We start from the raw sequence: 288,358 nt of genomic DNA, 5'->3' as shown, positions 1-288,358 counted from the left end.
GCTCAAGATTCTTGTCCTTTCAAACTGTTCTGGTATTCTAGTGGATTGAGTTGTTATGGCCTTGTCCACAGCTGAACAGTTGAATGAAATGAACGTTTTTTTCCAAATAATTTTAGTTAGAGGTTATTTTCTGACTTCTTCGGTTGTTATGACTGGAAGCTAATTTCAGAAGTGGAAGGAGAAGGAGCTGCTTGCACTAAAAGGAACAAAGTTTGTTTCATCCTGGCAAATAGTTTCTAAAAATTAAACACAATGGTAAATTAAGCACAATGGTTTAAAAACAATGGTTTCTAAAAATTAAGCACAATGGTCCAGTCACTGGGGTTTATTTTGGGGTCCAGTCACTGGGACTGATCTCCTGTAAAAAGATACAATATTTATATCTTTGTAACAAATCTGGGACTACACAGGATTGCCTATTGGTCACTATCCTGTGCAGCATGGCTGCCCAAAATCTTATGGGTAACAGGAGTAGAACTCTCATCTTCATCTGCTCCTAAAGCACAGCCCCCTACCACTAGAGTTAAAGAAGAATCTCCATTAACGGTTAGCAGCATAGGGTTTATGACAGGCAGCTGAGCAGTCATGACTTCATCCCATAGAGACAGTTAAAAAGGAGCCGGCGGGAGACCTAGCTGTTAAGTACAGTGCCACGCATAACAATATTAAAAGAAGATTGAGAGCCAGTTAGACCTTGAATTGGTCTTCAGTCATGCAGTGCAAAAGCTATTATTGTAAATTTCTGGTACTCTGGTTAAAGTCAGGTAACACTGTATAATATAGTATTAGTGCTGGTCAAAATTTTTCCCTTGAAACTGAAGCTGTTTTTGACGCAGAATTTGAGTTTTCAATTAAACAACTTTTTGCAAAATACCAGCTTTCTGTCTCAAACTTTGATTTGATTGATTTTTGGAAAAACCAAAACATTTTGGCTGACAACTGAAATATTTAGAATTTGGATATGCTGCTGCAATGCCTCATGGGAATGGTAGTTTAGCTGCCTAAGGTCCCCATTCTCGTGTATGGACCGGGCTCCCAAGAATGAGGAATATAGCTTCATTGGTGTGTAATCCAACCAGGGACCCTGGTCTATAGAGGAGAATTGGAGCATAAGGCAGCGTGGCATCATTTTCTAAATTAAACTTTTCAGGTTTTGGCCCAAATTATTACATGTCTGAGTTTTTGTGAAAGACTGAAGTTTTTCCATGGAGGGGAAACTCAATTTCTGACCAGCGCTGTTTAGTATCCAATATAATGCAAAATAGTGGGCTTAACTCTCCACTGCTTTTACTCCTTGTGAAATCATGTCCAGCGGCACAAAGTGAGTATAACATGGTCCCAACTGAGATCTGGTAGCATTTTTATACTCTTTTTGCATAGGCATAAAGGCTGATACAAGGAGCAAAGCATGGAGAATAGGGCCCAGTGGGTCAGAGCCATCAAATGAAAAAGCTTCTGCTGATTTAAGTACTTGCTGCCATTTCCAGGACCTATTGCCCAGCTGAAAATTTATTATGACAGAAATGAGCTGAGCTAGTTCTGGAGTGCACTGCTTGAGAACTGACAAGTACTTGTACCCTATTTGCCATTCACCTGAATTATGCTTTTTCTCAGGAGAGCAATGCTAAGGAAGGCAGGCCTGCTTCCAGTTAGCTGCCTATTTGGACAGACCTGTGAAACATATTTCTTGTTTCCCATCCTAATATAGCACCATAAGGTCCTGACCTTGTAGACAGTGATTTGTTTTAGATTTTTCAAAACCACAAATGTCCACCTATCTTTGGAGCTGCTGTTTTACTCACTGAATTAAGCAGCTGTCCCACAATTAGAAGAGAAAGTATCTCTGGAATTGGGACACTGGGATTAATGATATTCCAGGCCACATTTAGATGAGCTTTGATCTGAACTGTATTACTGGGAACAAAAAAAATCTCTAGTGATGTGCATGCTGTACAAGCAAACTTGAAGAGAATGTGTCTTTTCTGCCTGGCTAAATAAGTCTCCAGTGATCCATGTGGGAAGTAAATGCCATTTTCAGCTGCCTATGGGAGATTTGCTTTATTTTTTCCCATTTTAATATGAGCTAGTGGCTTTTCTTTCCTTCTTGGTTTGCTGTAAAGTGAGGGGGTCTACACAGTGCAATTGTGATCAGCAGCTGGAAGACCTAGCTTAGCTTTACGGTCATTATTTTTATATTAAATTAGTAATCATAGCAGTCAAGCGGAACTATATAATCTGATGGCTTTGTTTCAGAAAGATAGTCTCCCCTTTCGGGGAAGAAATGCTTTTGGTCCTTTTTACATTAGCCAGAGGGCAAAAGGTGCTGAAATCCATTCTTCAGTTAAAAAAGATGGATGCAGCAGGGAATCCAAAACTGAGAGAGAAGAAATGGAAAATATTGGTTGCAAATGCTCCCGGTTAGGTCTATCTATCAGCATTTTGGGATCTAAAGGCATGTCTATTCAGGGTGGCGGTGGGGGTGGGGGTAGGTGTGGGGGGAGAGAGGCCCAGAATAGCTAGTGCAGAGTAGATATTGCTAAATAGCTATTCTTCACTAACTCCTCACATGGACACTCTCATTTCACAGTAAGAGTGCTTTTATTTGATTTAGCTAACTCCCTAAAGCAGTGGTTCTTAACCTTTACTGCAGCCTGCACCTCTTTGGTTCTCAAAATATGTTCTCGCTCCCCTTATCAAAAATCGTTGAAGTAGGTCAGTTCTTTAAACCTAGATATTTGTTTGTATATTACAGTAATCATTAAAAATGTATAATGTTAATAAATACATAGATTTGATTAAACAAAGGAGTTGTACGTACGTGCCTGTGCTTAATTTGTGTTTTTGATGATTTACCTGCTAAAAAAATCTGGCATGTCTTGCACCCCCAGAAAGGGCATCTCGCATCCCAAGTTAAGAACCACTGCCCTAAAGACACCCTTGGTTTGACATAAGAGTGTCCACTTGGGGAATTAGTGAGAAAGAGCTATTGTGCTTTAAATTCACACCCTAGCTAGTTTGCATTAGTTTCCCATGGAGACAAGCCTGAAAGTTTCCTTGCTCCTTCATAAACAGTTGAAGGGTCCAGAAGGTGCTTGCTGCTCAACTATGGTTCTACAAAGCGCAGCCAACTTTCCACGAAATATATATAAAGTGGGGAAATAACCAACAGGTGCTAGAGGAAACTGGCTGTGGCTAAGAAAATTCACCAGGAGTGTGATCCTGCAGACTTTACTCACATGAGCATTTCCATTGTCTGGTGAGAAGCAATATGGCCTAGTGGATACAGGCTTGGAATTCAGAAGACATGGGTTCTTCTCCCAGTTTGGCCACTGGCATGCTCTGTGACCTGGGGACAGTCATTTTAATGTCTTTTTGCTTCAGTTTCCCCATCTGTAAAATGGGGAGAAGGATACTGATCTCCTTTTTCAAGTGCTTTGAGATCTACTGATGAAAAGTGCTATATAAGATCTGGGTATTGTTTGTGTTATCTTTATATATGTAATAGTCCGTGTCTGGCCTTTTAATCCAGGGCACCTAATAACTCCTGACTGGACCCCTTATGAAGAAAATAAATAAATATCCCTCCATTCTTTAAGTCAGGTATATTCAGATGACCAAAACTATAGATTCATTGAAAATAGATTAGTGAGCCCAGAGGGATTCTGATGTTAGTCATCTTTAAAAAGGATCTAACTAGCTATGTGAAGGTTGTGCCACGTAGGAGGGCACTCCAGTGGAGAAAGTACTATCCACCCTCTGCCAGTAGAGCAAAATATAATTGAGGAACCACATGAAAAATGAGCACTCTATTTCAATGTGGCATTTTCAGAAAAATGCCTCCTACTCTGGTGTGTGGGTGAGTGAATATCTCCCAACTAAAACGCCCCATTCCACGTTTCCAATTCAGTATTACCTAATGAGTGTAAATTACTTTGGGCCAGAATAACAACTTGGGATGGGTAAGAGGGTTTCACTTTAATGAGCAAAGGGCTCTTCCAGATCCTGTATTGTTAGAGTTCTGCTTTTGTAACATTCAAGACTGACCTTTCCTATCCTGATAAATAATTGGTAAGCAAAAATAGTTCACTAATACAAGATTGTCAAAGGACAACTTTATGCAGTGTTACACCAGGGTGTCAGGTGGAAGATATAAAATTGTTAAACCCACAGAGCACTTGACTTCGTGCTCTATGCAAGTCAAAAGTCACCAACAAAGTCACACCAGTGGTGCCTGGCTTATGAGCCTTTCCCAGTCTCTTAAGCATCTATGGGTTTTTGAAAAGGCAAAAGATATTGTATAATTAAAAATGTCCTGTTCCTTTTTGTGTGTACCCAAGGGTCAGTAGCTCCTCTTGATGAAACCTCAAGCTACCCTATCTCGACTCATCCTCCGAACACCTTGATTGCATCTTGCAAGCTTATAACCTGGCATTCTCTATTTTGTCTCCAGGAGTTTGGGCCCATCGGGTGGTGGGAAGAGTGATTGTAATGGACGGTCGCTCTCCCACTTTGAGGGAGGCCACTCGTTCCGGTTGACTTCGGCTTGTCTAGACAAGGCACGATGCTGCAGAACAGGCTAGGGCTCTTGTCTCCACCCGAGGTGGAGCAAGACCCCCCAGGTCCTCTAGTTCCCAGCCCCACAATAGTGCTGGGCACCAGATAGTCATGGCCAGGCTTTAGCCTGGGCTTGGAGGAGGCTCAAGCTGCCAGCAATTAAACACAGGCTATAGGGGGCTGCCGGCCAGGCAATCACAGTCTATGGAGCTGGTTCGGGCCTGGGCTTGAGGAGGCTCAGGCTGCCAGCAAACAAACAGTCTTAAAGCTGGCTTTAGCCTGGGTGGGGCTCAGGCAGCCAGCAAAACAACAGTCTATAAGGGAGCTGGTAAGGGAGGCACCCTCTTCAAAGCAGGCGCTTCCTTGCACAGTGTAGGGAGTCGGCCACCCCGGGGTTGGGTGGCAGGGGGACGCGGGCCCACCCTACTCCACTGTGTCCAAGCTGAGGGCCCTGGCAAGGGCAGGATTGGCTGCACCTGCATCAGCGGGGATCCAGCCGCAACACGCCGACTGAGCCACACCTGGCTTTGCAGCCGGCTACTCCGTGGCTGCCCCTGGGCCACTTCCGGCCTCCCCGGGGTTTGGTACCTCTCACTTCCAGGGCTCCTCGGGGTACACTGTGGCTGGTAGTCCGGGGCCACTCCTCATCGGGGAGGGTCTCTCACTTCTCCGACTGTCGGACAGCCAGGGGTAGGTTCTCCTCCTAGGCACGGCAGTATGCCTGGAGCTTCCTTCTCCTCTGGGGATTCCACCACAACTGGGCTGCAGGGCCTTCCTCTTATACTTCTGGCACCACTCTGGCAATTCCAGCAAGGGGGGCAGGGCAGGCTAGGCTCCGCCCACCAAGGGGAGTGTAGTGGACCCTCTCTCTCCCTCTTGGAGGGAGGCCATTCAGCCTCACTACAGTGATAGTCCCAAATTCCTAGTCCCTCTTTCTAGATTCTTGGCATATGATATATATTGATGCCAATAAGCAGTTCAGGGCCTTATAGGTCATTGAACCATGTAATACCAACATTGCTAGTAACTTGGGTCAAACCCTTTTTAGAAAGCTTGCAAGGGCGTAAATCACATTTTGCTGTCTGGCTACCTGTGGTCCTTGAAGATGCTAAGCCACTCCTAGGCAGTGATAGACTTCTCACTGAAGTCTAGTTGGTGGGGCTGAACATGCCAGAGTATGCAGGAAGGTGTCATAGCTTTGCACACCATCTGCTCTATCCATTAGTACCGGGAGTTGTGAGGCACCTCACTACTCCCCTTCTTTAGTGTGAATGCGTCTTTTCTGTGCCTGCTGTGGATCAGCTGCTGAAACCAACACTACCTTCCAGGCCTCTGCAAGCCTTGCTCTTTCTGTACAGGCAGCAATAGACTGCACACAGACTAACCTCCGACTCCTCAGCACATTCCCCACAGTGTCCAGACCCTTATCCACTGGACACTCACAGAATGACCAGGCCTGCTATTCCTAAAGGAACAGTACACACCAGCTTGTAAAATGCAGTTCAGGACTGCCACCCTGCTTAGTACCGCAGGACTTAGATACATTTATAGTGAAAACAAGAATTAATTTACTATCAAGTAGCAGTGAGTAAGAATATTGGAAACAAATGGTTACATATAAAACAAAATCATAACACGCTTTCTAGGGACTAAACTAACAGGTTAACCTCCTGTCTAAAGAAAATTCTCTCACCCAAGTCCTTGGCAGCATTTTCAATAGCGGGATCTCAGCCAACCTTTTTTATGAATGCAACTGCACTGTCCTAGATGCAGGATACCAGGGGGTCTCCATTTTCTTCTAGAAATACCCCCCAGTGTTCATTGTCTTTACTCACAGACAAGATAACTCCCCCCACCCACCATCCACACACCGCCCCGGACTTGTTTTTTCCTGTGTGATGCTTTCCTGTTGACTTCACTTCTCTTTGTTAATGTATGACTTTGTATGTAAATGGGCATCCATTGCATTATCTGCTTAATTTACATCACAGCAGAGAGATACATGTTTCTTACCTCCTGCCTGGAGGAACTGGTCTAAGGTATGTCACCTTTTGGTGATCTGCTTTTACCTTACATGCTTAAGAACATAACTTTCTGGTACACATACATCACTCGCATAGTACATGTTGTATACGTTTCACAATGATATTGATGACCAGTGTGACACTGTACTTTTATCTGAGCCATCACATGACATTCTTTGGAGAACCAGAATGTACGTACCAGAACTAGAAGACTCCCATGACTCCATTGCATGCCCTCATTAGTTGGCATTATGAAGTTCTTCAGTCACAGAGATGGCCCCTCTTGCAATGAGGGACGGGAAGAATACAAGTTGCATCCTCTTTGAACAGCCTTGTCTGCAGCCTGTTGCAATATTTTTTATCAATAGAGAAGGCCTTAGGGGAACCAGGGTCAGGGGGAGAGGGGCACACCATCTGGATCTGCGGGAAAGGACTATTGGAGATTCCCTCCACAGAGTCTTCTCTCATGAGTATCATTTTGAGAGGGATTGATCTTGGCCAATAATGATATAATGATAGCTGGCCCTATAGTGGGTTGGCTGCTTAAGCCAGAAGAATGAAAAACCCCGTTTTTGGAACTCCTGCTCCATCTCCTGGTGGCCATGACTGAAAAGGTCATTGCAAACAATGGCACAGGTCTCACTTCTTCGTGTGCTTCCCTTCATGTTCACTGCTACTGTTTCTATCTTGTTCCACTTCTATTATATAGACGGCTGTCGCTTTGGAGTACAGCTGGCCTCCTCCATGCACATGGATGATTTAGAATGAATGTTTCAGAACAATTACACCTGCTCACCCCCAGAGCAATCATTACAATGAATAAACCTAGAGATAGCAGCCGGCATTTCACTTCACTCCAATTATGTAAAGAGTCAAATTACCGGTGATGAGTCTAGAGCTTATGTTTGCTAAAAAGGAGTTAATGAGGTGTTTGGATGGCCCAGGAAATGGGTAATAGAGTCTTTCATTTCTAAAGTGCTAGTTCAAATGTTGCCAAGGTTCAGGGCAAGAGACAGTGGCCAGGGTCCTGCTGCATCTGAGGTTTGTTTGGTGCAATGTTGCGTGGGAAGTCCCTCCTGAAGTAGAGCTACTGCTGGCTGCATATGGCCTAGTCATACCCCTTAGGCCAGGCACTGGAAAGAGTGTAGTATAGGAGCCACTGTGGTGGTCTTAAGCTGTGGGACTCCTCCACTGGCCAGTTGAACTGGGTTTGAGGATGCTTTGTGATGCTGAAGCAGTGCAAAGCAGCCATCAGGACCAAGGCTCTGGCCCTAAAAGTTCTTGGGTCACAGCATAGCTGTTAGATGTTGTGTGAATTGAGTTGTTGGTTTCAATCCAGTTCCTAGTGAGCCAGTGACCTCACCACATAATAACCACTGAAGCTGGTGTTAATTGCCCCCATTGTTGGCAATCTTAACAGAGAGCCAGGTTTGATGGACATGGAAAATGAACTATCTTCTTGATCCCACAGTTGACCTTTCCAGATCTTCAGAACTAAGGCATATTTGCATGGTGAACATGTGAATCTTGTTGTGCTGATGCCAGGGCTTTACCTGCTCTGTGGATAAATGGAAGCCTTCATTGCCCAAGGCTGCCAGCCAACATCTTTCATTGCCACTGAATTCCATTTAAAATAATTAGGGGGCAGGGGTAGCCACATCCTTCAGAATTAACCATCTCCCTTTCTTTTACTGCACAGGATGGTGCAACTTGGCTGCCAGAGTTCACGGGCTAAACTAAATCTAATTGATTATGAACACTTTGCAGATTCCCTCCCTGGATTGGCTAAGGCAGACTGTACAGGCTTTGTTAGGGTGTGTGTATCTCCACTGCCAAATATTAAAAATAGACTTGAGCGCAGAGAGGAATGGGAAGGTTGAAAGTCTATTTTTCTCATTCCATTTTTACTTCTATTATGTGTTATTCTGCTAGAGAAGATAGAATGAGTTGTTATTTTGAACTTGGTGGGTGATTTGAATGAAAAATCATGTTTTCTTTCTATACATCACTCTTCATGTCTCTAATTCAGAGCAGAGTTTTTTCATTATATTTTCAACCAGAAAGGATAGAAGTAGTTCTGTAGGGTTGCTTTGCAGTTCTAAGTGCAGACTATCCTGCTTAAGGAAGACTCACGTTTCCTGGTAACAAAGTGTGTGTGGTTCATTAGCAACTCAAGGTCAGTGTGCTGAAAATCAGTCTTGCTCCTTTTTATTAAGCTCCCACACTGCTGATCTTTAATGAGCTTAATTAATTTGTACATAATTCTTCCCCATACATTTTAAAGCCACTCAGCACACGCACTTGTAGGACCTGCCATTGGTGCGCACCCTGGTTGTATGTGCACCTGTAGATGCTGCTGTTATGTGTAATGCTTGCGAGAAACCTTTGAGTCTCTAGAGAGAAAGGCCATTGCAAACAGATGCCCTCCCATGCAAGTCCGACTTTTCTATCCAGTGGTGCACAAACATCTCATCTAGTACAGTAACGTGTCACTGCATCGTGTGTGAGACTGAGAATGTGAGTGAGAGACTGACGTTATATTACCCAGGTGGCAGGCCACCTCCAGTGAGAAAGTTTGAGTTTCAGGGCTGCACTCTTGGGAGTCCAGCAGCAGAGCACAGGGCTTGTGTTCACTGCATTGTTAGCTTAAGCTATAACTAAGTTTTGCCCTAACTCAACTCCTGTCTGCACACAAAAATATCTAGCGTGAGCAAGCTGGCCTGTTGTTGGAGGGTGGGGGAAGGGGGATTGAAGCTTGAAGGCTTCTGACATGACTGGACCTAGTCATGAAGTGAGGCGGCAGCAGCTTGAGTTACAACAGCTCATCCACGGTGAAACGAATCACTCTGCTTGTTGCACAGTCTGGTTGTGCTCACTCTGCTCCCCTATCAGCTAACCGGGCTACTTGGAGGGGAGTAACCAGGGGTGAAAGTGGGCCACTATGGGCTGGTACGGTGTACCGGTAAGAAACCGCACCGGGCTGTATGAAGCCCACATTAATGCACTGCCGTGGCAGCACATTAACGACCCTGCCCCTTTTGCCTCTCCCGTTGGCAGACCTGCTGGTAGGGTCCGTACCAGCAGGACCGCTGACAGGGGAGGCAAAGGGGGCAGGGACGTTAACGTGGTGCCACGGCAAAGGACCCTGGAACGCTTTAACGCCCCTGCCCTTTTTGCTCCCCCTCGGCCGCTGACGAGTTGTGGGGCAAAGGGAGCAGCTGTCCCAGGGCTGGCCATTTAAAAGGGCCTGGTGCTCCGGACACTGCTGCCATGTCCGGAGCCCTGGGCACTTTAAATCTCTGCTGGAGCCCCGGGCGGTGTGGGCCAGGTGGCCTGGAAGGGCTGGCGGGCGGATGCTGACCACCAGCCCCACCCCGTCTGGGGGCTGGAGCCGGCCCCAGTCCTGTATCGGTAAGTGTCTGGAGTTACTTTCACCCCTGGGAGTAACTCAGTCGTACTAGCATGAGCTAGCTGTTGCAATGAAGAGAAGCCCTCAGTGCACTAAACTCTTCCTCCCGTATGACCTTCCTTACTACCATGTCAACCCTGCTCTCAGCTACCTACATTCTTGTTGGTGGAATTTGGTCCTGCTTTTTTCAGTTTCCTACTGTGGAACCAATTGTTCTGAAAAACAATTTGAAAAGACAAGAAAAACAAATTTTCCATAGTAGGAGTTTCAGCCCTGTCCCTGCACTGCAATTTAGCACACAAGAATTGGTTGACCTTATTTTTTTTTTGACAATTTTTTTGCACCTCTCCCCAAGAACAAACTCTTCTATATTTATCTTACTAAATAAATAAATTGCAGTTTTTTGAGCAGGTGTATTCAGCCCATAAGACACATCCCATGACTTGAGGTTAACTTTGGGAAACTTGTGACAACAGTCTGGCTTACATGTTCCTCTCCAGTTCAGCAAAGCACTTAAGCAGATGCTTAATTTGTGAGCACAAGATTATTCTCTGGGTATACTTGCCTACTTAAAGCTAAGCATCTGCTTAAGTGCTTTGCTGAACTGGGGCCTTACTTTCTACCGGGTTTCCTGTTCAGACCTCTATCAGGTTCTTATATGACTTCTGGGTTTCTTCTCAGTCACTGCTCGTAGGTCTCTAAATGGATGCGACCAGATCCCATTGCAAGGAGGGTAAAGCCCTTCCCTGGACACTTTGGGTATGGCTACACTTACGGTTTGCAGCGCTGGTAGTTTGCAGCGCTGGTCATCCAGCTGTGCAGGGCCAGCGCTGGTGTGTGGCCACACTCACAGCTACCAGCGCTGGTGTTTGGCCACATGTGCAGCATTTGCAGCGCTTTTGGGAGTGATGCATTATGGGCAGCTATCCCAGCGTTCAAGTGGCCGCAACGTGCTTTTCAAAAGAGGGGGGTGGGGTGGGGTCTAGTGTGACAGGGAGCAGGGGGAAAGAGAGAGGGGATTTTTGGAGCCAACACTGTGTGTTTAGCTTCCTGCATTGAAAAATCAGAACATGTTTCCGACCCCTTAGTCTTAACTCTTAATTGCAAACAGCCTGCAGCCAACACGACTCCCCGCTGTTTCACTCCCTCCCTGCCTGCCTCTCATTTGATTGTTTACAGCCAGGTACAGATGATCACAGCAAACAGGAGCTCTGTTTGTTTTTTAGATAAGCAACGGAGCTCGGAGCTTGTTCATAACAAAACAAAGAGAGGCTGCATAACAAAACAAAGAGAGTAATTTATAAAAGCATTCTGGGATACATCCTTATACCCTGGAGGCCAATCACAGCGCTGGTGTGTGGCCACACTTGATGATCAGCGCTGCAGCACCAGCGCTGGAATCCTTATTCCCCATGCTGAGTGAGGTGTACGGCCAGCACTGCAGCCAGGGAGTTGCAGCGCTGGAAGTGCCCTGCAGGTGTGGCCACTTACTAATTGCTGCGCTGGTGGAGGCTTTCCAGCGCTGCAACTCGCCAGTGTAGCCATACCCTTTCACTGATAGTGCCCTGATATTGCTAGGTTAAAGGGGGAGCTTCCCGGGGCATGCATTGGAGATGCTGTTTGTTCAAGTAATGTTTCACTTCCTTTTTTTGTCAATTTTTTATTCCTGTTAAGCAAATTTATATAGAGATCCATGTATTTTAGGCTTGCTTGCTCCCTAATGATTGAGTCTCTTTTTTGTACAGCCTCTAGTACAAATGGAGCCCTAGTCCTGATTGGAAGTAGGGGGGACTCTCGATATCATTACAGTAGAAAAAATAAACAACATTAATTCTTCATTCAGTTTTCAGTCATTTGCTGCAGATGGAGAAACCAGTGTCACTACTAACTTCTCTCTTTGTCAAATACCTTAGCACCTCATAGGGGAACAGTTCTCCAACACGATCAGGAGTAGGTAGGCACAGCCCTTTAACAGGTTAAAATACGTTATTTTAACTATTGGTTTTTCACACTTGATGTGAAGGGAGCGGTGTTCATTGGTTCAGGCACTGGACTGTTTTATGTTTTAGTTCAATGGATAATCCATCAAAGGAAAAAAAAATAAATAGAAGCAACTGACTGTTGAGAGGAATAATCACAGGTTACAATCTGAGTTTTTTGAGTAAAACCATTTATATTTTCTTGCATGCAATTACAGAACTGAAAGATTTGCTCAGTCAGTTTCTGGTCTCTACAACAGTGAGGGGTTCTTCTTTAACAAAAGCAGCATTATTTATAGCAGTGAATGAAATTCTCTTCAGACTCCAGCATGCTACTAAATTATGGTGTGTGTGTGTGTGTGTATTTTTCTTTCTCCTAAGCCCATTGAAATCTCTGGTTCCATAGGCAGCTCCCTGATTGGCATTGCTATTCTGCTGGAGAAAACACACATTCTTTCTGTAGTGCCTGAAACAGAATGATTATTGCAGCATACTTGAGTTATTGCTGTATTAGAGTGCAGCAGCCCTTCTAGTAGAGCTAGAGTTAAGGATCAAGGTTTGTCAACATCTCTATTCTAATGCCTGTTCTTAGACATCTAAATTATCATCAAAATGTGATGTAAATTAACTCCGGGTATGTTTTATATGTGTGTGTGTCTCTGATTATAGTTGCAGCAACACCAATGGCACCTGGTACAGGTTAGTTGTGATGAGTGCTGTATTTGATGTAGGTATTTGTGTGCTATGTCCAAATGATGCCCTCGTATACCTGTGTAAGGTAGAGTTTGGCCCTGTATTTTTAAAATTCTCCATTTTTGTGCACAAATTCCCTGCATTATCCATCAGTTTTTAGAAAGCTGGTCTCAAACGTGTTACTTAATCTTTGAAGCAGATGAATGGGAAATCTCAGCATTGTTTGTTTTAGATCTGAAATATGTTTCATTCCTTTCTTTCCAAGACGGCTCTGGACTTGTCATGGTTTCTAGAGAAATTTTCCCTGAATCTTCCATTGCTTTGTTGCTGTGTGTGCTGTTGCTAGACCTTGCCCTTCTGTCACATCAGCATATCACCTCTTGCAGGTTTCATGGCATCTGGTGGCTGAGATATTTCTAAAATGTCACATGAATCATTTTGTCTGCTTCCTTATTGTTTTGCATGTGCCATTTTGTTAGACATGTTGGCATTTAAACTCTCTCAATTTATACAATTAAGCAATAAAGAAAACAATCAAATGTAGCGGCGAAGAGCAAAGTGGGTTGCATATCTCTTTAGCGTTCATATTTTTCCTGCTATTCTAATTTACATGCTATTGAATGCTAACCTGACCTTTCCTTTCTCTATTTATGATTCTATATCAGAAAAGAGGAAAAGGGATTCTGATTTTTTTAATACATACTATATAATAAAAGATTTATAAAATGCAGACAAATCATAAAAGATCCTGCCCTATGTGTAAGACAAAAATTCCACTGTCAGTGAAGTAACTTTTGTTTCAGAACGAACAGTGTTGTTCTAAGTGGCACTCTGATAGCCAGGATTACATTCTGCATACAGCAATGCATTGAAATCATTATAACTCCAGGGGGAATTCTGCATCACTGCACATGCGCAGAATTCATGTCCCCCGCAGATTTCTTTGCTTCCCTGCAGAAAAATGACTTCTTCTGGGGAAGAAGAGGGAAGCCACAAGGGTGGTCATGTTCCTGTCCCTGTCAGCGCAGACAGGTTGGTTTGGGTGCTTGGAGCAGCTGGTAGAAATGTAAATCACTGCTGAGGCCAGAGGGATAGGCAGTTGTACATGTGAGAGAGAGTGATACTCAATCCCTCTTGCTCGCTATTGCAGCATGCTTGGCATGGAGGGGCAGGGCTTTGGGGTGTTTCTGAGGAATGGGGCAGGCTCTGTCCTCTCAGGCAGAACAGAATGTACACTCCTGGGGGCAGGGCTGGCTCCAGGCACCAGCCCAGCAAGCAGCTGCTTGGGGCGGCCATCTCTGAGGGGCGGCATGTCCAGGTCTTCGGCAGCAATTCGGTGGCCGGTCCTTCGCTCCGAGAGGGAGTGAGGGACCCGCTGCCGAATTGCCACTGAAGACTGAAGCGGCGGCGGTAGAGCTGCAGATCACGATCGCGGCTCTTTTCTTTTTTTCTTTTTGCTGCTTGGGGCAGCAAAAACCCTGGAGCCAGCCCTGCCTGGGGGGATTCTGCACCACTGAGGAATGCAGAATTTTCCAGAAATTAATGTGCATGCAGAATTTCCTTTCCCCCACAGAAATGGGCTGCAGTGCTGCTGGCCACCACTAGGAGCCACCGGACCCAGCAGAGCTCAGCTTGCACATAAGAGACATTGCTGGCGGGAGGGAAAGGGAGCTAGAGGGTTCCTGGCAGCTGTAGTTCCCAGCATGCCCTGAGGGAAGGAGAGGGTAGGTGCAGTGCAAGCCTGGGACTGAGCATCAGGCTATTTCTCCCTTTGGGTCTCTGGGCTCTGGGTGGGAGGGAGCGGGTATCTGGGCTGGTATGGCTCAGTGGCTGGGCTCTGGGTGTGAAGGGGGTTCAGGTGTATTGGCTGGGGGGGGCATGGCTGGGCTCTGGTGGGGGCGGGGTTATGGGTGTCTGGCCCGCTGGCTTGGCTCAGTGGGGGAGAGGCAGAGAAACAGGAACTGGGTTGTCATAGAAGTTTTTTTAACTCCCTACTCCTGGGGGAAATTTTGTGTGTTTGTATTGTTACAGACATACTTGCTGACAGGTATTTTGAAATAAATTGCCAAAATAATTGAAATTGGTGTGATTATGTAGTGTTGTTCTGACAAATGAATTTTGCAGAGTTTTAAAACGTGTGCAGAATTTTTAATTTTTTGGTGCAGAATGCCCCCAGGAGTAAACCATTGCAGACATTTGGTCCAGGAGACAGCAGAACTTGTGCAAGGCTATTGTTTTGGAAAATTTAACAGGGCTTGTAAGCAGAGTTTTGATATAAACCAAAGTATTAGTAGCAGTGTTGTTCTAGAGGGTGTGTACTGGAGAGTGCCATTAATTTGGATTCCAGTAATCGGAGCATCATAGTCTAATGAAAGTAACTATGTAAAATAAGATAGCGGTTAATGCAACTGTCCAGTTGGATATTCAATTATCTGCAGTGCATGTTCAAACTAGGTCCTTTGAGTCAGTTGCTTTCAGTGTTTTCCAGTGACAGCTCTATTTATCTTAGGTGTTTCTGTATCATCTATCACCACACTCTTTTAATGCTAATGTTAGTCCGTTTTAATGGAGATGACATTTCTAAATTCACTTTTTGTATCCTTTTGAGATGCTTGTTTCCCAAATACAAGTATTAAGAGTTAATCTGAACACAAATACTGTACTAACAGGGATTCTGGGCTTTTCTTTTGGAAAGGTTTAATGTTCAGTTCGGTTTGCTCTTATGTTGCGTTTCTAAATAATATTATGAGGCACATTGGACATAGTTGGCAACTCAAGCTTTTATTTATGTTTCCCAAATAATCCACAAACCTTTTCTGATTTATTGGTGGAAGTAAACTGGATGAGTGGATTTCCTGCTCTTTGTTTCTAACCAAGTATCTCCCATGTTACTCATTGAGCACAGACTCCCAGAAGTGTCATAGTACACTGCAGAATTTGTAACTGCAAGGGTATGCCAGGGTATTGTAATTCACCAGGAGTCACATTTTGGGATGAAAATACCAGTTAAATATCATTAGAAGAAATTGTCAACATTCAATACCTGGCTTTATTTGGAAAATAGACTCTTTAAGCATCTGCTGGTTCTCTATGCAGCTCTTCATATTTATCCATGATTTCCTTTGGATTTTAGCAGTCAAATTTATTAATGTATCCTCAATAAACTCTGTTGCCACAAGGAAAATGTCTGGTAAAATTGAGAAGAGCTGCTTCTTGTTTCCAGTTCTGTCTCTCTTCATCCCCTTCTCCCACCCTCATCTCTGAATTTCAAGACTTTGCATCTAGTCCAGTGTTAAATGGTTTAAAAAAATCCCTTCATATTGAAGAAACCACAAATCTTTTAGTCTGCCATAGCTGCTAGTTAAATGACAGCTGACTGTTGCTGGTGTAAGGAAATATTGCTGTTTAATTGTACTCTGTCCTTCCAAACCCAGCTTCACATCAGTTCTTGCAGGAGGGCATCATAACTACAAAATAATGTTGAGGAATTTTATACCAAAAATGAATCCCTTTAAGGGGAAAATACCTCTTGAATTTTAGATGTGATATGCTAGATCTTGAAGTGTGAGAATCTCTGCTGTATGGCTTCATTCTTCTAACTGACTCATTTTAATATTCCCTTAGTTTCAGTAAGTGTTAAAATTTTGTCTTTGAAGAGTTTCTTCTCCTTTATTGCTCTGTGTGCTCAGCTTTCTTCTACCAATACTACTGTTCCCAATGGGATGTGGCTAGAGATGGGTCACAACTGGAACTATTTATCCAAACTTTGGGGCTTTGGATAAAAGGGGACCCTTAATCTGAGCCACCAACGGTTTTGCAAATACAGTAGACTATTGATGAAGGTTTGCAAAACAAAAATCCTTCCTTTTGGTTTTCCTCACTGCTCATATTGGTCTCTGGAAAGTTTTGCTCTCTTTGAGCTGTGGTGTGTATTTTGCCATCTGTTTGGCTCATGGTATTTACACAAATTTTGCTGTCTATCCCCTTTCCCAGTTCACATATCCATTGTCTTTCTAGGAGAGTTTGTCTAGTTGTGAGAAAAAGCCCTGACAATAACCCTTCTTCATTCTTCATCTCCCTCCGTCCTCCCCCAAGAATTCTCCAAGATTTAGGTCGATGTGCATAAGATATGCTCCCTCGCTTACTGGACACTTTGAACCTTGCCTTTCATCTTTATCTAGTGAACTGAAGTGAGATCTAAGCCCTTCAAGTGAGCCTGGAGGCATTTGAAGGCAAAATCCCTGGTAAACATTGCTGTAGTGGTAGGGAGGATTCATTTCTAACTTGGGAAAGATACTACTGAAGTGAGTTGAAGGCACAAACAAATAGTTTGCTTCAGGACCATGGCTGTAGGGTGCAGGCTTGTGCTCTTGTATCTGGAGGAAGCCACTTACCTGACCTGCTTATCGTTTTGTTGATCCTTTAGTTGGTTCAATTAACATAGTTATCAGACAGTAGCTTTTAATTCTGCCATTCATCTACTCATGAGTGAACTTAAATTTGTTTTAGCTTTCATATTTAAACCGCTATTTGCTGGAATATATAAATAAATCATAAAAATAAAAATTACTACCATGTGAAACTGAACAAAGCTTCTGCCTACCTCAGTCCCACAGACTTGGTGCCCAGCTAAGTTTTCTCCCCTTTCTCATTAGTTAACTAAGATTACTGGAGATGTATTAATTAGAAGCGAAGAAGAGTCAGGTCAGGTCAGGTCAAGGCCATTGTTGGAGACCTACCTAGGCAGCCCAGATGATTGCTGTTGAATAAGTCGTTGGCACTCTGCCTTCTCAGTCAACACTGAACCAATACTGCTATGTGTTGCTGTGCCACATGCTCTTGGATGAGGTTTAGAACTGAGGTCCTGATCGCTTCAGGACATTAAAGGTCTTATGGTACTCTTCATAAAAGCTATAGAATTAATCTGACATCCTGACCAAATACCCCAGGCAATTTCAATGGATAAAATATTCTTCTGGCCCCCTTCTATAATCTCTGGCATAATGTTGTTGTTGTGTTAAGCATTTACCAAGTTTCACCCCAGAGGTGGCTTCATTTCAGATCTGGATGAAGTGATCCCATGCTGTGTATGAGGCCTTGTCCATACTTGGAAGGGTTGTCAATGCAGATATACTGGTATAGCTATACAGTATAGATATTACCTCATCCCACCCCCACCAGTGGAGATGACATTTATACTTGCAAGAGTTCTTTTGTTGGTATAGCTAAAACCAGTTCCCCAAAGGGAGTAAGTTATATGAGCAAAAGGAATCTTTTGCTGGTAAACTGCACCTACCCTAGGGCTTTTGCTGGCATAACTATGTGTTAAGGGTGTGATTTTTTTTGTCCACACTCCTCAGTGACATAGTTATGCTGGCAAAACTTTCTAGTTTAGACCAGGCCTTAGTTTGTAAAAGCACTTCAGGATCTCTTGGGATGAAAATCATCATGATGATCATTTGAGTATGTAAGAAACAAATTCTGCTATTCAACCCATTGACTTCACCTGGGTTTGTACAGGTGTAAATGAGGGCAAAATTTCACCATAAACCTCAATAAGACTTAAGCTAGCCAGAATGATGTGTGTTGTCTGGGTTCAGATTTTCTAGGAACATATTAGTGTTTGCTCACCAGATATAGAGGGTCTGATTTTTAAATGGATTATGAATGCAGTTATATAAACAAAATGTATGCTCAGTTGCATGTCCATTTGTCAAGGACTATTAATACATGCACATATAAGGTATCTGTGTATGGAAATTAGCCATTTACACATACCCCCAGGAACTGCACACACAAATTAGGCACATAATGATATGCCTGTTTTGCACATGCACTTGTATTCCTTATGGGTTCTGAAATCAGGCCCAGAATGTCTGGTAAACAGCTTATTGCAGTTGAACTCCTACTGTTGAACAGTCATAGGATATTGGTTACAAACATTTATTTAGATTTATAACACAGAAGCAAGTTCCTGTCTATGGCTGTATGTGCTGATGACATAATTAAAATCAATGTGATTTTAAAAAAACTTCACTGTTGTCAAATTTCCGAACAAGTGGAAGCAGAAATGACTTAACTAACACCGAGAGTAAGAGCACAGTTTGAAAAGAAATAACTATGGATTTCAGAGGCTAAAAGGATTACTGAGAATGAAAAATATAATCAAAGATGCCAAGTAAATAGAGTATTTTGGAAAGATAAAGGAAAAATTCATATAGTTACAGAACCTCTGCTGGGAGGTTTTATCTTTGATTAAGTAAATGTAATTAGAGGATCCAGTTAATAGCAGTGGAGAATACATCGTGTTGTACATCTTGAAGTTTACTCAACATACAGCAGGATCAAAACACAGCTGTGAGAGCCTGAGAAAAAGTAGGTCTATATTTTTGTGAAGTTTGCTCTCTAAATATCTTGATGTGAATGTGTATCTCCACTGAGGCCAGAGTCCAGAGATGACTGTTTTTAATGATTGTATTCTGATAGGGCCCCAAGGCCCCAGTTATTATCAGGGCTTTATTGGCAGTCTTTGGCTTAGTGGATAGAGCCCAGTATGGGGACCCAGGTGACTCGGCTTCTATTCTGAACTCTGCCACTGGTCTGCCAGGTGACTTTGGGCAAGCCACTTCCCCTCTTTGTGCCTCAGTTTCCCCACCTGTAACATGAGGATAATGATACTGACCTCCTCTGTAAAGTGCTTTGAGAGCTACTGATGAAAAGTGCTGTATGTGAGCAAGGTGGTGGCATTTGTACTGGGCTGGGCACTGCACGAATACATTAATAAAAGAAAGACACTGCCATCAAGAGCTTACAGTGCAACAAGTAGGTGTGACAGGCAATTGGGAAGGGGAGGAGGTTAATGGCCATAAGCCTACCTATGTTCACAGGTAAGTGGCTTTGAGTTCATTACATATTTTTCTGATTAATTTTTAAAGTAATGTTCATAAAGAAGCAGACAATAAAAATACAAAAGGTAAATGACACCCAGCTTGTATATCTATCCAAATACTGCACATTTCATAGGATAGCCAATAAAATTATGCCATTACCCAACTTTACAACTTGCCAACCTGCAATACAAAATTAGACAATATGTTTGGGTGGGGTAACAAGAATAATAAAAAGACACACACAAATAGGCAATAAAGGGAAGGAAGAGATTGAGGGAGAGAAGAGGGAGGGGAAAAAGCAGAGAGGTCAGGTGGAATGGAAGTCTGGCATTACTGGGCTGTCGGAGCATTCTGTATCCAAAGAGATCAGTAAACGTGGTCCACATTTCTTCAAATTCATATGATTGCTCTGCTTGTCAATAAGCTATTTTTTCTTTCACTGCTAACTCAGACAGGTCCAAATACCACAGCTCTCTTATAGGCATAAGCCTACTCCTCCATTTTTGTAAAGTTGTATGCTCAGTAATAATTGCTGCCCTCTTCCTTCAGAAGCAGGGAGGGAGTCAGAGATGCAAGTTAAGGGAATACAGTCAAGTTGAAGCAGTGTAAGTTATGGTAAGTATGCATGCTGTTATCTATAGGTGTACATTGTAGTGTTTGCAAGGATCCCAGACCAACCTTTATATTGGAAAGTATTTAAAAGTGCAATAGCCTCACATTCAGTATTTGCCTCCTTCAGGGGATCCTCATGCTAATGACTGGATGCAGCTGTTATGCTTGTGATTACTGTAAGAGGTGTGGTGTAATGGTGTCTTGCTTCTGTGACAACCAAATTAATAATAATGATTAATGTCTAGAAAGCAAAGCTGTCAGAAAAAAAAGTTGAATATCCTAATCTTCACTGAGACCTTCCTTTCACTCCATTCTTACAAAGAACAGTTCTTCCTTCCTGGAAGCTGGATGTACCATAAGGAAAGCTTTGACTCTTGAGAATCTCTTGCTGCTTTCTCATCTGAGTGATTGCCCTTTTTTAAATCTGAGTGGCTTGGGTTGGTTTACAAAGAAATGGGACTCTTCTCCTGCTACATCCCCCTGTGCAGTAGGAAACAAAGGGGAAATGCATTTTTGGGTAAGAAGCGTGTCCATGCCTGCTCTCTATTGGATGGAGTTCGAATGGCTCATATATGGCTCGTAGGCCGTATACTAAGAACTGTTTCTTTTTTTAGTTGAAATATTAGGGCCAAGTGGTCTAGGGGAAGGAGGATTGGAGTACTCTCCCTACTGTTGCCACAAAGTTCAGAGTAGCCATAATTTGCAGCGTAATGACAGTAGCGCAGTCATTGATGGCTGTGGCAATGTTACACTTGTGTTAGGCTGAATATGAATATCTTTTTTTAAGGAGAATGCACCTTAAGACAAGCTGGCTCTTAAACCTTCTCTGCCGACATGATTTCCTGCTGGTTGAAGATGTTCTATTTATGGGCCTTTTTTATGGTTGTTATGGCAACCAGATGCCAATTACTGGAACCTTTTATGGGCCTGTGTAATGAACAGCGGGTTTAAGTGCTGCACCTGCTGACTCTTAGCATCTCTGATAGCTTCAAGAGCTCAAAAATCCATGAGAATGTCAGAGCCAAATACATGACCGTGGTGGTTCAATGCAGCATCGAACCTTTGGGTAAGGCTCCATCTGAACACTTGGCATTTAATATACTGAAGCGGGATTCATTCATTGTTAGCTTTGAGAAATGTGAAGTTAATTTTAGACACATGCACTCCTGCGGCCTTTCTGTCTTTTTATGTCTGGGCTATGATTGCTCCCTACTTCTCTCCTGGCCCCTTTGCTCTTCCTGTTCATTTCCCTTTGTTTCTGTACCTGCTAGTGTGCCTCTCCCTTGTAACTGGAACAGCCTTTTTGACTCCGTACTCCATACATCTTCACTCTCCTTTTGCTAATCCCATTCTCAGGACTTTTCTTCCATCACCCATCTCCACCCCAGACACTACTCAGAAATTATAGCTGTAACTAAACCTGCTTGAGGTTGAACCTGAGTGCTCTGGATCCAAAAACATGACTCCCCACACAGCCTAAACCAAAGGACCATCTCCCTGAGCAAGATGGCATTAGAAGACACTTAAATCCTTTGTGGCCCAACCACTAGAGGGTTACAAAGACCAATAATCCCAACAACCCCATGGGAGTCAAGGGAACTCCAAGCAGAATTGGGCCCCAAAGGTGGCACATGGCAGAGAGAGGCAATAGCTTTGGCACTCAGTTTACGGTAAGAGCATTGCAATTCCTGTTCCAGTGCTCTGAGGTATCTCAGTGGCATCCGTGAGGGCTCAAGATAGGGGGTGGGAGTTGGGTGTCAGGGATGGCAGAGCTGGATTTGGGGATATTGATCCAAACGATGAACTTTTTGAGGGTTTTTTTTTTACCACTGCCAGTCATGCAAGAAAACCATATAAAGGAATTGCAGCGGCTCCCACTATGCTTAAGGAACAGAAATACTGTGCTACGGCTGCCCTTCCTTTTGGAGGGAATCTCCTCTTTATATTTTATTTTTGGTCATGTGCTTATTATAGCTATTTCCCAATTCATTTCTCTTCCATATTACATCCAGTCTCATAGACTCATAGACTCATAGACTTTAAGGTCAGAAGGGACCATTATGATCATCTAGTCTGACCTCCTGCACAATGCAGGCCACAGAATCTTACCCATCCACTTCAATAACAAACCCCTAACCTATGTCTGAGTTACTGAAGTCCTCAAATTGTGGTTTGAAGACCTCAAGGTGCAGAGCATCCTCCAGCAAGTGACCCATGCCCCATGCTGCAGAGGAAGGCGAAAAACCTCCAGGGCCTCTGCCAATCTGCCCTGGAGGAAAATTCCTTCCCGGCCCCAAATATGGCGATCAGTTAAACCCTGAGCATGTGGGCAAGACTCACCAGCCAGACACCCAGGAAAGAATTCTCTGCAGTAACTCAGATCCCATCCCATATAACATCCCATCATAGACCACTGGGCATACTTACCTGCTGATAATCAAAGATCAGTTGCCAAATTAATTGCCAAAATTAGGCTATCCCATCAGACCATCCCCTCCATAAACTTATCAAGCTTAGTCTTAAAGCCAGATATGTCTTTTGCCCCCACTACTCCCCTTGGAAGGCTGTTCCAGAACTTCACTCCTCTAATGGTTAGAAACCTTCATCTAATTTCAGTCAGAGATAGTTGTAGCAGTTCTAGATTTTAACACTGAGTGACTACAGAGTGGGGCACTGCCATTTTTCTTGCACAAATGACTATGAGAGAGGACGGTTTTAGTGCTGTAATAATGAGCTTGGAGGGAGAAAGAAGAGAGCCAATCCCTCAGAGGGCTGCAGCAGGTCATGTTATGGTCTCCTAATGTTCCCTTTTTGTCTACTGTGTGAGTCTAATGCACTTTCTAAGGGCATATATTCCGCCCTGTGAGTCATCTTTATTTTATTCTATATCTGTTCTTTTACCGCCTGGTTTTGGATCACCCTCCCCATGGTATCTCAAAGTTTAGCACAATGCTTGTAAATCATTAAAAAGCCTTGTCAGTCATTTTTCCTGTTGCATGTTAAGGTGCGTTATTCAGTTTAGGGCCTAGGTATTTAATTTTTTCCCCAACACTAGACATACTCCAAAATGGTCTGAACTGCATGCAACAAGAAGCAGCTGCTAACTCATTCAGTGTCCACCTCTCTCCCCATGCCATGTTTTCACACACGCATGCTGAATGTTTACTTTGATAGCTTCCTCTCATCCATGGGCGCCAACTTATATGGGCTCCTGGGGCTAAAGCCCCAGGAATATTCAAAGTCAGGGGCTCTGCTCCACCAATATTTGGAGCCACGGGGAGCCCAGAGCCCTTTAAATCCCAGCTGCGGCCGGGAATTAAAAGGCTCTGGGCTGCCTGCAGCGGCGGGGAGCGTAGAGCCCTTTAAATCTCAGCTGCAGCCGGGAGTCAGAGGGCTCTGGGTTGCCCGCAGACCCCTTTAAATCTCAGCCGCGGCCAGGAGTCAGAGGGCTCTGGGCTGTCCGCAGCCGCGGGGGCTCTGGGTTGCCCGCAGCGGCGGGGAGCCCAGAGCCCTTTAAATCCCAGCCGTGGCTAGGAATTAAAAGGCTCTAGGCTGCCTGCAGCGGCGGGGAGACCAGAGTCCTTTAAATCCCAACCCCGGCAGGGAATCAAAAGGTTCTGGGTTGCCCGCAGCGGCGGGGAGCCCAGCGCCCTTTAAATCTCAGCTGCGGGAATCAGCTCTCATCTGTTTATTTTAAAAAGACATTTAAATGTTAAGCGCTGATTAACATCACTTGTCAAATGGAAGAATAGTCTGAACCTCTTTCCATGCCTTTTTTATCCAACACTTTAATAAAATGCAGTCAGACCACCAAGCTTTACATAAGATTTAAGATTGGTGTCTGAAATAGTTTTGGTGATACCCTGATTTGGTGTGACAGGCAGTGATGGGAGCAAGAAACAACATGGTAGAACTGAACTGGGATCATATGCAAATATATAGATTTTATTAGTGCAATTTGGTGATATCTTTATTCAAAACACTTAGCTGTTTATCACTGCAGTTATACAATGCCATTATTCATTGAACATTTCCTGCTATTTTTGTTTTTTTTCCCCCTTTCATCTGCAAATTATCATTATTTTGTTACCATACACTGATCTTGTTATCAGCTAATGCAGTCAAAATTGGGTTGATTCGGCTGCCATCCTTCGTTTTACTACAGTGTCACAGATGACTTAAACTTATTAAATGATCCCTTATGGAAAAGCCTCATAGAACTGAATTGAACTTACAGGACAGGATACTTTTTCCTGGGGGACTTTGAATCCGAAAAGGACTTGGGGGTCATGATGGATAGTCAGCTGAACATGAGCTCCCAGTGAGATGGGGTTAACACAATCCTTAGATGTGTAAACAAGGACATATCAAATAGAAATAGGGAGGTTATTCTACCTCTGTATTTGGCACTGGTGCGACCGTTGCTGTTATACTGTGTCTAGTGCTTGTGTCAACAATTCAAGAAGGATGTTAATAAATTGGAGAGGGTTCAGAGAGTGAGCTCCTTGAGTCAATTGATGTGCTTAGCTTAATAGAGAAAAGATTATAGACGATGATCAAATCACCCCATAACTGCCTATGTGTTTGATAATAAGTGGCTTTTTAGCCTAGCAGACAAAGATTTAACAAGAGGCAATGGTTGAAGCTAGAAAAATTCAGACTCGACATTTTTAACCATGAGGATAATTGACCATTGGAACACCCTACCAAGGGTTGTGGTGGACTCTCCATCACTGGAAATTTTTAAATTAAAATTGCATGTTTTTCTAAAAGATAGGCTGTAGTTCAAACTGGAATTAATTTGTGGGGGTCCTGTGGCCTGTGTTATGCAAATCAGATGAGATCACAATGGTTCCTTCTAGCCTTATCTATGAATTGGTGATATGAAAACAATAATTACATTAAAATTATTAAATTCTATAGGTTTTACAGTAAAGAGGTAACTTTATGTTTAAACCACCCTAAAGAATGTAATAAAGAATTCTATGCCTGCTATGGAGGTTTGTAGGATGTTTTTTTAAAAATACCCCATTTTGCATAGGAGAGCATTCTCCTTTTCATAAGGGTCAAGAGGTCTTAAATGTTGAAATGCATGAATCCTCCAACCTTTTCCAGACACTGCTGTGAACATTCACCCCTTAATTGATGCATTATTAAAGCAGTAGGTGAAATGAGGAGTCAAATATCTCAAAACACTCAAAATGTTGCCTTCAAGGTCTGATCAGCTGAAAGGTCTGACAGTTGTTCATGCATTCGTCACCTCACGCATTGATAACTTCAGTGAACTCTGTGAAGGGCAACCCTTGAACATCATCCAGAATGCTACTGCCTATCTCTACAATGAGTGAGCCGATATGAGCATGAATCGCCAGTGCTTCATGCTCTGACCTGGCTGTCTATTCAATTTTCAGTGCAATTGAAGATGGTGGTGACCATCTCTAAAGCCTTTGGTAGCTTGGGACCTGGCTGTTGGAGAAACTGCCTCTTTCCCAGGTTGACTTGGGATGGGACACTGTTGCTGTTGGTTCATAGAGATGAACATGGCAAAAAGGCAGTGTCAGAACTTTCTTCATGGAAAGACCTCCTCTGCAGAATTAATTCCAGGCGACTTTATGAATCCCAGCTGGCAGCATGCAGGCGACAAGATAACTACATCTGTTGTGTTTATTTATTTATTTATCTTAATTACAGTGTTTTCAGCTGGCAGGATAACTTTAAGTTCTAACAAAGCAACATTATTTCTATTCAGTTTGTTTCCACTGTGGAATTTTAAAGCATAGCTCTAGTTGTAATTACTGAGTCTCTATATGTTCATAAAAAAGAATCACTTCATAAATATTGAATTGTGCTATTATGTATGGTCCATTTTGTGTGTGATGGTTACCTAGAAATAAATTGATAGAAATTAGGTAATTATCACTGGAGGTATTCATGAGGATTTGAAAGCAGATAAATAATAAATAGGAATGTTGTTTACTCATTCAGCTTCAAAACCAAAGAACATTCTTGTCATTATCTCATTGATGCATCCGGTCCAGTAAGCAGGAAGGACTATGTGAAGGAAGAAAAGAAAAAAGCTAAAGGCAGTTTAGGTGTTTTACAGGCAACAATTGTCACCCCAAATCAGGCCAACATTGGGGATGGGGAAGTCCTGAAGAGGAACAAAACTGCTTAGTACATTGTTTCAGTAGACATGAGTCCATGCGTGCTTAAAACGTCTCCGAATTAGGCCCTATAAAAGAAGACAACCACTTGTACCTTGTATCCATTGAAGTTGGGCCCTGTCCCAATTTAACAAAACACTTAACTGAGTTTAAGTGCTTGTTCAATCTGGGTCTATGCAAGCTAAGTGTTTATCAGTTTAAACTGCCTGTATGTGTTAAAAATTAGAGAAATTAATTAGAAATTCAGAAACTTACTTTTCCAATATAATAAAGTTGCATTTGGTGTATAACTTTTTTTCATACAGATGCCCAAAATGCTTATCTGAGAGAAATAAATAGGGGGAGGGGAAAATAGTTAAGAAGAGGAGAAAGATCTCGTTACCTCTTTTTGACCCAAATGGCTAGTCAAAGTTGGGGCCCTGCAGGTTGTTCCAGTTGGGAGTGGAAAGTGATGAAATCTGTTGGGTTTTTTTTGTTTTTTTCTTTTTTTATGCCATCTTGTTCATTTACAAGGAACGTACAAAGTTCTGCTTCTTTAAATGCAGGAGGAATCAAGAACAAAAGAAGCAATTTCTTAGCGTACAGCCCCAAGCCTCCTAAGCCAGAAGCAGTCTCCTGTGCTTACAGGCTCTTGCTTAGCTTTCTTGCTCTGCCTCAGTTCTCTCTCTGTTTCTAGTCACCCCACCAGCTAGACTTTTTCCACACCCAGTGACGCAGCCACCTACCTGATCAAAATAATGCCCCGGGGGACCCTCCACCCACATGGTCCTGGTTTCTGGGAAGATTCTATTATGCCTTGTTTTAGGTGAGGCCCCTTAGCTGTGTCTTACAACTATATTAGGTGAAGGGCATGCTCACATATCAGTTTCAATGAGGTTTTAACTCAACCCATAACAAGGTTTAAGCCAGCTCATAACAATATGTGTATTTGAGAGCTCTCCCATTGGTATAATAAAACCATCTCAGCGAGAGGAGGTAGCTGTGTCAGCAGGAGAAGCTCTCCTGCTGACATAGAGCTGTCCACACCAGCGCTTAGGTCAGTGTAACATTCATCGCTCAGGGGTGGCTTATTCACACCCCTGAGTGACATAAGTGGTATTGTGAACAAGCCCTAGAAATAGAGAATGGGAAGCTGTTTCAGATAGTGGCAGCTTTGCACAAGACTAATCTCACTTTTGCACATTATCCAGCCTGTGCTGGAACAGACTGTGAGCAGAAGAATAGGCAATGGTAGGATAGAGTAAGTCCCTTGGGGGTTGTAAAAACAAATTGACTTTATTTGGAATTCTTAATTAAAATCCCAACTTTAAAATTTTAAGACCTTGCTTTTCATTTGCAAGATTCATTCTGTGCATCACTCCTTTCTGCTTCACTCTCATCTCTGCCAACGAGACCCAGCATACTGAAGACTGTGAAATACTAGGATGTTATTACTTCCATGATTGCCAGCAACAAGATGCCATATAAAAACCACCAAGCTTCTTGATTTTCCTAAACCTTATCGGTACCTAGAGGTGAGATTAAAACCAGGATGCGTTGTGTGACTCAGAGCACAATACAGTGGTTTCTATTCATTTGTAATAGATGATTTGGTGAAGCACAAGTGTAAAAACAAAGTGTACATTGATTTAGACATTTTGCAGGGGCCTGTGAGCTCAGAGTGGTGTCTGAACTACTGCTGTGTAATCATCTTCAGTGAAGGTTCTTTTTGTCATCTGCATTGGTGGTTAGCCTTCCCCTGCTTCTCCTTCTATTTTTGCCCTATTTCAAAGTTCCATTAGTCAAACTCTGATACAAATGCCTAGGTCTCTCGTTGCCTTCCGCCATGTAATGGCTTTCCTATATATGCCTTTCTTTGCATTGTTGATTTCTGACTTCATTTGTCTGGCTGTTTACAGTTGTTTTCTGAGTCCCAGCACCAGAGAAGAAATTTATAGACAAAAAGTGGAGAGAACTTGTGTGTTTATCTTGGATACTTAAAAAATAATTTTCAAACATTTAAAAAAAAACAACCCTAGGCATGTTAGCTTAAAATATATTCAGATGTTGAGAGTTCCAAAAGCAAGTATTATTTCCAATCAGCTGTGCATGAATCAAAGTTAGGATACAAATAATGTTCAGAAGCTTTACTCAAGCTGCTTATGTTCTGCTAGCATGTGAGAGGGACAGGATTGGATTTATTGATGTTTTAAGTTCTGCTAAAGAATATTTGACTGGCTATATGTGATCTTTCTGAGTCAATTGATATTTATACCTTTTTCCTACTTATTATTTTCAGACCATCTTTTTTTTCTTATGAAAAACTCCATTCTTTTTATATGTTCAATGATTTTTCTCTTTGAGTCAGTACTGAATCATTGCCCCAGCATGGCATTACGGCATACTGCATGGCTGGCTGTGTCATCCATTGGATAAAATGTAATATTGCAATGTTGATCACTGGTGACTGTTTAAAAATCAAACAAACAAAAAACTCACTGTCACTTTTGGAACTGTTTATAATGAGTGCCAAACTACTTGAAATTCAAGAAGTGAGGGTTGTGTTTTTTTTTTATTATTTCATCATGAATTTAAAAATGATCCTATTTTGCTTGTTAAATTGTCTAAATATAGTTCAAAAAATTGGTGGACCAGTTTGAGTGAAAGTAACATGGGTAATACAAGAATGTGAGGTTTGAGCATTGGCCTGCTAAACCCTGGGTTGTGAGTTCAGTCCTTGAGGGGGCCGTTTTGAGATTTAATTGGGGATTGGTCCTGCTTTGAGCAGGGGGTTGGGCTAGATGTCCCTTCCAACCTTGATATTCTAATGAATGTAAAGTAACCATTTTGTCAAAGTGAGGAAACTCCAAATTTGGCTAAAAATGAAATGGTTAAAAAAAGGAGAGGTGGAGGGGAAGGAATCACTCATCTCACAGCCTCAATGTTAACCTGATAAAATTCCAGTGTGTGATCTATCCTGCCTACTTAACATTCTCCTTGTAGTCTCATGAGGAATAAGAGAGAGAATATCTTCTGTTCTCAAGTTTTTGATAGTTTTGCTGTTGTATAGGAATTGGAAGCCCTGATAGTTTGGGAGCCCTCTAGTGGACCTCCCAGTCTTCTGTTGTAGAAATCACCAGGTCCTAACAGATAGTGTATAGAAAGAGAGACATGGACCTTGTATGTAGTCAGTGAGCTTGGTTATTTGGAACCCAACCATGCCCGTGTCGTTTCCTACTATTACCAGTGCTGCAAGGAGAGCAAAGACATAACAGCTGGGCACTGTTAATAGCTGCTGTGCTTTGCTGTAGAGGTAGTTGCACTTCACTAGTGATTCTTACAATACTTGCAAATATCTTGGTAAAGTTTGCAAAGCATTCTGGAATGCTTCTAAATGAAAGCCACTATATATAATTAGGATCATGATTAGCCATAAGTAACCATAGTGCAAAGAAAACAGTTACTACATCATTCCATTTTGTGGCCTCTCGTTACAGTTTAGGAAAAGCCTATAACTCATTCCCTTGTCTAACACAGATTTGATACATTCAGTTCTTCAAGGTTTGACCCACGTTACCTTCCTGTTTGACATGAAACTGATTATATCACAAGGCAGGAAGAAAAATAAAACCACATCTAGATCCATCAGTACAGTACTGGCATTATTTGAGCTGATTTCACCACCCCTCACACTTCTCTTCTCCCCAGATTGATGGCAATATAATAGTTAATAAAATGTGTTCTCAGGTTAGCCTCATGCCTCGGATAAGGGATCACTTATCTCTAATGGGTATGTTATTGCATAAAGGCCAATGAAAAACTATTTAAAGCATATGAAGCTGCCCTTTTCCCTTCCCAATAGCTGCTAGCTCTTATGTTCCAAGTTTTTTCAATTGCTGGCGCAGAGAAATGATTAAAAAAACAAACAAACTTGACGTTTGTTTCTCAGTTAAACTCTGAACAAATAGGTGGCCTGCGTGGGAGCGCCATGGGCTGAAGTTACAAACTGTGCTCTCAGACATGCTTGTAACGAAAAGTTCAGTTTAGCAGAACCTTCTGTTCCAGGGTGTCTGTTTGGGGAAAGCATCAGTGAGGCAAATAGGGCTGTGCCAGCTGCACCGTATGGAGACTAATCCTGTTCCCATTGACGGCAAAGGGCCCAGGACTGGGTCCATGGTACCTGCCTTTTTTTTCTTTTTTTCTTTTAAGTTCTGATCCGGCAATTTCTGTGGATGAAATGAAAGATCTTGCCTCCAAAGAGCTAGTAGCAGTGGGTGAAGTACCTGAAATGAGAAGATAAAAGAGAGACCTCCAAATAAAGACATTTTCCCCTCCTCCAGCTCCTTTATGATGCTTTGTTGGCATAAAGGGGGGCAGAAATGACCCCTCACCATGTCCACTTCCTCCCAATCCCTCCTTAGGGTGAAGTTGGGAAGGGAAAGAAGTGGGACAGGGTGGAGAGAGGGCATTGCCAGATCACTGCCGCAATCTAGGTATGAACTGCCTTTCATATTCTCCTTCTCTTAGCTCCTTATGAGACTTCAGTTAGGAGTTAAACTAGGCAGGACCTTAAACTAGGAGTTAAACTAGGGTCCAGAATATGGTGTTGCAAAGTGGCTTACATCTCCTGCCACCTTCATTTCTGCACTGAGTGCAGGACTGGTATATCAGAATTGGGCCATGAGGGGAGTTTTTTCCCCTGCCCTGCCCTGCATGCAGTCATTTGCACCTGTGCAAAGCTGGGTGTCAAATGCTGATGGTTCTGATATGGATGGCTGTATGTGACAGCATAAGATACAATACACGAGTGAAACAGGTTCATAATGATCTATATAGGAGCTGCTCCTAAAATGGCATTGGGTTCAGTTTTCCTCTTTTGAAGGGGGCCTTTTTGTTTGGCCTTTTCTGGTTGTCTGGATAGAATATTACAGAAAATATCACTGCACAACCATGATTAGACAGACTGCTGTTTGCATTCCCTCTGTGCACTGGACAGGAGTGTTTCATTTCAAACATAATTGACAACTTGCTTCAGTGATTCTACGGCATCCAGAGCGTAATCCCTATCATGGGGGAAAGATGAAAGGGAAATATTTATATATTTTATTTTGGAAGATAGGCACATTGGACACAAATATCCTTGTTCTCCCACAACAACAGCTGTATTGACAGCAAAGAAATCTCACTATCTCAGCCCATCAAAGATCAAAGCAAATATAATTTTTACTGTTGTCTGAAAGCTCCATTTTAAGATTAGCTGGCACAATTTTCATTCCACTTATCATGATTGAGCTCGGCTGATAGTGAAGTCACAAATCCGTAATGCCAGTCAAAAGGATATAGACCAAGATATTTGTAATGGGTTCTTTATACCTATTAACCTATGGTAACCTTGTTGATAAATACTGATTTTTAAGTTACATGAGGCCTGTGATGGAATGTTAGATGGGGTGGGATCTGAGTTACTGCAGAGAATTCTTTCTTGGGTGCTGGCTGGTGAGTCTTGCCCTCATGCTCAGGGTTTAGCTGATCGCCATATTTGGGGTTGGGAAGGAATTTTCCTCCAGGGCAGATTGGCAGAGACCCTGGTTTTTTTTTGCCTTCCTCTGTAGTGTGGGGCACGGGTTACTTGCTGTAAGATTCTCTGTACCCTGAAGTCTTTAAACTGTGATTTGAGGATTTCAGTGGCTCAGACACAGGTTTGATACAGGAGTGGGTGGGTGAGATTCTGTGGCCTGCGTTGTGCAGGAGGTCAGACTAGATGATCATAATGGTCCCTTCTGACCTTAAAGTCTATGATTCTATATTGCTTGACTTGGCTGTGTACTTTGCATGAAATCTGAGCTGACTTGAAGCAGAAGGAGTTATGAGTTAGTATCCTGGTAAGGGATCTGTTGCAACCCTTATGGATAGTCCTGTTTTTTTACTGCTCCTAATGTGAACACAATGTCCTTTATTTAAAAATTGAATTAATAACATCTTTCTAGGGCTAGCCTGAGTTCATCACTTAAGCCTGGTCTACACTAGGCGTTTAAATCGCCACAACCGTCCACACTAGGAGGCACCTTATATCGATTTTAATGGCTCTTTAAACCGGTTTCTGTACTCCTCCCTAACGAGAGGAGTAACGCTAGTATCGGTATTACCATATCGGATTAGGGTTAGTGTGGCCGCTGATCGACGGTATTGGCCTCCGGGCGGTATCCCACAGTGCACCAGTGACCGCTCTGGACAGCATTCTGAACTCGGATGCACTGGCCAGGTAGACAGGAAAAGCCCCGCGAACTTTTGAAATTCATTTCCTGCTTCCCCAGCGTGGAGATCTCATCAGCACAGGTGACCACGCACAGCTCATCAGCACAGTTAACAATGCAGTCTCCTGAGAATCGTAAAAGAGCCCCAGCATGGACTGCACGGGAGGTACTGGATCTGATCGCTATCTGGGGAGAGGATTCAGTGCTAACAGAACTGCGTTCCAAAAGACAAAATTAAAAAGTATTTGAAAGAATTTCTAAGGCTATGACGGATAAAGGCCACAGCAGGGACTCAGTGCAGTGCAGAGTGAAAGTTAAGGAGCTCAGACAAGCCTACCAGAAAACCAAAGGAGAAAACGGAAGGTCCGGGGCAGGTCGAAAAACATGCCGCTTCTATGCTGAGCTGCATGCAATTTTAGGGGGCTGCGCCACAAGTACCCCACCCCTGATCGTGGATTCCGAGGTGGGGGTTGTAATCTCTGCCATGGCTGAGGATTATGCAGATGGGGAAGATGAAGATGAAGAAGAGGAGGAAGACCTAGCAGAGAGCACACAGCACTCCGTGAGCCCCAGCAGCCAGGAGCTTTTTATCACCCTGACGGAATTACTGTCCTCCCAGCCCTCACAAGCCACTATCCCAGACAATGACGCCATGGAAGGGAGCTCTGGTGAGTGTACCTTTGCAAATAGCAAACATTGTTTTTTAAGCAAGCCTTTTTTAATGATTGATTTGCCCTGAGGACTTGGGATGCATTCACAGACAGTATAGTTACTTAGAAAAGTTTGTTAACATGTCCGGGGATTGAGAGGAAATCCTCCAGGGACATCTCGATGAAGCGCTCCTGTAGGTACTCCAGAAGCCTTTGCAGAAGGTTTCTGGGCAAGGCAGCCTTGTTCCGCCCACCGTGGTAGGACACTTTACCACGCCATGCATGTAGCAAGTAATCAGGTATCATTGCGTGGCAAAGCATAGCAGCGTATGGTCCCGGTGACTGCTGGCATTCAAGAAGCATCCGTTCTTTATCTTGTTCTGTTATCCTCAGCAAAGTGATATCGTTCAGGATAACCTGGTTAAAAATCAGGAATTTAAGTAAGGGGGGTGGCCATTTTTCTACTGGGTTCGTGGACTGCATCAGCTTAAAAAAAAAACTTTCCTGCACGTAGCGAAGCGGGGGGAGGGGAGGAGTGAAATGCCGATGATCTTTTCTGTGTTTGGTCACCGGCGATCTTCCCCAAGGTACCAGACACGCAGTGGGGGGGGGGAAGGTTGTTGATTAGCAGGGAGCTAGCGTGGTATTAGCCATGCGTTGGTGGGGAGGGGTAAATCGCTACAGAAGCCGAAAGACAGTGGCTTACCGTGGCCGCATGCAAGCTGAATTCTGATGCCTGGACCTGTGTCTGTGAGATCTGTAACTCCAGATCTGCAGGCACTCACTATTAAGATGAAAAATGCGACCTTGTAGGGAAATCACATGTGCTAGGTGAATACTGCTGTTCACTGTGAAAGAGTATAACCATTGTTCTGTAAAATGTATCTTTCTAAATATTTATCTCCCTCATGCAGCTGCAAATTTTTCAACCATCCCTCCTCCATCCCAAAGGCTAGCACAGATAAGGCGGAGGAAAAAGAAGACACGAGATGAGATGTTCTCGGATATTATGGAAGTTACACGCAATGAAAGAGCTCATCTGAATGAGTGGAAGGACGTGGTTTCAAATTACAGGAAAGAGGCCAGTGAACGTGAGGACAGGAGGGATGAACGTGAGGACAGGAGGGACAACCGAGATGAGAGGTGGCGGCAGGAAGACCGGCAGGAAAATCAGCGGTGGCGGCAGGAAGATCAGCGGTGGCGGGATGCAACTCTGGGGCTGCTGCGTGATCAAACTGACATGCTCCGGCGTCTTGTGGAGCTTCAGGAACGGCAGCAGGATCACAGAGTGCCGCTGCAGCCCCTGTATAACCACCCTCATCCCTCACCATGTTCCACATCCTCCTCACCCAGACGTATAAGAACGCGTGGGGGGAGGCTCCGTGCACCCGCCCACTCCACCCCCGTGGACAGCCCAACCAGAAGGATGTCGTTACTGTGAATTTTTTTTTTAATGGCCTTCTCCATCCCTCCTATCCTCCTCCCAAACCACACCCTTACTTCTCTCCCTCTTTTTATAATGAATCAATAAAGAATTCATGCTTTTTAAATGAGAGTGACTTTATTTGCATAAGTAAGCTGTACTCGAAGGGGGTGGGGGAGTTGCTTACAGGGACTGAGTCAATCAAGGGGGTTGGGTGTTCATCAACAAACACAGCAGTCACACTGTACCCTGGCCATTGATGAAGCTCGTTTTCAAAGCTTCTCTGATGCGCACCGCTTCCTGGTGTGCTCTTCTAATCTCCCTGGTGTCTGGCTGCGTGTAATCAGCGGCCAGGTGATTTGCCTCAGCCTCCCACCCCGCCATAAAGGTCTCCCCCTTACTCTCACAGAGATTGTGGAGAATACAGCAAGCAGTAATAACATAGGGGACATTGGTTTGGCTGAGGTCTGAGCGAGTCAGTAATGTCCGCCAGCGCGCCTTTAAATGGCCAAATGCACATTCCACCACCATTCTGCACTTGCTCAGCCTGTAATTGAACAGATCCTGACCACTGTCCAGGCTGCCTGTGTATGGCTTCATGAGCCATGGCATCAAGGGGTAGGCTGGGTCCCCCAGGATAACGACAGGCATTTCAACATCCCCAACTGTTATTTTCTGGTCTGGGAAGTAATTCCCTTGCTGCAGCCGTTTAAACAGAGTAGTGCTTCTGAAGACGCGAGCGTCATGAACCCTCCCTGGCCATCCCACGTGGTTGTTTGTGAAACGTCCCTTGTGATCTACCAGTGCTTGCAGCACCATTGAAAAGTACCCCTTCCGGTTTACGTACTGGGTGCCCTGGCGCTGCGGTGCCAAGATAGGGATATGGGTTCCATCTATCGCCCCCCCACAGTTAGGGAATCCCAGTGCAGCAAAGCCATCCACTATGGCCTGCACATTTCCCAGAGTCACAACCTTTCGTAGCAGCAGCTTAGTGATTGCTTTGGCTACTTGCATCACAGCAGCCCCCACAGTAGATTTTCCAACTCCAAATTGATTCCCGACTGACCGGTAGCTGTCTGGCGTTGCAAGCTTCCACAGGGCTATCGCCACTCGCTTCTCTACTGTGAGGGCTGCTCTCATCTTGGTATTATGGCGTTTCAGGGCAGGGGCAAGCAAGTCACAAAGTTCCATGAAAGTGCCCTTACGCATGCGAAAGTTTCGCAGCCACTGGGAATCGTCCCACACCTGCAACACAATGCGGTCCCACCAGTCAGTGCTTGTTTCCCGGGCCCAAAATCGGCGTTCAATGGATAGAATCTGCCCCATTACCATCAGGATCTCCAAAGCGCAGGGGCCTGCGGTTTGAGAGAATTCTGTGTCCATGTCCTCATCACTGTCATCGCCGCGCTGCCGTATCCGCCTCCTCCTCGCCTCGGATTGAAGGTCCTGGTTCACCATAGACTGCACGAGAGTGCGCGAGGTGTTTAAAACATTCACGATTGCGGTATGGAGCTGAGCAGGGTCCATGCTTGCTGTGCTATGGCGTCTGCACAGTTCACCAAGCAAAAAAAGGCGCGAAACGGTTGTCTGCTGCTCAGGGAGGGAGGGGTGAGGCTGTACCCAGAACCACACGCGACAATGATTTTTGCCCCATCAGGCACTGGGATCTCAACCCGGAAATGCCAAGGGGCGGGGGAGGCGGGGGAGGCTGCGGGAACTATGGGATAGCTACGGGATAGCTACCCACAGTGCAACGCTCCAGAAATCGACGCTAGCCTCAGACCATGGACGCACACCACCGATTTAATGTGTTTAGTGTGGCCGCGCGCACTCGATTTTATAAAATCTGTTTTACAAAACCGGTTTATGCAAATTCGGAATAGTCCTGTAGTGTAGACGTACCCATAGAGCAACTCTCTTGAGCTAAGCAAAGGAAAGTCTGTTCCTGTTGTTCAGAATGGTGGGGCCAGTGCTGAAAAACTAAGTATCTTTGAAAGTTCCAATTAAAGTAATTGGAGTGGGGGGTATTGTGGTGCCTGGAATGGGTCACAGCTGTGAGTGCCAGTCACAGGTCAGACTGTCAGAAAACTGGCAGACACACCCAAAGTGGTGGTGGTATATTCTATAATTAGATTTTACCAAACCAGAAACAAATGTGCACTCCTGGAGCACTACATTAATTTTACCATGGAGCCACAGACAGTACAACTTAAACTCTCAGGCCTTCACTTTACCACCCAGACAGATTGGACTTTATGATGAAAGGTTATTAAAACCCAAAACACTACACCAGGGGTTGGCAACCTTTCAGAAGTGTTGTGCCGAGTCTTCATTTATTCACTCTAATTTAAGGTTTCACGTGCCAGTCATACATTTTAACGTTTTTAGAAGATCTCTTTCTATAAGTCTATAATATATAACTAAATTATTGTTGTATGTAAAGTAAATAAGGTTTTAAAAATGTTTAAGAAGCTTCATTTAAAATTAAATTAAAATGCAGAACCCCCCTGGACCGGTGGCCAGGACCTGGGCAGTGTGAGTGCCACTGAAAATCAGCTCGCATGCCGCCTTCGGCACCCGTGCCATAGGTTGCCTACCCCTGCACTACACATTAGGTTCTGCCAGCCCCAAAGAGCCAGTTGCTCACCCCAGGTCAACAGGGGCGACTGTAGACATTTCGCCACCCCAAGCACGGTGGCATGCTGCGGGGGGCGCTCTGCCGGTCGCTGGTCCCGCGGCTCCGGTGGACCTACCGCAGGCGTGCCTGCAGAGGGTCCGCTGGTCCCGCGGCTCCTCCGCAGGCATGCCACCAAAGGCTGCCTGCCTGCCACCCTCCTGGCAACTGGCAGAGTGCCTCCTGTGGCATGCTGCCCCAAGCACGCGCTTGGCGTGCTGGGGCCTGGAGCCGCCCCTGCAGGTCACGGTACACGACGGATCTCACCAAAGACAACACTGAAGCCAGTTTTTCTTTAGTAAACTAAATTAAAGATTTATTAGCTATGAAAAGAAAGAAGAGTTGTTGAGAAATTAAAGCAGGTAAAATACATTACAGACAAATCAAAGTTTGTAAATCCAATCTGATGGCAGAGATGGTGTATCTGTTTACTTCTCCATAAGTCTCTCAGGGCTGCCGCAAAATGGTTTTGGTTTGGGGATCTCTGTCTTGAATCTGGAACGCTCCCTGACAGCATCCAAATAGATCACTCCCAAGGATTTTCTTCTTATAGACATTTTCTCTGGAAAGCAATCTGGCAGGTGTTTTTATAACAGCATGCATTTTCTTCTGATGAAGAACAGGCAATGTAGACAGTTTGTGAATCTCCATTGTTAAACCAAGGAATCTTGCTTTGAAGACAGGATGCTTCCTCAGTTACAGTTCTAAGGCAGTTTTCATGAAGCTTTCATATCAAATACATTCTTATCTTAAAACTAACACACTTTAAGGTTATTTAATTACCGGAGAGTACATAATGGGATAGCCAGAAACAATTCTTCATTAGCTTTCATATCATCTACATATTAAGTACATTCACATCTAAACACTAAATACAGGCCTTTTGACCTAATGTTAACTAAGTAGAGTTGTATTCTTAATGTGCAGCTAATCCGAGTTACAGGACATAAAAAAGGAAGATAACAACAACAGGTTAATTTAGTTACACTAGTATACATCAAACAGGATGTAGGTAAATGAAGACAAATACAATTAACATCTATTTTGACAAATGAATTGTCTAGATGCACAACAGTACCTTTTAACACTCCTTTGTAGTTCACCCACCAGTGAATTGCCCAAGGGCTCTTACCCGATCTGTCAACATCACAGGGGGAAATTGTACAGATTGATATGTCACCAGAAATGGTGGTTGTTTGAAGGTTTGGTTGTGTAGACCTTGTGACAGATATGGGGCTGTCTCTAATAATTTATGAAAACCATATGTTGGACTGGTTATTGAAGTGTTTTCTGTATGACTATAGTGGTTTAAATCAACAGAGGACATCTGGAAGAACAGTCAGGAAGGAAAAGAATGGAAGGAAAATAAGCTCGCTGTCTGTAAACACTTGAATTGTTAAACCAGAACAGGAAAGGGCCTGCAGACACAGGAGATCAAAAGAACCATGGCAGGTTTTTTTTTTAAAAAAAAAGCTCTCTTGAGACGGGGGATAGTAGTTCCGGGATCCAAATGGCAACGTGTCACCATGCAGCTGGTGTCTGAAGAAGAAATTAGGCCTACGTGGGTCACCATCGAAGGGTGGAAGGGTGTTAGGTAGAATCATAGAACTGGAAGGGACCTCGAGAGGCCATCTAGTCCAGTCCCCTGCACTCAAGGCAGGACTAAGGTAAGATAGATATATCCGAAGGTTATTTTCTTTTTTTTCCCTCTGAAAACTTTTGTTCCTACTTCTAAAATAAGCAATACTTTGGTTTTAAGAAGGCTGCCTGATCACTGTGTACCACTGGTTAAAGACTCCAGTAGGGAAGAACAACATGTGCCCAAACTCAGTTAGACTTGTGGGATCAGAACAGTGGATACATCAGACACTGTAGCCCAGGGACTGGTCTGTGAGTGGGAGAACTATATAATTCCACCTCAGGCTAGGTAAAGGCACAAGGCTTGACACTTGAGGAGGTGCACTCAGGAGACCAGACAGGAGTCAGCTAGCCCCCTAACCATCACAGGCCTTAATAAGCATAAATATGAATTTGTTATTGTGCTTCCAAATCCAGGTATAATTCAGCCAGATAGGTATGGCTAGTTTTGAAATGTGTCAAGCAGAAGTTGGTCCCGTGAAAGATATTACCTCACCTACCTCGTCTGTCTCCGATCCTAGGACCAACATGGCTGCAACAATGTTGCAAACAGCAAACCAAGTAAAGCAGTAAGTGATGGTTTGGGGTTGTGGAATGCACAATAAAAAAATCACTTCCAAGTTGAGCTAAACTATGGGAAATAATTTGCATAATGAACAGAGCTTTGTTGTGTTTTAATGACATCTTGTCTGAAGTACTGATTTTTAGAATCAAATGCTTGGCATCTGGACCGGTTTCAGAGCGACTTGCCAAGAAGCCTGACAAGTAAGTAGAGAAGCTTGAATATTTTTCCTAGGCTTTCAGAGAAGTGCTTACTTCACAAGCAGGGACAACTCATAGATAGCAAATTAGAGTGGGATTTTCAAAGGGACCTAATTTAGCCACTCAGTTCCCATTGAGAGTTAGTGGAATTGGGGTGTCCAGTTCCTTTAGGCTCTTTGTAGGCAGACCCAGCCACCATTCATATACTGTTATCATTGCTTTAATGTGGTAACATCTATCAGCCCCAATTAGGATCTGGGCTGCTGTGTGTTAGCCTGAATTTGTACAGCACATGTGTCTACACTACCCTGCAGTTTGGACTACAGGAGTGTGAATTGTAGTTTGCACCAAAATTCTGCACTGTAACTACACTGCATCGCGAATTAAAAGGTTCCTAGTTCATTTTAACTTAGTCCTCTTCATTAATGCAAACAATAAACCTTTTAGTTTCCAAACAGGGGAATTAAGGTGCAGCACTCTGGTGTACGCTGCTATTTGCAGTGCCTGTAGTTGGAACTGTGCAGCAATGTAGACAAGCCCTCAGGATAAAAGACAATCCATGCCCCAAAGGATGTAGTCTAACAACTGACTCAATAACTCACCATGCTTATGACTTTTGAAGCTGGAAAAATTAGAAATCTAGATATTAGAGATTAAACCTGTTTAAGTTTCCCGCCTCCGCCCCCCCATGGAAAACAAAATTTTCATTGAAAATATTGAACACTCAATATTAGCTGAAACCCAGAAAATGTTAATTTGGCAATGCTGCCATGGTGCCTCATGGGAATTATAGTTTGAGCGCCTCATGCCCCCATTCTCCTCTGGGTGTATTACATTTTCTATGATGCCCTCTGTTCTCCTCTCTTGCAAAGCCACCGTAAAGCAGCATGGGTGATCTAGGCCAGCCATCAGGCTCATCCCATAGAGGAGAATGAGAGCATGAGGCACCCATAGCTACAACTCCAATAAGGCACCACGGCAGCTATTGTGAATCTAAATTCAATTTTCAAAAGTTTCATTTCTCAACAAAAGCTGCATTATTTTTTGGAAAGAAGATCCTTTTCACAAAAAACATAGCTGAAAACCTACTAGTTTTGACAGAAAACTTATGACAAGCCCTACTAGAGATGGGTCTGAGCTGCAAACTTTGGGCTCAGATCCAAGTTATGAAGGACATTTGAGCTGCCGGTAATATTTTATGAATATTATATGCTCCATCAGTTTGTCTGATTGTTATTGTGGTGTTTACACTATTAGTATAAAGGGTTAATTCAATCAGGAGCTGACAGCATGTAGATAAAGGGAGACAATGACCTGGTAACATCTCCTACAACATCTGGGCAGTGCTGGAGTAATTTGATGTGATGCTCTGGCTAGACCCTGTTGTAATAACCTTCATTGTGAGCAAGTTTATAACGTACCACAATAACCTATAACCATACATGTTAATGGGGAAAGATGCAAATGAGAGATGGAGAAACAAACCAAAAGATCTACTGATATCAATCAAGGACTGTGTTCAGATGATGCCTGGCAAGCACGAGAAATGTGGGACTGGAAATTAAGGGACCAAAACTGACGTGTCAGAAATTAGGCCTAATTGGTGGAGAAAATAATGAGAGGTCAGGCTGTTCTTCCCATGACTCCCTTTTGGGATTCTCAAAAAGAGACTTTTTTGCGGGGAGAGGGAAGCTGGCCTCCATGAATGATAGCAGACTGAAAGAAAGGGATGGAACGAGCTCCACCATTATGGCTGCCAGCCCCACCATCTCCTGGGACCCAGTGGGACAACATTGTGCCTTCATCATCATCCTAATCCCGAGAGAAGTCCTGACTAGACTGGGCCAGAGAGATGACACCGCCACCTCCAATGCTCTGGCTAATCCCGATTTCCACCTGGGATGTGAGACCTAGTTAGACTGCTCCTCTTCCTCCCTCTTGTCCTTCCACACCCTTCTCTTCTTTCCTTATCTCTTTCCTTTCCCCACCCCTTCTGCGTATTTTGAAACATTGTTGTAAATATGTGACCAGAGAGACAGCCAAACGTCCCGACACTGATACGCATTTGCCAGGTCTCAGAGTGGTTGATAACAGGGGCGGCTCTAGAAATCAGGCTGCCCCAAGCAGCGCGGTGCGCTGCGCCGCCCTTCCCCGGTCCTGCGGCGGGTCCCCTCTTCCCGCGGCTCCGGTTAAGCTCCCGCAGGCATGACTGCGGCAGGTCAACCGGAGCCCGGGACGAGCGGACCTGCCGCAGGCATGACTGCGGCGGGTGCCGTAGTCCCGCGACTCAGGTTGACCTGCCGCAGGCATGCCTGCGGGAGGTCCAGCCGAGCCGCGGGACGAGCGCCCCCTCCGCAGTCATGCCTGCGGCAGGTCCACTCGTCCCGGGGCTCCGGTGGACCTCCCACAGGCATGACTGCGGCAGGTCCGCCGGCCCAGCCTCCCGCCCTCCCCGGCGGCAGGGGACGCCCCCTACATTTTGCCGCCCTAGGCACCACCTTGTTTTGCTGGTGCCTAGAGCCGCCCCTGGTTGATAAGGCCGTGTGCGGTACCTGTGTTTTTCCACCAGCCAGGCTGCAAGTGAGAGTCAACCCCAGAGACAGAAGCTGCATTTTCGCTTTGCTGTTCTTTTCTTTCCCCTTTTGTGTGTTTGTCTTGTTTCGTCTTCTAGAAACTGGGATCAAACTTTAATAGCTCCAGTCTATCTCAGCTAATGTCTTCTCTTTCCCCCTCAAAATGACAGTTATTACCATCTGAGACTGGCAAATAAGGGTTGGGTTTTTTTCCTTCTAAAAGCTCTCTGCAGTTAAAGGGAAAGGGAACGAGGGATGTTGTTGAAATGAAAGCCGTACTTAATACTTTCAGTTCAAATGCTTTAACTTTTTTCTCTCTCTCTCTTTAATCAAAGGTTTTGTTTTTTCACAAAAGGATTTTTAATGAGGTATTTAGCGTGGTACTAAGCAGGCTGTATATCTCTGTATATCCAACCCTGAACTTTAACACCCTTTAATATTGGAGCCTGATAGGGTTAAGTTAACATCTGTGACTCTTTGGGCCCATATATTCCGTCTAATACAACAACCTCCTCCTACGGGGCTTGCTAAACAGGTTTCTTCAGAAATGTCTGAACTTCAGCGGTTAGGGTGGGGGAAGATCAAAGCCTTGGGAGTGGGGAAGGGTTTTTTTTTTTAAAGACACAGAGGCCAGATAGTTATGGGCGAGACTGGAGCAGAGATTATTGGGGAGCCGTTTGATATTCATACCCTGAGGTCAGGAGGGTAAGATAGGCCTTTAGGTAGGATAGACAAGCATATTGCCTGTGGTTTTAAAATCCTTTTCTCTTGTTAGGTTATGTTACTCTTAGGATAAAACAATGATTTGTTTTAAGAAGGCTGCTTTGGACTCACTCTATTCTTCACTGGTCACAGTCCCAAAGGTAGGATTTGCAGGTGATGACCCTAGTTGGCCCTGCTGAGAAATCATGGGTGACACAGAGGGCTGTAGCCTGGGGACCTGGTCTGAGAGTGGGAGAATTGCAGGATTTCACCCGGAGAGAGATGATGGCACAGCCCCTATTACCTGCTGAGAGACCTGAGAGGGGTCAAAGGTGCAGCTCTCTCTAACTGTGACTCATGTCTAAAGTCCTGGGAGTTTGGTTTAGGGGCATCTCTACTGCAGTCTGAACTTCTGCCTGGAGAGTATTTTAACATTCAAATATCACGTGAAGAAAAGTTAGAAGGTGACACTGTCTTCTCTAGGGAATTTGGAAATCAAAATTTAACACAATATTAAATGGAAATAGAAATATAGCTTACGTTCAAATTCTGTCCTATAAGATGAACAGTAAGTGTAACGTATTGCACAGGGTAATGAAGAGGTAACACAAGAAAAGGAGAAGAGAACAGTAGCCATTGCATTAAAATATATAGCACTTCCCTCCATGTCTAATATTGTATGCTAAAGAGCCACATATTGTAATAACTTACCTGCAGCATAATCCTTACAATAGGTTGTGATGAGAGTGAGAATCAGGAAAACTGGCTTCTGTGTTCAGCCCTGCCACTGACTTACTTTGGAAACTTTGGCAAGTCACTTATAGCTTGATTCTGTACCCATTGAAGTTAGTGACAATATTGACTTCAGTGGGTGCAGGGTCAGACTCCCATAGCTTTCTGTGCTTTAGTTTCTCCGTGTGCAAAATGGGCATAATCACACCTACCACTTTTGTAAACTCATTGTGATATACCACAAATTAGAAGTGCTAATTATTGATATTGTTATGAAAAATAGTCTTGGAACTGTATTTTCTGCAAAAGTAGAGATCCTTTTATTAGTGCTCTCACTGACTTTAATTCATATTTCACATTAATATTTTGCTCAGCAACCACAACCAAAAGAGAGAGAGAAAGCAGTGTGGGGAGGGGAGAAAAATCAAACTGAAATCTTAAGGCTTTAAGTGGATAATGTACTGATAGACAGAAGCATGGCACAGGGTTACCAAAGTAACTTATCATTGGCCTGACATAAAGTACTGTACTGTCTGAATTATATCACTGTGATCAATGGAGGCCAACACATCCATCTCTACAATCTGAGCGGAGGAATTATACATCCCTCCCTCCCCCCGATGATGGAACAAAGTGTGTAATCAAGTTAGGTCCAATGTAAATGCAAATCATCAGCATTAATTAACAGGAACTGCACAGCAGTTATTATGTACTGCAAGTGCATGTACAAGATTCATAGATCCCCTGCAGCTTTGTCTTTTGATAATTAGATTTCTTAGAGAGGAGAAGGAATTTCAGGAGGCAGCAATTGCTTTGGACAGGGAACAGCCCTGACACGCTTGTCTCACTTTGTAATATCCTGAGTATAATCACTATGCAGAGCGAGCCATCCCTTCCCACAGCAGTCACCAACCCCTCACCATTATTGAGCTATGGCCCTGCAGGAACAGAGCCGTTAAAATAACACATGATGCATAAAGCAGTCAGAAGGCAGAGGTGTTATTAAAGCATATGTGTAATTTTTTAAAAGGCCTTTTATGTTGCCTGCAGCTGTGTAATTGCCAGCTTTCACATAAGGGGAAGGGGCTGTGCCCCCACTATACAGCATTTTAAATACTTGTTCAACAGGAAACCTCAAAAGGCCCAAAGATACAATTGTGACAGTAGCTAGTCCCCAGTAAAAGCCACTGCAAATTATCCATCAATGTGGCTAGTCTAGTCCTGTAATTAGCAGAGCCGTCTTCCCATCTTTGTTTCAATAAAGGTTAGGAATCTTACAAATGTGCTCCATCTATAACAATGCTGTAAGATCAGCCCTCTAGTTTTTAATTAAACGATGTATAATTGGAGACTAAATGTCACTGAGGATTGATGGGCTGAGCTCTTTTACCTCCAGAGAGAGATGGCTTTCTGTACCAATGAGTTAGCAGGGATGAATTATGAGGGAAGCAGTGGATCTCACTTCCCATCATACAGTATCCGTCCCATGCAATCAGGCTTCAGTGATATTTGCTTTTGAAAGGCCAACAATTAAGTGTTTGTAGAAACCAGATTCTTTCTGAACTTAGGAGAAATGAGGACATTGTGGGTTGTGATTTTCCCCCCCCCCCAAGTCTTCAACTTTTTAGGTTCTATTAACTCATCTCCTACTTCCCTCAGATCAGCTATGGAACAAAGCTGTCCCATATTTTAAAAGCACATCATTTTACTCTCAAGAACATTTGGATTTTGCAATGCGTATCTTTGGTATAGAATATGCTTTTACCAGGCTGTCAAGAGCAGGCATCGTGCTGGAATCACAATGCGCTTTTAAAATATCAACTAATTAAGCCTCAGAATATCCCTCTGAGTCAGTGACGCATTAATCCTATTTTACAGAGGGAGAAACTGAGGCAAAGTGACTTATCTAAGATCCCTGGGGGTCAGTCAGTCAACAGGACCATTACGTGTCTCTATTTTCAGACCCTATTTCTGGCCACAAGACTGAGCTTTTATTGTGCTCTGCCTGCCGTAGTGCTGTACATGCTTTACAACAGCCTTGACTTCTCAAGTTTAGGCAGTTATGAGCTTCCTGAGGTTTTAACTAGATGATTTAAGAAATACCTTTTCCTTCTGACGGGATGTTGGGTTGGGGCACAAGCCATGACATTTACATTTCTAGATGTCATGGAACGGTACAGTTAAACTTTTCAAAGTGCAGGAGGCTGTTGTGGTATAGAATTCTGGTTCGGTCCACTCCAGAGAAATGGACCATTTGTGAAGCTTGGCTCATTCTGAAGGCTTTTGATTGTTTTCTATCTAAGGTAAATAGCATCATTTCCCCAAACAATCATATATATAGTTTCCTATCAATCGTGAAACTGCAGCTAAAATAAAAATAACTGTGTGTGTACGTGTGTGTGCCCATCTCTGTATGTGTGTTCTGAAAGCTTTGCTATGCTGCTGCAATGCAGGTATTATTAGACAGGCACCCCTTCACTTCCCCCACAGCCCCCATACAATCTATCTTCTCCTCTAAAAAACCAAGCCTGTATTGCATCCTTAGCTGGTGATTACATTTGTCTATTGGTATGCAGTGGGGTCAACCAGTGGCAGTAATCAGAGTTAAGTGCATACAAAGCACTGACACCTGGTGCTTTAGATAAAACAAGTTAATTCTTTGGCACCTTAGGCGATGGAAAATATTTTGTATTTTAGTCTGTATTTTAAATAGTTCATTCACTGAAACATCTTGATTTCAAGGCTGGTTGCGCTATGGCAAGAGTGTGTGCGTGTGGCAGAGGTGAGAAGAACTGTGTGGACGAAAATTTTCTAAAATGAGATGCTTCTGTACTCCAGTTATTACGTTCCCATGTGATTATTTCTATTAATATACCGGTGAGGTGCCTATCATTTTAGGAGTTGATTTCTCACCTACATTTCCTCTTCCTTTAAAACAAACAAACAAAATATCTACCTGGGACATTTCTGGGGGTTGAGTGAAATTCTAATTAGACCTGTCTCTCTCTCATTCATATACATTGTTTTCTTCCTTCATTCACTTTGAAGATGAAACCCAAAATTTGCTTTTAAGGGCTATCATTTTGAGAACTCATAAAGCAGCTAAAAAGCAGATTTTTTTTTATAGCTTTGGAAGGCTTCTATGCATTTATTCCATTTAAAGAGCCTCTCACTAATTCTCTTCAAGGGTATCCTGTTTCCTCTATGTGTTTCTCTTTTTCTTCATGATTTCCAGGTTCGTACTGGAGCTCCTTCTGATTAGTGCTTGTCCTGGTTCAGCACTGTGTCTGTGTAACCTGCTAGTCAGTGTTTTATGTCCTCTGTCTGAACCTGATTCATCAGGTTTGAGTATGTTACAGCTCCAAGATACTGAGATATTCGTCTAGCTCTAAAAGCCACTGGTTCAAGCCCTGCCATGACTAAGATGGATTCTGTTAACATCTGCATAAGTAGTATGTGACTGATGTGGAGGATTAATCAGAATAAATGTGAACATTGCTGCACAGCAATGTGTAACTCCAGCTCCTAAGTCACTGTCCTATGGAATCTCTCTGAAATCTTTATGCACGACTTCCTGGCTCTTCAGCAGAGCACTTTAATACAAATACACACAGGTTCTGTATTATATAGTGTGATGCGGGAAAATGGTTCCTATTCATAGGAGCCAGCTACAACCATGTCTTTATGCCTTCACCACACAAGGACCAAGTAAGTCTAGCACCATTCTTGGCACTTGCAACATCAAAGGAGAAGGTGGTCTACACGTAAAAATTAGATCTCAAGGTGGTGAAAAATTTCCCACCCTCAGTGCTGTGGTTAGGTTGACCTAACCCCTGCAGTAGATGCAGCTAGAATTCTTCCCTCAAACTAGCTATCGCTTCTTGGAGGGAGGGATTAACTACCTGGAAAAACCCTTCTTTTGATGTAGGAAATGTCTACACTACACCACTGCAGCTATACCTGAAATGCTTAATGCATTTTTAGTTCTAATAATACCTGGCTCTTAAATTGGCAAGCTGCTTTACAGACACTAATTCTCATAGTCTAGTATTATCACCTTCCTTTTACTGAACTGAAAAGAAACTGTTTAAGTGACTCACCCAAGGCCAGAAAAGAAGCTGCACTCAGAGCTGGGATTTGAATTTAGGAGTTCCTAGCTCCCTATCATATGTTCAGGCCACTGGGCCATGCCAGTTCCAGCTGATTTCATATTAACACATACAGCACAACATGTCACTTAACAGATATGATGTCAAGTTGCATTACTCATCCTGTTTTTACATAAACTTAAAGGGACAGATACTAGGATCCTTAGTCAGGCAAAACTTCCATTGAAATTAACTGGAGCTTTGCCTGAATAAGGCCTGAGTAAGGATGGCAAGATTTGGCTTAAGGTGTGGTTATCATTAGGAAAGTAAAAATGATGGGGGTGGAGGGGTTGAGTTGAATCCTTCAGCAGCACACAAATGCCATTAATCATAGGGCTTGGCTACACTTGCAGCTGTAGAGCGCTTTGGATTAAACCAGCCTTTGAAGAGCGCAGTAGGGAAAGTGCTCCAGTCTGTCCACGCTGACAGCTGCAAGCGCACTGGCATGGCCACATTTGCGGCATTTGCAGTGGCATTGGGAGCGGTGGATTATGGGCAGCTATCCCAGCATTCAAGTGGCTGCAACGTGCTTTTGAAATGAGGGGGGTGGGGTGCAGGGCTGGCTCCAGGCCCCAGCACGCCAAGCGCGTGCTTGGGGCGGCATGCCGCGGGAGGCGCTCTGCTGGTCACCGGGAGGGCGGCAGGCGGCTCCGGTGGACCTCTCGCAGACATGCCTGCGGAGGGTCCGCTGGTCCCGCGGCTCCGGTGGAGCATCCGCAGGCACGCCTGCAGGAGATCCACTGGAGCCGCGGGACCGGCGACCGGCAGAGTGTGCCGCCGTGCTTGGGGCGGCGAAATGGCTAGAGTCGCCCCTGGTGGGGTGGAGTGTGTTATTTGTATGTGGGGGGAGAGAGAGTGTGGGTTTTTGGAGTGCTGAGAGTGTGTCAGCGTGCTGTCTTGTAAGTTCAGATCCCCCTAGTCCCCCTCCCTCTCTCACTCACTCAGTAAATGTTTGCTTTGCCCCGTTGCAGATAAGCAGCGGCTGTCTGAAACGGAGCTCTGAAAAGGCACTTCCGCATTCCTCAGCCGATTTCACAACAAAGAGAAGAGAGGCCACTTGACTTAAGGGGATTATGGGATGTTTCTGGAGGTCAATCAGAGCGCTGTAACACAACTCCTCATTCACACTGGCCCTGGGGCGTCTCAGCCAATACGTAATAGCCGTTATCCCTCTTGGGGAGGTGGAGTACCGGGAGCGCTCTAGCCAGGGAGTCAGAGCGCTCTACTTGCCTTGCCAGTGTGGACGGGGAGTAAGGTAGAGCGCTCTGGGAGGCTTTATTGCAGTATAAAGTGCCAGTGTAGCCAAGCCCATAGTAACAAAGCCATCACATTGATTATTTTGAAATATCTGCCTGCTAGCCCTGTGGAATACTCTGTAAGGGTTCAATCCTATGTTTTAATAATCGGAGCTGTGTATATATAAATGCTAGTGTGACAAAGCTCTGTCCTTGTCTCAGTGGGTCCCAGGCTTCCTGGCAGATTTCGCTAGCCTCAGGGGCTCACTGTGACCCTCCAAGTAGCCCTTCTCTCTCTAGAGGGAAGGGTCACAGCCTAGTAAGCCATTTTCATCATAAGCCAGCAAGGGGGGTGAGGAGAAGCAACCCTCCCTTGCACAGTCTCTGTTGTCTCCCAGTCTCAGTGATTAATTGGGGAGGGGAAAGGGGAGCCTAGGCCCGCCCTCTACTCCAGCCTAGGGACCCTAATTGTAGCAGCTACGGTAGCTGACTTTTTGGAACTAGGACATGTACAATTCCCTGGGACATTTCCCTACAGCAGCCCTCCACTCAATATCTCCTTCACCATTATCTCAGGGCCTCCTTCCTTGCACCTGACATGGCTTTGTACTGCTTAGTTCCTCCAACAGCTCCTCCCTCTCTCTCTCTCTCTCTCTCTCACACACACACACACACTCTTACTCACTCTCTCTCTGACTAACTAGGAGGCTTTTAACTAGTTCCAGCCAGCCCTTGATTGGCTTCAGGTGTCCCAATCAACCTAGCTATCTCCAGGGCAGGGTCCAGCTTTTTTGACACCCCAAGCGGGGAAGCGAGGGGGGCGGTGAAAAGATAAAGCCGTGATCTGTGGCACTTCAGTGGCAGCTCTACCGTGCTGCTTCGTTCTTCGGTGGCAATTCGGCAGTGGTTCCTTCGCTCCAAGAGGGACTGAGGGACCTGCCGCCGAAGACCCAGACGTGCTGCCCCTTTCCATTGGCCGCCCCAAACACCTGCTTCCTTCACTAGTGCCTGGAGCTGACCCTGGCTATCTCCACTGCTTTCTAGAAGGATCTTAACTGGCCCTAGGTGTCTTGATTAACCTGGAGCAACTGCCATTTGGTTACCAAGGTACCAGGGATTTGTTTAGCCTGGGGCTAACATACCTGTTCCTCACCACTTTACTATAGCCATCTGGCCTTGCCCCATCACACTAGGTATTACTATTGTTGCTGTTAATGAAGTTCACAAAATGACTGCAGATACCTAATGCAGGTGGCTAAATTGCAACATCGGATGAGACCATTTTGTTTCTCTCCAGAGGCTTCTTTAGCTCACCTGTTCCTCAGGATCAAGATTGCTTTCAATTCATAATTGTTTTTCAAGACAGTAAAATCTTCCATAACACAGGAAAAAAGTCTATTGGTCTCAGGAAATTTTGAAAGTCAGTTCTTCCCTCTCTCTTACCCATATACTCAGAGAGCCTCATTTTCAAAAGTTTAGATGCCAAAAATGTGTGAAAACTATAATTCTTTTTTCTTAAAATACATGTGCATTTGTGTCTAATTCACACAAGCGATCACTATGATTGCACGCAAATGGATTTTTTGTGCAGCCAATTAATCTAGCGGCACAATTGGTTGTGCCTGTAAATACCTGATTGCATGTGGTTGCTGTAATTACACGTGCAAATTAGATGCATGTATTTTTACATGCATGCCTGGTCACTTGACCTTTTTGAAAGCCAGGCCCTCAGTTTCTTCAGGCACTCGTATCTCTCACCTCAAGTGGAAGAAGGAATTGAAAAGAGAGAGGAACACCTGTAAGTGTGGATTAGCTGAGGCTTCTGCTCCCAGTAAACATGTCTAGCAATATCCAAAAAGAAAGAATAGCCTGTCCTATAGCTGGCAGTTAACTGACAATTTAGGGATATCAAATGTTGTAGAGCCTTATAAAAGTGGCAATAATAAAATGCTTCCTGCTCTTGGCAGCCCTGTTTTTGCTGGTAAAATTGATGATCAGCTGCTTGCTTGAATATGCCAGGTATAGATTACAGTGTGTGTGTGTGTGTGTGTGTGTGTGTGTGCGCGCACTCTGGCATTTCTAATTGGTGGAAAAGATTCAGTTCAATCTCTTTTAATTTCCATGGCTACCATCTTTTGGGGAGAGACTTCTAATGGCTGAGATCAGGAATTTGTAATAAAGTAAGAGCAGGATGTTTGCATAATTTCCCAGACACTTTCTTTAGTAGTGGTTACAAAATGGCACTCACCAAATTTGGCAAGGAAGGGTTGCGACTGAAATACTGACCTAGACCATCTTAAACCTCAGTGGAGTATAGCCACTGAGGTTGCCCATAGGATGATAAGTGTCCTAGGGTCAGACAGACATAATCACTCTCTACTGATTAAAAGCAACAAGGAGTCCTTGTGGCACCTTAGAGACTAACACATTTATCTGGGCATAAGCTTTCGTGGGCTAAAACCCACTTTATCAGATGCATGGAGTGGAAAGTACAGTAGAAAGGTATAAATACACAGCATATGGTAAGGCAACCCCCATTTTTTCATATGCTGTGTATTTATGTCTCTCTACTGTATTTTCTACTCCTTGCATCTGATGAAGTGGGTTTTAGCCCACGAAAACTTATGCCCAAATACATGTGTTGGTCTCTAAGGTGCCACAAGGACTCCTTGTTGTTTTTGCTGATACAGACTAACACGGCGACCACTCTGAAACCTCTCTACTGCTAGTTTCTCCTGTCAAAACAGCCTCAGGGAAGCTTGTAAAGTGTACTATATATTGAGAGGAGTAATAATGCAAGACACTGTACTAATCAAAATGTACGAAGGTGTTCAGGGACCTTAACTGTAGTACTTGCCTACTTCGTGCTGGATTGTGTCTGTCTGTATGTGGTTGCAAAAGGGACACTGTGGTTTGGCGGGCATAAGGGTGGGAGGATGTAGTGCTATTGTTTTACAAGGACTAGAGAGGAGGCATGGATTCCATACTTATGCTTCTGGCACACATGGATTAGGGACTTTGGTACAATCACTGTTACTAGAAAGCCCACAGAGGGCAGGGACACAGCCCCTGTAGCCATTTTGCACTGGCTGTTGAATGCTGGTGCAATGTGGCACATCACACTCTTGAAGAATAAAACTGATGTCATTGTAATGTGGACCCACAGTGGCCCTTGAGAAGCATAATACATGCAAGGGCTACCACCAGCACTTTTCACCTGCACCGGGGCAACAAGTTAAAACCACAATTTAGCTCTTAGTAAATTAGAGCGATGACCTTAACTTGAGTGTACAGAGCAATACAAGCTTGGGGGGGGGGTGGGAAAGAGCCTTTGAGGGAGTAATATAAATGAAATAATTTTGTGATCTGCAAGAAATAAGTTTATCTTCGTCTTAAAACAAACAAACAAAAACAACAAACCATCAACATTAGGAATACAAGAATTGTTGTTCACAGGAATATAAACCTCATCATTAGCAGACGAATCTTCTTACCTGTTACATGTATGGATGAGATAATCCAAAAGCAAAAAAGTCAGACACAGGCAATTGGAGATACATATCTGTCATGTGTGTCATGTGTTACATTTATTGAAACCACATCTCCATGGGTACATCAAGCAGCTGTGTGTGTCTTTCAGGGAAATACACTCCGGTGGTTATGCGACTGATCTGTATTCATCACAACTGAATGAAGGGAGCTGCAATCAGCACATGGAGAAGGTGCACTCTGGATTCTAAAGGTGATAGCTGTGGGGGGTCTTTTAACTCAATCCCCTTTCACACTGGAGTTTCCTTTAGCTCTTAATGTTGCTTGATGTCATCATTATTGGTGCAGTTGAATATCTAGCGATGGAATCAAAATGTTGATTTCCCATTCATCCTGGGTAGAGGAATTAGGGTGTGAACCATATGGCATACAATGTCATGTGACAGGAGATCTGTGTGATCCACTTGCTGGCCTGGTCCAGTAGGATTATAATATTAATTGACACTGGTACTGGGCTTTCATGAATTTGTGAAAATAACGTCCTCCATATGAATTCCACAAATCATAAGCTCATATCTTCTGGGTTTTGGTTTTATTGCTTACAGATTGATTATGGCATACAGTCCCTGTTTAAATGGACTTTTTTAAAAAAACAAGCCTACTTCTACGTTTTGGAATAAAATTTTAAAACAGGACATGAAATGGATAAAAGAGAGACTGACTACATGGAGATTTCTCCACTGAAGCTTTTTATGCTGATTCTGAATTACAATGAGGAAATATTTTTGTCTGTGAAGTAATTAGTGAGGTTCAGCAGAGAGAAGAGACAATGTCTTCCTGGAAGCATTAAAGGGATCCTTTTATACAAAAACAATTAAACATTAATAAACTCATTCTCATTTGCAAGTGCCAATATCAGAAATGGTGTAGTGTAGGAATAGTTTTAATTCCAGAACTTTAACAGTTGCTCTTAATCCTTAAATGTAAATGACATTGCAACACCTCTTGCAAAATTTCAGGGAATAGATCAACACAGCAGCATGTGAAGATTACTGATACATCAAATGATCATTATACCTTTTTACTTCTAGAGTTCTTAGGAATCAAACACTTATAGTAAATTACATGCATTGAAATCTTCATAGCAGGTAATCCTATATTGCCTTGCAGGAATGGCCCCACAATTTGCAACGGAATGACATTCTGATTACAGATAATTTTCTAAACATACCCTTCATGCCATGTCACTTTGGTGACTCTGAGGCCATTCCATTCAACCCTTGTCATGTGTGAATAGCACAGACCCTGATTTTGGAGAGTAGAATTTAAGTTAACTATCAGCTATGATTTATCAAAGTGGTGGCAGTCAATGAACAAATCTTGTTAGTTGCCATAATACAATATGTAATTTCTTGCAAGCTGATATGTTTAGGGGCTGGGTGAAAGGGTTTGGATAAAATAAGAACTGATGACTCAAACTTCCATCCAATACTCTGAGTAAACTTATTTGTGGCCTGAAATTAAAATATATGTAACTTCCTCCCCTAGAAGTTTAGTTTAGTTTTATTATTTTCATATTTCTCTGCACATCCTTCTCAGGGCTAGAAGTAGAGATCTGTAATACAGCAAGACAGGGTATTTCTGGCCCAGCTGAAAGCAAGAAATTCACAGAACTTCCTAAGAGAATCTGCGCTCTCGAGACTTCATCCCATGTTTGCAGATGGGAGTTACTTGTGTAACTCCATTGACATAAAAGTTTATCTCCAAAACTCTGATTTTAAAGATTTGGCGTTTAGTTGCCCCCGCTCGCCTCCACCTGCTCCCCTGCGCGTGCCGCCGCTGCTCCGCTTCTCCCCACTCCCTCCCAGGCTTGCTGCGTGCGAAACAGCTGTTTTGCACAGCAAGTCTGGGAGGGAGGCGAAGCCGAGCGGCGGGGCGCTTGGGGGAGGCGGTGGTGGTGGAGCGGAGGTGAGCTGGAGCAGGGAAGTGGTTCCTCTACCCCCTGTTACTTCCTGCACACACACCCCTAGCTCACCTCTGCTCCACCTGCTCCCCTGAATGCGCCTGAGAGGGAGGGGGGAGAAGCGGAGTGGCGGGGCACCCGGGGGAGCAGGCGGAGCGGAGGTGAGCTAGGGTGGGAGGTCGCGGGGGGGCCCCAGGAAGCAATGGGGGGGAATGCGGCACACCTGAGGGAGGAGGCGGGGCTGGGGATTTGGGGAAGGGGTGGAGTTGGGGCGGGGCCGGAGGCAGGGGGGCATGAAAAAAAGAGGGGGTGGCCAACTTTTTATTTTTATTTTTATTTTTATTTTTTTTTGCTTGGGGTGGCAAAAATCCTAGAGACGGCCCTGTTTGGAATCCAAACCTTTCAAACATCCCTGGGCTTTGGTGTGTTCTAAATCAATATCAAAACTTTTTGTGGTGGGTTGATCTCTAGGTTTAGCCTATCAGGAGTTAAAATGGGAACGAACACGATCTTTGACCACTGCAAATTATTGTTGCTTTGAAAAACGGGCAACACGTTGGGCCAGGGATTTTGCTTTTTGTCAATATTTCTTGTGCACTGTGGTAAACGCATTATACATGAATGTAATTCCATCTAACAAAATAGATTTTTCATTGTAGATTACAAAAAATATAATGCCATTGTGAATTTGATTTATGAAACCAATAAAATGTTGCACTGGGATACTTTATCACTCCAAATCATGGATATAATGCATCAATGCCAACATAGAATGGATGTGTCATAATATTGCATGCTGTATGGTATTGGAAAGAATATGATTTGATTCTAGACACCCCATAAAGTGATTCAGACAGCAGAGGGTATGATGGATTTTATATCATTTCTCATCTATTTAACTACATTAGATCTAAGATCACATATATTCACTAGAAGCCTGGCATCTGTCTCATCAAGAGTGTAGGTTGCTTAGCAGGGTCAAGTTACACCTCTAGTATTTGGATTTGCATGCCATTTGTTGTGCTTTGTACAAGCATGAGTACAAAAATATTTCCCCATCTTTTTCCTTTCACACTTTACTGGCCTAATTTCATATGTTTCAAAAACATATTTCAGTCTGACAGCATGTGGATATCAGTGATTTTGCAGTCAAACTGTATAAAGTCATTAACCAAAAATGTGACATGATTAACCTTACTTGGTATTATTAGCAACTAATCAGGATTTGCCCATTGTTAATATATCACTGCAAAATCCCTAGAAGTCCTTTCTCTTGCAAAATTCCTGGGAGTTTTGCATGATGACCCTTTGATTAAGGAACTTGGGAATTGGCCTCAGTGATTAGCACCACAAGTGTTTTACTTCTCTATTTGCATAGTATTTTCTATCTGTTTTTATTGGACTCTTGGAATCCATTCTGTCACCCTTTGTGTGAGCGTGTTCACATGTGAGTAAATTCCTACAGTGTATAGCACATACGAGAGCTGGTTGGAAAATGGGAGGTATTTTCTGCAAAATACTTGAAAGGAAATGAAACTTTTTGTGGAATGGAAAATATTACCTTTCGCTGATCAATATGGTAGTTTCCTTCACAGGGCAATTATGATTAAAAACAAGGGTTTATATGGGGTGGATTGTTCCACAGATGGCAGCAGAACAATACTGAAACTGCCAGCAGCACCCAGTTTGGTTGGTTGGTATTTGATTTGTTGTTAGATATAAACATGAGGTGGGAGGAGCCCATCTGTCTTCATCATTGTCATCAACATGGGTGGCACAAACATGCTCCATTTTGCCTTAAAACGATGATATGGTTTTTCTGAGTTCCTATATACTGATGCCTTTTATATCCAGGAAGGAGTGATATATAAAGGCACACTGGACTTGTTTTTGCCACATCCAGGCAATACTGATGAGCAAACTGCATCAATTTGCATGTTGCTAATTAATTTAGCTGATTGTTGTCATAAAATGTAAGATCAGCTTTCATCACTGGCTGATTAGCTGTGTATCAGGGACTCTGAAATTGTTCTTGCATGTTCCGAGGATTATTGTTTCAGTTCTAAGTATTTTTTTAGCTTTATCTGTGGATATGGAGCTTGAGCCTCTCTGTCATCAAGAAGTCATTGTCTTGGTCTTGAAGAAAAGTGCTGTCTCTGAATGACTAAAGGTTACAAAGAAGGTGTAACCACACAGTTCGCTAAAGCAGTTCCAACAGTCACACATGCAGCTTGGGAGCTACAATCTCATTGCACAGGTTGAATCTTGGCCTTTCTACTCTTGACTCCCCCTCACAAAAATTGTACTGTTTATACCGTACAACCTCACTGAATTGATACCTCTGTTCTCAGAAAGTTATGTCTTAGTTGTACCGCAGTCGTGTCTCGAGGCCCCAGGTGAGACTGGAGTCCAGTAGTTTTAGGCACTGTATGAACACATAGTAAGAGCAAGAATCTCTGACTCAAAGATCTCAATCTCAGAGAAGAAGGCAAACTAAGGCCGGGGGTGGAGAGTAGGGAAACAGAGGCACAGACACTTCCTCATGGTTGCACACTGTGAATGGCAAAGCCTAGTGCGGAAGCCAGGTGTCACATTCTGAGTGCAATCCAGACCAGTGAGGAGTTGTGTAACTGCCTGCCCTGTTACCCTGGGTGCCTTAAATCCTCTGCTGCTGTGTCTCATAGCCTGGACACCAACAACCAGCAGACAAGCATCCACTGAGTGTGTCCAGGTGTTAAGTAGCTCTGGCTCAGCACTTCTCTCCAGCAGCCTGCTTTTTACATCCCAACCCCACTCTGGTATCTACCAGCAATCGTTACTGCTAGCCAAGTGACTCCAACACACTCCCCATCCCAATTTTCCTCAAACCTATGTGCTCTGCAATGCCCTTTCCTGGACCTTCCAGGGAATAATACGGTCTGTGTGCTCCTTTAAAGAGACAGTACCTAACAGTTTGCCGCATTAAGTGCTATTAACAATCACTTCAATTCAAATATAGCACTGGGTTGGTTTAGATTAAAATAAAACAAGTTTATTAAGAGGACATAGGTTAAGTGATGCGAAGTAAAGGAAATAAAGGTAGAGATGTTTACAAGCAAATAAAAGTGAAACATACACGTCTAAAACTTAATCTAGCACAGACAGCCTTTGATTTCTCTCACCAGTCACACCCTGTCCAGCTTGGCTGACTCTCTCTGTCAGGACCTTCCACAGAAGAACAGGGTGCTGATTCTCCATGTCTTCCTAGATGAAAGAAAACTTGGGGTTCTTTGCCCCTCTCATTTATAGTACAGTGAACCTTTGAAATGGATTCTTGCAACAGTTCCCCCCCCTAAAATTCATTCCAGCTGTAAGGAAGGAAACATGGAGTCCGGTGGTGAAGGAAGTTCCATGCTGGTTTCTTCCCTGATGGTGTTTGCTAAAATGCAAATTGATCTGTTCCTTCCTCCTTCAATGCAAATGAATGGCACTTGACATGTGATAGCTAATTGACTCTGTCACCTGGCTGGAGGCATTGGCTTGTTCTTTGTCTGGGAGAAACTGTTTACTCACTCCCCAAACTTGTCTGATAAACATATTTTAGTTCCACATTTCCTTCATATTTGTATGGTCCCATGGATATTTACTGTACACACGCCATGCAAGAAAATTAATGATCAACATGGTATTAGTTTTCCAATGATACCTTACATGACTCATATCAGATACAGTTTGACATTAGTGAATTGGGATACAATGAACTGCTCAGGCCAGCTGAAACTCACTACCAGATACCCATGAGCCTCTTGCACTGTGATGCTGTTAGGGTCACACCAGATCTGCTGATTCCAAGTCTAGTGCCTTAGTCACTAGACTATGCTGACGCTCATCTCCTGTGTCTAGTTTGTGTCTTTTAGAATGTAAGTTCTCTGGGGCAGGGATTGTGTCTTACCTATATTTTTAAAATGCCCAGCTGTGATCTTGACTGAGGCCTTTGTTGTACATTATGATATAAATACTTACTACTAGTAAAATTATAAATGACACAGAAATATGCCTGGATGATCCCAAAGCTTACTCAGTGAGCTCTGTGCATCATGTAAATAATTAAGGTTGTACTGAATGGCTATATTTGTTGTTTTTTGTATTACAGTAGTTTTTATGAACTCCTATCAAGGATCATGCTCATTGTACTAGGCAGTGTACCAAGAAGAAAGTCCCTGCTCCAGAGAGCTCACAGTCGACATGATGGATGGGATGTAACAGGTGGATAAAAGACAAGTGGGATGAGGATGGATTGTGAGGAGGAGTCAATGATAAAACAAACAGAGGGCAGCAGAAAAGCAGAAGTGGCAGCTCATCATTTGCCTACTCGATGCCACATGGGAGTGATCTGGGGGCATCCCAGCAGAGGTAGGCTTTAAAGAGGGATGTAAACTTAAAATAATAAATGATAAAGCCGGCATCTTTCTGAAATCATCAGATATGTTAGGCTGCTCCTTGGCAATTGAGAGGAATATTACCCAGCCATCTGGTAGGTTGAAGTTTGGGACAGGCTGGAACTGGCTGAGCTTCTCATTAGCACATAAATAACACTGTGATTGTTAATGCACAATGTAAAGGTGTTTTTTCTTTGTTTGTTTATGCCTACAGCTGAATTGTTAGTAATATGTTGTTATATAGTAAGAGCAGTAGTAACTACTTTGTCTGGAAACCTATGTAGATGTGCATAGAGAGCTGTGTACGTGGGGAGAGGAAAGAGACTTCTGATGAATCTACCAAGGACCAGCCACAGTGTAGCTGGGGAGAATGGGCACTGCATTTAAAGTAGTGCCACAGCTAGCCGTCCTAAAGGAAGCCGGGAGAGAATGGCTCATGGCACCCCACTTGCTTCCTGGACTGAGCAAATAGAGGAGAACATTTGCTGAACCCTTGAGTAGGGTGGTTTTGCTGCTATTGTAGAATGCACTCTGAGCCCCATGAAGAATTTAAGCTAAGTCCTCCAGAATTCCTCTTGGGGAAATGTGGGGGTCTGATTTGCAGTATAGCCTCCTCTACACCCCCTCCTCCAGTATTGCTGGGCTGTGTCTTGAAGGTGTAACCTATCCCAGAGTTCACATGACAAATTTGCATCTCCATAGTTAAGGTTTAAGCTAACTTTCCACTATAAACCTGACTGTCAACCTTCTGTAGTCCCCCTCCCCCACCGCCCAAAAGAAGCTAATCCCACTGAAATTTCATGTTACTTGAGCTACTGGGGTAGAATTTTTCTGGGAAATCTGGAAAAATCACAAATAGAATTTGAAAGTTATGGCGTTTGCAAACCTCTCATTGTGGTTGACTCCCCCGGCCCCCCAAAATACCTTTTTATTTTGTTCATATACAAAAGAACTTGGTCTAAAAACTCCATGTCTGTGTCATTTCATTGACCTTGCTAAGGAGAGGAGACGTTTAGTGGGATTTTATGGGGTGGGGCAGGAGGTAGGGGGAGACAGCCTGGAAATTACAAAGATACATGATTAAACGAGGTTTCAGAGGGGTAGCCGTGTTAGTCTGTATCAGCAAAAACAACGAGGAGTCCTTGTGGCACCTTAGAGACTAACACATTTATTTGGACATTAGCTTTTGTGGGTTAAAACCCACTTAATTAGATGCATGGAGTGAAAAATACAGTAAGCAGGTATATATATTACAGCACATGAAAAGATGGGAGTTACCTTGCCAAGTGGGGGATCAGTGCGAACGAGGCCAATTCAAACAGGGTGGATGTAGCCTATTGCCAACAGTTGACAAAAAGGGGTGAATATCAACAGAGGATATCAAAACCGATATCAAAACCACTTTGTGATAATGGTGCAAATCAGCTGTCATAGGGTCAATGCGGTGTGGCCCTCCATCTCTTCTGTTGTTCTCGACTCATCCCTCTCCTTATAACATCACTTTCACAGCCTTTACATCATCCTTCACTCTGAACCTCCATTCTCCTCCCACTGTCCTATGTCTTGCATATAAATGGTTGCCATTACCAGTACATGTCAATGCCTTAAACCCATCTCTGCTGAAATGCTATTCCATGTCTTCTCCACCTCCAATCAACTTGACTACTGCTGCTGCTTCTTTGTAGCTTTCCCATACTTCAGCTCTCCATACCCCAGCCTGGTCAGAATGGCTCGCTTGAGTTTTCGCACTTACAAAGACTTGCAGCCCCATCACTCTACAGATTATTCATTCATGTTCATGTCAGCCCTAACTTGACCACCTTAATTTGTGTTCTTTCTGTTCCTTCACCGTGATTTGTGCAAAAGCCTTTGCTGCTTCTGCCATCTGGGACAGTTTCTTTGTATCTTAAATATCTTCCTGACATGACTCCAGATTCCAAATCTTGTCTGAAAACCTCTGTTTTTGTTGCCTATTTATTTCTCTCTCCTTTTTGGTTTTTGTAACACTTATTTAACTATGAAAGGCATTTTAGGTAAAGTTTGTATGCAAGACTTTGTTTGATAGGTCTATAAAAATGTAACTCCCTCTATTAAGATTTCTATTCTTTGTGCAACTGTATCATATTGGATCTAGATTGAAATGAAGAATGTGAACATCAAAATGAGTGGTAGCCAGACAGTGCCTGAGGGGAAGAATAGAGAAGCTAGTATAAAGGAGAAAATGTGGAAGTTTTTAATGACAGTAAAACTTTATCCTCATGAATATACTTGTTATTCCTCCTCCAGTTTTGCCCAATTTAATAAAAGCTTGGAGAATTTTAAACCCTGTACACCTCCTGATTTTTAATTAAAAGCCATTGAAGAGATTAGATATTTACTTGTAATCTCTTTGGTAAAATGAATAGATGTCTTCATATTACAAACCACGCCTGCATAAAAACACCTATGAAATGCATTTTTCATTATCCCTACTTTTTCTTCCTGTTTTAACAGACAAAATCTGCTCAGTCTGATATTCACTGGGGACATTTGCTTACACTGGGGAATGGAATGCTGTCTGGTGGTAAGAAAAAAAGTTGGTAGGTTAGGACTCCAGACTTTTCCTTCTGACTCTTCCACTGATTTTCTGGGTGACCATGGGAAAAGTCACCTGTCTGTTCCTCAGTTTAATCCTCTGTAATGTAGAGATGAGATTTAGCTACTGCAAGAGGAATTGTGAGGCTAAGTTCACTATAGTTTATGAAGCACTTTGAGATCCATAGATGCAAAGTGCGATGGTACAAATTTACTAGCAGTTCCTTTTGGAACAATTACTGCACAAAGAACACAGGGGAATCAGATTCAGAGATATTTCAGATAGTTATACAGACACTAGAAATGTATCAATTCTATTTTACTCTGGGTATGTCTATGCTACCTGCCGGATCGGCGGGCAGTGATTGATCCAGCGGGGGGTTGATTTATCGTGTCTAGTCTAGACGTGATAAATTGATCCCTGAGTGCTCTCCCGTCAACTCCTACACTCCACCGCCGCGAGAGGCGCAGGCGGAGTTGACGGGGGAGCGGCAGCAGTCAACTCACCGCGGTGAAGACACATGGTAAGTCCATCTAAGTACGTCGACTTCAGCTACGTTATCCAGTGTAGACCAGACCTCTGAGAAAAGACCTTAATGTTTTCATCACTAAATAAGTGTTCAAGGACATCCCTCTTCTGGAGTGATCCAAAGAGCCGATAAGCAGATTCATTTTGCTGACAGATGTCTTCCAATAAGACATGGAATCAGTGATTCTGAATGGGAGCTTGAGGCTTGAAGGCCCTGGCTGTCACCATAATAATACGAATTTAACATTTACAGGCCCAGATTTTTCCACATGTGCCCTTTTGTACACTTGGGTTGGGTTTTGCACATGCAGAACCCAACGTGTACAAGTGAATTGGGGTTGCATGTGTGAGGTATGCAGTAAAGTGCACTTCTGAAAATCTCTCTCATGTAGTTTCATCTGGAGATCTCCAAGTGCTTTACAAAGATGGGAAAAGTACTAGAGAGTTTAAACAACTTGCCCAGTGTCACTCAGCAATTCAATTTTAGAGTTGGGTGATAAAATGGGTGTCCTAATTCCTGCTGCCCTATTCTATTAGATCAGAGATCTCTAGGGGGGGCACAGAGTAGAATTTGTTTTGGGGGGGGGGGAACTGGGGCTGGGGCCCAGACCAGCCCCCACAGGAGGTGGGGAGGGAGCACCACCCAGCTCCGCTCCTGACAGCCTCCGCCTCCTTACCCCTGTCTACGTCCCTCCTCCTGGAGCTGCGGCCCCACTTCTGGCTCCATGAGGGAGAGGGGACGTGGATGTGGGGGGAGGTAAGAATTTTGGGGATAACTGTACTAGATCATGCAGCTCTAACATATCTAAGGCATCTAGAGTGTGGAACTGGCTGTTTCTTGCCAATGTTCCCACAGCTAGAGCAATTTATAGACATTTCTTTATCCTGAACTTGTTTGTAAGTATTTAAAATAGCTTTATATGTAGTGCAAATATGCAACAGAGATACCAGTGTAGTATGAACTAGGGTGACCAGATGTCCCGATTTTATAGGGACAGTCCTGATTTTTGGGTCTTTTTCTTATATAGGTTCCTATTACCCCCCACTCCCTGTCCCGATTTTTAACATTTCCTGTCTGGTCACCCTAGTATGAACTCCCATAATCTTACTGTGAGGTACTGTTTTGTGAGGCATTCAAACTCTGTAGAGGAGCTGAATTTGGAACCATCTTCTGTTGGAGAGATGGGAAACTACTGATGTTATGGAAAGGTTAATTTGGCAGAGGCAGCTTCTGGGAGCTGCTAGGAACAATACTATGTCTTCGGGAGAGGAGCACCCAGCAAGAGCTTGTTCTCCTGATGTAATGGGCCTTAGCTTCACAGTTGAGCTCCAGCTCTGAAGTTCAGAAGTGAACTCCTAACCCCATTAAGGCCAAGCTCCATTAAGACCAGTGGGAGTTTTGCCATTGATCTTAACAGGATTTCACCCCTAGAGCACTTGAGTCTACATTTTTGATTCAGTTATTTACAGAAATGAGGGCAGGCTGTGAAATTTGGCATTGGCTCAGGACTTGTATAGAGTCTGCTGAAGTGAGGGAGTTTTGGCCCCTGGTTTTGATTTAGGCCCTTCTCTTAATACTTCTAACTTGGTGTTTTGTTGATGGAGTTAGTTTGCTTTAAAACAGTGTTTCTCAAACTGGGGTCGCAATAGGGAAAGCCCCTGGCGGGCCAGGCCAGTTTGTTTACCTGCCCTGTCCACAGGTCCGGCCGATTGAGGCTCCCACTGGCCGTGGTTCACTGCTCTGGGACAATGGGGCCTGCTGGAAGCGGTGCGGGCCGAGGGACATACTGGCCACTGCTTCCAGCAGCTCCCATTGGCCTGCAGTGGCGAACCGCAGTCAGTGGGAGTCACAGTCGGCCGGACCTGTGGACGGGGCAGGTAAACAAACCGGCCCGGCCCGCCAGGGGCTTTCCCTATACAAGCGGCGACCTCAGTTTGAGAAACACTGCTTTAACAGGCATTCCTGCACTGGATATGAGGGTAGAGTTCTGCAGAAGAGATTAGAACTTTTTGTCATGTACTTCTAAGTTAAACTCTTGCTGCAGTTTTTTTTACTTGTCACTTAACTGTTAATTACTTGTGCTCCAGATTCTGTGGTGATCAAAACTTGGCTGTTACACTAATTCTAATGATAGAGCACGTACCCAGAAATACAGATAGCCTCTATGTCACCTCCCCTAATTAGGCAGGTGGTGACTCTCAATCCGTGGCATAGGTGCCAACTTCTACTGGTGCCGGTGGGTGCTCGACTCCCTCCTTTGCGCCCGGACCAGCCCCAACTCCACCCCTGCCCCACCCCCTCCCACCTCCATTCTAACCCCTTCCCCAAAGCCCCCACCCCAACTCCGCCCCTCCCTGCCCCTATTCCTACTCCCTCCCCAAATCCCCGCCCTGGCCCCACCTCTTCCCCCGCCACATTCCCACTCCTCCCCCCTCCCTCCCGGAGCTTGCTACAGCTGTTTGACGGCGGCAAGTGCTGGGAGGTAGGCAGAGGAGGAGGTGAGGTGGGGCGAGGCCTGGAGCTTGGCTGCCAGTGGGACTAATTTTTCCCCATGGATGCTCCAGCCCCAGAGCATCCATGGAGTCGGCACCTATGATCCATGGGACTATTCTGAGAATACGGTACTACTGACCATGAGTAAGGGTAGCCGGATTGAGCCCCTTCACGTTCTTTGCACTGCACAGTATCCTTGAAAGAATAGCTGCTCAGATTCAGCTGTCTAGAATAGATTTTATTAGAAATGCTATGTGTGTCTCTAAGTGAAATATCATTCATGCACCAGGCTGAGAGGCAGATCCATATTTCGCTGGCTGAAAATGCTGATGACCAGTTTCCATGTTCCAGGTGTAATTCATGGGGCTGCTGCCTGAGAAGTTTTTATATCCAACCCTAACAGAGATAAACAGAGTGACACAGTTTATTAAGCCGGAGGCAAATGTAAATGATAAAAAGCTGCTGTGTAAAACCACATTAAACACATCCTATTACATGATATAAACCAAATTTTGTAGCTGCTTAAACTTAACATGTTTTTTATTTCTCTAATTTCCCAGTAATTTAAAATCTCTATCACGCAAGTTTTTTTTAATGAGATAGGAAAATTTATGAATTGTGCCTCTTGTATATTTTAATACAAATATTATCAGTGTCAAAATATTACATGGAATAATGTTGTTAGGATAGATATTGATCTCTAAATATCCTGTGGTTCAGAAAGGGAGCCTCCTTTTATATCCACAGAATTTTTCGCCCATAGCTGAATTGTGTGTGAGTATTTGCCCCTCTGCTTGCTTGTAGGCACTAATCAAGTAGCTAGATATGCAGCTACTTAGACTTACAGACCCGCAGGTTGATTTGCAAACACAAAATTGGAAGGCATAAATTGCATCTACAAAAAGGAGGCTGGGCTTCAGGGTGATTGCAAATATACCCTTCAAATATGACTTCAGGTATTAAGACAAAATCTACCTACAATAGTAGTTTTTCACATCCATTGCCTTCAATAGGAAACGAATGAATTTGGTCTTTAGTCTATTATCAATTCAACTGACAGGGACAACCAGGGAGAGCATGTTTTCTAACAGGTGCATTAAGAGAGATCTGTCAAACTGTACAGACAAGCGAGGTCTTGGCAACGACACTAGCTACTAATCTGCTGTCATGGCCTTGGTTATAACAAGAACCTTTTATTATTCCTTTGGGGTAGACTGGACAGCTGGGTACAGTTTGCTGTGTGAGAACCATGTTAGGGACTTCTTTTTAAATGTACCTGCTGCAGACAGGCTTTCCGCAAGTTGTAATGTGTTCCATTTCCCTGATTTTTTTGGTGGATAAATGCAGCACCACAGCATGTGATCTCATTCAGACAGGCCCTTCCACACCAAATCTGGGACTGAAAGTCCATCCCACCTATGTTAAAAACAGCTGCAATAAATATTCTGAGTGGATTGCAGCTGAGCGACTATGGCCCTTTGGCATTCGTTAAGGGTTACCAAAGACTTTTCTCTGTCAGGAATCGTCTTGCCTGGTGCAAGAGAATGTGAATATAAATAACAACTTGTGGAGCTTCCACTGATTCCGAGTGAAAGGAAGGATGTGCTTTAGCTAGGTGCATCTAGCTTTCTTAAAGAGGCCAGAAGGGGTGTGTGTGTGGTTATTTTTTTTTAACACTTGATGAAATGCTACCAATTGGGAGCCAGGCTTTTACAAATGTTCTGTGCAGACCTGAATTTAAAAAGCACGCACAATACCCATGGATGCACATAAACATTGCGTGTGCCAGTGGATATAATTAGGGCCAGATTGTGGCTTGGCTTGTGAAGCATTGCAAAGGGAGTAAGGGGGTGTAACTTGCCCCCTTACTTCCTTGTGCCAGCCAGCTACCTGGATTATGGGGAAGCAGCGTGGGGAGGAGATTAAACTCTTTGAACTTTGAACCATTTCTACTCCCAGAGCATTGCACTTCATTATTTGTAATTTTTAAGCACATCTGAATTGTAGCTACTGCTAGATGTGGAGGCAGAAGTCTCCCAATAGTATGAAGGAAGCTGTTTTTAGGTAGTTTTATCATGACCAGGAGTTGAAAAGTACTGGAAATCTAGCTCAGAAGCCTCTTTTTCTGAATTTCCAGATAGATTTTGCAGGCTCCCTAGGTTCAGATAATCTGAAGAAACATCTGAACTACATTCATCTTACCTGCACCACCTTACCTGATGCTTTGGACACTTGCCCTAACTATCTTGTGAGATTTGCACCAAGACCATATAGGCAGGGAGATCATCCATGGTTCCAAGCCTTGCTAAATGCCACAGAGTAGAGAAACCCGTGCTTTGGGGTGGTTTATTTCTGCCAAGATGAGAAGTGTTTCCATGTATTATCCAGTATTTATTACACCTCCATATTGCAATTCTCATTAGCTTGCATTTGGTGTGACTCATGAGACAGTTTCAGTGCAAAACTATTGATCTTAAGACATATGCAATGCACAGCACAAGCAGGATAAAACAAACATAATTTATAGCATTCATTAAAAATATTTACAGCACTACATTCCCCAATCAAAATTTTAAACACAGCTTTATCATCTTCTTTTAGAATTTTGTTTGGCATAAATTTAGATGTAATTTGTTGTTCATAAATGTGAGAAATGGAAATACGGCCTTGAATTAGATATAAAGGATTCAGATGCACTGCAGGTCTCCACTCACTTGCCCAAAGTCTACTGTTACCCCAGTCTATTATTGTTTCAGTGTTTGGCCTCCTTTTCGGGGGGTGGGTGGGGGGGAGGGGAATGCTGTCAGGTTGCATGTGATATGTGGATAAATATCCATTCATTACTAGGTTAATACTTGCTTTCTTCATGCATGAGTGTGAATTTAGTTGATGAGAACAACAAAACAAGAAAGAACAAAAGTAAAGTGTCCAGGTGGCAAGCACAGTGTGTGTATATCTCTTCCTTGTGTAACAGGCTGCAGCAGCTTTGAGAACAAAGTGACTCCGCTCTCTACATATAGGCAGGACTTTCAGAAATGTGAAGATGCAATGTACCATGAGCAAAGGCATAACAGTTTCAGAGCTCGTGTGCCCCAGTAAAGATAATCAAATTCATTTTACTTGTGTCTGACATTTGAAACCAAAGGTGTTAGTAAGTGGTGAAAAAGAGGGTAAATTCCCCTCTCTTTGAACCCTCTCCTAAGGCTGAAAAGGAAGTGTTGAGATCAGTTCTGAATCCAGACATGGAGAGGAGGGTTCAGGTTCAACTCAGACAGACTTCAGGTTCACATAGGGTTGCCAGCATTGTATTTCAAAAAATGAGGGACTGTTTTCTTAGCACTTCCACTCCACCCCTCCTCCCAATATTATTAATTATTATTATTATTATTATTTATTAATAAGTGGTACTCCCCTACATTCATCAGGGGTATTTCTTGCTGCTTTCTGTAGTACTCAGCAGCTTCCGATCTTGTTGTACAGAGATGAAAAAATAATGCCAAAATCTCATGAGAGCAATAATTTTCACAAAATTTTGGCTATTTCTGAATCAAGCCTGGAAAATAAGGTCTTTGCTCTTGGCCCATGGAATTTTGTGTGTGCAAATACTTATATTAGACTGTTTAGCAGTTGTGTGCATTTCCCATCAGAAAAGTAACTAGATTTTATCATTGTGTAAAGGACGAGCATAGACCTATGTTATCTCTCTTATGAGTGAGGCGCCCTCTCTATGCATGTCATGTGATCCAATTTTGCTTTTTGAATTTTTCATTTACACACTTGTGCAGTTTCTCTCCTGATAACCTGCTGCTCCTGGCCATAAATGATCAGAAGTTGTAGCCCTGAATAGTTCCACAAAATAAGCAATCAGTGCTACTTACTATACTCTACCTCTGTAGCCCCTGTGGTTTCTTTGCTGTCCTTACATTTGCTCAGGTACAGGCTGTACTCAAGTTGTTCAGTGCTAGGGCCAGTAGATGTTACACTTAAAAAATGTTTCAAAAGAATATTCTTTAGGGAGTATTTTTTGTGCTTGTACCATTAGAGTCATTAGCTTTGGGTGCCTATTACACCCCATACTTGCTCCACAATTTGTGTTTCTCCTCCTACCTTTTTAAAAATAGCCCTCTCAGCGCTCTGCAGCATCACAGTGTGTTGCTGTGGAGATGACTGTGTTGTTGCCCATGTGACTTCACTGACAGACTCCGAAGCAGAACGGAAACACAGAGAGTGGTTATTGTTTTTGTTTCAGCGTCCAGTCCCTAATGACTTCATTCGCAGAGTTGGCTGCCTTCCCCTTGCTTTTTCACACTGAACTGGAATTAGTCCATCAGTCCCCTTTCTTTCCCCATGCAGTCTATGTTTTGGCCTATTTAAATATGTTTACGGTAAGCCCAAATGTAGTCTGCATAAAAACGCAGAACTCGGGCATCTAGATACCGATTTTTACCTGCAACTGTTGTTGCCCAACACAAATTTGTACAATATGGGGGCTGAGAAGTTTTCTTATATGTCTTCCTTGTAAAGGTCAGCATTGTTTACCTTGGGCTAAGAGCGGGCTTTTCCTGCTAATTCCCTCCACTGCCTAACAACAAACAAAGTAACTTTTTGTCCGCAGACTCACTGGATTGCCATGCAAAGCTATCCTGCCCTGGCCCCCACAGCTACTCCTCTCCTCTTCCACATTTCTCCTTGCTACCCTCAGGGTCAAGTGTGATAGCACAAATGAGCCTTGTAGCATGACCTGAAGGGATCTGGCATTTGATGAACAGCTGAGAACCCTCACCAGGAATGCTCCATCTCCAGCTTCCTCACTTCTTAAACAAGAGGAGTGTCTGTTCTAGTGCTTCAGGTTAGCTGCCTTGGTTCCCTTTTAAAAATGTTATTACCAGAAGTCCAGGGTAACTGTTGCAGAGTGAATTATTTATTTTGATTAGACCCATGTGTGGAAGGTGCAGGGAGTGGGATTCCAGGAGAAAAGTGAGGGGGCTGGGATGGGGCTAGTGCATCAGGCATCATTGTCCATCTGCCTTTGAGCTCCTGGTGGAAATGTAATGCAATTCAAAGTTGTGTTAATGAGCCCCATCTGCACTCTGGGTGTCTTCATGAGACATGGGTTGCATGGGAGTTGTTGGGAGGCGATAAGGACACAGAGCTGGCTTGGACAGTCTGTGGTTGGGCCCTGTGGCCTGTTCTGCTGGGGGAAATGAGAACAAACCCTATCCCCTGATGGAATTACTGGAGAGCAATCCCGGTGAAGAAACCTTTTAGTCTCCTCCTGTGGGTTTTTTCGTGGCATGGGGTAATCAAGCCCTTAGATTTATAGCTAGATGGTACTATCTTGAAGCTGCCATGGTCAACTAATGTTCTTTGCCAGGCTAAAAGAAAATCTAGCTCCATTGACTAGTGAAATTTGTAGTTATACAAAGTTTTGTACGAAACTCCCAAACTGTATAAAATGACAAAGTTCGCACTCTAGAAATATAACGTATTTCTTTCTGGCAATCTGGGAGCTCACATTGGAAACTTCTTGCACTCTGATGGTAATTGGGTGTCACTTGATTGCAGCTGAACTATGAATCAACTACAGCCCATGTTTAATAATGAAGAACTAAACCATAATCAGAAAGGTACTTTCCAATGCTCTGCTACAGATGACAACGATTATGTGGAGGAGATGGTGCCTCTGGCCTCTTCTTCAGAAAAAATTCAATCTTCAGATCAGATGATTTGACATGAAATGGAACAGAATGCAAGAACTGATATTGCTCTTTTGTGTGCCCCGGTGCAGTCCTATTTGTGATATCCTGTTTGAGAGGAACTTCCTTTCATAGCCACTATGCAATGCCAAAATAATCAGCAGGCATTATTGTTAGTAGGAGTGAAATGTGTGCTTTAAATCAGTTGTGAAAATGGTGCATTAACTTCAAGTGTGGATAACTGAAAACTGTATTTTAGCTCTCCTCAGTAAATGACAATGCCTGATAATATTAATACATGGACAAGATACCGGGGTGATGGAGGCCATGTAAATAATTAGATAGAAATGAATATATGTGTAATACCTTTCAGATGAGATCTAACACTACACCCCTGACCACTAGTAGCCATTAATGATACCTTGGCACTTTGTGATAGGAAGGGCGTGTTAGTACTCAAGCCAAATTCCTTTCTTCTTGGCTAAAGGCTTGAGACTGAGCATATCATTGAAATTAATGAATGCTGCACATTCTCAGCACACTTCAGGTCTAGAATTCCTCCAGCAGTTCCAAATGGTCCTGGTAGTCCTCACTTCCTATCCTAAGCTGTTGTACGGTGATACTGTGTTAAACAGTTTCCTTATTCCACTCCATTATTTTATCATTCTCCTGCTCTAGATACTGAATTTTGCCCAGGTCATCTCAGCTGAATAGAATTCTCTTCCCAGGAGATTCATTCCACCTGAGTAATTGCAAATTCCAGACAAAGCTCCAAAGCTGATACTTTTCTAGTTCTCGCCATCTCAGTTCCTATTGTCCTTTGTTTGGTTTCCAAGATGCAGTGCTCTGCTATTTGGGAAGATAGCTCCATTGGAGGATTGTAGATCTGGACTCAGTTCCCTTATGACTTATGGGCCCCTTTGTTTCTTGTGGCCATTATGGCATAAAGGCAGTAGATCTGCTTCTGCAGAATAATCTTAGAACAGGGGCGTCTCCATCTGGCACAGTATTGATGTAGCTGGCTGTACACAATACAGGGCAATGAAACAGGTGTTCTGGGCCATGACTGGGTTAAGGGGACATGGCTGGTGCACCACTGCTATTCTCTGCTGACACAATAGCCCTGAGGGGCCATGGTCTACCGAGGCCTGGTCTACACTAGAAAATTAGGTTGGTTTAATTATGTCTATCAGGGGTGTGAAAAATCCACACCCCTGAGCAGAGGAGTTAAGCTGACCTAAGTCTCCATAGATGGCGCTAAGTTGACGGAAGAATTCTTCCTTTGACTGAGTTAGCGCCTCTTGGGGAGGTGGATTACCTACGCTGATGAGAGATCCCCAGCTGTCTGCATATGTCGTATGTAAACTGAAGTGCTACAGTGGTGCAGCTGCAGCGTTGCCGCTGTGCCGCTGTAGCGTTTTAAGTGTAGATATACCTTGCGTGTGTGTTTAGAGCAGCACAGAGGCTGGCTGAACAGATCCTGGACAGCCACAGGTGCAGTGGAGAGGTGCAGTGCAATGGTCAGAAAATGCCTCATTCCCCACCCTGGAAAATGTCAATGGAGATGGAAAAAAGGGATATTTCATGAAAAAAGCACACTGAATTTTTCAGGTTTTGGTCAATTTTTTTTTCTAGTTTTGGGCGTTCAATTTTCAACTGAAAAATCAATTTTTTTCAAGGAAGCCGGATGCTTTCAGAAAACATTTGTTTAGTTGAAACCCAAAGTTTCCATCAAAAATGTTTTGGTGGAAAATTTTCAACCAGCCCTAATGTCACTTTGCCTCTCTCTGAGCGCAGGCTGGCCAGAATAGACAACTGGGTCCTTTAACTGCCTCCATCTTTGTTTGTAAAGTGCCTGCTGCACTTTGGGTGTTGGATATGTAAGTAATAGTAAAGATACAGAACCATTTAATTAAAAAGAGGCCTTGTTAGTTATTAATGCTTTGCCCACAACTTGTGTCAATCTACAGGACCTAATACAGTGATTAAAAATGTTAAGAGTACTAGATCATGTTTGACCTCTGCAGGTCTTGATTTTGTCAGAAGAAGTGGTTTAATTGGCTAGGCCATTTGGCACTGATTAACTGAAGATTGCAGCTCTGACAATCAGCAGGAAGGGACTCCAGTCTGGGGAATTCCATGAAATGCTGTTCAGTGGATGATAATAGAATGACACAGATGACACAAACTAGGCAAGGAGAACAGCAAGGTTAATTTACTAAAACTGGCACTTTATGAGCCATTGATTTATTGATGAGCTCCGCTCTGCTTGCTGAAGAGATTAGCTGGATTAGCTACTTTTAATTAGTCTTTCTGAACTTTACTGCCTTTTTTTCCAGAACCAACTCATGCTTTGCTAAATTGCAGCAGATCTGATTAAATCAGAAGAAAGGAAGGGAGCAGTCTTTTGACTTTAAATGCTTAGGGACAACACCATGGTGGAGGAGAGTTGGCTACAGATATGTGTAGGTTGACTTGAATGTGGATTATATGGTTTAAATTTCTTTCAGTTTCTTTGCATTCTACATGTTGAAACAGGGCAGAGAAGTATTACTCTGCTGAAGAGGGCACATCAGTGGTAAAGGATTTGGAGCTCCTGACTGAACAGGCCGGTTTGGCTCTTGTGCAGAATTCTAGTGTTGGGGTAGAAATGAAAGCTGACGTGGTATAAAAATCATGACTGTTGCTCTTAGCAGTCCCTCTGGAATAGTGATCTGATTTCCTTTTCAGGTAGTCACTCTGAAAATGAAATTGGACCAAATCTGGAGATCCTTTATAAGTTTTCACTCAGTTCTTACTCAGTCAAACTCCCATTCAGGAAGTGAGGATTAATTTAAATAAAGTTTTGAGGGCCTTTGGGTTTGGCCCATTGTGAAATTCCATATTTATTCCCTCTCAATGACATCCAGGTCCTGATCTTTTAACTTTTCTTACTTAGTAGTATGTAGTAAAAGTAAAAGTCTTGCTTGCCTTACTTAGGCAAGTAGACAAATTGATTTCAATGGGACCACTTGCATGAGGAAGGACTATGGAATCAAGCCCCAAATATGTGATGTCAGGATCTGAATTTTCTAACATCTGGCATTTGTTCTTCTGCCTCCTGTATTAACCCCAGTAATAAAGACTCCAGACCAGCACTGAACTTAGATGAGTGCTCTGGTGGTGACGCATGACGAGGAAAGAAATCCAGCTCCCCCTTCCATTAGTCCTTTGGCTCTGGAGTGTTGAGAAAAGTGAAAACTGGTTTTGTCAATAAAATAGATGTGGATGAAAGAGCCTAGGGGATGCTGAGTAAGAATGTGCTACTTTAACAATGTCCATTTTCTGACCACAAGCACAGTTTATAGTGGGTCTTGATGGCAGCTATGAGTGACTGACTGTGATGCATTTGCAAGGGACATCACACGGCTAATTTGCAACACTCTGTACTTGCTCTTTTGGTTTTTCACTGTTTCACATAATGACCGTGAAAGGAAGGTATCAGTCCTCCAAAAAATGTTTGTGATCTTAACTGGCTTGAAGACAAACTGCATCCCAACAGAAGTCCCTTGTTCTCTCATATGATGTCAGATGTGACAGTGATGGATACTTTAGAAATGAGGATAATAAATGAGAGTGTTTCATGAATGATGAAAAGGGATGTGTGTCACTTATAAACTGAGTGAACTCCAATGCTATGGATGTAAGTTTGAGCCATCTAAGGGAAGGTATTTGTGTTTGCACGTAATGCTACAGTTTCCCCCTCATTAGTAGCTTTCCTTCCTCTCTGAAGAAAGTTTCCAGCAATGCCTTTGGAGTGCTTCGGCATCACTATCACTGAATATACCCTCAGTTTTTAGCTAGGTGTGATGCTTTCTTGGGGTGTTCAGAACTGCAAGTCACTCTGTCACCCTTCTGCTTTAGCAAAAGAGGAGCTTGTTGGTGCAACACTGTGTGACAGCTCCCTGTCACCCTAGTTTGTAAGCCTGACAAAGTTCTTAGTCTGCATGGCAAGGACTGGCAGAACCCTAAAGCTTTGTGTGCTTCAGTTCCTGAACTCTTCAGAAGCATCTCTCTGCAGCATCCAGCCCGTCCCTGGATGCCTTCAGAAACACCAAGTCTGCTGTCTGTGAAGAGACAGAATATGATTAGCTCAGCTGAGGATGCACACCTCACTTTAATATAGCAGCACGGAGATGAATTGATAATAAAACAAGAATAAGAGGTACTAAGCAGAGATAGGAGAAACAGAAAATGCTTGTAAATAAAACATCAAATCTAATCATGCTTTTAGTGATGAAAAGTTAAAGCAACAGGCTATACTCCTTGTCTTTTCTCACCTACCCAGCTAGTTCTTAGTGTCCCCAGCCCCCTACAGTTGGGGATCCACCATTCATCGAATACAAAGAGCACTGACCTCTCTGTTCCCTCCATGATGGGGTAACAAGATGCCCTTTTGCTTCTCCTTATATTCCCCAAAGTTCACTGTCTTTGTCTTAAGAGTCAGGATTACCCCTGGGTGTCCTTTGGTGTGCTGACACCATGCTGGTTCCTCATCCTCCTTATAACTGGTGTTTACCTCAGAAACAAATGAACCCCCCATTATCTCTGGCATCCCCATGTTCAGTTTACATCAGAGACCCTGGCAAATCAACATTCCTTTGTCTAGGACAAACTTATTTATCATCTGTGCCCCCAAAAGATGTTTTAGGAACATGTTTCCAGCACACATACATAACTCTTTACACACCATCAGTAGATACTTTACCCAATGATATTAATACCCAGTGTGTCACCAGCTTTCATTTGATACTTCACACATCACTCTTTATAGAGAAATACTATGACAGCAATAGGCTAGATATAGTGAGTGTGTCAGGCCATATAGGAGTTACAGAAGAGTGGGGCCTCTGCCAGTTGCATTGAGGGACTCATAGGGTGACACTGGTTAACTATAGACATTAACTATTTCATTCTGTAACATCCAGCTATTCTGGGATTCTGAGCACAGCTTGATTCTCCTCTTTTTGCCCCCATTATCTGATCCTGATGGACCCACCAAGTTGCACCTGCTTTCACACACACATGCTGAATTCCATATGGGTTCATAGCTGCCCTGTGCTGAACCTTAGCAAATAGTTCAGTGAACCTGAATTAAGAGTTGAATTTGAAACCGAAAATGACACCACACATTCAGCTTTCTTTTCTGCTACACATGCAACTGTGCACGCAGTCACTTGTTCAGCTTATGTATACAATCACAACTACCTGTGCATTTGGCTAACTCTTTGACATTCTGACCTGTGGGATATGGAGGTACCGGACTGGTCTGTGTCATCACAGTAACTGTGCATTCAGATCAGATATGTATTTGCATGTGCAGTTTAATACATGCAACTGAGCACACAGTTTAGCAAATCAAGCTTGGATCATTTTGATTTCAGAAGGACCTCTAGTGGACCATTTAGTCCATGGTTAATTTTTGTTATCCTTTAAGTTTAAACTATCCTGATAGAGGGATATCCAGTGAGTTTGTGGGAAACTTTTAGGGAAAGTTTTAGAAGTGATACCAGTATGGTTAAGCTGCTATAGTTATACTTGTATAACTCTCTTATTCTGATACTTTTATTCTGGAATAAGAGTGTCATTTTCATTTCAGCTTAAACCAAAGTGATGACAACTACTCTGAAAAAAGCCGTTCTCTTATAGTGGAATAGGAGTATCCATGTTGGGAAGGGGGATGAGTCGCTCTATTGGTTGCTTTAAATGCACACCTTTGCTTACCCTGGCATAGCTTTTCTGTGACAAACCCTTTCAATTTCCAGTTACAGAGTTCCATAACTGACACTAGTAGTTTCTTTCTTTGCCCTAACTCTTAAAACATCCTTTCCTAATAATTAAACCACTCTTTCTTGGCTGCATTTTAAATCCATTTACTCTTCTGTTTTCATTAACATGAACTTATTGGTACCTGTAATGGGGCAAAGACTCACCCTGTGGCACCTCCTGCTGGTGGCCCAGGGAATTAGCTCTTTCCACTCAGGAGCGCCCTCTGCAGGCCAGTGTCTCACCTTGCTGCTGGCCCCTATATCCCTTCTGGACCCCAGTGCCCCTTCTCTTGGGGTTCTGCCCCCTGCAGTACCCCACAGTCTCGCTGAGTCTCCCCTTCCCAGGGAATCCCCAACCTCCTACCCCACCTCGCCTCAGTCTTTGGCTACTACCAGTCACCATCTAGCCCCCGCTTACTGGGGCGGACTGCAGTATAATTGCCACTCATCATCGGCAAGGAGGGTTTGGACCTGCTGCCTTTGCCTGCCTTTGGGCTGCCCCCTGCAACCCCAATACCCTTCTTGGCCTTTAACAAGGCCTGCAGCCTGGGGGTTTTCCAGGTCGGAGCTCCTCTGGCCTTTCCTCAGCCCTGCTCAGTACCCAGGCCCATCCCTCTCAACCTCTAGAGAGAGACTGTCTATCTCCAGCCTCGCAGCCCCTTTATAGGGCCAGCTGCGGCCTGATTGGGGTGTGGCCCAAGCTGAGGTTGCTTCCCCAATCAGCCTTTCCCCAGCCACAGCCCTCTCCAGGGCTGTTTTTAACCCCTCCAGGCAGGAGCGAGGCAGTCACCCTGCTACATTACCCATTTTCTTTGAAATGACTCTTTGGGAGTTATCATGCCTCCATTCTATATTCTTCTCTCAATCAGATTAGTTTTTTGTACGTAAATTTGTACTATTCAGTACTTTCCAAATCCCCAAGAAGTCTTCAGCTCATGATTTTTATTTGTGAATTTGAAAGTGCATATATTTTCACTGCATTCACATACAGTGTCATTATTTCTAACAAAACCTATTTAGTATGCAGGTTGCAGTGTAAAAGATATTAACTCACCCACATTGTCTCTTTAGTATGCAGTGTTACTTTACTGATTAGTACCACAACTAGCCTTATAGACTTCAAAGTTTGTTTGCTTTATCTACATTTGTTTGTACTCAGATTTTTTGTTATAATGCCAGAAAACAAAAAGTAGCTGCATGTCTCTTCAAAGCATCATAAGACACTAAACAGAGTCAAGAAAACTAGCAGCCCTGATTGTTGCACAAAAGCCAGGAGCCCTGGATATAAAAGTAAACTCTAGCTAACCCATTTGTTTGTTTCTCATCAAAATAATGGGCTATATATCACTGCTCTGTAATCAGAGCAGTACTAAAGGATTAGTGTATGGCACAACGGATCTGAACTGTATGGAAAGAATATTTTTAAAGCAATTGTGCCAAATTGTGCTCTTACACCAGGATAAACCTGGAGGGACATATTACTCCAGATGTACACAAGCGCAGTGTATCTCCTCCTCCTTACTCCAAGTGAATTGTTTACATTTCCCAACCCTTCGCATTTACTATAAAGTAAGAGTGCAAAATGTACTGACAATAATTATAAGCCAGTATAATTTGCGTGTGCATTTCAACAGGGTGACAGACAATTACTTCACCTTGAAGGGCAAAGGTGTGTTGGAATGAGGGAGCAAGATTATCTTTGCTTTAGATTGTAAAATCAGGGTCGGCTCCAGGGTTTTTGCCGCACCAAGCGGCGGGGAAAAAAAAAAGCCGCGATCACGATCGGCAGCAGCTCCACCACGCCGCTTTCTTCTTCTGTGGCACTTCGGCGGCAGATCCTTCCCTCCGAGAGGGACTGAGGGACCCGCTGCTGAAGAGCCTGACGTGCTGCCCCTTCCCCTTGGCCGCCCCAAGCACCTGCTTGCTGAGCTGGTGCCTGGAGCCGGCCCTGATTGTAATTAGTTTTTTCAACTCCTTAGTGACACCCCCGATTGCCTTTCATGATTTTCCCGCCCCAGGGGTCGTGACTCACTGGTTGAGAAACACTGCATTAGCATAAAGGAGGCCAGAATCTGGTCCTTGTCTTATGTCTTGGTAGTGCATATAGCAGTGAATGCCCATGAGGACACATTCCAAAACATGGGGTTGGAATGTGTCCAAGTTTGGAACCTGAAGTTCTGACACAAATTTTACTGACTGTTCACTCGCTCTTTACTCAGAACCTGCATTTGAGTCTCACCCCTGAAAGTAAAACAGGGCTCTCAAGTTTTTTATACTGACTATGGGAGTTCTGCTTGAGTAAGGACTGAATAAAGTCCTCATAGTTTGCTTCAGTGAGGTTTGCCTGAGTAAAAGTGAAGTGAAGCTTTCAGGATTTGCCCCTAAAGCCAACATACATTACCACACAGAAGTTTGAAAGCTCACACAGCATCCATCTCTCATCTATTAACTGGCCCTAAGGAGATAACAAATGGACCCAGGTGCTTAGCGAACATTGTTATGTGGTTGGAGAAACATCATTCTGTTCTACTATTGAAAAATTAGACTTTAAAGAAAATGCTAATGAAGCCTGAAATCACATTTGCATTGCAAACAATGCAATTAGTTCTGCTTTTGTACCTGATTAATTTGAGCTCCGTTTGTTGTTTGTTCCAATTGTGAAATAGAATAATGAATCTCCTGTGGGAGCCCATCATTGTGAAGAACTTTTCCATAAACAAGGCAGGGTAAATAAAACTTTGCTGGACAGACAGTTTACCTAGTCTACTTTCTCACATTCATTTTATCAGCCAAATTCAGAACCCTAATTCTGGCAGGGAATCCCATTCTCCTCAGAAACAAACAAGAAATATTGTTGCTGTTTCGTTCAGTTAAAACAAGGATTTGAGTTACAGCTAAACTGGGTGACTAGCTCGGGGTTAAGCTGCAGCACAAAGTGTTCTTGTTAGCTCTTTAACTTACAGTAAGCAGAATACAGAAAACTGTATGCATTATTTGTTAACTGGTTAAACATCTAATACTGTAGCAAGCCATAGAGGATGTCAATGCAGTGTAGGTGTTGGTCCCTTCCTTTACTGTATGATTGGTTAGTCTATCTGGGCAGGGATGTAGGATGACTCTGGATATGGTGGTACTAGGTAGCCTAGGTTGTGTTTAGTTAGAGCAGTGGTTACCAAACTTGTTCTGCTGCTTGTGCAGGGAAAGTCCCTGGCGGGCCGGGCTGGATTGTTTACCTGCCGCGTCCGTAGGTTCAGCAGGCCAATGGGAGCTGCTGGAAGCGGTGTGGGCTGAGGGACGTACTGGCCGCCGCTTCCAGCAGCTCCCATTGTCCTGGAGCAGAAAACCGTGGCCACTGGGAGCCGCGATCAGCCGAACCTGCAGACGTGACAGGTAAACAAACAGGCCCGGCCCGCCAGAGGCTTTCCCTGCACAAGCGGTGGAACAAGTTTGGAACCATAGAATCTTTGTCCAAAAGCTTCATTACAAGACAATTTGGCTGGAGCTATGCTCCATCTAGATTCTTATAACACCACAGTATCTTAGGGTTTAGACAGGAATTTCACTACATAATGGCTGGTGTGATGTCATCAGCTGTGGTCACTCTGGCTGATGCAATGGTCCTTGATAGACTCTGGGCATCTCATGATGATGTATACTTCAGGCCTATTTTCTACGCCATCCCACATGACACCAGGCCATTGTTTAACCACAATATTGTTGAAGAGACATTGGCCAGTACAATAACCTCGAAATTTCACTCCTGGCTTGGATGCAGTATTTGAGCAGCACTGATGAAAGCCATATGAGAGTATCTGTATGGATAGTTGCAGTTGAAATCTTGTGAGAACAGATCTGTGGCTCTCAACCCTCGGCCCACAGTACACCTGCAGGCCAATCAGCACAGAGCTGTGGCCCATGTGATATTCTCAGGGCCATACAGGTAGTATACATGTGTGGATGCAGCTCTGATAACCCACAGAGAGCTGCATATGTGGCCCACAATAGTAAATAGGTTGAGAACCACTGGAAGAGATTGAGATTTCAACACTGTCTAATCAGAATCTGAGCCCTGTCACTTTGATTTGGTCATGAATCCCTGAACAATCAGCTAATTCAAACCTGAATCTGAATGCTGCCTTCTCCTCTGCCCATTTCTAGTGGAGACAAGTATCCCAGCAAACTGATCTGTGGTCACACAAAACAAAAACAAACAAACAAAACAAAAAACCCACACCAAAACCACAAAAACTCGCATTATTATAAAGAAGTCACCAACTGCTAACAGTAAACTGCACACACATACCAGCCCATTCACAACTATCGGCTTATTCACAGAACTCAGAAACGTGCTCTGTTATGAATTTGTCATAAGCTAGAATGACATGCAAGTCAGAGCATCCTGCTTGGCTTCAGAATTCCACTATTCTGTATGGATGTAGCAAGCAGCCTTGAAATTGGAATGGGGTTTCCACAGGCCAGTTTTACATTCGGACACGTTTCATCCTGTTTGGTAACTGATGCAGCAAAATAGTAGGGTTTATCCTGGATACTTACAGTGAAGGGCAATAAAAACCCTGGATTTACTATTCCAGAAAACAAGTGACTGTCAAGGACAGGCAAACTGGTTCAGATAAATAAGAACCACTACCAAGACTCATGCAGAACTCAAACCAAATCTTTTTGAAGCTTAAGGAAAAGGTTTTTCATACCATTAGGTGCTGTACAAGCACAGAACAAAAAGACAAAAATCTCTTCCTCAAAGAGTCTTAGAGTTCACAGGGTTCTTGGTTCACAGGTGCTGACTTTCCAAAGTGCCTGGGCGGGTGCTTGATCCCTGGCTCTGCCCCAGGCCTCGCCCCGCTCTACCCCTTCCCCCAAGACCCCTGCCCTGCCTCTTCCCATCCAGTTCTGCCCCCTCCCCCGAGCATGCCGCGTCCCCACTCCTCCCCTGCCCACCCAGCCTCCTGCACACCGCGAAACAGCTGTTCGCAGCAGGTGGGAGGCGCAGGGAGGGAGGGAGAGGTGCCGATCCATGGGGCCCTCCAACAGGTTGGGGCGCTGGGGGGGGGGATGCGGGGAGCTGATAAGGGGGCTGCCGGTGGAGTCGGCACCTATGCCTGTAGCTGTTTTCAGAAAGCAGGTCTAGGCAGAGATTAAACACTATTCTTCCTCATACCAGACTCTGCAGGTACATTTCAGGATTATTTGCCATGACTTTATATTTGATATGGATTAGACATGTCAGTCTCTTCCAAAGTCAAACGACCTCTGAAAGGACAGGGCACAAACAGACCATCACCCTGGGTAGGGTGACCAGATGTCCTGGTTTTAAAGGGACAGTCCTGTTTTTTGGTACTTTTTCTTATATAGGCGCCTATTACTCCCCACCCCCATCCCGTTTTTGCGCAGCTGCTATCTGGTCACCCTAACTCTGGGCCCAGTCCTGCAAGGTGGCGAGCAATTGCTGGAGGTGCTGAACACTGTCACATTGAGCCAATGGGAACAGAAGGTGCTCAGCACCTTGCAGAGTCAAACCCATTAAGCACATGCTAACTTATTGGCCTACAGCTAAGTGCTACTAGGCAGGGGTTCTCGACCTTTTTCTTTCTCAGCAACCTCCCCCCCCCCAACATGCTATAAAAACTCCATGGCCCACCTGTGTCACAATAGCAGGTGGTCTGCATATAGAAGCGAGGGATGGCATTAGGGGGTAGCAAGCCAGGCAATTGCCTGGGGCCTCATGCCACAGGAGCCCCTGCAAAACTACGTTGCTCAGGCTTCGGCTTCAGTCTTAGGTAGCAGGGCTCAGGGCCTGGGTTTCAACCCCATCCAGCAAGGCTTGGGCTTTCTGCCCTGGGCCACAGTGAGTCTAATGCTGCCCTGCTTGGCGGCCCCCCTGAAACCTGCTGGCGGCCCCCCAGGGGGCCTCGGACCCCTGGTTGAGAACCACTGCTAATAGGTATGAAGAATTTCATTGGCTCAGAACTGTTTTTAAAATTAGCTCAATTTCTTGAGCTGTGCTCCAAAGCAAATCTTCCTCAGTAAAAGGAACAATAGTGAATGTACTAATCTGGTTTTAGTCCTGGTGTAGTTGGGTATTAAAAAGACTTTTCAGGCATCTGAATATTATGATTTAGCAGTTTCCATTAAAGAATGAAACGAGGGAAGCTGGTTCCCATTTTTACTGCTGATGACTCAAACTTTCTAGAGCACCTCCTGTAATCTTTTGAAATCAACTGTTGGGTTCAGATCATAAAATATTCGCAGCTCTGATTGTCATTCTGCATCTCATTTCTTATGAAAACCAAGAGATGCCTTCTGACATAAAAGGGAAGAGGGTCTGCTTCGAAATCTATTCCCCAATGACAACTGCCAGGAATTAATTACTCTCAAGTCTGCCAAAAGAATGAACCTTAGTCCATCCAGAAGAGAACAAAGCATCCCAACTGCATCTGTCTCATTAAGCAGGCTGACGACGTGTTTCATGAAATTCTGTCCAGAACAAGGTCACTGACACCACGCTTTACAGACATTTACTTTTAATTCAGCCACTCAGATGTCCGGGTGGGGGATATAGTGTGCCTATATACCTCCCCTCCACCCCAACAAGAGATGTCCAGAAGTGATTTTCACACTTATAATATGTTAGCTGAATGTTTGAAAAGTAATTTTAAGTGGTTGAAAGAATACTCTTCATTTCTTTTTGCTTGCACAAGAACACTTAAACATGCAAATAGCATACATAGATTCAAATATAGCACGCCTTATATTTTGAGTCCCAGTGCTATTCAGAAATCATTTTGGAGAAATCGTTTTGGTGTGAACGGATTATACAATGAGATGAAAAATTTCAAAGACTTATTTATGCATGTTGCTAATTTAGGTGTATGTAATCCCTGATGTATGCACATAAGCAGGGCGTTTCAGATGTAAACATTGACTTTTGCACACACCAAGGTATGGTGCATGTACAGCTCAGGCACACACACTTTATCTTTGAAGAGGAGTGCCTTGATTTCTAGTGGAAGGTATTGCATAGGGAAACATGGGATGTAACTAGAAGATTGCGTTACTGTATCTTTGAAAGATTCTTCTGGTTTATTTTCTCACAAAGATGTAATTTTCTGCCCTGGAGTATCATATTGCTGCTGAAAATACATATGGAATCATCTGATTTATTTCTGATTTGTCTCCAATTCTTTAATATTGTTAATAACTTTTGGTCCACCTTTTGAAGGAGACCCATCAGAATTAGCAAATCCATCCATCCATTTGTATATGAAATAATACATGAATATACAACACCACCAGGTCTTCAGAGAGTAGACCTGAATTTCTCAGCTGCGGCCCATCTCTGTCTGAATCTGTATTTCCCCAAACTTTGCGATGAGGTTTGTGGTTCTGGTCCATCTGCATACAGGGAAGTATCTGGTTTGATTCAATGCAAAGCTGAGATTCAGAATGTATGAACAGATGTCTGCAAATATTTTGGTTTCATTTGCAGAGGCTTATCGACACTTTAGCACTTTCCGCAGATTCTTCAAGTGGCACAGGCATAACTATGGGGCAGATCCTCTGGAGCTGAGTTGGAGGGGAAAGAGGGCAAAAAATTGCTTACCCTTCCCACCATGCTGCACTTGAGACATATGTAAATCTGAGTGTACTGCTGCTTGCAGAAGGTATCTTAAGCAATGAGCAAAGAGCATTCTGGCAAGTGATGGTGCCACACAATTAAGTGCATAAGTAAACTGTGACTAGCAGAAAAGGTTATGCAATGCTAACGAGCAATTGCCATGCAATTTCATAACTTTTGCTTGTATCAGAGCAATTTGAAAGAAGGTTGATATCTTAATAGGGTTCATATGCCTCATATGGCAAATGCTATGAGACTGAGTGCAGTGTCTGATTTAAACAGCAATTTTTCACCATCTACTTCTTTTTTTATTCCTGTTACATGGTTCCAGCGCTAAAAGTGAGTGAGTGAAAAATTGCTGTCATAAAAGACTCATCTGCTTTCCATTACAGTGACATTTAAAGATTGTACACATTAAAATTCTCCTACCTGCTGCAGCAACTGACACAGAAAAAACAGAAGGTACAGTATGTGAAATTTACAACAGGTGGGAGATTTTATAATTAGACAATACATTAAAAAGAATCCAATGATTTAGATACTATAATGCTCTCCCCACACCTAATCTCACTCCCACATATATGTGGCTGTCAAGAGGATGAACTGCCAGTAGAGGGGAACCTGGGCTCTCCTAAAGGGGTCTTTCACCTATCTAATTCTTCACAAGGATCATAGTACTGTAGTACAGGAACAAAGTCAGTTGGCCAGGTTCCCTGCTGGCATAATTCCTTTGAAGTCAATGGCTTAATATAAATAGCGGGTGTAGTCTATTTCCTTGGTTACAGAGATAAGAGAGCATTTTTGTTTAAATAGAAAGAAAATCGGTTCCCAGCCACTCACCTCTCCTTTGGGCAGCATACATCCCTGGTACAGTACATGGGATTTATGGCAAAGTAAGAAGAAACGTTTTTGTAAGAGCCTCATTAAAATTCTAGCAGCACATCTCTGCCCATGGCAGATAAATGACTCTGTATCCTTAGCATGTGAAAACGAAGGGGAGAGCGTCTCCAGGCCACCCAGGTACTGGCAGTAGAATGGAATCCACGTCCCCCCCACAAATCTTGCATCCACCTTTTACTGAGTTCCAAAGGCAGCGCAAGGGGGCGGTGTTTGGACAATGATTGATTTGTTCATTGCTGGGATTTTATGATGAAATCAACCATATCTGTAGGCTTGGCAGAATTTGATCTTTATTTTTTTATCATTTTGATGAATAATATTGATGTTTATTTTTAAGCATTTTTTTCTATTTTTATCCATTTAAATTTTCACAATGGTAGGAAATTGTGGAGCCAGATAATGGGGAGGGGAAGGTGTCCCAGGGGTCATACAATACTTATTTAGTAACAGTAGATGTTCCAATTAAAAAATTACAGCTTTATAACCATTAAAACACAAATTGTCAACAACTTGTCAAATATAAAAGGTAAATATTTTTAAATCAATCTAAGATCTTAACCAGCATTTTTTCTTACTTTGCCTATCTGTAAACTTCGATTATCATTGATGAAATATTTTTTCAGCTGTGTGTGTGTGTGTATGGTTAAATTGACATTTACCAGTAAAAATCTACTCCTTCCAAGCCTACATATTTGATATATGCTATCAAAAATATGACAAAGCTAATCAGTTGCAACTGAATTTTGCCTTGAATGGAAATGGGCATGAAACAAAATAAGGAGCAAACTTTTAACCACGAGGGTAATTAACCAATGGGACATAGCATAGTCTCTCATCTTTTGAAGTCTTGTTTTTAAAATTAAGGTTAGGTATCTTTTTAAAAAGACATACAGTAGCTTTGACAGATGTTATGGACTTATGCAGAAATTACTGGGTAAGGTTCTCACACTAGTAGATCATAACGGTCCTTTTTGGCATTAAAAATCTGTGAAACACCTGGGAAGTTTAGGGAAATCACATTTGTGGATCCCCATTTTGTGGCTTCACCCTATCTCCAGTCTCAAGATTTTGAGTTTAAATGAACCCTTAACTCAGATCACATTTCTTCTCATGAAGCTGTCTGAACCAAATCTACAGGAAAGGTTTGAGTCTTATTTGAACAAAAGGTGCAGGATTTTCTTCTCAAGTGTTCAGCAGTAGAGCATCTGATTGTCTGCACCTGTTTTTTTAAGTCTGCTGGACAAACAAGTCTGGTCCTGAAGTTTTTTCGCTGCAGGATGGCCACCTTAAGATCTGCTGTTGTGTGGCCAGATCTTAGCAGATCTTAAGGTGGCCATCCTGCAGCAAAAAAACTTCAGGACCAGACTTCAAAGGGAAACTGCTGAGCTTCAGTTCATCTGCAAATTTGACACCATCAGCTCAGGATTAAACAAAGACTGTGAATGGCTTGCCAACTACAGAACCAGTTTCTCCTCCCTTGGTTTTCACACCTCAACTGCTAGAACAGGGCCTCATCCTCCCTGATTGGTCTAACCTCATTATCTCTAGCTTGCTTCTTGCTTGCATATATAAACCTGCCCCTGGAAATTTCCACTACTTGCATCCGACGAAGTGGGTATTCACCCACGAAAGCTCATGCTCCAAAACGTCTGTTAGTCTATAAGGTGCCACAGGATTCTTTGCTGCTTTTACAGATCCAGACTAACACGGCGACCCCTCTGATGTTTATAAACAAACTCCCAGCCCAAAGGCTGTGCTGCTCCCAGCTTCCGAACTCATCACATATTACACTCAAGTTGTTGCAGTTAAGAGCTCCAGTCTGGGGCTAGGGTGAGTAGATCTCCCCTCCGAAACTCAGGAACCCCTCCCCTTTCTTCCCCCATAAATGGCGCCCCTGTGCATATCATTCTCTGTTCATTCTACTTCATACAATGTCCCTGCTGACAATTAAGCTGGCAGTGGTGTTTCTGCTGTGTGACACAGAAAAGAATAGTTTGCACTTTTGCTATTATATGAACGCTGCATCTTGAAAGGAGAAAAAACTTCATTTTGTCAGTAAACGAAGCTGCTTTGTCTCAGAACATGAATCCTAAGGGGAGTAAGTATGGAGAGTATCAAGGTATTCAGTGTGCACAGTTTTTCTGACCCTTAAAGCCCATTACAGTGGTCCTAGTCTTATATAAAATGCATCTTTCTGCTCAGTAGAAATCCTCTGTCTGCAGAAATAAGATATTTGCTATTTTAGAGCACAGTACAAAATGGAGTTAACTTATGAAATGGGTAAAATTCCATAAGTCTCGTAAAGCAGAACTCTGTGTGGAAGCCTGGAGTCCTGACTCTTGCTCCCTTTCTCACAGCTAAACAAATTATATCCCTATGTTAGTTAATATGGTAATAAAGAAATGGAATTGTCTTGGCTAATCAGAATACACGGATACTATACAGTTACTGGTCCATAAATACTCTGGTCTAATTGGATGAGGGGGGTCCTGATTTGCACAATAATTTTAAGATGTGTACAATATGACAATATAAAATAGCAATTAGAGACAATTAAACACACCAGGGGCCAGATAATAAACTCTGGCCTACATATCTGTGGATGCCCTTTTGCAAATGTTGATGCTCATGTTTCTCACCTCCAAAGGAACTGCGGGTTCAGTTATTCAGCCCTGAATTTATGGCTTTGCAAAGATTAACTGTGCACAGAGATAACAATTTTCTTGGCGAGAGGGCAAGATTCATTCTATGAAGAAAAGACCGACAAAGGGATAGAATGAATGTCAATACTGCACCATGCATTGCAACATTTAGCTGCGGTGTCAGGGATCAATAACAGGCACTTTCTTTTGAGCAATATTCTGTTGCCTGTTGCTTTACTTGATCTGTTTTCTGTAAATACTGAGGATATGAAACAAATGCTCCTGACAAGATCAATGGGGAATTGTAATCAAAATGGAGACCAAAGACTATCTGGCAACCCATCTGTAGGGCTTGGAGGAGGGCCAGCAAATTGTAACGGTCCTTTTTGTTATAAAAAGGCCACAGGTACTTCTAAACACCTTTTATTATAGCTGGGTGATGTTTGGGCAAGTCATTTAATGTCTCTCTCAGTATCTCAGTATCCCCATTTGTAAAGTGGGGATAGCAATAGAAACTGTTCTGTATGAACAGTATCTGAATCCAATGTTCATATTTTAAATTCATGAATAACACTTATTAAATTCACTAATGGTTGTAAAACACTTTGTGTTTCTTTTCCCACGGTTCTCATAGTCTTATAACAAAACCTGAAATAGAGGGGAAGGCTGATCTGAACACACAGGACTGGAACACAGGAGAACAGTGTTCAAATTCCCAGCTCTGCCACAGACTGCCTCTGCAACCTTGGGCAAATCACTTAAACCCCAGTTCAGCAAGGGACTTAAAAATGTGTCTAACATCAAGCACACAAACAGTTCTATTGATTTCAGTGGAGCTATGAGCTTAAAATTAGGCACATGCTTAGGTAACTTGCTGAATTGGGGCCTTAAACTTTGTGCCTGAATTCTCGATCTGTAAAATGGAGATGATACTCCATTTCTTCCACCTTATTTTTCTTGTCTATTTTGGACTGAAAAATCTTTGAAGCAAGGGTGGTCTTTCACTATGTGGGTGTACAGCACTCAAAACAATGGGGACTCTAAATGCGGTCGTAATAATAATAATAAACAACATAACTTAGGTTCACAAACCTCTCAGGCACCTGGTGTTGTTCATGTAAATGCCTTAAATGCAACAAGCTCTATGGAAGGATTTATTATTGTACTTTGTTTAGGTTCTTTTACCAGGCCCACCACAAACCTATCTGAGCCATAACTTTGCACATGGTTTGGAATCAATTTGGTGTTTTTAAGCTTATTTTTTAATTTTTTTGTTTTGTTTAATAAAAGTTAAACAGACTAAACCGAAAGAACACACTGTGCTCAGTTAAATCACCGTGGCCCATTGGAAAGAAGTACCTCTTTTCTGTGCCTGGTTTCTAACTGATCCATTGCAGAGTTTTGCTTGGATTAATGTGACTTGGGTGCTTCCAGAAATTGTAGCATCAGCAAATGCTGCCTTCATATGTTCTACTTGGCAGAAAATACAAAATGAGCTACGTGGACATAATATGGAAGCAAGTATGGTCAGATTTAATCGAGGAGAAATACAGATGGGTTATTTGCAAATGAGGAAAATATCTAAAGGTGTCTTTTTAATTATTTTACCCCTGATATTTGCAGAAAATAGTGCCTCAGTCTCCTCTCACTTACACCAGTTTTTTTTAACTTGGTTTAACTCCATTGGCTTCAATTTGGTTATGCCTGATTCTACCTTAGTGACCATCAGATGAGAATCAGGCCCTTTATATTTACATTGTATGTGACGTTAAACACATTCTTTTTGTTTTAATTTAGAACTGGGTCTCAAGCCAAAAGCCGGCAGGTAATCTATCTGTAGTTTGCACCAGATCTGGATGTGGTGGCTTTGCGCCATCTCTGAAACAGGGAGAACCAAAATGCTGGACCCTCAGTATCCCCAAGCTTCGGGGAAGATTGACTCTGGATCTAGATCCAGGCTTTGTGGTGGTATTAGTGTTGCCAACTCTCATGGTATTTGGTGTTTTTGTCTTTAAAGCCCTAGCTGCTGGAAACAGGAGATTGCATGAGAATCTCAGCTTTCCTCTTAAAAAAAAGGTTTTAGCCTTTGTAGTTGTAGAGAAAAGCTTGAAAATGTGAAGCGGGTGCAACTTAAAGGCTCAGAAACCACAGACAATTAAGAAGCACCCAAGATGACTTATTATTTTAAAATAATGATCTCATGATTTTAAACCAATCTCATGAAACTTTGAGGCTTGACTCCAGATTTTTAAATTCTTGTGGCTGGCAATGTGGGTGGTGCCACGTGTGTTTCTAAATTACATGCATTAGTGGCTCTTACATGGTGGAATGAGGTCATTTGGGGAGTGGTCCAACGTCCCTCAAACAGACATGGGCAAGGGAAGACAGTGGTGAGCAATAAGGAGCACAGACAATTTGACACAACTGACAGGAAAGACTCAAGGAGCGAAATCTATTTAGCATAACAAAGAGAAGGTTAAGGGGTGACTTGATCACAGTTTATAAGTACCTACATGGGGAAACAAAAATTTGGTGCTTCCATCTAGCAGAGAAATGTATAACAACATCCAATGGCTGGAAGCTGAAGCTAGACCAATTCAGACTGGAAATAAGGTGTAAATTTTTAACCATGAGGGTAATTAACCATTGGAATAATTTACCAAGAATGGTGGTGGCTTCCCCATCACTGGCAATTTTAAAATAAAGATTAGATGTTTTTCTAAAAGATATGCTCTACTTCCAACAGGAATTAATTCAGGGATGTCCTATGGCCTGTGTTATGCAGTAGGTCAGAGTAGATGATCACAGTGGTCCCTTCTGGCCTGGAATCTATGAATCTATGAACCATGGACGACATGATTAAGTTTGGAATTTATCCATTAGAACTCAGACACTGTGATAAATGCACTCGAAATATGCTGGATAGATGAGCTAGGTTAGATAGAAACAGCTTGTCAGTGAAATCATTTTACCCCAGGACAGGTGGTAAATTCAGGGTCACCTTGCTTTTAAAACCTAACCCTCCCCTCCACCTTACTCCTGAAAAAAATATTATTTTGGTTCTTTTTAATTCTTTAACTTAAGCTCCATATAATAAAATCATGTTTATTTATCAAGTTTTTTATTGGCTTGTCACATTTCACTTTAATTTCAGGTGACCTTCAGCACTGATCATGTCATAATTCGAAGAGCACATCAATAGTAGTTGACCTCAATTTAAAAGAAAATCAAGGGTGATTTTTGAACCAGCTCTGTTGCTATTTGTATTGATGAATGAGAGAGATCATGTTTTTGTGATTTCAGTCGCTTTCTGGAGAAAAGTAGCTATCCCAATTAAAAATCCAAAACATAAAAATTCATAAGTCTCAGAATCCTGAGAAATTATTAGGAATTCAGTAGGATGAATAAATTGGTTTTTAGGTTTTGAGTAGCAGTATTGACAACCCCAGCTTACAAAAATCAGGAGTCATGCCCAAACAAGTCATGAGATTGGCTTACAAATCATGACATTTAGAAATTTTTTTATAAATGTTGGTTGCTTTTTATTTGTCTTCTGGCTGTTGAGTCTTTAGTGAGCTCTACAGGTCACTTTTCAAGTGTTTCCCCGTATTCATGAGGGCTAGAAACTTATTTTTTCAAAAATGAAAGCTGAGGTTCTCTTGTGATCATTTGATTGCAATACCTGAGGTTTTGAGAAAAACATCAACTATCACGAGACTCACAATATAATGGCAAGAGTTGGCAACACTATTTCAGGCATATTTTCAAGTTTTATACAGTATATTAAGTTATATTTACATAAAGCTAGTCTTAGGAAGAGGACTATTAAATTAAGCTAATTGGAGAATAGATAAAAATATCATCTGAGCGCCTTTATTTTCATAATCTTTACAAATTGCATAAAAAAGCTGCATGTATGTGACAGAACAAGGGGCATGCAGACATTTGTAACTCATCGTGGAAAATAAGGCAGACAAAAGGAAACATTATTGTCTCTGTTACAGGACAGTTCACATTATTATATTTTTGTTAGCGTACAGGTAAAGTAATTGTATACGAGTCAACATTTAAGCAGCAAAAGAGATCACAGGTCCTAATTCTGAACTAACACTAATGTAGATCAGGAGTAATTCCTAAAAGTCAGTGCAGTTACACTGATGAGAGGAGAGTTGCAGATGAGAGGAGAGTGTCTGTCTATAATCGACCGGAGTTATTTCATGCCTTAAGAGGTATTCAGCGAAGACAGTGCTACTTTAAGCACCGAGGCACAATCATGCAAAGATGGGTTTTTGCAGGTTTAATGGGTCCACCCCTGCACCTTCCTTTTAAAATCTAATTTTGCCTTTCTATAGTGCCTGATATCTAAAGATCGCAGAGGGAGATATACTTAATTAATTAAATGCCCCAATATTCCTGTGAGTTAGGTCAACAGAATTTATCCCAAATTGAGGTCCCCAAGAATTTAATCGAAGGAACTGAATATTTCCTATAAGCTACTGACCATCCTTGCTCTGATTAAAGACAATAAAAACATAAGAACGGCCATATCGGGTCAGTCCAATGGTACATCTAGCCCAGTATCCTGTCTTCTGAGAGTGGCCAATGCCAGGTGCTTCAGAGGGAATGACCAGAACAGGTAATCATCAAGTGATCCATCCCCTGTCGCCAATTCCCAGCTTCTGGCAAACAGATGGTAGGGGCACTCAGAGCATGGTGTTGCATTCCTGCCGATCCTGGCTAATAGCCACTGCTGGACCTATCCTCCATGAACTTCTCTAGTTCTTTTTTGAGCCCTGTTATTTTTTTGGCCTTTGCAACATCCCCTGGCAAAGAGTTCCACAGGTTGACTGTGCACCTTGTGAAGAACTTCCTTTTGTTTGTTTTAAACCTGCTGCCTATTAATTGCATTGGGTGAACCCCTATGAGTGGGCGTGGCAGTTCCCGATGCCCTTTACAGGTAGTGCTGCTGGGCACACTGATGTCCACACTGCAGTGGCTACAGAGGCACAGTTATGGTGCTGCAGCAGTGATGCAGTAACGCTGTAGTGTAGACATGTCCCACATTGCCAGAAGAGGGTTTTCTGTCAATGTAGGCAATCCCCCTCTCCAAGAGGCAGTAGCTATGCCTGCACTGGGGGTTAGGTCAAACTCATTTTTTCACAGCCCCGGAGTAATGTAGGTAGGTTGATCTAATTTTTAAGTGAGACTCACCCAAAGTCAGGCAGAAAGTCAGCAGCAGATCTCTGAACAGAATCCAGCTTGGCTTCCTTATACTGTAGAATGTTTAATGAAGTGTTAAACTTTTCCCATATTGGTCTCCTTTGATTTATGTTCTCAGTAACACTCTCTCCTTCCAATTTGACAGATATTGCTATATATTTAAACTGGTATTTATAATGATAGTAAACCCTCTTATAGTTCAAACTCTTCTCTTTTGCTATAATATGCTCATCTTGGATAATTTTATCCGTCCTATCAGAAGATTCAGTATTGGCAACCTAATATAAATTGGATATATAGAGTTTGGTTATATACTGGAGTCGCATCGCCGTAAGATTGGAAGAACGCAGTTGGATCTGACCCATATTCATAAGAGTTGGAACATGGAGTAGCTTGGAATAAGTAAAAAATCGTTTATAAAATATTTTCATTCTTTCCCAGAAAGCTATTTTTTTTATTGTTTACTCTATAATACTGTTCCCCCCTTTCACGTGAGCAGCTAGTCAAAGTTTGGGGCCCCAGTAGGGTTGCCAACTTTCTAATCCCACAAAACTGAACACCCTAGCCCACCCCTTCCCCAACGCCATGCCCCACGCTCACTACATTTCCCCCTTCCTCGGTGGCTCGCTCTGCCCCCACCTTCACTGGGCTGGGGCAGGGGGTTGGGCTGCAGGAGGGGGTGAGGGCTCTAACTGGGGGTGCGGGCTCTGGGATGGGGCTGGGGATGAGGGGTTTGGGATGCAGGAGGGGGCTCTGGGCTGGAACAGGGGGTTGAGGTGCGGGGGGTGAGAGCTCCATTTGGTGTTGCAGGCTCTTGGGTGGGGCCAGGGATGAGGGGTTTGGGGTGCAGGTAGGGGCTCCGGGTTTCGGGAGGGCACTCAAGGTTGGGGCAGGGGGTTGTGGCTCGGGGTTGGAGTGTTGTTTTACCTCCAGCAGCTCCCAGTCAGTGGCACAGCAGGGAGGGGGGAGCCTAAGGCAGGCTTCTTGCCTGTCCTAGCACCATGGATCGCAATGCGGACCAGCAGGCCCAGCTCCTAGGCAGAGGTGTGGCAGGCAGCTCTGTGCGCTGCTTTCTCCCACAGGCACCACCCCCGCAGCTCCCATTGGCCATGGTTCCCAGCCAATGGGAGGGTGGAGCCAGGCTGAAATTCTGTCCCTAAAACTGTAAGCACTAGCATCTGTGTCCAATATGAAAGGGTGGTTGAAACATGGATAGGCCAAGACAGGCACAGTTCCAAAAGCCTTTTTCAACTCTGAGAATGCTAAATCATACCATGCTGACCACTGAAATGGTTTCCTTTTTTTTTTTTTACTATTTACTGCTTGTCCAAAATATTCAGCAAATGAACAGGGATTGGTTCTTGGCTCAGATCCACTAGAGCTTTGGCAGCTAAAATTCCCTGAGACCCGGGGTCTCAAAACAGGTTTTAACTACCCTTGCCCTTGATAGAAAGCTACCAAAGCACATAGCTGTAATAATGGTTTCTGCCCTTAGGGGCAGGATACTATGTTCAAGACAAACCAATTACTTACAAACCATTTGTCTCACCTATGCCATTAGGCCATATCTTTGAAGGGATTTTCCACGGAGTGAATTTTGTGGGACACCGTTCCTGACATTTCTTAAATCGTTATTAGCCATAATGAAATCCGAGTCAATTATTAGCTTATCCACTATTTCAGCCAGCCATGCTTCTTGCTCGAATTCCAGAGGTCCAATCTTCAAACCCCATTGCCCTAGTTTTTAGATGGGTACCCTTGCCCCAGTCACTTGTCTCCATTTGAGACCAATTTTTGGTAGTTCAGTTTGGATCCCCAATTCTCTAACCTTTTTAGAATATCTGGTTTTATAATTGTTATGTTTGAACCATGTGACAATCACTGCTGTGCTGTTTATCGATCCTCTTTCAATATCCAAGCTCTCAGTATTGTTTTTTAACTGCCCAGACCTAAATAAAAACTGTGAGGCTGATCTGATACCTCCACCAAGCTTTGTCCCTTCAGCTTGGTGCACCCCTGTTACCTGAACGGGGAGAGAGGCTTTCATTAGACACTTGAGACAATCTGCCTTGGCCTGCTTTAAATTTATAACAAGCTGCTGTTTTGTGGCCAGTTTTGTCACATTACCAGCACTTAACTGAATTGTTTCCTTTTATTTTTGCATTATTGACAATTCCCTGGTGGTTGTTTTTTTTTGTTTTTTTTTACAAACCAAATTTATCAGTTTTTCTAATCATTCGATAAGGCCGTGAACCAGATTAGAATCCCTTCTTTCATTGTACCCATTGGACACGCAGCTGTATTTATAGAACTCATGGCGATCGGCTTCCATGTTCCTCAATAGCAGCTGCTTCCTCTTCTGGTGAACTGCTTCAAGCAAAGATTCAAGTTCTGTGGCAAATTCCACAGCCTCACTGGATAGTATCTTTGGCCTCCTTTTACTGATCTTTCACTGCAAGTCCAAGTCCAGCTGAGCGTTTATGAATTGGTCCATTGCCAGTTTATGTTGGAAGGCCTCAATGGTATCTGGGTATGCCAGGAACACAAGTCTCTGCAGATCCTCTGCCAGTTCTTCTTTTCCTCTCCTTCTCGCTCTTGGCTGCTCCCTACCCAGCTCTCACTGATGGCTATCTCCAAACCGCACGTCAGGAGCTTGTACCAGGTCAAGATAACTCAGTCTTTTCTGGCGGTATTTTCTGCAGCATTGTCAGAACTGGGCCACCCAAGTTGGTTGCTAGAAACGCCCCCCTTTCTGTCCATCTTCTCAGCCATTCATTTGAGCTATAATGTCGAAATGAGCCAATAAGCCTCCCAGTGAGTTTTCCCCCTCAAAGATAGTGGGGCTTTTGCATCATTTGCAATGGGACAATCTCACCTCTTCCCTCTCAGCCTCTGTGGGTTACAAACAGGGTAGAAAACTGTTATAAATATCCTCTGGTTCAATTCCTCATCCAGGCAGCTGCCTTATGCTATGGACTGTTACACCCTTTGATTTCCTTCTGGAGCTGAATTTTCAGTTCCTTAAGTCCTTACTGCAACTCACCTCTGTTAGCAAGTTCCAAACTGGCCAAAGCCTGTTTGGTTTTCCACTATTTCATGGAAAAAAACTACTGGTCTGTGGTAGTCAGATTGCTGGTCACCTCATCAGTCTGTTTTACCATTCCAGCCTGGGTGTGTTGCAGCTGGGTTTTGCAATGTGTCTGGGCTCTTTGTAATTGCTGCTCCAGCAGGGATCTCAGCCTGCAAGTTCTCTCCGAGCCTTTCTGGGAAACCTTTAGCACTTGCTTTAGGTCTTGTGTTTAATTCCTTTTGTGAAGTCTCCAACTCCTGTTTTATGTCTTGTTTTAAATCCCACTGGCCATTTTTTATTTCTGTGAGCACTGCCATCATTTGTTCCATCAGGATACCAACTCACAAGCTTTCTCCTTGGAAATGATCCCACGGCTAACGCCAGTGTTGCCCCTTTTCAGCCTGAGTGGCTAGTCAAAATGTGGGGTCAGAGTTCCATCATGTAATGGGTGTGTGCATGCAGTGCTGTTTGATTACTAGTTGATAAGGTTTTGTGAGGAAGTTTTACAATTAAAAGGCCAAATTCTGTTTGATTTTGAACCATGCAAACCTCATTAAATCTGTGACCTCAATTTGATCTAGCAAATAGCGTTCTGCCCATCAATTCTACTGAGGCTTTAAAGGTAATTGAATTGGCTGGGTATTCCCATTTGATCTCAGACATGAACTATATTATTTTGGAAAGGATTTATTATATCCAGATGAATCAATAGAACTGTTAAAAGAAAAGTGGGAGAACAAACTGCACATGCAGTTTGAGGTAAATCAATAGAATAAGATACTAAATTTTACAGAAAAAATATTAGGAGGCAAAATTGAAGGGCACTTAAAAATATGACATAGGACTTAGTGAATGCTAGTTTGGCTGCAACAATGGGAACTTTAAGAATATAACGAAGGGAACTGAACATACCCTGCAATGGGCATGGTAGTTTCTGATGCCCTTTGAGGTGCATCATATGTAAACTTCTCACTGCTTAGAAATTGTAACACATTTCATACAGCAGTTTTAAATCTCAAACCCTACGACAGTATGCATGTGTCTGTAAAGGCGAGAGACTAAAAGGAAGCCAGTGGGGTTTAGTACAAGAGCCCTGACCTAGGACTCAGCAGACATGGGAGATTTTTGCAGAGCTCTCGCAGCTCTGATTTCACTTGGCAGGAACCAAACAGAAATATCACAGCTGGGATTGTTGAAGGCTGAGACAGGCAGACAGAGACCCACACACCACCCTATTAAAAATGAAGAAGAATTTGGGGAGAAGAGGCGAGCAGAAGGGAAGGGAACTTCCTTCCCTCACATGCAAAAAGTTAGCCATGGAGTGAACATGGTGCCTTTTAACTTCCAGCCATGGTCCAGATCTGTTGTCTTTGATAATAACAACAACACGATCCTACCAACCCTTTTTTCTTCTAAAGGCTGTATTACTTACCCGTAGTCTGATGATAAATACACCAATCAAATACTGTGGGCCTGGCAAAAGCTGATTTCATGCTGTGTTCTTCACAGTCCTTACTCTTGACTCACCTTAGGAGATGAATATGGCAAATCTCATTCACTTGCCAGTGACTTTGATATGCAAAAGCTCTGGGCTTGTCTGCATTATCTGTAGTCACTAGACCACATCTAAGAGCCAGGAACAGAAACAAAGGTTCTGGATTCCCAAAGTTCCTCTGCTAGTCAGGTAGTGTATTGGCAAGTGTGCTGTCCATATAGCTTTGTCTTCATTATATACATTGTGGCAAAGTACCTTCTCAGTCTCCCCAGCCGCTGCTGTTTTTAGCCCTGGGGAGACAGGCTTGGGCAATTGCAGTCCCCCTTAGGACTCAGGGGAAGTCTGTTCCCTGTCTTCCCACCAGCCTTATTTAAAGTAAGTCTTTTTTCCTGCCTTGTGGGAGAGCGTACTGCCGCTCCTCCTGGGGAGGCTTGCTGCTCCAACACTCCTGGCAGCCAGGCTCCTGCTCCTGCTCCTGCTCCTGCGCTCTCGCTCTCGCTCTCGCTCGCTCTCTCTGCTTCCCCCCTCCTTCCTCCCAGGAAGGGGTTTAAAAAGGTCTCAGGCAGCCCCAAGTTGAAATCACCTGGTCCTAATTACCTTCAGGTAGCTCCCCCTCAGCTGATTCTAATTTGCTACCTTGGTAACCCTTTCTCAGCTGAACCTGATTGACCTGTAGTTGTCTCTCAGGGTACGTCTACACTACGGGACTATTCCGAATTTGCATAAACCGGTTTTGTAAAACAGATTTTATAAAATCGAGTGCGCGCGGCCACACTAAACACATTAATTCGGTGGTGTGCGTCCGCGGTCCGAGGCTAGCGTCGGATTCTGGAGCGTTGCACTGTGGGTAGCTATTCCCTAGCTATCCCATAGTTCCCGCAGCCTCCCCCGCCCCTTGGAACTTCCGGGTTGAGATCCCAGTGCCTGATGGGGCAAAAATCATTGTCGCGGGTGGTTCTGGGTAAATGTCGTTAGTCACTCCTTCCTCTGGGAAAGCAACGGCAGACAAGCATTTCGCGCCTTTTTCCCCTGGATTGCCCTGGCAGATGCCATAGCATGGCAATCATGGAGCTTGTTTTGCCTTTTGTGACTCTCACCGTATGTGTACTAGATGCCGCTCACAGAGGCGATTCAGCAGCGCTACACAGAAGCATGCTTTTGCTTTTGCATGACAGCAGAGATGGTTACCAGTCATACTGCACCATCCAAACCCTTCCATAAATTGGAACTGGTGAGGATGATTATGGCTACCAGTCCTTTTGTACCATTTGCTGCTGTCATAAGTGCCCCTGGCTGCTCTTAGCCAGGGGCGCAAAAGCCAAAATTGGGAATGACTCCCTGAGTCAATCCCTCCTTTTTGGTATCTAAAAATAGAATCAGTCCTGCCTAGAATATAGGTAAGTGTACTAGATAACCACTGTATCATAGAACCAGAGAGCACAGCTGCTCTGTGTCAGATCCTGCAGAAACTATGATATGTATGCTATTCACAGGGGGTGCTCCTGTAACAACCCCACCTGTTGATTCCGTTCTTCCCCCAGCCTTTCTGGGCTACCGTAGCATTGTCCCCCCACTTGTGTGATGAAGTAATAAAGAATGCAGGAATAAAAAGACATGGTGACTTGTTAGTGAGAAATGAGTGGAAGGCAGCCTCCAGCTGCTATGATAGTCCAGACAGGACATTAAGCAGTGTGCAGGAGAGAAGCCCAGCATCCCTCTGCTAGTCCAGGGGCAACTGAATCTGTTCTTTACACATGAAGGGTGGGGGCTGATGGAGCTCAGCCCCCTGTTGCTATGATGACGATGGTTACCAGCCATACTGCACCATCCACCATCCACCAGAAAAAATTAGAGCCAGGAGCCCTTGATCGACCTGACGGATGCTAGTCAGCATGGTTACTGCCCCATGTGCCAATAGGCTGATGACGAGGACGGTTACCAGTCCTTTTGTACCATCAGCCACCCATGGCAGGGGGGGAGTGAGGATGTTGGTGTTGACGGCTGCAGCATCGTGTCTATCTGCAGCATTCAGTAAAGATAGGGTGACATGTAAAAGAGTCAGAGGATTGTTTTCCCTTTCGCTTCTGGGGGTGGGGGGGGGGTGAGTAGATTGCCAAGCTATGCCCTGACCCACCGCGGACACTGTGTTTGACCCTAGAAGCATTTGGAGCTCAGCCAAGAATGCAAATACTTTTCGGAGGCTGCAGGAACTGTGGGATAGCTTCAGTCCTCCAGTCCATGAGCGTCCATTTGATTCTTTGGCTTTCCGTTACGCTTGTCACGCTGCAGTGCGCTGAGTCCCTGCTATGGCGTCTGTCTGGAGATTTTTAAAAAAGGATTCTGAATTTCATCTTCTGTAACGGAGCGCTGATAGAACGGATTTGCCTGCCCTTACAGCGATCACATCCGCATGGTCCGTGCTGGAGCTCTTTTTTTATTTTGATTTCGGACTGCATCGCCACCCGTGCTGATCGGAGCTCCACGCTGGGCAAACAGGAAATATTCAAAAGTTCGCAGGGCTTTTCCTGTCTACCTGAGCACTGCATCCGAGTTCAGATTGCGGTCCAGAGCGGTCACTGCTGCACTGTGGGATACCTCCCGGAGGCCAATACCATCGATCAGCGTCCACACTAACCCTAATCCGATATGTTAATACCGATACTAGCGTTACTCCTCTCGTTAGGGAGGAGTACAGAAACCGGTTTAAAGAGCCATTAAAATCGATATATGGTGCCTCCTAGTGTGGACGGTTGTGGCGTTAAATTGGTTTTACGCTCCTAAAACCGGTTTAAACGCCTAGTGTAGACCAGGCTTCAGTTGATAAGGAGGAGGGCCTTTTAACCCTCTGGGACTGACTCCTACCCCCCTCTTGCAACTGTCTGTCCTGAGTTTATCACAAAATATAAAGAAGTGTTCTTAACTCAAGTTTAAAATTGGTCAGGAATTGTTTGATGAAAGGTTGTTTATTTTTGGGGGGACTGGAAAATGCCAATTAATCAAAACTGAAACTGTTTGCAGGAAAGGTCAATTTGGATGAATTTCCTGTTTTGAAAAATATCACTGTCAACATTGCATTGTTAGTGTGGAAATATCCTGTTATCCTGTCACTGCCTTGTGGGTTTCGGATGCAGGGCTGGAGCACCTTCAGTGCTGTGAGAATGTATGCAGTATTGTAGCTCCTTAGCTTGCTGCAGGTCCTGTACAAGAAGAATGTCTCCTCTGCTTTATAAGAGGAGCGGTTGCTGACATATGAAATCTGACAAGGCCACAAGAAGGGACGCAACAGCTAATCTCTGTGGAAGATGGTTTCCCAATTAGCCAGAGAGTGCATGCTGTGTGGCTGTATCCTGCACAGGAAGAGGTGCTAATAATGTATATTTATATGGTACTTTTCTTCCCAAAGAAGAGCTCTGGGACTGGAATGGCAGGGGTGCTGGTCAGCATAAAGGGGTTTCAGCAAAGCTATCTGTGGGAGAATTTCCCCTTTTGTCCCCCAACAGCCCTCCCCCACACCTGCCAGCACTATGCCACAGCTAAAAGTTTCTCACATTTATACTGTATGAGAGCTAGGTGGCATTATTTATGAACAGTAAATTCATTCAGAAATTTAGAGAGAGCAAAAATAGATACAGACCTAGCCAACTCCTTTGAAAAACATTCTCCTATTGATATTTACAAGTGTCTACTTTTGTTAGTAGTTAGTTCTCAATAAACACTGCCAATAAAATGCACTCACAAATCGCTGTAACTGGCCATGGGACCTTTCCCTAGGGACAGGACAGTTTTCTCATGCACCAGGTTATGGTTTTATTCTTCTCCACCTATCTGGCTGGTTTTGCTCTCTTTGAAGTGCTCTCAGACCCTTGGATGGAAGGTGCTTGCAGTGCAAAGTATTATAATTAACGCTACGTTTTAGTCACAGGTATTTTTAGTAAAAGTCATGGATAGATCATGGGCAGTAAACAAAAATTCACAGCCCATGACCTGTCCATGACTTGTACTATATACCCCTAACTAAAACTTGTGCCGGGGGGGCTGTGGGTGCTCTGTGGGGCGGTCCGGGACCCCTGCTGGTGCTGGGGGGGCAGAGTTGGTGGGGATGGCAGGCTCCCTACCCAGCTCCGTGCAGCTCCCTGGAAGCAGATGGCATGTCCCTGCAGCTCCTAGGGGGAGGGAAGGCCAGGGGGGCACCGTGTGCTGCCCCCACCATGTGTGCTGGCTCTGCAGCTCCCATTGGCCAGGAACTGCAGCCAATGGGAACTGCAGGGGCGGTTCCTGAAGGCAGGGGCAGTGGTGCGCAGAGCCCCCCGGCCCCTTCACCTAGCAACTGCAGGGACATGCCAGCCACTTCTTGGGAGCCCCCCAAGATAAGTGCCGCCTTGCACCCCAACCCTCTGTCCCAGCCCTAAGCCCCCTTCCACACCCAAATTACAGCTGCTGCTGGCCCAAGGGCTGTGCAGCCCCGAGCCCAGCAGCATCGGCTGCTGCAAAAGTCACGGAGGTCATGGAAAGTCATGGAATCCGTGATTTCTGTGACAGACATGAAGCCTTAATTATAATAAACCATTCCCCCCCTGTGATTCCCAAAGCAGAGGGAGGTGTTGTAGTGTTAACACACTAAGGGCTTCAGTTTTCAGACAGCCTTCATTATCCTGCAAAACATGTGCTTGAAAATGGCAATTAGATGCACAATTGCAGATGTTGGGCTTCAGGAGTGCTGATGTATGTGCCTACATGAATTCATGAGTCACTGAACAGCTAACAGATGGCAACAGTTTTTTGATCATTCTGAGCCTGGGCTAAATTCCAACCAGAGACCTAGAGATGGAAGCTTCCATATGCAATTTCCAGTTCCCTGAGCCATCCAGTCCCCTGTTGATTTGGTTTCTTAGGGCTTACTTTTTTGCACCAAATAGAACAATACTGTACATTGAACAGTCTCTGTTCCTTTACATATTGATGAAACTGTTCATTGGAAGCTATTCTGAGATCCCTTTGTACCTAGATGTTTCCATAATAAATTATATGTATGTATGCAGGCTTGTAGCTAGAGAAAGCTGATCAGGAGAAGCCAGCATTGGACTAACTATTATTTCTCCAATCTGCCTTCAGAAGAGACTACAGCCTTTTCTGAAGACTAGATTGTTTCTGGCATCTAAAGCTTTTGCTTGATCTGTTAAATCAGGGCTGCTTCCTTTGTAAACATTTTCTTTCTACAATACAAGTTTCCCAGGAATCCCAGTAATAACTCATGCACCAGTAGTTTTAATGTTTAGCATGAATTAATTAGGTAAAATATAAAGTAGCAAAAGCATAGATGACAATATTAATGAAAATAATGAAACCAGATTAATGATTAAGATCAAAGGAATAGATCCAGCATTGCCACAAATGAGTAAATTAATGAGATTTGTTTCTTTAGCTTCTGCCACCCCACTGACCTCCGCCAGTACTTCAGTTTCTTTAGTTAGCAGAAAGGAGCAGATTTGACAGAATGAAGCTCAGGGCTTGTCTACATGGTAACTTACTCCACACTAGCTGGGTTGTAAATTCTAATGTGCACCAGTTATTGTGCACCAGTGCTCATTAATGTAATAGCATTATAAACAATAAGAACATAAGAACGGCCATACTGGGTCAGACCAAAGGTCCAGTATCCTGTCTTCTGACAGTGGCCAATGCCAGGTGCCTCAGAGGGAATGAACAGAACAGGTAATCATGGGAATGATTCCCATTCCTAGTTTCTGGCAAACAGAGGCTCGGGACACCATCCCTGCCCATCCTGGCTAATAGGGAACTTATGGATCCATGAACTTATGAGCTATCCTCCATAACGTATCTAGCTTTTTTTTTAACCCTGTTATAGTCTTGGCCTTCACAACATCCTTTGGCAAGGAGTTCCACAGGTTAACTGTGTGTTGTGTGGAAAAAATACTTCCTTTTGTTTGTTTTAAACCTGCTGCATATTAATTTCATTTGGTTGCCCCTAGTTCATGTGTTAGGAGGAGTAAATAACACTTCCTTATTTACTTTCTCCACACCAGTCATGATTTTATAGACCTTTATCATTTCTCCCCTTAGTCGTCTCTTTTTCAAGATGAAAAGTCCCAGTCTTATTAATCTCCCCTCATATGGCAGCCGTTCCATACCCCTAATAATTTTTGCCCTTTTCTGAATCTTTTCCCAAGTCTAGTATATCTTTTTTTGAGATGGGGCGACCATATCTGTGTGTGGTATTCAAGATGTGGGTGTACCATGGATTTATATAGAGGCAATATGATATTTTCTGTCATATTATCCATTCCTTTCTTAATGATTCCCAACATTCTGTTCGCATTTTTGACTACCGCTGCACATTGAGTGGATGTTCTCAGAGAACTATCCACAGTTACTCCAAGATCTCTTTCCTGAGTGGTAACAGCTAATTTGGACCCCATCATTTTATATGTATAGTTGGGATTATGTTTTCCAGTGTGCAATACTTTGCATTTATCAACATTGAATTTCATCTGCCATTTTGTTACCCAGTCACCCAGTTTTGAGAGATCCTTTTGTAGCTCTTCGCAGTCTGCTTGGGACTTAACTATCCTATGTCATTTTGTATCATCTGCAAATTTTGCCATCTCACTGTTTACCTCCTTTTCCAGATCATTTATTAATATGTTGAATAGGACTGGTCCCAGAACAGACCCCCGGGGGACACCACTATTTCTCTCTCCATTCTGAAAACTGACCATTTATTCCTAACCTTTGTTTCCTATCATTTAACCAGTTCCCAATCCATGAGAGGCCTTTCCTCTTATCCCATGACTGCTTACTTTGCTTCAGAGCCTTTGGTGAGGGACCTTGTCAAAGGCTTTCTGAAAATCTAAGTACACTGTATCCACTGGATCCCCATTGTCCACATGGTTGTTGACCCCCTCAAAGAATTCTAATAGATTGGTGAGGCATGATTTCCCTTTACAAAAACCATGTTGACTCTTCTCCAACAAATTATGTTCATCTATGTGTCTGACAATTTTGTTCTTTATTATAGTTTCATCCAGTTTGCGCGGTACTGAAGTCAGGCTTACCAGCCTGTAATTGCCGGGCTCACCTCTAGAGCCCTTTTAAAAAATTGGTGTCACATTAGCTATCCTCCAGTCATTTGGTACAGAAGCTGATTTAAATGATAGGTTACAAACTACAGTTTGCATTACCATGTATTAGGGATCTTTTAGTGCAGGCCAGCAGGACCCACACAGGCGAGTTATTGTGCAACCCGCTAGTGCTCATTGAAAGTTACTTTACACCCAGCTAGTGCGGACTAAGGCACCATGTAGACATCTCCTACTAGAGTTCTGATTTTGTCAAGATCTCCTCAGATCCCCTACTAGATTGTTTCTTAGGCAATTTTGATTTCCAGGTTGTCAAGATTTATGGATACAAGTTTACTCAAAAGTTTGTTTGTCTTTCTTTTATCATCAATAGATTTAGTGTTCAGAGTAGAAATTGCATATGAAAAGAAACCCCACTTAAAGCAGACCTGCAAAGGAAAGATAATTGGGCACGTGTTCTGTATATATTAAGGGGTTTTCTTCTGCTTGTTTTTCTCTGTCAAGTCAGGTCTTGTCAGGTAACTCATTTACATTCTCATATATGGTTTGTGAGACCTTTCCTAATCTTTAATTGAAGGGGGCAGAGTTAACAAAAACATCTTTACTCTGAAGTGTTTCTTAGATGTCAGAATTAAAGTAGTAGTAACAAAAACAAACAGCTTTAAATAGTCTGAAGAAAAGTCAGCTCCCATCTCAATGATTTAGGATGATAACAGCAGTGATACTGTGCAAGTGAAACCTATCAGTTCTCCAATCATCTTGGAAAATCTGAGTAGATAGGGCCTGAATGTGCAATATACAAACCAAACAGAAAAAGAACTTTTAAAAAAAATTAAATTAAAATAAAAACTTTTAGGCCTTTTTAAAAAACACCATAAGGCACCAAAGATAAAAATAAAAAAGGCTCACAGCCTGTCTTTTTTCGCTTTTGAGATCACCTTAATAAGGTGGTTTTTATTAGGAACAACCATGTCAGTTTTGTTCTTTGCTTCCTTATAAATTTTCTGCATTCACTGTGGTACTTGTTATTAACTAGGTCTGAGATTTTCAAAATTAGGCGGCTAAAGTGAGTTTTCTACACTTATGCACCTTGGCTCAGAACCTTAACAGGTATTTAGGGGTCTAGTTTCCACTTCCATTATTTTTAAGGATCTGGGTCTTAGGGCCTGATTCACTCCCTTTAAACTCAGTGGAAAGATTCCCTTTGACTCCCAAAATAGTGGCCTGATTTTCAAGGGCACTGAACATCCATTTACTTCACCTTTGAAAATCATGTTTTTAGATTCCTGCTATAGATTTATTTAAGAGCTTAACTTTATTTAGCATAAGTTTGGATATCTTGGTCTAGCTAGTAGAACAGCACATTGTTCACCAAAATGCTTCAATTCTCTTTCTCCATGGTGGTGCTTCTAAACATAGCCCTTAATGAGGTACTTGGGTGAAAAAAAGTTCAAGAGGTCGTCTAGGAAGATGAGGTTAATACTCTCTTGGTTGTCAATCCTTCTGCGTCATTAGCAACTGTCCCTGGGTGGTATAAATAGTGTTACTAATTACATTGATATTAACATCACCACCAGTCTTATGAAGCTTCATTATGGATACAAATTGGGTTTGCTTCAGGATCAGAGAAATCAGCAACAGAGGTAATTTGTGATGGACTCTTGCCAGTGTCCAAGCCACACAAGTGCATGCATGCCTGTAAATTAAAGTAGTTTTGAAATATTCAGTCATTAATGCTTCATTTTCTTCCTCTCTGGCATGGATGATAACACCAAAGAGCCCAACCCAACTCCAAATTAATGGAGAGACTCCAGCTGACTTTAATAGGAATTGGACCAATCTTCAAGCAGGAAGAAGTTTAGATCTTGGCATCCAAGAGAAGCAAGAGAGGCTTAGAGTTGCCTTTCCTCATTGTTTCAATGGGTAGAGTGAGCCAAGGGAAGGGAATACCCAATGCGAACTACAAAGAGGCAAACTGGGAGACATGGAAGAGCCACCCATAAGATTGTAAGTGCAAATTATCAACAGTTAGGCCAGAAATATCATGATTCTCACAATATTACACTCTATTTAGCAGTTTCTGCTTCTGGCCCCAGCTAGAAGTAGGGAGATCAGATGCAGATTAAAAAATGACTAACAATAGGGAGTGAGAGATAATTCCTTTGTAGCTTCAAAATGGTGGTGGAGGTTTTGGATGAGGGTGTAGATTGTTTCTTGTTTTCTGCACACTGATTCTGTGGTTCCTAATCACCCCATAATCTGCTGCCACAACCAGCATCCAAGGTAAGGGGCTTATCCTGCAAGGTAGCAAGTACTTCCTGTGAGACCACGGGCACCCTCAGCTCCACTCACCATTTCAGGTGGAGGAGAGGCTGTTCGGCAACTTATAGAATTGCCTAAGAAACAATCTAGTAGGGGATGTGAGGGGATCTTGACAACTCCATAATCAAAACTCCAGAGTACCTTCAGAGACAAGCGTTTGATATATCCTGTATTTAGGGTTACACATGTGCTATTCACAGTGATAACCCTGACCCACAGCAAATTAATATCAAGAACTCCACATAAAAATTGTGATTGACAAGGGAGAGGCCAGGATTCCTAATAAGAAACTGGAAAGTGGTGAAAACTGACTCTGGGCTGTATTCTGCTAACGACTTTCTTTATAAAGAGAGTTTAAAACTAATTTGGATAATTTATCCTCTATGAGTAAGTGAAAGCCTGAGGTATTGGTTATTTCAAGGAAGAAGGGAAGTTTTTCTTTTTCTTTTGATTATAACTCTTGGCAGCCTTAGGTTACTTAAAGAAAATTCCTGGGTCCTTCTTGCCACTAGATGTGGATATCCGAAGTTAATGGGCTTTGCACAAGACAGTCACTGTGGAATCAAAAGCCCTTGAAATGTTTAAGTCACAGCTTGATTCAGGCTGTTGTGAAGAAGTCTATTAGTGCTGGACTGTTGCTTGATGGTGTATACAATATAGCCTTCTACAAAAGCTGAGCAATAAATGGGACTCCCTTTGAATCCCTGTGGTACTACATGTTCTCTGATTCTACCGCTATGAGAATATGTTATGTAACTACATTCTGCATCCACAGCAGCCAGAATGAAAAAATAGAGAGGAAAGGTGCCCTTAAAAATGAAGAAATTGGACTGTAAATAAGATGAGGGGAAAGAATAGCCAGGTACATGCAGCTGAGTTTTTGACCAGTCAACAAACAACCCCCTAAAACAATAGAGGATAAAATGTATCCTCTGTATTAAGGGGTCCAATTCCATTCAAGTAAAAGCACCATGGGCCAAATTCAGCCCTGATGTAAAAAGGTGCAACAGCTCCATTGGTTTCATTAGCTTATGAGTTCTCAGCCCAGGGGTTGCAACTCACAACCGGTCACACAATGACCCTGCCTCTCCCGTCTTGCTCAATGGGAGACTAGATCCCAGCTAGCTGGAAGGGAAGGAGGTTCCCAGTATGGAAAATGTTGAGAATGACTGCACTGAAGTCACCAAACACAGCCTGGCGTTAAACTCTTGGAAGTCTCCAGGCAATGCAAGTTGTCATTTAAGTTACACGTTGGGGCCTGATTCTCCATGGCTTGGCATCTTGCAAACGGTACACATGTGCCAAGCAACATTAAGCAAAACCAATCTGGCATTCTCCACTTACTCATTCAGCAGCAGTTGGGTTTTATACCTCATGCGCACTCACTTGGCTAAGGTATAAATAACTAGGCAAGGTGCAAGGGACACCCTGACCATACCTCCTTTCCCCATCGTGATGCCCTCTGCCAATGGCTGGGAGGGAAGGTGGCATAGGCGTCACCCAAACATTTCCCCAGGGAGGAGCTGGATCCTTAGGGCTGCTTTGCAGCACTGCAGTGGTGCAGGGTGACCAGAACACCAAAAGAGTTAAGGCGTCAGCCTCCAAGTGTAAATTGAGAATACACAAGGGAGTGGCAAAGTAATGTAACTTGCACTGATTTTGCATTCAGCAATTGTGTAATTTACATGCTGAGGTGGGTGTTTTAGCAGGAAAAGCAGCTAGCAGGAGGATATAAAATAAAGCAGTTCCCACCTCATGCATTTAAAGTTATGCCCACATAATCCCCAGAGCAAACTCAAAGCTAGCATAAGTGTGTGTAGCTTTCATTGCCTTCCATTCATACCAAGGCTGAATTTGATCCTTTCCTCCACAGCCCTTTTGAGAAAGTGGCTTCCTCTAAATCCCAAATTTGAACCCCAAATCAGATCCTAGCCCTAACACATAGCAGGAAGCAGGCTGTTCCATGATTAAGGTAACATTTAGTCCCTCAGGCCCAGCTCCTTTGAGTTATTTAGGGGCGTAGCTCCCACTGTTTTCAATGGGAGTCAAGTGCCTAAATACCTCTGAGGATCTGTGCTTCCCTTCTAATGGTTGACTCCTTTGGAGAGAGTTTCAGGCTCTGTGCATGCTCTGAGCCCTGGATCTTTATATCCTTCCAGTCAGTTGTTATATAGATGCTAAGGGAAAATAATAAGGAAAACAAAGTTAATGGAACTTTTTAAAACCTCAAGAGAGTTTGTTTCAGATTTTGGGGAAAGGTTCAGGTTGGTTTGTGCCATCCATAAAATGGTACCCTCAATATGCATAGGTTAGTTCCTACAACCATGCTGGGTGGTGTGTACACCTAAGGTGGAGGCAGATACCCATATCTTTGGTTAATGCAGAACTCTAGCCATCTAGTCATTATTAATATTATTAGGAGTATTTAGTAAGTGCCAGTAACGTGTATGGTGCTGTGTAAGATCCAAAATGCAGTGAGTCCCTGCTGTTTCCCATGCTGTACTGGTTCTGTAAGTATGCAAGCAGGCCCTTGCAATCCTTGAGGTGTAATCCAGCAGCACGAAAAATTAATCTGCAACGTACATATAAACATATGAAATGCTTGTGAGAGATGGGCATAACTAGACCCAAGTCTCCTTCCCCTCCCTGGCAGATAAACATATCTACATCATTATTATTTTTTTTAGAAAAGAAATTTACAGCCATCTTCCAGGTTGCCATGCTGTGAAAGTCTCAGGCAAGATGTAAATTGTGCCTTACCTGGGAGCATCCTGACTTTATTTCAAGATAGTTCTGTTTTTCGTCCAAATAAAATTGACATTCCCAAACTAGCTGTCTCTGTTGCTCCCACCTTGAAGGATGAATACGATTTGTAACACGTGGATCGTAGGAGCCAACTGTCTGAGACAGGAAAACAGTCTTGATCCTGCCTTTGACCTTTAGAACGAGACGGTATCTTCACTGGACCTCAGGTTACTTCACTGCTATTGTAACCCAAGTTAAGAGTCTCAGTACTGTGTGAGTCATGGAGATGAAGCTACCAAATAGAAGTAGTCCTCTGGTTCAAGGATGAGAGTCACATTGGCAGGGCAGTGTGTGTACATATATTGGAGATAGTTAGAATTCAGCCTCTAAGACTCTTGTTCAGCGGTAGCCCCTCCAAACAGCATTTAATTCAAAGATTTAGTGGGAAAAAATAACTGCAGCTCTCTGCGAATTACAGTGGCACAAAATAATACCACTCCATTACTCAGATATTTTCCCTTCAAGCCAAATGTTTAAGCCAGCCTACACTTTTGTACCCAGAAAAAATTGTGTGCAACACTACTGGCATTTCCAATATTTGCATCTGTGGACATATCAATTCTGCTCTTCATTTCACAAAACTGAGTTTGAAATTGTTTGGAGATGCAAAATTGCAGGAGCCAAGTTAGCCTCTGAATTGGGGCTCTTTCTATTCAGAGAATAAAGATGGATTGAAGTATTTGAAATTCAGTCCGTTTGTTTACTGAATTACAATATAGGTTGTTTACCACTTTTCTCCCTTTTTAAAAGATTTACCTTTTAACCCACATGCCTTAACCAGACCTGTATGCCCAGGGAGCACCCTCCATCTGAAATCTATAAAATTGTCTAGGGTCCTTACCTTCATTTGATCCTAGGCAGCCATTATTCACTAAACAATCTCATTTCCCCTTCCGATAGTTCAGCAGTATTAACCCTGCAGCTATGAAAGCTCACAGTCTCCTCTGAACTTGGCTGATAGTCCAGAGTGACTGCCAGATAGAGTTAGGAGTATAGGTCTAACTGTGGCTACCTACAATGAGTGGATTTAAAATAAAAAGAGAGCTTATAGGTGATAAACGAGTAACACTGGCGGCACAGGGAGCCAGGGTTGGAGGGCTTGATTCTGATCTCTCATTACTTGTTTTGCACTGATATAAATCATATCATTCTGCTTTTTTTTCTGTTTCATATCTACAGTATTACATCTAGTGCTGGTGAAAAGTTCTGAATTGACAGGACTCTATTTACTCACCAGAAGGACACATCATTGGACATAGTACATGCAAACTTCGACACACTGCACCTTAATCCTCACCTGGAATAGAGATTATCATTTATAATTTCTTCTGCAGTTGCACATAGAGGCCCCCACGAAGAATTGGGGCCCCCATGGTGCTAATCACTGTACTGACAGAATATATTGATAGTTACAGCCCTGAGGAACTTGCAGTCTAATTGGGGTGAGAAGGTAATTCAGACTCCATGTCCCTCAGTCTTTGCCCTTTGATCCTGGGATAACAGTAAAGGTGCCAGCAGTGGTGGTTGCTTTCATAATATCAGTAGCTACCTTCAAGGAACTGTCTTCCCCCAAATCAATCTAAACTTCTCTCCAAACATCCATCAGCTAGAACTGACTTATTCCTCTAAATATCGTTTAGGGCTAATCCCAAAGTCAGGGGCCCATTGACTTCAATAGGCTCTGGATCCAGACCTTATTCATTAAAATTCTACTAGTGAAAAATATCTGCCTATTATGGGTTTTATGATTTTGACACTTGACATCAGTAAGGGAAAGTATGGCTTGCTGAACTATTAACTTGTTCATATAATACAAGGATACCATGCACAATGAACCACTTAGGCGGTTTTAACAGCAGGCATGACATTTGAGCATTAAATTAATGGGCACCACTCTCCCTTAATCCAGCCCTATGTTATCTAACATTGAACTTCAAAATGAATGATTTCAGTCTTCCATGAGAAGTCTGCAAATTCCCTTAGTGACCATAATACACTGAATAGTGAAGAGTGAGAATTACATTGTGACCCTCTCATTGCAGAAAAAAGTTATGCAAATCTACAGATTTCCATGCAAAAAATCCTTGTGAATTGAGGCTTTAATGGTGCATATATAGTACAACCAATGTTCACTAAAACTTTATGGGTGTGTTTCTAAAACTTTGTCTCTATTTACCTGTTTTAATGATGATTCCAAACTTTTCTGCCCATAAATCAAAACACATACCATTCAAAAGTGGCTTCTATGCGACAATGAATTTCTGACAGAATATCTCTTCCGTTTCAGAAGGAGAAGGCTCCCCTCTTGTGGCTGTGAAGGAAAATTACTGACTTTTTTTTTTTAGTCTTCCTCACATCTCTGGTTATGGATGGAGATAAACAAGAAAGTTACAAAATTCCATCCCCCCCACCACCTTCCAGTTACACTAAAAATACAGTACTGTACACTTTTGTAGAGGTGTAGCAGAATCACAGCAGTCCTTTCAATGGCTGCCAAAGCTACATCAGGGCTAAAAGAGCTGTGTGCTGACACTAGACTGCAGAGGTTGTATTTAGTCTGTCTGGGAGCGAGAGAATCTGAGTCTAAGAACTACATGTTTAGTCTGTGTCTAATAAAGAATTTGTGTCTAACACAACCATTTGGTGTCTCTTCTCTGTTGGAAAGGACATTGGATTTTTCATGGCATGTTTTCTAAGGGAATTTTATGAAGAGGAATCACTTCACTCATCAACAAATGCAGCAACTTCTGGGCTGGACCATGGCAACTGTTTAACACAACACCGAGACACCAAATGAGTTAGGGCAGGAGGCTAAATTAGAAACACATCTGCTAGAATACATGTGATTTGGGGGAACTTTTGGAATCACAGCATGTCTTGTATCTTGCAATTTGGGGAAGATAGTCCGTGTTCCAGGGGTTGGATTGATAGGTGGGATTCATATCTGAATTACCACAAAACCCAAAGGGCTATGGATGCCGAGCTCTGCTTTTGGCCTGCCCCTGAAGGAAAATATAGGCAGGTTGGCTCAGAACACTAAAACTCTAATAAAAACAATCATTCTTAGTTAAAATCTTGGGCTATTTCTGAAATGCAGATATAATAATCCCCCAAATCTAAGCAGCATAACCTGGTTCCTTTCCTTATTTTAAAAAGAAGAGTTTTCTAGTGAGGAAGCTTTTATTTTGTAAATTTTCCAATTTGTGGTTGCTGTTCATTTTCTTTAAAAGCAGAAATATTTAGCCCAATAGTTTGGGATATTTAGGAGCACTGTCTTTTTTGCTACAGCTTTTAACATACTAGGACATTTAGTCTTGAAACTTTCCTTGTGTACCTGGCAAGTAGCTCTGTTTGAAAAACTGAGATTAGCATGGAAATTGAATCCATCTTTAGGGTATGGTATGCAGGGCCATCCTTAGGATTTATGGGGCCCTACACAATATTATTAAACTGGTGCTTCTACTCTACTGCAGGCGGTCCCCAGCCGGCACCACTGACCCCAGGTGTCGAGGGGGCACAGCCACCACACCCACCCGCAGACTCACAGAACTCCCCCTCCCCACCACATTGCTGACACACACACTGAACTTCGTATTCAGCAGATGCTGCCGCAGTGGCTCCAGGCAGGCTTTGCGCTGTCACATGGGGGCTGCATCTTGCCAGAGCCCATGGCCCTCCTGCAGCCCCTAGCCACTCCTGGCTCACCGTTAGCATTTTGACAGGAAGTACCAAGCAGTAATAATAACAACAATAATACAAGTGTGTGTGTGTGTGTGTGTGTGTGAGAGAGAGAGAGCCAGTGTGTGTTTGTATGTGACTGTGTGTTGGGGGACTGTGTGACAGAGTGTGTGTTGGGGAGTATGAGATTGTGTGTGACAATCTGTATTGGGGGACTGTGACTCATGAGAGGCAGAGTGTATGTGGGTGTGAGAGCCTGTGTGTGTGTGTGTGTGTGTGTGTTAGGGAAGTGTGAGACAGTAAGCGCACTGTCACCTTAAGTCCCTCCCTTTGTCCCTCCCCTGCTCAGCCTGGCTCCCCACCCACCCACGCTGACTTGCATGGAAGTTTCGCTCCTCCTGTCCTGGCCCCAGCCCCTGAGCGGCGCAGGCAGGCAGGGTCCAGGGAGGGGCTCCACTCCGGGCGGCAGTGGGCCGGGTTGCTGCTCTGGGCTCCCTGGGGCTGGGCCGGCAGAGCCAGAGGCGCGAGGGAGGGAGGGGGTGGGGTTGAGGTCAGGGAGAAGCCCGCCGGCCCAGCAAAGGGGAGGGGCTGGAGAAGAGAGGATTCCAGCGTGGCCAGTGAGGGGAACGGGGCCCCAAATTTTCAGGTGCCCTACGCAGCCGCATCTGCTGCATATGCCTAAGAACGGCCCTGATGGTACGAATGGAAAAGAAGCCTAACCTCACTCCATTCTTAAAACTATATTCTCCTCCAGGAGCAGCGGCCCAGGTGCAGAAAACAGAGCTGTAAACAGGGGGGCTTGAGTGGGAGTTCTGTTGAAGGAGAAGGGAGGAACAAGCCTGTGGTCCTTAGGGACAGTGAGTGAGGTTTTTGTGTGTGTTGTGTGTCTTTTTCTGTTTTGTGTGGATGGCTTTTTTTATTTTATTTTTTTCTTCTCCTTGCTTGGTTTGTAGGCCAATAGGGGGCAGCGTGCTGTGAGAGAAGTAGAGCCCTGGTTAGGGGGTGCGGCTTCCCTGACTACAGGGCCTATAAAGGCAGCCAGTGGTACAGGAGCAGCAAACAGAGATAAACGGGGGAGTTTGAGTGGGAGTAGTCATGCCTGGAGTACAGGTATTGAAGGGTATGTGCTGTTCAGGAAAGACAGAAATAAAGGGAAAGGTGGTAGAGTAGCACTGTATATTAATGATGAAGTAGACTGTAAAGAAATTAGAAGTGATGGGATGGATAAAACAGAGTCTGTTTGGGCCAAAATCACTTTGGGAGGGTGTGTTACAGATCACCAGGATCTGATTTGGATATGGATAGAGACCTCTTTAATGACTAACACGGCTACCCCTCTGATATTTAATGAAATAAATACTACTAGGAATTGTGTGAGAGACTTTAACTTCTCAGGTGTAGATTGGAGGACAAGTGAAGTGCTACTAATAATAGTAGGGCCCAGATTTTCCTGGATGTGATAGATGACAGATTTCTTCACCAAATAGTAGTTGAACCAACAAGAGGTGATGCTATTTTAGATTTGGTATTAGTGAGTAGTGAGGACCTTATGGAAGAACTGGTTGTAGGGGACAACGTTGGTTCGAGTGTTCATAAGCTAATTCAGTTTAAACTAAATGGAAGGATCAAAAAAAAATCTGCAACCAGGGTCCTTGATTTAAAAAAACCTAACTTTAAAAAATAAAGGGAACTAGTTCGGGAAGTGGATTGGACTGAAGAACCCAAGTGTCTGATTGTGGAGGAGACTTGGAATTACTTTAAGTACAAGTTGCAGAAACTATCTGAAGCCTGCTTCCCAAGCAAGGGGAAAAAAATTGTAGGGAAGTGTTGAATACCAAGCTGCATGGGGAAGCATCTCAAACAGGTGATTAAGAAAAAGCAGAACGCCTACAAAGCACATGAAATTGCAAACCTAATAGCAAGGATTTTTAATGAATCTGTAACCTGAGGGGTCGTACTGAAAGGCGAACTGTCAGGCTGGAGGGAGGTTACTAGTGGAGTGCCTCAGGGATCGGCTTGGGACCAATCTTATTTAACATTTTTATTACTGACCTTGACACAAAAAGTCAGAATGTGCTAATAAAATTTGCAGATGACACAAAGTTGGGATGTATTGCCAATATGGAGGGGGACCGGAATATCATGCAAGATGATCTGGATGACTTTGTAAACTGGAGTAATAGAAATGGGATGATATTTAATAGTGCAAAGTGCAAGGTCATGCATTTATGGACTAAAAATAAGAATGTTTGCTCTAAGCTGGGGACTTATCAGTGACAGAGGAGGAGAAAGACCTGAGTGTATTGGCTGATCACAGGATGACTATGAGCCATCAATGTTATGTGACTAATGCAGTCCTAGGATGAATCAGGCAAGGTATTTCCAGTAAAGAGAGAAGTATTAGTACCATTAAAAAAGGTACTGTTGAGATCTCATCTGGAATACTGTGTGCAATTCTGGTCTCCCATGTTTAAGAAAGATTAATTCAAACTGGAACAGCCTAAGCAAAGGAAGGCTGAGGGGAGATATGATTGCTCTCTATAAATACATCAGAGGGATAAATACCAGGGAGGGCGAGGCTTTATTTAAGTTAAGCGACAATGTGGACACAAGAAAAAATGGGGAAAAAACCATAACGCACCTTGTCGGTTTGTGCACTGGCAAATTTATTTGTCAGGGAAATGTATATGGGAAATGCTTTGTCTAACCCTCCCTTATATACACATGGATCTTGAAGCATGAGGTTTGAATACACCCTGATTGTACTTTGCGTACACAGGTGCAAACGTTATTGATGGTCAGACTGACCCAGTTCTTTCTTGTAATACAGACAAACCGCTATTTTGATTATTATTGATGATTTCCTCTGGCAGTGGTAATTTAATACATATGGCACAGCAGGAACCAAAGAGACTGCGTGTTGCTGTTCTTTGACAATGCAGAGAAAATCTACAGCTTTTCAGTTGGAAATATCTCCAAATTTGTTATGTTTATCTAGTCTGCATACATTATGCTTGTCCTTAGGTATGCTGCGGGCTTCTCCTGAGATGTAGATGTGACCACAATATAACTGAATATTTATTCTCATCTGGTAAACAAATATGTATTACAGAAGGCAATTTCAGACTGCTACCTTTAGACCTATATCACCATTTGTACAAACAGTCTTTCTGGAATAAAGGGCACTTAGGGACTCTGTGCACTTAGAAATTGATATACAGTGCACTTGAGAGATCAAAAGTCCCCTTGTTAACACTGTGTCATCCTTTGTTAGCTCTGTTCTGTTTGTTAGACCTGTGTGATATAGATGGTGTTTAAAGGTGTAGTTGCACAACTTTTAATCACAATTAAAAATGACAAAATGCTGCATATCAAGACTACCATGGAGGCTGACGGGGCAGTGAAAAATGGGAGCTGTTCTCCTTACCTGTTGTCTGTGGTGGAAGTTCAGACGTTATTATGCTTCCCTTAAAGAATTGTGCCCTAGACTCAGGTTCTTCCATTACACATCAAGCAGTTCATGATCTAGAACCGTATGATTCAATGACCAGCTACAAACTAGCCTCACTGGCCGCAGGAATACTTCTAAGGTAGAGTCAATGGATTCTGTATGGGGAACAGCTATCCCGCTGAAATGAATGGCACAGCCTTGATTTCTGATGGGAGTGAGCTCTGTTTCTCAAATAGGTATGAGAAGTGAACAAAACAAGTTTATACCTTTTATCTGAGCATCCAATTAGAAAGCAGAAGCTCGAGCTACAAAATTTGTATTTGGATCTACATTTTTGAATATCCGGATCCAGTGTTCTGATGTGGCCCATTGTAGGAAAAAGAGGTTTGTGAAATTTGCAGCTGGATTTGGGTCCAGAGTTTGAACTTTTCCAAAGGTTAGAGATTTGGGGTTCAGCATAGCTTCAAAAGTTTTGGCTGTAGCTTATCACTGACTGAAATGTGAGTTTTGCTTTTATTTAACTAACAAATTAATATTATTTTGTTAGGTTCAACCTGACTGCAGTGTGTTCTGGCTCATGTACTGCAGAAGACACAAATTTTGCTTTTGAGTTACTGGCTTATGAATGACACAGCTTTACTGAGCTTTAGCAAAAGGTTAGCAAAGGAATTTGATTTCAAACTACTCTATTAATACTGTACAGTGTGTTAGCAAGAACATTTTAAAAAATGCCTCTAAATATGTGACCACAATATTTAACGCTCTCATCATTTGTGGGTGCAAATTTTGACATCTAGCTGCTTGAGTGAAACACATTTGCAACTGCAAATTAGGGAGAGAGAGATATTAAATATTTTTTATTTGTGCCTTGAAATACTTAGGCACATACAATGACGTGTGTAAATGTAGAGACTGGGAGGAGATCCTTTTGAAAGTATTTCCATTTCTGTGATCTCATCTTATCTCATATGCTGAGCAGTTTCACTCCTGGCCAAAATGGGGTTAGATCTCCAAGAACACCCCTCCCTCCCTGGTACTCTGAAAAGTGGTTTGAAAGTCAGTTGATGGTACACTCCTATCTGCGTCAGTCCCAGAGATAGATCTAAAATACCCGATCCAAATCTCCTCAGGTATCTTTGAACATACAGTAGAACTTCAGAGCTATGAATACCAGAGTTACCAATTGACTGGTCAACCACATACCTCATTTGGAACCGAAAGTACGCAATCAAGCATCAGAGACACCCCCCTCCCTCCCAAAAAAAGCAAATACTGTACAGTACAGTACTGTGTTAAACATAAACTACTAAAAATAATAAAGGGAAAGTTTAAAAAAAGATTTGACAAGGTAAGGAAACTGTTTCTGTGCTTGTTTCATTTAAATTAAGATGGTTAAAAGCAGCATTTTTCTTCTGCATAGTAAAGTTTCAAAGCTGTATGAAGTCAATGTGCTGTTGTAAACTTTTGAAAGAACAACCATAACATTTTGTTCGGTGTTACAAACATTTCAGAGTTATGAACAATCTCTATTCCCAAGCTGTTCATAACTCTGAGGTTCTACTGTATTCACGTCCTGATTTGAACTTCTTGGTTCGGGCACATCCCCCTTAGTGACCCACCATGCAGTGAGAGTGGCTGTTTCTTTCTGAAAGACTCAAAATCCAGGGCCAAATCCAGCTTGCCTTACTGACGTGAATCAATAGGGTTGATCACTTGAGTAAAGAAACCAGGATAATCATCTGCAGTCAGTCAAATACTAATGCAAGACAGATGTTTGCTTTTGTGTGAAATTCAGCCCTCCTGCAGGCACCAGCCAGGGCTTATGTCCCATTTCTGCTCCATTTTGAGGTTTGGGCCTATCTCTGGTAGTGACCTACATAAAACCATGCCTTGTTCTGTGCTTGGTACAGGAATAAATTTTTCCTAGTAGGCATGTAGGGACTGGAAAGAGGAATCCCACAAGGTGTATACAAACTGATCCTGCAAACCTACATGTTTTTATAGCTCTTATTTGAGTGAGTAGCCCCAGTGGCTTCAATGAGACTATTCATGGTAGTAAGTAGAAAGGATCAGGACCTTTATACCTTGTGGTACCTTTATACCTTCACATTACCAGCTCCATACTTGCCTATCTGTGCTTTACAAAGAGTAGAGCGTACTCACATTTGCAAATTTGTTAGTTTATAAGATAGTTTGGAGTTCTCCAGTTAAAATAAGAATTTAATTAGCCCCTGGTTTTCAAAGGTGATGAATATTTGCACAATAAATAGATCAGTAATATTAAAATGTGTTACAACTTAATTCTTAATTCTTCCCAGCACTAAATATTATGGGTGAAATCCTGGCCCTGTTCAAGTCACTGGGTCAGATTTTGAAAAGTGCTCAGCCTCAGCAATTTCCATGGAGAACAGTGGCAGTGGCTGGGTGCTGAGTGTTTTTGAAAATCATTTAGGTGCCTAACTGAGAGCTGAGCACTTTTCAAAATCTGGCCCTGCTTAACTGCATGACCACCACATTTGTATCCACATTTATAAGGCAGCCCTGCATGCAGCTTCTTGTAATTGTAATACTTCACCCATTCTTGAATCAGAAACTCTGAAACATTGCTCTAGTGAGTGGGTTAGAATCACTGCTGGTATCTCCTTGCCTAGCTGCCATCATTAATATCCCAGTAAAAAGCTTTTATTTTATAATTAAACAAAAGACTCAAAACAAACAACAACAAAAACATTGCCTTCATAAAGGGAGCACTTAAGTTAAAATAGTCATGTTTGCACTTTGTTAAAAAAAATTGTTTCTGTCCTATTAATAAAATTGTAGATTATTAAAGTGAATGAATTAGACAAATCCAATTTGCATTTCACCATTGTTTGCTTTTTGCACCACGTTCAACTGGAATAACAAAAATAGTCTTGTGTTAATAATAATAATAATAATAATTAATAATAAATGATGATTGTATTTATTATTTACTGTACTTATTTTATGTCACTGTCCGGCATGCGAAGTGCTTCACCAAAGACACACAAAGACAAAAAGTGTGCCTTTTTAAAGTCAGTTTCTGGTCACTTTTACTTTGTGGTTTTCATTGCCAGGCACAATGTTGAAACATTTGTGTTGCAAGCACAGCAATTGGTTGTTTACATCCAAACAAAAACCAGATTTTTGGAACTGAAAAAATTAATGGCAATCTTACTGATGTTAGGTTTTGTAAAGTCTTTTATCTGGGGCTAGACTGAACGGGCATTGTTCACAAAAAGAATAGCCGTTGGGCATAGCTCCATTGACTTCAGTGAAACTGTACCAATATACACCAGCTGAAAAGCCAGCCCCTTGTCTTAAAAATATCATTTATTTATTTATTTATTTATTTGTATTAGTAAAATATCTCTAACGTATTATCTGATTCTGCTGCCAATAAAGTCAAACAGATTTCCCCATTGCTTTAAAAGGAACATGATGGGGTCCGTTGGGCCTGATTCTGATCTCACATTCACTGGTGTAACTCAGTGAATGGAGTAACACCTCTGTAAGATTGGAGTGAGTTCAGAAGAACAGGTCCATGATCAGTAGGAACAAACAACACAAATGTAATAAAACATGTACAATATTCCATCTAAATTGCCAGGAATAAACCAGTCCCATACATTGAATGCTCACCTATTATTCGATGTATATCCATTATGACTGAACTTCTTTTGAAAAATGTCTGTTTTTTCTTTCTTGTTGGAAGGAATATAAATACCAGGCCCACGAAACTGAGCAGATATGGAAAAACCTTCCATCATTCCATATGGATTAATCTCTTCTGCTGTTGGCAGAATGTTTGAGACACAACTCACACTGATGTCATGGTGTCCTATCACTCTAAATTACCCACCAGTGTGTCTGTGGTCAGCCAGGGTCTAAAAGTGTCTGTGCCATTATGAAGTAAGTTTCCTCAGCTATGGGTTTGGTTACCAATAATTGCTTGTGTATGTACAAATGAGAAACAAACATTTCTGGAGTCTTGTAATGGATCAGTTGGAATCTCCAGTGCAGAATAAACACCCTGGGAACCTAGAGCTCATAAGTGAACCTAGGCAATTTAGAGCTTAGCATTTGTAAATTACAAATGCTTCTCATTTTAAAAAAAAGAAAAAGAAGGGCCCTAGGATTTTTAAGTGGAAACAAGCATGTTTGCAGGGTCTGGTAACAATTTTGCTTGTTACTATTTACTTGTTCTGTTGGAGTGGGAAGGATAGGTGGGGCAGGGGTTCTTTTAGGGCAGAACCTTTGGCAGCTCAGTTTAATAGCTTCAGTCATTTTCATCTTGGACTTCACTCTCCCCTTTCACATGTGAAAGAGAGTGGAAAGGCATCAGCGACACCCCACCCCATGGCTGTCATGGGCTGCCGCTCGGTCACATCATGGTCCCTGGGACGTGGGATGGATAGGCGTGTTCATGATCCTTGGGAACAACAGGGCCAGTCCCGTATCTGCCCATCTGCGTTATCCATCCCATGGTCATCATCAGTCTGAGAATAATCACTGCCGAAGGGGGATCATTCTGGGGCAAATACCTTCTGTCTTATTGGTGTGGCAGAGAAAAAGGGTCATGGTTAGAGAAAGTGGAATGTCCGGATGACCCTTTGCTAAGTCAGTCCTGGACTGTATTTTTGGACCTTTCTGGGGTTAAAGTCTCTCTTGGGGAGGAAGGAATATAAAGGGTGGTATAAGAGGGGGCTGTAAATTCCCTTTGTCCTACACACTCTGCATTTGAGCTGCAACTGAGGATCTGAGCCCAGAGGTTTTTATGGCATCCAAATTTTTCTTTCATAAAGAAAATCTAAGCTAATTCAGTGAGATAGCTATTTATCTGCACTCAGTGATAGTGGGGGTTATTTGAGGGAAGAGATGTGTGGAGGTGCCATTCATAGGAATGAACTCTCTGTGGTTATAACAAAGAAGAAGAAAAATATCTTGCCTTCACCCTGCTGTTTTCTTTGCTTATTATACCCGGGGCTGAGGTTCTGGAAAAGTTTATGAACATTTTATAGGACTTTACTGGCATTGTCTGCCATATGAACCACTTCCTATCATAACAGTAATTTCCTAGCATTATGGCAGTGCATTTGTGATGCTCTGGTAAAGATGCGTCAGTGTTTCCATTAGAAATTCTGTCTTTCCAGAGTTTTGTAACTGTGGTAGCAATCCCTTCCCATGACAATACTTGGTTTACAGGGTCTCAAAGCAGGCCCCAGGACACTTCTTCTATAAATGCTGAGCAATTGCCAAAAAGTGATTTATTGGAAATGGGCCACAAAACCAACCCAACAGTAACTCCACTAATCCCTCCACCAAAATTATTATTACTTCTATTGCAGCAGAACCTAGAAGCCCCAGCTGAGAATAGAGCCCATAGTACTAGGTGCTGCACAAACATATAATAAAAGACCGGGCTTGATATGATGAGTTTAATATTCAAATAGATAAGATAGACAAAGGGTAGGAAATGGGAAGGATTATTATCTGCATTTTACAGATTGGAAAATGAGGTGCAGAGGGATTAAGTCACTTGCCAAAGGTCACACACAAAATCTGTGGCAGAATGGGATTTAAATGCAGATGTCTTGAATCCCAATCCAGTGCCTTACCCACAGGACCATCCTTCCTCTCAAAAATCAGGTAAGGAATCCAATTCAATTAGAAATATTCCATGCATCAGCCATCAAAAATTTTACTTCATAGAATGCTAACATTAACAGATGGAAAATACCAATTAGATCATCCATCTTATTTCCTTGAGACATTAATGAGCATAGTCTCACAATACTCATATGAGATAGGATAAGGATTATTATATTGACTGAATATATATTATATTCAGATGAGGAAGTTGAGACACAAAGGTTAAGTGGCTTGCCCAAGGACATGCTGGAAGTTGGTGTCAACAAATAAACCTGATTCTATTCTGTACACTATTTCTTCCTGTTGTATCTTTTATTTTATTATCCTTTCCTTGGACCATGTTATCACTTCTGCTATATTCTTCTTTGACTTTGCAAATCATTACAAATATATAGGTTCCAAACTTAATGGAGGAACCCTGATGGATACAAGTTTCTGTGGGGCCAAATTGTCAAGATACCTAATTCTACAGAGAGATAAATTTTAAGACAAAGCCCAATAGCTCTGAAACAATCTGTATTTCCAAAGATGGTGAGTTTTTAGTATAGATGAGAGTTGAAATTTATGGAGCCTTTCTGATTAATCTGTTAAACCAAATGGAGCGTTCCTAATAACATATTCACAAGGTCACCTCTGCCAGCCAATTCCAAAGGAGAATTTCAAATGAGTCTAGATTTCTCATACATTCACAATGGGTTTGGTCTAACTCCAAAGGAAGCAATGCAGGCCAGCAATAAACAAGATACACATGAGGCAATGTGTGCTACCAGGCTTTCATCCAGGGGATGTTTGGAGAGGAGATGGGAAGCCAGCAGAATCATGGTTTAAGAAGTATCTCTCCTTTCCATGCTCTTGCTCCTTGTTTTCCCATATTGTTGATCACATGGTCTTCCCCATGAGACACCTATCCCTCATTTACTCTCCTGCTCCTGCTTGCTCCTTCAAGACATAACTGCCCTATGTGCTGCTTCTCCTCAGCTCCTCCATGTGGGGTTCCCCTATATTGTAACTGAAAGAAAACAGCCGGATTGAACTTTATGGATCAGTGTTCAGTATTTATGTGAAAAACATACGTATGTATTTGTATGCATAATGTGCATATGCGCTGATTGAGCTTGCATATGTAACTCTGATATTTATGAAAGCAAATGGTCACCTAAATGCCTAACTTGCCGTTTGCATATACAATCACAGTAACTGCAAGTGTAGATGCAGGCACATTTTGCACTCAGACTTCTGCAATCTGGGCCGAATCCTTTAATTTACTAAGAGACCTCTGAAGGGCTGCTATCATGATCACACCAAATTTCCATTCTTATTACACAGCGTCTGGAGTGGACTTTGTAATTCACTAGATCAGTGTGCCCCTGAGGGGATGTTTGCACAGCAAAAGCTGTCCATGGGCCAGCCTACCTAAGGTAGCTTGAATCCAGCTAGTGTGGGTAACACAAGTAGTGAAAACAGCATAGCATGGGCTAGAGAGCCAAGTAGGTACCCAGATTCTGTGCAGGGCTTGTACTACTTGCTGTGCTGTTTTCACTAGTCTATTGTTACCATTACTAGCAGGATTTAAACTCAGGTAGGTTAGCTTATGCACAACTTTTTCTGTGTAGACATACCCTAAGTTACATGCCCCCTGGGGATACGTGTCCTCTATGAGACACAAGAGTTGTTCTCTGGTGCTGGCACTGCAATGTTAGAAATAGGGTTGATCCCACAGCTTTCAGATGAAACATTATGGATCACGTTTTTGAAGGGCCTCCAAAATTGTGCTCACATTTTCCAATTCAAAATTTGCACAAAAAAACCCTGCGTGTGTGTGCACAGTTGGGCATTAGTGCACCCACAATGTATGGGTGCATGTATATGTACCCACTTTGCAAATGAAAATGAAGGGTGCAAAGTGGACACCTTTGCAGATACTGTGGGTGCATATTCAAATGCCATTTTACAATGTGGCCCAATGTATAAAACAAAAATCTCAGACGGTCGCTCTTTGGTTGTGAATTTTGGTACATTTGTGGGTTCTAGTGGCAGCTTTAGCATTCCATTAATTGTATTTTGGATTTTAGAAACTTGATGTGCCAGAGATGTGTTTTGTTCCGATTAATGTTATAACTGGAATTTTGTGCATGAATCTCTCTATTCATCAGAGTGACAGCATGCCTGTTTGTCTGTGAATTGTATCATATACTGTCACAAATGATAATGTATTAGTATAGTTATGTGCTAATAGAACAGTATAGGATGTATAGTTATGTGCTAATAGAATTTTGATACTCCAAGGAAATTATGGAAATTTGCTAACAGAATTAAATTGGAATAATACATCAGAGTAGTAGTGTCACTAGCAGCAATGAACACTTTTATAAGGTGATAGTGTAGAACATTGCTAACACTGCAGAAAAACACTGGAGCACTGTCCATAAAACATGTCAGAATTAAATATTATATGGGTATATTTGCCACAAAATTTCCATTAAATTTAGTAAGATTTATGCATGAACAGCCAGGGGAGAAATATATATAACTTACACACAGCTGCTCGGTCTTGTCCTTCTGCTATAATGGTTAAAATCTCTGCAAAAGATCTGGTGTGAGATTATTACAGCACATTTACCACATGTAAAAGTTTTATATGTCACCCAGTTCCAGACTTTCACTCTTGGACTCCAAATTTGGATGTTCACTTTTGTATGTCCTGAGGCATACAACTGTTAAAGTGTAAAATTGGGATACTTGGATGCAGAATTACCGGTTTGAGTGAGGGGTTTTGTGCACATCAGAGAGGTCCTAAGTGTCCAGTTTTGGGGTGTGGTCAAATACAAAAACAGAGGCTAGTGCCTGGTGAAACATTTGGATTTCAGCATGCAATTTTGGAGTTACACACGCTGAACCAACCATTCTAATGGCCCTAATGTAACCATTTTGCCGTTGTCTGTTTTTAAGATGTCTAGCTACTTGCTATTCATTTGAGAAAGAGACACACATTTGAGGCCTCAATTCTTAGTAGTGATGTCTATTTGCCAATATGGACACTTGGATCTCTTTGTAGGGATAGTTAAAATTACTGAAAATTTAGAGTCCATTAAATGATACTGGAGATGTTTTTTTTTTTTTTGTTAAATTAATTTTGGGCTACATGCCGATACAAGGGAGTAAGAACTCCCCTTGCTTGTTTGCATGGGCTCCTTACCCTTGAGTCCAGGTTTATAGGGGGAAGCACTGTGTGCTACCAACTTATTCCTATCCTTGGAGCAATTGGTTGGAGAACAGGAGAGTAGGTGTGGGCAATCAGAAGAGTCATGACTCCATCCCTTCTACTCAGTGGTCTGGGTAGCTGAATCAGCAAAGGGCGAGGCTTTTTTGCCAGCAGCAAATTACTCTCTCTCTGGACCAAGGAGGCAGCAAGTGAGGAATTATGACCTGGAGGGATATTTCTGAATCACAGTGCTGTGTAGGGCTTCTCCTAGTTGTAGAGGGTAGAGTTTAGACATCACCCTTTTCTCAGCGCTGTGCTTACTCACCCAGCTTGATTCTCCCCATCTCTGAACTCTGCAGTCTGAACAGGGGATGGGTGGGTTGTTGGGGAATTGGTTACAGCTCCAGGATCTGCACTGAGTATAGACACCTCCACACTACTTTCACTTATGCCCCAGTGTAAGGCTTGCACCCATGGAAGATCATGAGTAGCATAAACACCATAGGTAGATAGGTGGCATTTGTAAATATTATCATGAGTTAGAGTATTCATTTCTGAGATGTATTTTTAGTTCGCAACCATTATAAACTCTGGTGCTTCTCTGTTGAATTTGTAAGAGCTGTGAAAACAGAAATATCCAATATATGATCATTGTAAACTACAGCTGGCTTCTCTGGCTCTCTTGGATGGTTTCCACCCATCTTGAAATTTCATCGCTGGCATAAAAGGCAATAGTACCTGGATTGGAAGATACCAAGTACTTTAAGAGAGGTGCTGTGTGTGGCTCATTCTAATTAATGTCGGTAAAGCTACTTGTGACTGTCTGTAGTGCACTACAGATGGCAGGAGCATCCCTAGATTATCAAGGCTATCAGAGTGCACTTTGTGTCCACCTCTACATGGTAGATAAATTACAAGAGGGAATCAGAATTTATAGGGCTTCAGGATAAAATAAAGCTTTTCAAGTCCAAATCACAGCATGGGCTCTATCCTGTCAAGCTGAGACCTTAAATTCTTCAGTTTATTCCATGCCTGATGTATATTTTGCCATGTGGGAGGTGGTAGTGGAGCCATATGCTGTAAGAAATCCTCCAGGCCCACAAAAGAGCAGACTGGAGCTGGCAGAAGAGGGGAACTAAAACAATGAGGGGAGTGAGAGTCCTGCCAGAACAGATGACCAGGTAAATGGTTCCAGACACACCTTGTACAAAGCCATCACAGAGCTCTACAGCGCAGGTTTTAGCACCTAGATTGAACTTTTCTTTTTGGCAACAAGAGAAGAATGGACAGACACCAGTCTGTTCGAGCTCTCTATTTGCAAATAGCTGGGTGGCTCTGCTAAAATGATCATCGTTACTAATCTTTAGACGTTAGAGTCAACACCCACTGAGATGACTAGGGCCAGCTCACACCAGAGTGCTCCATTCCTCTCTGTGCAGACTCTGAAGGAGAGTACTTAATGGGTCACTTGTTTTTTGGATGTTTTTCCTCACAACCAAGATGGCTAGGAATTGAATTTCCTTTTAATGAAAGCTTAAATTCTGCAGAAATTGAAGGGGCTCCCAGAGAAGTGCTGGTGCAGCGATACCACTGAGTACCAGCTCAATCCATCCTCTGGCTTCAGAGAAGATATTGAGAACATGTTGGAGAAGGGTTACAGTGAACAGAGCAGAACAGGAAAGGGTTCTTTTTAAGTCAGTTAATCATAATTTCTCTCCCAGGGTGTGATGGCTGTAATGGTCATCTGCAGTTTTCATACCACCCAAACAAAGCAAGTATTAGAAAGGGAAGGAAAGACTGAGAAAACCAGCCTTGATATGCTAATGGCTAATTTTAAAAGCTGGGTGGTGTCTCTGTTACTCCAATATCTGAAATGGGAATCAATATCTGAGCAGGAGTATATTGTACTAGTTAAAGTCTTGGGAGCTAGGACTGCTGGGTTTTATTCCTAGTTTTGTTAGTGACTTGTTGCATGATCTGGAATAGTCACGTAACTGGCTTGTGCCTGAGTTTCCCCACCCGTAAAATGGAGATTATACGACCTCACTACCTTTTTGAGTTGTTTTACGGATTAACTAGTTAATATTTATCAAGCGTTTTCAGATTCTCAAATGAAAGGTGCTATAGGCGCTAATTTTATATCTTTATGCCAGATTTATTAGATCTTCGTGTATGTGTGTGTGTAGCGTGTCCTTCCAAGCACTAAGTCTGAAAAAGGGCTCAGCATTTGAAGAGTTAACAGGAGAAAAGTAATTCAGCAACTTCTCTTTGTTTTCATTATGGCACAGTCTCCACTGTACTTTGAATTCCAGCCAAAATGAACTACCACCCTGCTTGCAACAATACCTTCTTAGTGCACTCAAAATGTCTCTCTCGTCAGGACTTTGTACTTCAGGTCTCACCAAAAGAAATAAAACCTGGTATGCATAGCTCCCAGAATACCAGACTGGATTCCTCCCTCCCCCCACCCTTCTGAGGGCTGCAGGCTCTGAAGGTCTGAAGTCAGTTTAGTAAGTGTTCTCTGCAGCATTTTTGCTTTTTATTGTGCCACATTAAACAGTCATTTTTTATTAAAAGAGCAAAACCGGCGCATTTGTTTTTGAATGTTCCTGGTTTAAATTTTATTTTGAAGTGAAAGCTTTATGTAGAACACTCTACACGAGAATATAGAATTGTAGGACTGGAAGGGACTTCAAGAGGTCATTTAGTCTAGTCCCCTGCACTCATGACAGGACTATTAACTAGACCATCCCTGACAGGTGTTTGTCTAATCTGCTCTTAACAATCTCCAATGATGGAGATTCCAGAACCTCCCTAGGCAATTTATTCCAGTGCTTAACTACTCAGACAGTTGGGAAGTTTTTCCTAGTGTCCAACCTAAACTGCTGCAATTTAAGCCCATTGCTTCTTGTCCTATTCTCAGAGGTTAAGGAGAATAATTTTTCTCCCTCCTTTGAACAACCTTTTATGTACTTGAAAACTGTTATCATATCCCCTCTCAGTTTTCTCCAGACTAAACAAACCCATTTTTTTCAATCTTCCTTCATAGGTCATGTTTTCTAGAACTTTAATAATTTTTGTTGCTCTTCTCTGGACTTTCTTCAGTTTGTCCATGTCTTTCCTGAAATGTGGCACCCAGAACTGAACACAATTCTCCAGCTGAGACCTAATCAGTGATGAGTAGAGCGCAAGAATTACTTCTTGTATCTTGCTTACAACACTCTTGCTAATACACATTGTTTCAGTTCCTGCATGCAACACTGACTGTCTGGAGGCAAACTCCAGTAACCTAGCCTGTGGAGGGAGAGCTGATTCAGAGTTGCCCAGTGGTATATCAGTGCAAAAAAGCCACTCATTCTCTCTCTGCATCCCAGCCCAGAATACCCCTGCCTCAGAAGGCTTTCCCTGCCACGCATGCAGATGGCCTTGTTGTCTCTGTGTTCACCTGCACCTGGTATCTCCTGGGACAGGGAGGGACATTCTGTGCTGACAAAGTGAGTGACTGGGGAGGTCCTGTAGCAAAGTCTATAGGAGGTATGGGCAGTCTGGTGCACGGTGCCTCCCATAAGGCTATCCCAGCCTGCACCAGGAGCTGAACTGGCCTCCAGCAGCACGAGGTTCAGAGCTGGGGCATAAGCTCCTTTCTGTCAGTCTCTGCATTCAGCTCTGTACCGGGGAGGGATGGCTTGGGGCTGGAGAGTGTCCATGTAGATAGCTCAAACCAGTCAGGCGCTGAGGGTCTCCTCAGCAGCGTGTTAACAATGTAGACAGTTGAAAATATTCTTTTAAATAACAATATTTACCTATTACTGTTGACTCTGCTGTTGTCAATCTATGTATCTATTACTGTTGACTGTTGGGCACTGCAGCAAAAGAGAGGAAGGAGGACTTGAATGCACAGTTGGTGTTGGCTTGGTGGACTAGAATTTCCTGTCCTTTTCTCCTCAGAATTACATTATGGACTGTGACTAGGGCCCTAGTAGGGAGCCAGCTATGATCACTCAATTAGGGTGAACTGCAAAGAATCGGGCAGACAGTCCTCATAAAGCTGGTGGATATTCCAATACTTAGATTTACCAAGCCAGCATAAAACAGCTTCTTTATTACCTTACTGGTTACTTAGAAGTCCAAACAACACAGTTCCTTTAAAGTGATCAAGCCTCAGGCCTCCATCCACGTACCTAAGTCAAATATGATGAAGATTCCTGAAAATCTTATTTCATCATATAAAAGAGAAGGTTCTACCAATCCCAAAGAATTGGACACATTACTTCCCAGGTTATTGAATGTGTCAGATCTTACCCAAATACACTCTACAGCCAATTCTTATTAACTAAACTAAAATTTATTAAGAAACAAAAGATAGAGAGTATGGTTAAAAGATCAATATACAGACAGACATGAGTTCAATTCACTGAGGTTCAGATTCATAGCAGAGATGGTGAACTTTGTAGTTGCAAAGTGTTCCTTTAGAAATAGTTCATAGGTTATAGTCCAATGTCCAAATACCATATTCAGGGCGTACCAGCATAACTAGGACCTCAGTCTTGCGACTCAAACTTCCCCGATGAAGCCTAAGCAGATCTGAGATGATAGGATCAAGAACTAAGGATCTTTTATACAATTTCATGTCTTTTGACAAGTTGGAGTTCCTCAGGAACAAAAGGTAATTTAGGATGACTTTGAAGGAGGTCCATCACCGGTACTTAGCTATAGAATTAACATAAGGCAATTTACTTGTTCCTCCACCATTCACAGATTATTTGCTATACATTTCAAAGAGAGACGAATACAGAGATATCTCATGTTTACAGTTCATTTAAATGATAGGATGTTCTTTTGATCTCTGAATTATCAGAATACAGCATAGACAGGGACTGTTGATTACATTGTTGACCTTACTCAGACATATGTAAATACAGAAAAACACAAATATTTCTCCCCACATGTCTTTTGATGATTATTTATTTTGCAGGATCTTTAACCCTTTCTGGCCATGAGTCACATGGACCCTACCCTGTTCCCATTGAAACTAGTCAGAGTTTTGCCACTGAATTGAATAGTAAAGGGGACATGCATTAGGGGGGTCCTGTATGTGTTTTCTAAATCTTGAGTCCCAGAGTGGGATTTCAGTATCTGTGCTAATTGCCGTGACTCTGTATTGTTGGTCCATCCTATTGATGTGAACACAGTGGCAAAATGAGGACAGACACATGCATGGAATTAAGCATCAGGTGCAACTTTTATTAAACTTTAACACAGCGGAGGGGTGCTACTCGGCCAACACTCATACTGTCCTATACCAGGCAGTTAATTGGTTCCAGTGTGGGGATACAGGGCTCCTTACCATATAATGCATCACACAGGGTACGCTCTCCTCAGCCCACACCCCAGGACTCAGCTCTCTCTGAGTCCTAGCACCCTTTCCTGCCACACAGGGGGAACAGAGGGTGCAGAAGGATGGGGACATCAGCCTGCAAGAGCCACAAGGTCTCGCCCTGTCGCATGAGCCCAAGGCCCATCATCAAAATCCCAGGTTTTTTACCTCTGGGAACTGTTCATTTTATCCTCTTAACCACTTGGAAGTCGCAATGAATAAACAACTCCACCCCAGTACCTCAGTTAGGTACTAAATGCATTCCTGCTTTACCCATTGTGGCTTGAAGGTGCTTTAAGGAAGGCAAAAAACTCTGTGGTCCTCTGCCAATTGGCCCATGGGAGAAAAAATTCCTTCCTAACCCCCTAAACGGGTGATTGGCTAGACCAGCAGCATCTGTCTGGCCAGATTCCCATCTTTAGACCAGGTGGGTAGGAGCGGCTGTTGGAATGGAGCTGAAAGAAGCTCCACATGATCCCCATGCCAGTTAAATCCTGGGAACTGAGGAATGCAGGCCAATCAACACCCCTCTCCCTCAGCTGGCCAATGGAAGCCAGAGACTTCCAAGGGGAGGAGCTACCTATTGTCCCTTGGCAAATGTCTTCCTCCTTTGCTGCTGGCCCCATCAATTTCCCACTGATGTAAGTTGGTGGCATTTCTGAGGCTGCTGGTGGTGGTGATAGTGAGTTGGAGGGATAGCTTTTGGGTTTGTAGATAGATAGGGTTTGATAACTGGAGACATTCAACAGTTTTCATTGCAGAGAGGTGTTCCTTTATTCCGGGCTTCTGCGGGCTCATACAAAAAACATCCCACCATTATTTCAGACAACCCATGTGCTTCTGGAATGTCAGTGTTCCTGACTGCTCCTAGATGTGACATGGTGGTATCAGGAAAAAAGGAGGTTAGACATACAAGATGATAAGGGGAGAAAAAGGAAAGATCAGGAAAGAGAGAAAGGAGAAGTGGATGGCTGAGGAACCTTCTTTTTTTAAAGCATTACATATTAAACTCATGAATTCAACGACTAGTTGATAATTATCATGACCACATAAGATACCAAAGCAGTTTGGTATTTAAGCAGTGTATAGATTCAAAGATGAGTCATAAACCAGCTCTGATATTTTACCCTTGGGCTACAGTGGTGGAAGGCTTTTTAATATAAACGTCTCTTCCTTCTCCCTTCTGCCCCTAAGGCTTTCCTGTTCTCAGAAGGTTAATACCATTATGACAAGCAGATTGTTTTCCATAGATGCCTGAAGCCAAACATAGCATGAAATTTATAGCTTGTGGGACCACCCACTATTACAGTCTTAATTATTTTCTAAAAAAAATTAGCCTGGAGAAAATATATTGCTATTCAATAGCACAGGGAAGTTCCAAGTTCCCACTCCCAGGGAGTACCATTTAAGAGGGAGAAACCATTTGGCCTTGCATTCCTATAAGAAGCTTTGAGCGGGATTTTGTGCTGTTGATGGATGACTCGCCAACTGAACTCACTTTTTGAGCACTTTTTTGTGAGCAGGCAGTGCGTAACATGTTAGTGGGCTGGTGAGTGGACACTTGGGAGATGCAGGAGGGTGCATCCAATGGCATGAAAAAACATGAATCCACCGTAATATTATGCTAGGGTTCCCTTCCCCTTAAATTGGAGTCAAGCTCAAGGTATGGTAGATAATACCAAAGTGGGCTGCACTATTGTCCTGAGAAAAGTATCCCTGATTTTGGAGTCACAAACATCAAGCACTGCTCTGCCTTGGCTGGCATATTTCTAGAGTCATAGCAAGGTAACAGACCTGCCAGAACATCAAGAGTATTGCTCCACAAAAGCTGGTCCTATGACAGAGGATGTAATATTAGTAAGAACCTCTGCAAACTCTTACATGATCATCCTTCCTTCCTAACCCACTTTCTTCCTTGTAGCAATGGAACTTAGAAGCATCACCATCTTTAGAACAGTTTAGGATGCTGAGGAAACACATTCTGAGTGCCCTCAGCGTTCCCATTTTCTAGTCTGTTCCAATTCACTGTGCCCCACTGCCCGGAGACTACACTCGCTTGTGTGCAGTGCAGGGATCACACTGTGAAGGATGTCCTTTTCCACAGGGGCTCCATTAGGTGGAGACAATAGGAGGATGAACCCTTTGGCTTTTGCTCTCGCTTCCTGCACAGGCTTGCTGTAGTATAACTCAGCTTCTCCATTTGAGTCCTTTTTATTTTCTCTTGCCTTCATCCCTCTTTTCTCCAGGCTGGGATCAATGAGTGGAGAGGAACGTTTATCTTAACGGGGAGCGCAGGAACATTCCGGCCACATAATTGCCACAAATGCTGCTGAGTGTACCAGACGGTACCAGTTTGTGCTGATATTTTTCCAAAGTGTGCCAACAATAGGCGGCTGCTGCATGAGCAGAAATTGCTTCATTTTGTATGTGTGTTCACATCTGTATTTGATTTTCAATCAAGACTTGGTTGGTGAAAGGCCAACTAATCTACAGCGCTGAGTTTTTTCTTCAAATGAATAGTGTGAGCCAAGTTTAGGACGATAGAAGTAGTAGTGTTGGTTTTTTTAATTAAGAACTGTTGGATATGGAATTTTCAAATGGATCATTAGGGAAATTATTGTTACAGGCAAGTCTCATCTTACGCTGGGGTTAAGTTCCGCTGTCAGCGCGTATAGTCAAAATGACATTGAGTGTAATGGTGGGTGGAATCGCCTGCACTACAGGTACAGTATTTAAATTATTTTTCTCTTTTTTTTTTTTTGCCGACAGCACAAAGCTGAATTCGCACATGTTAAATGCGCGTAAGATGAGACTCGCCTGTATTATTTATTTACTTATATTGTGGCAGTGCCTCAGAGCCCCAGTCATGGACCGAACCTCATTGCGCTAAGCGCTGTACAAACACAAAACAAAAAGATGGTTCCTGCCTCAAAGAGTTTACAATCTGAAGCCCTTGGGGTGATGTGTCCACCTAAACTGACCCCGCCATCTGGGCGCTCTAGTCATGAGAGTGGGTATAATTTGAGCTGGGTGAAAACTGGATGAAGACGTTTTCACAGGATTTTGTCTGACATTTTTGGTATTTTGTTTGGGATGGAGTCACTTACACCCCGTCAGGTTTAATTTTTCTGTGAAATTCGATGAAATGGCTGTTTTTCTGCTTTGAGGATGCGTGAAAATTCAAATGTAAAATTATAAACTTCGGAGTTGCACAAAATTGGCCTATTTTCAATCAAGGCCTCACCACAAAATATATTAAATTTGGGGCATAAGAGGCCTTGTTTTCAAGCTGGTACCAAAATGAAAAACCACTCCTATTTCCCATAGTTTCATCTTTTGCTGCAATTATTCCATGAATTACAATAATATAAATCACTTAACAATGCCTAGCACAACTTTCCAAGGAATATTCTAACATTGCCTTTCCTGTCATTTATTTGTCCAAGTGACAGTCTCCATTTCTATTAGGCTCATTTTTTAAAATAGAGCGTTTAGTTTGGAAGTGCATTTAGTGAGGTTGAAAGATGCGGAACGGACATCCTTGGTGCATGAAGCTCTTGCTTTATCCAGAGGAGCAGGGGGAAAGCACCCAGGTTAAAAAGTAATAAAGTAACCAAAATATTTTGTAGCACTGTAGTATGCCCTATAACCATTACAATAGTCACTGTTATAAAGATGCTTTCCCCATCCTGACATGCTGAAAGGCCTCATCGTTGCTTCTTTGGAAGAGCTCCCTCTATAGGTGAGCTATGGTAGTTGAGGTTCGTGATAAATTAATCATTTATCTTTCTGATGCCTGCGCCAGCTGTGGTAGTGATTTTTGAGAGGTGAGGACATATCTGCTAGGAACTAAACTGAGATCACTTCGCTTTCATGTCAGACAGGTCATTGAACACCCATTCACTCCCTAATAAATTCAACCTGAGCTGGATTTTGAATTGGTGGCCAAAAAAAAATGAGACCCTGACGTTTCCCATCTCCTATCCATGTGGCTTTCCTTAGAGAGAAAACATAGGACCTTATTCTCCACTCCCTTTCATCTTGTGCCATCATGTACTGGTGCACTGCAACATGCATGTAAAACACGGCCTAAATCAGAATGCTTATGTTTTATACCTACTTTTTCTCTGATTTTTTAGGGGAGTAAGTGACAGCACCAGGTGAATGGTTAGTCGAGGATCAGAACCAGTACTCCTGCAGTGTCTTTGGCATCCATGCATAAACTGTGAAATGATGATACATTTAATAATGTGGCACTATTTAATAGCTGCAAGCTAAATGTGTGTGGGTGTGTGCATGTGTGCACATATAGGCTAGGCTGTGTCCCAAGGGAAAATTATTTGTATTGCAGTAGGGCACAACATATTTTAGGTGCTCTATGGTATATATATGGATGTAGGAATGCACCATCCATGCTCTGAAAAGCTTATAGTCTAAACATTATAAAATGTAATGACGTGGCAATATTGAATAGCTGCTTAGTTGCCAGGACAACTCCTTTTGGGGCTAGTAAGTAAGCACATGTTGGAACTGGCAGACACTCTTCCTTCAGCATGAACACAGCTGCATTTATTATTTTACTGATGCTCCCTCTAGTGGTACCTCATGAATATGATGAGTTTTACCTTTTGTCTTTAAACATGGTGAGGGTTTTATTCTTTTTACTGTACTCTGTTACCTTTCAACAGGTTTTCTGAAGCCTTTTTTCCCCCTAAAAGGAAATGGCTATGAATGAGGGTCTAGTTCTACTACCCTTATGTTGGAAAGTACGTTGCAACGAATCCTTTAATACTACTTGCTGTAATAGCTACTGCTCACTAGAAGAAGCTAGTAGCTTAAATGTTTGTGAGATTATAGACTGACCATAATATCTTCAATCATATGCCAAAAGCTGAATGTTAGTTTGAATAATGGACAATCTGGATAATGAAGTCTTTCATTCTACATTTGATTAGTCACCTTTTGGCAAGCGGAGAGCTCAGTCATATTCTTTGCACGTAAAGCTGCTAGTTTATTTCCCATCAATAATTGCCTGGGTCAGTCCTGCAAGACTGGATGTTTTAAAAAATGTAATAGTTGAAGACTAAGTATATTTCAGGAGCATGTTGCACCATGGTTTTGCGTAGCAGGCCAAATGATGAAAATTGGCAGTTCTGATTGTATAGGGAGTTAACTAACTGACTGGCTATTAAAGAAGGCCTGTTGTAGTTGTCGGCAGCAGTCATTGCTAACACATGCCTGGTTATGATGCCATCACCTTAGCTAACTACATATGAGTGAAACATTGATTTAGAATTTGTATTTTAAAATGAATTTATTACTGTAGGGGCTGATTGGCAGATTTGTTTCTTCCACATGGAGCTGGCAGTAAACTAGCGAGGTTTTAAAGGAGCTGGCACCCCATACCCCCTTCAATCCTTTGCATTTTTTATAAGCTTGCACAGTGTGGTACACCTTCTGTAATACACATTAGCATATATTGATGGCTTCCCTGCAATGGTTGAAAACATGCCTCCTTCTGTCTGAGTTTCATGTGCCTATCCAGTGTATTTTCCCCTCCATATGACTCATGCACCTCTGTGCAAACATATAACCTGTGATTTTTGTTTTTCTTTTTGAAGTCTTCTTACTTCTGCCACATTTGCCCTGCAGGAAAAAAAGTTTTTTTTTTTAAAGAAAAAATGCTGAACTTCTGTTTACCTCATTTTTGACTGAACAGAGCCCTGTGTGTTAATCCTCCTCTGTACAATGGAACTCTGTACAGTAAACATTAGCTAAGTGGCTCCTTATTTAGAATCATTCATCACCATGGCACAATCTCATGTGTACAGGGCAAATTTACATCAGTGAAACAGAGAAATAAAAACAAAGGCCTCATGATCTGAGGGTGAGTGGTTATTATTTATGGAGTGTCAGCAATGTGCTAGGGACTGGGTTAAAATCATGGATTCATTTCAAAGCCTGGATCACTCTTCAGTGGTGCTGGTGGCACCGTGTCAGACCACAGAATGCTGCTTCAGGGAGGAGAATGGGAGAATGTGTCCAGCACCTCAGGGCTAGATTCACAAAGGGATTTAGCCTAAATGCCACTGTTGGCACCTAAAAATGTAGGCACCACTAGCATTCACAATACATCCATTCAGCTGTCTCCTAACCCTGAGGGTACCTAGAATTCCTAGGTGTTTCCACTGTTAAAGTCCTTAAGGTACTTAAATTTTGGCAGCTGGGCATGTGCATAGCTGCCTCAGTCTTGTCATCACCTAGCAGCTTGGTCCCAGAGGGATGCTTAGATTAGTTGTTTTTCTGTCTAGCTTGCTTTCAAGGCCCAATCCACTAATCAGTGGGCCAGAGAATGAGTGAGAATGACTTGATAGCCCAGTAGTTAGGGCATTTACTTAGGAAGTGGGAGACCCAAGTCCCTGTTCTAATGATTATTTAATTATTTATACAAAGTGAAACAGCTTCAACAGGAGAGATTAAGAGAGTCTTACCTCAGAACACTCAATAGCCCAGTGGTCAAGGCACTCCTCTAAGAGGTAGAGGTGTGGGTTCAAATCTCTGGTCTATGTGAGGGAGCAAGGGGATTAGAAACTGCATCCCCACCATCTGAAATAACTGCGTCAAGGAGATGGCTAGAAATGATAAGAGGGCAGCGCTATCACCCGCTCAGTTTTTCTTGAAAAGGGGCTGACCTTGTTTAGGTGCCTAATTTCAGGACAGATTTCATGTCTGTGAATCCCAAGCGGAGATAGGTGCCTCCTTCTGACCCAGACTTAGGCATCTAAATCCCTTCATGGGGCAGGAGTCTAAACCCACCCCTCTCCTCAGCATTTGCTACTGGCTAGCTTAGGTGGCTCCCTGATCTGCTTGCTGGCTTCTGTGAATCACATTCTTATGCACCTACCTCTCCTCTGCATTGCACAGGGAACCTGGGGCCTAACTCAGGGCTTCTGATACCACTGGGCAGAGTGCCTGAAAGCTAGGTGTGGCAGGGCTCAGCACTGCAGTGCCTAAGTCTTTAGGGTACACAGCAATAAAAAACCTGTGTCACCAAGTCTCAGAGCCTGGGTCAGTTGACTCAGGCTTGAGGGGCTTAGGCTGCAGGGCTAAAAATCGCAGTGTAGACGTATGGACTCAGGGTGGATTGTGGGCTCTACGATCCACCCCCATTGCAGGATCTCAGAGCCCAGGCTCCAGCCCGAGCCCACATGTCTACATTGTAATTTTTAGCCCCATAGCCCGAGCCCTGTGAGCCCAGGACAGCTGACCCTGGCCAGCTGGGGCACTGCTGTGGGACTTTTATTGCACTATTGACGTACCCGTAGTGTCCTCAAAAGGCATGTGGTAAATGCCCTCAGTTGTACATTGGCCCCTTCTGACTTACCTTTCAGATGATGAGGCCCTGGCTCGTGGAGACTTGTGGGCTACTATGGTTGGCAAATTGGGTTAAAATAAAAAAAAGGAATCTCTGTGATCCTTCCTCATTTTATACCTCAGCTTAACGGGGCCTAGCCAGGTGGTGAACTGGACCCTCCCAGGATTGGGTAGCCACAACGATACCTTAAAGTCCCTCTTGCCCCTCCTCCAGGTTCTTTTGAACTTGCCACCATATTTGCCTGAGGATTTACCCATTTTGCCCAAGCAAACTAGATGCACTCACAAATGCTGTAGGTGCAGCTAAGTTGAATTGAAGCTACAGTCCATGGAGCTTATCATTTCCCCCATTTTAGGAGTCCCAAATATATATGTTCACTTCTATCATTTGACACAGTTTACAGAGAGAGCAGTACAATGACCAGACTTTGAGGTTGCTACCCAGGGGGCTCAAACCCATGGGTCACACTCAGGCTGGGTTCACTAAGAGCTCCGCTTGCGTAAGGGCTGCAGGGTTTCGTGCACAGTGTTGTGACATCAGCTAAACAAATGTATTACACAGCTCATTCACAAAACCTCTGCTTTACCATGGAGATGGTTGCTAAACAGTCAGTCGCTAGGCAACGAAGAAGCATTACCACAGGCTGTGTGTACTAGTGTTTTTTGTTAGAGGAGAAACTTGGCTTGTGGGAGTTCTTTTGGTTTCATAGGCATTTCTGTTTGGTGAGTGTCCCCAGCTGCAGCACACCCTTTCAGAGAGGGCCTGACTCATGCTTTTAACTGTCACAATGAATCTGTTTTCATAAACAAAATTAAATGCACTGTGTTTGCTCATTAGGGAGACTTAAATTCAGATGTCTCTGAGCAACCAGGAAATGTGTGTTAGGGGTTAGAACTTTATTTACCTTTTTTTAAAGCTGAGGGGAAACATTTAAAAGAGCAGTTTTAAAAAACTCACCCAGTGGATTTATTCTCCTGATATGGGCAGAAATGCACAAGACAAGGAGCTGGCTTGTTGGATATTCAGAAGGGATTTGGAGACCTCACTGAGAGCTGAAGAAGATGGTCTGAAGTGTGACATTAAAATGGCACAAAGCAGAGCAGGAAGTGTTAAGGTACTGAGCTTTAAACAGCTTTCCAAGTTAGTGCTGGTGAAAGATGGACCATTTGCAGATAGAAGCTCTGTTCAGTTCTACAAAGTAGGTACAATGTAGGCACCGACAGTGCCAGCCTCCTACACTCTTCCCAGCCAATGTTTCTCCTATATCCATGGTTGCAGGAAGTCTAGTTCTGACTCCATGGCATCCTGGCATGTCCATGACTCCACATCAGGTCTCTAGTCCTTCTCATTCCTGCCACCCCCCCACCCCCGTTAAGGCTTCCAACAGTGGTAATAATTGAAGAGAGATTCTTTATCACAATAGATATTAATTAGTAACAAATGTTATTGCTGGGTAGAAAACAAGCCTTGAGTTCCTATTCTTAACAAAACCCCTCTGCCTTTTTTTCTGCACAAATCTTTAGTCCTTTGAGCAGAAAATCAGTGTGGAATTTGCTGTCTCTGCATTAAGAATGCATTTCAGCCATTCCTGAAATCCTACTTCCCACCACACATACAGTAAGCAAAGTGGATACTTTTCACTTGTGCTCTTGAGGGATCCATAACTCAGAAGTGGGGGACAGCAGAATAACAAGAGTGTTTCTGGCACTAACATACTTGACATATATCCAGTGCCAACAGCAACAATGACAACTTGAACTGCAGCTCACATGCCAAGCTATACCTTTATTACAGTGCTTGCTTCACCTTTCAGTAATAAGAATAACATCAAGGCTTCAAATGACAGGATACAGGCTCTTACAGATGTCACACCTCAGGAACATAGATCTGCAGCCTAATTAGACTGATTTTTAAAAAGAGGTAATGTGAGCCAGTGGATAGTGCACTTGACTAGGGCTCAGGAGATCTGGGTTCTATGTCACTCTCCTACTGCATAACCCTAAGCAAATAACTTCACTTTTCTGTGTCTCAGTTTCACCTTCTGTAAATGGGGTTAATGAGCCTTGCTTTGTAAGTACTTTGAACCCTGTGGATGAAAAATGCTAAGTAAGAGCTACACATTATTTCATTTTTAAAAATTAAATAACACTTTATTTAATGTGTGAACCTTTATTTTTTTAGGCTAGACCACTGACTCAGAATACCTTCCTGCTGAAATTTGCACATGCAAAAATGATCCTAATTTGTGTTCTGCTAAAGGCATACACAAATGTGCACATGGAGTCCTGGAAATCTGGTCCCAAAGAACCAGGTCTCATAAAGGAAAGCAGCTTAACCAAGTGGTTAGTGTATGGACTCCATGGTATATCTGTAAATCATACCCCAGCTAACGTTTCCATTGTTGCACAGACTGAAGTGGTGGCCAGGTTGAAGGAGCTGAATTTAATTCCCGGCTCCATGTGCACTTCAACCTCAAAGTCTGGTTACTCAGACCCAGTCCCTCAAATGCCTCTCACTGAAGGGCCCTAAATGAATACCTATTGAATGTTACTATTTCCAGATAATAAGCTCTTGGAGCCAAATCTTCAGAGGTATTTTCATGCCTAACTCCCACTGAAATCAATGGGAGCTATCTGCCTAAGTACCCTGGGGGATCTGGGCTTCAGTCCTAAATGCAATGTACTACACTGAGCTAAGGGATTCCAAAATGTTATGTCCTATATCAAGGTCTCTGGGAAATTCTGTTTCTCATTTTTAAAATGTTATTACCTCACTCACCTTGTCTCTCTAATAAAACAGACATGGCAAAATTCTCATCAAAGACTTCCAGACCTGCTGGGCCCACAGGCTGCATCTGGTCCTACATTACAATGAAAGCCCAAGCTACAAAATTCAGATTTCAAACAGCCCAAAGTTTGGAGGTGTTTAGATCTTGTGTTTTAGTTTGAGACATTAGCAGGAGAGAGGTCATCTTAAAAACTTGAGATCCATCTCTAGTATACTGTAACTAAATAATTTTTTCTTGGGATTCTGTCACTATCTGTTGGGCATGGATTTCCTCTAAACCACAACCAGCCTCAGCCTCTGATTTTCTTGTCAAGCACAAGATCCCTATTGCTGCACAACTCCTCTCTCCCCTTAGTGAGAGAGTCACTGCCTTCTCCTGACAGTATCTGTTATATGGCTAAAAATAAAATCATCATTAATCTTTTTATTTCAAAGGGTCCCAAGGTGGACTACAAGATCTGGCCTTATCTGATACAACTTTAGCGAAGATGATCAATGCTGGACAATAATGAAGACAAAAATGGATCTCATTTACACATGGCCTCTTGTAGAAGAATTCAAAGGTTTATCTTAATTTATTACTAAGGAATGTAAGAATCGTTCATTTAATTGTTTATTAATTGATACCAAATCCACCTCCTAATGTAATACAGCACCACATCCATCTTTCAGAGAAAACATACTGTGTGAAATAATAGGATATTGTTTCCTGCTTGTTTTGTACAAGGGAACTAAGTTCTTACTCAAGGTTTGTTATTCTGCATGAAGCTGCAGTGGCCTAGTGAATAGTGCCCAGACCTGGAAGACAGCAGACCTGACTTCTGCTCCCACATCTGTCACTAACTTGCTATGTGAACTTGGGCAGATTCCTGTATTTTGGTTTCCCCATATGTACAATGGAGGTATTGCTGTTTGCTTGGAGGATGGAGTGTACATTGCAGGTGGGAAAAGTTTGGAGAAGGACATAGGAAGTCAGTCTGTGTTCACATAGCTAGAATGCTACTCTGCATTTGTAACAGCTCTTTAATTGTTGATTTAGTATAGAGACAGTTTAGTTTAATAAGAATGGAGTCCTCTTGTGTCATGACTCAGCATGTGGTATGTGAAATATGGTGGAGGCAGTCAGCCTAGTGAAGACCCACAGCAAGGAAGAGAGTGTGATTAAAAGAGAAACAGTGCAGCACCTGCAAACAGGCAGCATGGAGAGATTCAGACCACTGGGCAGGCAGGATTTCCAGACAAAACACTTTGCACAGGCATGAGACACCTACCAGCCTTGGCAAAGTGTTGTGAGATCTATGGATGGAGAAGGCATCCTGAATTACTTCCTTTGGATGGGTGTCACTCTTAAGACACAAATTGTCATCTCCCTTGTATGCAAATGCCTCTAGGAGGGAAATGATTTCTCCTGATCTTTGACTTGCAGAGTTTCTGCTGCATTCTCCTGTTAGCAGACATGGGATTGTGCAGAGAAAGTTTGTGGTGCCCGGGGATCCACACAGGCAAATTCTGCAGAGTGAGGAGGCAGACCGGCACTGTGTCTGGTGCAGCCATCTTCTTTCCTCTCCCATGGCAGCATGGCTCTCTCAGGAGTCCTCTCCTGTATGTATAGCATCTATTTAACAACTGCTTTGGCTATGAATCCTCTGGATTGCTCCAGAGTAGAGAGGACGTTCCCCAGCTCCAGATCCCTCGGCAAACTGAGCTCAAAGTTCCCAACTACCTGGTGGTTGCACTGAGGGGTGTTCGTTCAGGCCCATCTATGTTTATTAACACTCCTATCTAATAGGAGTTCTCAAACTGGGGGTCGAGACGCCTCAGGGGGTCGCGAGGTTATTACATGGGGGATCGCGAGCTGTCAGCCTCCACCCCAAACCCCACTTTGCATCCAACATTTATAATGGTGTTAAATATATTTAAAAGTGTTTTTAATTTATGGGGGGGGGTCACACTCAGAGGCTTGCTATGTGAAAGGGGTCACCAGCACAAAAGTTTGAGAACTTCTGCAATAGACCTCATGGGAAGGGATGATGAGTTAACAGCTTGCTACTCTCTAGCTGGGTTTTCATCATGTCCTTGGGCTTCTTTGTTCTCCACAGCTCAGCACAAATGACCGCACGTGTTTCGAAGACAGCGACAAGCTCTGCACGCTCACTTGGTGGCATGTTAATATGAGTCATCTGATGTAACTGGATTCATAAGATCACCAAGGCAGCTGTGATCACTGCTTTCCTCCAGATGGCAGTGATATTCTGCATAGAACTGAATTCTTAGCCTCAATTCTACAGTGGCTTTTGTTTTTAAAAGGGGAAAACGGTTCTTTTTACTCAAAAGAAAAAAAAATGTGTTGAGCCTAAAGAACAATTTGTGTCTAAACTTCGTTTTGGCACCAATGGAGAGGCTAGAGGGAGCAGTGCCATTGAAAGGGAGAGTATTTCATATCCCAAACACACATAAAAGTGTTGAAAATGTAAGAAATGTGGGCCTGGTTCAATTACATTTATTCTTCCCATTTAATTCTGGTGTTGTACGGCTCTTTTCAGGAAAATGAGGCCAGAACAGTATCTTGCAAAATCTTTGTGCCTGGCCAGCAGGAATCCTGATTTATAGAACTGTTTGCTTGAATGAATGAATGAATAAAACAAACAAACAAAAAAAGAGAGACACTTCAATACTAATGATGGAGTGAGCGGTTCACAGGCACCTGAACTCAAGGAGTAAGCACTTCTCCTTTCCTCCACAGCTCCCTCCAGCAAGGCTGACTTGGGAAAGTTTGTAAATTCATATTCTGTTAAACCTGGATTGAGGAGCAAGCTGGAGTCCAATATTTAGTCTAGTCTGAGGTGCTTGCTAGTGCTAATACAGTCAAGGGTTTGTGAATAGTCCAGTGCCTTATTTTCAATAGATTATATAACATGGCCATAAAAATGTGCTTCAGCCAACTCTCAATATTAAAAGCACTTGGTTCACTAATGAAATAGCTTTCCTCTAGTGGAAGCATTCACCTGTATTTCTGGGTTATATTAAGAGTGTTGAGAGAGGACATGGGTCAAACCCAAGACCTTATTGTAAATCTAAGGAAAGTACCTTTCCTATCTCTTAAGATGTGTTTTGACTCTAAATTTTTCTAGATGTGCATGTCCAAGCTTCTAGAAAAAATTACCCTGAAAGTAGTGCTCATATAATTTTATCTATTTAATAAATATGCAAGTGTTCTAGACAACGTCCTTTTCAGATCCTCCCAGGTTCACTCAGCCGTCTCTGTTACTGATGTGTCAATACCGATACGGTGTAGACTATTTCACTGATTGCTGGAAAAGTTAGGATTTCATGTGACATAATGAGTCCTCTTCGTAAGTTAGCTGGGAAGGATTTGATATTAATACTAAACACTGGTAATAATCAATTCTCCCTCCAAAAGAGGCACCAAAAAAAATACCAAAATTTATGGAGAGTGAAATTAAAACCCTATGATTAGAGATGGGCTGAGGCTGTTGCAATGTAGTCAGCAGTCTCTTCAATGAGTGCTTATCCCAGGCAAGGTTTTTGCTGACAGAAATAAACACAAACTGTGTTGAGTCAGTGTGGGTGCTGGAGAATCCGTGAGAACCACAGTGTTTGTCTGCATCCAGCTACCTCAATATTAATGTATATCCCATTTATATTTATTAGTATTGAGTCTTGTCCCTTCTCTACCATGATGGAGTTTTCAGCTACACCATTGGATGCAGATCCAAATGAGTTCCTAATGTGAAGGGATTCCTATCTAGTATTTTAAATTCAGGCTTATGTCTCCATATATTGCACTCTTTTCTATCCAGCAACCAATAGGATATCACACAGTATGATTGTCCTGAAATATGTTTGTTTCTGAATGTGTTAGGAATTTTGACTTCTGCAGTCGTCACATTTTGAACAAATAAGTCATGTGGGTGCAGCTTATGAAATTTCCTACTAGTGCAAAAATGTAAGTAAATAAAAATGGAAAAAATATATAACTGTAATAAATAGTCATCTGTCAAAAATCAATACAAAATCAAAGTTGACTCCTTTCAGAGTTACTCATAAGACATCATTAGGGGCTTGTCTTACTGGGTTCACTCAGAAAAGTTAACCTGAATGAACTAAAGGTGTGAATTTAAAGTGGATAGTTAAACTGCATTAAACTCCTACATGGAAAATCTCATTCAGAATTTAAATCACCTTAATTCTGTTTCATTTAATTTCTGATTTAAGGTGATGTTATAATTCTGAATGAGAGTGTCCACACAAGGGTTCAGTGAAGTTTAAAGTAATCTACTTTTACACTGTCTGAGGGAAGACGCTGTGGGCAATCACAAAGAGTTTGTTGGAGAATTTCTGTAATACTTCTAAAAGGTTCCTACTCCACTCTGTATATTCAGCAGTATTTGGGGCCAGAGTGTTTCTGTAGGCACCCCTCCGAGTGAGGGGTGATGCATAACCTGTTTCTGTTGGCATATCTGAATCATACTTCCTCCACTGCTTCCTCCTTACTTGGGAGGGAAGGGACCTGATAGTAACTTGCTGCTGGTCTATAGCAGAATCAAATTACAATACCCCTTGCAAGGGCTCATCTGAGTAGACGGGGTTGTGGAGCCAAGACTCTGCCCACCTGTAGTAAGCGAGTAAACAAGAACACAGCACTTGCTGTCTCCTATGCACCTGGGCCCAAGGTCTGGCTAATCTGTACATGGAGTTGAGGATTTATTATTTCCCCTTACTCCCTTGCATATGTTTGTTTGTCCGAGATGGAGTAGACTGTACTGCTACCACAGCATATGATTAGTTTTTTGTTCTTGATGCAGTCATCTGAGTTGTACTCCAGTTATATATTGAGGGCCTTTAAAAAAAAATTGGGGAGTGATTGAAGCTGTTAATCACACACATGGACCAGCAAAGGCCATCAAGAGGCCAACAGGCAGTAAGTTAGCATGGCAGTGGTAGAGAAAGGGCCTTAACATAAGAGAAAGTTAACAACTTTAGTAGGAGAAGGGATAGGAGATTAGAGAACTGATTTCGCTCCTTTCTTTTGTACCCAAGAGACTCTTGCGGTGTTAAGATAGGAAAGTATCAGTGGTGAATAATCAGTGCCCTTAGGTGGACCTGGAGTTCCAGTCTGAGAAAGAGCCAGCCTAATCTCTCTCTCCCTCCAGTTTGCCAGGCACAGTGATAGCAGATAATCCAGTTTGTTCCTCAGCAGGTCAACAAGAACTAGTCTGGTTGGGCTTGCTAGCACCCTAATCAATAGCTGTCCTGAGCTACTGAATAATAGTTGAATAATAGTTTTTATTTTATGCCATCTGCCTTCACTCCTTTGCCTGACAATTTTACTTTTGTGATCTTCAGCTCCTTTTCAGCTGTAATTTCTGTCCTACCCTTTGCTGGGAGTTGCTTTTTGTAGTGCTGTCACCCTTACAGATGTGTCTGTGCAATTTGAGTGTAGCTCAGCGCCTGCTCGCTTTTCCCAGGGCTTCGAAGCCACCCCCCTGCCCAATGTCCCATCACCCCTCCACCCAAAACACAAAAACAAACCCTCAGCAGTTTTCTGTGCCAGCAGTCTTAACAGTTATGATTTAGGCCATAGGCTTTCCCTTCTTTAAAAAGTTCCTTGGTTGCTAATAAATGTAACGCCATTCTCTTCTCATCCATGCATTGAGACCTAGAAGATAGCCTCTCTTGCTAATTGGATTTAAGATGTAGTTTGGGGCACATTTACCAGGGGCCTTAATGACAAACAGTTTAAACTTAGTACAGTGAATGCAAAGGTGCTGAAAGGGCATTTATTACAGAACAAGGCATTCATCATGATGCGTTTATAAAAAAGAGCCTGCTATGAGACTTTAAAAGGGCTTCTTAAATGCAGTAAATTAAATTTGTTGTCAAACTCTTGTAGATCACTTATTTACACAGTGAAGCCCGAGCTTGCAAGTTACCATACTATACTAGACCCAGATGGTCATTAGAAACATGAATCTGTCTTCCTTACTACCTTGCTACTGCCTCATTTTGCTACCAAAAGAAATGTAGTTAAAAATATAATGTTGCAGGGCCATAAATGATCTGATTTAAACCTACAAAATCCAGGACATTCACAGTTAAGAATGAAAATTTGGGGCACTGTTGTAGGTTTCTGTTTTGGGCCCAAGAAATGAATTAAAGCCAGAGCATCAGCTCAGGTGCTCAAGTTTTCAGCCTTAACTGTGGAATTTCGAGGTTAAATTACTTGCATTGTCCTGTTGCTGAATACAGCTAAAATTCTCTGTGCCATGTATTTGCTCGTCATAAAATGTTCTCTCTAGCCAGTAACAGCTTCTTTGTTGGCTAAGCTTGTCTGGTTTATGGGCTTCCCAGCCTTTGTGCAGTGTAGTGGGAGTTAAGAACTTCCACATGGTTCTTGCTCCGAGGCTTTTGTGAATAAGCAAAGCATTTGCTTCTGTGTCCAACAAATGCATCAAATATGGTTTGAATTTTCTGTTTTAAAATGCAAAGGATAATATTGATTTTGTTAAGGTAAATGTCTTTAATCGTATGCTACATAAACTTAACTGTTATCAAGAAATAATGGGCTTTCTGGGCACCTTTCCAGCACAGCAGTCTGAAAATGTACCTTTTAGTGTGTCCAGAAAAGAGCTGCAGATTTGGGATATAGATGAACACAAATTAAACGGATCACATCTCCAATAACTGTAAACTGTGTGTATGAATACTTTGCTCAAATGGAAATTAAATGTGTACCATTTGGTAACCCTCTACAGAGCATCTGTTAATTTGGCCTGTTTGGTTCTCTTACTAGGAAAACAGAAAATGACTGTTAAGAGCTAAGGATGGACTTTATCGTTTCTTTTCACTATGTAATTCAATCTGATCTACAGAAACCGGAGAAGATCTTGATTCAGAGGGATACTGAGTATCTAGTTTGCAAACAATGGTGCCGGTTCGGAAATCTTTACTCATACTAGCGTCACTGAAGAGTCCCACTAAAGCAGTCTCATTGGGATTACTCAGGAGAGTGAATGTTACAAGATCAAGCCTAATTACTGTAAATAAGGTGATACAGGTATTTAAGAACACACAAACACACATGCTGCAGATGTTGTTCTTTGATTTATTGCTAAACTATCATAGTACAAGCTATATAAAAATATTTTACAGATAGGAAAAAGCATTGAATTGGAGGTTAACAATGTTTTGCATAGGAATGTGTGTGATATAAACTCCTCTTCACTTTTTAAACATAGACTTTTGCATAAGCAAGTTAGTAGTAAAACGTCTGTTTGAAAGTCATTTGCTCACTTCAGTTGAGTATCTGCATTTGATACAGGGAGACTGTGACTTGAGCAGCAAGCCTGGGAATACAGGGATCACCAGAAATACTTATTTTTTAATTGATTTTCTTACTTATTGCCCAATTATGCCACCCTTACTGACACTGAATAGCACCTGACTACACCGTCTACAACCTGCCGACACCCATGGGACTACTCATGTAGTAAGGTACTGCTCAGCATGAGTATGAGCATTGCAGTCTAGTCCTTAGTACTATTTGAAAATAACCCATCTACTCTACAACAGATATATGGATTGTTTGGAAACTCAGTATATCCATGTAGCATCTGCATAGGTCATTATTGCTGGAATCTTCCAGCTTTTTTGTAGCAGTTTCAGGGGAGTTAGCGAAGGAAACTCAAAATATAAACTTTTCCCCTGATTGCCTCTCATTGGCAGCCTATATGATCATATACAGCTACCAGCACCTGCATTTGAAACTTTATTGCAACATTAGTCAGGTACTAGTTTATTTCTTTGGATTACACACAAGGAACAATTTTAAAAATAGATAAATCTTACATAGACTATAATAAGGTGATTGATGCTGGTTAAGCAAATTGTTAGTAACTGTCATTACACGGTAGCACAGATGTAAGAGAAAGGTATGCTAACTTCATGTGAAATGTTCAAAGGGGTGGATAGTTCATAGTGTATTAAGAACTAATTGGTATATTGGTGTCTATCCCTTTTCATATCAAGCTAAATGCTTTAGAATTACATGTGTGAAATGGACAGTACAAAAAACATCACAAATTCCATAGAAAACAGTAAGTAACTGAGTTTTGGGGAAACTTTAAATCCAATGTAGGCACCTCTCCCAATTCCATAAGCATAAACAGTATAAATAACAAACATTCAATGTAGATACTAAATTGGGCCATCAAATAATTTAAACTGGGTCAAACACCACCAGGTTTGACCCAGTTTTATATCTTAAATTTAGACAGACATTTTCTTGAATCCATGTAAGAAACAAATCTTCTGTGATAAGTAGCAATTTGGACACTGATTCATTGGAAAACAAGTCACATTAAAGTATTTTGAAAAATAGTGTGTTCAAAAACATGTTTGGAGTCTTTGGAACGCTTATCAAATACCAGCTTGAAATCATTTATCTTATGGGGGAAAAGTTCAATAACAAATGCATAGAGAAATTAATCCACTTGGAAAAAATACAAAACAATCCTTTATAAATACCATTTCTAATGCAAAAGATGTTGCATATTTGGGCAGATAAAAAGCAAAGACACTTTTATTTTTTAAAGATATGGATTACAAAATATATTAAAAAACATGCTAGCTAATTTTGAGAACTGTTTTAGATATATTATCAAGCAGCAGCATTTTTATACAATAGAGAATAACATAGTGCTGTCTTCGGAAATATACTACATTCAGAAAATGGTGTATTCCTACAAGAAGAATGAAGTAATACATATTTACATGGATACAAATAAAGCAAGTGCAAAAAACGTGGCTCTTCTACATTCTTTCTACCAATAAAAACACATACAATAGACACTTTCAATCCACTGCTGCGGTTCAGATCTTACATTTTGCTCATTCTCATGGAGAAAAACAAAACAGGGCTGCATATTTCATTGCAATCTCTTCACAAGCAATTACTCCCCTGGCAAACTTTACTTACAACATTTGTAACTGACATAAAATCTTCCTTATAGCTGTCAACTCCCATTATGCTCTCAGACTGTTTATGTATCAAGAATGATTATTTTATTTTATGTATTTATATAATTGATGCAACAGTTTATAGAAGCGCATCCTGTAATCCGCAGCCAAAGCTATGACGGAAAAGTGTAGGGGAAAAAAAAGACAGCTAGACGTACTTTGAGTTACAATGAGCCCCATGTACTGAGCATGGTATAACATTGATGGAAAACGCATTAGAGTTGTTCACCCTGTGGACAGTATATTTGGAGGACCTTTGGTACAATAGCAGGAAGGCACTGTGGTGAAACATTCAGATAACTGAGGAAAGACAGAATTTCCTCATGTGCAAATATGGCTATTTTCCAGATAAAGTGAGAACAAATTACTCACAAATGCTATTAACTCTTCCAAGGTGAACCTAATGTTTCTACAGAGAGAGCAAGAGAGCAATTTTTATTTATGTAACAATATTAATACTGGAAAAACACTGCTTAGCAAAAAAAAAAAAAAGGAAATAATTTAATACTATATGTTTTGAAGCTATTCAGCATAGCTATAACATTTTTAAGAGACAAAACTACATAACGCTGTGTCTTAGGATCCTCCTCCCTCTCTCCAGAAATAAATATGAAGTTAGTTAAGACTATATTATTTATCGAATGTTTGGCATGTAAAATGATGAAAAGCAGATACAGTAGTATAGGCAGACTTCATGTAGCTGTAAATAAAACCACTAAAATGTAGTCTATATTATATACATGTATGAAGAGCCTCAATCCTTTAGCTGACATCATGCGGGTGCAGCGATCTGTCCCTTTGGTGCCAGTTGCAGGATTGCAACCCAAGTATATAACGTGTGTGTATATGCTCATACACAAATACATCTAATTAGCTATGTGTTAAACTTTAGGAAGAAAAGCATCCAGCTTAATGCAAGCAGCATTAGAACCCTTGAAGCACATAAAAATTACTATCCCACCCTACGCAGCCTAGCTCTTGAAGGAAAAATGTAAGATCAATGGATTTAAAAACAAAAGCAAGTCTTCCACCAAAATAAGAGAGAGAGCATGTTTAACAGGCAGATCCTGCAATGTGACTTCAGTGGAACTCCATGTGGGTGTCACATTGTAAGGATCAAAGCCTTAGTTCCTGTGTGGTTTATACATTTATGGATCATGGTAAGAAAAGCCTAATATGTAAAATGGGGAAGTGATGCAGGATGCTCAACTGATAATTTAGGGGCAGTGCCAGAACAGGTAGGCACCCTTAATGGGAACACATGTACCATGATGTCACATTTCATTTGAGTAATTGCATGTTGAGATGACCAAGGTTTCTAGTGGATTTGTGTGTGCAATTACCCCATATACTTTTCCAAGTCAGGCATGCATTTGTGTGTATAATGCTGTTGAAAACCTGTCCCTTCTTGGGGTTTTATTTTTAAACTATCATCTAATGAGTTGCAGTTTTTTTAGAACATGCCATCTAGCCAATTTATTGTGTAAACAAAATAATTAGTTCACATATTTCTTTGTGCTGCTTATTAAAATCCAACAAGAAGAGAGTCCATACGGGAAAACCAATCTGCCAAGTAATTTTTATGGTAGCTTTTAATTCCTTCTATGCCAAAATTGTGTAAAACTAGAAAACTCCTTTGGACTACACACTTGCTCAAGTGAAGTCAGCTGAAATAAACAACTTGTGCAAGATGACTTTGCTCCTTGAGAACCAAGACGATTCAAAACAATAGGATGTTTTGCCTGGAACTTTATCTGCCCTAAAAAGAACCAGAGATCTTGAATATCTCATGGTACACTGCATTATTAAAGCAAGTCTCTGAGGAAATTAAACATATTAAAATATAGCACCTAGATTTGTTGAATAATATACAATAATTCCATTACATCTAGGTCATTTTTAATTCATCATATTCAAAGCCCCAGGCTTGCTCCCATGGAAGCCAATGGCAAAAAGTCTATTGACTTCAATAGGTATAGGACCAGGACTTGAAACTTTTGTTGTATTATTTAGATGGAGCATGTGTAGCTGGTTATATGAGTGGCAGACTGAAACATCCACTGCTGTCAGTATTGTGTGATAGTCACATTTAGTATTGCTGAAATGGCATAAGATTCTAATCGTACAAAGCAGAATACCTTCCAACTGGAAGAAATGCTCCTGCTTGGTCTGTGTGTTACACTAGCACGTGATATTTAAGATCCCGAAGAAAAGAAAACACTGAACCAACGGCTGCATCAGCATTTCAACTAAAAAAACAATGTTAAATGTTTTCATTTTTGAAAATATATTAATTCTGATGGGGGTTTAGGAAAAGGGCTCCCAGAGAGTATTTTAATATCAAAAATATACCACATGATATCACTATCACTAGCACTGACTACATGTATGTGCAGTATATGTTTGACCCACCTGGAAAAAAAAAAGCAAACTTCATGCGCAAGCCACATATCTAATCAACTTTTTGATTAAGAATAAAAAGGGGCTCCAGTAAGCCACAAAATCCTGTTCAGGATATAAACTCAGACTTTAAATGAGCTAAGAAGGTTTGAATCCAGGCTTTTGGTTTTTCCCATTTGCAAAATTTTGATTTCAGATACTCCAAAGATCCTGGGTTGTTTAAGATCCAAGATTTTGGTTGAGGTCAATTTCTCAATCAGGCATTCTGAAGCTATGCAAAGGCTTATATCCTGGAGAGAGTTAGTGAAATGCTATCCACTAACTCTCTCCAGGATATAAGCCTTTGCATGGCTTAAGGGGTAGAATTTAGTGGCAGAAAATATATATTTTCACAAAACTCATGAAGAATGGCTATGCCAAACCCAGTACTTATTCCATGGGGTCTATGCACTTATCTTTCTTGCAGTGTTGGGCAAACATTCTACAGAAGTTCTGCTGATCTAATATTTTCATACAACCTAATTCATGCTGTCCCCATGTAAACATATGGGTACTGGCAATCTTTGCTTTGAAACCCTTGAGTCTTTCGCTAGTGTGCCTTCTGGAGCGATCTTTGGCACTGCAAATTTCCTACAAGCACTTTTAAGGATATTGATTTCATTAATTTAACAAAAGATTATTATATTTTTACATTATTACATTGGCTGCAATATTATGGTTAGCCCTTACTGTATTTCTTTATCCAAGTATGATATCTTTTTATCATGGCAGGGAAGCAATAACACACTAAAAATGGAAAGCGTGAAACTTGACAAGCTTACTAGCTGTGCAACTGCAAATGGCAAATATTATCCATATTCTGTTTCTTATTGTGATTAACTTTCATGAGCACAGTATATTCAAACTATGTGTTAGCAGTAGAAGTCGTACATAGCTAACTTATTAGACTAACAAGGAAGTTCAGCCTTTCTGTAAATTGCTGCTGGTTTTTCAAAGCAAAAGAAAAAAAGACACATAAATGTGTGGCTTCTTTTAGATGTAATTACTTTCCCCTGCAGCTTGTATGGTTAAATGTTGTGGCTTCTAAATGAGAGCAGTTACGAATTGAAGGCAGGTTCTACATGAAAATAAACAGCAGCACTTTATTAGAATAAAAAAATTAAAAGCTGTCAATGTATTGGCTAACCACAAATTTGGGTCAATCACAGTCTTTTGACAGGCATAATTCTGCTTGAATTTTGTAACTCCGATAGGTGCATCCGCTTCATTTTATATGGGGTTATTTTAACCTGGGCTGTACATTAGAAACATTTAATTGCTCTTTTAACTTAATTCTCTTTAAGGATCCCTCTCCTTCAAAGATACATCAGCTCTGATTAAAAACAACAAAGAAAGTCCTGGATTCACGTGGCAACTACAGTTTGGTGTGCCAAGCACAGGAGTAGGAGTCAGGAAACCTGGGTTTTGTTCCCAGATCAGACTGAGACCTGGTCTACTCTTAAATATTAGTTCAACATGGCTACATACCTATGTACGGCAGCTTTGCTGACCTATCTCCCAGGATAGATGCAGCTAGGTTGATGGAAGAATTCATCCATTGACCTAGTTGCTGCGCCTGAGAGAGGTGGATTACCTACAGTGATGGAAAAACACCTTCCATCAATGTAGAACCCATAGTATAGATGTGGCCTGACTCGTGCAAGTCATTTAACTGATGGGTGCCTCAGTTACCCCCATTGATAACATTGGGAATAATAATGTGTGACCTATGTTTGTAAAGGGCTTTGAGATCTGGATGGAAAGGTGTTGCTATTTAAATGTAAAGTGTTGTTAATCTTATATAAAACACAAGCACTCCCTCTACCCTTATTTCCCATCCCCAACTAATTAAGTGCTAATATATAACCACATTTGCTGTAGAACAGAGCTCTGGAGTGACGCCTTTCTTCTCCCTTATTATGATGGGGATATATTTATATATAAATATATATTTTTTTGCAGCTGGCAAGACACATACCGTGTTATATGAGAACAATACAATCTTTGGACTAAAGGAAGGGTGTCCTTTTGATGTTTACAGAGAGAGGTGGCGAGTTGCTTAGTCAAGGCTGTCAGCTTGATGCCAATACATTGTTCCTTGCATTGAATCGGTGCCTTGAGATGAACGATTAAGGAAGCAGGAGGTTGAAGGGGCAGTGGAAGGATCTAAACAGGTCAGTTATGGAAGGATTCAGTAAAAGTTGTCTCACAAATCTCTTCTTCTACGTCTGATTTCTGGCAGGGAGTCCAGAAAACTCCTTCCTGATAATTTCATTAACTGTGAAATGAAAAAGGGGAAAGAGATTTAGCATGTTCTGAAAGTGCTGCAATCTAAGCAGGTTTTGCTATTAAGTCTCAAATATCCCCTTGACAGTTTATAATGATAACATATCTATTATTAACAAAAAACCCAAACACTCAGATAACTCAGTTCCCAACTGGATCACCAAAATGTGCACATGCCTAAACTGAGTAACCACAAGTTCTTATTTGCTCTAAACTTTGTCACCCAATACTGTCCATAATGTTTAACCCCATTTTTTGTGTCATGTTTAAAGTAGGGCTTGATCCTGTAAACACTTACTAATGGGTGTAGTTCTAGATATTGGCATACTGTTTTGCTATCCCCGACTATGCCTAGTTGAAAGTGATCACAGGATTGGGCCTTTGGATGCTAAACATTTTGGGACAACACCCAGGTATTGCTGTTTTTCTATATAGTGTTCAGCACATTTCAAGCACTATACAATCAGAACGACATTTTGTGTCCTGTGATCATGCATCTGATATCCCTTGCATAAAATAATTCTTTTCCGGCTTCATAGACAAAAAGTCCCAAAGAGTCAGTGGATACTGACATTCTTACCAAGATGAAATAAGAACAATTAGAAAAGTGAAGCACCAGATTTTGGGAAGTGCATTTTTACATATGCCAAACTTGTGTGTTTGCATTGAAAATTCTGTGCATGTAAGTCATGTGCAAAAGTATTTTTCTGAAAATCTGGCCCTAAACATATTTGTCGCATAATGTATTTTTCTTTGCAGCACAGAAATAAAACTTCCATGTTCCATGCCTCTTTATGCAATTATTATTCTAACCTCCTGACATTGTGTGCTGGTGATTAATAATAAAGACCAACAGAATGCATTAGTGTACTCCCTTCCTTGCTTTTCTATGCAAAACCCCAAAACAACATAATTATGTGTTACAATATACAGTAGAACCTCAGAGTTATGAACATCTTGGGAATGGAGGTTGTTCCTAACTCTGAAACGCTTGTAACTGTGAACAAAATGTTATGGTGGTTCTTTCAAAAGTTTACAACTGAACATTGACTTAGTACAGCTTTGAAACTTTACGACGCGGAAGAAAAATTACCCCCCACCTTTTTTTAGTAGTTTACATTTAACACAGAACTGTGTTTGCCTTTTTTTTTTTTGGTCGCTGCTGCTTTTTTTCCGGTTCCAAATGAGGTGCGTGGTTGACCAGTCAGTTCATAACTATGGTGTTCATAACCCTGAGGTTCTACTGTAGTATGCAGCGTTGTTGCTGTGTCAGGCCCAGGATATTAGGTAATATCTTTTATTGGACCAACTTCTGCTGGTGAGAGAGAGACATGCTTTCGAGCTTACACAGAGCTTTTCTTCAGGTCTGGGAAGTGTACTCCCACATAGTTGTTATTGGGGCATTTAGTGCGCCGGATGAGGTACACCACATGTAGCGATAGGCATGTGTAGGATCCACGGATTTGAAAGGTGTGTTGTGGGGAGGGGGAAGGATTTCCTGAATCCCCTCTTCTGGCCTTCAGACAGCCCCCCAACCCCTCCAAGCTCAGCAGAAGAAGAAAATTCCCCCCACACCAGGACATACCAAGTCAAAGCAGCATCAGACCCCGCCAGAACAACTGATGCAAAACCTACAGCCATATCTCCACTGCTAAATGGAGATAATGGGTAGCTATCTCATTTGGAGGTGACATTACCTGATTTGTATCTGGCACAGCAATTATGTGTGCATATTTTTGCCAGAATTTGCTATTTGTGGGTTCAGTTTAACCTCTCAGAATCATGGCAATTGCATTTGCAAATAAGGTGCATAATTATGAATATATGGGCCTCTCAATCGATCTTGGTAAATTCTTGTTAAAATCATAATAACCAAATATTCAAAATTTTAGAAGCCCAGATCTATGATCAAAATTACTTCAACTGCTTGTGCAAAGTGATTAAATGCTCACAATAGTAAGTACCTTACTAATTTTTGCATGCAATTTCTGGGGGTGCATTACAGATGGATTAGTTCAGAACACCAGATCCAAACTCTCTTCTTGCCCCAAATCTTTGGTGAAAATTCAGATTTGGATCCATTTCCAGATCCGAATGGGCCCATCTCTAATTGCTCTTGCAATCACAGGCACACTTTCTTGCATGGGAACTTAGAACTGCCATTTGAATTTTTGTTGGAACTAGTTCTCTTAAAACAGTATGTATCCTCTGCCCAAGCCACTGTACAGAGAGAGAGAGAAACGCCAGTTTAGGAAAGAACTTATGCGCATGCTTCAGTACCCTATCTGAATACGGAGATGATTTTCTGTAGTAGGGTTAGAAAGAGAGAGAAATACATTGAACTGTTTTTAATGAATCAGAGAATGAACCTAACAACAGAATAAAAATTCAGTGCCAGATGTTAAGAGGCCATAGAAAATGAACCTGTTAAGGGCAAGGACTGCTTAAAAGACGCAGTGCCAGTGTAACAAACCAGCTGGTGTTTCATACTATAATAATGTCCCTTTTGAAAAAAACTGTAGAGTGCAGTGATCTGTGCTTTATTCTGCAGACGGCATTTGGACTCCCCACACCGATGCAGCAGAGCAGTATTAAGTTCAATGCATTCAGGGCTTTTACACACCTATTGAGAGGGAAAGTAGGTTCTACCCCTCCATGCACAGAAATCCCACTAGCAGTACACCTCAGAATTTAGCACGTCTTCCTAATTCCAGTCAGGATATGCTTGCATGTGCCTGACCTCGATTTGATTGTTGGAGGTGCCTACTGAAAAGCTGAGGTATGCTAGAAAAAACTATTATACAGCGAAGGGGATTTTTACTATCTCCCCTTGTGCCTAAACTGCCACGTGCCATATCTTACATCAGCTTCTGCCCATAACCGCTTGTGCAAGTTCACTGAAACAACCGTATAGCTGAAGGTTATTAGCTCTGTTGTGGTTCTGAGGCTTTGCAGTGTAATCAAACTGCCAGTGGGAGGTGAGATTGCTCTAGTTTCATGCAAAACCGACTTAGGCTCAGCTTAAAGGACTTCCTGTTTTCTCTACCCAGGAAATGAGAGGAGCAGATCTTCAATGGAAATTTTCATAGCCTCTGACTGCTAAAAATAGCAGTGAGGTGAAAGAAGTGGGCACCGACTCTACGGGGTCATTTCCTTTATAAAAAGGAGTGGGCTGAAACGGCAGGCTGATTTATTTATCAACACGTTTGTTCATTCAGTCAGTGTATCAAAAACATATTGTATGTGCGTTTCCTGCCAATTTAATACAGCCACCTCATATGGAAACATGACATTCTTCCTGCTGACAAGAGGTCATTTCAGTCTAGCGAGGGCTAATATTTTAGCTGGAAACAAGAAGGTGAAAAAGACTTACCCTATTTGGAAAATAGACCTAAACTAATCTTCCTAAACTTACTGCGGGAAATTCGTCTGGGATGCTGAATTTTGTTTCTTTTGTTTCTACTGCTAAAAATAAAAGTGGAGTAAAGCAAAATCTGCAGGGCAGGGCTGCCAGGCTAACAGCACAGCCACAGGAGAACAGCTACTATGTGGTCTCCAGGGCAAATATGGATGACTCTGTAGCTGGTAGGTGCAAAACAGTGTGGACAGTGTAGTGAAGCAGTTGAAATCTAGCGGTTATAGGGTTTATTTGACAGTCAGCTTCACTTTCTCCCCTGCATGTTGCATTCATTTGCATTGCAGGGTTTTATTGGCTGAGGTGACAGGGTGGACAGCAGTGACTGTACAACAATAGAAACAGCAGAGCAACACCGTGAACCAGACAGCTTTGTAACCTGACTGATTATTGTTTCTTGGACTGCGGTGAGGCTTCATGGGTGTACGCAAGGGCAGAGGTTTGTCTGTGCTATGGCGGGTGAGGCTTTTGGTTCCTGAGGGCTGCAGAGCAAACTCTCATTCTTGTCTATATTTACTGCTAATGAAAGTCAGAATGAGTCGATAAGGCTGTAAATTAAGCTAGCCAGAGGCTACTGTCTTCTTGCTATAAATGGGCCTGAGCCACAACACTGCAGCTTTAAGAGAAGGCTCAGCAATCCTGTTTGTACTGCACCTAACACAACTGGGTCCTGGCCCAAAACGGGGACTCCTAAGCACTACCGCACTACAGATAAATAAAATAACAGCAACTGGAGCCAATCTTCCCAGCTCAGGGTTATCTCGACACTGGGCTGAATGAAACCATTCATGTTGAACCTGTCTTCCCCGGTATTTTGGGAGAATCTGAATCCCTATCCAGATCCGATTTTAGTGACCTGAGTTTCTCTAGTGGGCTGACTGGAAGCTACAAATCCAGATACACCCAAACTTTGGAGGAAGTTTGCATTCTGATCTGACTTTCATCTCTAAATGTTTCTCTTTTTGTGGTAGCATAGGCCTGGTCTACACTACACAGTTAGGTCGACGTAAGGCAGCTTACGTCGACCTAATTATGTCAGTGTACACTCTACAGCTTTGTCCCAGCGATGTAAGTGCCCTACTACATCCTGACATCATAACTCCACCCCCGGAAGAGGCATAGCGCTTATGTCAGTGTAGCTAGGGTGACGCAGTGTCTGTTTAGACGCTGTGTTACTTATATCAGCTATTGGCTGTCTTGTCAAGAAAGCTGGGCAGTTGGAGCCCAGCAGCCCCCAGCTCCCCACTCCCAGCTGGGCTGCTGCCCAGAAACTCCCTGCTCAGGGAGCCGAGACGTTCAGGCGGCTGCCCTCTGCTCCCGCCTGAGAGCCGGGAGACAAGAGCTGAGGGCATAGCTGGACTCCCAGTGGAGAGCTGTGCAGAGCTGAGAGCCCTGGCTCTCAGCTCCCCCTCCCCCTGCCCCTCTTCAGTCGGTGGAAGTGCTGAGGGTGAGGATGCGCACCACCGACAAAAGGAGGGTAGTTATTGCACTGGCTGTAAGTCGACCTATCTTAGGTCGACTTACAGCTGTAGTGTAGAAATGCCCATAATTAAAATATCCAGTATACGGTGGACACTTCCGCATCCTCAGAATACCGGACATGCCAATATTTCCAGGAACGGTGTGACCCTTTCCCTGCGGACATGACTTCCCATGCACTGTGCAAGGGAAATCACGCTGCATGGAGGAAGCTATTTTGAAGACCACCACCCCCCTACTCCCGCGGGCATGATCTCATATGCATGGTGCATGCTGGGGAGGTGGAGGCAGCGTGCCATTCAAAATGGTTTTCTCCGTCTATGAACCCAAACACAATCACATCCAATTTTGTCTCAGTACCGGACAGGGGAAAACCTTAGCAAAAGAGGACTGTCCAACACTAGAGCAGACAAATGGCCTAGTCCAGTATCGCTACTCATTAGCTGGGAGTAAACAGAAATGAACTGACTAATAAATAAAATGTTATCATCTTAAGGTGCCTGTTGTGTGCCTGCCTTGTAGTGTGCTGTCACCTATGTTGAAACCAGAAGAGCTGATAAAACAGGACAAGCCACATTATGAGGCCATAAAAAACATTATGGAAAGTAAATAATAAAGAATGCACATTTAAATAATATCTGATGTCAGCTGAACAGAACAGGGAAATTCTCAGGCCAGAATTCCTACTGCTGCTTATCCTTGTGTGTGATTCCATTTAATATGGAATGCGTAAGCCCTAATACTTGGAGCTACAAGCAACAGTATGGCTCAAACACCATGCATTACTGCAGTCTGCCTTTCTTTGGGTTAGTTAGTACTTTACTGTCCAGTTTTCCAAGGGCCTTCAAAACTATGACTGCAACAATGCCCTCTCCCCCATATTTGCACATGCAAATAAGCACCTGAGCAACGTGAGACAGTCGCTTTTCTATTAGATACCCATTTGGCATATGCAAATGTTGGCTGTGTTATGCACAATATTGAGCCACATTTTCAATAGGACGGCTGCCATTTTGTGAGTGCAATTTGAACTGGTAATTTTGTGCTTGACTTGGATTATGGGCATGAATTGAAGTGCTGGCCTCTTCAGCAGCTGACCTGCTTGAGCATGTAACTTAGATTGTTACAGGCACAAGAACTCTGATTTGCATGTGCATGAGTCACTATAGACAGAAACTGCACATGCAAAAAAAAATGAAATGCATTCACCACCGCAGTGAAACAGGTAGTCCTGTTGTGTGGGGGGTGAGCAGACTGGCACACACAGGGATGTCAAATCATCTGCCCCGCCCACATACATCAGCATGGAGAGGTGTTGGGGACTACAGTGGCAACAGCATCTATTCAGTGGTCACAAACACCTACGTTAAGGGACTGTGCTGTGGCCACAGTGGTGGCTGGTGCCTTTCTTGAGGAACAGATTCTGCCCCTTCATGTGCTACATAGTTTCCCCGCAGAAGCTTATTCGGTCTCTGTGCAAGGGGGTGGATTCCATCTGCTCTGATTTGGACATTATGGAGCCATAGGAAGGGTTTGTAGTTGGGGGTTCTAGACTGGGTCTCACCAGACCTGGGTGCAGTTGGCAGCTCACCACAGACTTCCTGCCTGACCTTGGGCAAGTCACTTAAACTCTCTGTGCCTCATTCCCAGTCTGCTCAATAAGGATAGTAACGTTCACCTGCCTCACGGGAGTCTGTGTGAGGAGAAATTCATCAATGTTTGTGATGAGCTATTTTACTGTGGCCTTTATGAGCCTAGACAGATAAAACCCTAAGAGTCAAAATCCATATGAAAGATCTGAATTCTTTCAACCCTCAGTTCAGGTGTCAATGTTGCTTTACAAAGGGCAATGTCCACATTACACAAGGGGGTAGGTCCTCAGCTGGTGCAACCTGGCATAGCTCCACTGGAGTCGCCATGGAGGGGTTTAAATTACAGATGGCTACACTACTAGAAAAAGGGTCCAGAATTGAATGTCCCCTTGACTTCAGTTTAAATCTGCATTATTGCAAAAAGCCTGCATGTAAATTTGTAGTAAAGCAGCTCTCTGCAAGGCAAAGAAAACAGGGTCAAAACTCTGATTTGCGAAACTCTTTTGTGCCAGGCTTCTGCTCAGAGCCACTTTTTACAGATGAATAATAAATCCCTAAAAAAAATAAAAAGGGGGAAGAAGGAAGAATTTTAGAAAACACCCACCAAACCCATTGCAACAGGGAAGTTAGTGGGAACTGTAGTACCCATATATACATTCAAGTCCAGCCACTTAAAAAGAGCAGATGCCTTAAAGGATTTGCTAGCACTTTTACTCTGAGGATGTTATCCAGCAGCACCACAAGGACTGCTTTTGTATTTTTGCTGGTTAACATCCTCACAGTAAAAGGACTGTTACTACTAACGTCATGGGCTGACGATGCAAGATCCCAAGTTTACATGCACATGATAAAGTCACAGGTTTAATAAATAAATGCATTTAAAAAAAATCAACCCCCGTCTTGATAAATAAATTTAAAAGCTTGAGCCAAATGAAATATCCAAGAAAAGATAAAAATAAAAAAGGGGGGTGGGAATCATGGAGTTCTCAATCAAGCAATGCTCCATTCTAATCAGTGGGCGAAAGTCAGACTTGATTTAAGTGGATGTGATGCCACTGAAAGTGAGCTTGATTCTCTTTTCACTTAGGTCCCTACCCAATGATCACTGAAATCAAAGAAAATACTCTCACTGGCTGTGGTGGGCATTGAGTCATGTAGCTGCATAAACCAGAAGTCATTCTTAGTCACATCATTGCACCCATGCCGCCATAAAACCAGGGCAAGTGAGAGGACTCTCTTGCCCAGGTGGAGTCCTGTGACGGTGAGGTCTGCAGGATCTGGCCCCAAATTCTCACTAAAGGAGATGAAACTAATCTGCGTTGCAGGACAAGTTCCCCTCTCTTCTCTGTGCTGCAGTTAAGAAATCCTGCTTATTCATGGACATTGTCAGGGGTTCTGCATGTGAAACAAGTGCAGACTATGCATTAAGGAACTGACTGCATTTAAGAGACCCACAGTGAGGAGTGGGGAGGACGATCTTTCCTCACAGTTGTAGAGTGACGTGTTTGCTAGGAACACAGTTTGATACACCCAGGCGAACTGTGGGTTCTAATGACATAGGGTAGGCAGCACATGTAAATGTCAATATTCTTATACACAGAGCATGCACAATCCAATGCCTTTTCCCTGCCCACCAAGCCCCAGATATTTCAGGAAATCTACAACGTATATAAAATGGAAGCAAGAGGAATTAAAAAAAAAGATTTAAAAGCTTTTAAGCCAAATTAAAAGTGGCAGGATTTTTAATTTTGTTTTCAAATAAGTATAAGGTTAAGAAAACACACAGCTGGAGAAAAGGCAGAAAAATATTAATTACCTTTTACTTTGATTGCTTGGATCAAAGATCACAGTCATTCTGTTTCATATAATGTTTTGTATCCAGCTAAGGTGTGTATCTATCAGCTCTGAAAAAGATTTGCAAAACCATTTTTGAGAAAAAAATTGTAACCTTCAGCCTATTTCATAAGGCCAAATGTTACCGTTATCGGCTACTCTTTCATTGTGTGTCTTAGTTTACTAAACGGACATTTCGGCATACACAATACACAAGGCAGAACTTAACCGCTGACCTTTTATTGGCTCAGATCCAGCACTCTATTTTACTGAGGGGGTTTGCATTTACTAACTGATATTATTATCTAAAATGCATATTAAAAATTATCCTGATAAATTACCTTGATTCAAACTGTACGAGACGTGCCAATAATTTGATCTGAGATTTCTGAGGCACAGGAGGTTCATGTGTCTTATAAGCCAGGTCAAAGACTAGTCACTGCCTTTTACAGTAATTCCATATAATTATCATCTTAGTGGCCTAAATGAAACATGATACAAATATGTCAAATCTAATCTCAGCCTTTTTTAGATTACCCGATGGCCATGTAAATGCATTAGATTTTTGCATTTTCTGTGAAGAACAGGAAAGTTATGTGCAAAGAAATTCTGAAAGTTACAGCTTTGTTTCAACCACAAAGGAGATAAAACTTTTTTCTCATAAAATGGCCATACTTTATACAGTTTCTTTTTATCTGTCAGATATCTTTAGATTTCCTTTAAATTCATTGTGAAAGCCTTTGGCTCCTATTTAAACACAGTGCAGAGATTTTAAAAAATCATCATAGTATTAAAGGAATAAAAATGCTCTTTCAAGAATAATCTAATTTTGAGATTCAGAAATATCTTTGCAGTTAGATTTGAGTTGGCTATATATAGAACAGAAATGTATTACTTGGCTCCCTAAGATGATGCAGCCACGTATTATGTGCTTGATCCTACCATTCAGTACATGAAATACGTTATACCCTCTGTCTTGGAAAACTATCCTTTGAACATGTGAGCACATCAACTTCCTACGGTACAGACTCAGATATATTAGGAGGAAGAAGCCAAGCCGCAGCAAGCTACACTGGTACAAAATACAGGGGGACTTCTTAGTTATGTAAACAACAGAATGAAAGATACATTCTGGGATCTAGAAAGAGGTACTCAGCTCCTACTCATTGAATTACTCCTAATGTATTCATCTGTTACAAAATTCCACTCCCTGATTTAAAGAATAGACTTGAACCCCTCCTGGACCCATTCCTACTTCTCCTCTCCATTAGCTGTGTGTTTCCTCTCTCTCCCACCATCCCTCACATAACCGGCTAGGTTGTTAATGTCATTTAATTGAGCAAACTCTTGAAACACGTTAGATATATAAAAGTAAATGGTAATTCTGTCCCCGTACCCAATCTTGATCCCAGTTTAAATGGACTCAAAACCCATCCAACCAACAAGATCTTTCCAGGAATCTCACATACCATCTAGAAAGCTGATGCAAAACAGAATCTAAAAACATTGCGCTGCAATGAAGTAATATTTGCACTTGTGGCTAGAGCCTGGCTCCACCTAGATTAATATCAAAACTCCCATCGAGTTCAGGGGGCCTGGATTTGGTCCAGGATGTTCTGAATACCCTCTAGCTGTCGTACTTCAATTGGGCTACTTGCAAAGTAAGGAATAAAGAAGAGAAAATGGCTGTTGTGCTACTGTACCCAGAATTCTTAACAGGAAGTTGGGCAGGTCTGTGAGAGTAGAGTGAAAAATTACAATATGTGTCTGTTCCTTTCAAACCCAAAATCTCCTGTGTGCAGAATGCATCACAAGTATTGAGGGAAAATTCTAGACAGCTCAGTAATTTGCTCACATCACTGATTATTATGACCCTAGAAATCCAGAGTGGATTTTGCATATTTCTATTATTGTCAGTGTCCCTCCTGACAGGGAAGTTGGGCCTCAACTCTTTTATAATAATTCACCTTTAAATGTGTCACTAAAAAGTGTTACCTCGTGGTTAGAGCACAAGACTAGCTGCTAGCACGCCTACGCGTGGTTCTCAGCTTTGCCACTAACTTGTCGTGTAGCTTTGGCCCAGTCACAGAGGCCAACATGCTCTAAAGTATCCACTAAGGGTCTGATTTTCTAAGGTACTGAGGTGCCTAAAGATGCAGACCAGTACCTAATTGGGTTTTCAGAATTGCCTACGCAGGTTAGATGCCTAACTCCTGGAGCCACCTCTCTGCATCTTTAAGCACCTAAATACATTTGAGAATTTGGCCCTAAGTGTCTAAGTCTTTCTTTAGATGTCCACCTTGAAGTACTCAGGGCAGTTTGCATAAGCTTCAATCAAGTTACACCTCTACCCCGATATAACGCGACCCGATATAACATGACTTCGGATATAACGCGGTAAAGCAGCACTCTGGGGCTGGAGGAGGGGCCTGCACACTCCGGCGGATCAAAGCAAGTTCGATATAACGCAGTTTCACCTATAATGCAGTAAGATTTTTTGGCTCCCAAGGACAGCGTTATATCGGGGTAGAGGTGTATTAGTGCTCAGTACCTCTGAGAATCAGGCCTTAGATGTTTCAGTTTGGACATCCAAAAATTAAGGCAACTCAGATTAGATAACATGTCTGAAAACTTGGACCTTAACAGCTCTGTCTCTGCATTTACTCATCTTTGAGATCCTCAGACAAAAGTTACTACCCAGAAATGCAGAATACTACCATAAACAGCAAACAGCCTGGGCCAGGAAAGTGGTCCTTAAAGGCATTTTCTTCTCAATGAAGTAAGGAAAAAATGAATGTATAAGGAGAGAAAAAATGGAGCTGTTTGCCAGAGCGTAGCTAATTTGAAACTTGCATTGGTCCCAGCCTCCATTCCTATAACTGTGTGCATAGTTGTTGGGTTCCTTTACTGTTTTGCCATACTTCACGTCAGGCAAATAGTTACAGCCTTGTAAATCAGTAATAAGTCACACCTGAGTTTGTAAGTGACCGGTTAAGTCATTATACTTTTGTGGCCAGAGGGCTTTCACACAGTTAAACTGGTTATTTAATTCTGTGGAAACCAGTTTATTAAGATCCCACAATAAGAGGACTGAAATCTCAAGTACAAACAGCAAATGGGGGAGAGGTGTTATTTATAAAGCCTGAAGTCTCCACTGGGAAAAGATAGCTAATATGATAGCACATTATGGACAGCACCCAAAGATAGCACATTATGGAGAGTGAGGTGTCAAGAGTTTTAAATGATAATAAAGAGTTATCTGTGGTGGTTTCAGTTATAGAAATGTTTTCCCTTTTTAAGACCACTGGATGTCAGTGAATTAAGGATTCTAGATTGCTTCTCCATGAACTGGGAATAACTGGTGCTGCAGTGTTTGTAGGATGCACACGTTAACTTGTCACTTAACTTTTCTCAGCAAGGGAAGGTTTGTTGATTTGCAATTGCAAAGCAATTTTTGCTTCAGAAGTGTGATTTCCTGTTTGCTTGATGGATTACAGTATTTTATCATTGGTTTCTCATCAGAAGATTCTAAGATAGGCACAAACTCTGCCTACACATTGAGCTGGAGGAAGAATTTGCGTCAGCTGGAAATCAAGAAAATGCACTTTCATGCAAAACTTTCATGTACTTTCCCTCCTTTCCTACAAGCCATTAGGTATTAACACATTGTTCTTCTGAGTGGTCTACAGCCCTGCATGTACTCAAGCCTGTACACAGACGTTCAGTATGGTACCAAATACCATCACTGGTGTTCCAATCCATGAGTCAGTGGAGTGAGGTACTAATCAGTGTGAGTAAGACTCTATACCACAATCAGGCCCTATATAATTAAGGAGCAAGACTCCTTAATCACATCAAACCTCTAGACGTCATGCAAAGAATGAGGAGCATAAATATTCCATTTATAGTGCTTGATTGTTTGTCTGTTCAATCGTTATATAAGTTAGGAAGACCTACATGATGGGCCAGAAAGGGATTTGAAATCTTCACGTGGGAGTTCTGGAAGTGTAAATTGTCACTTCAAAAAATATATGCTGCCAGTGGAAACCTGAATTGGATTTGGTGTGATGTGGAAGTCCAGCATCTCCTTACGGATTTGATTTGTATTAGCTAATAGCAAAGTTTTAAAAAAACTTTATTTCTATTTGCATATATTTAGATATGACTTTCATTGTGCAATTGTTTGATGCCAGGGTGTTTTAGCTGAAATTGTAAGAGAAGGACATGTGTTTGAGTTATGCAAATGGAGTTTAGTTTTAGTTAACATGTGATGAGATCAAGTGAAATATTCCAAGTAGTACACTTGCTTGCTTAATAAATATGTACAAACGTATACAGAAGTGGGGGAAGGAGTTAATTTCCTTAAACCAGAATGGCTGGTTAAAGCAATACAGAAGTGTTTCAGCAAACGGAATGAAGCCAAAGAAGGGACATAAAACACAGGCCAGGAATCGCCACTCCTGTTTTAGGCTGATGTAACCCCATTGCACTGGTGTAAATTGGAGTAATGCAGTGGTGAATCATGCTTCCACTTGTGGATACTCTGAGCCCTATCAGCTTGTTAAATAAACGTTGAGATAAGCTGTGCTGTTTGCTATTAACAAATCTTACTTTTAAACTCAAAACAGCAAAACCAAAATGGATTTAGTGATAAATTTTTGCTACTGTAATGTACACCTCTTGTCTTAAGTGCTAAGGCAAGTCTAGTAGTTACCACAATGCCTCTAAAATAGCAAGAACTGGCAGGAAAAGCACACATACTAAACCACTATAGTTTACTTGTCATTCTGCAGATTCATACAGTCCTAGACTTAACCTATCTGGTAGGAGGTAATAGTAGCCATTTAATGAAGCATTTTAAAAACGAGAAGGAAAAATGGACTGGGAAAAGGACACTTTTGATTGAAAATAATTATGGCATAGGAATAAAAAAAGGTAGCAACTGCATGTTCATGACTAATGGTAAGAAATTAGAATCCACTGCTTATTTCTTCTAAGTGCTGTTCCTTATTAACTTTTCTGCTACAAACAAATTATTAGAACATATATTTTATTGGCTGGGAAACAAAACAATTATTTTTAGACAGTTTTTTTTTAATAGATGTACAGGCAATAATCTAATCTGTCCTGGCCCCTGCGATCCCAAAGCACCAAAGCATTTCTGGTGATTTCCACTTAGTCACATAACTACTTACTGGGCCACATTCTGCCACCCTTACTCGTGCTGAGTTATCCTTTATTCTGGGCCTGTGATGACAAACCAACGTTCTCCAGGAGCATATCTGCAGTAAAGCTTGATGCCGATTCTTTGGTGTCACAGTTCAATGAACTGCCCCATTGCACATAAGGAGCATGTAAACATTATGGGCCAAATTTTCATACAAAATAGGCATACAATTAGCTTTCTGCGTGTCATGTTTCAGTTTTCACAAGCAATCTTAGTGATAGCTTGTGCAAATGAGGGCTGCATTTTGCTCGTACAATTGCACACCATGGGCTGGGGTTTTCAAAGGGTTTAAAGGAATTAGGCATTCGGCTCTCCCTGAAAATCAGTGGAAGTTAGGCACTTAACTTCCTTAGCTGTTCCTTGAAAATCTCAGCCTTAAACTGTATGAAATCTGTTCTTGTGTATATATCCCACTCCCATTACAATCCCACCCCCTCCAAAAGATGAACATTTTGAGCTTTAGGCTACTAATATTAGGAAGAGAGTTATGATCCATAATAGAACCTTGTTGTGAAGATACCATGTACAATGCACATGCAGGTATTATAATATATGACATACCCAGAGGATGTATTTATGGTAGAAGCTTGTTAAAACTCACCCAACTACACTGTAATTACAAGAAAAAAACTAAAGACTACAGGAAACCAGCACTACATCTGTATTTGCATCTCATCTAAATAAGGTCTGAAACCTTTTACCAGCAAATAGTCTGAGAAGATAAGAAAAATTTACATCCATCATCCAAAGAGTCAAAACTTTCAGTATGAGTAAATTGTGCTAGTGAGAAAACTTTTGTTTTAAGTAAGAAAAAAAAGGTGCCAATTACCAGAAACTACATTGAACTCTTCATTGTTCAGTAGCAGACAGATCATTTTATTTTTGGTAAGGGGAACCAGGCTCAAGAGTATAAGGTTGGGTAATTCCCAACCTCATAATAGTATCAATAATTTAAACCAATGGGGCCCTGAGACTATTTTTAAAATCTAGACTCAATGCTTTGGGGACATCCCCTCCAGATTCTAGGTCAAGACTTTGGAACAACTAAAGAAGAGATTGCCCCAGAGAATCTGTCTCCGGTTTTAATGAGCCATTCCAAATTGTACAACTATACAAGACTTTGTGCTATGTGTATACGCATGTACTACAGGCAAGACCAATAAAGCTGTATTCATCATAGAATCTCAGGGGCATGATTTAAGAAGCGTCCAGTAATTGTCAACTGTATGACAATCTACAGCTCTATGCACTTGCATACATGGCCAGCCTATGACCCTGCATTTGTAACTTGTATTGAATATATTCAAATTTATGTTTGTTTTTACAAGAAGCATATTGCCCATCCACAGCTATGATTCTGGGTGAGTTCCAACCCAATCAGTGCAGGTTTTGGAACTCTATAGTAATAAAACACCCTCCTCTCTAAAATCAAAGCACTTGGTAATGTCTGACGTGACCTCACTGGAGAATGGAGTACATCCAAAGACAATTATCTATTATATGTATAGTCATAGAATCAGAGAGGTGTAGGGCTGGGAGGGACGCAAAAGATCATCTAGTCCATCCTCCCATGCTGATGCAGGACCACGTATGCCTTGACTGATGTTTGTCTAACATGTTCTTAAAAACCTCCAATGATGGGGAATTCACAGTCTGTTATCAGGTTCCCCCCTCATGCTTCTTTTCTCAAGACTAAACATATCCAGTTTTTTAACCTTTCCTAATAGGTTGGATTTTCTAAACCTCTTATCCTTTTTTGTTCCTGTCCTCTGGACTCTCAGCAATTTGTCCACATCTTTCTTAAAGTAAAGGTGCCCAAAATGGGATACAGTACTCCAGCTCAGGCTTCAACAGTGCTGAATAGAATGGAAAAATTACCTGCCACGCCATACATACAACACTACTGCTAATACACGCTAGAAAGATATTATCCTTTTTTTCCCAACTGCACACATTGTTGGCTCATATTCAATTTGTGATCTACTATAACCCCAGATCCTTTTATGCAGTACTCCGACCTAGCAGTTATTCCCCTTTTTTGTATTCGTGCAGTTAATTTTTCCTTCCTAAATGAAGCACTGTGCTCATGTCTTTATTGAATTTCATCTTGTTGATTTCAGACCAAGTCTCTAATTTGTCTAGGTCATTTTGAATTCTAATCCTGTCCTTCAAAGTACTTAAGTATCAGCGGGGTAGCCATGTTAGTCTGGATCTGTAAAAGCAGCAAAGAGACCTGTGGCACCTTATAGACTAACAGATATTTTGGAGCATGAGCTTTCGTGGGTGAATACCCACTTCGTCGGATGCATGTCCGAAGTGGGTATTCACCCACGAAAGCTCATGCACCAAAATGTCTGTTAGTCTATAAGGTGCCACAGGACTCTTTGCTCTTTCAAAGTACTTGCAACCTCTCCCATCTTGCTGTCATCCTCAGATTTTATAAGCAGGATCATCATTTACTATTGGTGGGGAAGGGGGAGTTCCTCCCAACCTTGGTTTGTCCCCTCCCCACTTTTCATAGGTCAACAGGCTCCACTTTTTGTCCTCTTCCCCCACCTCCAGAATTTGCAAGATAAAATATAATCACATGTAATATTCTAAATGCTCACAACTTGGCCTTCCCCAAGAATTTTTCTAAAATGATGTCCCTGTTTATAAGCATTTTCTCCACTCCATTATTCAAAGGACTGAGGAAAGTACTGAATTGTACCAAACCCAGAACAAACTCCTATGGTACTCAACTAGATGTGACCTCCCTCTTTGATGGGGAACCATTAATAACTATTCTTTGAGTATGGTTTTTCAACCAGTTGTGCACCCACTTTATAGTAATTCCATGTAGAGCACATTGCCCTAGTTTGCTTATGAGAATGTCATGTGGGCCAGTGACAAAAGCTTTACTAAAATCAAGATAAGTCACGTCTACTGCTTCCCCTCTATCCACTAGGCCAGTAACCCTGTCAAAGGAGGAAATTAGGTTGGTTTGGCATGATTTGTTCTTGACAAATCCATGCTGGGTATTACTTATCACCCTATTATCCTGTAGGTGCTTACAAACTGATTGTTTAATAATTTGTTCCAGTCCACTGTGCTTCTGCAGGGAAGGCAGGTTAGATGGGAATAATGTTTGTTTTGTAGAGTGGGGAACAAACTGAAGACAGACCTATAAAAAATGTTCATAGTGAATCCTGAGACCGTACCAAAGTCACCATTGCTCTTTCAAAGTGCCCTTATGGGGACAGCAAGATTCCTTTCCAAACCAACAAGTCTAAAGTTCTTCCTAGTGTAAATACTCAAAAGACAAATACACCCACTTCAACAACACATTAGTAACATTTTGGATCTTCATCTTTTTCGCAATGACTAAATAAATAAATGAACCGATTTAATAAATGTTTTGTGTTTGTAAAGGAATCTTGTTTCTGTTCATATAAATTGATACTCTGAGGCTCAGAAGCATGTGGCTTCCCCACCCCCAAAATCAATATTTGTCACCAATTAGGATTTCCCAACTTCTGAGTTCTTTTGTAAACAAATATCCATTGTGCACATTGGGACAGATTTTGCAAAAATTATAGCTATGCAATTTCATGCTTAATATGTGCACCCAGTCCACAGCTGTATGAGAAAATCAGGCGACTGCATATATAGTTATTTCCAATCACCTAGTTTGCACATGCTGTTGTAGTAATTGTGAACACAAATGAGAAGCACAAATTAGCACCTATGGGGTATGATACTGCAAGTTGCTGAGTGCCGTCTGCCAGGTACTAAGGACCAGATCCTCAAAAGTATTTAGGCACCTAACTCCATTTGATTTCTGGGCACGTCATTGATTTCAATGGGAGTTAGGTGCCTAAGTCATTTCAACTCCTAATGTGTGATGGGCACTTATCTGGATCAGGCCCTCAAAGTTTTTCAAAGTCTGGCTCATACTATATCTCTTGCTCTGTATAATCAGACAAACACATCACTCAATACACAACAACAATGGAAGTGCTACCCTAACAGTTTGTAAGAGTCATTACAAACAGTGGATAAACAGAGGTGTGAAGGGTTGGCAATAGTGAGTGCAGGTACACAGACCTGGCTAATTAATCATGAGGTGATGTTGCCTCCTCATGGTTTCAATGCAACAGCATCTTGATGAAGGCTATTGATGGAACGTTGCTGCGTTGTGTCATGATAATGCAGTACTCACAACGGGGCAGTGCTGCTTTGTGATGTGGCAAGGCATGGCCTGAACATGTCAGTTTGTTCATGAGCCCTTGGGCCTGTGTGCTGTGCAAACTGATCTGATAGGTGACTACTACCGGTATGCATAGCCCAAGGCTAGTGCAGAGGGGAAGGACGCCAAAATCAATCAGAAGAACAGCTGTAAATTCTAACTACCAAGCTCCCGTAATTTGTGTGATTGCCGGTGACTTGGCTGTGTAATGCACCACACACGTAGGCTGGATGCAGGCTCAAATGGTATTCTACAGTATAGCATGCTTCCCTGGCATCTATTTGCAGCCAGTAGTAACAAGCCTGTGGGATGGAATTACCTGCCTGGTCATGTGATCGCTTATTTGGGCCAGCAGCAAGGTGTCCAGTCATGGAGAGAAAAGATTCAGGAGGGACAAAAATGCTAATTTACAAGGAATAAAAATGAAGGGGATTCTTTGCTGGGGAAAGTGCCAGACTGATGCCGCTAGAGACTGTCTCCACTGAGGCCCTGATTCAGCACTTCATCCCTATTCAGTAAAGCCCTTAAGTCCTGCTGTCTTCAAGATAAGCACACGCTTAAGTGTTTTGATGAAGGAGCACAGCTTTCAGTATGTGCATAAATGCTGTGCTGCACTGGATCTTTAGTGTGCAAAGAGTGGGCACCAGCAATGAAGGCTTTCCCCCATTGCACTGCGAGTCTCCTGCTTCAGGAGTGAGAGAGTAGGTCAGTCTCCATGGCCAATTCAGTGATTAGCCGCTCAGCAAGGGAGCTGATGGCTGCCAATTAGCTTTAGTTAGATTCTTTGGGACAAGGGCTGTCTCCTATTCTGTGTTTGTACAGCACAACGAGGGCCCATTCTTGGTTGGTCCATAGGCACTACTGTAATAATAATAGTTCAGTGTTTATTTTTCATGTAAGTCACCCCTTTTTAAAGGATATAAGGTCATCAGCTGGTAATGACTGCTGGTCACTGCTGCCCCTGGTCTGCCTCTGAATTGCTGACCTGCCTATGAAAGGCTCCACATGCTGTCAGCACCAGGTTTTGGAGACATCAACTCCCATCCCTTCCCACCCCCGAATGTCTATTTTCATGTCAAAAGTTACAGTGCAAACTTTTTTAGGTGGCTACATTTCCACACCCATAAATGTTAGCTAGAACCATCTCCAGGTTGTTTATCTAGTGCCCCCAGTGCCCAAAGCGATCTGGGGGTGTCACTGTGTTGGGGCAGCATCAGCTGCGGGTCAAGGAGTAACATGAGAGAGTTTCTTTTTTTTTTTTAAATGTCATTTGCATCCAGCTGTTGATATTTTGGAAAACTGCTGGGCTTTGTTTTCCTCTTCCAGCTGCAAAATCCCAGGCAGCCAATGGCCCTACTTAAAGCAACAGCCTGTGAAATCTTGTGTCCTGCCTTGCTACATTCTTCTGTTAAGACTCTCTTAGTCTGCATTGCTTCTTTCCCTTCAAAAACTGACTTCAAAAAAAGACTGGACAAAACACTAGACAATGTATTGAAGGAAAAAAATCATACATTAGAGTCTAGAGGATGGACTGGATGATATAGAACAGGGGTAGGCAACCTATGGCACATGTGCCGAAGGTGGCACATGAGCTGATTTTCAGTGGCACTCACACTGCCCGGGTCCTGGCCACTGGTCCGGGGGGGCTCTGCATTTTAAATTAATTTTAAATGCAGCTTCTTAAACATTTTAAAAACCTTATTTACTTTACATACAGCAATAGTTTAGTTATATATTATAGACTTATAGAAAGAAACCTTCTACAAATGTTAAAATATATGACTGGCACGCGAAACCTTAAATTAGAGTGAATAAATGAAGACTCGGCCCAGCACTTCTGAAAGGCTGCCGACCCCTGATGTAGAAGGTCTTTTCTGTCTCCAGATTCTATGAGAAAGGGGACCCTGACCAGCACAGGGGATGCCACCTTGTTTATAATCATCATTTTCAGAGTAAAATAAAAACATTGATAGGTGAAGCAGTTCTAGGTAGGATGTGCTCACTGCCAAGTTTGTAAAAATCTTGTGGAGGACACACTTCCAACCACAACCACCATCAACCCCAGCCCAAACTTTTGTTAAAGGGCAGGGACAGTTATAAAAGGCAGCATAATGTGGGTACTGGCATAATACAACTATGAAGAATTAATGAAATGGCAAAGTACCATGGCATAGCTTTATGCTTCCAGAGGTAAAGGAGTAATGACGTCACAGGCCATAGAAAATATGGTGGGATTTTCCACATTGTCCAGTAAGTAGGTATAGGAACCTAAAACTAGACAAGGACTTCATTCCTTTTGTGATTCCCCCATCAAGTAGCTGAACTCATATACCCTGATTTTTACACATACAACTGTAAGTGCATTTGCACACCTGCTTTGCACACTTAAGTACCACGATTGTACACAAAATTGATCTTTTATATTGAATTGCAGTGTTAATACAAAGAATGACTTTGTAAGGGATTTGATTGCCTCATTGGCACTTAGAGATTTCTACATACACCCAATGCTGAGCAGCAGTGGAACAGCCCTTAGAGATATACATATATTGAGAAAGTTATGTTAATTGATCAGAGTATTGGCTGTGGCTGGGTGCGGCAGGGCAGGGGATGATTTATGTGGGGTGTCAGGGAAGTATTCACAGAAGGGCTTTGGCAATTGGAAGTGGGGAACTCATTCTGTGGTGGGCTCACTAGCTTTGCGGGGAAGACAGGATGAGAACATATGACAAGTCTGGTTGGAGATCTTTAAGGTGCATAGGTGTTTAGCCAGTCTGCTGTCACCTGCACAGGCTCAGATCGCTGGTTTACAAAAACCAGCACCTATTTTGTAAAACCAACACCAAGTACCTGGAAACAGGGATATTTCATTTTCGGGGACTCGTTTTCACCCTATGCTCTTGGGTTGCTGCAATGTATAACCACGTGTAGGTAGTGAGTAAAAGAGACAATAGAGATCTAGCTACCCCACGTACAGAAAAATACAAGGTAAAGTGGTTACAGAAAAACCCTCTTGAGGTGAGCTCTAGCTATTTCTATATGTTATACAAAGCAGAGAAGCAGAACATCCTGGTTGAACATAAATCCTGTTAGCCCTGAGTTTAGCTTATGATGCTTTACAGGACATCTGTGAGAGAAAAAAGGTAATTATAGAAGTATATGGTGCAGGATGCTTATAAGGTCCCTAAACCAGTGATAAAAGGAGGTATTTTATTTCCTTTTTACCTGGAATAAAAAATAACTAAAAACCCCATCCTCTATTTACCAGAGTGAAAAAACCCCCAACCCTTTGAGAACAGGGATGGTTTAAAATGCCTCATTGATTTCATGTTGTTTTCCATCCCCTAGAGGTAGAACCTTGCAGTGTGCCTTTTACCACAGCTGAACTCTGGGCAGGCATATGGGGGAGGAGGCGGAGGAAGGGGATGTGAAGTTTGCTGTGCAGTCCAGAAGATGAAAACACTACTGTTGTTTATAGAGGGAAACCCAGGTTGTCAGCCCAAATTAATTCCTTTGCTAATCCATGCAGGCTTCATGTTTTCCACCAGCCCCAGCCACTGTAAAGACTATCTTTAGGAGGCACAGTGTGTTTGGAAAGGAGCAGCTGGAAAGAGGAGGACGTTAATGCCAGCTTGGCAGGCTTTTTGGTATGGAAAAAGAGGAATGCTCTCTTGGGTCCCCCGACAAAATTAAAGCATATTCGTCCAGAGCAAAGCGATGCCAAGCACAACAAACAAAAACGGCTTTCCCCAAGCCTCCTGGGCAGCGTCCCTCCAAAGTTTCACAATGGTTTCCATAGAACTTGTTTTGCTATCATAACAAATTCAATCTATCCAGGCACTATGGCGCGCACTGTGTTCTGAAGACAAGAAAATTAATTTCCTGGCTTGTTGGCCTGCCAAGGCATTTTTGTCTAGGTGCCACAGACAGGGACTCCCCAGATAACTGGTGCATCTGCCTTTCAGCAAACTGTAGAATTCAGCTTTTTAAAACCCTTTCGCAATCTTTTAGTCTAAATAAAGAGGAAAGACAAGTTAACTCTGCTGCAAGGGCTGAGGGGAGATGCTTTCCTTGGTTGAGAACTCCAACTCCTTGGCCTCAGATCATCCCAATTAAACCAAGCCAGCCTGTGTGCAGTGTGTCTGTGTGCAGTAACATACATTTCCTGTAATAAACCAGCCTTCTACTGCATGTATCTCTCATTGCGTACATAAAGGAAATGAATGTCTCGCTCTACTCACCACAATATTGTTGACATGCTAGTAAATATTATGGCCTAGTTGCGATTAAAGACTTGATTATTTGCACTGCTGAGCTGGGGTACTTTCTCTGAATGCACGCGAGTATAAGAAGTTTAGTGGAATGTAACACACAGGGGAAACCCTCCTTGAGCATTTTAGCTGAGAGAGTCACGTTCTTCAAAGGTTTTAAATAGCCAAGATGTTTTCCTAAGTGGCAGACAAAATGGGGAAGCCGAAAGAACTGATTCAAACCAAACCATTTGATTGGAACCACCAGGTCCAGACCTCAAAGGTATTTAGGCTCTAACTTCTGCTGAAATCTATGTAAGTTAGGAGGCTAAATAACTTTGAGGGTTTGCGTCCCAGAGTTTTGGGAAACTCTAGGTCTTGAACTCAACTATATGGGCTAGCACCTAACTCTAGTTCAGAAATTCAGTTCAGAGAAGTCTGAATACGTATTTGAACTATCCAGACCTTATTGAAAAGTGCTGTAGAATTTAATAGGGATAAAAGAAATAGAGTATAGCTTACTCTAAAAATAACAGAATTTAATGGAGAATGAGAGCCTTTGATGGGTTCTTAATTTAACACCACCCTCTCTAACTGTGTGGCCGGAGTATAAATATTACATCTGATAGGATGATTTAAAAAAAAAACCCAGACAAACAAACAAAACAACATCCCAAACACTATAGGAAGTTTCCTTTAACAAATAAGTAATTAAGCTTTTGAGTTTTCCCATGGAGGGAGACCTCTAGCATATCCAGCACTGAGCTGGGCATTTCATAAGACCAGGCAGTCCTGTGTGACAGCTGGTCAGATATGCCTGCTGGTCAGGATGGTAATATCATGAGACAGGTTCTCTGGTGATAACATGGCACATCCATCCTCAGAAAGTGTAGATGCACTGGTGTGTGTGTGTGGAACTGAACAAAACTTAAAAACCAACCCCCCTCCTTTTACATGTTCTTTTCTGATTTGGCCTGCATCTGAGTGAGGAATCAGGTCACTTCTTATTTTAGCCACACAAATTTTCTCACCCCCTACTTTGCAGTCTCATCTATACCTGGAATGGATAGGGCTAATGCAAAACATTTTTTCTGTAACTATTTCATTTCAAAAGACCTGCCTGGAGATATTCTCCAATGTCACAAGGGAACATGTTCTAGTCTGATAATTATTTACTTACACAAATTCTGGACCAAATTTTCAACTGTGGGTGCCTTGTAGTAACACTTGCTTTTTTGCGTGGCAACCCTTGTTATTATAAATGACAGCTGTGTGCCTCTGAAGGCTGTTTGGAAATGAAGGTGTTCATACAACATCTATGGGCAGATTGGGTGCAAAGGCAAATGTTGAGGATGTTACTTAGGTCATCCACATTTGAAAATTTGGCTCATTTTGGAGCTTTTTAATGTATCCAAATAAACAGACTTGTCAGTCTTATGCCCTCCTATAGGGAGGGATAGCTCAGTGGTTTGAGCATTGGCCTGCTAAACCCAGGGCTGTGAGTTCAATCTTTCAGGGGGGCCACTTAGGGATGTGGGGCAAAAATCTGTCTGGGGATTGGTCCTGCTTTGAGCAGGGGGTTGGATTAGATGATCTCCTGAGGTCCCTTCCAATCCTGATAGTCTATGAATTAATGCCAAACAGAAGGATACAAATGCTCAGAACTAGCCCTAGGTATTATTTGGTGCTATTTAAAATGAGACATTTGGGGCACCAGACAGCTTCCTTTCCAGTGGGCCCGTACCGCTGTGGCTAGTGAGTCTGGTAAAGGCTGCCCAGGAAAGTGGAGTTCTTGTGAAATAACCAGTGCTATTATTGCTCATAATGACCAGATATTTAACCCAGGGAGGCTTTGAATGCCATAACTCTTCTACCACTGGCTCCTGGCTCATCCTTCTGGAGTGTCTCCCCTTCAGTTAGTCATGCTCACGCTTTCAAAAGAAGCTTAGAAACCACCTAAATAAACCAGCACAGATTGAGACATTGCAAATGTCATAAGAGTTATTCATATGTCTCACTATTTGTCCTACATTCGATTCAATTCATTCTTGGATGATGAAGTTGTTTTATCATTAAAAAAAAAATCCAAACCAACCCAAACCTAACCACACTTTGGGAATCTTTGACTAGATTACTCTGGTAGCAATGATCAAAGGGAGTGATTACACGTTTATACTCCCCCCTCCTCCCATTTCATTGCTTTTCTTTCTCTGGTCCAAATTAATTTGTGCATATTAAATACAAAGTTCGTGGGTCTTCGTGCTAATTCAGGACTAGTCCAAAGATAAGCATTATAATTCGGTTTAAGTTGTCACAGATGTACAATTAACTTTCAAGTAATTTGGATTTTTCAGTAGGGCCTCAACCCAGTCTTCCCTGGTGCGTGCACAATTTTCCATTCATGCAAACTGTGTGCCCTTTGATAGCTGCTAATGTGCTCTAGTAGAATTGGCATGTGAAAATCACGTGTGTATATTGTTGTCTGTGCTTCAAAGTGCATATACAAGTGTGCACAAAGGCAAATGTGCACATGGGTTGGTGGAGACTGCAAACTACAAATCTTTGCATTTTGCTTTGAGGCAGTCTGCTAGTATAAGGGCAAATTCTGCCCTCAACAGCAAACATAGAGCACCCTTTAACATGCCTGGGTGAAATCCTGGATCTGTTGAAATCAATGACAAAACGTTCATCAACTTCAATTCGGCCAGGATTTTGCCCCATAGGAATTGTGTGTATGTAGCTGAAGACAGAATTTGGCCCATGCTTTAGAGTTTCAAAATTAAAAGTCCGTACAGGGCCATAGCTTAAGGGACCGGTTGGTTTAGAGGACTCCTCCTGTGAGATGGAGACTATTTGGTCAGATACTTGGTGTACATTAGCATAGCCCTGCATTGCTTGTGAAATTCCTAGGACAGACTTCAGTGGAGCTATGCTGATTTATACCAGCTGAGGATATGTTCCTTGTACGACTAAAGTAGACAACTGGTTAAAACCCAGCCCAAGGCCAGGGATAACAAAGTTATTTCTATCTGACCTCTGGAAGACACAGCACAGAGACCACAGACTTAATATGGCTAAGACTATAACAGGGATCAGAAATGAACCATTAGCCAGAATGGGCAGGGATGGTGTCCCTAGTCTCTGTTTGCCAGAAGGTGGGAATGGGTGACAGGGGATGGATCACTTGATGATTGCCTGTTCTGTTCATTCCCTCTGGGGCACCTGGCATTGGCCACTGTCGGAAGACAGGACACTGGGCTAGATGGACCTTTGGTCTGACCCAGTATGGTCATTCTTATGTACCAGAGAGACTGTAGTATGTGTATTAGAGGCAGGCACACACCCAGAATTTGTTTTTGATTTTGAATGCCCCTGAAGATGTATTGGGGGAGGGGGTTGGTTGCGACCCCTTCTAGAGATGGGCTCTATCTGTGAAATTTGCATCTGGATTTACCCAGATTTCAACACTTGCAAAATTGGGGTTTGGACTGTTGATTCTGACACATCACCATGATTTATATATTTTAGGTTACCTGTTACCTTCCCTTACTTCTTCTTCGTTAACCTTAAAATAATATATTATAAAATGAGAAAAAAGGCGTATGAAAGTCAGCAGCCTGCTACAAATTATTGCAATGTAAATCAGCAGGGTAAGGATGTTCAGTCATTTTCTCCCCCATCTCTGACTGCTGCTGGGTTGGCCCAAGATGGGCTGCTTGCTTTTTCAAATCACTGAAGCCAGGGATGTAAAAGACCTTTCAGGTCATCAATGCAAAATTTTCCCTACAGTGTTTCTTCTAGTAGACTTGTCAGTCTGGGTTTAAAGTTTCTCTAGTAAACATACAGCATCGAAATTAGAGCATAAAAATGTCTCGGAACTGGTGAGTAAGCGGTCCTATAAAACGATCTGTGAGAGTAAGCTCATAGCAGCTTCTGCTCTGGGCAGAAAAAGGGCTCTCACCCTTGAGAGCTTTCTTAAGAAAACGGACTTACAAATGGATGGAAAATTCAAATGATTCATCACCAGTTGTTTTTTTTTTAAGCAGAGTGGTCAGTAAAAAAAAGTTTTTATGTGAAACAAATTATGACTATCAGGTGGAAGAAAACTATATTTTAAATGTGTCATCCATAAGGCTTCATTTGTATTAGAGAAAAGGCCCATCTTTCTAACGCTTTAAGAATCAACAGTCATGCCCCACATGATCATGAGATTGGCTACAAATCATGCAATTTCAAAAGTAATAGTCGGGGTTGTTTTTATTTGCCTCTTGGTTTCTGAACCTTTGCCGGTAATGTTTCCAAGTTTTGTTCCACAACTACAAAGGCTTGAAACTTACCTAAAACAAACAAAAAAAACAAATAAAAGCTGATCATCTGACTCTAGGCACTGGGGCCTGGAAAAACATGAAATATTGCAAAACTCATGATAAAATGGCAAGAGCTGGCAATACAGTTGAGCTATGAATAAGGCCTTGGATACTAACTGATTATTTGGTTAAATTAACACTAAAATGCAAGGTACTGATTTCAAGGGAGTGAGAGCTGGATGTACTAGCAGAACAATTACATATATGAAAGCCTCGTGTGCTGGGGGTCATAAGGAAGAGGACAAATCCTCCACACAATTACAGCCAGTGGATTGCAGTAGCCTGGTCAGAAGTACATGGCCATTAGGTTCAATTTTTTCAAAAGGCAGAGATTTTGGTCCATAGGTAAGAAACATGCACAAAGCTCGTGATTATTGCCAATGTGACAATCAGAGGAGCTGTATGCCCAAATAGCTAGTGAGGCATCTAGGGAGAAATTGCCCCTGTGCATCACTTAGGCTTCATTTACACTTAAAGGTGCTGGCAGTTTAGCTATGTTGGTATAGTTAAACCAGCAGAGACCTCCTAGTGTAGATGCAGTGATATCGGTATAAAAGTGCTTATACCAACATAGCTTATCTGGATTCCCTGAACGGACATAAGCTATGCAGATACAAGCACTTTTATACCAATATAACTGCATCTAGGGCTTAATAGCAATGTCAGGGAGAAAAAAAAATCCCCCCCCCCATTAACTATGTGGGGAAATGTTTAAAAGTGTAGACTAAGCCTCACACGCCTTCTTAAGGGCTTACATGGTGAAGGGGGCACTATGTGGGCCAAGTGCAGAGGGCACTTTCTGGGTGCAGTGCAACGTGATGTATTTCACCCAAGCAGCAATTTGTTCATACATTTACCTGCTTTGTATATGCACTTATAGTAACTGCAGGCATGGTCATGCATGCCGGTTTTTTATCATGCATTTAATACATTTGGCCTTTGGGGAAATATTTCAGTTAAAAATAGTAACAATTTTGATTTAATTAAAAGAATCTTTGCACAAGCAACCTAGCAGCATCTCTGCATATAATGAGCTATTAGGGAGGAGGAAAACTTTTGATTTATTTTAACATTATGTTTACATGCTTTACATGCTGACACGTGGTACAGTCTAGTGGATAACACAGAGAACTGGGAATTAGCACTCTTTTTGTACTTTCACTTTTGCCAGTGACTTCCTGTATGAGCTTGGGCAAGTCACTTAACTGCTGTGTGTCTCAGTTTACCAATCTGTGTCATGCAGACAATAACACTCACCTGCCTCCCTAGCTAGTCGTGTTAGGTGTAATTCATTAGTGTGTCTCTCCCTAGAGTGAAAGGTGTCCCAGAAGTGAAAAGTACTGTGGTTGTTGTTATCCATTTAATTTGAAAGTGGAGGTTCTATGTGAATTGAGCAAGTAAAAGTCAATATATGGCCTTTTTTGGCAAGTGTCTTCCAGCAGATGGACATCTAATGATGTTCCTATAGTCTTCTTTATAGGAGCTGGCTGCTGCCTGTGATTCAGACTGTCTATGGAATGCAATGAGTGTGAAGTAAGTGGACAAGAAGTCTGGGAATGGACTTTATTGTGGTTTAGAAGCTTTCAGTTCCCAACTGCATGAACACATTCCTTTTTCAAGTCATTGTTTCCCAGGATTTCAAAATTACAATCGAAAGTTGTTTGATGCCATCTGGAAACTGACTCCTTAGTGCTGATAATCCTCATCTGGTTTGGCCTCCAAACAAACTTGTCTTCCACGAGCAAGTAGATGGGAATTATTCTTGTCTTGGTGCACCAGTTGTCTGAGAGGCCCCACCCACAAACACAGGGAGCGTATATATACCCCTACGTGACTATCAGTTCTCCGCAGTCCGCTTGCTCTCTTAATGGACTTTGCATGTTCTTCTGAACAGGAAATGCTTTGTCAGAAACTTGCCTGTGGGCATTGTGCTGCACCAATTAAAGATTCCTGAACTCAAGAACAAAGAGATGCCAGTGGAACTATGCTTTTAATCACTCGGTTCATTTTTTTCCTTCCTCCACAGCTGATTTTGGATGTATGGCGTGTTTTTTGTTGGTTGTTTTGGTTTGGTTCGGTTTGGTTTTTTGGATAGATACTCGGGAATGCTGCTAGGGAAACATCTTCATTTTTACATATGCAGAGAGAATGTTAAGCTGCTTATGCAAAGATTCTTTGAATTCAATCAAAATATTTACTATTTTTAATTGAAATACTGCCTTAAGAGCCAAAAATTTTTAGAACTGGGGTTCATACATATGTGAAAAAAATGCTTGGGCTTTTTTGGTCTTGTTTTGTTTCAAGCGGCCTGTGAAAAATCAGATATGAGCCAACCACGACAATAGTAATACCTGGCACTTAGCCAAGGATTCTTGTGCATTTTATTAACATGCATCAACTTAGCCTCACAACACCTCCTGTGAGGTAGGATAACTATTAGGATATGTTTTTACATAAGGGTACACCAGAGCCCAGAGTGGTTAGGTGACTTCTTCACGTCCCTGGCAGAGCTGAGAATAGAATGCAGGAGTCCTGCCTCCCATTGTTATGTTCTTTCCACTTCTTCATAATACATATTAAGCTCTTGGAGGCAGGGACCATCTTTCTGCTCTGCATTTGTACAGCGACTAGCACAATGAGGCCCAGGTCTGTGGCTGAGGCTCTTAGGCACTGCCACAATACAAATAAGTAATAATAATAATAATTAATACAATATATGGATGCACTGGAACCAAAACATAGACTAGTGACCTCAACTGAGACCAAGTGGATAATGCTGAGTAATAAGAGCGATAGGGCCAGCATCAGATTGGCTAATGCATAGATTTGCTTTAATCCAGGCGAAATTGCTTGGAGAAGGTACAGGCTCTACTCGGAGTCTACTGAATCTCTGACCACACCTTCTATGAAAAGCAGTTCTAATTATAAACAGAAAGTGGCTTTTTTGATGCAAATGTTTTCTCTAATCAAACCGCAGCCCTGCAACATACAAATTCACTACCTTCTATAATGCGAGAAAATAGAAAGAGAAAAAGCCATTTTTCTCCCTCATCTAAGGGCTCCTTCATGATTTTCTCCAACACTCATAGATGGAAAAGAGAGAGCTAAAACCAAACTGTAACTTAAGCATGTTCTGTGTAGCCTGAAGTTGAAAGACACAGCATGAACTCAGAGAGATAGCTACACTGAATCCAGGCAAAGGGCTAGATCCTTGGCCCTGGGTAAGTTTTCTGTGCTACTCCAGTAGCATGAAGGGGACTTTAAGCTGCCTTAATCATGCAGCTAAGGTTCCCCTTGTGTGGGGGAATCCCCAGCTCTCATAAAGCTGACATCGTTGGCTTTAGGCCACCTGCTCCTTTACCTGCTGCAGAGCGGGCTGGAGAGGGCAGAACTGGAGCTCAGAACTGTGCTGCGATAATCCTGGCCCACAAGAACGGTCCAATGAAGACTGCTTCAGATGGAATAAATTAGAGCAGCCCTATGCCCTGCAAATAACTGCGGGTCCTTCCTCTTCTTTCCTCCCATATATATAATATCCTCTCCTTCCCTCAATACACAGCTGGCCTGCTTCTTCCCCTGAAACACACCCAGGGCCTTGCAAAGGACCACAGCAGGCCCAAGCCTGCATTGGAGAAGTACAAGAAGCCTCCCCATTTGCCCCTCCATACAGGAGCCAGCCACCAGTGAGTCCCTATGCTCTGAATGTACAAAATGTCTGGGGTCGGATGCAGCCACAGTATGGGCTGGCACCACGGTTGCAGTCCCATCCAGTGGGTGGCACAGCACCTGCAGTCCCACCTCATGGATAATACAGCAGCTTTTCTACTCGGGTGCTCCAGGAAGCACTGTGTTGTCTTGAGATACACTCCCTCCCATAGCATCTCCCTAGGCAGAACTGCTTTGCATTGGGCGCCCAGTGGAGGTCTGTGGCTAATGGTACAACCTGGTTCATTATTAGTAAGAGAGAAAACAAGAGATGAACACTTCAACTCCTGGACTTGTCCTGGGGACTCTGTAAGGCCTGGTAACTTTCTCAGAGTGGCCGGAAGCATGCAACAGAATCATTTGCTAAACATCTGGTGATACTTTTGTGTCATGCTGTACAAAGATAAGTAAAATCATCCTCAAGTGTCAATAATCAGAATAAAAATCTCATTTGGCCAACAATTCCTGTGGTGTGTGGCAGAACCCACAGAGAGTAATATCCTGGTCTTAGTGAAGGTGAGTGAAAGTCCTGGGTCATTTATATGCATCTCAAGGTGCAGGTTGCAATTTCAGTTCTACTGAAACATCCGCTTCAAGTGCAGTTTTTCTGTGAAATAACTTTGCTATAAAAGGGCTCCACTGAACTGCAAGCCTGATGAACTGCGGCAGTTGTGCCTACCGCCTTCCTTCCCTCCGCTCTTCTGATTACTGACACACTGAAAATAATTCAGATATATTGCAGCAGAGAGGCTATTTTGGGGTTTTGAGATGTGGTTAGATAGTTGCCATCTGAATGACAAACGTATTTTCTTTGTGAAGTAAAAAAACATGTAACTTATGTATTCTCAGGCTGGAAAATCAATACCACTTTGGAGAGCAGCTATGTATTTATTTACTTATTTAGGGCCAGATTCTACCACCTTTATTTACTCCCACTGAGTCTGTCTAAGGGAGTTTTGTGGCCGCTATTTCTGTCGTATCTGAGTGTCTCACAATCACCAATGTATTGATGTTAGTACCCCCTCACCAGGGTATTGTAATTATTACATTTTACAGATGGGGAATTGAAGCACACAGAGGCTAAATCGGAGGCGGATTAACAAAATTAGGTCCCCTAGGCTCTCAAAAAATGCCCCCCCCCAGTTCACCTCTCCTCCCTCACGGTAAGCCTGGGAGGGAGTGGGGAGAAGGGGAGTTCCGGCGCGCTCGGGGGATGGCAGCGGTGGAGCGGAGGTGAGCTGGGGCGGGGAGCGGTTCCCTGCCCCCCCGGGTTACTCCCTGCTCACCTCTGCTCTGCCTCCTCCAAGCGTGCCGCTACTCGCTTCTCCCCCCTCCCTCGCGCGGCAAGCCTGGGAGGGAGGTGGAAGGAGGGAAGCACAGTGCGCCTGGGGGAGGAAGCGGGCCGGGGATTTGGGGAAGGAGAGGAGTTGGAGAGGGGGCGTGAGCAAATTTGCCGCCCCTGCAAATTTGCCGCCCTAGGCCTAGGCCTTATTGGCCTAGGCGATAATACGCCGCTGGGCTATTATCTGTGACATTGCAGGGCCTTGAATCTTTGTAGGCTAGTTCCCTAGAAACTGTGCCTAGTGCCACACGGGGCAATCCACTTTGCCCACTGCTGTCTATCCAGAGCAAGATGTTTGATTCCACTGTAAGTTGTCTCCATGATGGCAGCATCCTTTTCAATTGTCCTGCAGTAGGTCATTCTTTGTCCTCCCCACCTTCTCTTTCCTCCAGGAGGAATCCAATCTAAGATGTATCTTGTGCTTCTAACACAGGGTAGCATGGGGGAAATGGCTGAAACAGGTCCAAATCAGAACCCTGGATAAAATCTCCCTGAAGAGCTGGACGGACTTAATTCAGACAACATCCAAATCAAATTAATCTGCATCTGTTTTACATTTCCAAACACAACCTAAACTGCTGGATAGCTTTGTTCTATGCTCCCTTTAAGTAATGTTATGGAAGGACAAAAAGTTTGGTGGTTCTGCCAGCCCTTGCCTGTGAGACTAAGGAAGCTGGAAGTGAGCAGCAGTGGTTTGGGAAGGTAGTTAGTGCAAGAGTAATGCCGACACACCCCGGTCGCCAGCTGGCGGGATTGAACCTGGGACCTCTGCAGCTTAGTGCATGAGCCGCTACTCCATGAGCTAAAAACTGACTGGCTGTTAGCTAAGGCTTACAGCAGACTCATTTAACTCTCTCTTTAAGTGGTCTCGGTGCTACCACCTGGGACAAAACACCCCACCCAGAAGGTGTGTGGGTTACACAAGCCAGCTGGCCTCTTGTTGTAAGGTGGCACACACACCCGTGGAACTATCATAGGAAGGCATCACTGATGAGTATGTGTAGCTTTTGGTCACAGCAAGTGGCAATATTGTTTGTAGGTGGAACAAGAATCATATTTTAAAAGTAGGAGGAAAATGAGGGGCTACGTGGATTACTCTAATAGTGTGTGCCAGCATCAGGGGTCCTTGCAGCCAAGAGTGTACTGGGCAAAGAAAGAGTCATGATCTCAAAAAGAAGAAAAGCTGCTTTTTAGCTGCAGAGATGGGAGGAGAATTACTACAGGGAGACAACATAGCAGACTTAGCAGCAGAAACACAAGAGGCCCAGAAGAAATAAAGAGAAATAATAATAGTTGTACCCTGTATTCTCTTGTGGCTTCCAAGATTGTTCAAACATTAACGAACACTAGCCCTGTGTGGCAGTAGTGGTTATCTCCCATTGAACGGATGAGGAACTGATGGGGTAGGATTTACCCAGGGTCACACAGGAACTTCATGTCAGAGCTGAGAATAGATTCTTAGTTCCCTGAATTGCAAGACTTTGCAATAACCACAAGAGCAAGGGACTTGGAGACAGAGAGGAGAGGGAAGGATGCAACTGTAATACAAAAAACCCCCAAACCAAACCCAAAACCCCACCAATCCTGGCTTGTCAGCGGAAATCTAGAGAGAGAAGAACAGGATGAAGGAGAAAGATAGGAGAAGGGGAAGAAGAGAGAAGGGAAGCAAGAGACACCAAAACAACCACTGTCTTAGTAGTAGCTATGCAGTAGTCAGCTATAGCACAATAAAACCGTCCAGCCGGTTAAACCTAACCATGGGAATGGGAGAGACAAGGTGGGTGAGGTAATATCTCTTATTGGACCAACTTCTCTCAGTGAAAGAGACAAGCTTTGGAGCTACACAGAGCTCTTCTTCAGGCCTGAGAAAGGCACTCAGAGTGTCACAGCTAAATACAAGGAGGAACTAGCCATGGGAACAGTCATCTAAGCATCTACCCAATAAGTGTCACAGCAAGATTAATCACCATTTATAATCTCAGGAGATCGAGTCAGCCAAAGGGACTTGTAAAATTGTCATAATCGTATTGATCCGGGTTTCTTTTAATACTATAAAGTGCAAAAATACATTTTCTAGTTAGCAAAATGTGATTTTTGTTATATTCTGAATCACTTTTCCCTATGGAAAAGCAAAGGGGTTTTCAAGACCTGAACATTTTGGAATCATAACTACCCCAAGGGCTCCTTCTTAATAAAGTAAACATGTAGGGAAGGGAAATACTAGTGTGAATAGTTCCCCGTAGTCCAGCTTGGGCATAATACCCTATAATTAATGTGTGGATTCTGAAAATTCAGCTGATTGAGAGCTGACCTCTGGTTTTGACCTACAATGTGCAATATCATGATAATTTGTGCCTACTTAATATTTCCATTCCATGAATGGGTATGGCCTCTAGCCTAAAAAATATCTGAAAGAAGCCTCTGAATAAGAACACAAGTTATGATAAGGACTTTAAGGGCTCCAGTGAGCTATCGTCCAAACGTCACACCAAAGCAGCTCTTTTACCCTGTTGTGTTACTTGCAAAACTTCTCCATAGAAAAGGGTTCTGCTCTGCAGACCTTCCTCAGACACAGCTCCCACAAACAACTAATTTTATATGCTCAGGTGGCAAGCAATGTTTGCATGCGTTTCCAAGAGGAAGGCACCTATTGTGAATGTAGGTGCTGATATCCCACAGAGTTCAGTGGAACGTTAGTATACAAACCAGCAGCCAACCTGATGACGAAGATATTTAAGCAGAAGCCTGGAATTTCATTCCTAACTCACTGCCCCCCTAGTCTTTCACTAGCCCCCCTATTTTGTAACACATGCTTTGAGGTACAGTACACACCATTCTGATGCACTCATAATATAGTTGGGCATTACAGACGTGAGCCAAAGCCCATTGAAGTCTTTCTTTTAACTTCAGTGGGCTCTGAAACAGGCCCAGAGTTCATAAGCCTTAACTTTGAATCTCCTTATTTTCTCATTTGTATTGCAACCATGAGATTTTTGTGTGTGTGTCCAATGTTTATAGAAAGGAGGAAGAATCTCTGATGCCCTAATATTAGAAGAACGTTAAGACACAGTGGCCACTTTTATTACAGAGAAAAATTACCTCGCGCTGCTCTAACGCTCCTTTCCCTGAGCAGTCCCTGGCTTTTGTTTATTTTATTTTATTTCATGGCCAAAAAATACTAGCAAAATTCTCTCTGCAGACAAGGACCATTTTATAGTTGTAAGAACTGCCCCGGAATGATTGCTGTGATGGTGCCAAGATGACATCAACTGCCATGGCTGAATGAAGAAGCTCAAACATTTCAAATACAGGCTACATTAAGAAGGAAAAAAAGTGTGTCTGTGAGGGGTGGGGCGGAGGAACCTGTTCTGCCCGCAGCAAGCAGCCATGATGATCATATCAGGTAAAGGTGTCTTCAAATACTCCGTACCTCTGGGTTCACAAAGAAAAACTGACAGGGCTAGACTTTCAAAATCTATAACTGTATAACTGTGCAGGCAAAATCACTAAGTATTGTTTGCCTAATTTATATGTCTAGTGTCAGAATTGCACATGCACACGCATGGGACCAAAATTAGCAATTTGCACAATACTTGTGAGTGCAGTCGCAGTAACAGTCCATGAAAATTAGGTGCACATTTTACATACACAATTGCACAATCTAGCCCACTCCATTTCTATGCAACATTCTAATCAAGGGCTTCTGTTCCCACGGAAGTAAACATGGGTTTTGCTACTAACTTTAATGGGAACAGGATCTAGCCCCCAAGCCTTAGCTTTGTATTTTTTGCCTGCTATGAAATAGTACTAATGTTTAACAAAACAACCAATCAACCAGTTTGCCAATAACTCTTATCTACCTAAGGATAAGCAGGATATATTCAAACAAAGCTTTACTCTTGCTTTTATTCAGTCCTGACAGCTAAATCTACTGGGCTCGCAACAAAGAAATGACATTGTTTTACCAATCAATGTACTACTGTTCATCTAGAACATCTGCAATAGTTTTGCCTGCAGCACTACTCTATTCATTATGTGTCTTCATGGACTGTTCAATTAGGCTTTTTTAAAATGTATTTATTAAATGTACAAAAGGGTTTTTACACTGTGGAATTTGCATTGATATAAATAATTTTGAAAAAAACCACTTTGTGTCAGTTTCTCCATTTTCAACTAATGTTTGGCAAGTGGAAAAAAAATTAGAAGCAGTTTAAAACCTGACAGCTCACCCCGTGACATGAAGACAGAGGTTTTCTATAGACTGTAGAAATGCTTCATTTTTTTGAGTTGCCAAAGTGTGTTGCTATCTACCAAAAATGCAGTTGATGAAAGGCTCTTACATTAAGAAAATATAAAACTTTACAAGGGATGGGTTCTTACCCTGTCAAGGAGGAGGCCACATTATTTTTGTGCAGAGGACCAGATGGAATTATATGTAATAAAAAAAGAGTGCTGCTTACCATCATCCAGATATGCTTGGTCCAGGTTCTGTTCCTGTTTAATAGTGACTCCGGCTGGTAACACTTCTTTCTGATCACTAACGGGCGGTCCATTTTTTGCTGCTCTCTGGCTGGTGGCTGTCTGCTGCTGAATCACGGTAGGATATGAACTTGGACTTATCCTTTGTGCTTGACTGACCTGAGGCTGGCTGGGTCTTGCTACATTAGAGGTAAAATTTTCGCAGCACATGATATGCTGGAATTCTTGATGGCTTCCACACCTCAGCTGCTGATTGGTTGGAGAATAGTGAATCACGGGAGAAGATTGTTGACTGGCTGGAGAGTGGTGGAGCACAGCTGAGGTTTGGCCTGGGGAACCAGCATGCACCAGCACTGACCTGTGTGCATCTGAAATGGAAACCTGTGTGGCCATCAAACTGGACTGCTGGTAGCCTAGTTGGCTAGGACTGAGACTTTTGCTTCTTTGGTATATTACAGCTGCTGGGTTCTGCTGATGATATCGAGAATCAGTAGAAGACAGGCCTGAATGCAACTGCTGGCAGGAAGCCATAGTGGCCACAAGACAGGAAGGGGATTCGGTGACCATTGTGTGCTGTGAATAGTAAGGCTGTGTTACTGTTCCCAGACCACTGTGTACTGCATTGCAGATTAAAGCTGGATCATAGTCATCAATGGGCTCTGTTTTGATTGATGGTACTAGAATAAAGCATGCAAAGGACGTTATTTTTAACGCACAACTGAGAAACAAAGATTGTTTTTCCCTGGCGCTAAGAAGAGACCTAAGTCATTGTGAGAGTGTGTGTGGGTGAGTGCACTCTCCACAAGGGCACTACAGGTAGTAAATTTCTTGAGTGCAATCATGGGAGAATCTCTTGTGAAAGCTCTTAGCATTAGGATGGACAAAAACTTTACCCAAAACTTAAACCTCACATTTCTCAAGGTTCAAAAATTCAGATTAGCTGATTATTTTTATTGCTGTCATTTTAATTCATTTTTGGCTCGGTTCTGCAATTTCTAGCTCTAGGTGGAACCCAAAGCAAAACTACGAAGAAACCAGGAGAGAGACATTCCTCATAGTACTTCTGGCCCCAGTAGAAAAAGGAATTAATAGACAGTTTATGAGACGTGTTGATATTGCAAGATTTGCAGCCCTGTTTTTCAGTCCAAGAGATTAAATAGAGACCCAGAGGAACAGCCTAGGCTTGACCATTTTTAGAGCTGTCTTCGAGACCCAGTCTTTTTGCATGAGTCTTCCTCAGTAATAATGGCCGCCAGCATCAATAAAAAGAGAATAAACTCCCATTTGTAAAAGTTGACTGAATCTTGATGTGCTGGGAAAATGATGCAATTTTCACTTATTGTAACCCCCCCTACATTTTAATGCCCTGAATCTTAGTTCAGGGATACATACCAGGCAGACTGGACAATAGTTATGTAGACAGATAAAAACAACGAGGAGTCCTTGTGGCACCTTAGAGACTAACACATTTATTTGGGCATAAGCTTTCGTGGGCTAAAACCCACTTCATCAGATGCATGGAGTGGAAAATACAGTAAGTGGAAAGTACAGTATAAATATACAGCACATGAAAAGATGGGAGTTGCCTTACCAAGTGGGGGGTCAGTGCTAATGAGGCAAATTCAATTAGGGTGGATGTGGCCCATTCCCAACAGTTGACAAGAAGGGGTGAATATCAACAGAGGGAAAATTACTTTTTGTAGTGCTAAGGAGGCCAATTCAATCATGGTGGAAGTGGCCCATTCCCAACAGTTGACAAGAAGGGGTGAGTATCAACAGAGGGAAAATTATTTTACATTCTATTGCATATATTATATTTATACCTGCTTACTGTATTTTTCACTCCATGCATCTGATGAAGTGGGTTATAGCCCACGAAAGCTTATGCCCAGATAAATTTGCTAGTCTTTAAGGTGCCACAAGGACTCCTCATTGTTTTTACTGATACAGACTAACACGGCTACCACTCTGAAACCTGTAGACATATAAATTTCTAATGGAATCTTATAGCTTTTTTAAAAGTTTACATTTTGAGGCTCTTTTTGAAATAACAGCATATTTATAAATTTAATTTCACAGTGCAACAATTTAGTGGCCATCAAAAGCCTTAATGATGTCCTCTCTCTAACTATGAATCATATAGAGCAGTGAAGCATTTTCTACTAGGGATGGGTGAAATGCTTTGTACCAAGTAAGAACTGATCTGGATGTTTCCCCATCCTTAGAAATTAGCAGCACTGAGATATCATTTCAGAGCTTGAAAAATCCAGTCAGGTTAGTTTTTGCTTTCTGGTTTCCACTGAGAAAATCAGCTAAAACTAGGAAGTGCTGGGAATCTCATGAGTAATCCTGTTTCACTTCTTGCTCACGAATTCCCAAGGGAAACAGTTTGAGAAGCATCCAAACTTTTCTTTCATATCTAAACTGGCCCTACGTTAAAGAATATGTCCTACTCTTCTCCTTCCATACTCTAGTACTCCTTTCCCCAGATCTGATGTTAACTTACTGTGGTACATGTCAACTAGGTAAGGCAATATTCATTGTTTTCACAGGGTCAGAGCACATAAGCATCTGATCCTGTTCTCACTGAAATCATTTGCAAACTACTATTGTCTTAAATGGGGCAAGATCAGCCCATTTCCTGGACATCTGATGTAAAGCCCCCTGACATACACACATGGATATATAAAAAAAAAATCCTCCCCCAAAATTACATGCCATCTTTAAACCAATAGTAACTGGTGATCTGGCAGTGACTCTGCATTAAATTAGAAAAATTCAGATGCTTTGTTAATGACAAGAGAATGAGGTATCAGACTACAAAGCCTGCCTTGTCAGAAACTGTAGCCCAATCTGCCCTCTGTATAAAGAATTACCTGGGTGATAGGTAAAATGCTGTGGCTGACTTCTTTTTCTTTTCCCATTGATGACATAGAAATTCACCTTCACAGGTGTACGGATGTGCTTGTTCCGATACTCTGGTATCTCTACAAAAAGCATGCTCTGAAACAATGAAAGGCGACAATATGGTTTTAGAAACCGAAGTCCAATGATCAACAGGCTCTCAGGCAACTACCCCATGGAGTATATATCCTTGGAGGAAGGAAAAGGAATTTTCTTGTTCCCCTCTGAAAAGGAGGATGTGGAGAAAGAAGGGACAGGTGGGTTAGGACTGGAAGATTTCTGATATCAGGAAACTGGTTTTTAAATGTCACATCCTCTATGGCTTCTGTTGCTAGTGTCCTGATGTTGAAGAGAGAAGTCTCAGCTAAAGAGAACACACACGATACCGATTAATGTTTCAGTGCTTTAACTACTCCTATGCACTTGATAAACATGAAATGTAATTATTCTATATATGTATTTATTACTTTTTTACAATCTGATCCCACTGATCCAAGTTCCATAGCAACAGTGCCATTCACTTCCTTAGGAGCAGATAAGGCCCATTGCACTAGAAGGCGCTGATGGTATCCTGTAAGTTTTCCACTGACCTCAGTAGGAGTCAAGGCTGCTCAGCACCTTGCAGAATCAGTCCCAGAATGTAAATAAAGCAGCGCAAACCAAGGGTCCCAGCCTGCAAAGCTCTGAGCAGGCTGGACTCCCACTGAAGTCAATGGAAGTTGGAGGTGCTCAGCACCTTGCAGAAGATGTTCTCAGCATATAGCTGAAAAGCAAGGGAGTAAAGGACATACATTATGTTGCATACTTACAGGTTGGCTCTTATCTTTATCCACTGTCGCCTCCATCTCCCAGATCTGCTGACCATCTAAAAGTAATATTACACTATTAACTTGTTGGAAAATGTTATCAGAAACCTGACTTAAATAAAGTCAAATTAGGCATTAAGGCTCTAATTTAGCTGAGCACTTAAGCACATGCTTAGTTCCAACTGAAGTCAATGGGATTTAAATGTAAGCATGTACTTGAGTACTTTCCTGAACAGAAAAAGATTTATGCACATGCTTAAAGTTAAGCACACGCTTACGTGCTTTTCTGAATTGAGGCCCAGCTGATGCTTTATATGTAAATATTAGGAATGTTCAATACAAATGAAACATCTTGCTTTTCAGCAAGGCTCTGACTTCAGCCAGCAGGATTGACTGAGGGTACAAGGAGGTCAAATGATTTGACCAGAGTCATGCTGTGAGTCAGCGGCTCAGCAGAACCCGATTGAATTTTCATTTGTTTGTTTTAACCATAAAACCATGCAAGTCTTCATCTTCCTTAGTAAGATGCATGTTACTGACTGGAGGATTAGTGTCTAGTAAAAAGCTATTATTTATTGAAATATAAATCCTAATTTTTCACCTAAATTTGTGTGCCACTGGTTTTAAGTGCCCAAATTGAGACAGCTGGGGCTTTGATTTTCAGAGATACTGAGCACCCAGAGCTCTCACTGAAATCACCTGGTGGTGTGAGTGCTCAGCACCTCTGAAAATCAAAGCCCCAGATTTCCCTAGGAGCAGTTTATAGGGACAGATTGTTACTGCATTTTTTTTAAACAGGAAAAAAGATATTACCCAAGGTGAAGGGAAAGAGGGAACATTATTATCATTAGAAGACGACTCAGCCATTTGTTTTATTTTATTCTACCCAAGCTTTTTAAGAACCATAGTTGGGAAGACAGTTACAAGGTGTCTGATTTCTTTGTGCTATTTGTGTCCTCTTCCTGTTCTGATATGTACAACATGAAGCCTAAATGTACGTGATAGCTATCTATCAACCCATCTACTTTAGCCAGTAATAAAAATAACCTATAGCTAGATATGCACCTTCAGTATGTCTTTACTCCAAACTTCTAACAACTGCCATATACATTCACTGTCTGGGTTATCCAACTACAATGGATTGAGGATTTACTGCATATGCTCTAATTAGCAATAAATCCATCACATCCATAATGATGGCCACTGAAACACAGAACCTCTTTCTGCTGCCTATTACACTCGTGCACTTCCAGTGAGTTACATGGAATTACACAGATATAACTGAGAGCAGAATTTGGCCTACAGTAATTCAATCTGCTTTCTCTCTTTCTGTTGCTCTCTAGCATTATCAGTAGCATAGTCCAAAGTCTCTTAGCAACCCAAGGCTAACAATATTAGGTAAGTCATATACCCTGAATAATTTTTCATTTAAGGGCTGTTCAAAGAAATATAGTACAAAATATGTCCTGTGAAGAGCCTGGCAGTTACTTTGGAGACTGCTGAGGGCTTTGGGGTCATTGCATATTTAGTCTCTCTGAGGTGCAATGTCACTTTGATTGTGTTACACATATTTTTTACATATTCATCTAAAATAGATTATATATACACTGCTCTGCCACTGCATTCTATGTACTGTACCTGCATCAGCCTGGGACATTTCTCACAACAGTACGTGGATGTCCATTAACACCAATTTAGCTCACTGTCTGCTACTGTAAAACTCTGCATACTACTGCACGTTGATAAAATGGCATCCCAAGTTTTGTGTGTGAAATGTAAACTGTTGGACTCAAATTAAATTTTGCCGAAACAGAAATAAATGTCTCCTTGGAACCGTCATGATTGGACCATACGTTGTGTACGATACCTACGTAAATCTACCTGCCTTAATAGCTTTATTAGTTGTATTGCTTGCATGCTTCTGAGTCACCTCTTAATGGGCCACGCAGAAAAATAAAACCCACCCACTAAGAGCAATTTATCTTAGAGATCCGTTTACTGTAATATATACTCTACACGTGCTGTAGGGCATTTATTTGAATGCACTAAAGCATATTTAGAGCATGTGACAACAATAAAAAAAGTTTTATATTAGTAGAATTAAATTAGTAGGGTTCAAAAACTATAGGCATCCGATTGTGCGCCCAATCACCACGTGTACACATGCCAGGCAAGCTATTGCGTGTCCAAATGGTCAATGCAGGGGTTTTGCACATGCATTTTTAGTACTAGTGCACAAATTAGGGGCTCAGTCTAGCCAGGAATATTTTTTCATTGACCCAAAAAATAATTTGGAAGCTGCTTTTCTTTTTTTAAAAGACTTTGAGCCCTGCCGCTAACATTTTCAGTACATTGCATTGGGGTTTCAGTCAGGTGATTTGCTTTAAAAATGTTGATGGAGTGTAAAAACTCCTAATAGCTCTCTGAAAATTTGATTAATATGAATTATGGGAATTGTGCATCCAAATCACTGAGCCAGCACGCAAAACTCTTTCAACAATTCAGCCACTAGCTGAGTGTTTGTGCTGGGGGAGGAATCTCCAAAGGTGAGGTTCTGTTGGAAGGTTTCCCTGAAGCTTATACATATGCTTTGGGTCTACAGAACTGGGGTGGAAATCTAATGAAAACTGCTTCTAATACGACTTCTTATTTTTCCTGATGCCTGGAAATTCTGCAAGAGCAATCTCTCTCTTGTGTTATATTGGGACTTCTGCTTCTAGTCCAAATGGAAGCAAAGAATGTAGGAAAATGAAAGAGGATTGTGAGGATTTTTATGTTTTATTTAATGCACTTTTCACCATTTATGCTCTTTGTTTTTTCTTTGTATTCCACTCCATGTGGCTAATGAGAACTGGCATGACAGTTGCACTTGGCTGTTTAATCCGTTTCCTCCCTGCAGCCCATAAGCAGAGGCTAATTCCAACTCCAGGAGAGATACTTGTGCTTGAGCGTAGCTAGGGTGGTGAGGGGCTAACTGCCTTGAGTATGTACCCATCCAGGATGCTAGGGGTGTACTCAGGACAGCTAGCCCCTCACACTATTTGCATTGCTGCTGGTACCCTTCTATTTTTGGTGCATGAGATGAATAAGATCTGAAGTAGGTATGTCTCCTTCTGCTGGACTTTACACCTTCCGGCTTGAAGTGTAGACCTACCCTAAGTAATAACAACAACATGCCAGTGTAACTCCACCGGCTGCCATCAGGGATGAATTTGGCCCAGCCTATAATGCCTTTCATCCAATGATCTCAAAGCAACAATAAGTAATTAAGTCAGCACCCCTACGCGGTAGCTAAGGGGCACCCACTGCTGACATGCAGCCACCTCTGGGTTGGAATACGGCTGCTGTTTAACAGTGTGTAGCAGCATCACTACACACTGGAGAGCAGAAAGTGAAGAATACTCAATCCAGTTAAAAGTGCAGGGGGATTTGTAGCCCAGATGGAATTACTGGAGTTGGTGTCATCTAACTGCTACTACTACTACTACTGAATTACTACCCAGCCGAGGCTCTGACTCAAACAACCTCTCAAAGAGGGAGAAAGAATCCCCCTCACATCCATTCTAAGGACTAGCTGGATCTGGGTGCACAGGCATAAGTGGGACCAGTCACCCACTTACTCTCTCCCTGCAGTGAAGAGAGTGTACAAATGGCTGGAGACTTGGCTCCAGCCCCTCTCACTGAACAGAGTAGTTGAGCCAATGCAAGGACTATGGAGCAGTTTACTACTGTTACAAGTGAGCAATAAATCACTCTCCCTCCTCTCTCCCCCAACAAGGCGGCGTCAGGGGAGGAATTATGACTCAACATGTCTCTGAGTCACAGTCCCTCCCTTGAGACTACTCCTGAAGTTGTATAGTTTATGCACTGTCCAGAGCTGTGCCTAAAGGCACAATCTACCCCTTTGTCTAAAAGCTGGCGGCACAGATTTTTCAGAACTGCACACTCCGTCACCAGGATACTCTGGACAATCACAGCACTGGCATGCAAAAATGCCCAGTTAGATACTCAGTTACTTGCATGTGCAATCAAACACAAATGCCTACACAACTATTGCAGTGCAAACTGGGACTGCAGATATGCACAGGTTATGAAAATCTGGGGCTAGGTGCCAGCATCTTCTTATTTATTGTCATCTTTAACACCCTCTTGGATACTTTTTGTTGTTGTTACTCTACAGGAACAAAATGCTGAATAATTTCCTTTTAGTACTGAACAGTTCAGTTTCTCCAAAGTGAGCCCGTTGTCTCTTCTATATATACTTACATGCAGTAATGGAGTTCCAGAGTGCAGACAGCATAAGCAGGCTGTAATTAGAGTCTGCAAGCCTCTCACCTGATTTGCTGTTTAGCCCTAACATCCCAGAGGACCACTGTGTAAATTAATGGAGAGGATTCCAGAATTTTAATAATGAGCGTTTATTTTGGCCACTGCTGTGGACTGTCACAGGTTACAGCTATGCTACTGTTAACACATTTACTGCTGAAACCTATCGAGTCAGTTGAAATGAAAACACCTTTTTTTTGTGTGTGGCAGCTCTGGGTTTACTCCAGCAAAAACAAGGGCACCTCATGGCTGAAAAGCAGCACTTACTGAAGAATTCCCTTTGTAGCTGGTCGTTATGGTGAAAGGACATCATACTAGCTCTTAAGGATTCCTCGTAAATCAAAAATACCAAAGAGATTGATATTGCGATTCCTCTGACTGTAAGAGGAGGAGGAGATCAACAGCAAAAAGTGTCTTACAGTAAAATAGTTTATAAATCAATCAATTAGGAGTTGACTGGGGATTTTTTTCTGCTCGAGGAATTGAAGGATAGGGTTAAAGCAGTTGAAAAGCACAGCTGGAGGCAGACCCCTTGCAATGGTGTTTACACTGATCTGGTGATGAACTTCACTTTTCACTTGCTGTAGTGCATTGTCCCATACACCACTCTGACAAAGCACCTCCTGCTGCCTAGTCCTGGGTCTCCACCTAGCTCCGCCAAAGCACCTCAACTCTCGACATGCAAAACCTCCTTTTATTACAGTCCTAGTTCTCCATATTACTGCCAGTGCCTCAAAGGCAGATACTTGCTATTTCCGCCCTTGGCATCTTCAAACTACCACGTGAGATGTGGAAATTCACTACAGATTCCGTTCAATTAATTTTCATTTTTGACCTTTTCTTGCCTTCGCATTTGAAGCCAGGACTTCATGGGTGACAAGCTGGGCACTCATTGTTCCAGCCAGTACATAAAACGACACCTTTGGACAAGGTGAAGGTTAGAGGCTTGTTTGACACATAGTGGAGTTATGAGATTTTGCTGTTGTAGGTTAAGTACTATAAATTCTTGAACTGGAGAGAAGTTAAGAATTAGGATACAGTTGAATGTCAAATTAGCCAAGAAAATCCTATTTGTAAAACCAAAAGCCGACTGGTATATTTCTAGCTACAAGTCAGGGGGCTAGTCTTACTCTCAGAACTGCATGGGTTAAACAGTTCCTTAACTAACCCTCAAAGCCAGCAGGCACATGCATATAACGTTGAGTCATCTAAACAATGCAGTATGACTGATCCCTAATAACAGCTAAGGCAACTAAATGGGACTTTTGCCTCTGTTCTTCCTCATTACAGAATATGATCATCTTAGATCATGTGCCGTACCCCAGTGTTTATATAACAGAGTTACCTTGGTCATAGACATAGTACAGGCAGAGAGTTTTAGCCATCAGTAATGCATAAAACAAAGGCAACACAGGCCTCGGAGTCATATTCAATACTCAAGAGGCCTGTGAACGCAAACCACAACAACATTCGATTTGATTTAGTGACTGAATCACTGAAACTGCATTGAAACCTAATGAATCCAGGCATAAAAATCAGATGATGTTTAGACTGAGTTCAAAGTCCATGGGGATTAAGAGTGGGAACGAGGCTAACGCCAAGTAAACAAGGAATGTATTTATTTTGGGGTTATCATTCTAATGACGACGGATGCTTCTACATGGATCTATTTATGCCCACAGCCGTTAAGCATTTTCCTACCAAATCTGTCACCAGTGACAATTCCTGTTCTTTAAGCACTGAAACGCTGTTGAATATAAACATTTTGCAGCTCATGCACTGACCTTTATGCTTAAATATCATGTGGCATGCTCCATCTGTCTTGCTGCTTTTCTTTTATAATCATGTACATACAAACCCTAATTTTAGATGGTCAATATTTGCTTTTCCCTTAACCCCCATGGCTATGATCAATGGAGCAAGCCTCTGGCAGAGGCCACGAGGCCACGCATTAATGGCTGCATTCATTAAAAAGAACCCCACTTTAACCTATTTTTTTCATAACAATAATAATAAAAAGAAACCTCTGAATTGTGCACACCCAGAAAGATAACTGAAAATCTGAATAAAATGTGACATGGAGTTGGCGTCTCTTGGGTTCACTGACGGGGCAGTCTGGGGAAGCCCTGAACACAGAATACTTTCCACACAGCTGCCAACACAACACATTTCACCAGCGTGAAATATGCATAAATGTGTGTGGAAGAAAGGGGAGAGAGAGAGATTGAAGCAAAATTTTAACATGAGCTATTAAAAAGATGTATGCAGTGTAGCTGTAGCCATGTCTCTCTCTCTCTCTCGCTCACCAACAGAAGTTGGGTCAATAAAAGATATTACCTCACCCACCTTGTCCTTCTACTGAAAAAGTGGAATTTTTACCAGAACAGTGGATGCACTGAGAGATGCACGGGGTTACTAATACCTATATTATAATAAAATCTATAGGTCCCAGCTGAGATTGAGACACGATAGTCTTTCTATAGGGCTGGAAGGATTCTCTTTTTATCGGTAAATATCAGTAAATGTTGATTTCACCATGGGCACACACACACACACACTAACCAACAAATAAAATATTTCCACTGAGAATGCTCAAAATTTACGGATAGGCAAAGTCAGAAAAAAGCTGCTTGAGAACGTATTAGACCTGGATCTAAGGCTATGTATTTTGACAGGACATGTTGACAATTTGTGTTTTAATGGTTGTAAATGTAACATTGACCCCCTTGGTTGGCATCAGCAGGGATCAACCTGGGACCCTTAGAGCTAAAGTCATGAGCCTCTATTGCCTGAGCTAAAAGACTTGCGTCGCTTAGCCAACCTGTAGCAGGCTCATCAATCGCTAGCTGGCCTAGCCACCACTAGAGGGAGACAGAGTAATTATTTTCAGACCCCTCTCTTGTCTAAGCCACCAACTGTGAAAATTTAAATTAATAATTGAAAAAAGGCTTTAAAATAACAATATTATCCATTGAAATTAGAAAAAAATAAAAATCTAATTCTCTCAAGCCTGTTTTTATAGTTTGATGTAAATAGGTTTCTTCCCCACTGAGCAACATGCCCAATGTCAGTACTGGAGGAACTGCATAGTGTTTAGATATCATAATCATGCTCTCTCCATGCGTTAGATAGAAACACATTTTCAGTCACCTCTGTGCTTGCTAACAGAAAAAACTGGGCATCAGCCTGGCTGATAATTTATCCCCAAGCATGTGTGTATACCACTGCCTTCTGCTCTAGAATCAAAACTTCTCCACCCGTGTACTGAAGTAAGGAGGCCACAGAAGCAAAGCAACAAGCCTTCAGAAGGGGTTCCTGCACTTCATGGAACAGCCTAACTGCCCCAGAAGAGGACTGGCATATTTTCAAACATCGCCTCTTCTTATTGTACACATAGGTAACCGGAACGGATTACAGAACCTGACCTAAAATTTGGACCCAGAAAGGAAACTTAAAGTGGAGGGTAGTGGTGGAAAATGCATTTCAAAACCTTTGGAATCTATTCAGTTCTACATTCTGTTGAAGGCTTGGGAGGAGTTTATTTCTGACCCCGAACACCTATTTCTAAAAAAGGGGACATAATGCACTGTAGCTAAACCTACGTTCATGATTTTTTCACCCCTTTATCATCATGTTTACTAAGTCGTCATAAGCACATGAGAGTGGCAATGAAGCCCCTGTGTGCCCTGTTACCTAAAATCAGTGGCTGCGCTATCCCTGAAAGGACACCCACTTGAAAACGGATTGCCATTACTACCCAAAGTAGTAGATGAGCCCAGCTCCTAACCAGCTCATTGCCAGGGTCCACATGAGCAAAGAGGCTCTTGAATGCTGTCTGAGGATTTTATGTATAGAATTCAGACAGCATCGCTGAAGGGCCAGCAGATCAACTCAAGAAGGTTAAATGTAGCTGGTGGATTTAGACCTCTCAGCCACAGTGGCCTTGATAGCCGACTTCTCGGTTTTTACCGGTGTGGTTCCCTGTATTTGTTCATTTAATGGTTTGTCTTAGTTGGCAAGTCTCTAACATACAGTGCAGTGAAATGTTCAGGAAATAGCTGATTTTTGTACTGCTTCAGGGCAGTGAGCTTTAGCACTAAGCCCTGATGAGAGATCTGATTGTGTCAGAGAAATGAATGAGTTGTTAGAAGAATGTAATTCTACCTTTCTAGCCCAAACCATGATCGGACCAAAAGCCTTGCTTCAAACTTTGGAGGGAAATGAAAGTGTCAATCTGCATTAGGAAAACTTTGCATGATCCTCTGCAGGTCCCTTGTAGTTGTTTTTCTTAATTAGTCAAATAAGTTTTCTCGAACCAGTTACAGCCTTTGCACATTATTCATGATCCCTTATTCATTACGATGGATTGTTAACAAGCAGGAAAATGAGCTTTCTGCCTTAGCTGAGCTGGCATGACTGATGGACTGAGACGGTCAGGAAATTCTTTTCACAGTTCTCACAAACTGAAGACTAACCATATTATTCTGTGGATTCTATAGCTGCTGGTAAGTGGTTTTCAATTGAAAATGTACATTGTCTTTTAAGGATCACACCAAATATTTAATGGACACTGTGTTAACTTCTCATCACACAGTTAACCCACGTCAACTTCTAAAGGAATTTAGCATGGCTGGTAGGACAGTTGCTTCATCACTAAACGTTGCCTCTGGGCTTGGCTATTCACAGTGCTTCTTGGAAGCGCTTCCAAAATGCATGAAGATTAATATGTCTCTGACTTTTTATGAGCAGGTGATAGGCTGCTCCCCACCCCCTACCGAGAAGACCCTAAAAAATTTTTCAAGATGCCCCGAGAACAAAAACGATCACAATTTTGCCAACTCCACTGATGGAACAGAATCCACTTATGGAATGTTCAGAAACGTCCTGGGAGACACTGTTAGGGGATGACATCTGATCTCAGCCAGTGGCATTACTCTGAATCACACCGCTGAAAGTGAGGTCAGAATGTGGCCCTAGGCAGTGCTCCCCGGGAACTTCCACTTTGAGATAACTCTCAAAGTCAGAGTTACTGCAGCTGGAACACATTTACAGCTCACCCAAAATGGGCCACTTAGTTCTTCATAAGGGTTGAATGCTGTGGATTTTTGTGTTTTGTTTTTGTTTTTGGATCAAAACTCCCATTGCGGTTAATAAAGATGTGCTTGTGGTGAGCTGAAGCCAGTGCTTTCATTTCACTGAGGACTTGAATTTGAGTCATCAAGGCCAAAGATACATGTCAGGGTCTGGGAGGTAAAAGGCCAGCGAATTAGTCATCCACCATTCAACCCCACCCCAAGTCTGACATTTGGTACAGTGAGAACAAGTCTTAGAGGAGCAGTCCCCGAGTCTATTGTTTAAGGAATTCGACCTGAGTTGCAATGAAACAAATACAGTAGTTGAGTAGTGAAACAGCAGGGGCAGATTGTAGTTCCAGAGCTGTTCCAAATAATTCCTTAGGCCAATTCATGGAAATATACTTCATTTTTTTAAATAAGAAATATATATCATACACATATTTCTATATTTTATTAAACAAAAGCTCCACTCAAAATAAAACCACTGCGAACCTCCATATAAGAAAATGAGTCACACCAGGATGCAATGACTAAGTGGGAGAATGGGGAATTCCACTATCCACGCCAGCTTTTTATACGATCAATTTACTTTCAACAGGTGATGGGAGCTTCTCTCGCTGCCTTTTGTTTATTCCAAGAAATGTCATTTTTTTTTAAACAAGTTTCAAAGCTGAATAATCAGGAACAGGCCTGCTTCCACCCAGAGCCCCCATAGTAAACAGTGAGCCAGGGAATCCAAGCCAGTAGTGGCTGCCTGTGTTAATAAGGATTTACCAGCTGTAAAATTCCAAAACCTTGTGTCATATGAGGAAACCTTCCAAAACACTGGATTCCACTGTGTCTCAGTGAGTCTCTCACAGCTATGGCAACTCAGCTTCTGCAGCCACATTTTTTAAATATAAATATATACTTGGTGAATGTATCCTTAGATTCCACCACCCCCCGCATTTTGCAGTGGGGTTTTTGGGATCCCCGGTTTAACATCTGACAACTTCCCCCTGGAGTGTGAAAATGCTTGGGGCACTACACATCACACCCAGTCTAAAGCATGCAGCTAGAACGGTTGGCAGTGCTTTTTCAGCAACTGTTAGATTGAGAAAAGCAGAACGTTCCATTTACCAATGAAACTTCCCGTCTGCTCAACAGAAAAAAGACAAACTTTAAGCTGCCATGAAGGCCGACATAATAAGCATGTGGCATGTTGATGGCTTATGCTCCTCTTCAGCCAAAAGCTCAAGCACTGGCATTTATCAAGGCATCTTTGTCTTCCTTCACCCAAAGCATTGCCCTCTACAGTTCATGCTGAAACCTGACCTCTTTTGGCAGCAAAACCTCCCAGCTGGGCTCTGGGCTCCACTCTCAATTCTGCAGATATTGTTCTTTGGTGGCATGCAAGCCATAAGGAGAGAAGATTAACTTGTAAGGCAGTCGGTCACCTTTAACTAATATAAAAAGCCGGGGGGGACTCCCCACACAGAGAAGTATAATATATTCCCTGACCCATCCTGCTGCTCTGCAGGGGTCTATTGGGGGAGGCTGTGCATCCAGAAGCAGCCAACATTAAAAGATGGATTGCAGACACAAAATGAGAGGACCAGAGAAAATCCAGTGCACCAAGAAAGGAGTAATACTAGTACTGTAGCACATTTATTTAATATAGTACCCTGGGAAAAAGCTTGTCAATCCATAATCAATTGAGTAATCCCATGTTCAAAGGTGACAATCTCAGATCTATTGAGCCTGTTGCTTTTCCCAGAGACTACAACTCCTTTTCTGGCCTCTTCTACTGAAAAACTCAATCAAATTCCTGTTGTTCCTGACGCTGAGTTCTGGGTTCAGTGAGTTAGAAAGTGGTGTGTGTGCATGTACATAGTGAGATTCTTATAAAATCAGAGAGTGGTAGGTTAAACTATAATCTCTTTAAGGCATGTTCTCCTGCTCTGGCCACTCGCAAAATTTAGATTTTCTCATTTCAGTTCCTTTGAGTTTGAAATTTGCTCTCAGAATTTACTGGGGCTTCCTTGGAATCCTGCAGGTTGTTCTCTAGTCTAGGGTCAGAAAGCAAACCTTTCTGCGGGGAGAAATGGGAGTGCTTTATTGTGGAGCCTGAATTTTCCAGGGTGTTGAAAAATGGCCTGAAATTTTTGTATTTCCCTTGGATGTTTTTGAGGTGAATGGAATGATCATTAATAAACTGGGAGGATTATTAGAAGGTAGCTGTTCCCCTCTTTCTCACCTACTTTAGACTTAGCACTATGAAAAAGAGACGAGGAACATTGCTCTAGGGCAGAGAGTGTCTTCTTTATACACGGGCACAATAGGGCCCTCCCTTGACTGGGCTCCTGGGCATTACTGTAATATAAATAAATAACTGCATGTTTGAATTCTGGCCTGGAAATGCATGCAACTGTGCCATTAAGTTGGAACTGTCAAGTAAAACTTTAGCATTGGAAGCACATGTGCTTCTAGGGGTTTGTGCCTGAATCTATGCACATATATGACAATCAATGCAAGTGAGCGTGCGTGTGTTTAAATTAAAGGATGTTGGCAGGTATGGACTGCAGAATGCCCATGTGCACATTCTGGCAGGGCTCTGCGCACCAGCAAAACCATATGTCACTAAACAGCATGCCCGTCACAGCCAAGCACAGAAGGGCACTTCCAGAAGTGCCTTAATTAGGGCCAGATTTTAAGAGCAACATCTGAAGCATTCATTTGGATTCAATGGGAGCTGGAGGTGCTCAACAGAATTTAGCCCTTGATGTGCCCATGTCCAACTAACGCCCCACCAAAAAAATTGTCCTCTAGGTGCCACTGTGTTTAGTTTCTGTCCTCGCATGGCTTCCATACTCCCCCCACCGCCCTTGCCCCCTTTGCAACCTGGCATCATAGAGCTAAAAGACCTGATTCTCTGAGATGCTGAGGATCCTGAACTCCCATTTAAAAATGAGGCTTTCCCCACTCCTCTGTACGCTTTCAGTGCCTTTTAGGCCTGTTTTTCAGACGTATCAAGCACTTGCTGCTCCCACTGACTTCAACTGGAACTGAGGGTCATCAGGACCACTAGATGTCAGGCTCTAAGTAAAGAGAGTTAAGATTGAGCTTTTCTTATTTGATCAACAGGTGTTCATTTTAACTACATTTATAGTGGCAGTCCACACATTTCCTCAACTAGAGGCAGAGATTATAAAAGCCCCAGTTTCCTTTAAACTATGGTAGACAGCTGGGTATAATGCATTTCAGTAGGATTGACAACATGCATCATTACATCCAGTTTAATCTTCCTCTTTAGAGGAGAAATGCCAAACAATAGAAAGTGCCCCTACGCTCACCTGCTTTGAATGATACACTCCTGGAATATTTAAACAGTGCAACTCTTGACAGAAAATTTGCTGCAAAATGTGTTTTTACAATTGCCGTGATATGTTTCTGAGAACCGGACGTACTTGCCCAGTGTCAGTGTACTGATGTGTGTGGTGAAGGCTGTGCTGGTGTTGTTAGAAATCAGCAACAGAAATAGTGCAAACAAACTCAATTGTTTATTATTAGAGGGCAGTGAGGGATGAGTATTCCAAAAACTTTGGCTTGTGTATTTGCATGTCTGCCTATGTGCGCAGGCATAATTACTTTGTGCAAAGCAGGCAAATGGAGCACAGTTGGTTTATTAGGTACATTTGAACATGCAATCACTCATTTTGTGTATGCAATCAGGGACTTGCTCACACAGATTAGAAGCACACGTATAAGTGCACAAGAGCAGTTACAGTAGTTCCTGTGACAGCTATACCCAAATGATCTCTGTCCAGTCACAGCTCAAGTTAAGTGTGGTTAAAATACAGCTCCGAACGCCCACCCCGAAATATTCCCTACTGCCTCCTTTCTCAATTACTAGGGACAACACCATCATCCTGCCCGTCAAACAGGCCTGTAACCTGAGCATCTTCTTCAACTCAGACCTCTCTCTAGATCCTCACATCCGGGCTATGGCTAAATCTTGCCAATTCTTTCTGCATAACATCTCTAAGACACTGCCGTTCTTATCCCTCCACACAGCTCAAACGCTCATTCAGGCTCTTTATCATAGTGCATCTCCATTACAGAAACAGCCGTCTCTCTGGCCTTGACAAGTGCAAACCTGCCCTGCTCTTATCCAGTCAGAATGCTGCTGCAAAGAGCATTTTCCTAGCCGATCACTTTGGTCAAGGCACCCCTCTCTTTGAATAACTCCACCGGCTCCCACCTCGCCAGCACATCAAACACAAGTTGCTTATGTTCACTTTCAAGGCCCATCATAGCCAATACCCACCCTACCTGTCATCTGTCACTCATGACTGAGCTGTTGACGCCAGCCTCCATTGCTCACTTGTTAAATTTTCAAACAAGCCCCTTTGTGTTTTCTCCCATGCTGCCCCCTACACTTGGGAGCAGCTCCTTGTGAACGTCTGCACAGCTACCTCATTATCGACCTTCAAATCCTTCCTCAACACTCTTTTTTGCTTTGAGCCCTACAAAAAACTTGACAACCATTAGGCTGCTGGTGTGCAGAGAGCACAGCCTGTCATGCTGACCAGTATTGTCTCACTGGTTCCCTGTGCTCCCCTGACTGCCTGTCTCCATCTTCCGTCCCTTGTCTTATACTTAGCTTGTAAGCCCCTTGGGGCAGGAATCGTCTTTTTGTTCTGTGTTTGCACAGTGCCTGCTACAGCTGGGTCATGGTCCATGACTTGGGGCTCTGATGCTATAATAAATAAGAACAGAGCAATGAAGAGATATGCTTCTTAACAGAGCAGGGACTTTCCTTTTGGATTCACTGTGGTGGGGTCACTGAGACTGGAGTCTCAGTGGGGATGGTGGTGGGGTCACTGAGACTGGATGTAAATCAGGATGAGAAATCTATCCACTTTTGTAGCTACCAGGGAAGTGCAAACTGTTTTTGCCTAATTTGAAGCCTGCTCAGAGATCATGGGTTGCAAAGTTCATCTAAAAACGTTAACCTTATTAGGTTCCGATTCTGCGTAGGGCAGACTGTCGGAAAGGGAGCAGAGAGCAGCAGAGAAAATTTCTAGTGGAACAATTAATACACTGGGCCAAATTCTGCTATTCCTTACACTGGTGCAAGCAACCCTGTTGAAGACCAATTTTTTATTCTCACTGGTAGAACAGGATTATCATCTGTAGTATATTTTGTAATTAAGCAGTCTCTTGCATGACATAGTGAATGCTACTGAGACACCTTCAAAAGGAAGCAGCAGACTCTGTATAACTTCCTGCAGGTGGAATGAGAAGAGGGTTGGCACTCAGGGAGTCCTGAGCTTTCGTCTTGGCTCTGCCACTTATTTTCTGTGTTGCCTCTGGCAAGTGCCTCAAGGTCCCCCATGTGTACAAAGAGATAATATCGACCTTGCAGTCATAGACGATTTGTGCCTCCCCATATGGGGTAGTGGGGTTACAATCTAAAGAGGAGGACATGTGACCAGCCCATGTGTCTACCCTGCCCAGTGACCCCGCCCTCCCCCCAGCCCTGCGCCACCATGCTCTCCCCGCCCCATGTTACCTGCAGGGGGAGGCTCTGACCTTCTCTTCCTGCACCTCCCCCACCACACACACACATTAAGCTACTCTCTCTGGCAGCCCTGGAGGGGACAGAGGCCAAGTGAGCCAGAAACATGCTGGGGGGAGAGGGTGATCCTGCTCGCTTGGCCCCTGTCCCTGGCAGCTAGGGCAGAAGTGGGCCACTCCCCACCCAGACTCAGCTGCCAGGGACAGGGGAAGAGTGAGCCATAGCCCCTCCCCCACCGCATGCTAGGCCCTGCCCTGTCCCCGGCAGCCAAGACTGGGCAGGCCACATGCAGCTCCTCTGAAGTCAGTCAGCCTCCACATCGAGTCAGGGGTCCATGTATATACATTGCTACCAGATTGGAGCCTTAGATACCACAGAGATGGGAACCTCAGAAATGTGAGATAGACAGACTCCAGGGGGAGAAAAAAATCAGGACTCTGCTGTTTGAATATGGAGGGTTGGGAAGATTTTTCTTAAATGGACTTTAAGCATCAGAGACCTCAACAGCTGCACCAAGTTCAAAGGGCACAGAGGCAGCCACTTCCTTTCCCTATTCTGTATAGCTGAGTTAATGAAAGATTTATGGTGGATCTACTCCAAAGACATACACTTTCCATTTGGGTTGTTCTTCCACCTCCTGCATTGTCCTACAGATGATTCATGATGTCCATGTGGCCACCATAAGAGTTTGGCAAAGGAAAACACCATGCATATGTACGATTCTCCCAGAGGAACAGGACGCTTTTCTACCACTTGCAGAAAGCAGCAATAACCAGCACACAAAATGGGAGTAAATACAATGCAACAGAAGGCTTGTAATTTGCAAATTACTACATGGTAATTAAAACAAATCTAAAAGGGAAATTCCAGAACTTTTTTTTACATAGATTTTACTAGTAAGATTAAGGCTCAACTAAAACATGAACAGCCTTGAATTTCTGGACGTTTGAAACCCTTCTCCGACATTGGAGCCCGCCTCTACCAACGTCAACATAAAAAGACTAATTTGGCCTCAGAAAATGAATGCTTGTCTGCAGAATCACTTGCTCCCTTATCAAGTTTTATAGACTCAAGTATGATATTTACTTGAGTTAGAACCAAGTAAGTGCAAATCTTAACCCACTTTCTGCCAGATTCTTAACTGATGTAAATCAGTGTAGCTCCATTAACTTCACGCAGCTATAATGACTTACGCCAGCTGAGGATCTGGCCCTTAGTTCTGAGATGCCTGCTTAATAAAAACATGCAATGCAGTACGTGGTTGGAGCTCAAGACTACAGTGCTTAACTGTAGCACCCAGCCACCGAAGTTCACTTCCTGCTACCATTTCCTGTACCAGTCTTAAAACAACAGTTTTATACAGTGCTGGTTAGTGAGTTCATCAATTTGTGTTGTGGTCAGTACAACAGAGAAAGCACCGGTTATTTTAACATTGCCAAGCAAAAATATTTCAGCCTATCACCTAATGAGTTGCCCAGGGAAAAATCTATAATGCCCTCTTTGATGTAGTGAAATAGTTTGTACACAAAATCCAGCAACATTTACCATTGTTCCTTATGGCATATTATATGTTAGTATCAAATATGGGTAGAGTGTCGTTTCTCTAATGATGAATGTTGAGTTTTCTATAAAATCCAAAGAAGAAACTGAAAGGTCATCTCAGGAATGGCAAATTTAGGGGTTCAGTTTAGAAAGTCAAGTTTAATTTATTATCAAACACTTTAATAGCCCTTTAGCTCTGGTTCTTATTGCACACCATGTCATATGTCCTCAGTTTCCAGTTCAGTGGAGAGACTGGCCTTTTGACCCCACATCCAAACACACCCAGATTCTGGAGTGTTTGCAATTCAGATCAAAATTGTCAGATTGAGCAAATGGCAGATTCACAGCAGAAAGGGTACATTAAAATTTCTCGCTGCATGGAGACGTGTGTGCTAGTCTCTTTGCCAAAAAAAAAAAAATTCTGATCCTCACCCCCGCTGGTTCTGTCAGCTGGATTGCTAGGGCGGCCTGAAACTTCACCTTTTAAGGATCACGTCATCTAAGCATGTTCAGAGCAGTTGTACAGTGTTTAAACGCCCATACTTGCTAGTGCCCTGTTTACGCTAGTGCTCCCACTCTTGTTAGCACTGATGGAACCGAAACGGGGAAAGCCAATGTGGGAAATTTTTGAGGCAATTTCCCCATGTGGACAAGGCCCACGAGTTCACAAAGTGAAACTCGGAGATAATTGTACTTTCCCTGTGTGCTGGTGCAGCTTCCTTCCTTCACAAAGATGTAATCCTTGCATAGGCTCACTAGGGCCGCTTAGCTATCTGAAAGCGGAAGCAACAATGATGGGGGCACCAGAAAGATGCACAACCCACCTACTGTGGGTTTATTTTGGCTTTGCTTCTGAACAGCTTATCAGTGTTTCTTATAAGAGAGCATGACGATCAGAGTTGCAGCACTCAAGCTACTCCTTTAAAAAACATTCTTAGTGTTTCTCCAGCAGCTTGCACCAAGGGTCTCAAATACTGTTATAAACATGATTCCGACATGCCATTATGAACACACAGTAAGGAGAGGTTAGCAAAGATGGTAAGGATGACTCTAGCAAAAATTACAACCCCTGAGCAACTATCATTCTTTTCGTTCTAGCAACACTTCAAGATTCCGGTGCTAGGCACTGTAAAAATGTATAACAGGCTGTACACTTGTAGAGGCAGGGACTTCCTACAGGCTTGACTACACAGTGAGGTAATGCACATTTCAGGGGTGTGATTTCTAAAGTGCACTCGTGTGCAGCACGTTAATTGATCCATGTAGACCCGGCTGAAACACACTAAACCGTTTCAAACAGTGCTATGTTAAAGTGCACTAGGGAACCTCTCAGGCTGGATCTATACAGACCAATTAATGTGCAATTCATTAGTCGACTTTAGAAATCACACCCCTGTAGAGCCTACCATCTCACCTTGTAGACAAGCCTTAAACAGACAAAATAAAGGTGGTGGCATGTGGGGGAGGGAGAGGAGGAGAAAGGACGTATCAAACATATACAGTTGTAAATTGCAACCTTAACTGTGTGTTCTGCCAAGAGCCACTAAGGCTGCTTGGAAAACTTGGAAAATATATATGGTTTTAATGAACCAATACTATTTGCATGTGATGTTATTGAAGGAAGGTGGGGGGATTCTTCCCTAGACAGCTAGTTTAAATATTTTTATTTTATTTTATTGCTACTGACATTTAAGAGTTCATCTGTTCCTTCTGCTAATTCCTCACTTGAGGCCAGCTTCTGAAATACTTTAGCGGTTCAGTTACAAGTCTGATTTTCACCTGCAGGTATCATAGTTAGGCACATAAGTCAGGTAATTGAAGGTGCAAATAGCTGAATGTGTTTATATAGACAATCACCTGACTTGCATAGCTGCACACTAAAAAAAGGGGCACATTACTTCTGATGGGAGATCATCAATTTTGACGATGCATATGTAAATCTGTATTTGTGTATGCAATGCATAGTTTGTGCAAGCAAATGTGGGTTTTGTAAATACAAAATGCAATTTTTGCTGACATTTTTTAGGGTGACATGCTGAATTTAGGGTCAAATCTTGCAAGGTGCTGAGGTGCTGTTGACAGGCAAAATTAAGGGTGCTCAGAACCTCTTGAGACACCGAGGGTATGTCTACACTGCCAAAATACCTGCAGCACTGAGTGTCAGAACCCAGGCCAGCTGACTTGGGCTCACAGGGCTCGGGCTGTGGGGCTAACAATTGCAGTGCAGACATTCAGGATGGGGCAGGACCCCAGGCTTTTAGACCCTCCATCCTTGTGGGGTCTCAGAGCCTGGGCTCCAGTCTGGGCCCAAACATCTACACTGCAATTGTATAGCAACGCAGCATGAACCCTGCAAGCTCGAGTCAGCTGACCCAGGCCAGCTGCAGCCATGCCAGGGGTCTTTTATCTATATAGACGTACCCGCAGTGCCTTACAGAATCAGTTTCTTAGTCGATAAAATGTATATCAGTATGATACAAGTTTTAGATCAAGAACAATATCAAGTTAGTTGGCTTATAAAAAGGGCTGTGCAAAAGTGAGAAATAATTTTTTGTGAAATTTCACATTAAACTATTTTCCAATTCATTTCAGGACTTTTCACATGCCTGAAATTTCACTATTCTATGGAGGAGCTATTTTCACACTGAAAACGTGGAAAATTATGATTTTGTTGTTGTTTTGTATTTAAAATTGTTCTCTCTAAGGAAAAAGTTGAAATAATAGGTATGCAATATATATGCAACAATAGATTAAAAGTAACTTTCTTTTCATTTCAATAGGAATACAAAAATCATCCTATTTTTACAAAAAAAATACACAGGATTCATGTTTTTTTCAAAGAAGATGGACTCATTTTGTACTGGATTTGCAATAGAAAAAATTCAGTTTCAAATATATCTATTATAGTTTTTAGCTTTTAAAAAATGAAATACAAATAGCATTAGAAAATTGCAACAATATACCTAAATGTCATCGTATTTCTTTGATAAGGTTTCATATTTCTGCTGATCCATGTTTTCTTTGTACTTCTCTGGGCCTCGCATAACAAGGTGCCCTTGATTTACTATTTATTTATTGGAGCCTGAAAATTAAGGGCCTATTGCAGATATTTACTCCCATGAGTAACTTTACTTATATGATTAGCTCCAGTGACTGCAATGGCTTTACTCATGTGAACTTTAGTGGGATTACTCATATGAGTACAGTTACTCATAATGTGTGACATATTTTTAGGATCAGTTCCTAAGACTGTACATTTCATCAGAGAAACACTGCAAAATCTCCCTTACCTGACGTCTTCTCAGTGAATACAACTTTAGACTCTGCTGTGAAATTCTGACCAGACAGGATCATCTGCTGTCCACCGTAAACTAGGCAGCTCTCAATATCTTGTCTTTCAACCATTGGAAGCTCATGAGCAGATCTTTGGGCTGTAGACAAAATGCAGACATGAATTAAATCAAATATGTTTTACCAGGATTTTCCAGATCTTCACAGAACTATCCACAGATTGATCTTGTCATCGTTACCATTCCCTTGCTGCCAAAGGAGCTTCTCTAAGATGCTAAATTTAGGTTAAAAAAGGAAACAAACTTACTCAAGACCTTTTATTTGGAAACATTCAGGAGCTGGCTCCAAAGTTGTAGCTGTGCTGGCCTTACTTCTTGCCCTTGACAAAGGACAGCTTGGATGAATAAGCTGGAGCGTGCCCATGGCTGTTTCCAAATAAATGGCCAAATTTTAAATGCTCACACACTACAATCCAGGAGCCTTAACATTCCACCTGCCAGAAGGATTCCACTGAACAACACTGAATTCCTTTTTTAGAAAACCAGTACAAAACTCCACTCCTTTCCAGCAGGACAGACAACATAAAAAGGCTTCAGAACAATCCATTCACTAACAACAATGCACAACTGCTGTGTACACAAAGCTCTGTGTTTGTACCCTCAAACAGCTACTTGGAAACACAAGATGGGCCACTGCATGCACACAGCACCATTGGCACACACAAGCCCCTGCAGTCATGAAGCTGCAGCAGTGGCTGCAGCACAGCTCTGCTGCATTCTATGACCTTGTGGGGTTACTTGCCTCTGCAGGGATAACTGAGTAACAGGTCTATGCACTACAGAAAGAGAAAATGTTAACGTAACAGGATAAACAACAAGGAAAAGACCAGCTGAAGGAGGATCAGTGTGGAGATATGTTATTGATTGATGCCCATCTATAACACAGAGGGTGGTATCTACAGGATGGGGCAAGTCGGGACCAGGATGGGGCCATAGACCAGGAATATTTCTCCACCTCTCTGGATTTAGTTATCCCAGTCAAGCAACTGGGGAGAATAATACTTTGCTGCCTTGCAGGAGGGGGAGAAAGAGAGTTATGAAGCACATGAGGCTCCTCTACGGAAATGTAATATAGCATCTTCCAGATCATAATCATCGATTAACATGAGTTAGAACAATTCATGCGGGCAGGAAAAAAGCTTCTAGGAATCGCAATTCCATCCACATTAACCTGTTTCCCCAAGCAAGCCTGCTTGTTCACAAGCAGCAGTATCTGAAAAAAGCCATGACCCAGGAGTCTTTCCCCAGAACAGACATCTGGAAAGGATCAAACACCATCCTGGGACCAGGCCTGGTGTTTAGCCCAAATGTATTTGTGTGCACATTTTTTTTTGCAAGTGATGCTATGGAGACTGGGTACAGGCTCAGCTGACAAACTCCACCTCCAATCCCAGAATACACTTTATGCTTATTTAAAAAATATAGTTTCATATTTATCACAGTAACTGTGTCATTGTAGATTTTTTTGTTTTGTTTTGCTTTGAATTTAGGACAATCTTATGCCTTATTGTACCCATCAAATGTATTATGACAGCTGGACTAAGAAGATGCCAATGAAGAGTATCTATGCAGACAACTTTCACAGAAGCTGTTAATTTCTTCCACATGGCTGTATGATTAATCCCTCTTTTTAAATACTCAAGGTTTTGATGAGTTCATAACTGGATTTATCACAAAGACAGATTTATAGCCCTGAAAGCTTAAGAGTAAATAATATTCATAAAAAAACCCATCTACTGCATTTAAAGGAGGACACACTTAAACTTCACCTGGAGCAGTAGTATGTCCTCTCATTCAGTCCAATGTTGTGTCACAATGAAGGTGGGATGTTTCTTTACAGGGTTACCACAGGCCTAATTTTCAATGGAGCCCAGCACCCACTGCAGCTTCTATTGATTTCAGTGTCTGAGGCAGGAAGCCTTAAATCCAGTTTCCTTTAAGGGCACATGCTCACTCCTGCTTCTGAGCCCTGCAGGGGCCCACAGAGGGTAGCAGATGCACGGGGATGTGTGCATGCATTCCAAGCCCTGTTTTCCTTTACAGGCACCTTTAATTCTAAAAGTAATTTTCACACTGGCCCATGCAAATATGTATTCAAAATCCACACTTGATTTGCCCATGCAGGTTCAGCAACTGTGTGGCCAAATCTGGCAACTGCATACACAAATCGGCAATTACAGTCATTTGCACACAGTTACCAATGTGCACATGCAGTGATCATAACTACATGCATAAATTAGGCCCCCAGTTGCAAGTGAATTTTGTGCTTGCAAACTGCACCTCTTGTCCTCTGAAAATTGTGCTTATATATTGGGATCATTTTGCCCGTCATTGAAAGGCTGCCATTTCTGGGGGTGGAATGGTGACTATGCCCCCACCCCCCAAACCGCAAAATACTAGATGACAGTTTAGGACAGTGAAACATTCCATAGCTAATTAAAACATCAGGATCGGAGGATTAAAAATACCAGTACTAAGAGTTTCAATCACAGGGTCTGGTTTTTCTCCTTGAGGCAGGCATAAGGTTAATGGGAGCAGTAGGGGAAGACGTGAGGTCATGGTGCATAACATGGTTTATTCAGATGACATTTACCTGTATGCATCCAGCTGCCATTAAGTTGTTTGCAAATTGAATATTCTATTATTAATTATTATTATTTACTATTTTTTGCTGTATTATTTTCTCCCTGAGCCACAACTGTAATGGAACTGGCAAAGAAATTAGGATCTTGGCATATGCCATGTTTTCACTTGTAAGACGACAGAAGATTCACTGGTGTGTTGCTTCCATAAGATTATTGTGTTCCTTTGCAAAGAATATTAATCACCAGTAAATCCCCTTCCGCTAAGGCTCACGATGGATGGCCTGTATGCAATAATTTCACATTATTTCTTCTTCTCCCCCAGGGGTCGGCACTTCATAAAGTGACCTCCAGCTACTGTAGTTTATGAGCTTGAATAAATAAAACACTGTTGATATAACCAGTTGGGATGTTTACTTTCAATAGCAACTGTTACTGACATAAGGCAGCAAAGCAAATGTTAAAGAAATACTCGCACTTGGCCTGAAGCAGCGTGTCAACCTATTAAACTGTGCATTATTTTTCTATTTTATTTGACTGTCTGCAAATCAAGATGTCATGGATCCTCAGTGCCAAGAAATACAATATGCCCAGTGACATGAGAGAAAAAGAGGACTGCTCGGGGAGGGGGGGTTGTGCTGTGCCTCTGCGAGCCCCAGCCTCACAAAAGGGGAGGAGGGGGGGAAAGGGGGAAGCAAATCGCTCCATGTGCCATGCTTCAGACGTGCAGAGCACACGACAGGCAGACTGTGTTCTGGCAGGAAGGGAGGTGGCTCCTACATCGTTCTGGTGGTGCAGAATGCTTTTCTCATTCATATTCATAGAGCCCAAAGCCAGAAGGGGCCACTGGGATCATCTAGTCTGACCTCCTGCATAACACAGGCCAGAGAACTGCCCCCAAACAATTCCTAGAGCAGATCTTTTAAAAAAGCATCCAACCTTGATGCCAGCTAATGAGGAAGAGGGTGAGTCCATGCCTCCCCTAGCACTTTGGGATGGCTAGCAATGCCATAAGGATTTATGCAGCACTTAGGGTGCTTGTGGATTGGGATTGTGGCTGACCCCTGTGCAGGTGTGCATGGGTGTGGGAAAGCTCCTTGCACCTGCTCGCTTTCCCCTTCCTCCTCTGTCCAGCTGCAGAGAGCCAACTACCATCTGCTCCTCACAAGTTCCCTGCAGAAAAGCTGATGGTTCTTTGTATGAAGAAGTTGGAAGACAGGAAGTGGCTCACAGACCTCACTGGAGACAATCAACCCTTGAGATAAGCACACTCTGGGCCCGATCCTGCCCTAAGGGAGTGTTGTTAACAGCTGTGTAGCCGGCAGCGTTGGGTTCCAAGTGACAAACTCTAGTAACGCCCTTGCAAGCATTATTTTAAATAATCACCGATCCTTCCAGCTTCACCCAACACCGCCCTCCCCCATCACCCCAAGAGGTGCCGCTCATCTCTTCCACTTTCACCCTGCAACGCCTCACTTTGGATAAGCAGATCTAGTCCTGCTTCAGGGTCATGCTTCCTCCATTGGCTGGGAGGGCTGCCAAGCATTACCCTGTTTTCCTCGCATGCTGACGGGAGGATGACAATGACAGAGCGATTTTTGAGGTTCCAAAGTTTGTTTTAGTCCAATGCACAACAGAAACACTCCGATGTTTTCACAAAAACATAATTGTGTCAATTTGGGGGAAGCGCAGTGTGCGGGGGAGGGTGGTTTGGGGGGCTAGGGCCCTGGCCTGGGAGACCCAGAGAGTGTGAGGGTCTCTCTCTCTCTCTCTCTCTCTAACCTTCCCAAGGAAAACTTCATTGAAACCAATACAGCTCGGGGAAACATTTCCACTTTGGTGAAACAACATATTTCGGTGAAATTTCATGTACTGACTCATTCTATGTACTGACTCATTCTATGACTAAACTTCATTGAGTCTAACACTCACCTGAGTCCCCAGAGAGGAACTTCCTAGGCATTCTTTGTGTGTGTGTGTGTGTGTGCACGATGCGTGTGAAAGGAGCAGTGGGGTGGAATGGGAGATGTGAAGAAAATCACTAAATTGAGCTGCCTCTTGGGAGACGTACTCTTGGGCTCACCATGGGCGCACCAATCCAGCCATCACATAAGGAACAGACACTCTGCTGTGTACACAGACATGGCTGGATCCTGTCCCCTTTTCTCCTGGGGCAAGAGCATTTTCAAAAATTAAATAACCAGGATTAACACATATATGCTACCTTCATTGCGCTAGCCAAATGCTTTCACATCATCAGGAATTACTCACATTGATAGGAACGTTAAAAGGTAGGATTTGATCCAAAGTCCATTGAAATCAAGAAAGGGCTCCCATTGGCTTTGTTTGTCTCTGGATCAGGGGCTAACTTCTATTCTACATTGGATCTTATGTTGCCCTCATCACTGTATTATCTCGGCATCTTAATCTCTGGGGCCTGTTCCAGTCTGGCTGCAATAATTCCTCCAAGAGCTTATCCTGACCTCCAAGAACACCTATGGAGAAAGAGTCCAAAGAACAGCTACCAGGGCTCAGTTACATGCCCGGATTTCAAACTCCTGCAGGTTGTTTGGTCCCAGAGTTTTGATTTGACCTATTATCATGAGGTCAGCTGCAAAATTCTGATCTGGTGCTGGGTTTGCATTTTGATCCCTCTCAAACTCAAAGGTCAGCATTTTTTTCAAATCAAGGTTGTTGGCTTGTGGCCATCCCTACCTGAAAGTTGAAAGGATTAGAGGCAGGCTGTCTAATGAGGAAAGTCTGAAATCATGATCTATGCATGGCTCAGATGAAAGACAATAGACATGTGCTAGGATAGTACTGGAGAGGAATGGCTGAACCTTACAAGATTTAGAATAGAGGCTTAGTATGTAAAACCAAAACCACCTGGAAGCTAAACGTGCAAAAGCTTTAGATAAACAGTTCAGAAGCGCAAAAGAAGTTTGGCTTGGAACTGAGTTTTGGATAAATCTTCAGGTGTTCACTCCTACTTTATTTAACCTGGTTTGCCCAATCTGTAGGGCTTTGCAGGGAACCAAAAGTAAGAAGAGAGATTATTCGGACTGGTCAAAAGGGACAAGGAGGCAGCGATGAATGGAAGTAATGAGGAAATTGAAAACTGAAAGCGAGATGGTTATGAGGAAACATTGCTGCCACAACTTCAGTCAAGCGCTGGCACTGGCTCCTGAAGGAGCTCCACCAAAGCTCCATCACAAGTAGAGCTCACAAGAAAAATTGGACACTTGAGGAATTACAGCCTGAATCCACATTGCAATTATCCCCCCCATGCAAACTTCAGGCATCCCCTGGACATACCCACCCTTCCCAGTGTCTCAGCCAGCCAGAGTTCACTTCAGCCAGCCCAAGATCACCTTAGCAGGCAGGCTTTCAATTAACTGATCCAAACAGGTTCCCCTGATTCCTAAGGCTCTTGACTCAGTCCAATGCCATATGGGGGAAAGGGAAGACAGGAATAGATGACTCAATTGATGCTTTCTGGTGCTAAAAATATCTGATCCTATAAAATTCAAACTAAAACCTGAGAGCAATAGGAAATACTCAACAGAGGCATAATTTGCTATGAAGCAGCAGAACAATTCTTCCTTCTCTTCTTAGAGTGAAACTTAATGAGCCAAAGTAAATATCTCTTTCCTCCTGTCACACTGTGTTTATTAACCACAAGCTGCTCGCCTGAGGCAGTGTAGACGTTAGCAGAGCTCCTGAGCCCCATGCCTAGTTGAAGCACATATGTTCCTGAGGAGACTTCAATCCAACAATCACAGTCACAGAAGCACTCCAAGCCTTCTGGGATATATGCATGGGAAGGCTGCAGGAGAAAAGGGACAAAGGCTGGAGGAAGTGCTTAATTTGTGCCAGGGCTTGCCAGGACTGAGCCCTGGCACCTCTAGGCTTGGCATTTCATAGCCCCGGCACCTGTGCAATGTCAGTTCTGAAAATAAAAAATTTGCTTGGGCCCCAGCTCCTAATTGCTGGAGCCCCAGCATCTCTTTTATTACAAATTAAGCCCTGGCAGGAGGGAGATCTGGATTCTGGAATTTCCATGAAGAGACTAGGGATGGGAGGTAATTTCAATAGAAAGGGTGGGATAGTCTTTTTCCAGACAGGAGTGAAGGGTGGTGAATGGCCTATGTGATAATTGCACCTTTCGTTAAATCAAATCAATCAATCAATAAAATAGCTATGTTTCTGGACCTCAGGGTTGCAGAGAAAAGCTTGAAAATATGACCTAAGTACACCAAAAAGGCGAAAAAGAAGTCAAAGAAAGAGAACCTAACACTGATCTAAAAACAAATCAAACTTTGCGGCCTGGCTGTGTCCAGTGCTTGGGGTTGGCAATGCTGCCCTGTGTCCCACACTATTAGCCTGCGCAAGGCTAAATGGTGCCATGCTAGAACTACCTTGGAAAACGGTAGGGAAGTGGGAGAGAGATGTGGGATGCGAAGTTTAGAAAGCACTTGTTGCCAGCACAATTGAAGCAGCAGTTTGCACGGGGCCTTTCGAACAGAAACAATGCACAATAAATAGAGGGCCCTCCCCTTGCACAGTACTGTTTAAATGAGACCCTTGGGGAGAAGGAGTAAACAGCATTGATGGCAACAAAGTGAGTTAAGAATGGTACTTTCTATACTGCAACCAGCTCACCAACCCAGCACGTGATTAATGACAGGAAAACCAAGGCCTCGCTTCACTTCACTGCAGAGTAACTCGCTGGGTATGCACAGCATTTCCTTTTAATCCCTCATGGAGGAGAGCTGCTGAGATTAACCTTTGCTCAAAAGTTTATGGTCTGCATAATGCATTGGGTTGTTTGCTTACACTCGCAACAGCATGATGATGGCAGGCAGCAAACGAGAGTTTACTGTCACACCAGGACTTTCAGCCTGAAACTGCGGGTATGCATTGTCCCACTGTCTGCAGCTCCCAGGCCAAATTCTGCCAGCACCCACCGGGGTAAATATGGAATTGCCATTGCCTAGATTTACACAAAATGATGTTGAAAGAGGCAAACATTACCTCTGTCGCAATGAAATTTCCAATTCTAAATTTTGAAAAGGGAATTTTTTAAAAACAAATCCTATTATTTTTTAGCAAAAACCCCACAAAATTTCAAAGTATGTTTTTCTGATGCTAAACTGGACAATTTTCATGAAATAAAAAAAAAGTTAAGTTTTTCAAATTTAATTGAGAAAATTTGCAATCAACTTAGCACTCATGCTCCATTAAAGAGGCAAATTAAACAGTCTACCAATTGTCACCAGATCATTTATTACTGCTTTTAATCTCTATTAACTATCTCTATAAACTAAAGCCACTCTAGCCTGTCACTGTAGTCTGATCAGCTGGGATTTATAGCTGGGGAAAAGCAATAAATGATTTGCCAAGAAGAAGACCACATTTTTTCAAATGACTAGCTCTTTCCATCATAGTTATTAATGTGTCATATATTATAAACTGAGAACATCTAAATTTATGGGAAAATCTACTAGAAGAAAAGAAAAATAAAGGAACCTTCCAGGGAAATTGATTAAAAGGAAACAAAATCTTTGATCCAATTTAGTGGAACAAAATTAGAAAATCGGAACCATCTAAATTCCTCAGATGGACACGGTATTAAAGGAAGAGGTTTTTTTTAAACAGTGCAACCAACCAAGCACCTTATAAGAACAGGTTTTCAGAACTCTGTTATGTCAGCTGCAACCATTGTCAAGAATTTATGAAGCTGGCATAACATCTGCTAATATGGACTGCATAATAAAAGAGTTGCAAGATACTTCAAAAAAGACTAACAAGCATCTACTAGAACAGAAGTTGTGACATAGCTTGAATGGTATTCATGATTCTTGCATTCATTTCCCATGAGGGATTTTTTGTTTGTTTGCAAGAACCTTTGAGAAAGCAAAATGCCAATGTGTCTCAATGCCAGAAGCACTCATGGGGCTACCTGGAAATCCCTCCTTCTCTTTATAGAAGTTTGAGTCAAGAAGCAGAAACAAAACCATCTGACTCAGATAGCCAATCACACACCAAGAGTAAACCTCAGCCAACAGTAAAAGATGCAGTGCAAGCAATGGGCTGAAGTAATTTCACAGAAAGGGTTTGAACAATTCTGTAACATTGGATGAGCTTCTAAAGATTCAAACCTGTTCATGGAAGAGTCACAAAGAGGAAAAAAAGGAGGGAGGGAGGATAGATATATTCGCTGAATACGCTTTTCATGATGGAGAGTTTGCCCAGCTCTAATAGCAGCTATGTATCCAGAAATGTCATGCTGAACCTAACATAGAATCATATTTTGGCACTAAAGAAATTAGGGGTCCGATTTTCAGAACCAGAGACCAGATTGTTTCTTATGGCTGAGCGGGCCTAGGTGGGTGAAAGCAGCCTTCCACCTTTGTACCCCTGCACAGCAACAGGACACAGTCACCGTCCAGGGCAACACAAGGACTGCATTTTCTGAGAGCCCCTGGGTTTAGGGTTGCCAGGCATCCAGTTTTCGACTGGAACACTGGGTCGAAAAGGGACCCTGGTGGCTCTAGTCAGCACCGCTGACCAGGCTGTTAAAAGTCCGGTCAGCAGCGCAGCGGGGGCCGGGCCTAAGGCAAGCTCCCTGACTGCTCTGGCTCCGCGCGGCTCCTGGAAGCAGTCACCTGGTCCCTGTGGCCCCGAGGCAGCCAGGGAGGCTCTGTGCGCTGCCCCCGCCTGAGTGCCATCTCTGCAGTTCCCATTGGCCAGGAACCACGACCAATGGGAGCTGCTGGGTGGCGCCTGCGGGCATGAGGGTAGCGTGCGGAGCCTCCCTAGCCATCCATGTGACTAGGGGACACAGGGACCTGGGTGCCACTTCCTGGGAGCTGTGGTAAGTGCCGCTGGAACCCTGCACCCCTGCCTGCATCCCAACCCTCTGCCCCAGCACGAAGTCCCCTCCCCCACCCAAACTCCCTCACAGAGCCCACATACCACACCCCCCCCACACCAATCCCCCTGCCCCAGCCTTGAACCCCTTCCTGCACCTCAAACTCCTCATCCCTGAACCCACCACAGAGCCCACACACACACCCCGCACCTGAACCCCTGCCCCAGCCCGGTGACAGTGAGTGAGGGTGGGGGAGAGCGAGCGATGGAGGGAGGGGGATGGAGTGAGTGGGGGGAGGAGCCTCAGAGAAGGGGCAGGGTAGATGTGGGAAAGGGCTGCTCAGTTTTGTGCAGTTAGAAAGTTGGCAACCCTGTGTGGGGTACAAGACACCCCTGTGCACCAGGCAGAGTATGTTGCACCTCCTGAAATGTTGTGGTAGCTGGCACACTCCCACTGTGTGTCCCACAACCTACTGGGGTTGTTGGTTCTGCACTGCATGTATTACTCAGCTAGGCCCTAATTCAGCAAGATACTTAAGCATGTGCCTAACTTTAAGGACATTGATTTATGTGCTTAAGTAACTTGTTAAATAACGTTAAATAAATCTGTGCATTACCATAACCATATATGCAATGCACAGGTGACTGACCAGTGTGTGCAGGCACTGGGATTGTGCACACACAATCACAATAACTGCACGGGCATATTACCTGTGCAAATATGCTCACGTGCAGAGAAGTTTGAGGGCTGGGGGAACAGGCCAGGTGAACACACTGCTATGTGGATACACTGGCTATAGAACTCTGCGGACATCTGGTACTGATGTGGGGGCTAGTACAGCATCAGGGCTCCACAGCCTGTAGGGGAGGATTTCTACCAGCCCATGTAGAACCCTCACCAGTGCCAAGCCCACGAGGGAGTGGATTTAGCCACAAGCAAATGTAAACGGTTGCTACAATTAACGGTGCAGTTTAAAATTCCTTTGCTTCATCGATTGCTTCAGAGTAAAAGCCGCAGCCACAAAAGTCACTAGCTGCTGAATAATCTAGATGTCTAGATACAAGGTCCCTTCTGAGACATAATGGATCATTTAAACACTGCACAAGAAGATATCACTTCTTCATGTCCTTCCACACATCTGCCTTGGGAGAAACTTATCCTAATGATATTTTTGAGATCACTCCTGAATCTGAGGGCTGAACTGACATAGGTGCGGTGGAATAAGACCTCCCCATGAAAGGAAGATACTTCTACAATTCACTGATTCACAATTCTTGCTTCATTGCAGTTGATGATCTGCTGACACCAATGGGAGTTCTTAAGCAGGCTCAGCCCTCTGTTGAGGTGAACAGTCCAGCGTTCTGTCACACCAGGCAGAGCAAATGACCAGTTCACTTGAAGCTGCTACATAATGATGTTCCCCTTGGAGACATTTTAAACTGCTGCTGGATATGGTGGGTCTTACGGGAGGGTTTATCATGGACAAGGACTCCCAAGTGTCAAAAGGGAAAAAATAGCAGAAGAGTGAAACCACATAAATACTAGATGTGGGGGTGGGGTAGGGATGAGGATCTGACCCAATAAGTATCCTGGATTGCGGCATCCATGGTGACTCTACAATTTGTGATTCTGACCATGTGATCTGAGCTAATCTTAGACGAAGCTAGAAGGCGCAAGTCTGCCGGAACACAGCTTTCTCCTTTATTGTGTGCTTTTACCTGCTTTGCTAACGCTTCTGGTTTTCCCAGAACTAGGCTGAGGTTAGTAACTGGTGCTGCAATTTGTAAACACTGATAATTAAATACTGGACATTAGAAATGGAAAAGACTTATTACTCCTAATTATCTAGTCCATCCCATCAGGCCAACGCAAGATGGCTCCCTAAAATACATTACAGTGCTTTGTCCCCGCCAGCATTGTTTCCCAAGGGAAGGGGCTTTCTCTTTTTTCCTTGGGGAAACAAATCCATTTTTCCCAACAGGTACTTTAGTTATTTATAATAGGAACCTAAATTTTCTTTGGCTCAATTTAAGTCCAATAATCCTAAAAATAAGCCAACTGGGTCAACCTCTGTCTTCTCGGAGTCTACATCCTTCAAATATTTGTAAAAAGTTATCATGTCACCAGAGTAAATGTGTAGCCAAGTTGAGCAGGCCGACATTTTCAAAATAGCACAGGTGCTATTGCAGCAATTCCACGGGCAAATTAAACATGCATGTGCAAAATGGTGTATGCAAATAGCCAGCTACCTGATTGACTCCTACAGTCCTGTTGACTGTGTGCACAAATTCAATGCACAGTTATGGATGGTTTTAAAAAACTTCAGCCTGTGTTCTTTTCTAAAGAAAGCATTGTCCTTTGGGCGGGAGCCCGGGAGCCCAGACACCTGAGTTCTGTTCTATGCTTAGATACTGACTCACTGTGTGACCTTGGGGCAAGTCACTTAACCACTCCGTGCTCATTTAACCTCTCAGTAAAGTGAGTGTAAGACTTACCCTACCTAGCTCACAATGGTCCATTGAAACTTAAATCATTTTGAAAATTGCTTTGATACCTTCGATCGCTTTGATCTCCGATCTCTTCAGATGAAAGTAACTAGGGAGATGTAAAGTTCCACTAACCTTCCCTCATCAACCAATCTTCCTTCCCCTTGCCCACTCTAGTCACTTTTGCTGCTCTTCTCCAAACCGGCTAACACCACGATTAAATTAATATTTGTAACACTTCATTTCTTATCACAAAACTGCTTCTCCTCCCCCGCAACACTTACACTAATTGCTCTAAACAGAGCCTGCCTCTGAATTATAAAACACATGGTGGCCTCTTCAGTAACCTCCTTCACATGGTTTATTACAAAACGGTCTTTGTTCACGGGCATGAGTCATGCAGCACAAGGAGTGAAAACTGTTCATGGTGTATTTGTGAAATCCCCAAACAATCGAGAAAGCTCCCATTACCAACAAAAAGTATCACAGGATGCGCATAGGCCAGATAAGTAGGTGGAGCCCTTCCAGAAATGACTCTGAGGATTAGGTTTCAGAGTAGCAGCCGTGTTAGTCTGTATCTGCAAAAAGAACAGGAGTACTTGTGGCACCTTAGAGACTAACAAATTTATTTGAGCATAAGCTTTCATGGGCTACAGCCCACTTCAGATGCACTTTATGAGAGACATTTTCATGGCCCACTGCCTATGGTTTCTTAAAGTCCAAGCCTGTCAGGTGCTGAGTGTCCTTAACTCCCATTAAAACCAGTGGGAGGTGTGGGCTTTTCAGCATCTTACAGGATTTAGTCCTTAAAGAATCAAACTCATACACTTTCCTCCATCTCTGTTATGTTCTCCATCATGGGAATACCAGAAAACCAGGGGCTTTTCCTGTTTTGTTCTCGTGCACCTCTGCTGTGCCCCCAAGCTTTTAGATAAATTAAATAGCTATCGAAGATTAACCAAAGCTCCAAATCCAGATCTCCACTGTACATACTCTCCTTCAACACCCCCCACCCCTCAAAAAAAACCAAAAAACAAAACAAAACCCCCAAACCAACAGCTCAGGGATTTTCAGCTCTGCAGATTAGGGTAATCCATAACAGAAATAGAGATTAACCACAAAGTTAGGCTCTGATCTGGATTCTGATTCCAAACATCCCAATGTCTGTGAACATTTGGATGCAGAGTTTTCCTTCTGGCATCTTTGTACTAGATGCAAAAAATGTCTCTGGCGTACATTAGGTAGGTATGTTAAACACACACACACACACACACACACATATAGCCACTACATGAGCACAGATGCAGAAAAGAGGATGACCTATCAGTCAGAAGGATCCAGCAACAAGGAGCTAACGTTAGGTTGGATTTTCAAAAATGCCTGATGGGAATTAGGCACCTAAGCACTTTTGAAAATCCTACTATAAAGCCTTTCCTACTCCCAAAGTTAAATGCTTCTGCCTGAGACACAAACCCTATAGCCAAATTCTGCCATATGCTGACATTTGGAGCCCGTGTACATCTCTAGATCCTGAAGCTGCAACTCTGCATGCCTGAACAATCCTTGCTCACTGAGAAATCCTCGAATTTCAATGGAACTACTTACATCAGTAAGCATAGCTTACATGAATGAGAGCTGCGAGACCAGGCCCCTGATCTGGAGTCAACCAGTGAGAAAAGCAGAGCACCTGCACTTTGCCAAACGATGTGTACACTGCATGGGATGTGCTAATTTCCCTTTACTGCATTCTGGTTTATAAGGACAATGAAATGTGATGGGTAGTGGGCAACTTACAGCATTCAATGGGATTAGATGCCGCTTGCAAAGAGACTATTCTGCCACTGGATTCAGGGATGTGCACACGGAAGACAAGCCGCACCCTGGTGTTCTTCCGACCAATGTCCGTCTCCCCCTTCCGCAGTTCGATGTCCGCGTTCCTCAGCTTCAAAATCCCCGCACAGTCAATGCTGACAAACAAACAGAAGCCATGTTGGGTATGTGTATGTCAGTGTTTCTGCTCTCAAACATTTCAAAGACATTTGAAAGACAAAAGAGGGCTAAACCATTTTGCCTCAATGATTTTGAAGAAGCAAAGATAAGAGAAGCCCTGAATTCTCTTTCCTTTTGTAATACAGGTATTACAGTTAAAACGTCCGAGGTTTCAGCAACATGACTAGGCAGTTGTGCATCTGATTTGGGACTGCTATGTGTGTGCGGATAGCTAGTTGCACACCTAAACTGTGCAGCAAGTGCAATGCTCAGATACTATGACGATTAACAGGGTATCCGTACATAGATAGATAGAGTAGATAGGATGTGTATGAAATCATGGTAACTGCACAGTCAAATGAGACACACAATGCATGCACATTCGCCTGAAAATTTGTATGAACAAACTTAAAACTAAAATAAAATACATGATGTACTATAGGGGTTACAACATAGGACTGGGTGTCAGCATTCTAATTCCAGCCGCGATACTTGGCAACTTTGGCAAGTAATGTTCCTTCTGGGCACCATTTGTAAGATAGTGATCACTCTTCCCTGCACAACAGAATTGTTACCAGGCATTTGAGATCCTCAGACTGTACTACTAAGTGGTGCAGGAAGCATGGCTATTAAAAAGGTATTTTAACCTCAGCTTTAAATGCAGGTTTTATTCATATAAAGTTAACATCAACAGTTTGGAAACTTAAACCTGAAATCTGTTTCCTACAAAAAATATTTGGCCATTATAGTAGTTTATGATTTTTTGCCATGCATATTAGTTTATTATTGTAGGGTTGCTCATGAAGGAGTGGCAGTTTAGCCTCATTTTGGTTGTAGGTTTGTTTAAAGCTTGGGATGCTGGCTTTTCTTTATTTATGTTGAGGTGGGAGGAGAGAAATGGATGATGGAGCATTTGTTTCAGAAAAAAACAGAAGAAGCATGTGGATTTTGCGACAAGGTACAGTTTTTAAACAGGGTAAGATTTGAGCCTCTACCAATTTTGCCCATATCCATTTAAAATGGTGGATGGTTTAGAGAAAGGGACTAGCCCTATAGCTGTTTGGAACATATTCAAGCTGAAATTTAAGATTGGCTTTTCTATTTATATATTACAAATATAAGGGGAGGGAGCATGGCCTAGTAAATAGACCACTGGACTGAGGACTCAGGAGATCTGAGTTCTACTTTGGGCTCTGCTGCTGGGTGACCTTGAACAAGAGGCTTCACTCGGTTTTTCTACCTGAAAAGTGGGAGTAATGAGACTGATCTCCTTTGTAAAGCACTTTGAGATTGACTGATGAAAAGTTCTATGTAACAGCTGGGTATTATTATTAGCATTGTACCTTTGAGATACATCAGCAAGGCTCTCTAGATTCCAAATCTACTCTTGCTACTCTCTTCAAAAAAGGGAGACTTTGTGGATCGTAACATGGCTTGCCAAATTCTGAGTTAACACCAAATGATGCACAGCTGATAAGATCTACCTGTGACCCCTAATCCACCCCACATATCATATGTCCCTCACCACGCTGCACAATATTTACACATTTCCTCTAGTTCATACCACTATTCATTGCTGCAGGGTTTCTCCCATCCCTGAAACACCATCATAAATTCTCCAAGCCCAAGTCATTCACACTGAGAACATTTATGCCACTCTGGCATCATAAAAGGGGCCTTAAGTGGTATAAGTTATATTCACACCTAAAAATCTAGAACCTATCCCCAGCACAGGATGTTGATTCATTTAAGTGATTCCTCTCCAAACAACACATACGAATTCTGCCTTATCTCACATAGTAATAAGAGATTTGCTGCAATAGCATCCTTACGTTGCTCTCATGTTGTTTTTGGGCTCCAGGGGGATCTCTAGAACTTTGGTGTTGCCTATGATTTTCTCATAGCTGGTGGTGGTAACAGTTTTGCCCGTAATGCGATGGACTTGATAGAAAGCATGAGGTTTAAGTATCCGTTCATCGGCTGTCCCAATGAAGATCTGAAGACCCAGGGGTTTGTTCTCCATGTAACCATGAAGCTGTCAAGAAATCAAATCTATTAGCACACGTTGTACTCCCAGTGCCCTCAGTCATGTAGACATTAAGACATATGCACAACACTAAAACCAGTTCATCTCAACTCGTGTAAATGGGATTTATTTTTCCCCAGCAGCATCTTCTGGAGACCTTGTTATACATGGAATACATCTAAGAAAAGATTCATGAGTAATTATTCTTTGATTTTCAGTGGAGATAAGAAACCATATTGCTTCAGTATTGGTTTTGATTGCAATCTTTAAAAAAATCTGGGAAGTAACAGTGGAAGCTCTTGGCTGCTTGATCCCATCAGCCATTTTTTAAGCAGACAGACAGAAGGAGGGATACTGCTATTTTGCTCAGACTGGGTTTTGGAGCAAAGACCATCTTTTTGTTCTGTGTTTGTACAGCACCTAGCACGCTGGGGTCCTGGGCCAAGACTTGGGCTCCTGGGTGCAACAGCAAGACAGATAATGAAATAATAACAATAATAATAATAAACGAATACAAGTTTTTTAAGTACATTTGTTAAGAGATGAGTAAAACAGAGCTAGAATTTCTCTCTCGGCCAGAGACCAGGGAATATATATCTTTGTTTATTAACTTCAAAAATTATTAATCAAACCATCTGAAATTTCTCACATCACTGAAAATTAAAAACAGACATATCTACCACATAGCCAGGGATTTAGCTGAAAGGGAACTTTATGGCCTGAGGCATGCTAAATTTGTTTTCAATTACTTTGTCCGCATACAAAACCTTGATGAAGCTATACAAAGCAAACAGCACTGGAAGATCAGAGAACAAAACCATTAAGCTAATAGAATTCATGGCCAAAATCTTTTTTCTTCTTTTCACCAGTCAGCAGGAGGTATCTTTGCATAGAGTGATTAATTCACCCCCCCTGGAAAGAGACCACATGCGGCATCAATGCATTGCTGGCAACCTTCCCCTGGTATGGTAAATGTAAAGTAACACTCACAGTCCTCTGATACATTATGATTCACATAGCACATATTTGCCATGCATATGAAGACAGGATCCTTGTCCCCGAGATCTTACAACCTAAGGTCCCAATCTTGCAACCTTTACTCACATGAATGGTCCCACTGAAGTCAATGAAACTTATGTCCCAGAGAGTAAGGATCACTTGTGTGAGTAAAAGAGTTACTGGATCAAGCCCAGACACAGTTCAGTGCAATACATTGACAACAGATGTAAGAAGGTCTATCAAGAAGGCGTGAGTAACAGTAGGGGGAAAAATTAGCATGGGGAAATAGTTTTTACTTTGAGTAATGACTCATCCACTCCCAGTCTTTATTCAAGCCTAATTTAATGGTGTCCAGTTTGCAATTTTCCCTCTACTGTTACTCACACCTTCTTGTCAACTGTTGGAAATGGGCCATCCTGATTATCACTACAAAAGTTTTTTTTCTCCTGCTGATAAATGGTTACTCTTGTTAGAGTTGGTATGGCAACACCCATTTTTTCATGTTCTCTGTGTATATATATCTTCCTACTGTATTTTCCACTGCATGCATCCGATGAAGTGGGTTTTAGCCCACGAAAGCTTATGCTCAAATAAATTTGATAGTCTCTAAAGTGCCACAAGTACTCCTGTTCTTTTTGCTGATACAGACTAACACAACTACCATTCTGAATATAGGATCATCTCCCAAGGACAAGGCGTTGACCCAGCTTAATTTTTACTCTGGATTTCAGGATAGAGACTGAAAGCTGAGAATGATTTATGACTAGAAAACCCTGACAGGGGATATTTTGGGGGGTATTATAAGGTGAGCTATTCACAATAAAACTCCCCCAAACTATATACAGATTGGGCTGGAGAAAAACCAACTCCTTTGAGTCACATTTGCCACAAGGGGAAAGAGAAGCCAGACATGATGTGTACCTTTCCATACGCTATTTTGGGATTTTAAGATCCTATTTCTTTTAGTTTAAAAGTTTTTTTTTTAAAACAACTTTGCTTTTGCATAAAACTCTTATAATATTAACATAGTCAGACATGGGCTGGTCTGTGACCTGAGGAAATGCAAGGCACTTTGGCAGATAAACAAATAACATCATTCAGAAAACAAGGAGACTTTTCTTGTTTGGTTTGCTGCAGCAATTGGGTTTTATAAACAAAATGGAAATTTGTGGCATGATTTGACTCACCGCTTCATAAACAAGGTTCATTCATGTATTCTACATTGCATCTCTGTATCAATATCAGTTAAAATGATGTCTATGTTTAAGTGCATTATGATTTTTAGAACTGCACACCCATAATTTTAAATGCAAAAACTCTGTGCATTTGCACGTACATTACCACTGTTGTGTGTATGTGTAGTAGAAGTCCAACAAGCCATTTGGAAACACAATTACCACACAAAATTGCAGTAACTGTGACCACAAATGAGGCAAGCAAATGAACATGAAATTTTGCTTGTGCCATTCTAAACAAATGGACCAGTACATCCTACAAATGGATGTAAACACAGACCCAAAATTCCCCAGAGCTTTAAGAGGGAATTTGAAATTCAAATCTAGATCCAGATCTGCACTGGCCCTTGTCCCAATATTTGGCTGAACCAAAATCCCAGTTCTGAATACCCTTCAACTTTGGAGGTTCTGAAAACCCAACCTCATCTCTAAAGTGTAATGCAGTGCACTCCGAATAAAGCCCATCACTTGAGACTCAAGGGGTGAATACTTTAACATTGCTCAGTTACTGCAACTGAAAACTGCACGATAAACTTATAGTGTACATCAGTGATAGAGGGGTAAATTCCCTAGAGTGTTCCAAGTGTGCTCACATATACATATTACATGTATTTGTGTCTATAGGGAATTTAGTCGGACCGGCTTTGAAATATATTTACTGATTTAAGTTTACATTGACCACCATACAGCTTATAAACAGCAGAGATTTACCCCCTCAAAGACACCACTCGTATTATATTTGTTGTGAGCTGTGAGTTGTAGCCCCTTTGTACAAATGGGAAAACTGATGATTTAAGTGATTTGCTTAGGGTCACACAGTGAATCAGTAACAGAGGTGGGCTAAGAAAATCAGGGGCTCCTAGCTCCCATGGCTATGCACAGTGCAGTAGATCCCACTAAAATAATTCTACATGAATCTGGTATTCCAAGAATTAAGTTGTAACCATTTCTGACACCGTTCCGCTCTCCTGGCCTTGCACTAATTATATGTCAGTATTTGTCACTTGATGTTTTTGTCATCTTTAATTTGTAGACTTTTGGGGCCAAATTTGTAGTGGGCTTCTGTTTGGGCACCTGCACATTAGAAAATTACACACCTGGCTGACTGCTGAGTGCAGGCAAATTGTGATGAGTTTTGCACTAAGAAAAATGGAGACGCCTGCAAATCTTGTGGGCACCTTTTGGGAGGCCCACAGAAAATCTGGCCCCGTGTGATAGAAGCGCAAGTTGCATGACAGAGTGAATGTCGTGGGGAATGTTTGTTTCCCCTTCATCCCAGCAGAGATTCTCCTAGTCCAAATTTGCAGGCCTTTCTCTCCTGTGGGGGGATAAAGCTGCATCTTTAAAGTTGATCACCTACATCTTCCTGTCTAGACAATGCAAGCCACTGCCAGAAGGAAAGTATAAAATAAGTGAATGAATTCACTGAACCTACTTATCAAAGATCCACAACCTATCCTGAAAGATGATCCCTCACTCTCACAGATCTTGGGAGACAGATCAGTCCTTGCTTACAGACAGCCCCCCAACCTGAAGCAAGTACTCACCAGCAACCACACACCACACAACAAAAACAAAAAGAACAGGAATACTTGTGGCACCTTAGAGACTAACAAATTTATTTGAGCATAAGCTTTCGTGGGCTACTGCCCACTTCATCAGATGCATGAAATGCAACATATAGTAAGGAGATATATATACATACAGAACATGAAAAGTGGACATAGCCATATCAACTCTAAGGGGCTAATTAATTAAGATGAGCAATTATCAGCAGGAGAAAAAAAACTTTTGTAGTGATAATCAAGATGGCCCATCTATTTCCCCATGTTAAGTATCCTCACACCTCTTGTCAACTGTCTGAAATGGGCCATCTTGATTATCACTGCAAAAGACTAATAGGGCTGCTACTCTGAAACCTGCCAATTTTGTTTGCTTGAAACTAATCAGCTCTCTTGCTCATTTCAGTTCACCACAACCTGAGGGCTGGTCTGTTAACTGTTGCATATTACTTGGCATCTCCCTATGGAAGTCATTTCAGCTTCCTTCTGAATGAGGGTGTGTGTGCGTGTGTGTGCGCGCGTGCACGCACACTTGTGGTCAGCTTTTAAAATAATGCACTGGTTATTCAGAGAGACATTCATCAGCCTCTGGTGAAAAATTGGGAAAACAGACCTGTGCTGGTTACATTCAGTTAGAAGTAAATACAAAGCAGCGTGAGAAATCGCTTCCGCCTACTGCTTCCCTTTTCCTGCTGTACACGAAAAGATAAGAAAACACTTAGAAGCTCTCTCCTAAGTTTACAAGGAGTAGCATAGGATTTCAGCTTGCAGCTCCTGCTAGCTCAAATTGGATCTGCATGCCTGCTAAATTCCATACTCCCCTTTAGACATAGAGAGGGGTTTCCACGTGAAACCAATGGCTCTCAAAGTCTTTAACAATGAACTATTTCCCCATCCAAATTCTTCACCTTCCCTGTGTCTATTAAAATGCTCAGCTACATGAAAAATAACATTAGGACACTACTGAGGAGACAGGCTGAAGATATACTTGTTTAGGTACCTCCTGCTTGCTTCACATTTTCCGTCTTGGCTGTTGAATTTATCTCCTGGGAGGAAGAATTTTAGATTTGGTGTCTAATCACCTACTAATCATTCATTCTCTCAGACTGCAATGTTTCCAAGGATGCCTGCAGACCTTTATTCACAAATGTTCCAACCTGAACTGAAAGCCTCATTCTCTTGTCCCATGGAGACCAGGGTATCAGTAGCTGTCACTAAGCACGAAGGCCTCAGCCAGCCACTGGATCGTATAGCAGTCGGCATGCTTGTTTTAGTTAAAGCAATAAAGGGGAAACTTGTCACATGTTTTTGTTCAATGTAATGTAGTCGGGACATTCCAAGAGAACACAAGCCAGAGGAACTCTCTTCCCTAGTTCTTTTTACTACTTAACGAAGCAGCCTAAAAAGGCCTCAAACGATTATCATTTGAACATCTGATTCTGCTAAATGGGGACTTTTTATTATGCTCATTTCTATGTTTTTTATTTTGAGGCGATTTTATTAACATTCCAGGGACCTGAATCTCATTTACGCTAATGTCTCTCTAATGAGATTCAGACCCCAAGTGTTTGGGCTTTCTGGTCCCTAAAGAGACAGTACTGGGTTAAACTAGAGCTTTGGCGAAGAGGAGGCAATAGGGAGTGGTGGTTAGAGCAAGTGATAGCGCGTGAGACCTATAGGTTCTATTCTTGACTCTTTTGGCGCTGACTTACTCTGAGACCCTGGGCAAGGCCCTATGTCTTTCTGTGCCTCCCTTTCCTCTCCATTGTGTAGATAAACTGTCTTGAGACAATGGTTCCAAGGTACTTTGACCACTTCTAAAGAAAGGTGCTAGAGAAGCACAGTGTACGTTATTATTAACTACAGACCGAAATGCGGAGCCAGTGCACTTCTGTGTAGTTCTATTTCACACCTACATGGGGTCATTGGTACTGTTTAGGGGAGGAAAAATGCTTTTTGCTGTTGCTAGCAGGGCCAGCTCCAGGCACCAGTGTTCCAAGCATGTGCTTGGGGTGGCAATTTTCAAGGGGTGGCATTTTGGCCCTTTGGGGGCGGCACTTTTCAATGGGCGGCACACTGGCTTTTTTTATTATTATTTTTTTTTTGCTTGGGGCAGCAAAAAGCCTGGAGCTGGCCCTGGTTGCTAGCATGTGATTCGCTCCTTTTTCAAGCACTGGTGAAGTAAAAACATAATTTTCTCAAGCAGATTGTCTAGTGTTTGGTTATCATTTCCAGAGTTTGACCAAACCAAACAAACAGATAATTGTAGGAGGTCGACCAACACAAATGAGTTTTTAAAGGGAAAGTTACTGAGGAATAGACTCAAATGGAACAGGGTAGTTGATTCCCATATAAAGAGCCATATGTAGCAGCTGGTTATGGGTTTGCAGGTGTATTAATAGGTGAGACATATGGGTATTGTTTTACCGTGATGGATAAGATTTATTATACTTCTGTGGAAATGTGAATTTACTTAATGTTAAGAAGGCTAAACGGTATAATTTAAGGGATTCTATTTTCTGTTCATGTATGTTAATGACAAAAATAAAAAGTTTAAACAACAACATACACATCCTCTGTGTCTCAAGTAAAACACAAAGGGTCTAATTCACCACGGGTGCAACTCTAACTGGTTAAGCACAGGGTAAGCAATCCTGGAGAAAAGTAACCCATGCTAGCCTAGTCTGCGATAGCATGACCACATCCCTGGGCCTGCTTCCACACTTGTGCTGTATCTGGATATCTCAATCAGTAGAAAGAACAGGAGTACTTGTTGCATCTGAGAGACTAAAAAATTTATTTGGGCATAAGCTTTCGTGGGCTACAGCTCAATAAATTTGCTACAATAAATTTGTTAGTCTCTAAGGTGCCACAAGTACTCCTGTTCTTTTTGCGGATACAGACTAATACGGCTACTACTCTGAAACCTGTCAATCAGTAGAGCATCCCAAGATTCATAGCCTGCAATTCAGCGTGCTGCCCTATGCTTTCATTCACAGGGTGGGGTGGGACAACTTATCTGCCCAGTCTAGGGATTGTGGGAAGAAATGGTCTACAGCCACAGAATTCATTTCTTGGCACGCCCTCTCCAAGGGTCTCCAAGGGTCTGTCTCAACCCTGGGCTGTGGAAACTTTCTCCCCTCTTTGTGATAACCCTAGGTGCCATCTTCAGGGACGGGATTATTCTCTCTCTGGCCTGTCTCCGTGTAAGCTGCAAGTCAGACTACCTTGCCTTAAGTATCCCCCAATATCCTAGGAAAAGAGTCCGCTATTATAGGGAATGGCTTCAGAACTGCCACACACATACCTTGGGCGTTTCCCACCCTTGGATGGGAATCACATGTTATGCAGGACTCTGTAGCTGCCTCAGTTTCCCCACTTTCAGCTGAGCTCTTGGCTACAGCAACACTGAGCTGTGTGTGACGCTGGAGAAACTGCAAACAGGAAGCTTAGCAGAGGGGAGGAGGAAGCTGAGCAGAGGCAGAATGATAGCCCACTTCTGGTTGAGGAGGGGCCTATGGGAAGGAAGGGTAGGACTTTCACATCTCAATTGTTGTGTCCACCTGCGGTTTCATGGCTTCACTGCAATCACCTCAAGATAGTAATAAGCATAATAAGCAATTATTAACAGCTACCACGGGGTCAGCCTTATAGCTCCAGGCATGGCGGTTGCCTCCCTGTGTAACACTGATAAAGGAGTGTGAATGCAAAGCCGGTTCAGGGGAAAACCCAGAGTTGAGCCTAAGTTAAGCCTTCAGTAAAGATAAGAAGGCACAGCGTGGGAACAGCCTCTGAGTGGGGAGAGGTGAAGGAGAGTGAAGTGTCACTTGGTTAAATGTTTCTTTAGCACCTCACTACCACAGTCCACTGCAACACGCCTCTCAGACTTCCACGTAGTCAGAAGTGACAATGATGCTTCAGCTTTCAGAGTGGTAGCCGTGTTAGTCTGTATCAGTAAAAACAATGAGGAATCTTTGTTGCCCCTTAGAAACTAACAAATTTATTTGGGCATAAGCTTTCGTGGGCTATAATCCACTTCATCAGATGCATAGAGCAGGGCCGCCCAGAGGATTCCGGGGGCCCGGGGTCTTCGGCGGCGGGGGGCCCTTCCGTTCCAGGACCCGCCGCCGAAGTGCCCCGAAGACCCGCGGCAGGAGCCCCCCGCCGCCGAATTACCGCTGAAGCGGGACCCGCTGCCGAAGTGCAGGCCGGTCTTCGGCGGTAATTCGGCGGCGGGGGAGGGTCCCCGCCGCGGGTCTTCGGGGCACTTCGGCGGCGGGTCCCGGAACGGAAGGGCCCCCCGCTGCCGAAGACCGGGCTGCGCTTTGGTGGCGGGTCCTGCTCCCCCCCCGCCCCGGCCCCAGCCCCAGCCTCTTACCCCCGGCTCCCTCCTCACCCGGAGTCTCAGCGCCTCGCCGGAACAGCCGCAGCGTGTGGCCGGCGGGGCCTGAGCTCCGTCCCGCTCAGAGCCGCGTGGGGAGGGGGCGGGGCTGGGAGCTCCACGCCGAGCGGAGGGAGCTGAGCTCAGCCCGGAGTTCCCAGCCCCGCCCCTCACCACGCGGTTCGGAGCGGGGCGGGGCTCAGGGGCTCCGCCGGAGACACGCCGCTTGATGCGCTGAGGCTCCAGGAGAGGGGCCGAGGCGGGAGCCTCCGCTGTTCTCTTAGGGGCCCCTGCGGAGCCCGGGGCCCGGGGCAAATTGCCCCCTTTGCCCCCCCCTCTGGGCGGCCCTGGCATAGAGTGAAAGATACAGTAAACAGGTATAAATATACAGCACATGAAAAGATGGGAGTTGCCTTACCAAGTGAGGGGTCAGTGCTAACGAGGCCAATTCAATTAGGGTGGATGTGGCCCATTCCCAACAGTTGACAAGAAGGGATGAATATCAACAGATTCCTCTTTGTTACTCTCTAAAGTGCCACAAGGAGTCCTTGTTTTTTTTTAATGATGCTTCAGATTCCAAATCCAATATACATTCTCCAGAAGAGTTACTTGGTTTATAGCCCGCAGAGACTCTGCTGTGTAATTTAGACGTAGCACAGTGCGCGAGAGTAACAAACAGAGTGGAAATGGGGTGAGGAAGGATGTAAGCTGCAGTGATAAAATCTCAGTTACTCAGCTTTGCTACATGCACATCACAGTAATTCAGTTACATTTTATCAACAACCAAAAAAACCCCAAATTAACACATGCACTGCAGGGGATGGAAGCAGCAGGGGGCTTCACGAAATGGGGACCAAGTGTGATGAAATGCTTATGCCACTAAGTTGACTAATAACATGAGAAACTCAGCAAAAACTCCACTGTGAAGCCCTCCATTCCTCACTTCCCTGTGGTTTCTCTCAGTACCTGCTAGAAAAACATAGTCGCATTGCTGACCCCCTCAAGCCATCCATTCATTAGTCATTTGTGTGAGCACTGTCTGATTTTCAAACGTGCCTAGACACCTAACACCTATTCATTTCAATAGCATTTAGGCACCAAACACACTTAATCACTCTGTTTCCCATCTGCTAAATGGAATACTAGTATTTGCCAATGATGATAACTATATTAAAGATTGTGAGGTGCTCAGATACTACAGTAATAAATACATACAATTACCTAACACAGATAGATTTTAAGACTAAAAGAAGGGGCCATTAACCTTCTGCATAACCTGGAGCAAAGAACCTAACCCAATAATTTCTGTATCAAACCTATTATTTTTGTTTGAGCTAAAGCTTATCAGTTAGAATGTTATCCAGTCTCAACTTAAAGCCTTCAAGTGATGGAGCATCCACATGTGTCTAGGGGAATTGTTCCAGTGCTTAGTTACCCTCACAGTTATTAAAGGAAGCGAGATTGTTGGATAAGCCTGCACTTCTCCTCTTCCTTCAATTTTGCTTTACTATCAGGGGTTATATCTGACATTCCCTATTAACCAGTCTGGTTTCAGATGTCCATATAAACCAGCTGCAGGTTCCTCTAGGTTTACAGGAACTACATTTGATATATCTAGTCATTTCATTTTCTCTTTAGCTCCACTGAACCTTTAGACTGTAACGTCCTCAAAGTAGGGAAATGTTAAGTGTCTGGCAAACTTCTAATGATACAGCACCATGTAACTGTAAGGACAATTGACTGATCTGCCCTAATATTTGGCAAGATTCTTTTAAAGAGAATTTTTCAAATTAGCCCAAAATATAGGCCCAAATTTTCAGAACTGCATAGCTATTGCTGCAATTTGCACACATAATTGAGGTAGATCTACCTGCAAAACTATCAGTTTAGTGTCCAACTGGCCATTTACATGCACAATTATCATAGTTGCGCAAACTACCCTAGTAATTTTGCACTTAAATGAGACTTGAAATGTATGTTCAGTATGACGTGCTGTTCTGAATATCTGGTCCATAATCTTTACAAGAAAGTCAGAGAAGAGCATTGGAGTGTGAACAAGGTTATTGCTTGCTAAGAAGGGGAAGTAGGTGGGTTGGACACAGCAGGAGTCTGCGTCACTGAGTTCAATACAGTCTGTGCAGACAAAATGCTAAGCAAGGAGCAAACACATAGAACTTGATTCTGGAACCCGTGCTCACACTGAGGGTATGGTGACATTTCCAACGCTACAGCTACACTGCTGGAACGCTCCAATGTAGACGGGGCGGCTCCAGGCACCAGCACGCCAAGCGCGTGCTTGGGGCACCAAGCCATGGGGGGCGCTCTGCCCAGGGGCGGCTCTACGAATTCCGCCGCCCCAAGCAGAGAGGCGCGCTGCGCCGCTCGCGCTGCCGGGCGCCGGTCCCGCGCCTTCGCAGGACCTCCTGCAGACGTGCCGCTGGTCCCGTGCCTACGGTGGAGCTTCCGCAGTCATGCAGTCATGTGGGAGGTCCACATGAGCCGCGGGACCAGCGCGCCCGCCGCAGTCATGCCTGCGGGAGGTCCGGTCGTTCCGCGGCTCCATTGGACCTCCCACAGGCATGACTGCGGAAGGTCCACCGGACCTGCCTGCCGCCCTCCCGTTAAAATGCCGCCCCACGCGCGCGCTTGGCGCGCTGTGGGTCTGGAGCCGGCCCTGGCTCTGCGGGTCGCTGCAAGGGCAGCAGGCAGGTTGCCTTCGGCGGCTTGCCTGCGGAGGGTCCGCTGGTCCTGCAGCTTCGGCGGACCTCCCGCAGGCGTGCCGCCAAATCCGCGGGACCAGGGACCTCCTTCAGGCAAGCTGCCGAAGGCAGCCTGCCTGCCGTGCTTGGGGCGGCAAAATGCCTAGAGCCACCCCTGAATGTAGACACTACCTACGCTGAGAGCAGGGCTTCTCCCAAGAAGAGGCAGTAGGTGGGTCAATGGAAGAATTCTTCTGTTGACCTAGCATTGTCTACACTGGGGGTTAAGGTCGGTATAACTGCATTGCTCAGGGATGTGGATTTTTCACACCCATGATAAATGTAACCATACTGATGTAAGTTCTTAGTGTAGATGAGGCCTTCGTGGCAGTTACCCAAACAGTCTCATTTAAATCAATATAAAAGAAGTGAGAGACAACAAAATAAAACCACCCCTAATGAGGGGTAGTAGTTTCGTCGCCGGGAGAGCACCCCCCACCGACGAAGCACTGTCATTAAAACAAAAAAGCTTTTTGTCCTTAAAACTTTTGTTGTTCAAGGGGGTGTTTTTTTTCATACCCTGAGCAGTAACAGTTTTAACCACGAAAGTGCAGTTTAGACATAGCCTTAGTCCCACTCAGCGTGTGTTTGGGTTCAATATCAAGCCCATAATCTTGTGTTATGTTTGCATCTGATGGTCTGGTTTTACTAATAACCCTAAAAGTACTAGCTGAACATTAAATGTTACATATATGTAAAAGTCAGAGCCCTACAGGGAAGTCTGAGCTAGAAAACAATGTCCTCTTTGACTTGAAACCACAAGAGAACACCCACAGCAGAATGCTTGATTCAAAGAGGAAAGTAAAAAGTAAGTCTGTTATTATAAAACAAACTCTTCTGTATTTCATTAACAGCTGGACAGTTGTAGCTTCTTTGAATTAATTTAAAAAGCAAGAGTCACAATGATCACTAAAGAGTTAAAAACGGAGTAGGAGAGAGGAAAATTTGGTGAGCTCAGTTGATTGAATGAGTCTCTTTTAAATGTCACTTCTCTCTCTTTGAATACAGGAAAAGAGCTCCACATCAGCATGCAGCACACTACAGACTAGCCTAGGTAATATCAAATATTGCATTTCTCTAATGCCTTTCATCTCAGGATCTGATTCTTTGCAGACATCAAGGCCTGGTCTACCCTTGAAAGTTGTACCAGTATGTTGAACCAGTATGACTTATGAGGATAGGCTGAGGGAACTGGGCTTATTTAGTCTGCAGAAGAGAAGGGGGGTGGTGGTGGGGATTTGATAGCAGCCTTCAACTACCTGAAGGGGGGTTCCAGAGAGGATGGAGCTAGGTTGTTCTCAGTGGTGGCAGATGACAGAACAAGGAGCAATGGTCTCAAGTTGCAGTGTGGGAGGTCTAGGTTGGATATTAGGAAACACTATTTCACTAGGAGGGTGGTGAAGCACTGGAATGGGTTACCTAGGGAGGTGGTGGAATCTCCATCCTTAGAGGTTTTTAAGGTCAGGCTTGACAAAGCCCTGGCTGGGATGATTTAGTTGGTGTTGGTCCTGCTTTGAGCAGGGGATTGGACTGGACGACCTCCTGAGGTCTCTTCCAACCCTAATATTCTATGATTCTATGATGGTTAAGGGGTGTGATTTTTACCACTATCATTATACTGGTACAAGCCTAGTGTGGAAGCAGTTATATTAGTATAAAGATGCCTTATAGCTTATACCTTTCCTGTATGGCAATAGTTACACCTTAAAGAAGCACCTTTACACTGATATAACTGCATCCATACTGGGGTGGGTGGGGATGCGTAACTGATTTAGATATACTGGTGTAATTATAGTAGTACACATTTCTACTACAGAAAAGGCCTCATCCTCATGGCACTCAAGCAAAGTAGGTCATATTATTATATCCATTGTATGGATGGGTATAAACTGAGGCACAGAGTGGTGAAGTCATTTGCCTGAGGGGACACAGTGATTCAGTGGCAGATCCAGGAAGAGAACTCAGGACTCCTGCCTGTAATTTGCTGTAAGCCCTGGGATTTTCAAAGGTGCCTAAATTACTTGTGCTCTTAAATCACTTAGGTGTTTTGGAAAATCCCACTCTAACACCACACTCAGTTGACAAGATCAACTTAGACTAGAGAGAGGGGGAAACTAGTCTTTGATGAAAAGTCAATGCAGAATAACCGAGAATAATCACTTTCTGTTTAATAGTGAGAGAGAGATGCAAAATAACATCGCGCTTTTCATCCAAAGACATCCCAATCCTTTACAAAGGTACGTAAGCAATAGGGTGGTGGGGGGAGGAGTTTGTTGAAATAGGACCAAAGAGCAACAAGGTGCCAGGGTGGTAAAATTTCCTTTTAAATAGTTATTGCTCACAAATCCTTTGAGTTGAGAGGCTCTATATAAATCTGAGATGTACAGCTGGACTCCACCATATCTAGGTAATAACAATAGCTCCCTGCATGAATTCAGCTTACAGTTCTTCTGCAAGGAAATAATGCCAATGGGTGAGGAACATTATTTTGTTAAAAGTACAATTCTGAGAAGTAACTTGAGTTTTTGTGTTAAAAACCAAATGTAGATTCCTTACTATTACTTTTCTTTAAAAATTTCCCCAAGTTTGAGCTTAAATTGTAGGTGCCTTGTCCTGTTCCTGCGGTGCTATTCACATGCATAATCCCCAGTGAAAGAGTTATGGTTTATGTATTACTCCCCATGCTTCAAAGCTATTTCCGACATGCTTTAGCGCATGGGCCAGATTGTCATACAAGTCAGATGCAAAATGTGCTTGTCTAATTTGCACACATGTAAACTGTACATCACTAATTAACCACGTGCAAGCACAATTATCCAAATGATATGTGCAATCTTTGCACAAATTAACTGCAACATAACATACCTAACTTGGTTAAAAAGCCACCCTTTTGCCCATTACTAAAAGGCAGCCACCTCTGGGGAAGAGCACGGTGTCTGTTTAACAGCTCACAGAAACGCTACACAACAGTTTAGGACATCATATTGAATCAAAAAGTAAAACTGTTTTCACTTTTCAAATAAATTCAGCCTTCTGCAAAGCCAATTTGGCACAAAGCCAAGGGGCTACTTAAACTATCTAAGTCCTGAAAATAGGACTTAATGGGACTGAGGTTGTCCATAGGTTCTTGGGCTGGTCCAAGGTGAATTTCACCTTCATTTAGCTTCTAATTTTTGAACGGAAGAGATCTTTCCTGTGCAAAATGCTCTTAATCAAACAGTTACGATCTCTTTACTGCATACAAAGGAAATCCCTTGGTCTGGGTTCACCTCCTTTTCTTTTCCTGACTCAGTTTTCATACATACAAATATAGGATTTCAACAGTTTCCTGTGGGCACTAGGAAAAAAAGAGAAGCCCGGCTAGCAGTACTCACACTCCAGTGCTACTGCACACCCAGTTCCCTCAGGCAACTCTGAATGAAGCAATGTCAGTACTTCAGCATCATTAGCCACTCGGGGGAGGGAGTTTTCAGAGGAGCTTGAGCAGATCAAGGTTCAGTTCTTGTGATCCCCATGTGATGCTTGGGCAAGTCAGTTATGTCTGTCTTAACCTCATTTCCCAATCTATTAAAATGGGGATCATAATATTTCCTCTCTCTGCCACCTTTTGTCTGTCTTGTCTATTTATATTATAAGTTCTTCATGGCAGGGACTGTCTCTTACTTAGTGTCCGGATGGCATCTAGCATATCCAGAGGCCTGATCTTGGGTGGGGTCTCTAGACTGGGGCTTCGTAATGTAAAATAATATCCTCCTCCACCCCATTTCTTGGCCTTCCAATGCCAATAAGCCTCATGGGAGCTTGCAAGGAGGAAACTGAAGGTGTCTGCAACTTCCTCCTTGCATTATCGGTGACCATGCCAAACTGGTAAGAATACAGCATCATGCTAGCACCATTTTTTGTTCCTGACACATAGGCTTCTGTTGCTGTTCTCAGAGATCTAACACAATGTAAAATACAAAAGCAAATGTCCCAGATCAGTGGTTTTGAACCTGTGATCCTCACACCCCTGGGGGTCTGCAGACTATGTCTAAGATTTCAAAAGGGGTCCACGCCTCTATTTGAAATTTTGTAGGGGGCTGCAAATGAAAAAAAGGTTGAAAACCACTATCCTAATTCAGCAGGGCCGGCTCCAGACCCCAGCGCGGCAAGCACGCGCGTGGGGCGGCCCTTTCCCGGGGGGGCGGCCGGTTGGGCCGGCGGACCTGCCACAGTCATGCCTGCAGGAGGTCCACCAGAGCCCCGGGACGACCGGACCTGCCGCAGGCATGACTGCGGACGGTTCGCTCGTCCCGCGGCTCGGCTGGACCTCCTGCAGGCATGACTGCGGCAGCTCCAGCGGAGCCGCCGGACCTGCGAACCGTCCGCAGCTGCGGGAGGTCCAGCCGAGCCGCGCGACCAGCGGACCCTCCGCAGTCATGCCTGCGGGAGGTCCGCTGCTCCCGCGGCTCCGGGGCGCCTCCCGCGCATGACTGCTTGGGGCGGCCAAAAAGGTAGAGCCGCCCCTGCTAATTCAATATAGCTTGTCCTGTCAGTGGCTCCAGCTTTAACAAGCAGATCATTGTTCTGCCACTCTTGGGAGCATGGCAGTGGTGCAGGCTCCCTGGTGCAGCGCTCCAAACATTCTGCGCCGTACACATGAAGAAGAGGAAGCAGCCTCAGAATGATCAACCACAAGATAAAACTGAAAGGATATGAGATCTGCCGGCTCATCGCTTCCGAGCACCCAAAACCAGCAGCTTGCATGCAAAACACAGATTTCAGAAAAAAAAATGTAGGCCAACACCAGGCCGTAAAAATTAATCAATATAATAGAGGGAAAATGTTCTCCTTACAAAGAATTTGTGGGATAATGCAGGCACACACACGATCTCTCTCAAACTATGTTAAAAGGATTTATAAAAGAGGGATTATTTCAGAAAGAGGATAGTCAAAATGGTGGAATCAGACATTAACGGTGGAATCAAATAGGATGAATGGGACAAATTCATCCCTCATGTAACCCTGCTGAAGACAATGGAGTTCCTACAAGTGGGATGAGTTTGGCACATCGTATATAAGCACCATTTGGACAGCAATAAAGAGAATTATGCAGGATCAGACTTAGAAAAGCCAGTACAGGGAGGTGTTAGCGAAAACCTTCCAAGGAAACCCAATGACATGTTTTATGATTTGTCAAACATAGGTGGTTGTGAGTCTGTAGTTTCAAGTTGTCTGACTGCTGGACAACTGCAGCCTCATCAACACTGTGCAGGCAGCATCAGCTTCCTATTTTGAGTCTTAAAAGGAAGAGAACTTGCTGAACATTAATGTTAATTAGTTAATAGACCATTCCCAGCCAGTTGCTAAAAGGCTCCTGTACATTTTCAGCAACACAGTCTCTACTAGTTATAATCATAACAACCAACACCACCACCACCACTCGCCTGCTTTACTTCTTTCACTTCTGTACAATTTAAACTAAAAAGGAGTGAATACAAAAGTTGAAATGTACTGAGGGGAAGAAATAAAAATCAGCCCCAAGCAAATTTTATTACCTAAAAGCTTTGGATTTTACTAGCCTGCTCTGGTTTCAGATGTCATAAACCATACAGGTGTAACTCTATCATATTGCTTTGCACCCATATGAACCTTATTATGTTAGACTGAACTGAAATCCAGTGAATATTTCCAAGTTTATAATAAATCCTCATAAAGAAACTGTCCATATTTTCCCCATATACATCTGTTCGGAAGCACATCTGTTTGAGACAGTATAACATTAATCTTTTGAATTTGCTGTTCAGTATCCTTAAGTCTGACTGTAAAATTATGATAAAACTAAGAATATCTGTTCCTGTCTCCACCAGGAAATGTAAATCCCTCCTTGGCTGCTATCAATTAGAGGAAAGAAGTGAAGCACTGTTATTTCCCCTCACCTCTGTCCCTTCATACCATAAGAATCCCCTTCACTGTGATAAACATCCCACTGGGAAGGTAAATGAAAGCAACTTGTAAGCAACATAAGGAATGAGTAAGTGCGGATTGCTCATGTATGTCATAGAGCCATATGATTTAATACATACTGTCCTGGGTCATGAATTTGTCAGCTCCATAAACTGAGCGATTGCAAATGTTTAAATCAACAGACTGAGGTACACCAAATACAGGATTGCTGTTTATTGCCCTAAACGCCTTGCTCACGTTCCTTACACATAAGCACAGTCCAGATGAAATAAATAAGGACCACTCCTGTAAGGGCCAAGGTCTCAGTCCTGCAAGATGTTGAGCCCTATGGCCTGATCCAGGAAAACACTTACGCATGTGCTTAAATTCAAGCATATGCTTAGACCCACTAAAGTCAGTGAGATTGTTCATATGCTTAATGTGTTTTGCTGGATCAGGCTAGAAGATTTAGTACCTTACAGTTCAAGCCCTGAATGCAAGAGGAAAGTTTGACGGATCTGGCCCTGACTTTGGCTAATCAAAGTTAATTTTTGTATCTGTGACTGATGTACTTGTATCATTTCCACATACTACTGTAACTTCGGGGAACACCAATCAAAAATTGTCCTTACTTCCTGAACAATATTAGCTGAAACCAGGGTGGGACTAAGAAAGGTGATAAAGATTGCCATGTCCCACAGGAATACTGCTCAGTTACTCAGCCATCCTTTTATCCAAGACTGCTAATGGTGAAAGTGAGAATGGTCATTAAATTCCATAAAATGATGTCTTAACTCATCCATCTTTATGCTAGACAAGGGGCCAAACTCTGCTCTCATTTAGACCAGTATAAATGTGACGTTCTTCCACTGATTTCAATGCATTTACACCAGTGTAACTCAGAGCAGAATTTGTGTCTGATCACTGATGTTTGGGTCAGACTCCAATGCACATGAACCATAGGTTGTATAAAAAACTCCCACTGTTTCTGTGATTATATCATCCCAATTCACCAGTGAGGTCCTGCCCTAAACTCACTTACCCGTTCCCTACAGACTAATGCACCCAATAAACATGTCTTCTCTCTATTTACAACTTCAGAGCAGGCTATCAAACTTGTCCTTGAAATCAGTCCCAGCACTGTGTACTTAAATTGTCCTCCTGTCCCCGTATCACACCCCAACTGTTGCTGGGGTATGCATTTCCTATTGGGGTCATAGATCCAGAAAAAGGAATTATTACAACAGATGACAACTGGAACTGCAAGCAAAGTATTAAATAAAGACATGATTCAGCATCTGCTCAGTGAATTAAATATATCCCAGGCAAAACATTAAAATGCATATGCTGAGGGATTAAACTAGGAAGGAGTGAACTTGTCTGGGCTAATTTCAAACCCACTTAAAACCCTACTATTAATCTGCTCAATTGATAGGTGGGTTTGCTATCCACTTAGGAGAGACTTTGTAGAAAGGAGGCGGAGACAGAAGGAAATTCAATGGAAAAAAATAGGATGAAGTAGTTGAGAAGAGAGAGGAGCAAAGGGAAAAGCAAACAGAGAGATTTGAGCAAGCAATGGGGAGCGAGAAATTCTAAAAAGTAATGGAAAAAGGAAGCCTAGTTTGTAGAGTGCCATATGCAGGACACCCGCCTGTGTTAGTCAAGCTTTGTCGGATGGGGGATCTTGCAACCCCTATATATAGCACAGGCTTCTCTTTAGCTGGAAAAATATGGGGCCAGCTTCTCCTCTCATTTGCATGGATGAGACTCAAGGAGTTATACTGATGTAAGTGAGAGGACAATAAGGTTTTACAAGTCTTTTAAACACAGATCAGGGCAGGGAAGAGTTTACATTATAGGGCAAAAAAGATTTGGGAACTCAAACTAGTTTGGAAAATTAATTTAAAAAATAGGTTTAAGAGATTTGCAAAACCTCAACCCTCACCCCTAGAAGATCATCCAGTTCTGTCTTAAATTAACTCACATGAGTTATGGGGAGCGTATTATTAACTCTATGGAAACTGTATCTGAATGTACACACGGCCCCAATCCAACTCTCATTAAAGTCAAAGGGAGTGGTCGCTGTCTGTCCTGGAAGCTGGATGAGCCCTTAGCATTTATTATCTGGAATAAAAAGACTCTACGGGTTAGATGCATTCAGAAGTATGCACGGCACCCTCTAGTTGGCAGGAATGTAATCTGCATAGCCCATGTAACCCAGTGAGAGAGAACAGCAAAGTGGTTCAGAGACAGTGAGATCTGCTGTGAGCATTTACTGGAAACCCCAGCGTGAACCCAACATTGAACTGATTTCTGAGGTTGAAAAATGGGGTAGGTAGTTATTTCACAAAATAATAACAATCACAAAAGGCCTGAGATTAAACAAAAAGAGGCTGTTTTGAGAGTTAAACTGGCTCAGTTGAAAGTAGGAATTGTTGGACATCTCATGACAGAGAGAAAGGAGAGTCTGTTTGTCTATAAGGTGCCACAGGACTCTTTGAGAGTTTTAATGTGATTTCTAATCCAGAAAAGTTGGCATAAACTTTGGCCTCTGAGGTTTTCACAAATGAATCTCCAGACTTTTTGAAGTTCACCATCGCTCAGCTTCAGAGACTTCACACATGTTGGTGAGTGTGAACATGTTGCTGCTTTGTATTTATGTTTGCATATGTCCCCACATAGGGTTATCTCCATTACAAAATGAATTAACACGCTTCCCTACCCCCCACCCCCCAACCATCTGCACATTTCATCAATTCTAAAATCTCTTACCTGGACCACAGGATGGCTCCCCGTTGGTGCTTTGACTGCCCCTCGACTCCCCTCTGTTTCATAGTGTGCCCGATGGTGAGGTTTTGGCTGCACTTCAATGCGCAATTCATAAGAGCCAGACTGATTGGAGAGTGGCCACTCAAGAGGTGGGAGGGATGCAACAGGTACACTGGACAGGAAAAGATCAGGCAGTTTGAAAAACTCTATGAGATGTAGGTGTGATGGCGGCAAACCAGCTAACCAACAAACCCATAACAACTTAACAAGAGGCATTGCAATTGTAATCAGGACAATTCACTTGTGTGTGAATATCAGAGAGACATAAGTAGACCAGCAATCACACTAACCCATTCATCTTTAGTAACAGGAATCAAGGGAGATGCTAAATGTATTTGACTGTATACCTATATCCTGTAGAAGTTTCCAATGTAACCAAATTAGCTTGTAGATGCTAAGTCCCTTTTATGTCTTAATTGCCTTTACATCATGTATGAAGTGTGTTCAGTCAACATTAAGATCAAAGATATGAGACACTGCATGAAACTAACAGTACTAATAGTGATGTATTGTCTTCAGCTTATCTATCCCTGTAATAATGAATGACAGGCAGTTGCCTTATGTAAATCAGGGTACCTGGTTACCTGTGGATGCATAGGAAATAGAATGTTAATTTCCAAGTGATGGGTCAGCGTGCACTCAACAAAGAAGAATCTGCAGTCACATGCTGCGCTCACCACACTTGACAGCCTGTTTCAGTTATAAAAGAAAGCTCAGACCTGATCCTGCTATCAATGGGCTGCTGAACTTTTAACAGGGAAAGTTTAAGCCATGGCACTGAGATCTCCAAGTAGTTACTTGGAACACATGGAAAGGCTCTCACAGACTCTATATCTACGCTGCTCTTTGGGTTCTAACCTTTTGGGATGATTCCTGAGAGACTTGTGTGCATGCCAGCAGATTCACTATTGCAGCTACAGCTCTGATCTAAGGACTGTGCAATCACTTGTAATGTATATGAGCCTTTTCACCATTTAATAACTCTCTTCTTTTTTATTATTAATAAATATTTAGTTAGTTTACTGAGGATTGGCTGACAGCATGATATTTGGGTTAGATCTGAAATATCTATTGGCCTGGGGGTAAGTGTCTGATCCTTTGGGAATGGTAGAACTTCATGTATGGAGAACTGGGTTTTCAGTAACCTCTCATCAAAAAGGCAGTTGTCTGGATGGGGAACTGGAGGCTCGAATGCCTAATGGGGACAGTGTTTTGGCTTCTTGTTAACGGAAGCTCATTTTGTTATTGGTCTGGTAAATCTAATCATAGAATAAACCACCCATTTTTGGGGTGTGTCTCCCCTGTTTCTTGCAGTCTGCCCTGAGTGTTGCACTTTCAGCTGTGATCCATTTTAGACACCAGTCACAGTAGGTACTGTGACAAAGTTCCTCCTCTACCTTGGTGGGTCCTGCGCTTATTGGCGGATTTGCTCACCTCAGTGATCTTCCCCTCTGGTGGAACCGACAGTCTGGGTCAACTCCTCCTGTGTCTGATCAGGAGTTGGGAGGTTTGGGGGGAACCCAGGCCCGCCGTCTACTCCGGGTTCCAGCCCAGGGGCCCTGTGGATCGCAGCTGTCTATAGTGCCTCCTGTAACAGCTGTATGACAGCTACAACTCCCTGGGCTACTTCCCCATGACCTCCTCCAAACACCTTCTTTATCCTCACCACAGGACCTTCCTCCTTGTGTCTGATAATGCTTGTACTCCTCAATCCTCCAGCAGCACACCCTCTCACTCTCAGCTCCTTGTGCCTCTTGCTCCCAGCTCCTCACACGCAAATCTCACTGACTAACTGGGAGGCTTTTAACTAGTTCCAGCCAGCCTTGACTGGCTTCAGGTGCCCCAATCATTGTAGCTATCTCCACTGCCTTCTAGAAAGATCTTAATTGGCCCCAGGTGTCTTGATTAACCTGGAGCAACTGCCATTTGGTTACCATGGTACCAGGGATTTGTTTAGCCTGGGGCTAGCATACCTGTTCCTCACTACTTTACTGTAGCCATCTGGCTTTGCCCCATCACAGTACTCATAAAAGTACTTGTAATCACTTCTTCTCCCTAGGTCTAAGGTGCTGTGGGTGAACTCCTGGCCCAGCTGAAGTCACTGGGAATTTTGCCATTAACTTCAATGGTGACTTTACCTTGATCCCTTAATTACAAATGCCACCAAAATCTAGGATTAGCAAATCTTTCGGTAAATCACGCTCCAAGCAGAGACACGGTAGCTTCTTAATAAAACTGTTTAATGGAGAGTGTGCACTTATAGCTGATCTTTGCCATGCACCTTAGATTTTAATAATTTACTGTGACTTAATAAATCTCCATTTACTTGGCCTGGTCTACACTAGCTGGGGGGGGGGGGGGAGAATCGATCTAAGATACACAATTTCAGCTATGAGAATAGCATAGCTGAAGTCGACATATCTTAGATCGAATTAAAGTTACTTACTTCACATCCTCGTGGCGCTGGATCGATGGCCGCGGCTCCTCCATCGACTTTGCTTCTGCCTCTCGCACTGCTGGAGTTCAGCAGTCGACGGGAGAGCAATTGGGGATCTATTTATTGCATCTACACTACATGAGATAAATCGATCCCCGATAGATCGATCGCTACCCGCCGATCCAGCGGGTAGTGTAGACATACCCTTAGTTTTGTAAACTGTTTTTTTTAGTTTTGATTATATAAAAAGAACAAAGTGATGTATAATATACATGAAAATAAAGATAATAAAGCACAAAAAACACTAATAAAATGCTAATGTTTCTTACCAGATATTACATTTCCCTGTTATTAACATACAGGAAAATCTTATATTATAACATTACAGTAAGAGAAAATATGTTCAGTGCTGGGAATGGATCTTAACCAACTATTACCTCATTGAGATAAACTTCAGCAAAGACTCCTCTGATCAGACAACCCATAGAATTTAATGTCCTATATATTTTTGCATTAGATTTGTGGTTACTAGAGGACAATATGTTAAATCACACAGGGTCCAAGTCTGTGGGTTGCTGAGTAGCTTCAGTTCCCACTGGAATCACATCAGTGAGACTTGAGAGCATTCGGTACCACAAAGGATTGAATCCATAATTTCCAAATACATCACCGCATATTGAGGCACCAATCCTACAGCATGATCTGAAGCAAAGGAACTTCACACAAGGACCAACACTGGTGAATCATACTGCAGGATTGGAGGCCTTATACTTTAAGCTTCTTGGGAGGGAAACAGTATTCGTCTTTGAAGCATGCCAGTGGAGCTAAATAAATTACATTCAGTGCTTCCACTGGTAAAGCTGATCTGTTTATATGACTCTTTACAGCAATGCGGCGTATCTGTGAAGAATTTGATGAGAGTCAAGGAATAAACCTAGCAAGTGAAAATACAAAAATGTGAAAAGTACAACATACCTGCAGATGGGTATTGCAGGCACCAGCTGCTTTGGCCAAGATGGAGGTACTAACAAAATGGATTCAGGTGCTGAGTTTCTCCTGTCTTCCTGATCACAAGGCCCAAGGTAATCAACGGTCTGAAAGACGTGACATGGAATGCTGTTTTTGTGGGAAGGCACTGATGGGGGATCAGGGCTGGTTTTCCAAATTTTCATGGGAACACCACAGGGAGGATCCGTGCTAAGGTTGTTCATAGCATCCATGAGACTAGAAGAGCTGGGCAACTGTGTGTAAGTGAGCAAAGAGCTGTCTTCTCTCAAAGGGATGTGAGGAGAGGCTTGTGGCGAAGGGGTCCTTGACTGTCGTGGAGAAGTGGAAGGCGGCTGAGTGTTGCAGAGCTCAGTGCAAGAGTACCTCCGTTTTGCACCTGGCGATGACGACCTTGAGTTGGGACGGGGTGATGGTGAATGTGGTCCCAAGCAGGTATCCTCCGTGATGCTTGTTCGTGGTGACATTATTGGCGAGGTTCTAGGGGAATAATGAGTATGGATGTTTTGAAACTGTGGACAAAGGTCATCACTAGGGCCATTATTTGGTGAAACACATGGTGATGTGTAAGGAGAGAAATTTGTCTCTGAAATGAAACTTGCAGATGAGCCGCTACTAGCTGGGCTCAAACACAGCGGTTCTCTGTAGCCCTCATGGCCAGGGACAGGCAGTGTAAACCTTGGGCTAGCGGTGGCTGAGTTGGACTGATGTTCTACCAAAAGATCTGTGTCTCTGCTGTGCAAGGGAACCCTTGAATTAGTCAGTTCATTGGATAGAGTGATCTCAATCCTAGGGCTCAAAGCTGAGGCCCCAGGCTTTACAGGGTCCAAGTTGCATTTTGACCCTATGCTATCTGGCTGTCCATATCTGCCCATGTGATCTGCAGAAAGACTAGGAAAAGCCAAGGGGCTGTATGGCTTGAGGCCATAGTCCAAGACATCATCATGAGGGTATGTAACTCCAGTGGGTGGGCTGTTGGTTTTATGTGAAGGAGTCGATTCTTCTGGAAAAAGAAGGGTCTCTTTAAGACTATAGATATTACTACAGAAGCTGAGCAATCATGGATTAAAAAATGCATATTGATAAAATGGATGTGATCTGGTATTAGGTGAATAGTAGGTTGTTGTTTTTTACTATTTTGTACTGCAGTTAGTGCATGTGAAAGGTACTGGATTAACAGCTCAGGAAGCTTAAATCCTCAGAACAGGCACAGGATGGACAGTGACACTGCAAACTTCTCCACACTGTCCTGCCAATCTACTGTTACCTGAACCCTGACATGGGGTCACCTGTGGGGGTGAGACGGTAGTTCAGTTTCCATGCCTGTTTAATCTTTGGCCTCTCTGCTGACGCTGCCAACAGGGTACAAATGCCAATTGTGGTGATGTGATTTTTGTATATTTTTACCTGTCAGGAACTGGACTGAGACCTAACATGTCACAAAACCAGATCCCAAAGGGACTGAATAAAACTAAAAGACAAAAAAGTGTTTTTCCATTTTCTCATATAGCAAAGTCCAGGTCAAATATGCTTCATGAAAACAAAGTTCAACACAAAGATATAAATTACCAATTAATTCTGTTTTCACTGTGTTGTTGTAGCCTTGTTGGTCCCAGGACATAAGAGAGACAAGGTGGGTGAGCTGATATCTTACTGGTGGAAGATACAAACTTTCGAGCTCCACAGAGCTCTGCTTCAGGCCCGGAAAATGTAGCCAAAGTGTTACAGTGTCAACACCTGTACCTTGAGGACTGATCTATCAATCCATAGCTAACCAGACACTAAAAATCATGGTCTCAACAGAGACACTGGCTTTATGGCTCATTACAACAATTTGTAACCTACTAAGCCTCTTTTGTCCTGTGACTGCAGAAGTGTTAATTGCCCACTTCATTTTCAGTGTTTATTGCAACCATATGCTTAACAATCGGCTCCACCTTGTATTTAGCTGTGACACTCTGCTTACCTTTTCCAGGCCAAAAGAAGAGCTCTGTGGAGCTCAAAAGCTTGTCCCCTCTACCAGTGGAAGGTCCAATAAAAGATATTGCCTCACATAGCCTTGTGTCGCTCAATAATTCTGTGTGACAGCTTATTTGGCTTCATATTTCCTCAACAAAGCATGCAATAAGTCTCAAACAAGTGAGCACGAGTAATCAGAAAACATACTGTACAGTTGGTATTTAAAAATTAAATATGTACAAGGAAGCCACCCTATTTCTTATTCAGGCAGATTATTTCTTGATTTCAAGTCAAAGAGCATTTGGTCTGAATAAGGAGTACACGGTTCAGCAGAAGACGTCAAGGCTCAATCCTAGAATCTTTGCTTATGCAAGTAGGGTTGCAGGCCAAAGCCTATAATTATCTAAGAATCTAGATTTTTTTCAAATAGAGTGGGATGCCCAGGGGCTGCAAGCCACAGTCCCCCTTCTACTGCCTTTGAAGTCAATAGCAAAACTCCCACTGATGTCAATAGGCCTGATTCTGATTTCACACAGGGGTTCACTAGTCCACTGCCATCAGCTTCAGTGGAATTACTCCTGAATAGCATCTGTTAGTGAGAGCAGAGTCATGTCCAATGAGAGCAGCACCCGACCCCCGGACTTAACGAACACACACATATGTTAGCTGCAGTGCTGATATAGTTTCACTAAAGTGACACCTGAAAGATATTTATCCACTGAACAAAATGATAGAAAATATAATAATAATTTTCACATTTGTCTCTAAATGATAAGAGGCATGGAATAGTTTTGAAGATTTTGATTAATTTGGCATTCAGTAGTCAGAATTATACTGTAATTATGGATTAATTCACTCTCTGAATTCACCCTGGGGCATACAGCTGTACGTATTGCAGGCGAACAGCCCATCATTAAAATATCTAACTAACTGTTCCACCTTATTCTCCTAGTCATTCCCAAACAGCACTCCACGCAAGAGACCAGTATTACATATGTAATGCGGGAGGTGCCAATTGTGCATCTTACAAAAGTAGTGTATGTTTTTCCATGAAATGTTTGCTCACGCTCTCACACACACAGTTACATTTTATTTCAAGGGAATTTTTTCACATCCTTTAGTATTTCTTTTTTCCTGATACAATGCCAGTTTTGCATTGAAAGCATGCAGGAATCCAAAAGTTGGCTTCCCTGTTTCAAATCCATCTTTACTTATAAAGGTAAACTCATTATTCCCCCGCTTTCCCAGATCACTTTCCAAGTGAAAAAAAAAAATAAAATGCTCTGAGTTCTTGGTAAAATGACTCTTTCTAGTTTGCTACAAAACATGACCCCCACTCAAAACCCCCCCAAAATACCAAAAACCACTAATTTTGACTAGTTCTGCTTTTTTGTTCTGCACATTTTGCACAGCCTCTGGGATGCTGCATTTAAACAGAAATTCTGTGTGGTTTTTTCCCCTTATCTTTTATGCCTCAAAAACGCCTGCCAAATGTTTATTTGACAGAGCCACAGAAGGCTCTGAGAGTCCCACTTGCAGATTTCTTCAGGCTCCTGTTAGCAGTTGCCTTATTTCATCGCAGCAAATGGCTGCTTATAGGGATAACAAATTAGAAGTAACTAAATCTTGAGCCAGATACATCTGGCCATTGTTGATCTCAAATTTCAAATCTTTGGTATCCAGATCACGCAAGTTCTGCGGCACCTAACCCCAGAGACTGAACCTACACATCATTTCATACAAGAGGAACTCATCCCTCACCATTACTGTACAAGGCAACATGCCCCTTCTCATTCATACAAAATGTCCCTTCCTTTGATTTCAGTGGAATTACTCCTGATTTACATTGTGTAAGTGAGAGCAAAATCTGCCCCCCAACTAGAGCAGGACCTGATCTCAACACTATAGGAACTTAAACATCGACATTGTCTCAGTAATCATGGAACAGTTCTCTAGGCTGACCAATTTCACACCAAGGAACAGTAAAATGATTACATGTTTCAGTTCCCAGATCAACTATGGCCCCTACCATACATAGCAATGTGATATGGGCACATAGACAGACAGATGATGAGATAGCACAATGTGGAAGTGTTACAATTCCTGGCCCCAGATCCTTAGCTACATTTGTTAAGTGGTGCAGTTTTTCAGGAGTGTGTGTATGTGCCTGGAGGGCACGAGGGAAGTAAAAAAATTGTCCTATATATGGAATTTTCAAAGATGCTGCTGCTAACAGACCTCACCCCTTCAGTTTTTAAACTGAGCTGCAGAGATCTAATAAAGACGAATTTTAATTCACACATGAATAAAGGTTGAAGAAATATTAATACAATAAAATTATTGTGGTGAGCATCATTCTAAGATCACTTTGCTTATTATTAAAATACTTCAACAGTCACTTTCACCCTTACCAGCCACTTTCACTACAGGGTCAAGCAGGGGAATTCACATTCCTGCTGTTATTCACAGCAACAACATGAACCTAGATTCATATAGCACTTTTCATCCTCAGACATTCCGAAGATCTTTACAGACTGTATATACTGAGATCGCTCACCCACCACGAAAACATGGCAGGAATTCTGTGCCAGCAACACTACACACGATGAAAATTAAAACCATCTGTAATTTAACCTCCATCAGTTATCGATATAGCAGGCAGCATCACTGGATTCTGATCAAGGCACTAAGCAGAACATCTCTGAACATCACCTTGAAAAAAATAATGCCCGAGGATCTTCACTGACCAAAAAAAAATGGCTAAGGCCTCAGTATTACCTCTCATGCAAAAGAGATCACCTCCAGCAGCACAGCAAACTCCCTAGAACCAGCCTGGTATATTGGCTCAGTTCTGCCTCAGGGAGAAGGCTGCCACTCACTGAATCAACATAACTTCCTGCAGTACCTAGGTTTTTCTTGGAGTTCTCCCATCCAAATCCCAACTCTGCTGAGCTTAGGAGATGCAATGAAATCACTGTCTGAGGTGGTAGGCTATAACCCATGTGTTTGTGACATCACAGTCTGTCGCCATAGAAATGATTGTGATGTTACAAATACAGCATTGTGACTTTGCTGCAGGAAAAAAGAGAAGGTTGGTGTGAAGCAGCAATTCCTGCTTTAAATTTAAACCACTTTCATTTAGGGCCCAATTTGGTTCCTATTGAAATGGCGGGGGGTGGGGGGTTGCCTTTAACTTCAGTGGAAGCAGGATGGGGCCCTTAATTAGAAGACACATAGTTGCCAATAGTCCCTGTCTGGCTAGCACAGTTGCTGGGTTTTGGACTCTGTTCCAGGAAGGAATAAGCCCAGCCAACATCCCAGCTCCCCCCCGCTTGAGCACCACAGGAGTTTATTTTTGTAAACAATGTCAGCCTCCTGCCTTTGAGAGGGGAAGTAAGGTTGTTTCTCCACAGGCAGGGCAGGCCACTTGAGTGCTCTGCCCGGCTGCTTTCCCTTTGCATTCACAGGCACCAGCAAAAGTGCAGAGCAGCCCAAACACTGAGAGTGCCTGGGGGGGATTCAGCCAGATGGCCCCAAACAGCGGCTGCACTGCTCTGGCCCCCTCCCCTCCAGGTGATGACAGAACCATAGCAAATGCATAGCTGGGCCAGCAAGCCTAGGAGGCGGAGGGCAGAAATTCTCCCTGTTTACAGCTTCACTATAGGGGCTTGTGCAGTGGAGAGGGGGGTGTAATTAGTTGTGCTGTGGGGACAAAGATGCATCAGTGGTGCTGGGTGGACAAGAAAAAAAAACTGAAATGGAGCAGGGGGGACAAAATGGCAGGACCTCAGGTCGGAGCAAAACAGGAGCTCCTTGAGATGAGAGAAAGAGGCAGGGAGAAGCCTCATACCACTGCTCCCCACATTGAAGATGTTAGGGGGGAATGGCCCTACCGCTTTCCTCCTGAAAGCAGCAAAGGGGGTCAGAGTCTCCATCCTTGCAAGCAGATAATGACACATACAATAAGCCTGTTGGGAAAGGTTTGGGGGGATTTTTTGGGTGGTAGGGTTTTGAGTCTTCTTGTGGGGCCCTCCCTAGATTCAGATAGGCAGCCACACTTCTGTCTGTCTAGCCAAACCCCACAGCTTTAAGGCTTTGTCTGTTTCACCCATGTAGGGCATCCTAAAACCTGGACTGTAAGCTCTCTGCATAAGGGCTGTCTTCTCTGGTGCTTGGCTCCACAGTGCCTGTCACAATGGAATCCTGATTGGCGCTCCTAGGTGCTACCATAATATAAATAATAAGATATAGATATATTCAACGTACTTCCAAATGCATCAGAAAGCTCATACAACCACCTGGTGGTTGGAGACTCCTTGCCCCCTACACACACACCCTAGCTTCCATGAAGAAGAATTGTCAGTCGAGTTTATTTTTAAGAACACATAAAGTTAAGCCACACAGAAGTATGGCAAGTGGACTAAGTTTAAGGACAAAACTCTGTATTCAAACTCTCCTGACTTTGACAGGCAGTTGAAGTGCATAAGGAAGGAAAGCTGCCTCAGGCTCCTATATATTCAAGATTTCCCCAGCATGAAAGTTTCTCATATTTTGTATTACTTGCAACTACAAAGCTGCTTAGACTGCCAAATGTGATCTGGCCAATTAGTATGAATTTAGAGAGTAATGGATCATCAGCACAACAGCATAACCATGCTGGATTTGTGTAAAATCATCTAAGAAAAGCTAAAGATAGCACCATCCAGGATGCAAGAATCAAGAGAATTCAAAGTAATGGGCCTGATTTGGATCTCACACCAGTTTTCCAACAGTGCAACTCCCTTGATTTTAATGGAGCTATGTCTTATTTGCACCAGGGTGAAAGGAGAATCCAGCCCATAGAATGTTAAATTACATAAACTACGTAATTGAAAGGTCACAGTAAAGATATTTTTCATGTATTTGAAAAAGCCCTTTCTTCTGTTATTTACACTAACTACTTGGAAGTGTAGAGTGAAAGTTGGTTTCATAAGTGAAATACGTTTCTCTCTAATGTGCGCATTGGATTCTTTATTGCAGGGCTGCTGATAAACACTGGGCTGTGCATATTGGTTTGTTTATTTTAGGGCTATTTACCAGGACTGGGGTGTTGATATTTTTTCTTTTAATAAAAGCAGTATAAAGGGAGGAGATGAGGAAATTACATGGAGATTGAAAACAAAAGAAGCCAGGTCCCAAATTTGACTTATCAACTTTGGCATTGTCCCTTTAAATCTGTGTAAAAGATTACAACTACATTGGGTTGAAGATGTTAGCAAAAAATTGTGCCCAGAAACAACTGCTGCCTTCAGATACGCACACAACCTTTCATTGTTGTTAGTGGCACTTGCTTGTATCTTAGGGCAAAATGAGTCCTCAATCATTTTATAGAGACATTTTTATGGGTCTCAAATGACTCTACAAAGAATAGTGCCCCATTCTGAATCCTCAGTATTAATGGATCTTAACTAGTCACCAACTGATTGATAGCAAACAGAGACCACATCTCATTCCAAAACACAGGAACGTAGGAATTGCCATCCTGGATCACATCAGTGGTCTATCTAGTCCAGCATTTTATATCCCGCAGTGGCCTGTACTCTGAAACATCTATTAAGATGTACGAAACCGTACAGAATGGTTGGTGTAACCTGCTCATACACAAAGTTCTTTTCTCAGCCAAAAATGAGGAATGGTGGTCTTCAACTGGAAGAAATTCAGCAGATGGGTTTTCAAGAAGACATTCTCTGAGCAACAGGAGAGGATGTCTCTCTCAGGTTTTAAAATTAGATAAAATCAAGACAGCCGCACTAAGAAGTTTTCAAAGCCCTGGTCAGGTGCATCTTCAAGAGAATTAAAAAAATTGCAAACACCTTTAGTTACCATGGGAAAACTTAATGCTCATCCCTACAGTACAACACACCCTCTTTTCAGAATTCCAGAAGTCTGTTTATCTAAGCAAACCTCTCAGTTCAGCCTGTTACTAGCTGGCATTTCTAGTTTTAATACCCTCAGAAGAAGATAGCTAATGAAAACCTTGAGATCAAAGTTAAAAGTGAAAGGCAAAGTGGAAAGTGGCACCTTTTCCCTACACTCCTGCCTATGTAAATGCTTGGCTTAGAGATGAAAATCCAATATTAATAATATTGACTGTTGGATTTTTATTTGCCCTTTTTTTCTCTGTGTTGTTTTTATAGCAGCCCATGTTCCTGTTGTCTCAGGCACACATAAGCACTGGAGACGGCCAGCTGCTTTCAGTAAGGATGTTGCTGTCTTTTCCATGGCAACTGATTGTAATATAGATACTAGTTTTAAGACATAAGCTTAAATGGACACTGTCAAGTTACAGTATTTTTTTTCATTTGTTTAAAACAAATTTCCCCCAGGCTCCAATCCTGAAGCCTGAAATTGATATTTGTTTCCTTGCCAAAAAATGGATCCTCTTTACTGTGTTTACAGTGACTTCTTATTATAGGGTTGGCCAGGAGAGGTGGGCTGAGCATCCTAGTCCATAAGGCAAAACCAGAGTCTCATAGCCAAATGTCTCTGAATGTATGAACTGGATTCAAAACCTAGAATCCGAAGACACTCCTATGGCTTAGGTTGTGTTTTGAATCTAAAACTGAAAAGGACCTGTTTACCTTGTTCCTGCTGAGATGTGGCCAAAATCTCTCAAAACCAATCATCAACTACAACCAGCTTGACATATGGATTAAAGCTTTTTCTTTAAATTTTAAATTTTCTGTTTTCTGTTGTAAACATTAGTACATTGAAGGTTGCTGATGTACACAAATTGCTTACAGATTCTGAATAGGGTCTTTTCAAAGACAGGGAATGTTGTCCAGATTATAATGCTAGTATTTTGTTGTGCGCTTTCTTATGCTAATTATTTCCATCTTGGGAACAAACAAAATTAATGGTAATTATGGTTTCTAGCCATTCAAATAGGGGGAAAGCAGGCTTTAGAAGGAAGTTACATCTCTCAACAAGTGTACACTGCTCACCATTAGCGTGGTTGAGAAGCTGAACCTTTCTGCACCCTCCTACACACTACGATATCCTGTGGAGTTTCCTACTATAGACTACTCAGCACTAGCCTCTACACTAAAGAGATGAATGAAAAAAGAATCTGAAGACTTCACTGAAATATGTTTTTCATTCAAATAATTGCCCTTAACAGTCACTGGTTTACTTTAGCAACTTTGAAATTGTATTAAACCTAAGAGATAATGTGGATTTACAATAAACTTTAGATTATATTAACCATCCTGCTTCTATTACACTGCTTGTGCCTAGGAATGCAGCAATAAGAAGAATCTACTGTGCTAATCGTGCCATACTTGATACCTACTTTATCTCCTTCTGCCAGACTGCCCCCTATGCACTGAACAATCTTCCAGTTCCAGCGTGGCAAGCCATTACATTCTCTTCATTCAGATCCTTCCTAGAAAACTGACTTCTTTTGCAGTGTCCACAAAAAGTGATTCCATCTCAAAAACTAAATCCTAGTTAGTCCCTTCTCTGTGTCCTATCAACTATTGCTATATAGCTTAGACTGGAAATTTTAGGGGACAGGAACGCTGTGTATTTTATATCACTTAGCTAACAAATAGTAAGAAATCAAGCATGCTTAATTTCATTAGGCCTGGACAGCTTAACACAGTGGCTCTCAACCTTTCTAAACTATCCCCCTTTCAGGAGTCTGATTTGTCCTGCGTACCCCCAAGTTTCACCTCACTTAAAAACTACTTGCTTACAAAATCAGACATAAAAATACAGAAGTGTCACAGCACACTATGACTGAAAATTTGCTGACTTTCTCATTGCTACCATATTATAAAATAAATCAGTGGAAACATAAATATTATACTATACACTGAAATGTAAGTACATAGAGCAGTAGAAACAAGTCGTTGTCTGTATGACATTTTAGTTTATACTGACTTTGCTAGTGCTTTTTATGTAGCCTGTTGCAAAACTAGGCAAATATCTAGATGAATTGATGTACCCCCTGGAAGACCTTTGTATACCCCCAGGGATATGTGTACCCCTGGTTGAGAATCACTGGCTTAACATGTAACTTTGGGTGGTGGGGAATGGAAAGGCATATATTCACATATCAACCTTTACAGCAATTCAGGCTTATGTGGGCTTAGCAGGATAAAAAATGCCCCCCCCCTCCCTTTTTCTGGAAGGACTCAAATTGTAAAGTTGGGAACTAGAAAATTCCTCAAAATTCAGGAATGATCTTGGGTTTTGGTTCAGGCTGCATCCAATTTTTTCCCTCCAAATTTTAAATCCATATAGTCCTTTACCCCAATCATTTATGATGTCAGGTAGCACACAGGACTCCCATTTTAAATTCAACTTTCAAGATATCCTCTGCCAAGATGATGCTAGTCATAGGGAGCAGAGTACGGCAGCCTCAACTACAGTCAATTCCATTGCACAAATGTGCACTATTGACACTGATGTGCAAAGTATTTTAGAAAGGGCAGACGAGCGCCTCCAGTCATTCAAGTCACTAGATGTAGCCAATCTATCTTGCCTTAGTGGTTGGTTGCTACCATCTTATAAAGAATCTGAACACTAAAATAATGTTAAAGCAACCGCACATTTCCCCTAAAACTAACTTGTAAAATAACCATTTTGCTCACTATTAGTTGCTCCAGTAAAATATAAAATTAGGCCTCGCTCCTGCAGATTTATGCACACGTCTAACATTACAACTGTGAACAACTCATGCAAGTAAAGTTCAGCAGGTGGGTAAGTCTTTGCAGGATGGGAGCCACAGTGAGGAAGTGCGACGGTTTAAAAACAACAAATTCAAATGATCTGACATAGTTTAAATCATGTTTCTCTCTCTTCTGCATTCCCCAGTTTTTTTAAACCAAAATGTAAACGTTATGCAACTTTGAGCAAGAGGCAAACACGAGGCAGTATATCGCATGTGTTCACTGGTTGTGTTTTGCCATTGTGATTAAATTCATCTGCCAGCTCTCTAGTCATGCATCCCATTACAACCAAAGCAAAAAGTTCTAAGGGGACAGATACACTGCGGCTACTGCACGATGAAGAGCAGGTGAAGTTTTCTTTAGCTTCCTTTCCTTTTGTTAATACTAAGAAGCTCAAAATAGATTGTCCACAACGGATATTGTAACCTCACCAGAAACTGCAGCATTTCCCTACCGCCCTCTTAGGGTTAACTGGAGAAAACAACTTCATCTCTCCCGAGAGCGCAGCCAACCCCTCCCCTGAACTACGGTTCCTTCTGCCCAAGTGCTAGAAGGACCAGCCTCATCCCTGGCACAAAGCCCTACATATTCCAGACACTCTCGGTACTCTGAAGCCATTTATCACATATCCAGGGGCACGGGGGTTTAAGCTGGGTTGGTTTTTTTTTTAATTGATCGTCGCCACAAACCTTCTGTACACTTCAAGTAATCATAATCATAATCGAATAATATCGAGAAGTCGAATTCCTCCTGCGGGCTGACGTTTCGATCTGGGTCATGGTCCCCCTGCTGTAAGTCAAACTCCGGATCCTTATGGGTGGAAGTCATCTGTGTCGCCTGGCCAAGTCCTGCTTTTATGAACAGGGAGAGGAGATGGGGGCAAAAACGGACACCTCCCTGGCTGAAAAGCTGTAAATTTCACGCCCACCAAAAAAACCTCAAGATCCTTCGAAGTATAAGAGGAAACGGGAGTTTAAAAAGACAAAAAAAAAAAATCTCCCGAGCTCCTGTTATCACCTCTCAGCTCAGGCAGCTGCACTTTTAAAGCGAGGTCCGCTCTGGTCTGTATAAATAATCCGGAATGGGCTGGCGAGGTGAGGAGCCCCCAGCTGGCTGTGTGATGGGTGAGCGATCCCAGGCTGAGATTCCCCGCTCCTAGCCCCGTCACACAGCAGCTCAGTGACAAGAGTGTGAAATTAACAAGATGAACAGTGGCAACTTCCTGGTCTCAGCAGCCACCTGCAGCTCGGAGGCGGGTCCTGCCTGAGGGAGGAGGAGCCCCCTCCTGCAACCAGCCAAAGGGGGACGGGGGGAACTGCCCTGTAATTCGCAGGACGATCAACCCGGGGGACTGGGGGAGTTTGTAGCAGGGAAGGATGAGGGGGGACAGAGAGGGAACTGGGTCAGGAGCAAGAGATGAGAGAACCCTGGGGAGCTGGAGGGAGGGGAGGCCGCATCTGAAAGCGGGGTGGGGGCTACATATTTTGGGGAGTGCAGAGAGGAGCATGCGAGCGGGGGTGGGGGGAGGATGCATGTGTTGTGGGGAGAGCCTTTAGCTGCGATGGTGGGTTTATAGTTCAGGGTGGGAGCCCTTGATAAGGAATTTTGCATGTGCCTGGGTGTGTAGGAGGGAGAGATGATTTGGAGGTGGGGGGGGGTGAATCAAGCGGGTGTGTGCATGGGCAAAAGTGGTTTGGGGAAGGGCAGTAGGAGAGTATGTGAGAGAGGCTGGAAGGAGACGAATCCATCCAGAGAGACTGGGGATGAGGAATCCACAGAGCGAAGAAAGGAGGAACAGAGGAGGGAAAGGGAGAAGGCGGGGGTGGGGGGGGAGACACACCGGAAAAGAAGAGAAGGAAGGAAAGGGACGGAGTATTTGCACAGGACAGCAAACTAGACTTTACAAATATGGTGGAAGAGATAAGGAGAGATGTAGCAGAAGGGGAAAATAGAGAGGAGGAAATGAAAAGTGAAAGTAAAAAGAACAGACACAAGGGATACAAAATAATGTTTTAAGGGGCCTTATACTTACTACAGAGCTTATATGGTAAACAGGAGGTGGTTCTTTTTAAAGGAGTGGATAGTATGGACCCTAGGGGTATGGCCAGAAATCTGCTGAAAGCAGCAAACAGCCTAGGGGAGCCTTGTTCAGCCAGCCTCTTTCCGGCCCCACTCCTGGGATTGTTCATGTGGTTGCACTTGTTTTATGTGCTCTGGAGGGTCTGCTGCATCCCAGCCACCCTCTGCTCTGCCCCCCAGCCACTGCTTCATGCAGTTCTCACTCCTTCCATTTCAATCTGTGGATTTTCACTAAGTGCAGTGTAGGACAGTGGGCAGGTTTTGGATTGGACCTATCCAGCAAACAAGGACTGGCCTCTCTGGACTAGGATGCCTTAGGAAAGAGAAATTTTGTGTCCATCTTCAGAAGGCCTCTATTCTGCTCATCCCTTGCTCATGGGGAAAAATAATCTTACAAAGCCAACCATCCAACTCCCTTTATGCACTTCCCACAGACCACACTACCAATGCAACCAGCCTCCAGACCCCCTTAGTCAGCTTCTCCACCAACCAGCTCCATATTTGCCTCAATTCACAGGACATCCTTCCCGAGCTAGTCCACAAAGCTGCTACCCACTCCTGCCTCAAAACTCACCTCTGTTGTGATGCCTGGGACATGGCTGTCATTGGGGGTTCTGTATACCTGTACTATATGTTTTATTTCTTAAGCATGTGTTGTATTATCTAGGTATCTACAGGACTCTCATTACTATAGCATTTGATCAACTCACATCCTTTAATGTGTCCAGTGAGGTAGGGCAAAGTGCTGTTATTCCCACTATACAGGTGAAGAAGGGGGCACAAAGAGGCCTTTGTACCCTTCAGCATGTCACTTAGGCACAGGCTTTTAAAGATATTTAGGTGTTGCTGTGCTCAGAGTTGCAGTCTCAGTGATTTAGGCACCTAACCCTCATTTTTTAAAAGGGATTTAGGTACTTGGGAGCCTATATCCCACTATCTTTAAAAATCTGGGCCTAACTGACTTACAGAAGGTTACACAAGAAATCAGTGGTGAATTGGTCTCCCAAGTCCTAGGTTAGTGCCTTAACCACTGGCCCATCCTTCTGCTCACTATTATCCTGCTCACTATTATCATAATGTAGCCAACGCTGGCTGGCACTTTACTTGTTTGTTGATCTCCCTTCTTCTAATTTTCATGTCTCTTAGTTCTGAAAGACAAGATGGGTGACATAATATCTTTGGGCCAACTTCTCTTGTTTTGTCATTTTTGCTCTTTGGGGCAGATAAGGTGCCTTTGTCTGTGTTTGGAAAGCATCTCATACATTGTGGCCTCCACCAGATACAAATAATAACAGTTTGAAAGCTGATATTGAATATATTACATTTATATAGCATCTTCATCCACCATTGGAGTGAAGCTATTAATGGGAGGGAACAGTGGAGGGGTATATCGGTCAATACTTCCTGACATGAAATGAAGATGGTAAATGCAATAACATTCCCCTTGTAGTTTCAGGTAGGCAAAGAGAATTACCCTCACTGGACTATGACCTGATAACATGCTAACCCTCTCACTATCACAGAAAGTGTCATGAAACATTTAAAGCTAGATTTTCAAAAAGGCAGGTGCAATTGTGTACCTAGTTTGCATGTGCTATTACTGTAGTTCAGGGGTGGCCAACCTGAGAAAAAGCCAGAATTTTCCAATGTACATTGCCAAAGAGCCACAGTAATAAGTCAGCAGCCGCCCCCTCCCCACATCAGCTCCCCCTGCTTCCAGTGCCTCCCACTCACCGGCAGCCCCCTCTCTCCCTGCACCTCCTGATCAGCTGTTTCATGATGTGCAGGAGGATTTGGGGGGGGAGGAGGAGCGAGGGCACGGCAGGCTCAGGGGAGGGGGTGGGAAGGGATGGAATCGGGGCAGGGCCTGTGGCAGAGCCAGGGGTTGAGCAGTGAGCACCCCCCGAGCACATTGGAAAGTTGGCACTTGTAGCTCCAGCCCCAGAGTCGGTGCCTTTACAAGGAGTCGCATATTGACTTCTGAAGAGCCACAGGTTGGCCACCCCTGCTGTAGTTGTACACACAACTCTGATATTTACAAAAGCAGATGGCTAGGAATGCCATGAAGTCTAGTGGTATTTTCTCCACAAGTACACACCGCATGATACAATTTAAACGGACGGAGAAGAATCATAGGCTAGTCCTTAATTGACTGAACATTATGCTGACATTGATACTATATTTTAACCCAACAGAGATTAAGAGGGCAACATCACACTTAATTCATGCAAAACGTACATAGTAACACAATAGCTTCCTTGGAGTGAGCAACTTGAGCTTTCTTTTGCACAGATTGCCAAAAGAGCCAGGAAAGACAATTGACTGGGTTTCCACTTTGTCAGCACCTATGTGCATATGTAAGGAAAACAGAGAGAGGCTCACAGGCCATTGATTTGCTTCCTTTCATGGAATATGATGCTTCCTCCTTGCCTGTCTCTTATGTTGCTGCTGGGGCCCCTGAGTCACCTTGAAAAAGATCCAGTGCTGCTTCTGTAGTCAAGCTTGAGACAACTCTTTAAAATCTCTACAGTCCCTCTCTCTCTCTCTTGGTCTCTGTGTGTGGTTTCATATAATCTGTGGGCTTGGCTACACTGGAGAGTTGCAGCGCTGGTGGTGGCTTTGCAGTGCTGCAACTCACTCACCGTCCACACTTGCAAGGCACATACAGTGCTGTATCTCCCTGGTTACAGCGCTGGCTGTACTCCACCTCTGCCTGGGGAATAACGACTGCAGCGCTGGTGCTGCAGCACTGGAGTGCCAGTGTAAACAGTGATTAATCTTACTACGCTGTAACTGACCTCCGGAATTTTCCCATAATGCTTTTAACTAAAGAACTCTCTTTGTTTTGTTATGATGCCTCTCTTTGTTTTGTTGTGAACTCGGGGCTCCCAGAGCTGCTTATCTAAAAAACAAACACAGCTACTGTTTGCTGTGAATGAGGCAGGCAGGGCGATGAATGTCCACAGCTAGTGTTTGCTTGAGGAGAGAAACAGCACGGCAGGGGTGCGGGGGAGCAGCTGCTTAGCTGGTCTGAAGGCTATTTGCATTTGACGAATGAGGGGTCGGGAAAGTGGTCAGAATTTGCAAGGCAGGGAGCTGACAGTGTCGGCTCCAAAAATCCACTCTCTCTTTCTCCCCCACGCTCCCTGTCACATTCCACCACACCCCCCTCTTTTGAAAAGCACGTTGTAGCCACTTGAACGCTGGGATAGCTGCCCATAATGCACCACTCCCAACACAGCTGCAAATGCTGCAAATGTGGCCACACTGCAGCGCTGGTAGCTGTCAGTGTGGCCACACTCCAGCGCTTTCCCTACACAGCTGTATGAAGACAGCTTTAACTCCCAGCGCTGCACAGCTGCAAGTATAGCCAAGTGTTACTACTGGAATCAGGGCCCTGCTGCTGCTGCTGCTGCTGAGAATAGGTACTACAGTTTAAGGGTCTATCCTGTTTCTGAGGTTAGTGGTCTTGGCTAGTGGGATTAGAAAAAGAGGCCATCTCAGAAAGCATTGCTGCCAATGGGTTTGGGCTCTGAAGGCATCCTGAAGCACTTATATCTGTATTGCTGCCATCTCAGAAGATAGCTGCTGCTGCTGCCTTGGAAAGCCTGAGCTTTTCTGAAAAGTTTCCATTTGAAGAAATTTTTAAAAAATGTATGCAATGGCTGTCAAGTGTGTGTTTGAGGAAGCACCAGCCTTCCATCATTGGGACCATTATTTGAATATACACCTCTACCCCGATATAACGCTGCCCTCGGGAGCCAAAAAATCTTACTGTGTTATAGGTGAAACCGTGTTATATCAAACTTGCTTTGATCCGCCAGAGTGCGCAGCCCCCGCCCCCGGAGCACTGCTTTACCGTGTTATATCTGAATTCATGTTATGTCAGGTTGCGTTATATTGGGGTAGAGGTGTAGTTAGAACTTCAAACTGCAACACTTGTGGTCTTAGGTTAGTACTCCGGGGTACTCAAGAAACAGATGTCAATGGTGGTGATTGACGCCATCATCATTATTAGCCCTCCTGCCTCCCAAAAAGGAAAGGGCACGGATTGAACCACCACAAACAGTGAATTTTACTAATCCTAAATCCCCGCCCCTTTCTAGCTGGCCTGTGAATACATTAAAGATTTAAGTGTCAGACTTAGCCTTAATGTTTCTGAGAACAAATCATTTGTTGAGAAATAGAAAATGAAGCTTTTTTCTTCCAAGAAAACCATGTTGTTTTAAACCTTGGCCTTAAACGAAGACACCTGGGTGGGGTCTAGAGGGAGTAATGAGACAAAAATCTAACCTGCTGGCCACCTTGGGCAGTAGCCAGTGCTCCACACACCATCCAGATCCCCCATCCATTGAGATGAAGAACTGGTATACTGCATTGGCAACAGGAGGTAAGAAGCAGAACCTAATGGCTCTGGAGGAGGAGTCACCTGTCCCCAAGGCTGGAAGGCTTATAGCTGCAACATCCAAGAGGCAGCGTAGGGTGCTGGTGGTCAGGGATTCCCTGCTGAGGGGGACGGAGGTACCTGACAGGATGTCCCAGGAGATATATTGCCTGTCTGGCACCGGCATCTGATGGCCTGCTGTTTCAGGGAGGGGGGGCTAGTGGGAGGAGATGGGGGTCTACTTGGCCAAGAAGGGGAAGAGCATCTTCATGCACCAATTTGCCAACCTAGTGAAGAGGGCTTTAAACTAGGTTCAAAGTGGGCAGGTGATGAAAGCCCACAGGTAAGCATTAAAAAAAGTGACCTTAACAGAGGGCTAGTTGTTGGGGGAGAAGGGGTCATAGAAGCGAAAAGAGGAAAATCCGTGGGGGAATCTGCTCAATATTCTAGATGTCTGTGCACAAATACATGAATATGGGGAAGAAAGGGGAAGAACTGGAGGTATTAATATATAAGCTAAATCATGGCTTAACTGGCATCACAGACTCGTGGTGGGATAAATCTCATAACTGGAGTATTGGAGTAGAGGGGTTCAGCTTATTCATGAAGGGCAGGCAGGGAAAAAAGGGAGGAAGTGTTGCATTATACATCAAGAATGTATACATTTGTTCTGAGGCAGAGCCTGGTGAAATCCATACTAGGATACTTAAAGATCTAGCTGCAGCAATCTTAGAATGGTTGGCAATTATCTTAGAGAACTTGTGGAGGAATGGTGAGGTCCCAGAGGACAGGAGAAGGGCAACCATAGTACCTATCTTTAAATGAGAGAAACAAAGAGGACCCAGCCTAACCTCAATACCTGGAAAGATACCCAACAAATTATTAAACAACCAATTTGTAAGCACCTAGAAGATAATAGGGTTATAAGGAATGGACAGCATGGATTTGTCAAGAACAAGCCATACCAAACCAAACTAATTTGACAGGATCATTGACCTAGTGGATAGAAGGAATCAGTATATGTGATATATCTTGATTTTAGTAAGGTCAGTTGGACTGTGTCAAAAACATTGTCATAAACAAACTAGGAAGATATGGTCTAAATTAAAGTACTATAAAGTGGGTGCACAACTGGTTGAAAGACCATACTCAAAAAGTAGTCAAACCATCCCAGTTTGACCATTGTTATCTGAATCTAGTGGTTTCTGCCGGGGTCAGTCCTGGCTCCAATACTATTCAATGTTTTCAGTAATGACTTGGCTAAAGGATTGGAGAGTATGCTGATAAAATTTTCAGGTGACACCAAGATTAGAGGGGTTGCAAGCACTTTGGAAGACAGGACTAGAACTCAAGACAGCCTTGACAAATTAGAGAATTGGTGTGAAATCAATAAAGACAAAGTTGCAAATACTACACTTAGGAAGGAAAAATCAAATGTGCAGCTACAAAATGGGGAATATATGGCTAGATAGTTGCACTGCAGAAAAGGATCTGTGGGCTATAGTGGATTACAAATTGAATAAGAGTCAACAGTGTGATGAAGTTGCAAAAAAAGCTAATATTATGTTGGGGTGTTTAAGAGGAGTATCACATGTGAGACATGGGACGTTAGTGTCCTGCTCTTCTTGGCACTGCTGAGGCCTCAGCTGGAGTATGGTGTCCAAGTCTAGGCATCATACTTTAGGAAAGATGTGGACAAATTGGAGAGAGTCCAGAGGAGAGAGACAAAAATGATAAAAGGCAATGGAGTGCTGTCTCTGTATGCAAAAGCATGAATTGCACACCCCAGGACTGGCTGTGCCCAGTGAATGATTCCATCCGGCCCCTGAATGCACATGGAGGATGCCATTTTGTATCCTTCAAACGGCATGACTTCACACGCATCCTACATGCGAGGTCACACCACATGGAGGATGCTATTTTGCATGCAAGTATAGAATTGCATGTCTGACTAAAAATGCAACAGCATGCCATTGATAAAAGGTTTATAAAACCTGACCAGGGAGGAAAGGTTAAAAAACTGGGTATGTTTAGTCTTGAGAAAAGAAGACTGAGTGGGGACCTTATAACAGTGTTCAAATATGTTAAGGGCTGTTATAAAGAGGACGGTGGTCAAATGTTCTCCATATCCACTCAAAGTAGAACAAGATGTAATGGTCTTAATCTGCAGCCAGGGAGATTTAAGCCAGATATTAGGAAAACTTTCTAACTATAAGAGTAAAGTGCAGGAACAGGGTTCCAAGGGAGATTGTGGAATCCCCATCATTGGAGGTTTTTAAGAACAGGTTGGACAAACACCTGTCAGGGATGGTCTAAGAGTTTTACTTGATCCGGCCTCAGCACAGGGGACTGGACTTGATGACCTCTCATGAGCCCTTCCAGTCGTTCATTTCTAAGATGTTATGAGAAAGTGTTGGATAAATGCATGGATTAGCTCTGATCAGAGGTGTCCAAACTTTGTCCACCTGGAGACTATATTGGCAACTTGCCAGGAACCGGACAGCTATGCCTAACGTATAAAAATGGGTTAGATTCCAGCTGCTCACAGAGATGCAGCACACAGAGTGATTATAGATCTCACAGAACAAAGATGGAGTATCACCTCCTGGGACTAGTAGTCTTCACAGGCTGCAATGCCATATTAAAGAAAACAGTGGCAGCATTCTGTAACTATGCGGGCTGCATTCTATCCAACAATGTATTGTTTTTGCTAGATATGGTCCCAATCCACAAAATATGGATCTGAGCTCTTGCCCAACTATCAGGAATGTTTGGATCCACCAACCTACCTCAGATCATGAAAGAAATAATTGCTAGCTGCGAAATTCAGGTCAGAATATTGCTTTGGCTTCTGAGCACCTCCAAAGGCTGAGGGATTTTGATTCAGACCCATTTCTAACTTTCACCAAAGGTAGTCTCAAGCCATCAGAGGAAATAAAATGTCAGAAATAGTTTGTTTCTGCTCTTGTGGCTACATATCTTACAAAATACTGCCTACAGGCTGTTAATAATTATCAGTGTAGACATATGCAGGATAAAACTACCATACTTGAGTAGCCTGTGGAATCCTCAGCTGAATATACATACTCCAAGACAGCATCTAGCAGCCCCTGAATAACTTTAAACCAGCCTCTTCTTCTAATACAATGTGACAAATACTTCCCAATATTCATTTTCCACCTAGAGCTGCAGTGAGTTATGAAGGCAAAGACCAAACCGTAGAACACAATGTTCAAACACCATAAATTGATTAGTTTGCTGTGGTGGATCTCAACCTTTTCCATACCAGGACCACCTTGTCGCTATGAGGATCTTCCACTAACTTAGTTGGGACTCAGTCTCATTTACCAACACTGGAAGAGCAGGGTGGTCATGATCCCTGACACCTAGTCATGATCCCACTGGGGTTCATAACTCTCAGACTGAGAACCCGTGACCTAGAGTTACCTCATATTTTTTGTGAAAGCCATTTTCATGAGCCAGAGAGGTGCCTCAAGATCTTAAAGCAGGATTTGTCCTTTCAGCGTTAATAGAAATTGCAGCTATTTATGTCTATAGAAACCGCTACAAGGAGGAAATACTGGAAATACAGTGTGATGCATACTGCCATTTTGGGGAACTGGTGAATTTTCCACATAGCTCGATCAGTGCTTGACATTGGAAGGACTTTACTCCAATAAACTTGAAACAGTATTTGGTACTCAGCTACCTGTGTACAACAGGACCAGGAGTCCAAAAATAAAGAGACGAAACAGCAGTAAAAGCAGATTTTCTAATGTCATACAAACTGACATTAAAATGATAATGAAAATATTTTTCAATTTGAAATCCTTATGCAGATCTAAGTTTATTATTCACTGTGGCATCATGTTCAATTTTCACCTCCTATCTAGGCTTGGAAAGCTTAGGGTTTTTTTAAATCAGTAAATGTCAGAAAACATCAATTTCACCATACACACAAACTGACGAAAAATATTCCCATTGATAATAATCAAAATGTTCCGGTACGCAAAATAAGAAAAATGCTACTTGAGAACTTATAAGAATTTGATTTAAGAACGTTTACGTTGTATATTTTGACCTGTGATGTTGACAAATTGTATTTTAACAGGTCTAAAGCTTTAACTTTCTGAATCTCAGCATCTACTATCTGTGATGCTAGACCAGGTGCCAGCTTGTGCCAACATCCCCATGTCTCAACAGAACACTGACAAATACCCAGCTGGCATCAGTTTGGCTCATCTCTGTGTTCGTATTGTTAAAATAAAGTATTAGAATTATAAGAATGTGTTTAGGGTTTAGACACTGGACTTTATTGACTGCTTGTGAGTTGCTGCAGGCATTCATCTCACTCATAACATCTGTATCCCCTACTATAAGGTAATATTTGAGCAGCTGTATTGGGAGTCTCTCTAACTGTGTAAATCACCAGACACAAGCGAGAGATTAACTAGTGTGAAGTCAGGGCTGCCCAGAGAGGGGGGCAAGTGGGGCAATTTGCTCCGGGCCCTGCAGGGCCCCCCATGAGAATATAGTATTCTATAGTATTGCAACTTTTTTTTATGGAAGGGGCCCCCAAAATTGCTTTGCCCCAGGCCCCCTGGATCCTCTGGGTGGCCCTGTGTGAAGAGCTGATCTCCAATAGGAGGTGTTATTCCCTTCCCAAAAAGAAAGGTCCATTGATACCAGATGGACAATAGTGGAACATTGCAACTGGAATTTTCCTATGTGCCATCGATAAATGGACAAAATACTTTTGGTGTTATTCTGCTTCCTCCCCATGAAGATGAGTCATGCAAGGGACTTGTCCCATCAGCTGAGGTTTGCAACCGAAAGCTTGTGGGATGAAGAGAATAAAACCCCCTAACAAGAAGGAATTGATTATCTCTATACTGCTTGGACTCTGGGGAGCAAGGTGTATCTAGGCATAAGCAAGAGATCCCCAGCTGCTCAGCCTAGATTAGCCCTCATGGACATATAGTGACTGCTGATTACAGAAGCTTCTATTATCTTTTGAAACTCAAGATTGTAACACATTTGTGAATCTATGTTTACCTGCTTCAACCTTGTAAATAATTCTCATTTCCTTTTCTTAGTTAATAAATTATTTGAGAGCTTATTATAGGATTGGCTACAAGTGTTGTCTTTGGAGTGAGATCTAAAGTGCAATTGACACGTGGTAAGTGACTGGTCCTTTAGGACTGGGAGTAACGTAAATATTGCTGTGATTCTTGGTGTAAGAGCCCAGCTATCACAAAGGCATGCTTACCTGGATGGTGACATAACTCAGAGTACCCAAGGGGACTGTCTGTGACCCCGTGTTCAGATTGTTATAGTGCTTGAGGAGTTTACACTTGACAATTGGTTGGTGAAATCTAAGTATAGACCTCACAACCAATTTTGGGTTTGTGCCCTTGTTCCTAACAGTCTGTCCTGAGGTTGGGTCTCTCGCTCTTGAGTCATTGTGGGCAGCGTTATGTTGTCATTAAATAATTATTGTCTGTGTGAGACTATAGCTTAGGGGAGCACCCCATAATCTCCATAGTCATTATTTGTATATAATTGTGAGATTTCATATAAAGCATACCATGTGGGGTATCGTTGGAAAGGTTATGATCCACTGAAACCCACTGTTGCATCTAACTATGTATATTGTTAATGCATATGAAGTTATGTGAATTGCTGTGAGTTTGGGAAGTGCACAGATATTAACTCCTCAAGGACAATAACCAGGTGGATAACTAATGCCTGGGCAGTTGTCAAACAACCATCAACAGCCATTGTCCAGCAAGGAAGTTACAATTCAGTGACTCACTTCCACAAGGCTACACCAGGGGAATCACTCAACCTTGCCTGGTGACTCAGCAATGCCCACCAGACTTGCCTGGACTTGCATTCTCCAGCACATGGACTAAGGGTATAAAACAGAAGACAGTGGCCACATGCTTGGCCTTTTCTCCTCCACCTACCTAGGTGCAAGCAACAAGGACGCTGAGAAGACTGATGATTTCAACAGAGGAGACTGGCCTGGGTTTAAGAGACAAACCTGTATATTAAGGCCTGTAAGATCCAATGGGGTGAGAACATTGCTTAATCTAAATCTGTCTAGTGTGATAAGGGTTAAGGTTTAGACTGCGTGCTTCTATTTTCTTTTCTTTTGGTAACCACTCCAACTTTTTGCTTATCACTTACAATCTATCTTTTGTAATCAATAAACTTGTTTTACTATTTATCTTTACCAGTGACTTTGCCTGAAGTGCTTGGTGAATCTGCTCGGGTTCACAAAGACAGGTGTCAGACATGCCAAATCCGTGTTAAAAATGCAGAAATTGGACTTGGTTTTGGCTTCATTGGGTTGTGAGTTGCTTGTTAGCTAATTTTTGGCTTGTAGCTTTTTTTGATCAGCTCCCGGCAAGCAGGGGAAGGAATCAGGGGGGCACAGCAGGCCCACCACAGTCCCAGACTGCACACCGGGGGGATCTAGTCACATAGAGTGTTGGGGTTCTTAGGGATTGGCTTGTTTTGGTCATGTTTTGAAATAGGATTAGCTTGATTTTTGGCTTACTGTGAAAGTTGGGGTGCTTATTTACCATATGAAAGTTGGCAACTATGGCTAGTGTATGTCCATGTTCCATTGATGAAACTTGCATTGCTCAAGAAGGGGTTTTTGCTTTTTGCAAAACCATTGCTTAAATAGTGCAAGATGGTATATTCCTGAGGTACAAGGCTGGGAGCTGGGGGAATATGGCTGGGGCCTTTCTCTGTGTGATTCATGAGTGGCTCTGGCAGCATTCATGCAATCTAGCTGGGCGTGGGGTTCCACATGCTGTTTTGCTGAGTGATAACAGCGCCTGGAGGGGTTTGCTACTTGTCACTAGCAGCAAAGCATTATGAGACAGTTCAGGATGGAGAGTTAAGGGGGCACAGCGGTCCCAGAGTCCCAGGCTGCACCCCAGGGATCCCATCCCAATCTGATCCCCCTAGTGTTTGACCTGCACCATAATTTCCCCAAACCATGAAAATTTAAATTAATAAAAATAAAAAACTTAAAAATAAACACTAACATTAACCATCAAAATTATTTAAAAAATAAAAATTGAATTCTGCCAGGCCAGCTCAGTGTTAGGCCAGAACTTTACACACTATCATGGGTTGTATCAAAGCATGTGTCTTCTCAGAAAAATGCAACTGATCAAAATATATACCAAGCTTGAGCAAATTTTAGACAATTTTCTGAAAGAGGTTTTGACTATATTAATTTTTATGTAGGACAGCTTAGCTTTAGTTTATATTTATTGGAGGGGGAAAAAATACTGGACCAGCAATATACATATGAACCTTTTTCTTTTAAAAAAACAAACAAAATTAAAGATAGAGAAGGACCATATAAAAGATACGGCACTTATATATCATAGTTAAAAACGGAGGAAATACTATTCATCTTAAAACAAAAACAAAACAAAACTGGTTGTTCCAGTGGTGTCTGTGGCATGCATTAGGAGCCTAAAAGTTACAAGTGGGTTTTATCCAAGCTCTTAAAAGTGAGCTCATTGGGTCCTGACTCCAAATGACTAGTTTGGGGTTTGTTTGTTTTTCAGAAAAGAAAAGGGGGGAATCAATGTTATTCCTAGTATGTTCGTTTAAAACAAGCACAAGCATTCATTTCTGGGGTCAGCTCAAGTCAGATACTACCCCCCAACTTCAGACTCAAAGTGGTTTGGCAAGAAAAGCCAATGGAAAAATTGCTCATAATGTCCATGTTCCCATTAAATTCTACAGTCTGCTCTGCAAACCAATGGAATGTACATATAGTAAAAAAAAAAAAAAAGAAAAAGAAACCCAATAGTGAAAAAGAAGCTCTAAGACATTATTATCTCTGGCCTGTCCCAAGAGTGAAGCTTAGAAAAAGAATCTTCTGCTTATGGCAGCTTCACGTCCACATCTGTGAATGGGATTTCTTTGCTCTAGGAAAGACTTTGAAAACGAATGACTATATGAGGACATTCAGCTCCAGGTCAGTCTCCTGGCAGCTCTTCTCCTCAGGGCATAACCACAAAAAGAAGGGTGAATCCCATTTCAAACTACCAACCAGTGCTTTGTAAGGATGGTTGTTTTGGGAGGTTTGGAATGATCACTGGCTTGAATTGAGCCCAGTTACTGAAAGTCCTTAACATTTTATGGTTGTTTGGCCCTGTCGGTGAAATAGGCTTGGTGATCTCTGACCAACTCCTACTGGACTGATGGCTACTCATGAAAAACCACTACCATGATTGGCATCCTTGTTGCCATTCACAACACTGACCAAGCACGGATCAAAAGAGCAAGGATGCTGAAGTATCTTCTCACCCATAGAGCTGGTTCAAGAATGAGGTAAAACTTTCATTGCCCACGCTGTACCTGCTTTGTGAACAAACAGGGGGCTGCACCCAGACCTAACTTTTACAAACCCTTTTGTGGCATTATGGTAACAAGATAGAAAGACTCATACACCACAAATTCCTTATACTTTGCACCATGTTATTACTAACAAATTTGTTTGGGCATAAGTTTTCGTGGGCTAAAACTTGCATCTGATGAAGTGGGTTTTAGCCCACGAAAGGTTATGCTCAAATAAATGTGTTAGTCTCTAAGGCGCCACAAGGACTCCTCGTTGTTTTTGCTGATACCTGCTAACACGGCTACCCCTCTGAAACATGTTATTACTGTGGCTTAGTGCTGCTCTTCTCCCTTTGGGCTACTACTCTGTGGAGTTGATGGAGAGCAGGATTATGACATCAGGGATGAATCAACCAAACATCAGCCTCCTCTCTTCTCTCCTCCCACCTATTCCTGCCCCAGCACTGGGAGTGGCTTCAGTGAGAGTTTTATCTGCATGAGGAGTGCAGGGGTTGGACCCAAGATTTAATCCCTCCTTGAGCAGCTGAGGGTAAGAAGTGTAAATACACTATATTGCTGCTTTGTTTACTGAGTTTCCCGTTTAATCTGAAAACCCCAAGTTTTTATTTCCCCTCAGTGGGTTTCTGGCTTTCCATGAACAACATCCAGCTCAAAGCTGAGGGGAAGAGAGAAGAGAATTTCCTCTGGGATTTTTGACAGCCTTGAGAAATTACAGAGATGCATACCAATACCGGGCAAGTTGCTAGCAGCCATCCAAGTGGTTCATGTGGCTGTTAGATACGTGGGCCCAGGAGCTGATTTCCCAAAGCAGGTGACAATGTGACCTGCCAACAGACAAAGGAGCAAGAAGAAACCTTCCATTTGCCCTCTTATTTTATATTTGCAGCATATTAGCATGTTGGGGGTGAAAAGGCTAGGAAAGCAGATGGAGAAAAGGAGAGGAGGGGATACATTTGGGGGGGGAAGTAAGGGCAACAGGACTGCATAGGAGAAGGGGAAGGGGCCTGTAGGTACTTATGGCTGGAGAACGTGTGGGTTATGGGTACAGTCAGAAAAGGGGCAGTGAGGGCCTGCTCCAAAGTCCAGTGAAATCAATAGGAGTCTTTGCACTGACTCCAGTGGATTCTGGCTCAGAGCCCTGGGGTGTGTGTGTTAATGAGTGTGTTTTAGCAGGTGTCTGCTGGGCCATCACATCTGCTGAAGGAAAACAAAACAAAACAGGCGCCACCAACAAGCCTCCAAAGAAGCCCTTTGATACCGTGCCCCCAGCTGGCACCGCTTCTGCTGGCGTTCCCATACCAGTCCTTCGGGTTGGACGCACTTACTGCTCTCAGGCTGGGAACAGACGAAAGCACAGTACTAGTGATCATGTACAAAAATGCAGCGGGCCTCCAGCTAGCAGGTCTAACTTCTCGCACTTCAACCTCCTCCCCCCACCCCAAAACTCCCTCCCAGCCTTTGAAAGGCAGCGGGGGAGGGGCTCGCCCTCTGCTGTGACTTCAGAGCTCAGGCTCCCCGGCGCGGCACCTCGCCGGGAGGCGGAGCGGGGCGGCTCCGAATTTAAGGCCTGATCCGCACCGTCTCCAGAAGGGATGGGGGCGGGGCTTGCGAGTGGATCTAGTCAATGGCATAGAGCCCCTCCCCCGCCCCCCAGCACACGGGGCCATCTAACCCGCGCCGCTAAACCCGCGCTCGAGCCCGATTTCCTGCCCCGCTGCGCGCAGGTTTCCGCGGCGCGCGCCCGCGCTCGGCCTCCCCCGGGAGACTCGCCCTCGGCCCGCGGGCGCCGGCGGCGGCTTTGCCAAGCCGAGCGCCGAAAGGCGCCACCCAGGCCCCGCCGTGGCCGCGGTTCGGCCTCTGCCGAGCGCCGGAGGGTCTGCAGCCGGTGTGGCGGGCCGCGGCTTGCCAGGGGGTTGGAGGCGCTTCCGCAGCAGGGAACTGGGTGAACGTCCTGACGTTCAGACTAAATAACCCCCCGGGCGCTAGTTTCTATTGAGCAGCTCGTTCCTCGGGCCCGCACGACGTCGGTTATCGCGACAAGTCACGATCGGGCCCCGAGTCGCTGCGAAACTAACACGCTTCATTTCCAGCTCTGGGTCCTTCCTTTTGCGAGGCAGCAGATAACTGTCCTAGCCCGACCCCATCACAGAGGGTCCGCTCCGCTGGGTGTCTGCCAACACTGTACAGCTCCGCGTGCAAGGGGTTTCTATTCTAATCCGGATTACTCACACCGCTGCCACACCCACCTTCGCTCTCCCATACACACGTACACAGGAGAATCAGCAGGGAGACTAGCCCAGAGCGCAGCGGGTGCAGCCTCTGCCCGAGCTTTGCATTGAGCCAGGCGGCTAGTAGCTGCAAAAAGGAGGGATGAGCTTTTCCTGAGAGCGCTGTGTCTTCTAAGCAGCTGCTGTAGCCACGCCAGCGTCTGTGCCTATCGGCCCGTCCCCGCCCCCTCTCCTCTATCCCGCACGGATCATTACAGCCTAGCCCTGCGGTTCCCCGTGGGACGCGGATTCACCGCTTCTGCAACCTACACGGCCACGGCTAGGCTGCCCCACGCCTCCGAGCCCCAGCAGAGCTTGGCACGTTCAACGCCTCCGGGCTAGTTGGTGAAGCGAGGGACTAATCTCAGCTGGGCTCAGTGAAATTGCCATTTCTGCTCCCACAGCCCGGCCACGCCGAGCGCAAACCCCCTCTTCAGCCCAGGTTCGTGACACCAAGCAGACTCCTCCCCCACGCGGCTCACTTAACCCTTCCCGCGCTCCCCCAGGAACCCTGCCCTGCTCCGAGGGGGGCTTGTGGATTTTAAAGCCACCCTCCGGGAGCACGCATCGCTCGGTAGCAAAACGGTCCCAGGGACCGGGCAGTTCAGAGGCGATCACAACTCCCAGTCGCCCAGAGTCTGCTCCTGCACCAACGGGACGTAAGCGGAGCCAAGTACGTTCAATCAGCTTTAAGGTACATTCTAGGTTGGGCGTACACGAGGCTTAAACCAAATGATAACACGGTGCGCATCCCCCTGGAACCCGAGAGGAGGAATATAGAAAAATGAAGGGGAAAGGCAATCCCAAGGCAATCCCAAGGAAGGGTAACCTGCCCGCTTGGTGATTGGCTATTAAAGCAACATCAAACAGGAGCCAGCCCAAGTACTATTTTGGTTCTTTCAAAAATTGCACGTAAAACCATGGAACCCCCAGCCGCTCAGAGACAAATTAAGGGCTAATCACGCAAGGGTTAGTAAGCAAGACTCCTCTGATGATGAAAGTCCCTCTGGCTGAGTTTTAAAGGAGATTTGTTGAGACCAATTTTGATCCCCCGTCCGGACCGCTTCAAAGCAAGCCTGAAAGTTTCTGTACCTTCCCCAGGCGAGGTTCTAGCAGTGGAAAACTTCCCACCTAGAGCTCCTTTAGCTGTGCTTCTTGAAGCAGAAACACCCAAACGCTGAACAGTGCAGCTGGCCCTTAGGAAAGAGCTACAAAGAAATAGTTGAAGGAATGTAGAGAGCGCGCGCGAGAGAGCATAGAAATGTGAGGACTCTACCTTGATCCATAGACCTCATGATGTGGTGGTAATGTACCAGCCTGCAGGCAGCTTCTCTCTGCATTAGGATTTTTTTTTAATTACTCAGTGGCAGTGGGAAAAAAAATCTTCTTTAACCATATTCAACCCAGGCTGCCCGAAGAGAGGCACCCCCCGTTGCTCGCCTCCCCTTGGTGGCTTTGGGGGTGCAAAGAGGGATCCGAACCGGGCTGAGTGTGTTCCTGAAGTGAAGTCAGTTCTCTGCTCTGAGATGTGGGTTACTAGAGAGGGAAAGGCCACTTCCTTCCCTGCTCCGAGTGTTTATAGTCTTTGAATGCTGTAAAATAACGGGATTCCCTCACTGTTTCCTCCTGTTTATCCCAGTGCCATGGAAACCCCTGGATCGCCTCCATCTCCCAAACTGAGGGCTTTCCTGCAAACTTCACACTCAGGAATCCATGACGTCTCCCAGCTCCGGGCCAAGGCAGCTCTGTGGCTTTTCTCAGTCTGCAGCACAAGCACTTAATTGTTGAGCCGAAAGTTACCGAGCGCGAGAGAAATATGGATGATGTTACAAATCCCAGTGTGTGTGTTTTTAAATAAAACTTGCAGGCACTGCAAAAGCTTTCAAAGCAACGGGGCTTCTGTGCAGCTTTTTCTCGTCCCAGCAGAGAAGCTCAAGCTGCTGCTTTTTTACCTTTGCATAAAAAACATTCAGAAAACTCAAATCCCCGTCTCTTATTTAAAGTCCTTGAAATTTGCCAGCGCCCTAATAATATCCAGCTTGTTATTGGCACAGGCTTTAGCTCCTCATTGGCACGGGCTCGATCCTTCAGTCAATAAATATGGCTAGTGTCATGTCACAAATCTCTCTCTGTCTCTATTTTTAGATCTCTCTGTGTGTGGGTGGGTGGGCCGGCGGGGGGAGCAGCCCCATAGATTTCCATTGATACACGTGGATCTTAGCAAGAATGAAATAGCCAAGGAAGCCTCCGAAACCAAGACAACCCCTGTGTGTTTACACGGACTATGTATAAACAGGAAAATAAAGTAAAGGAAAACAGGAAAATAAAGCCCAAGATGTCATGACCTTGGTGGTGGCTTACAATGTATGGTTTTCACTGTTATGTTAACAGGCTTCCCTTGGTTCTTTAGTGGAAATTAGAGCCTACACTCGGATGGCAATATTTTTTTTTTTGCATAAGAGATCAAGAGTTCAGAAATCAAAAGTGCTTAATTTGCACGTTGCTCTCCCGGTGTTTGTCTGTAATCCAATCAAGCAGTGAAATGTACATTAAATACAAGTTGCTGCCGAGGTCAGATAGAATCGTGGGTAGCAATAGAGAGTGAGTCACTTTCTTTGCAGATGGACTTGGACTCCACTCGCCTGGAGGGCTGGCTGGCACCGGCGGGACATTTCCATTTTTCACTCAGTCCCACATGGACTCGAAGGAGGTGTCACAATCAAACTTTCTGCTGCTCTGGTTTGTTGTCTTGCAGGCTAGCAACTGCCGGCAGGCCAGGGAAACAAGCGCACCTCACTTTCCTAGCCTTTGTCATTTTTGGACCCGCTCGGGCGGAAATACATTGTACCTTCCTCAGCCCCATTAGTGTCTGTTATGTAACCCTAGGACTTCCACTGAACTCTCAAAGCACCTAGCAATGAGCATGAGAGTCAGTGAGTCTGGTCCACCATCGGGGAATCCATCTTAACTTCATTCAGTGAAGGTGCACCAACTTTTTAGAATCAGAGATTCAGAAGGTTGGTACTGGATGTTCTGCAGCTGCTTGAGGATTAAGGCTGTGTCCCCACACCGAACACCTGGGGACTTCCCATTGATTCCTTTCATTCTCCACACATTCATTTCGCTTTTTCAGCTTGTCATTTGCTCAGTTTCAAGTCACTTAGCACCCTGAATGCAACTATGAACCGAGCCACTGACACTGTCAGTGTTTTAATAAAGGACTGAAAGAGAAAGGGGGAAACACTGTTCCCAGGGAAGCCAGGAAGAAATGAAACACCATCCCGGCAACAAACGGCATTTATTGTGAGTCCTCTGACCCACACCAGCTCGATAATTCTAGACAGAATGAAGTAAAACTATTTTATGAGCACAAATCCTTCTCAAAGATGTTAGTATCTACTTCATCATTTGGGTAGGGCCTATGCGGCCATCGAAGTACCCTAGCAACAAATACTTGACTCAGAATCACATTATACTTCCCTGTTGACCCCATTTTCCCTAAGATAATTTTCTGCTCCTTTTAATGGATCTTTTTTTAGTTGTGTTTTTCTTAGCATGCTTAACATGAAGCTTCAAGACAATCTCTTGTTTTCCAAGTGAGGTCAGTGCTTGATCCACTAATCACATTCATTGCCCCTTGAATTAAATACTGGTGATAATAACTGTGCTCTGTCTTCCAAGAAGGGCAATGTTATTGCCGCAAAGAGTCCTGTGGCACCTTATAGACTAACAAACATATTGGAGCATGAGGTTTCATGGGTGAATACCCACTTCGTCAGATCCATGCATCCGACGAAGTGGGCATTCACCCATGAAAGCTCATGCGCCAATACGTTTGTTAGTCTACGAGATGCCACAGAACTCTTTGCTGCTTTTACAGATCCAGACTAACACGGCTACCCCTCTGATCTTTAATGTTATTGCCTTAAACCCAGACCCCAGCTCTCTTCATAGCACTTCGGGCTGGATCCCACCATTACTAGCAATGAGACATCTCAACAGAGAGGAGGTGAGTGTCTATAATTAGTATTGAGGTGAGGGTAAGAGGTTGATGGAAGTGTCCATCTGGAAGAGGGGGTGAAAAGGGGATCAGAGGGGAGCAGTGGAGTACATGTGACCAGAGAGAGAGGAACAGCTGGGGTGTATGAGGGCAGGAGTGAATGGCCTGCCAGAGGGTATCCCAGAGTGAATGGAGAATGGGCTGCTGCCCCGGTGGAAAGCTTCACCTCATCCTTGACCACACACTGCATAATAATCTGGGGAGCAGTCACAGCTCAGTGGTTATGGCACACAGGTTGGCTTCCCCAGGCTGGACAGTCTAAAAATACAAACGTCTTTCTTTTAATAGCTCAGTTTGATGGGCTCCAGCTTGTTCACAAGACGGAGTTTTCCTAAAATATCTCCTTGTACCAGTTTTTTCCAACTTAAAAATGCTGAATCCTGCTACCAAAATTAAACTCAGTGAAAAAAAAATAAAAAAAATAAAAGGCAGAAGAGTGGGCCTGGCGGGCTGTCTCTGTAATGCTAGCATTCCCCACACCAGCATCTGACACAACTGTAAGATTTCCAAGGCTTTTGGAGAGTTCAGCGAGAGAATTGTGTCCTCCATTGGCTCCAACTCCACAGCTGAGTTAAACTTTCCTGATGGAACCTTTTCTCCATCTGGCTTCTGCTACTAGAGATTTGTGAGTGACTGGAGAAGGGGAGGATAGTTCAGATGTTATATAACTGTACAAACTCGAAGTGGGGGTAGAGACTTTCCCTAGAAACGAGAGATTTTTATATATATAGTTACTTTCAACTTCCTTTTCAAAGGAAGGCCAAATACCTCCCTCTTTCCTTTGCTTTCTAATTTTGGGATCACTAAGGGATTCTATTTTTGTAGGAAAGGAGACAATAACTATTTATTCCTCTTCATTAGAATATTCCCTCTTCTTTTGAGCAGCACCTCCAAGACCAAATTCTTTCCCCTCCAGAAAAATACCACTTCTCCCATCTTAACATGGTTCATCCCCAGAGATCTGCAAACCTAGGGCAGAATTTTGAAAAGTGACTCGTGATTGTAGAGGACACCTTAGAGTGGCCTGATTTGTAGAGGGCTTTAAAGACAAGACCCTTGAAGCATCTGAATTTGGGCTTCCCTAAACTGAAGCACTAAATCACCAATGTTTGTGAAAACCTTGGCTGGAGCTGCCCAGCTGTGCCTGTGTTACTACATTATTTATCACTAATTATCCTGAGCAGAATTTGTTCCTTAAGTTCATTTGGGATTAATATTTTCAGCCAATGAAATATAACTAGAAGGCACGCTTGGGAGAGCAGGGCAACTCTCCTCTCATAACTACATTGAAATCAATCAATCTTAGCTACAAAGGGATAAACTGCTGTGTAAAATCACCCTGCCTTACATGTAATAGCCCATATCATAATCAACACAACATTATACATCTTCCCTACAAGCTGTATCTTAAAACTCCTGTTGGAAAATTAAGCCGAGAAGGAGAACAATGAAGAAGGTACAGCATAGGCAAGGGAGAAAGAAGCTTTCAGGTAAAGTCTGAAATAAGCCAGAAAAGAGGCAGAAGGGTTCAAGAAGGATATTTTAGAGATCAGCAGCTGCAGAGGAGAAGGCTCTCACAGCAACAGTCTCATCTCATCTCTGCCACCACACCAGTTAGAACAGAGCATGTTTCAGACACAGTGAAACAACATGTAAAGTAGAATGAAAGGCACTCAGATACCAGGGGATAAGGACCTACATAAAACAAGAGACTAATAATTTCAATGTGCAGTGATGTACAACTTGTAACTGTGGTTACAGGGCAAAATTCAGCCCTCTGAGCAGCAACTAAGGAAGTTGTAAATGCAGTGGATGGATGATCATGGAGCAGGTACACAAGGGGACTCTGCATGCTACACAGCTTGGCTTCACACAAGTTCTGTACAGCTCAGCACATAGAAAGACTGTGGGAAGGATGGGTTTGACCATTAGGACTGTATTTAGGTAGATCCAGTGCCACAAATGTTGCACTTGTTGTCCAAGTGAGTCTTAGCCCGAGTGACTCCAGTGACTGGAATAACAGCTACAAAGAGGCTGTGGGGCTGCCTTGCTCACTGCCTGGGGAATGGGTGAAGATTCCAGCCCACAAGCCTGACATTGGTTCCCCACACAAAGTCCATTCCCTTGAGCTATGTGCCAGGAGTGCATGAGTGTGTGTAGATGTACCCCTAGAGTGTGAAATTTATGTCCCTGTAAGAGGGTTCCACTGTACATGCTATTCTGCCTGATCTATGTATGTTTTGATCTTATTCTCTAGAGGCCTTGTGTGTATAGATCATTGTTGCTTGCAGTTATTTTCTGGGTAAGGAGTTTTCTTTTCTGTTTTCTATAGGTTCTTATACCACACTCATCCCCCTGTGTCTGAGGGCCTTCCAGTAGTGCGTTCAGCAATATGACTAATGCCCATCAGCTGCTATTTGTTCTCTCGTCCTCCCCCCGGCGGAGAAGCCTGTAGGGGAGTGTCTGTTCTGGTAAGGGTGTAGGGTTTTTTTGTTTGTTTGTTTTAAATATACATGTTACTGTGTATTTGTGCTAGAGAAGGCAAAGTGAAAGGAACATGCCTGGCTCTTGCAATGAGGAGTGATATTTGTGACTAAGGTTTGTTATACCCTGTCTTGTTCTTTCCCCCCGCCCCCCAAAAAAAAGAAAAAAAAGAAAAAAGAATGTGCTGAGTAAACAGGATTGAATTTACAAAACTGCTCAATGGGAAAGACTCCACAGTAGAAACCAGGAAGATCTGCATCATTACATTTCCAATACAGACAAAAGGCCATTTTTTTCTCATGCTCTCTAAGACATCATGGCTTCCTGAGGATGTGCTCTTAAGCTACTGCGGCAACTGCTCTGGGTTTATCATAATAGTCTTCATGGAGACGTCTCTATTTTCCATTTGTAAAAGTATTTCAGGCTCACAGCAACAATAGGTATTTCTGACAAAAGATCATCATCCTTCTAAAGTAAATAATACTCACTGAACCTGCCATCACATGCAATGCAGCACAGATAGTAAAGTGAAATTGGTTAAGGCATTTCTAAAGTACCTTGTCGTGTCTAAGCACTGATTTGTACATGAAGGCAAGGTTTACACTAGGAGCACAATACTGATATACCACACTGGCAAGGCACTCTTCATGGGGAAGTAGCTATACTGGCAAAGCTGATTTGTACCTGTATAGTAAAAACCACCTGCCATGAATGAAACAAGCTACTGTATATTGGTACAAAAGTAGTTTTGCCAGTATAGCTGCTTTCACACTAGGAACTTCTGCTGCCACAGCTATGTCAGAACAGCCTCATGACCATGCATACAATCTGCACACACAGTTACCCTTATTGTTTAATGTCTTCTCATTTGTGCATGCAATTACCAGATTTG

General features: G+C 42.9%; 1 protein-coding gene across 2 annotated transcripts; it reads right to left on the bottom strand.

Moving 5' to 3' along the window:
• Positions 1-154,075: 154,075 nt before the first annotated feature.
• Positions 154,076-258,054, bottom strand: NFATC2 (nuclear factor of activated T cells 2). Of its 2 annotated transcripts, XM_044986048.1 has the most exons (11): positions 257,860-258,054; positions 253,093-254,125; positions 249,624-249,792; positions 229,797-229,999; positions 227,770-227,942; positions 213,974-214,114; positions 194,184-194,239; positions 193,347-193,473; positions 190,452-191,147; positions 162,856-162,943; positions 154,076-154,545 (listed from the first exon to the last, which is right to left on the bottom strand). In XM_044986048.1, exons 1-10 carry the CDS (start codon positions 257,864-257,866, stop codon positions 162,900-162,902), a joined length of 2,649 nt encoding a protein of 882 aa, XP_044841983.1. In that variant the 5' UTR covers positions 257,867-258,054; the 3' UTR covers positions 154,076-154,545; positions 162,856-162,899. The 2 variants fall into 2 exon arrangements, with proteins under 2 accessions (XP_044841983.1, XP_044841982.1); XM_044986047.1 differs by lacking the exon at positions 162,856-162,943 and having other exon boundaries at positions 154,078-154,545.
• Positions 258,055-288,358: the final 30,304 nt, after the last annotated feature.

This window comes from Mauremys mutica, chromosome 13 (assembly GCF_020497125.1).
Source record: "Mauremys mutica isolate MM-2020 ecotype Southern chromosome 13, ASM2049712v1, whole genome shotgun sequence".
Classification (NCBI taxonomy): domain Eukaryota; kingdom Metazoa; phylum Chordata; order Testudines; family Geoemydidae; genus Mauremys; species Mauremys mutica.
Note: the sequence above shows the minus strand (reverse complement) of the source record. Positions and strands in the feature narration are given on the sequence as shown.

Excerpts from the sequence above, each read along its gene's own strand:
- NFATC2 (XM_044986047.1), bottom strand. Across the intron at positions 194,240-213,973 it reads ATTCACTGAGAAGACGTCAG|ATGGTCAGCAGATCTGGGAG; the intron begins GTAAGGGAGATT and ends TATTACTTTTAG. Across the intron at positions 154,546-190,451 it reads CCAAGCATATCTGGATGATG|TTAATGAAATTATCAGGAAG; the intron begins GTAAGCAGCACT and ends TTCATTTCACAG.